This window comes from Pinus tabuliformis, chromosome 2_1, assembly GCF_031772625.1.
Source record: "Pinus tabuliformis cultivar Carrire ecotype Pingquan chromosome 2_1, CPIR1, whole genome shotgun sequence".
In the NCBI taxonomy this organism is placed as follows: Eukaryota; Viridiplantae; Streptophyta; class Pinopsida; order Pinales; family Pinaceae; genus Pinus; species Pinus tabuliformis.
The window spans coordinates 569,815,791-570,104,148 of record NC_142299.1 but is presented as its reverse complement, the minus strand read 5'-3'; the positions used below and the strand labels follow the sequence as shown (position 1 = coordinate 570,104,148).

At 38.1% G+C, this 288,358-nt stretch overlaps 2 protein-coding genes across 3 annotated transcripts; both read left to right on the top strand.

The window, feature by feature from the left end:
- The first annotated feature begins 65,946 nt into the window (after positions 1 to 65,946).
- On the top strand, positions 65,947 to 70,982 carry LOC149201723 (uncharacterized). Its single transcript, XM_089401340.1, has 2 exons — positions 65,947 to 66,478; positions 67,102 to 70,982. Exons 1-2 carry the CDS (start codon positions 65,947 to 65,949, stop codon positions 70,980 to 70,982), a joined length of 4,413 nt encoding a protein of 1,470 aa, XP_089257466.1.
- A 43,231-nt stretch (positions 70,983 to 114,213) lies between these two features.
- LOC149201722 (uncharacterized) lies at positions 114,214 to 260,069 on the top strand. Of its 2 annotated transcripts, none has more exons than XM_089399806.1 (6): positions 114,214 to 114,398; positions 114,531 to 114,654; positions 128,434 to 128,575; positions 173,605 to 174,151; positions 259,013 to 259,248; positions 259,379 to 260,069. In XM_089399806.1, the coding sequence occupies exons 2-6, from the start codon at positions 114,591 to 114,593 to the stop codon at positions 259,494 to 259,496; spliced, it is 1,107 nt and encodes a 368-aa protein (XP_089255932.1). In that variant the 5' UTR covers positions 114,214 to 114,398; positions 114,531 to 114,590; the 3' UTR covers positions 259,497 to 260,069. The 2 variants fall into 2 exon arrangements, with proteins under 2 accessions (XP_089255932.1, XP_089255933.1); XM_089399807.1 differs by having other exon boundaries at positions 114,221 to 114,398; positions 259,382 to 260,069.
- Positions 260,070 to 288,358: the final 28,289 nt, after the last annotated feature.

Genomic DNA, 288,358 nt, shown 5'->3' with positions numbered 1-288,358 from the left:
CTTTATTATTATTATTAAAGGTGGTTTTCTTTGTGTGGTAAGTTTTCTTGTCGTGTGTAAGTGCACAATCGCAGGGGATTGTCGTTCAAGAAAATGTATCATGTTTATTAAGTTAAGTTGAGAAACTGCACACCACAATTACAACATGGTGTCTTGCCTCTCAATGAGTAATAGACACTAGATAAATGAGGATTTATACATGAGATGTGCTATTAGATCCCCACAAGTTGATTTTAAGGTAGGTGACTAAAAACTCAAGTTTTATTCTACCAAGCTAAGCAAGCAAGAAAGTAGCTAAGGCTTTGGTAAATAATGGAAGAGAGGAGTCTATAACTTGCTTTAAATGATGGATATCTCAATATCAAGTGGAGTAAGAAGAGTAGGACTAGCTTTAAGAATCTTTTACATGAGATAATAAAAAAGACCTTTCCTACTCCATAAGTAGCAGAACCTTGAGTACAACTTTCAAAGCAAGGTAAATAACCTACTATGCCTACTTGCTTATTTCAATAAGTAAAGAAATATATTTAAGTAAGCAACATTAAACTAATGCAAGGAATATAGTGGGGTGTGAAAAGGAGATCATATCATAAGTCATAAAATTTAGATCCATGCATCCATAACCTAGAGTGGCGAGATAGCTCCAGATCCTTTCTCCTTAGGTTTCTTTCTCTTAAAGGCTTTCTCATGTCCAAAAATATTCCATGTGTTCCATAGTCCTCCTCTCCATCCATAAGCAAATTGGACAAGTGAGGACAAATGTAGAAATTGGACATTCATTTGCATGAAAAAAAAAAACTCTATCTAAGATCAATCTTCAATCCAATAGGTTTAAATCAAATCCATACATATCTAATCCAAAATCATCGATTATGTGACAAAGATAGTTTTATGGGATTCTTGTTCATTATAGGCTTTTACATGAAGAGTAGGACCACTTTCTATAATAATCCCAAGATATCCATGCTTTAGGTACACCAAAATAAATCAAAGTGGACTAAATCAACCATGGTGGACTACTTAATCAAGTTTGACCAAATCAATAGGATATGCATAGATAGTAGCTTTATTATGGTGTCCTGTGTTTAGATTCTGAGGGGATATTTATATAAATAAAAAAGGTCAAGGAAAATTGAGGGATATTTCCAAATTTCCAAGACAAATTAAAATTGTCTATGCCAAATAAACCACGTAATGATGCACTCTAGGGTCATGATTCTTTAACACATGCAACAAGTTCCCATAATAACATATGCCCTCTAATGTATGAGGTCAATAGAGCCTTGCATGATCAAAATGCATGATATTATCTATTCATCCAAATGAATTTTCAAGAGTTGATGGATGAAGTCATCATTGAAAAGAGGACAAAAAATCCCCATGTAAGCACATCAAAATGTAAGATAATCATCATTTCTTTCATGAGTTTTGCATATCCATTCTCATGTGCACTTTAAGTAAACTACAATATAGAGGGGTTTATGACACAACAAACTAGGAAGGTCACACTACAATACATTGGATACTATTAGTGTTGGGGATAGTCCGACCTGGGTTAATGCGCAAATTTTAGCCAACAAAACCCCACTAGACATTGGTCTTTTCAACATCACTTGTAAAATAGGTGAAATCTCACCCAAGGCACCTATGGGGGTGTAGGAACCAATTTCCATAGTGATGAAGGGAATCATAATTTGTGTGATATCTACTCTTTTCAACATTCTACAGGGTTCATTTCATGCTCATATGTTAATTCCAATTACAGACTTCCACAATAACCATTACCCATATCAAGACATTGAAAAAATAAAAAAAACGGGGTGCTACATTTTTATACATAGTGCAATGCTAGACATTAGCACCTTCGATTCACTGAAAATGATTCAATACCCTACTATGATATATTAACGATAAGCATAACTACATGCAATATTCAACCAACACATCACATACACATAAATGGACAAAAATAAACCTTCACCTATCTTCCATTAATACCAAAAGAGAGTTGAGCACATTGTTAAAACATCACCAATTCTACTTGTTTCATCTCACCAACTAATTACCACAACATTACAATATTGCCCACACAGGAAGATTAACCAGCACGACACAGAACCAACATAAGAGAATAGACTAATATAATAGTGCAAACCAATAACATAGAATCAACCAATCAATCAATAACAAAAAATGAGCCAACCCAAATACTCTTAGCTTGCATTTATTTATACATAATTATGTGGTCCCAAGCCGACTTCGATACCATATGAAAAACTAGAGAAAGTAATTACCATGGGAAGGTAAACTATTGGCGATATGCTTGAGCTGATAAAAAATAGTCCAAAAGACACATTCAAACTAAACCATTTTGATGCAGACGGAAATGATGGTTTAATTAATCCACAGTTGGAACTATAAAACCCAACAATCACCCCGTCGAACACCCCTTTGGTTTGAAAACTTTGTTTTTTCCTTTCGGAACCCAAAAGCCTGTGCAGAGGCTTAACTAATGCTTTTCCCTTTTGGGACCGAAAACCCTTGAAAAATGCCAAAAACAACGCCTTTTCCCTTTGGAAAATGATTATATATATATTCCGCAAATCTAGATCTGGCTGATCGGACAACTTAGATCGAATCACAATATCAACAATTGGATCCTAATGGTCCACAAATATCGGCGATGGCCCTTGGCAGAGGTCCAATGCAATAACGTTAATCGCTATCGGCAATTGCCCTATATCCCTTTTACTATGTGCCACCTCCTCTCCAAACCTCTGATGCGATAGTCTTGCGAATCCTATAGGTTATCCAATCGCCCCTATACCATTTCGGGTTCGGTTGGGTTGCGATATCAGAGTTCGCCGACTTCCCAAGTTGATTCCCTTCCTCTGATGCGATGTGATTGATATATCGGACCCGATAAGGCCCAAAAACAATGTTTATATTATTTCAAGTCCAGTTTATTGAATCCGCTGAGTGTTTTTGCGTAGTTTCTATGTGTAAATGGGTTTTCTGCTTGCGGACCCAAACTACACCAAATTTGCCTTAATCACAGGGATTTCCACTGTTAAGAATAAAAATGCAAAGGCAAAACTAAATTCATCTAAATACAGGGAAAAAACAAACATTCAAGGCCTCCATGGGCTCTTTATACAATTATGCTCACAACACTGCTTTATTCATGATAACAAAATAACAGAGTCTCGCCCTTAGACCAGATTACACAGATAAAGACCTTTGCTTCAAAGAAAATACAATCCACGCTGTTTTTCTCTCGCTCCACTAACTCCACTCCTCAATCCTCTCAATCCTCTAGCTCTCATTACATTTTCCTCTCTTTTATCAATTGAATATTTCTCTAACAATATCTAACAACAAATATTTATTCTTAATAGATCTAACAACAAAGCTTTTATTTCTTAGCTCTCCCTCACACCTATGCAAACAAATCTATCTCCGAGTCTAAAATAAGACAGTCTCTAACTTATTATAATAACGAATTATAACTAATTTCTTGAGAGATCCAACCCTCTCAGTAAAAACTGGTTTTTGACCAATCAGTCAATGAATTTCAACCTGTTTAGCCACAACATGTGAACAAGTTTTCACATTGCTGGATAAGTCCCGATGCTCCTGCATCAGACTCCCAGGGAAGAAAAGAATTGTCCTTCAAGCTTTCAGGACTTACTGCATACTTCTTTAGTTCTGTTGCTGTCAGCCAACTGGAATCTTCCACTGGCTGCTCTTTCCATTTTACTAGATATTGGAAATAAGTCTGCCCTCTGGTTTTCTTGGATACTCTTTGATCCAAAATAGCTTCAACTTCTTTCTTTACTACTTTTGGTACTTGTTCCTCCCAATTCACGGTTTGAACTTCATCTCCTGTAGTTTCCTCCTGCAATTCTGTTTCTGCCTCCTTGTATGAATATAAATTTGCAACATTAAAAATGGGGGATATTCCAATCCCTTCTGGTATCTCAATCTCATATGCATTGGCTGAAAATTTTCTTATAATTTTACAAGGTCCTATCTTTTTCATTTTCAGCTTGTTGTAAGTTTTATTAGGAAATCTCTCTTTCCTCAAATATGCCATTACTAAATCTCCTACTTGGAACTCCTTTTCTCCTCTTTTCAGATCTACCCTTTGTTTGTATTTGTTGTTGCTTTCCTACAATTTGCTCTTGACTTCTTCCTGTAATCTCTCCATCTGTTCTGCAAATTCTTCAGCACTTGCACTCCTGGTTTCCTGTTTTCCCAGATTCCTGAGCTCAGACACACATCTTGGGTGCATTCCAAAGACAATATGAAATGGGCTAATTCCAATGCTTCGGTTTGGTGTATCATTGTAAGCGAACTCAACTTGAGCTAGTGCCAAATCCCACTATTTGGGATTCTAATATACTAGACTCCTTAATATATTCCCCAAGCTCATGTTCACTACTTCATTTTGTCCATCTGTTTGAGGATGGTATGCTGAACTAAAACCGATGTTAGCTCCCAGTTTCTTCCAAAGTGTCCTCCAGAAATTCCCTACAAACTTGGTATCTCGATCAGATACAATACTTACAGGTAACGCATGTAATCTCACAATCTCTGAAAAGAATACATTAGCTATGTGTGTTGCATCACTAGTTTTCCTACATGCTATGAAATGTGTCATTTTATAAAATCTATCTACTACAACATAAACGGAATCATTTCCTCTTTGGGTTTTCGGTAATCCTAGAACAAAATCCATGCTGACTGCATCCCATAGTCGGTTTGGTATTGGCAATGGCTGATACAGTCCTGCATTCTGACTCCTTCCTTTTGCATGCTGACATATCCTGCATTTCTCAACAAACTTCTTAATATCAGTTTCCTTTTTTGGCCAATAATAAAAAGCATTCACCTGAGCGAAGGTTTTATCCTGTCCAAAATGACTAGATAATCCTCCACTATGTTTCTCTTTTATAATGTTTTCCCTCATGGAACATTTGGGAATACATAACTTGTTGCTTTTAAATAATAGGCCTCCTTGAATGAGGTAGTCCATCCACTGACTTTTGTTATGGCTCATTGGATTCTGAATTGTTGTGTAGATATCTCTGAAATCTTCATCGTCCTTGTACATTTCAACCATTTCCTCAAACCCTACAACACCCACTTTGAACTCTTGCATAATAAAACATACCCTGCTTAATGCATCTGCTACTTTATTAGACTTACCACTCTTATGCTTTATTACAAAAGTAAAATTTTGCAGAAATTCTACCCACTTGGCATGCTTCTAATTCAGCTTCAGTTAGTTATTGATAAATTGTAAGGCATGATTGTCTGAATATAAAATGAATTCTTTTGACAGCAAGTAATGTCTCCACTTTTTCAAAGCCTGTACAATAGCATAAAACTCCTTGTCATAAGAAGAATATTTCTTCTTTGCATCATTCAGTTTCTCACTGAAATATCCTATTGGCTTTTGCTCCTAACTCATAACTGTGCCAACCGCAACTCCACTTGCATCTGTTTCTACTAGAAATACTTTCTCAAAATTGGGCAATGCTAAAATTGGCTCTTCTGTTATCTTCTTCTTCAGCAAATTAAAGTTTCTGTTTGTAGCTTCTGTCCATCGAAATGGCTAATTGATCTCCTTGATTGTCTAAAGGATTGGTGCACAAATTTGATTAAAACCCCTTATAAACTTTCTATAAAAACTTGCAAGTCCATGGAAGCTTCTTACCTCAAATATGCTTATGGGAGTAGGCCAGTTCCAAATTGCTTGGACCTTCTTCGGATCCATCTTCAAGCCTGCTTTAGAAACTACAAATCCCAAGTACACCAGCTCCTCCTTTGTGAAACTACACTTCAAATTTATTAGTAGTTTCTCTTTTTGTAGAGTTCTTAGGACCAACTTAAGATGTTCTAAGTGCTCCTCTTTACTTTTGCTAAAAACCAGACTATCATCAAGGTAAACAATTACAAATTTACCTGCGTACTCCCTCAAGACTTCGTTCATTAGTCTCATGAACGTGCTGGGACCATTAGTAAGTCCAAAAGGCATCACTAACCACTCATACAATCCACTATTTGATTTGAATGCAGTTTTCCACTCATCGCCTTCCCGAATCCTTATTTGATGATATCCACTCTTCAAATCTATTTTAGTAAAGTATTTGGATCCAATTAAACAGTCCATTAAATCATCCATGCGTGGCAAAGGAAATCTGTACCTTATTGTAATCTTGTAGATAGCTTTCGAATCTGTTCACATGCGCCATTCTCCTCCTTTCTTCAAACTAAGTACTGTTGGTACAACACACAGACTAAGACTTTCTCGGATCAGCCCCTTATCCATCAGTTCCTGTACTTGCCTTCCAACTTCTGCATTTTCTTGAGGAGTTAGTCTATACGCAGCTTTATTTGGTAAACTTGCCCCTGGTATTAGATCGATGTGGTGGCTAATACTCGTAATTGGTGGTACGGTATTCGACAATTCATCCACAATGATATCAGAAAATTCATCTAACAAAACTTTAACTCCTTCAGGTAGATCATCTAAATTTGTGGAAGTTAAGATTACCTTTGGCCTTCCCATAATAACAAAATGCAACTCCTCGCTTTTCACTACCTCCTGTAGCAATTTTTTTCCACTTATCAACATAATACTATTTCCAGGCATTCCTTTATCTGCATCATCCTTTAATGGAAACAACGTGTGCTTAGTTCCATCCTTCTCCATGGTATAGGTGTTTCTCCTCCCATCATGAATCGCTTTTCGATCAAACTGCCACGGTCTCCCCAATAATATATGACATACATCCATGGGTATTACATAGCATAAAATCACATCTTTATACGTACCAATTTGTATCTCAACATTACACTGTTCTATAACAATGACTTGATGGCCCTTCTGTAACCAAGACACTCTGTAGGGTGTAGGATGTACTGTCTTTGCTAACCCAAGCTTATCCACCATCTCTATGGACACAAGATTGTTAGTGCTTCCACTGTCAATTATTACCTTACAGGACTTACCTTTTGAATTACAGGTGGTTCTGAACAAGTTCTTCCTTTGCATAGGTTCTCCAGTCTCCTTCTCTGCTCTAAGAAAAGTTCTTCTTAATAACAACAATTCACCTTCTTCAGGGGGTTCTTCTTTCTCCATAAGTCGAGGTGGTTCTGGATTTGCCTTAGCCACATTTGCATTCCTCTGACTTGTTGGTTTGTTATGAGAACAGTCCCATGACATATGTCCCCACTCTCCACATGTATAACACCGAACATCTTTTCCTCGCCCTCTTCCTCTGGGCACGAATCTTCCTCTGTTAGCTTCACCCCTCTGTGGTGGTCTGTTACTTGAGCTTCCCGCCTCATGTTGATGTTGTTGTCCTCTAGATTTGGTAGCTCCTCTACCTCTCACTGAGCTTCTTCCTCTATTCCTCTGATTCTGCTTCCTTAATATCTTCTCCTCTGCCTTCAAACTTGCTTGATAGGCATCCTCAATAGTTTTAAGACTTAACAAGCTAATCTCATCTTGTATCTCATACCTTAATCCATTTATATATCTAGCTACTTTTTCCATGTCATCTTCTACATGTCTTGCCCTAATACTCAATCTATAAAATTCTTCTGTATATTCCTTAACATACATTCCTTTTTGCCTTAAATTTTGCAATTGCTTAAAAAGATTCAGATGATAGTCTTTAGGCAAAAACTTGGCTTTCAATTTACTTACCATTTTCTCCTATTGCTTGATCTTGAATTTCCCTTTCCTCGTTCTTGATGTCTATACCTTGTCCCACCAGATCGTTGCATGACTCTTAAATCTGGTGACTGCAAACTTCACCATCTTCTTCTCATTGACCTCTTCATAGTCAAAGTACTTGTCTATGGATCTGATCCAATCCATTAGCTCCTCTATATTCAGACTCCCTTCATACATAGGGATTTCCACCTTAGGCTTTCCTCCTACTTTTGCCAACATCTTGATGACTTTAGCAGTTTCATTGTCTTCATCTCTTTCCTCCTCAACAGTTTCTTCTGAAGAGATCTCATCTCCCTCATCAGGTGCTCTTCTCTGGGCTGTCTCAATTGTCTCCATTCTCGCACGCAGACTCTGAACCTCTTCCAGTAGAACTACGTTTTCTTCAGGTCTTCCTCGACCGATGCCTCTCCTTGGTGGCATTTTCGCTGCACACAACCCTCTCTTCTACTTTGATACCACAAACGATACAGACGAAAACAATGGTTTAATTAATCCACAGTTGGATCTATAAAACTCGACAATCACCCCGCCGAACACCCCTTTGGTTTGAAAACTACTTTTGGAACCCAAAAGCCTGTGTAAGGGCTTAACCAATGCTTTTCCCTTTCAGGACCGAAAACCCTTGGAACCCAAAAGCTTTTCCCTCTTCTCCAAACCTCCGATGCAATAGTCTTGCGGATCTGATAGGTTATCTAATCACCCCTATACCATTTCGAGTTCTGTTGGGTTGCGATATCAGGGTTCGCTGACTTCCCAAGTCGATTCCCTTCCTCCGATGCGATGTGATTGATATATCGGACCCGATAAAGCCCAAAAACAATGTTTATATTATTTCAAGTCCTCTTTATTGAATCCGCTAAGTGTTTTTGCATAGTTTCTCTGTGTAAATGGGTTTTCTGCTTGCGGACCCAAACTACACCAGATTTGCCTTAATCACAAGGATTTCCACTGTTAAGAATAAAAACACAGAGCCAACACCAAATTCATCCGAATATAAGGAAAAAACAAACATTCAAGGCCTCCATGGGCTCTTTATACAATTATGCTCACAACACGGGTTTATTCATGATAACAAAATAACAGAGTCTCGGCCTTAGGCCAGATTACAGAGATAAAGACCTTTGTTTCAAAGAAAATACAATCCACGTTGTTTTGCACTTGCTCCACTCCTCAATCCTCTCAATCCTCTCACTCTCATTACATTTTCCTCTCTTTTATCAATCGAATATTTCTCTAACAATATCTAACAACAAATCTCTATTCCTAATAGATCTAACAACAAATCTTATATTTCTTAGCTCTCCCTCACACCTATGCAAACAACTCTATCTCTGAATCTAAAATAAGACAATCTCTAACTTATTACAATAATGAATTATAACTAATTTCTTGAGAGATCCAACCCTCTCAGTAAAAACCAGCTTTTTGACCAATCAGTCAATGAATTTCAACCTGTTTAGCCACAACATGTGAACAAGTTTTCACATTGTTGGCTAAGTCCCGATGCTCCTGCATCACATTTCCACTTCAACCACCTCACACATCACTCCCTTACTATGTGTTCTTTCCTTCTATGACGATTCTACACGTGGATATTATTGTGTAGATTTTGTGCATTGATACTCCTCGTTATTTCCTATTGCATGTAACTCCAAAACCATCTCAAAACTTCAAACATTTCTTCAAATATTCTTCCCAAAAGTAGCCTTAACAAGTCTCCAATTCTCACCCTTGGCTCGTCTCAAGCCATTTAGTCGGCCTGCGGCAAGGGGATTTTCTTCTTAACTATCTCTTTTAATACTTTGAGAGCATTACACACACTATAAACCTTAGAATGCATTTGAGTAGCATGTATAATGACTGTGATAAATACCTTAATTATAAGGTCAATGGTAACCCATAGCTCCCCTTCTTCTACTACTGTCTTAACTTCTTGTTGTATTTCCCCAAATTCGTTGGTAATCCATAGTAGTTCCCCCTGTAAATTTTCCACTTTCCATGCCTTTGTTATCGTGTATCCCTCCTTTATTTGATTTCCTCTTCCATTGCATCTTCTCTTTGATGGCGACAACTTTTTGCACCTTTTCTTCAGCAACCTAAACTTTATGATAAATATACTACAACTCCTAGTACTACAATAGGTTTGTCCATAAGTTTATTCCTTCCTCATATGTAGTTTTACGTTGCTCTTGCAAATTCTTCATTTGCAGAAAATGGGCGATAACCCTCGCCTCTTCTACTCAACATTGCCTCCTTTGTGTGGGGTCGATGTCTTATATTGCGCTTTTAGGTCCTCAACCTATGCTTTGAGTCCTTGAACAACCCCTCCAGTATCGATAAATTGGCCTTCTATTGGGGCGTCAATGTCTGTTGGCTCCTCAACAATATGTTTATACATTTATTCAACTGTTATGCGTAGTCTGACTTCTCTATCCATGACTTGTTGCTTTACTTCTTCTACCTGCATATTCTCCTGCTACAATTGATCATATTTGGATCATTATATTATTTTTAATCCATATTTATGCATTTAGAGTGGAAAAAGTGGAGGAATCAATGCATGGGAGCATATTTACCAGCGGGACCCAGTTTGGTAAACATAAGGTATGAAGCCTTCTAGGAACGTTTTGAGGCATCAAACGACGTTTTTTAGGGGGAAAATTTGCCGCTATAGAATGAATATTTTCCGTGCTATTTTACACATATATACCTTTTCCACGACACAAGAATCACGTCAACTAGAGTTAGTATGCGAAAGTTATGCGACTCAGGAGTTGACCTTCTTGTTTTCACCACCATGGTTCAAAAGGATGTCGTGTCAACCATCATTATTCATGTAAAATGGGATAGCCACGTGATTTTGATGTAAAATAAATCTAGAAGAGTCTATATTATAACTCTGGTTAAGAGTTGAGGTAGTCAAACTTAACCACTAATAAGCTATCTGGTTTTGTTATAACCAGGCCGCTAGGAGGAAGAGGCATTCCATTCTTTCAAGAGAATTTGTTCCATAGTTGAGAAAAGATAGCCAAGAGGGATAGGAGGTAGAGCACACAAAGAATATTTGTGCACTATATCAACCCGAGGGCCACAAACCATACTTCTTTATACCTGCAACCATATTTCTAGACAGAGAAAGAGAATGAAGCGACCTCACCTTCTAGTTGGGTTTTCTCTTGAAAGGGTCTCCCATAACATATCTTGTGTCTTATGTGTGTGTGTGAGATTATTTTGTCGTTCTCTATTTTTCTGCATAATTTATATTCGTGTGCATGCATTAATTACAGTAAAATCTACAGATATTAAAGTTTAATAAAATTGGAATGGTGTAAAATTTCATATTTTAAATATAATATTATTAAATCTGTTGTGACGAATTTTCTAGTGGAATATCCACGACAACTTACAAATGATTTGGTATCAGAGTGTGTTTCTTTGGGTTTTTTCTGGATATTTTCAGGGGATCTATATCGGTGGGGCCAACAATTATGAAACCTGAATCATGGTCAACGAATCTGTAAATGACCCTTGTGATCCTGCAGAGGTGAGGTTTTCGCGGTTGGAATAACACGTCACATATATAAATTGAAATGTAAACCTCCTCATGGAGGCCTTGAGCAATAACCTTGGTATATTTGAAGAAGATGGGGGTTCATATGTAGAGGGAAAATCAGAAGGGGGATCCAGAGATCAGGAAGAAAGAAGAACCAACTGAAGAAAGAACCCGGAAAAGATCAACCCAGTTCGAGTGTTGTGAAAAAATCACAATCCCTGTTTAGGATGGAAGCAAAAGTTGATATTAAGTCATACCATTACAAGATCGATGCTCTAAAGTTGAACCATTGGTTGCAACACTTGGAATTTATTTTAGTGTCCACCAAATTAAGGAAGGAAAAAAGGTCTCATTTGCATGACTGAAATTAGAGGGCCATGCATTGACTTGGTGGGAGAGCAACACAAAGACCCTGGGGTTAGAGGGAGAACCTCCAGTGACTAAGTGGGAGTACTTCAAAACCATCATTAAGTCATAGTTATATCCCATTGGGTATGTAGAGGACCACTGGATCTGGTGGTACTACTTCAGGAAAAAGTCAGGCCAAAGCGTACAAGAGTAGATCACAAAGTTTAGAAATATGGCTATAAGGTTGGGTACCTCTCCAAAGAACCCAGATGTAGTCCTCAAGTATTTGGGGGGTCTAAACCACCATCTATGCGAGCAAGTGATGTTGTTCAAACCCAAATCGGTGGACGTGGCTTGTGTATAGGAGCAGTACCTAAAGAACATAGGCCTAAAGAGAGTGCAATCAAGTGGATTGAAACAGAAAGAGAAACATGATGCTTTTAAGGAAGGAAATTATAAGCAAAAAGGGGGAAAAGATAAAAATATGACAACCAAAACACACCAGTGCAAAGATCCTAACAACCACTGCAACAATGATGGTCATACAGAGGAGAAATGTTGGAATTTGCATCCAAAGTTGAACCCGAAGAATAAGAAGAAATATAATAATAAGAAGAATCTCATGGCCATGGATTCGAGCAACCAAGTTGAAATCAACTCAGATGTGGATGAGAAGATTGTATGCACATCGGTATAGAAGGAGTTGAATCTAAGTAGCCTTCAACAACAAGAAGAAAAAGAAATGACCAAACTCTTCCATATAAAGATACAAGTCAAGAAGACAAAGATTAATGCTTTGTTTGACTCAGGATCGCAGACGAATCTCATTATAGTAGAGTGTACAAGAAGTTGGAGCTGGAAGTTCGTAATCATCCAACCCATATCCGCTGGGATGGGTAGATAAGGATGCAGAGACGAAGGTAACAAAACAATGCAAAATTAGATTTATTATCAATGTTGATTTTATTGATGAAGTAGATCTAGGTGTGGTCCCCCTTGATCTATGTGGAGGCGTGTTTGGGAGTCTATACATGTACATGAAATATGTAATATTCATGAGGAGATCCAACCAATACTATCTCATCAAGGATATAAAATCATTAATCATCAACGTACACAAAGACAAGTAAAAAATTTCACTAGAAAGTGATACCCAAACCAAGAAATTGATCAATTATAGCAAGAAGTATGCTTTATTGTTTTTAAGAGATATTAAGTACATAGAGGAGTCAATAAGAAGCAAGGCATCCCTGGAGGGGTGTACTAAGAAACATAAACAACAATTGGAGGAGTTGTTACAGGCATATAGGGATGTGTTCCGAGAGCTTAAAGGGTTACCACCTAAGAGAGAAGTGGAGCACGAGATCCAGCGATTGTCGGACTCCCCATTGCCAAATATTGGGTTGTACAAGCAGTCTGTTATAGAAGAAAGTGAGGTGAAGAAAAATTTGTAGCATTTGTTGGAACGGGGTGGCATTCTAACGAGTACATCACCATGTGGGCTGCACATCATCATTGTGCCAAAGAAGGATATGACTTTGCGGATGTGTGTAGATTACAAGGCGTTGAACAAAATCACACTTAAGAATAGATGCCAAGATCGATATCTTTTCTAATTAATAGCTTCACAAAATCTGCATGAAATCATCAAATCATCAAATCCATCAAATCATGCCACAAAATCTGCATGCAAAATTGCTCAAATCGCTCAGATTGCATAAGGCATGTACACCAGTTTGATTGAGATAATTTGGGAGTATGTCTCCACTTGACTTCTCACATGTACGCAGCCCTACAGTTAAGCTCCTACACATTACAGTTGGTAGCCTATACATAGAGATACACACAACAGTTTGGGACAATTCCCTTGTTCATACGCAGTTGTATTTAAGAGGTATCATTGCATGGGATTGTGCTGCTGATGTTATGAAGTTTCAAATGCGCAAATGTTATTCATGTTGAATTTAAAGTCGTTTTGGTGCCAGAAACAAGACCTTTAATCTTAAACCAGTCGTGCTCCCTCAAATTCAGTCGAATCTACTCAAATTTATCCTTGAAAGCTTCACAAAAACATAGAAAAGAAAAAGAAGTGTCAAAACAAGCCTTCAACCTTTGAAGAGAAAAGATAGAATCTTGGTTCACATTCTAATGCAGTTCTGTGATTTAAAGGAGTTATTGATACTTTGACCTTTAGTCATTGTCAAATGTGCCTAAATTTTTAAGAAGGGGGAAACTTAGATCATGGTTTTTAGCTTGTAAAGAAGACTGGTTGCAATTCCGAGAGAATATCAAGATGTTGGTCTTATTTGAAACTATTGTTGTGTTTGCACTATTCAATGTACTTGATGAGGGAAAACTCGATAAAGTGGAGGACTTGTGGAAGGAATTTCATACGTCGGATTCTGCCAGGAAGGTAGTCAAGCGTTGGTTTAATACAACGATTCAAAGGTTCTCCACTTGTTCCTTAAGATTGGCTAGGGACATGAAGAAAGAGTCTGCTACAGGTGAATTGATTTTGACAGGGATAGATGGAGATTGCACAATGGATTCCTTAATTCAAGTTATGTGAAAAACAATATGTTTCCCATTTTGTGCAACCAATGCATTGCCCATTATGCAAACAATACATTGTTCCAAAGGCATATAACTTTGAATGTTTCTCTAATAAGATTATATGCTGGTCTAAAGGCTATTCAATAAATTGATAAGCATTGGGATGGTCTTCAAGAATGATAAACAATTTTGAGCGCTATTGACGAACATTTGAACACTCTCTAGGCATGAACATTCTCCAAATGAAAGTTTAATAGCTCGATATGATATGTAGAGAAGTTTTAACACATTGATCAAATCATTAAACTACATACTTAATTTTTAAATTTGAAATAAAAAATAAACGATTTTTTCTTTTAATGATTTTGATTTCTTATAATGTTGTAGTTCTTATTATTTGTGTAAATTCCAAGGAAGAGATTTTTATTGATTTGTGCACAATACTAACCTATTGATTAGTTTTTTTATTATTTTTGCAAGTTAGTGTGGATGAAGTGTAAATTTATTCATGAGAAATGATGATGTTGTTTTTTTTCAAAGAAAACAAGACTAAAAACTCTAGCGAGATCTCGTTTTATTTTTCTAATCTATTCTACCTTAACTTGCTTGAAAGATTTTTTATTTCCTAGGTAAAAGAATGCTTCCAGTGAAGCCACCTACGGACTAAGAATTCGAAAATGCTCACATCAAGATTTAAAATTTTTACCTTATGATTTGCAAATATGTGAGTAACCTGTCTTATTCTTGGAGTTGGCGCAAGGTTCTTTTGAAACCAGTCTTCAGTATTGTCCTTGCTCTCCAAGAAGTACATGTTTAACATCTTCAAATTTCTCATCCGTAGATGAATTAGTAAGAAATGGGGGGTTTGATAAAAAAACTGAATTTAAAATCAAACTAAGTATGAAAAATAAAAAATCTCAACTTGAACACCTTTATGAAGATCTTGCTGTCACCAGGTTTCACATGTCAGTCCATAAAAAGAAATTGCAATAAAAATAAATTCCTAAGTCTATCTCTAAATGATCCTCCTTGGCAACGACGCCAAAATGTTGGGCCTAAAATGCGGATGCAAAATAGAGTTTCATTTACTATCAGTCTAGGTAAGTAAACTTCGAGGATCATCCAATATATATGGATTCAGAGACAAACTAAACTAAAATAGGTGAAGAAATATTAAAACTCCCTTACAGGAGATTGTTCATTAATATTTCTATTCAACTATTTAAATTAATGAAATTAAAGCTATTTAAACATAATTCTGATTGATTGCATAAAATATTAAAGCTCTCTTACAAGAGACTATTTGTTTATATCTCAAGAATATAAATCAGAAACTTAAACTAATGAAATCAAATATTAAATAACAAATCAGATTCATTGAAGGAAACATTAATACTTTCTTATGAAAGGTCATTCATTAATATCTCAAACATATGAACCTAACAATTTAATCTAATGAAATTCACAAACATAAAATAAAATCTTGCCAAAACAAAAGTGTACTTGCTAGGCAATGGGGATCCTTCCAAGGATTCACAAGCACACCAAAAGAGAAGTCAAATGTAGAGGACCAAAGAAGCTCCATTTTATTCATCATGATTTTCAAAGTGCAATGGCTATAAGCTCATGTGATCCTAACCAAAACTTTTTAAAATTCTATCTACAATAACATTACTAGATTACAATGAAGGACTAGGTTCTAAGATTCTAAAAAATTAAGATTGCAAATTAAGATTACAAATGAAGGAGATAACACTCCTAGTTATACAAAAGCTATGATAACAAACTCATAAATATAGATCCATTATTCCCTCCTTTGGTCCACATATTTCTCAACCAATGGTGACACATAGCCCTATCTTCCATGGTCTCCTCCATGAGGTCCATGATCTTCTCCATGAGGTCCATGATCTCCTCAATTTCGAATTTGAACATAGAGTGCCACATAAAGATGCCTTGGAAGCTTCCTTTGTACCTACACATGTCAACAAACTCATTCTAATTGTTAGGTATAAGTATATGGATATTATTTTCTAAAGTTTAACCACAAATTCACTTAAAAATACTAAGAATTAATAATGTTTTGGAAAACACAATGGTAACCCATTTAATGATGAAAGTGAAGCTGATGTGGTGACATGGTGGTGGAATAGAGGTGAGAAAATGTGTGAATGGAGTGAAAGTGGATGTATTTTAAGGATAATTCTTAGGCCCAACATACCCCCAAACTGAAGGTATTGCATGTCCTTATGCAATCTATTACATTACTTTTTGATACTTTATCTTTTTCTTAAACCTTGCATGATATCATTTACTTAACTTTTGCAAAGTGTTTTTGATGAATTGCAACTTGGTTGGTTCTTGTGTTTCAACCATATTTTGTTTGTTGCCTTCAATTTTAATGTATGAACTTTGCATAATGATAATTTGATTTTTATTGCAAAGTATTTTTGTTGGAATGCATCATGGTTGGTTCTTGTGTAACAACCATGATTGTGTTGCATCCAATTAGCTTTTAGGTACTTTTTACAAAGCCATTTATATGCTCATGTATAAGTGAATATATTTTGAAGGTATGTGGGTTTTAAAATGTGATATATGAATATGGAAAGATATGAATGTGACAAAGTACGAATGTAAATGTATCCCCCCCAAACTGATGGTCTTGGCAATTTTATGAAATGAGGAAATGAAGTTTTTCCAAAAATTATTATTTTAGCTTTAAAGGAATTAAATGATTAAAAGTTAGAAAATATCATACCTCAACTTACCCTCTCAAAAATGGATGAGAGTTGTGCATGTGTGGCTGCAAAATTTTGATCATAGTCTTCTTCACTTGGCTGTGAAAATGGTGATGAAGTCGAAAAAGTGAATCTTTTATTGTTGTTGCATCTGCTGCTAAATCTGTTGTTGGATTTTCTATTGAATGTTTGGAATCTGTTGTTGAATGCGGCTGAAAATGTATAAGGCTTGGAAGGTATACAAAATTTAGAATTTACACTTTCCCTCCCTAGCCTTATTTATTGACTTGTCCTCAAGTCATTTACATCAAAAACTGAGAAGTGCTACAAAATGCTTGGTCTTCAAGTCTTCTTGTCATGTGAATAAATGTTTTGGTGTCGAATATAACAAGAAATTGTTAACTTAGTGGCCATTGATGGATGCCACTAGTCAACACGAGATCTCCCATCTTTGATGTGGATGAGAGTCAAGACGCCCCGAACACATCTTTCTAAGTATGAATTAATTTGTTGTTGTCGAATACTTAGAAGATCTGATGAACAAGGGAAATTGATGTATTCCATTGTTTATCGGCATGATAGCTTGCCCTTAAGGCATGCAAGCTTCAAGGTGTTTTTAGAAAAATATTTAGACTCAAGGACTATGGACTCAATGGTGTACGGAAGCAAGGTTTTATTTGCAAGGATAGGGAAAAGGAAGCTGACAATGAATATGTAACGTGGAACCAAAAGCTTGTAAATGAGCTTCGTTGCTTTTATTGGTAGGATAGGTTTGATGAAAATGTAATGAAGTGTATGTGGATAATGAGAAATGGTTAATGACTCTTGCTGGGAAAAAAGTGAATTTTGGCATGCAAAATCTCAAATATAGCAAATCTGCTCATTAATTCTGGAATTTTTGCTAAAATAGTTGAGTTTGACCAGCTTTGCACCATCCTTTGACATTTAGGAACAACCCCCAGATTTTCGAATTTGCTAATATGTCATGCAACATGTCAAACCATTAAGTTATTATAGGAAGTTGCAAGAAATTGTAATTTTCAGGCAATTTTGTTTTATGATCATGGGCTTGTTGTCTAGAATTTCTCATGATCATCCAACATCCATGGAATAACATGCCCAAGGTAAATGGCACAAAATTGAAGAAGACAAAGCACAAAAGCTACAGGTATTCACACAAGTGTTAATAACTCAAATGTTTATTCAAAAGAGTTCCAATTCAGGGTTCCAAAGTTATTGAAATGAACCACATTTGTTCATGGTATTAGGAGGAATCTAGTTTTGTTTTTTCAAGTGCAGTAGATACAAACACTAATTTTTGAAATACTAATAATTACTTCTAATGATGTAGATATTCTTTTAGCACTTCCAATTTATCATTAAGCAATTACACTTTAAAAATTCAACCATAAATGCATAAGGACAGTAGAGATCACAATGCACAAAGAGAACACAAGATTTACCCTGGGAAAACCCACTTGGGGGAAAAACCCAACAACCTTTTCCTTGGAGAAATTCTTCAGTTCAACAAGAGATACACCTAATACTGCTAGTCAACTATGAGGTCAAACTGACCAACAATGTTATGTCCAAACCTGGTCAAAGAGCCCTCCTGTCAAGTCAATATTATACCCTTGAACTTCAACCCTCTCTGATTTTCCTAGGCCAAATTTCAGCCTCCAAAAATATGCCCAAAAACCTGGCCCCGTTGCCCATAGTGTTTTGCCTAGAATTTTGACCCTAGTACCCAGAATTTCGACTTGCTATCCAAAATTTTCCTTGAAAAGTCACACGTGCGAAGTCAAGGAGAAAGAGGAACGTGCTTGAGAAGAATTCGTCATACTTTGTCGTTCTTCTTAGTTAGGATGCCCAATGCGTGAGGTTGAATGGTGCCTTGTGGAGGAGGTCAAATGATCTATAGATAATGTTTTTCCTGTCGGAATGGGTGTGTCTCTTTATTGGGGGTGACTTGGTAAGTTTGGAGCCAAAAATCCAATAATTCAAATTTCAAAATATTTCTCTTTTGATACCGACATGAATAACATGTCCTCTAATAATTCTATCAAGGGATAAACAATGAAAGTGACATGAAGAACATGTCTTAAAGTTTCATTATATATTTCAAGGACTAAAATATAATTTTTGAAGACCGACCATAGCTATAAAGTTCAACATCTAGAGCAAGAAACATCACTGCACATGTTTCTTTAGTTATGACAATGAGTTAAAGTTAAAAAATAAAGAAACCATCCAGTGAAAAAACAGCAATAAAAATCCCTATTAGACGTTAGGTAACCTAACAATAATGAAATAAGCATCAGGTGACTAGTACAACCCTATCAATGTGAATACTAAAAGGAACAAGTTAGCAAGTGGCCAATGATGATAGTCCAATACCAAATGAGAGGAATCACACTAATGAGGAAAGTAGAACTAAAGGCACCAAGACTCGAAATCAATGTCCCAAAGAGAATTGCCTCAAGTTGATAGGAATATGTTTGTTATAAGAAAGGCAATGGTGATTCCCTTCAAGCAAAACAAGGTAAGGAGATATACGACGAATAATTAAGGCATGGACTCAACTCTAGGGAGCTTGCAAAGTAATGGAAGGGTGACATCAGGCATCATACCTCCACATGGAACAACAAAGCAAAGGCTAACATGGGAAGATTGGAGGGACATGTTTGAATGAAATGTATGAATTGGACATTTTTTTTAAGTGTGAGTAAGTAATGGTAAATGAACAATGTGAACATAGATTTAGCTTTGGCTAGTGAATTGGGCTTTGATGAAACTCAGTGATCATGACAACCAAGTGGAAGAACACAACTATGTAGAATCTCTATACTAGCATAGATCCATCTTAACTTTGCATCTATTAATCACTAAGAGGGATCAAATATCTTGATGTGCAAATCTTTCCTCAAGTTTTGCATTAAAAAAAGAGGTTTAAAGATTGAACCTGAGGAAAGGTTTGCACCTCGAAATATTTGATCCCTCTTGGTGCTTAATAGATCCAGAGTTAAGATGGATCTACGTTGGTTTACATAATAGATAATTATATAAAATTAAAGCATAAATTTTCACACATAAGGACTATAAATACATGAATCAAAATCATTAAAATGGGGTTCCCTATTTTTTTTGTTTAAACTTTTCCTATAAGGCATACAAAATGAAACCTAACTTTTGAGACATAAGGGCCATTCGCGAATGCTTTAAAGGAAGAAGTTAATACACTTTCATAAAAACACTCTCATGCTAGAGGACAACAATAAATAGAGGTATTTTTGGTTTGAGAATTTTCTTTTATTTACACAAACCATTCACAAAAAAATAAATATATAATTCAAAAATAAAAATACAAATAAAGAAAAAATAACTCTTCCTTTCTATTTTAAAAAATTCCCTTATTTTTTTTAAACTTTGCCTATAAGACACTCTCATACAAAAATAAAGCCTAATTTGGTGTTCTCCAGGGGAAAGATTACCTTTACCAATAATAGCCACCTGTGAGATTGATCACTCAAGGTCCTGATCCGTGTATATCTTCATGAATCTTTTGTATCTATATATAGCTTTTACACAAAAGGATTCAAATGTCAAATTTGGCACAACATATTCACACTTAGTTTCCTATATAAGACCCTCATGCTAGAGCGCAACAATAATTATACAAACGTAAAGCATAAATTTTTTGGCATAAGGACTATAAATACATAAATCAAAATCATTGAAAAGATAGTCCCTCATCTTTTTTTTTTAAACTTTGCTTCTAATACACTCTGATACAAAAATAAACCCTATTTTTCAAACATAAGGACTATAAATACAAGAATCAAAATCATTGAAGTGAGATTCCATAGATTTTTAAGAAAACTTTTCCTAGAGGCATACAAAAACAAAGCCAAACGTTTCAGACATAAGGACCATTCACAAAACACTCTCATGCTAGACGACAACAATAAATAGAGGTGTTTTTGGTCATCCTTTTATTTTTATTTTTAAAGAGAAAATAACTCTCTTTTTTTAATTAAGAAATTATAATGAAAAAAATTATCAAAATTTTCCCTATTTTTTTTTTAACTTTGCCTATAAGGTACTATGATACAAAAATAAATCCTAATTTGGTGTTCTACAAGGGAAAGATTACCTTTACCAATAATAGCCACCTATGAGATTGACAACTCAAGGATTCAAATCTCAAATTTGACACAACGTATTGACGCTCAGTTGCATGTAAAACACTCTCATGCTGGAGCACAACAATAATTATACAAAAGTAAAATATAAATTTCAAACATAAGAACTATAGATACATAAATCAAAATCATTGAAATGAGATTCCCTAAAAAAAAATTTGAACTTTCACTTTGATACAAAAATAAACCTTATTTTTGAGACATAAAGACTATAAATAAATGAATCAAAATCATTAAAATGGGATAGCCTAATTTTTTTGATAACTTTTCGTGTAAGACATACAAAAATGAAGCCCAACTTTCCAAACATAAGGACCACTCAGAAATACTTGAAAAGAAGAAGTTAATACACTTTCATAAAAACACTCTCATGCTAGAGGACAATAATAAATCAAGGTCTTTTTGGTGTGTGAATTTTCTTACAAATTATAATGAAAAAAGTTAACAATTTTTATTTATTTATTTATTTATTTTTAACTTTGCCTATAAGGCATTATAATACAAAAATAAAGTCTAGTTTGGTGTTCTACAAGGGAAATGTTACCTTTACCAATAATAACCACCTATGAGATTGACAACTCAAGGTCCTAATCCCTGAATGCATCTTTTGTATCTATACATGACTCTCACAAAAAAGGATTCAAATATGAAATCTGGCACAACATATTGACACTAGGTTGCCTATAAAATACTCTCATGCTAAAGCACAACAATAATTATACAAAAGTAAAGCATAAATTTTCAAACATAAGGACTATAGATACATAAATTGAAATCATTGAAACGAGATTCCCTGAAAAAAATTAAGAACTTTGCTTATAATACAAATACAAAAATAAACCCTATTTTTAGATATAAAGGCTATAGATACATGAATCAAAATCTTTGAAACGAGATAAAGAGAAAATAATTCTTCTTCTTATCTTATTTTTAAATTAAGAAATTATAATGAAAATTGTTTTATCAAAAATTTCCCTATTTTTTTTGCTTTCCTATAAACAATGTCATAGAAAAAGATTTAATTTACACAAACCATTGGCAAAAGATTTAAAATCTAATTTAAAAACAATAAAAACAAGGAGAAAATAATTTTTTTATTGTTTTATATATATATATTTCTATTTCTATTTCTATTTTATTTTATTCTTTTTATATTTTTATATTTCTATTTCTTGTTTTATTATTTTGTTTTTATGTAATTATATAGAGTCAAAATGTTTTATTAATAATTATACTCGTTGTCTTTAAGTGTGACATTTTGAAGAAAAAAATTGGTTTCAAATTTGCCTATAATCCGACAGGGATTCATTGAAATCACAAGTTTGACTAGTAAAATCTGCACAATAGAAATGCCTTAGGGGTTTTTAAGGGTGTTGAATCCATATATGCAGTCAAAAAATCAATTTAAACAACATAAATCAAGATTTCACAACAAATTTTTCACTGATTTTGGTCGGAAATTCCAAAAAGTGACACTTAAAGACAACTCCTTAATTACAATCATTAGTCTTTTAATTTGATTTAATTTTATTGTGTTTATTGAAATTTAATTTAATTTCATTTTTATGTAATTTGAGAGAGTCAAAAAGTTTAAAATTAGATCTCTCCCATACTAGGCTGGAGAGTTTTTAAATTTTATTCTATTTTTATTTTTATGTAATTTTTCTAAGTCAAAATGTTTAATAGGACATGACACGACAGGATAGGACATTACACTAGCAATAGCACCAAATGTTGCAAAGGAAAAGCCAGAAGGTGATAATATATAACACTAATTAATGCTTCTTTGACAATTGTTGAAAGACATAAAAATATCAACAAAAGGCAACGACCGTGCTACAATGAAATCTTACTACAATACTGCTTCCTTGAGCCTTACAAATCATGAGGCCTATGTCCATTTTAAAGACCTTGTTTGATTATGCCAACATGAATGCCTCGTAAATAAAGAAATAGATCTTGATTTCCTACCTACAAAATCAAAGGTCATTTCCCCAACTTTTGCTAACCGTGAGATACCTCAATCTTTTTAGGAGGAACCTATTATTCCTTTTCTTCCTGTCCTCCTCCTTTTCCAGTACCAATTTGGGTGCCCATTGGTGATGCTGTTAAAGTTGGAAGATCTAAAAATCAAACTATTGACCTGTCCATTAAAACTCCATCCAATTCTTTTGCTTCAAATCCTAATAAGGAAAACTTGGAATGGTTTAGTAATTGCATGGAGCCAAAAGTGAAAGATGATCCCTTGGGTTTTCAAGATCATATTAATGAACATAAGTCTAATATTCAATCTAATCAAAATGAAAATTCAATTGTCTATGGGGATACTCTAAAACCTGTACCACCTATGTTTCATGATTCATTACTTCATGATCTATTGGTTTCAACTACTTCAACTCATAATGATGTTCAACCTGTTGTTTCAATCAGTAATCAAGAGCAAGGTAGTTGTATTTCACATGTAGAGGAGAAACATGTTGAGGATGTGTCTTATCTTTCCTCCCTCTTTCAAAATTATAATCATGCCTTTCCGATTGATCTTCAATTTGTTAATCTTGATAACCTGTCAAGTGACTCTGAACCCCACATCCAAATTAAGACTTTGGATAACCATCACGTGACATCCATGTTTCCATTAACGCATATGGTGGTGAATATCGAAGTACATTAGATGATGTCTTCTCTTCTTATGAGCGCTTGGATTTGCGAGGTATCGATTCAAAATCTCTCTCTCACACTTTACAATCCCCATTTGTGAATTGGGATGTTCTTTTAATTCAAAATGATCCTGATTTTTTTTTTTTTAATTCTCACATCTTTGGATGATCAATATGAAGTGGTTAGTTGTCAGGTTGTTGAATCTATGGAAGATCCCAGTCAATCCGAGTCTCATATTGATATGCCTATATTTAACCACTATATTGATGACAATGAATCTAGCTCGCTTTCTCTTTCAAGTTCGACATGATTTAAGTACAAATGTTGTTCCTCCTCCTCAATCCTTCAATATTTACAACCCCCCTAAATCCTTTCAATCTTTATCTAGTTGATCATGGTTGTAATCAAGTAAAATATGAAGTGGTTAGTTGCCAGGTTGTTGAATCTATGGAAGATCCTGGTCAATCCGAGTCTCATATTGGTATGCCTATATTTAACCATTATATTGATGACAATGAATCTAGCTCGTTGCTCTTTCAAGTTCAATCTGATTTAAGTACAAATGTTGCTCCTCCTCCTCAATCCTTCAATATTTACAACCCCCCTAAATCCTTTCAATCTTTATCCAGTTGATCATGGTTGCAATCAAGTAAAATATTGTTTGATACTACAATCAAAGGATGAAAAGTTTGAATCTATTATTCATTATCTATTTAATTATAAATATTTCATAAGTCAAGAGGAGGATGTTCCAACCCTGAATGATCAAGGGATTGATGTATTTCAATTTTCTATCCATCAAGAATCTGATGTGTTTAATCTTAAACCTGATCAAACCAGTGACATTAGCAGTGTTTTCATTGATACATATGTTGATAGTGGTGCATGTCTACTTGTTGATGTTTCTAAGCCACCTAAATTTGATGATCCACCATCAGAAAGTTTTGAGACCTATTAGGAAAAGTCGAGGCACTTCAACTCCTGCTGATAGTTATGTCAGTTCCTCGCAATATTATTGGGATATCTGGACTAAGTTGGATACAGATTTCATGCATAATTCTTTCCTTAATATTCATCCATTGGTTATGAGTTCATTCTTAAAGGACTCTTGGTATTTTCAAGTTGATCTTCATCATCTCCAAGATGTAATTTTTTATCAGATGAAAGGTTCTTGTTTGGTTAGTTCCTTTTCATGTGAATCCTTTGGGTTAGATCGAGGGTTGGAAAGCCCATATTTCCCAGATCTTTACAACATGATAACCTGTCATTTTGATGATCAAGATAAAGGACATTTTGGGTTGAAGTATTTTTCTCTGTTAAACTCTTCTGAATCTGATCATCTTATTATCTCTTTTGTGCATATCATGAAGCTAATAATCTCCATGGCACATTTTCTCTTTTGGAATAATTGTAATTGCTTCAATCATTCAGCCAACCAAAACCCTTGTGTTATTACTGAGTTTGATTTGACATATGTTTCTAATCTTTTGTCAACTCGGTATCCTAATTGGTTTCTTGGATTCACAATGTCAAAAATTGTCTTGAATTCCCTAAGCTTTCTTATTATTGACTTTGTGTGTAATTGGATACAAGGGGAACCAATAGAAAATCAAGAGCCTTTCATGTTCATCAACCAATCTGATTATAATACTAGAGATTCTCGTTGTGATTCGAATGCATTAATTGAAAATTCATTTTCCCATATGTCCCAAGGTATTCAAATTTCTTGTTATGAATATCATGATCCAATTGGTGAATGGTTAGAGAAATCTTACGTGGAAAGCCCCTGCGTAAATACCAAGTTTCAATCTTTTCTGATTTTCAAAAGAACTGAAAACACAGCCTGTAAGGTTTGTATGATCGATACTTCAATCAGTAAGGTAAATTTTAAAACAGGTTAAAATTATTCAGTATGGAAAATTCTTTTGGTAATAAGAAAGACCTCAATTTTATCATGTAAGTTTTCAAAGTTCTTATCTTTTCTATTGCACATTATTTTATATTTCTTTTAATTGTTCATATATTTGTGGTTGCAGGTCAGGAATGATGATGGTTACATTGGAAATATCATTACACTTAGCCTTGACCTTCTATTTGATTAGGTTTGGAGTAGACTTATTTGCATTTAGTTCCTCATGCATTGTATCCACCTTCTTTCTTGCTTTCCATCTTGTCTCTACATCTATTTTGTTTTTGTACGATGTTTTTGGCTCCAGTCTCCATTTGTTGTGTCTCTTATTTCTGCTTTTGGTTTTGTATTTATTTATTTCATGTTTACTTAAAAAGATCTTGTGTTAAAAAGTTCATGGCTCAAAATAACTTTGTCGTGGAATAAAAGAGAAGTTTGATAACCACAATGCTTAGCTTTTTGATGTTTTCCTTCTTTGTTTGGGAAAATGTCATAGTTTGAGCTAAGTTCATATGGAAAATATGATTCGTCCAAGAGGAGAACCTCGAGGGAACCTATTAGATCCGCGCCTATGCTAGTGTCTAAACTACTCAACTTGGTGTAAATCTACATGTGTGTTAAGGATTATCCAATCTAGTAGTGAAGGGATAAGGGGAAAATCTAAAGCAATCAAACCAATATCAGAGGTCTTAAAATACTTATCTGAAGGGGCAACATCCTCTGCTCTCAATCATTTTGGTTCCCTCTTCCAACCGTTGACATTAATATGTGCCAATGCACAATCCTATTAAATAAATAAATAAAGGGTGAAAGAAGAGAAAGGCTTCCTACGCAAGGAGATGAAGCAAGCAACTTTGTTGGGGTACTGTCCAGCCTCGCTGGTAGCGAACCAATGTTTGTGCTCCTAAAGTGACTCTGTCAAGGTACTGTTCAGGTCTATTAGCAGTGGAGCAACACCAGGGATGAGAATGCATACTCTCAATATCATAAACTCACTGCGCACATTACCCTTTCCTGTATTGAAACAATTGTGATCGGTGTATTTTTTATGTGTGTTCAGCCGAGTATAGAAACGTGAGATGTTATATATAAAGTCGGATCTAAAAGGGGAAATCAAGGAAATCAATAATTCGTGAAGGTTTGACCCTTAACCAAAATTTATTCCCAGACAGAGAAGCTGAAGTCCACTCAATGTGTGGCCAAGTGTTGTCATTATAACAAAACCCTCCAAATTTTTTACTACATTCGGATTTTGGAACCTACTTCCTTGTCATATCAAGTGTTGCCTCATTTGTCAAGTGTCATTTCATGTTGCTTTGTATGTCATAATTGTTCTTGAGTTATCTCAAGTGTCGTCACATTGATTAGAACATCTCTAGGTGCATTTCATGGTCGCAACATCTTTGTGTTGTAAAACAACACTTTTGAGTTGCAGTCGAACACACTTCACTCGTTATACTTGGGGAACGTGTATAATGTGGCATTTTGATGTATATTCAATGTTGATGAAGCTTGTCTAAGTTCTCTCAATGAGTTGGTTTGTGTCACATATGGTTTTATGTGTTGAAGAAAGTGTAACTAGGTTCGGTCTTCATCAATGTAATTTTGACATTTGTATCTATTCAAGAAAAGAGAAAATATTTTTATATTATTTGTCACTAGGTTTCTTGCTCATTGAAGTAGGTCAAGCACATGTTTAAGTGCTTCTAGGAAGACAAAGTGTCAATGTATTTATCTAAGACCATTAGACGACATGTTACACTATGTATAATATTGTATAAGGTAAAAGGAATACCTCCAAGACAAGTGCAAGTCCTCTCCATGCAACAACATCCTCCAAAAGGAAGCTAAATGGCGAAAATGATGGAGAAATAGTCAAGCTGGCCTAAATAGATCATGTCGACCTAAAGGAAGGACAATCCTCTATATATAGAGGTTGTCCACACCCCCTCAACGTCCTCAATCAATCTCTAAAATCAGAAAAGAAAACTAACTGAGAAAGTAAGGGAAAAGCATAGTCTAAAGGGTCTCCAAGACAAGCGAAGGAAGGAGGAAGAAGGCTGAGGCGAAGAGGATTGTTTCTAGGGCTAGAAACAGTAACATGTGTGAAGGAGAGGAGGGTAAGTCTATGACATAGCAATAGCTAGAGAACATTCCATGAAATATCAATGTTTGGGTCAGAAATCAAGTCCACAAGGTCTCCCATGCTTAGCGAAGGAGCCTATCTCTCTAGTGAAGTAAAAGGACCCTAATTCTCTAGGGTTCCTACCATACATGGAAAAACTAGGCCTGTTGTTCAATCACATCAAGTTTGCAGACCTATCTCAAGAAGAATCTTGTTGGATCAAGAAAAGGATGTCTCCTTAAGTGAAATAACATCTCGAAGAAAGGAAGAATAATATCTCATCAATAAACTAACATAACCAAGGTCTATCTCTAGACAAAGCAATGAAGAAAAAGGACGAAGTGTTGGGGAGAAAAGTGTCGGAAGAAGGAAGTCTATGTGTCGGGGAACATAGTGCAGAAAAGAGGAAGGACTTGACTTGTACTTGGAGGACATCTTAGTCATGGGTATAGGGTTTGGCATTAATCAATAAGAAGCTTCAATAAGAGAAACTTAGTGAAGAGTTTTCCTATCGAAGAGAGAGAGATTTTGGCCCTGAAAAAGAGGCAACATTTGTGTTCTTGTCTTTTTTTATTTTGATATCAGTTTGATGAAACACACACTATAATAATAAGAATAAGATCATGCTAAGATAATTGTAAAAGTGCATCACAAATTTTTATCAAGCAGTGAAGAATCCTAAGAACCACCATTTCCCTTGATTCTTCAACATGGTATCAGAGCTAAGGTGACACATCAAGGAAAGGGAATCTCAAGAACACTCATCAAGGAAGAACATCTACGAAAGTTGAAGCATCTAGCCAAGAAGTCTTTATCACATCAAGGAAAAGAAGGTCTACCATCTATGTTTCATCAAGAAAGACTAGAAAGAAAGAAGAAGAGCCTTACACAAAGGAACCTACAAGAATAGTTGATCAAAGAAGTACCTACATTAAGCTACAAGTCATTAAGCAAATATCATCATCAAGCAAATACCACTTGAAGAAAGCAACTTGAAGAACATCAAGATCTAAGGAAGGAAAGTCATCAAGTCTTCAAGGAGAAAGCAAGTCTACTACATCTCAAAATCTATCCAGTAAGTATATGTCCCCTTCTGAATATACATCAATGTCTTTTTGCAATAAAAGAAATAAATTGGTAGGTACTGTTGTGCTCTACAACAACCCCCCATTTCATATAAATTTTTATTTTCATAACTATAATATGGAATGGGTCCCTTTTCATTTGGTATCAACTTATTTTTATTCAAAAAGGTCTGAAACGCAATAATAAATTATAAAACAGAAACCTTTTTGATAAACCAATTAATCGGTCTTATAATAAAAATGAATAATCTTTTTATCATTGCGATAAAGCAATCGCAAGATCGCTTATTGCAATGACAAGGGAGGCATGACTTAAAAGACCCATTGATTTTCCTCGACGCGACAATGCACAAAAGGCTATCGGATATGGGGAAGGTAAGCAATCATAGCAAAGGGCCCCTCTTCGCTCCGATGCGACATCGCTATCGGCGATCGGCGATATACCATGCCTGCATCTAAAGCCCTCGCTCAAAACTCACGATGCGAATTGGCGATATCGCTATCGGCAATCGGGGATTCCAAAAGGAACCAATATAACAACTTAAGCTTTCCCCCGATCGCCGATTGCGATAAAGCTAAAAGTGCAGATTTCAAAAAAGATTGGTAAAGCCGGGATATTTTATGGTTATTTAGTATTAATGGCCTTTCTTTTCTCGATAGCGATTCACTTGCACTCAACCGCCAAAACATCAAAGCCACGCTTAAATGAATCATTTGGCCAATAAACGACATAATGAGCATTTAAAGGATTGACAGGTCAAAATGGCCATTTAATGAAACAGTAAGTCTAAAATCTCTTCAGAGATTGCATTCATGGCCACCTTAATTTAAATCCTCCATTATTCATTGATTAATATATCTCGTTCTTCTTTGGTTTGCGCTATCAATTCTCCGCATTACGTTCATTTTCACTCCTGTGCAGAGCTCTTTCGAAGCAGTAAATTCAAGCAGAATGGGGAAGAAATCTAAGAAAACCACAACAGCTTCCGCTTCGCCAGCTACAGGACAACCCACTGCCGATCCAAGAACAAACAGAAAGGGACTGATATCTGACACTACATGTCTAGGACTCGGCAAAACTACTTGGCTAAGCACCTACAATTTGATTGAGGCTGAAGAGCCTGAGGTAAAAATAGTGCAAGCCACAGCAGACACGACTCGGAAATCTGATGCCACTCTAAAGGATTTAGCCGACTCTTTCCTTCATTGGATAGTAGCCCGGGAAAAAATTCTCCCATATACAGATGTGGTGAAGTGGGCAATTGAAGAAATCCCAATCACAAACATAACATTTTGCACCATGGACGGGAGAGTCTTCGGTTCATTTCAGCCTGATGATTTGAGGCAAATGTACCGTTTGCCTGTACCGGAGAAGAAGTACAACAAGGCATTATTGGAGAAATTCAGAAATGAGAACGAAATTGAATCTGAACCCATTCGGGATTGGAGGAAAAACCCAGCAAAACACAAGCATGAGTCTTCGGGTAAGTACTCTGTCGATTCTTTGTGTTCTCCTTATTGTTATGCCGGGATAATGATGTGTAGATTGTGGGGGTTACATAATTATGCAAACTTCACTATAGAGATGGTTCCTTTGATGGAGGCAGCATGTAATAGTGAAATAATGGATTGGGGAACTATACTGTCTGATAAGCTAGCAACCGTAGTCCTTGAATTTAGAAACAAATCCTGCATTATTGAAAGGGTCATTCCCCCATTCTACTATAGTGCCTATATCTTGGACACCCTGTGTTTTAATTCTGAATTTCCTGTGCTTGGATGGAGATGGACTCCACAAGACCCCATGCCCATTCATATATACCACCAGAAGTTATCGAAAGCCCACTATAAGCACCATTTATATCAAGTCTGCAATGGTTTTATGCTACCCATTCACTATTCCATTTTTGATAAACCTGCTCCTAAGATTTCCTACCAAGCGGAGGTTGACTTGACATCCGTAGGAAGATGGTTCAGAGAAGCAAAATTCACCTATGTAAGAGTTTTCGGCAGCCAAGCCAAGCCTCATGTCCTCCCTTTGTACATACCCGATAAATTGTTAGCCCGGGAGGTAGCCTATCAGATTACATCCGAAGGAGTTACACAGACTCTAAGGAACAAAAAGAAGCAAGTATGGCCTCCTTTTCCTCTAAGATGCGGTGTCTACGCTCTGCATGACTTTAAACATGCAGAGAAAGAGGCTGATAAGATCAAGGCACTAAATCTAGCCACTCTTCCTAATAGGCGATTTGATCCAAACAAAGTCGCCTACAATGCACTTGAACAGGAAAAATAACTAAATTTGACCATAAAGAGGATATGTTTGATGACCTGTTCTCCTCATCCGAGTCAATATTCCAGGTTAAATCACTGGCCAGAATGAAATATCAGGATGACGGGTTAGTTGAATTTAACAGACTTAGAGAACAAAGGTTGCAAACTCTGCCTCTAGATCTGTTAGCAACGACCCCAATGACAGAATCAAGCAAGCCTGAGCAGCGACTCACTAAGGAACCTCCTGCTACATCAAAAGAGTAGGAGGAAGTGCATGGAAAAGAGCAAGAAGAAGTGCAGAGAAGAGAGCAAGAGGAAACCCAGGGAAAAGAGCAGGAGCAGAGCAGCACAAAGGTGAATGTAGATGCCCAGATTGACCTGAAATTGCTCCAGGAACGGCAACAATTCGACTCAATCATAAGCAATCTTGAGAGCTCAAAGGAAGCCGAAACATCAAAAGCAGCTGACGCACAGGAGACAACATCCAACCAGGTTCCAAGTGGAACCAACGGCCTACCCAGTTCTACAGGAATAGAGATAATTCCTAAGGATCCTTCCGATCAGATTGTTTTGCAAGTGGAAGAAATACCTCCATTGGATGTCTTTTACAGCCCAAAGCACAGGGATGTAATAAAACGACAGCGGAAAAGGAGAAGGACTGATCAAACTTCCCTATTCCCGGAACAAACAGTGACAGCCAATGTGGTCTGGAAAGAGGAATTTAATCCTTCTGATGACCTTACTAAATTGTCCCAATATGCTGGAGCCTATTCAGCAACCACCATGGACAAGGCATCAGAAGTGACTAATCTGTTAAGAGAAAAAGACCAATCGATTGCCTCACTACAAGTACAGTTATCGGAGGCACATCAGAAGGTAGAACAATTGGAGCAGCAATTGTACACACAGCAACAAATAAACAATCAATTGAATAAACAATTGTAGGAAGAAAAACAAAGAATTGATTCAAGCGCTATTCAAAAGCAGAAGGAGTTGTCGGAAGCGCTGGCAAAATTGAAAGCGATGCATGAACAGATGGGGAAATATAAAGATGAGCAAATTGCTCAATTATCAGCCCAAATAGAGAAAACCAAGAATCTTCCACAGCCAGCTGAATTCAGAGCCGAGGCATTACATATTAACAAAGCATTGGTGACACAAATAAGGTTGTTATGTCAACAAATCGCCCAAGCAGAACCTTTATTTGACTTAACAGCATCAATAAGTGATCAATCGGCTGATGCTAGAACATACTTGGAGCAGGCCGATGAGACCTTGACTAATTTTCTTGAGTGGCAAGACACTGATGAGGGACAGGCAGCTAATTTGCTAAAAATCCTAAAATCACATAAAGAGATTCTATTTATGGAATGGCAGTCCCAGTTAATGAAAGCAGAGAGAGCAGTTTCCAGATGCAAGTTAACCACAAGTAATTTGGTGTAATTGATTAATGATACTCTCTACTTATCTAACATGATCTCTCAATGTACCCCAGGTAAATTGCTATCAGCTAAAACATTGGAGCAGTCATGTTTTCAACAGCTGGAGAAAAATGGGAGATTAATCGCAGGAATTAACAGTTTGACATGGGACACCTATTGGTTGTTCCTAGTCAAACCATACAGCGAGAGAGCCGCCCTCAAGTGCCTCATAGGTGCAATCGGGTGTATCATTCCCGATATACAAGATGCCACCTATGCTACCCAACTCAATTCTCATCTCAATCGACCACCAGAAGTGGAACCAATGCTTGCAATATGCCAACTCAGGTCTAAAGGCAAACAACCTAAATGATGAATCATGCTGCCGACTGCCAGATTGCCGTGAGAAAGATATTCTGAATCAAGTTGTACCAATTAAGTAGGATTTTAATTTCATAATTAGTTAGTTCCAGTCAAGTATTTATAGACCCTTTCAATGCATTGGAAAGGGTCGTAAGTTTTTGTATATGACTTAAACCTGAAGATTGCACTACTGTACTTCAGGAATATTCTTTTATAAAGACTGGGCCAATTATTCCAATTTTGATAATGAAGCTTTTATGTGAATGTGCACTATTGCCTTTGTTTAAAAGTATTTCTGCGTCGGAAGAAGGAATTCAAATAGCGATTGATATTGGGAGTGATTTGCAGCTCATGTGGTACTATTATCTATGTTTGAATTCATCATGTTTATGTGAATTGTTATTTGATCGCTTTTGCTATTATCGGGTATATGTGTGTGTTTTAACAAGCATTCTTTACAATTTTCACTATTGGATGTTTACAACATGCTTTTCTTTTGTCATACATGTATCGGTAATATAAAAGGATAAGTGTAACAATGTTGTGTTGTTCAACTACTTGAACAATGTAATCATTAAATAAATGAATGTCTATGTTTATTGTGTAGAGTCATCTATATGCCTATCAATGAACAGAGATCATCAAGAGTTGCACTTAAGATAATAGAAGCTTCCCGGGATAGAATAGTCATTTATATTTTTGCTGATAGATTAAGTCATCTATTCATTATCATTTATTAGAAACCAATCACTCATCCATCCCCTTTTATTCATTACTGGGAAACTGGTGCCATTATATCCAGTCGGAGCCACCATCCCAAACGGAAAAGGAGTTGTATTAAGGTCCGCACCGGGTGGTCATCCCCCAATGTTGATACAACGATTTTCGGGGCATAAACATTTTTGGCGCTAGAAGGAGTGCCTAACTATGAATGGCGAGCAAATCCAAATCTATGGACCATTCTGAGAGTAAATCTCCCTCCACCTCACCTCGTACTTCCCAATTGCATGTTGGTTCTCCAGTATCCAAGCAAGAAGGAGAGGAATCAACTACCACTGCTCAAATCCATAACACTCCAGAAAGATTAAGTCCTGAATCCCCTGAAGTTCAGTTACTCATCCATAAACTTCAAGGATTCTCAATAACACCACATAAATCTGAAGTATCTCAAAGCAGTGAGACTTCGCAATTCAATATACCTCATCCCCTCACTAGACTTCAGAGTGAAAAGCTTGGTATTGAACCCATCGAGCTCCCCTTACCTAAAAGAAAAAGGGCAAAGAAGAACATTGAAGGATCTGACAGTGAGGTGCTTTTATCCACATCCTCCATCTCATCTTCCCCAGTGCGAGGTCAACCATCCACTCCCTCATTACATATTGTCGTTCATCAGGGATTAGGAACTTCAACATCCCAACCTGCTCAGTCTTCGATATCAAGTCCTTCCCAAACATCTGCAGTCTCATCAGCCATCTCATCCCTTACTGGTGTTTTAATGGCAAATCCATGGAATAGACCTGGTGCGGTCAATATGCCTGCACCATTACATGCATTACCTGATGCTCCTAAAAAATGGTTACCCAAGTTTAACCCAGATGATGGGATACAGGCTGAGGAACATATTAATAACTTCATGCTATCAGTTAACTTGAAAGGAGTGACAAAGGAAGATGTTGTTGTTAGACTTTTCCCTTACACTTTACAAGGATTAGCAGGATCCTGGTATTTTTCCTTGCCCTCTGGATCCATTACCAGTTGGGCCATTTGCCAAGAGCAGTTTCTCACTAAGTATGGTGATGATAGATCTTTGGCCACATTAATAAATGTTCTCTCCAATCTTAAAATAGAGCATAGGGAACCAATTAAAGAATTCAATGCGCGATTCAATAAACTCTTGAATAAAATCCCAACGGCCTCCAAACCAAGTGAGCAAATCAGAAGCGAGTGGTATATAACTGCCCTACTTGCCAATATAACTATTTTTGTAGATAGGGCCGGAAAACCAACTTTAGCTGAAAACATGAAAGAGGCACTTACTGTGGAGAAACGTATTAATGCTCTAGAGAAGAAAGCTGCTCTTGAAGATAGAAAAACCAAAAAAGTTTCTTTTAAAGATGATTCAAAGAAGAAAACACCTAAAGATCCCTATGATATGGAAGGTCTGCAAAAGGTCCTTAAGACTTTGTCAAATGAAATGGTTGAAATCAAAAAGAAAGTAGCAAAAACCTCAACTAAAAGGCCCTTTAGAAATTTCAAGAAAACTGAATCAAAACCACCAAATGTTATATCTAATGCAGATTCAGATCTCGAGGAAGAAGAAGAAGAGGAAACAATCTCACCGTCTCATGAAAAAGAGGAAGTTGTTGAATGCCACGGAATGTGGGATTTTATACTGCCTAACTCCGATACAGAAAATGAACAAGAAGCCTTTCCTGTCACCACTAGGAGTAAAGGTGCCCCTGAACCCGTCCAGGCAACTTCAAAGAAAAGAAGTGCAGGTGCTACAACAATAAAGGAAAAGGTATCCAAAAGGAAGCCAGCTGCATCGGTTTCTCAAAATCAACCTTCAAACTCAAATATACCTTCAACATCTAAAACGTTGGTAGTATCTGATTCAATGGATTACAATATTGTTGATGATATGAAGAAAACTAAGGTAAACATTACTATGTTTGAACTTAGTAAACTAAAACATCAGCAGAAATTGCTTCTCAAAGAATTGAATGTTGTTCCTTCTTCACCTCTTCCCAGTGCTAAGGCTGCAAATGATTCAGGACAACCACCTTCTAGTAGGATTGAAGCTACTGATACGATTCTGATTGGAGACAGATCCAATTCCCATACTCCTCCTTTCCTATTAACCTATGAGATTTATAATCGTAATCTGCACAATTGTTTGATTGATTCAGGGGCATCCTCAAATATAATGCCAGCTTCGGTTTGTTCCAAACTGAACATTGAACCCCAGAAATCTGCAATTCACATTGTACAGTTAGATAGAACCAAGGTACAGGTTGTAGGAGAAATTAACTCTGTAACTATCAGGTTATCGGCCGATCCGCGAGTAGTTCAAAGAATTGATATCCTAATCGCCGATATACCTGAATTTTATGGTTTAATCTTAAGTAGGGATTGGTCCGAGAAGCTCCATGGGTATATTTCTACCGATTGGTCCCACATGTGGCTACCCTACAAGGGAAAGCCAAATCAAATAAAAATCAATCGGGAAAAACACATGACCCACATTGTCACAGAGTTCGAATAGGAAAATCAACCCATAGCATTTAATAACAATATCTTAGGGAATTATTCGTCGGAATCATTCTTTGGCAACTTCACAGCCCAACCATCTCCTTTCTCAGTAAACAATTTTACATCTCAGATCGAAAATTATTCACAAACAGATAGGTCAAGATGTTTTAATGATACTGAGAAAACTATAAATAAAATTGTTGATAATTCTTTGTTTTGGTCTTTATATTTTGATGGCTCTAAATCTAACGAAGGCTCGGGAGCAGGATGTATCTTGGTTAGCCCGCAAGGAGAAAAAACAATGTTGTCCTGGAGGTTGGAGTTTGAATGCACAAACAACACAGCCGAGTATGAAGCCTTAGTCCAAGGACTGTACAAAGCGATTGGCCTTAAGGTGCAATATTTGAAAGTGTTCGGCGATTCTGAAATTATTATCAAACAGGTGAGAAATATGATTCATTGTATTTCAAATCACCTCAAGCATTATCAATCGTTGGTGCAAGAACTCACCTCGCACTTTTCAGCATTCAATATTTCTTCCATCCCTAGGTCTCAAAATTCAGCAGCTGACATGCTAGCCAATGTTGCTTCCAAACTCCTACCTTCCGAAGATTATAGCCCAGATAGATTTTCAGTAGAATTGCTTTTTAGGCCGTCAATTCCTGACAATGTCACTTATTGGAGAGTATTCAATCACGATGAAGACATTTTACAATTTTTGACTTCCAAAAAGTCCTATGATGATCAGATTATAGAGGAACGCGATTAAATCAAACAATCAATAATCAATGCCCCCGCTTTAAATACTCCTAATTTTTCTAATCATTTCACATTGTATACTATTGCATCTGATTTGTCTTATGCAGCAGTACTCACTCAGATTAATGATCACAACTTGGAAGCGCCCATTTCATTTTATAGTTCAAACTTGCAGGGTGCTGAACTAAATTACTCCGAAGTAGAAAAACAAGCCTTTGCTGTATATAAAGTTGTCAAACATTACAGACCCTTCCTTTTAAAAGCCCATACAAAAGTCATAGTTCGTTTTCCTGCAGTAAGGCAACTATTAATCCAAAAGGAATTAGGCGAAAAAAGGGCAAACTGGGTTACATCACTTCAAGAATATGACTTGGAAATCAAGCCAGCAAAGATTGTTAGAGGCCAAGGTTTTTGCAGGTTATTGGCAAGAGCTTCCAACATTCAACAATCAGGTGATACAGAACATATTGAAGAAATCAACCAGATAAGTATTGATGATTCTGAATCACAATATGCAGAGTTGATCTTTTATTTGAAAAATGGATATGCACCTCCTAACCTGTCTTATAAAAGCAAGAGGGCCATTAGATTGAAAGCAATAAATTTCACAATTGTTGATGATGTACTTTTTAGGCAAAATTATGATTCAATCTTATTAAGATGCCTAGAAAAACCTAAAGCACAAAAGGTTTTGCAGGAATTACATGATGGACCAGCAGGAGGACATTTTGGAGCTGACACAACAGCCCACAAAATCATTCACGCTGGATATTATTGGCCCACCCTGTTTAGAGATGCTCATGAATATGTAAGGAAATGCCGAGGTTGTCAAACTTCTAGTGGAAGACAAAGAAAGCCAGCTTTCCCTTTGCAACCAGTCAACATTGAACAACCATTTCAGCAATGGGGATTGGACATCATCGGAGAAATCACTCCACATTCTTCCAAACAGCATAAGTATATCCTTACTGCCACGGATTATTTTACTAAGTGGGTTGAAGCAATTCCTTTAAAGACAACAAATTCTGAGGCAATTATAGAATTCATAGATCAATTCATCATTACCAGGTTTGGTGTCCCAAATGCTCTTGTTTTTTATAATGCATCTTACTTCTCTGGCAATGCTATGTTTGATTTTGCTATTAAAAGAGGATTTAAATTGAAATATTCTGCTAATTACTATCCCCAAGGTAACGGTTTAGCAGAATCTACCAATAAAAATCTAATTAAGATTATTAAGCGAACTATCGAACAGAATCATAAAAACTGGCATAAATCTTTAATATTCGCACTATGGGCTGATAGGATAACACAGAAAGCTTCCATAGGTTCTTCTCCATTCAATCTTGTGTATGGAAAAGAAGCAGTACTACCAACAAATCTTGTCCTTCCTTCTCTAGCCCTAGTTCAGTTTATTGAAGAAAGCCCTTCTTCTTCTATTCAACTTAGACATGATCAAATCCTAAAATTAGAAGAGGAAAGAGAAAAAGCCAAAGTTACTCATGCAAAACATCAGCAAATTATCAAGTCATCCTTTGATTCAACTTCATCCGGTTCAAAACAGTTGCAAGTTGGTGATTTAGCTCTGAAATGGGACAAATCCCATGAGGATAAAGGAAAACACACCAAGTTCCAGAAAATGTGGCTTGGGCCATTTCAAATCTACGAGAAGATAGGCTATTCGACCTTCATATTACAAGATTTATCAGGTTTGAGAGATTCTCTCTCTGTTAATGGCCTTATCTTAAAGAAATTCTTCAATTGAGGAGGTAACCCCTTCTCCTTTTTTTAGTTTAGTAAAATTCGTAGTTTGTAGGACCATTAAGAAATAAAGTTGTAAGGTATCTTCCATTGACCCTTTTTGTATTTAAAAGTTGCCCAAAGAAGTAGTGTTGATATTTGCTTTTAAAATAATAGAAGCCTTAGACAAAAGGGACAATTTCTAGGAAACTAGGTATAATTGCATTCTGAAACCACATTTCAATTTTTGTGAACTCTTCTCAAGATTTAGAAGTATTGTAAATCATTTTATGTTTCCAAATTGGTAACAAAAAAAGTTATCAATATCAAAACAGAAACTAATCCAAGTTCAACATCTTCAACTCTTACCCTGTCATCCATTCTCTCTTAAGGAGAAAATTGTCCATCCCATTCATCGAAGTTTGTAATTACTCAGAGTGTAATTCTAAAATATTTGATATAAAATATAAGGGGTCTTATTACAAGCCTGCTTACCATGATCATCGGAAAATAGTTTAACCGACATTACCAACACTGCATACCAAAACAGGGTAATGGCTTAGAATTATAAGACAAGAGGTCTCATCACGAGCCAGCTTGTTCAGTTAAATTACTACCAGTGAATGGCATTGTTGCTCAGCTGGCCACCAAACCAGGACAATGACTTTTTATCTTACAAAATAACAGAAAAGTAAAAGAGATACAAAATATGAAAGTATGTTTTGAATTCATTTTGTTAATCATACTCTAAAGTGGATGGGATAATGGACAATAATGTGGTTAAAAGGTATCCTTGTCGATACTATGAACGTTTGCTGGCAGCAGAGGCTCTACCTATAACAAAGGAGTTAATTCTAAAAGCTGATTTGGAAAGGTTTTTTGTTTTATCATTATCAACCAATAGAAGCCAATTTAAAACTTAGAATGTATCTAATTTTAACAAGAGAAGAAATTAGCAAAGACAGTTTTTATTTTATTTGGAATGCATATATACCTAGTTATATTAGAATTTTCCTCTTTGATGAGATTCCTATTCAGTACTTTTCAGAGATAACTGTTTCTTCCAGCGAATCACCAATTGTTGTGCTCTACAACAACCCCCCATTTCATATAATTTTTTATTTTCATAACTATAATTTGGAATGGGTCCCTTTTCATTTAAAATTGGTATCAACTTATTTTTATTCAAAAAGGTCCGAAACGCAATAATACATTATAAAACCTTTTTGATAAACCAATTAATCGGTCTTATAATAAAAAATAATAATATTTTTATCATTGCGATAAAGCGATCGCAAGATCGCTTATCGCAATGACAAGGGAGGCATGACTTAAAAGACCCATTGATTTTCCCCGACGCGACAATGCACAAAAGGCTATCGGATATCGGGAAGGTAAGCAATCATAGCAAAGGGCCCCTCTTCGCTCCGATGTGATATCGCTATCGGCGATCGGGGATATACCATGCCTGCATCTAAAGTCCTCGCTCAAAACTCTCGATGCGAATTGGCGATATTGCTATCGGCAATTGGGGATTCCGAAAGGAACCAATATAACAACTTAAGCTTTCCCCCGATCGCCGATTGCGATAAATCTAAAAGCGCAGATTTCAAAAAAGATTGGTAAAGCCGGGATATTTTATGGTTATTTAGTATTAATGGCCTTTCTTTTCCCGATAGCAATTTACTTGCACTCAACCGCCAAAACATCAAAGCCACGCTTAAATGAATCATTTAGCCAATAAACGACATAATGAGCATTTAAAGGATTGACAGGTTTAAACGGCCATTTAATGAAACTGTAAGTCTAAAATCTCTTCAAAGATTGCATTCGTGGCCACCTTAATTTAAATCCTCCATTATTCATTGATTAATATATCTCGTTCTTCTTTGGTTTGCGTTATTAATTCTCCGCATTACGTTCATTTTCACTCCTATGCAGAGCTCTTCCAAAGTAGTAAATTCAAGCAGAATGGGGAAGAAATCTAAGAAAACCACAACAGCTTCTGCTTCGCCAGCTACAGGGCAACCCACTGCCGATCCAGGAACGAAAAGAAAGGGACTGATATCCGACACTACATGTCTAGAACTCAACAAAACTACTTGGCTAAGCACCTACAATTTGATTGAGGTCGAAGAGCCTGAGGTAACAACAGTGCAAGCCACAGCAGACACAACTCGGAAATCTGATGCTACTCTAAAGGATTTAGCCGACTCTTTCCTTCATCGGATAGCAGCCCGGGAACAAATTCTCCGATATACATATGTGGTGAAGTGGGAAATTGAAGAAATCCCAATCACAAATAGAACATTTTGCACCATGGACGAGAGAGTCTTCGGTTCATTTCAACCTGATGATTTGAGGAAAATGTACCATTTGCCTGTACTGGAGAAGAAGTACAACAAGGCATTATTGTAGAAATTCAGAAATGAGAACGAAATTGAATCTGAACCCATTCGGGATTGGAGGCAAAACCCAGCAAAACACAAGCATGATTCTTCGGGTAAGTACTCTGTCGATTCTTTGTGTTCTCCTTATTGTTATGCCAGGATATGCCAGGATAATGATGTGTAGATTGTGGGGGTTACATAATTCCGCAAACTTCACTATAGAGATGGTTCCTTTGATGGAGGCAGCATGTAATAGTGAAATAATGGATTGGGGAACTATACTATTTGATAAGCTAGCAACCGTAGTCCTTGAATTTAGAAACAAATCCTGCATTACTGAAAGGGTCATTCCCCCATTCTACTATAGTGCCTATATCTAGGACACCATGTGTTTTAATTCTGAATTTCCTGTGCTTGGATGGAGATGGACTCCACAAGACCCAATGCCCTGTCATATATACCACCAAAAGTTATGGAAAGCCCACTATAAGCACCATTTATATCAAGTTTGCAATGGTTTTATGCTACCCATTCACTATTCCATTTTTGATAAACCTGCTCCTAAGTTTTCCTACCAAGCGGAGGTTGACTTGACATCCATAGGAAGATGGTTCGGAGAATAAAAATTCACCTATGTAAGAGTTTTCAGCAGCCAAGCCAAGCCTCATGTCCTCCCTTTGTACATACCCGATAAACTGTTAGCCCGGGAGGTAGCCTATCAGATTACATCCGAAGGAGTTACACAGACTCTAAGGAACAAAAAGAAGCAGGTTTGGCCTCCTTTTCCTCTAAGATGCGGTGTCTATGCTCTGCATGACTTTAAACATGCAGAGAAAGAGGCTGATAAGATCAAGGCACTAAATCTAGCCACTCTTCCTAATAGGCGATTTGATCCAAACAAAGTCGCCTACAATGCACTTGAACAGGCAAAATTAACTAAATTTGACCATAAAGAAGATATGTTTGATGCCCTGTTCTCCTCAGCCAAGTCAATACTCTAGGTTAAATCGCTGGCCATAATGAAATATCAGGATGACGGGTTAGTTGAATTTAACAGACTTAAAGAACAGAGATTGAAAGCTTTGCCTCTAGATCGGTTAGCAACGACCCCAATGACAAAATCAAGCGAGCCTGAGCAACAACTCACTAAGGAACCTCCTGCTAGATCAAAAGAGCAGGAGGAAGTGCAGGGAAAAGAGCAGGAAGAAGTGCAGAGAAGAGAGCAAGCGGAAACCCGGGGAAAAGAGCAGGAGCAGAGCAGCATAGAGGTGAATGTAGATGCCCAGATTGACCTGAAATTACTCCAGGAATGGCAGCAATTCGACTCAATCATAAGCAATCTTGAGAGCTCAAAGGAAGCTGAAACATCAAAAGCGGCTAACACACAGGAGACAACATCCAACCAGGTTCCAAGTGGAACCAGCGACGTACCCATTTCTACAGGAATAGAGATAATTCCTAAGGATCCTTCCGATCAGATTGTTTTGCAAGTGGAATAAATACCTCCATTGGATGTCTTTTATAGCCCAAAGCACAAGGCTATAATAAAATGACAGCGGAAAAGAAGAAGGACTGATCCACCTTCCCTATTCCCGGAACAAATAGTGACAGCCAATGTGGTCTGGAAAGAGGAATTTAATCCTTGTGATGACCTTACTAAATTGTCCCAATATGCTGGAGCCTATTCAGCAGCCACCATGGACAAGGCATCAGAAGTGACTAATATGTTAAGAGAAAAAAGACCAATCTATTGCCTCACTACAAGTACAGTTATCGGAGGCACAGCAGAATGTAGAACAACTGGAGCAGCAATTGTACACACAGCAACAAATAAACAATCAATTGAATAAACAATTGCAGGAAGAAAAACAAAGAATTGATTCAAAAGCAGAAGGAGCTGTTGGAAGCGCTGGCAAAATTGAAAGCGATGCATGAACAAATGGGGAAATCTAAAGATGAGCAAATTGCTCAATTATCAGCCCAAATAGAGAAAACCAAGAATCTTCCACAGCCAGCTGAATTCAGATCCAAGGCATTACAGATTAACAAAGCATTGGTGACACAAATAAGGTTGTTATGTCAACAAATCGCCCAAGCAGAACCTTTATGTGACTTAACAACATCAATAAGTGATAAATCGGTTGGTGCTAGAACAGACTTGGAGCAGGCCGATGAGACCTTGACTAATTTTCTTGAGTGGCAAGACATTGATGAGGGACAGGCAGCTAATTTGCCAAAAATCCTAGAATCACATAAAGAGATCCTATTTATGGAATGGCAGTCCCAGTTAATGAAAGCAGAGAGAGCAGTTTCCAGATGCAATTTAACCACAAGTAATTTGGTTGAATTGATTAATGATACTCTATACTTATCTAACATGATCTCTTAATGTACCCCAGGTAAATTGCTATCGGCTAAAACATTGGAGCAGTCATGTTATCAAGAGCTGGAGAAAAGTGGGAGATTAATCGCAGCAATTAACACTTTGACATAGGACACCTATTGGTTGTTCCTAGTCAAACCATACAGTCAGAGAGCCGCCCTCAAGTGCCTCACAGATGCAATCGGGTGTATCATTCCCGATATACAAGATGCCACCTATGCTGCCCAACTCAATTCTCGTCTCAACCGACCACCAGAAGTGGAACCAATGCTTGCAATGTGCTAGCTCAGGTCTAAAGGCAAACAGCCTAAGTGATGAATCATGCTTCCGATTGCCAGATTGTCGTGAGAAATATATTCCGAATCAAGTTGTACCAATTAAGTAGGATTTTAATTTCATAATTAGTTAGTTTCAGTCAAGTATTTATAGACCCTTTCAATGCATTGGAAAGGGTCGTAAGTTTTTGTATATGACTTAAACCTGAAGATTGCACTACTGTACTTCAGGAATATTCTTTTATAAAGACTGGGCCAATTATTCCAATTTTGATAACGAAGCTTTTATGTGAATGTGCACTACTGCCTTTGTTTAAAAGTATTTCTGCGTCGGAAGAAGGAATTCAAATAGCCATTGATATTGGGAGTGATTTGCAGCTCATATGGTACTATTATCTATGTCTGAATTCATCCTGTTTGTGTGAATTGTTATTTGATCGCTTTTGCTATTATCGGATATATGTGTGTGTTTTAACAAGCATTCTTTACAATTTTCCCTATTGGATGTTTACAGCATGCTTTTCTTTTGTCATACATGTATCGGTAATATAAAATGATAAGTGTAACAATGTTGTGTTAATCACTTTGTTCAACTACTTGAACAAAGTAATCATTAAGTAAATGAATGTCTATGTTTATTGTGTAGAGTCATCTATATGCCTATCAATGAACAAAGATCATCAAGAGTTGCACTTAAGAGAATAGAAGCTTCCCGAGATAGAATAGTCATTTATATTTTTGTTGATAGATTAAGTAATCTATTCATTATCATTTATTAGAAACCAATCACTCATCCATCCCCTTTTATTCATTACTGGGAAACTGGTCCCATTATATCCAGTCGGAGCCACCATCGCAAACGGAAAAGGAGCTGTATTAAGGTCCGCACTGGTTGGTCATCCCCCAATGTTGATACAACGATTTTCGGGGCATCAAAATTTTTGGCGCTAGAAGGAGGGCCTAACTATGAATGGCGAGCAAATCCAAATCTATAGACCATTCTGAGAGTAAATCTCCCTCCACCTCACCTCGTACTTCCTAATTGCATGTTGGTTCTCCAGTATCCAAGCAAGAAGGAGAGGAATAAACTACCACTGCTCAAATACATAACACTCCAGAAAGATTAAGTCCTGAATCCCCTGAAGTTCAGTTACTCATCCATAAACTTCAAGGCTTCTCAATAACACCACAGAAATCTGAAGTATCTCAAAGCAGTGAGACTTTGCAATTCAATCTACCTCATCCCCTCACTAGACTTCAGAGCGAAAAGCTCGGTATTGAACCCACTGAGCTCCCCTTACCTAAAAGAAAAAGGGCAAAGAAGAACACTGAAGGATCTGATAGTGAGGTGCTTTCATCCACATCTTCCATCTCATCTTCCCCAGTGCGAGGTCAACCATCCACTCCCTCATTACATATTGTCGTTCATAAGGGATTAGGAACTTCAACATCCCAACCTGCTCAGTCTTCGATATCAAGTCCTTCCCAAACATCTGCAGTCTCATCAGCCATCTCATCCCCTACTAGTGTTTTAATGGAAAATCCATGGAATACACCTGGTGCGGTCAATATACCTGCACCATTACATGCATTACCTGATGCTCCTAAAAAATGGTTACCCAAGTTTAACCTAGATGATGGGATACAGGTTGAGGAACATATTAATAACTTCATGCTATCAGTTAACTTGAAAGGAGTGACAAAGGAAGATGTTGTCGTTAGACTTTTCCCTTACACTTTACAAGGATCAGCAGGATCCTGGTATTTTTCCTTGCCCTCTGGATCCATTACTAGTTGGGCCATTTTCCAAGAGCAGTTTCTCACTAACTATGGTGATGCTAGATCTTTGGCCACATTAATAAATGATCTCTCCAATCTTAGAATAGAGCATAGGGAACCAATTAAAGAATTCAATGCGTGATTAAATAAACTCTTGAATAAAATCCCAACGGCCTCCAAACCAAGTGAGCAAATCAGAAGCGAGTGGTATATAACTGCCCTACCTGCCAATATAGCTATTTTTGTAGATAGGGCCGAAAAACCAACTTTAGCTGAAAACATGAAAAAAGCACTTGTTGTGGAGAAACGTATTAATGCTCTAGAGAAGAAAGCTGCTCTTGAAGATAGAAAAGCCAAAAAAGTTTCTTTTAAAGATGATTCAAAGAAGAAAACACCTAAAGATCCCTATGATATGGAAGGTCTGCAAAAGTTCCTTAATACTTTGTCAGATGAAATGGTTTAAATCAAAAAGCAAGTAGCATAAACCTTAACTAAAAGGCCCTTTATAAATTTCAAGAAAACTAAATCAAAACCAGCAAATGTTATATCTAATGCAGATTCAGATCCTGGGGAAGAAGAAGAAGAGGAAACAATCTCACCGACTCATGAAAAAGATGAAGTTGTTGAATGCCACGGAATGTGGGATTTTATACTGCCTAACTCCGATACAGAAAACGAACAAGAAGCCTTTCTTGTCACCACTAGGAGTAAAGGTGCCCCTGAACTCGTCCAGACAACTTCAAAGAAAAGAAGTGCAGGTGCTACAACAACAAAGGAAAAGGTATCCACAAGGAAGCCAGCTGCGTTGGTTTCTCAAAATCAACCTTCAAACTCAAATATACCTTCAACATCTAAAACGTTGGTAGTATCTGATTCAATGGATTACAATATTGTTGATGATATGAAGAAAACTAAGGCAAACATTACTATGTTTTAACTTAGTAAACTAAAACATCAGCAGAAATTGCTTCTCAAAGAATTGAATGTTGTTCCTTCTTCACCTCTTCCCAGTGCTAAGGCTGCAAATGATTCAGGACAACCACCTTCTAGTAGGATTGAAGCCACTGATACGATTCTGATTGGAGACAGATCCAATTCCCATACTCCTCCTTTCCTATAAACTATGAGATTTATAATTGTAATCTGCACAACTGTTTGATTGATTCAGGGGCATCCTCAAATACAATGTCAGCTTCGGTTTGTTCCAAATTGAACATTGAACCCCAGAAATCTACAATTCACATCGTACAGTTAGATAGAACCAAGGTACAGGTTGTAGGAGAAATTAACTCTGTAACTATCAGGTTATCGGCCGATCCGCGAGTAGTTCAAAGAATTGATATCCTAATCGCCGATATACCTGAATTTTATGGTTTATCTTAAGTAGGGATTGGTCCGAGAAGCTCCATGGGTATATTTCTACCGATTGGTCCCACATGTGGCTACCCTACAAGGGAAAGCCAAATCAAATAAAAATCAATCGGGAAAAGCACATGACCAACACTGTCACAGAGTTCGAACAGGAAAATCAGGAAAATCAACCCATAGCATTTAATAACAATATCTTAGGGAATTATTCATCAGAATCATTCTTTGGCAACTTCACAGCCCAACCATCTCCTTTTTCAGTAAACAATTTTACATCTCAGATCGAAAATTATTCACAAACAGATAGGTCAAGATGTTTTAATGATACTGAGAAAACTATAAATAAAATTGTTGATAATTCTTTATTTTGGTCTTTATATTTTGATGGTTCTAAATCTAACGAAGGCTCGGGAGCAGGATGTATCTTGGTTAGCCCGCAAGGAGAAAAAACAATGTTGTCCTGTAGGTTGGAGTTTGAATGCACAAACAACACAGCCAAGTATGAAGCCTTAGTCCAAGGATTGTACAAAGCGATTGGCCTTAAGGTGCAATATTTGAAAGTGTTCGGCGATTCTGAAATTATTATCAAACAGGTGAGAAATATGATTCATTGTCTTTCAAATCACCTCAAGCATTATCAATCGCTGGTGCAAGAACTCACCTCGCACTTTTCAGCATTCAATATTTCTTCCATCCCTAGGTCTCAAAATTCAGCAGCCGACTTGTTAGCCAATGTTGCTTCCAAACTCCTACCTCCCGAGGATTATAGCCCAAATAGATTTCAGTATAATTGCTTTTTAGGCCATCAATTCCTGACAATGTCACTAATTGGAGAGTATTCAATCACGATGAAGACATTTTACAATTTTGGACTTCCAAAAAGTCCTATGATGATCAGATTATATAGGAAAGCGATCATGATCTTTAGATGAGAGAAAAACATGAGGAAAACTCAATACCGAAGCCTGTGGTGAAGTTGGAGGATCTTTATGATATTAAAGACAGATTTAAACCTGTGATCAATACAAAGCTCCACAGTTCCACCTTGAGGTTTGAGTTGATTAATCTTGGCACTGAACAAAATCCTCAAAACATTAATCTAGGATTAGGACTTTCTCTGGAAGAAAAAACGGCATTCATTAGACTATTAAGAAAGAATAAACATGTCTTCGCTTGGAAGTATGATGATTTAAAGACATATGATACATCTATCATCCAGCATACCATTCCAATGCTTGCAGAACAAAAACCAGTTCAACAAAAGCTCAGGAAAATACATCCGAACCTAGAGAGTCAAATAAAATCAGAACTCAATAAACTCTTAAAGGCTAATATTACTTTTCCTGTTCGACACTCAAACTGGGTCTCTAATATGGTGCCTGTTAGGAAGAAAAATGGCGATATCAGGATTTTTATAGATTTCAGAAATCTGAATAAGGCAAGCCTAAAAGACAATTTCCCATTACCTACTATGGAGCAGATACTCCATTCAGTAGCAGGCTCTGAATTGATGTCCTTTTTAGATGGTTTTTCAGGATACAACCAATTTTTGGTCCATCCTGATGACAGACTTAAAACTACATTCAGAACAAAGTGGGGAACTTATGCTTATCAGAAAATGCCTTTTAGACTGATTAATGCAGGAGCCACGTTCCAAAGAGCGATGGATATAGCTTTCAAAGGATTGATCAATAAAACAGTAGTTGTCTACTTAGACGATATTACTGTATTTTCTAAAAAGAGATCCAATCATTTGCATGATTTAAACCAAATCTTTGAACATTGCAAAAGGTACGGTATTTCACCCAATCCAAAAAAATCATTCTTTGCTCTTGATCAAGGAAAGCTCTTGGGCTTTATTGTGTCCAAAGATGGAATTTATATTGATCCGAGTAGGATTAAAGAGATCTCTGAAATCCCTTTTCCTCATAATAAAAAATCCATGCAGTCATTTTTAGGCCAAATCAATTTTGTCAAAAGATTTGTTCCAGATTTTTCTCACATCAATTTTCCACTACAAACTATGATTAAGAAAAATTCAGTGTTTAGATGGGGATCAGCAGAAAAGGAAGCGTTTGATTTAATCAAACAATCAATAGTCAATGCCCCCGCTTTAAATACTCCTAATTTTTCTAATCATTTCACATTGTATACTATTGCATCCGATTTGTCTTATGGAAAATTTTGCAAATTTGTTCCACGAAGAACAAACAATAAATATATGTCCAAAATCCAATGCTATGGATGCCAAGAATATGGAAACTACAAGAGGAATTGTCCTAAACTAAAGAAGGACAACAACGACAAAAGAAAAAGGGAAGACGCTTATGTGACTCAAGAAATGAAAGAAGAAGACAAGAAGCAAAAGAAGAAATATCCTCTAGATCTCTACTATGACTAAGTCTACTTCTTTACTTAAAACCTTCTTTCAAAGTTTTGAGTAGTATAGGAGCATGTAGGAATAGAATAAAAATGCATGGCTAGATACATCTTATAGAATCTAGAAGCATGATGTACATAGATTTGGAAATACTCATGTAGAAGGAGCATTTATAAATAGAACTAAATGCATGGTTGGAAATATCTTCTAGAATATAGGAGAATGGTAGATATAGCTCAAGATATTCATGTAGATGGAGCATACCTAGAATAGGACCTCATCCACAATGAGATAAAATTGATCATGATTAGGAATCTCAGGAGACCTCCATCATCACAAGGAAATAAACATTTTAAGGGTAAGGATCTTCAAGATCCTGTGATGGAATCTTCAAAAGAATATTCATAAACAAAAGCAAATGTCTCATTGGGAATCCCATTCATGGGATTCAAGAAAAGTATGATATGAAGGCAAGCTAAGATGAAGCAGAAAGGGCCACACCAAGGACAACCAGATGAAGTTAAGATGATCAAAGGATAATCAAAATGAGTATGCATCAAAATATAGTCATGTTATCATTTGTATATTATTGAGTCATGGGAATAGTCCTATGGCATGATCAAGTAGGAAAGAATCTCTTTCACCAATGACATGCTCGAAGGCATGTACTACAACGAAATAAAGGTCAACAAAGGGAAATACTCACATCAGGAGTATAATATTGCTGACTAAGAAGCAAGAAGAAATGTTGACTAGTCCCAAAAGCAAGCAATGAAGAAGTGCTATCACAAGGAGAAGAAGGTGGTTGACCAATCTATCCATGAAGAAAGAGATCAAGCATGCAAAGAACACCATGATAATAAAGAATCACTATCTGACAAGATCCATTGAAAGAAATCTCCCAAAAGAGGGCATGACAACTCTGACTAAGAAAGGAAAAGATCAAAGGACCCTTGACACCTATGAAGGCCTTGAAGATATGAAAGGTGTAGATAACTGATTCTACTCTACGAAGATGTCATGGTGAAGAAGCCACCCAAAAAAAGAACCATTTAATGTTGAAGCAATATTACGATGAAGTCATGAAGGGCTACTAGATCAAAGCATGGGAACAAGCAAGTACAAAGAAACATCCATGTGAAGAGTAGTCTGAAGCATAGACAAGATGACAAAGAATGACTAGATGACAAGAGAACCTGATATATGAAAAGAAGGCCACTTTCCATGAAGGGATCAATGACATGACAAACCAAGAAGGAAAGTGACCAATGGATGGTGCCTTACGAAGAATAAGCTCGACCAATACTTCATGACATCAAAGGAAGGAAGGAGATCAAGCAGCTGGAGAACCCACGAAGAAGTAGTTGTTGATGAATGGACAAGTCGCTAGCTAAGAGGGAGTTATAAACAAGTTCCCAATTACAAAGGAATTTGGAAAAGTACCTTCTTAGAGGATACTTAGGAATGTCTTCCTCAATTGAGGGGAAGAGATAGGCACAACATTCTTGTCTTCACTTGGGAAGAAAGAATGGGAGGATTAGGTAATCATCCAACATTCGATACTCTTTGAGGATGTGTAGGGAATCCAAGACAAGTGTAGGAAAGACGACTGATATTCTTTGAGGGATGGGAACCCAAGATAAGAATATTCCTAGAAGGTCATACTCAATGAACACCTGGGTGGGTATGTACCTTGAGAGACAATGACTAAAGTGTCTATAAGTCATTTTATTGCCAACATTTTATTCTGATATATTGAGAGACAGAGTTGTCAGTCAAGACCTTGTTGTGGAAACAATGTTGGTCACTATGATGCTATAACCATGGATTGCCAATCCGGTTTCTCTTATGTGAATTCTTCAAGATTGAAAAATAGTCAAACACGCTGTAATGATTTATGAATACCTCCCAAGTTAAGAGGGAGTGTTGAAGAAACTATAACTAGGTTCGATCTTCATAAATGTGATTTTGACATTTGTATTTATTCAAGAAAAGAGAAAATATTTTTTATATTATTTGTCAATGAGTTTCTTTCTCATTGAAGTAGGTCAAGTACATGTTTAAGTGCTTCTAGGAAGTCAAAGTGTCAATGTATTTATGTAAAACCCTTAGAGGGCATGTTACGCTATGTATAATATTGTATAAGGTCAAAGGAATACCTCCAAGACAAGTGCAAGTCCTCTCCATGCAACAACGTCCTCCAAAAGGAAGCTAAACAATGAAAATGATGAAGAAACAATCAAGTCGGCCTAAAGACATCATGTCGGCATAATGTTGGCCTAAAGGAGGGACAATCCTCTATATATAGAGGTTGTCCACTCCCCCTCAACGTCCTCCATCAATCTCTAAGATCATAAAAGAAAAGTAGTTGATCAAGTAAGGGAAAAGCCTAGTTTAAAGGGTCTCCAAGACAAGCAAAGGAAGGAGGAAGAAGGCTGAAGTGAAGAGGACTATTTCTAGGGCTAGAAATAGTCACACATGCGAAGAATAGGAGGGTAATTTTATGGAATAACAAGAGCTAGAGAACAGTCCATGAAATATCATTGTTTGTGTGAGAAATTGAGTCTACAAGGACTCCCAAGCCTAGCGAAGTAAAAGGACCCTAATTCTCTAGGCTTCCTACCGTACATGGCAAAACTAGGGCTATTGTTCAGTCACATGAAGTTTGCATACCTATCTCAAGAAGAATCTAATTGGATCAAGAAAAGGATGTCTTCTTAAGTGAAAGAACATCTCGAAGAAAGGAAGAAGAATATCTCATCAAGAAGCTAACATAATCAAGGTCTATCTCTAGACAAAGCAACGAACAAACAAGAAGAAGTGTTGGGGAGAAAAGTGTCGGAAGAAGGAAGTCTATGTGCTTGGGAACAGAGTGCAGAAAAGAGGAAGGAATTTACTTGTGCTTGGAGGACATCCTAGTCAAGGGTCTAGTGTTTGGCATTAGTCAATAAGAAGCTCCAATAAGAGAAACTTACTGAAGGGTTTTCCTCTCTAAGAGAGAGGTTTTGGCCCTGGCAGAGAGACAACATTCGTGTTCTTGTCTTTTTTATTTTGATAGAAGTTTGATGAAGCACGCACTATAATAATAAGAATAATATCATGCTAAGATAATTGTAAAAGTGCATCACAAATTGTTATCAAGCAGTGAAGAATCCTAACAAAGACCATTGACCTTGATTCTTCAACATTATGTCTAGAACTCATCTTGTTCGCCCCTTTCCTTATCACTGAGACTTAGACATATTTCGGTTGCAAAACAAGCTCATTAAGGCTAAGAGTGCATGAGTGCACTTTGAAGCCCTGATGGGAGACCCTTCGTTGTTCGGAAGTGCGCCCTATTCCCTCATTGATATATGAGTACACTCCTAAAGCATGAATCCCCTTCCTTGTTCTGAAACGTGCCGTCCTTGGGAGCACTCCTTCAACCCAAAGGAAAGCACCCGCCTTGGGAGCACAACTCTGACTCAAAGGAATGCACCGTCCTTGAGCTCATGAGCACACCTCGAAGGCCTTAAGCTCCACTCTTCAACCTTCCACAATGCGGCATGCATCCTCTTGATCCTTTGAGAGCATGAGCACATTTCGAAGGAACGAAGACTCATCCTTCAACCTTCGAACTTGTGCCATATGCTCTCTTTGGTCTCTTGACTAAACTTAGAAGGCATGAAGCTTCATCCTTCAGCCTTCGAACTTGTGCCATGCGCACTCGTTGTTTTCTCTGAGCGCACTTCTTCGACCTAAATCGATGCGCCCTCCTGTTTTTTTGAGCTTATTATGAACGCACGAAGCCTCATCCTTCAGCCTTCAAGAGTGTGCCCTGCACCCTCTTTCTCTCCCTTGAGTGCACAGTGCACTTGGGAAGCCCGAAGCCTTCCCATTTGTCCTTTGGACTCATTCCATATGCCCTACCTTAACTGTCTCTCTCTCTTTGGTGAATGAGCGCATGTTGAAGCCATGAAGCCTAACCATTTCATTCCTTTAGCCTTTCAAACTGTGCCCATGCATCTAGAAGCACCTTTGACCCTTTTGAGCGCACCAAAAATGCATAAACAGAAAATATGCATAAGACATGGTAGAATAGGATATTTTCATGTTGATCGTTGCTTGTCAAGAGTGATTACAGACACAGGTATTCCAGGGACCTCATGCAAGCACACACAAGGAAGATCGAGCAAAGAGGATAAACAAAGGAAGCATGAAAAGAACCAATAACACACTTGGAACTTGATGATAAAAGCACCCAAAAGACTCAAAGATTGAAGACCCTTTGGAGAGTGAAAGCACCATGATAGGAATATAAACAAAGAGGAAAGACAGTGTGGCAACCGTGTCACCACTGGAGAAAGTCCATGTCATCAATCACTATCAGTCAGAGTCATCAAAGATAGTGACATGTTAAGTCTCATCATATGATGAAGTGGAAGTCATGACGTAGTATTATAATCATTGTAAAAGGAAAAATGTAATGTGTGGAAGTCCAAGAGGCATATGTGGAATGTGGAAAGTCACCTAGTTATATATGGACAAAATGTCTTTAGGAGAAGTGAAAAAATCATATAGAGAAGTCCAGAAGACATTGGAAGTTCAAGAGTTGTTTAAAAGTCCAAAGGACACATTAGAACTCCAAGAGTCATGAGTGTAATTCAAGAGTCATGGGGATATGAAAGGTCATTCCCCTTATTATAAAACCAACCTCATAACTCAAGCAAATGGATTTTGGTGGCTTAAGCTTTAGAGAGCTGGTCTTGGCTTCTCTACTTGGCATAGGAGAGAAAATTATTCTTTGGACAAGAAAAGAGTGACTTAATGTTCCGATATTGGAACTAGTGTTTGCCATTCTAATTGATGTACTTGATCTTTCACCTTATAATTGAAGCTCTATGAGCCAACACATTTTCATGCATGTATCACAAATGGTTTAGGACTATTCTTAGGATGTTTATGATATATGTTGTGTTCATATGTACTAGAGAAATTGAACTATTTCGGTGGCTTTGGTACTCATCTTGTTAAATCTTTGTTGCATCTGCTTTAATATCGTTGTGTGAACTATTTCGCTAATGAATCTTTCCATGCTCTCATGTGCCTCTTCTAGGATAATACTATTACTTTCCTCTTAGAGACTCACTTCTTGTCTCCCCTCGTGAAGGTTTCCTTTTACATCCTGCAATTCGTGCTTCACAATTTCAACTTACTTGCTTATTCAAGGTTTACGTATATAATCTCTTATATTATCCGTTGAAACCAAGATGAGCCTTTGTGTTATGGTGGTCATCCTGACACTCTGGATGAGGCTCATACTCCAAACGGTGTGAGGTATAATTGGGAATTCACATCGGGGAGACCCCTTGCATATTGGTGGTATCCAACACCGTCAACAAGGACCCACTGAGGTTAGTTGGTACATCAATTTCCTAAGGTTAGAACTTTTGCATACAATATTCATTTGACACACTTGGTAGTTCGATGGAAAGGTTTAATTGAAAACTACACATTTCGACCAACCCAAGGCGCACTTGTAGTCACAATGTGGGTCATTTCCATATCAAAAAAACATCATTTAGGGCCTCAAAAATGCCTTGAAAGTTTAGGACCTAAAAAAGCTGTAGAAAAACTGCCAAGACGGAGAAATGTGCTTTGAGCCAATGGAGTAGGTGGATGGCCACCAATATCCACCTAGATCACATGTCAAATGATGCTCTTAGGGTTGTCACAACCAAGCGGATGGAAAGCATATTCAGACATGGTGACATATCTGACATAACAAAGTGTTTGGTTACGTCACAAAAACTATCAAATAGGTGTTGGCATTATCATGTAGATTCTTAGTCATTGTTGGGCAAACATGACAAGGTATTCAGGGACATTCCATTAAGGAGACCTTTTGATAGGGGCTCTGAGCATGCCACTGAGTTAGAAGAGGGGCCGAAACCAGTAATAATTTCTCCATACAAGGACCCGAAGGAGTTCAAGGATGAAATAGAAAATGCGGTCGAGGAGTTATTAGAGATGGGGCATATCAAACATAGTTCTAGTCCATTCATTTCTTTAGTTGTGTTAGTTAGCAAGAAGGGTGGAATCATGAGGATGTGCATTTACTAATGAGCTATAAATAAGAAGAGAACTAAAAACATGTATTTGATTCCTAGGATCAATGAATTGTTGGATGATTTGCATGGGGTTGTCTACTTTTTAAAGATGATCTTTTATCAAGATATAATCAAATGAGGGTTAGTGAATAGGATGCACATGAGACTACCTTCCAGTGTCACTATGGGTAGTATGGGTTCTTGTTCATGCAACTTAGGTTAATAAACACACTTGCTGCTTTCCATTCCTGTATGAATCACATTTTCAACAAGGAGTTATATAAATTTCTATAGGTGTTCTTTGATGATCTTGCTATATACAGTTGGACATGGGTGGATCACTTGAGACATTTGGATGAGATATTATGTTTCATGGAGAGGTATTTGCTATATGCCAGCGAGTCAAAATGTGAATTTGGCATGAAAAATATATATATTGGCCCACGTGTTTAGTGTACAGGGTGTACAGGGGAATCAAGAAAAATCCAAGCTATAGTATATTGGCCAACATTGAAGACCCTTCTAGATTTATGGGGATTTATGATTTTATGCAAATGCTACAGGCACTTCATTAAGGGGTTTTCATGATTGGTGCACCCTTAACAAATTTAACAAAGAAAGGGGCTTTTAGGTGGATAAAGGGAGCTCGACAAGCATTTGACAAGCTCAAGGAGGTGAGGAGCACTTGTCTATTTTTGGCACTTCCTGATTTCGCTCGTCCCTTTGTGCTTGAGTGTGTTTCTCACAGGGGCTTCACTTGGGGAGCAATACCATACCACGTGGGTTCATATTGGGGGATATTTATTGAAGAAAAAATGACATAATATATTGGGGGATATATAGAGGGGAGAGGGTTTTTATATTAGCAAGTATAAAAAATGGAGTCCAAAGTTAATGAAAAAATATAAATGGGTATAAAAAATGTTAATGAAAAAATGGATACCTACAATATCTAGTGAAAGTAGGGGTTTTTAAATTGGGAAGGTGTATTGGGTTTGTATTGGTAGGGGGTTAAATAATGTGATGTTTAGAGGTATTTTCCAATATGTAGTCAAATTAAGGGTATTGTTTAATATGCCATGAATGCACGTGATACGTTAGAGGTTCATTGAGTGAAGCCCCCATGGTGTTGCTTCAAGAGAAGGTATAAGGGTTGTTTCGATGAAAACGAAACATCCAATATAATTTGAGAGTTGGAAGCTCTACTCCATCCATGACAAGGAGATGCTCACCATTATGCATGCCTAGATGAAGTTTAGGCAATATTTGGTAGGTGGCATATTTATGGATAGGACTGACCACAACAATTTATGGTATTTCTTGGAGTACAATGACTTAAACAAGAGGCAACAAAGGTGGATAAGCAAGACAAGTTTATGATTTTGACATTAATTATATGAAGGGAAAGAAGAATATCGTTGTAGATGCTTTCTAAGAGGCCAGAAGCATGCTCTATTATGGAGATTTTAGCTTATTGGGAATCACATTTGTTGGTGGAATATTCCAAAAGTAAGTTTTCATGTGGGTTGATTGATGGGAACATGATCTACCTAGACCCTTAGTCGACACTCAAGGAGAGAATTATGAGAGCTATTCAAGACTCACCATTTGCAAGGCAGCCTAGGTATTTCAAAACTTACAAACATATTAGAGAGAAGTTCTCTTGGAAGGGTCTTGAGGATGATGTATTGAGATATGTAAGGAAGTGTATGACCAGTTAGAAGTCAGAGCATACTCATCCCACATGTTTGTTGCAACCTTTTCCCATTATAGAGCAGAAGTGAGAGAGTGTGTCTATGAACTTCATCACAAGTCTTTGAAGGTGTAGGGAAGAGATTAGATCTACAGAATTGTTGATCAATTGACCAAGTTCATGCATTTATGTACAATTCCATTAGATTACAAGGCAACACAAGTGACAAAGTTATTTTTCAGGATGGTATTTTGACTCTGTGGGTTGCCTAAATACATTATCAGTTATTGGGACAACAACTTTCTAAGTGAATTTCGAGAAGAGTTGTTTAGGTTAATTGGTGTAGTTGATTCCTAACAGAAGCTATCACCCTCAGACAAATGGAAAAATAGAGACTGTGAACAAATGGGTTGAAGTGTATCTACATAACTATGTGTCAAGGCAACATAAGGCTTGGATTAAGTGGTTTCATTTAAGAGAACATTGCTATAACACCACTTATCATATGTCCATTGGTGTGACCCTATTTCAAGCATTGTATGGCTATGATGCTCCTTCATTTGTGGAGTTGGATTTTGGCAGCAATAGAGATTCCAGGGCCAAAGATTGGAAACATGAGAGCCAAGATGTCCTCAAGACTCTTAAGTAAAACTTACAAGTTGCCCAAAATTAGTAGAATAAATATGTAGAGAAACACAGGGTTGAGTGCAACTTATAGGTAGAAGACTTGGTTTTTCTAAGGTTACGGGCATACAAATAATCTTCACTAAAGAAAAGTAGTGCAGAAAAATTGAATATGCATATTTTTGGTCCCTACAAGGTAATAAGGAGAGTTGGGGAAGTGGCTTTTGAGCTTGAGCTTCTTGAGGGGGGCAAGATGCATAATGTTTTCCATGTATCCTGCCTCAAGAAGGCATTGGGATAACAAGCAGTTATTTTACAGAGCCACCCCCATTGGATGGGGGGGCAGTTGGTTTTCATCCCGAAAGAGGTTTTAGACATCAAGGAAAGGAAGCTAAGAAGCATGATGATTGGAGAATATCTTATCAGGTCGAAAGACTTGCTAGTAGAGGATGCCACATGGGAGGGAGATCAAATTTGGCAGCATCCTAGTTTGTCATTGCTTGAGGGAAAGCAATATTGGGAAGGGAGGATTGCCTTGTCCCTTTCAAAGTAATGACTATAGGACGTCAAATTAATGGCTTATTCAATTTTTGTAGGCTATAGTCGAAATAAGTTCATAAATTATTTTAATTATTTAATGTCATTTAGGTGAAAAGCAACATTTCTAAGGTGTTTTTGAGTAATTTTTGTTCTTAAGAAGACATTATTAAGTTACTATCGGGAGAAAAGGAAGAAACTTTATAATTCACTTTAAATTATTTAATTGAGAGAGAAATAGCTATGAAAAGAGAGTTGGAGCTCACTTTTGGGTATGCATTTATTATTTTTTAAATTGATTTTCGTGAGCTCTTGGACCATTGAGAAAGGGGTGAAAATCGTAGTGAGGATTGGTTTTAGTGGTGAGACACATCCACCCTAGCTGGTTAAGGAGGAATAATCCATGTTCTTCACAAGTGCTCATATTGAAGGAGAAGTTACATTTTAATTGAGATTGTGGGAGGTTGAAGAATAATTGATTCATCTATTTTGTAACAACTCAAGTTTCTTTTCAGGCCAAATTTTAGTGAGGGCACTCAGTTCATCTTGGAAACCTGATTTTTATTAAAGAAATTGTATTGTTTTTGGGGATGCCCGATCGCTTGGAGAGCCACATTTATTTTGTGAGGAGTGAATTTATTGTGAAGGTCAACTTTAATCTTGAGAGGCAGAGTTTATTCACTACAACTCACTTGTTTTTGTGGAGGCCAATTTAATTGCATTGACCGAGTTCATATTTGTGTAGAGCACATTTTTTTGCTTAGGAGTTTGAATTTAATTAAAGAGGTCATATTAATTTTGTTGAGGCCAAAATTCCTTAACAAGGTAGCGTTCGTTCTATGGAAGCCAAGTTCTTTTCTGAAGGCCAAACTAATTGCTGAGGTCGACTCATTTGGAGAAGCCCATACCATTTTGTGAGAGCTATTCACATGTTCCAAAAATTTAACTTTGCATGTGATTTCATGATCAAATATAAAAAAAATTGGCTAGGTTATTGCTAATCATTTGGGAATTTTTTTGAGTAAGGTTTTCATATGCAATTGCATGCAAAATGTTTGAATAAATGTCTCTAGTATAAATGCTTCATGTTATTCACATACGAGTTGCTTGAAGAAATCTTTACATGCAAAATGTTTATCAAAATGAATGAATTACAAATTTAAATTTGTTTACAAGTCAATTTGGAATATTTGAGCATGGGACACTAAAAAGTCTTTGTGGTTAGCCTCTAGGGGACTTGATACCCATGCAAAATATTTTGTAGCATTATAAAAACTACTAAAACTACTATCCGTTACTTTGTAATTTTTTTTTGTTACATTATTTGACTATATTGGTCAAGAATCATAAGACTTTGTTTTAGGCCATGGTTAAGAAAAATGAAATGTGTCTTGGTGGAAAATTAAAATTGATGCAAAATGAAACTAAGTGGTGAAATCAAGGAGTGTTCGTGTAGAATTGTGATCCACAAGTAGGGATGTGTCACACAATTTCTTATTCAATGCTAATCTTTAAATAGTAGTATAATTAAATTCTTCCTAAGGTTGCATTTGTTAAATATTATTAGAAGCTTCCATGTGAAAGGGGCCCCATTAAAACTATTAATAGTGGTTGCACTCTTTGGAAAAAGAAATCACATGAAGAAGGAAACTTAAGAACAACATCTAAAGGGATGCCCTAGGAGCTAAACCTAGAAAGCACATCAAGTATTACATAAACCAAGTCAAATTTTACTTCCAAGGCATACTCTTAGCCTGTTTGTAGGAACCACTATTGTAAAAGTCTGTTATCTTCATAGGAGCAACTTCCAAGATTACAAACATTAAATACCAAGCATATACATGTTGTAATTCATACTTCACATGTAATAATGGCCTTTTCACAAATTCCAATAAAAGGTTCAACATATCCTACATCAAAAGAAGAGGTTGAAAGTTCCATGCGAGTAATTTATTGCTAGCCATAAGCAATCCTTAAAACAATAATAGATGAGTCAAGTTTAAGATCTATGGTGCCCCCATGCACACTCTCACTTCTATGATTGTCGTCCCTTATGCATTGATTAATGTGCAGTCATGAATGTAATCTAACCCAAAAATGGAACCATTATGCCAAGGTGGAGTGAGATCCCAAATTTCAAACTTATATATATGTATATATATATATATATATATATATATATATATATATGTATGCATGTATGTATGTATGTATGTATGTATGTATGTATGTGTATGTGTCTGTGCGTGTGGTGTAATCCAGGTACATAAGACAATTTGTTATTAGACTATAGACATGTGTTTGAGTTTATAATTGCCATGGCAAATTCCTCTTCATGTTCAATATTTGTGATGCAACCTTAGGATCATGATTCTCATCGTTGTCCTTTTTCTTCAAAGGACACTAAAATGCATAGTGGCCCATCTCGCCACATATGAAGCACTTCACCTTGGAAACATCCTTATTTCGTCTCTGTTGCCCTTGTTGTCCCTTCGATGCAAGGGTTGCGTTATCCTCCTCCTCTACTTTGGGCTTCGACCCACTGCTACTGCTACTCCCATCAAGTTTGACCTTGAGTAGGTCTCTCCTCAACTCTTCTTGTTTCAGAGCTGCCCACATCTCATCCCAATTTGGCAATGATGCTCTGCCCAGGATACTCTGGACAAATATTTGCCAATCGTTCGAGACAGAATTTAGAGCCAGTCTCACTAAGTTCCGCAGGTGATAGCTCATCACAGGTTTCCTTCAATTTCATGAGGAACGGATCCACACGTTCTCCCTTCTGCATCTGAGCAGATCTCAGCTTCTACTCTAAGTACATCTTCCACTGCTCGGAAGATCCCTGATAAATGTGTCCAAGGCATCCCACATCTCGTTATCAATCCCTTTGCTAGAAACGTGGCACACCACGTGATCCTTGACTCCATCCAAGATCATCCTCTTCACCTTAGCCATCTCAACTTTGTACTTCTTCAATGGATTTGCATCCGACAGGACAACTACCACATTATCAACATAATTCTCGAGGGCATGCTCATCTAGAAGGAAGGTAATTCTAGCTTTCCAGGTAACATAGTTGGAAGCCCTGTCCAACCTGTCCTAATCCCGTAGGCCACCGGTTTCCATATCCTCCAAAGAATGTCAAACAACTCCCTCTTTCTCCCTACTATGTAGCTCCTAGGCTAACTTACGCACTCCCTGATGGAGCCGGTACGTTGTTTCTCCTCAACTGCTCAACAAATGAGAAATATTGATACCTTAGGCAATAAATCACTGACCAAGTTTTCCCTCACTAGGCGATCTACTTCTTCCCTCTAATGAATTTTCTACCTAGCACTCAGCTTGCAGAAAATTGCGCCCCTCTAGCTCTATGTGTGGCTCTACGTAGCTCCCTTTGCCTTGGAAGGATTTCAATCTGGCAGTCTTACCTCTCTGTCGGCTCACTCAGAGAGAGACACCCACAAAAATATAGCCCTCTTAGCTAGAACTACGTAATCCCTTAGGGGATTCGAACTGCTGCTAAGTTAGCCCTTGCTTCAGTGCTAGATCTTCTCTTCACATCAACAACTTTGATACAATGTGAAAATTCCTAGATCTAACAGTCTTAGGAATCCTACTGCAACCAACTGAATCTACTTCACCTAGATTGTAAATTACATTACAAGATTATTTCATATTTCTTCATGAAACATTGAAGTAAATTACTGAAGAAACCTACACCAATTAAATATGATTTTGAAACATAGAAATTGAGCAAGGAAAATAGAAGCACATAGGACACAGTTATTTTTGGACAAAATTCCCTGGAAAAACCCAATGTCAGAAAATTGGTGAAGCAACTCTGAGGGTTTATTATTATTAAGCAGTAGAAAAATCTGAATACATCACTGAATACCTCACAGGGTTATTCAGTTACAAAGAGAAATATTGGTAGAAGATTTGTGAGTTTACCTCACACAATCACTAAGAAAAAGTCCTGATTGTTCCGATTGCTGGATGAGGTGCCCCTGGCAGGCACTGGATGCCTCTACGTTGTCCCAACATCAACCCTTTCAGGCACTACGTCACCCAACTGGGGAATCGATTAGTAGTCCAAAGTCACTACTCTCAGCCTTTTGGTCTCACACCCCGGTTTTCGACGGCTGAAACTCACCCTATGCTCTAACTTTCGACTTTCTCTCTCTCCTTCAACGTCACTTCTGCGTGGCCCTTCTAGCCTCTGCGTCAAGGCTTCTAGATCACTTATTGCCTCTCTCTGCTGATGTATCTCTGGCTGAGAATCTCTCTCTTCAGAAGCTACTATCCCTGCCTCTCAACTGCAAGAGATTTCCTTAATCGATTTTTCTTCCTCAAAACTTCTCACTTCATAAAATCGATTTTCTCTATCTTTCTATGTGTTTTCCAAATGACCCTCAAGCCCCTTCTTATATCTTCTTGTTGGACAACTAACGGCCTAAATTAAAACATAATCAAAGGCTTAGATCATTTTGACTTGAGCCATGACTTTTTCTAAAAGTTTCATCCATGATTAGATTAATACCCATTAATATTTTAATTTTCCTAAGCTTATACTTAGGAACCCCATTAAAAATATTAATTATTTTAATAAAATCACTTCTAGGTGGAATTTCCCAAAACGCTTTCTAGGTTCTTTGGAATACCTGTGCCCAAGCCTCCCTGCAAAATTTGAGGCTTAGAGCACATCCGATGGTACCCCAAATCAACATAAACATCTCCCACAAAATGGTTAGGGTTCTAACATAGGTCACGTGGGAAACATAAAATTGTGCTAGAATAACTCACATAACAAGTTCATTTCTTCATTAGTGCATGCAGAATAGGCTCCCGAGAATGTGCTTGGGGGGATGATCTCATATGGTTTGCAAGTCATGATGGATTTCCTTGAAACATGAAGTATTTATCCTATGAGTACATGTTGTGCATAAGGGAAGGAGCCTTACAGTTAGATGCAAATTCTACCAACGACCCAGGTCAAATATTTTTTATTTCTACCTTGTCCACTTGTTTCTAGAGTTTGATGGTTTTATTGATCTCCTCATTCATTGCCTCCTAAATTGATCCCATTTGGGTCAGTGGGCTTCTAAGTATTCCTCCTATCTATCCACGAGGTTTCTAACAATTTTTTGATGCTCCTTGATATGAATTATTCATGCTTTATAGGCAATCACTCCTTTCCACCTCTCTTCCTTGCGCTTCTCATATTTATCTTGAAGGTTTACATGAATAACTTGTTCCTTCAGTAAAATAGGATATGTTAGAATGGCAGTTTCTAAGAATTTAGGTTCTTCATACTCCATTTCGACAACCCTCTCTTAGGTTTTTCTTCTCTGTGTTTATGTTTGCATTGTCTCCCCTATTTTAGGAAGAGATTCCTCCTTATCGTCTACGTCAAGGAAGCTTGCTACCTAATTAAGGCAACCTAGTCCCTCAAAGGATTGATTTTCTCTAAGTTTATCTTCTAAAAAGTTGATTTTATTTTGCAATTCTATATTATTTCTCTCCAAAGTTCTATATTTCCCAATAATAGATGAATACAAGGGTGTGAGAGAAAATACACCTACCAATTTCTCCTTCATAGGCTTATAAACTTTCTTTAGTCTCTGAGTGGAAACCCTAATCTACTAACTTACTACATTTTCTTGCACCTATGTTTCAACATATTCTTTGTTGAAAATAACAACAATAAATGTTAAAAAATAGCATCAAGAAATATCCTAATTTAATTTGTCCTTGAATTAAATTGTAATTATAATTCACATAGTAACTTGTAACAGTTAACCAAGTTAAGTTGACTTACTTGGCTAAGTTAATTCGAGTTGGAAGTCTATCTAAAGTCATGTAGAGTGGTTCATAAATTTTAGGGGGCCAAGTTGAGTTCTTTTGAGTTGTAATTATTTAATTCAGTTTAACTGAGTTAAATTCAGTTAAACTAGTTCCAACTAATGGAGGAATTAGTGGGAGATCTAGTAGTGGGGTGTAACTAGCACTGCTCAACTAGTAAACTGAAGATTCACTCATAATTAACTCATGCATGTCAGATCAGAGAAAGACCCAGTTGATATTGGAGTTTAGGGACAATGTACTATCAGTTGTAAAATCATATAAATTAAACAAATGGTACATGCAATCAAAAGAAGGCTTATCGATGGATTGTGCAATTATGAGTGAGGAATTTCCCAATTAAATATGGGCTAATTCCCAAGGGAATAACGCAAGGAAGTAGGAGCTTGGCAAAAAGAAAATTTCGCTAAGTATTGACTTGAGCTGGTTTGTGAAGCAAGGAGTGAGATTGTACTTGTGCAGAGATTGTTCGGGTTGAACAAGCATTGTATTTTCTTCTCAGATCTTTTGTTTAATGCAATATACAAATAACAGGGGTTTTTAGCTTAGGCTTTCCCCAAAAAAAATATTGTGTTATGTGTGATTGAAAATCTTCCTTTTTCTGCTTTGTGATTTCATCGATCAAATTTGGTTTCCACTAATGAGTACAGTAGATTCAAGTCAATTGTTTTAGCATATCACAATCTACAGTTTGAATCTACAAGGAGTTCCTACATGGTATCAAAGCTGAAATGATAATATAAGAGAATAATTTGAAGTTGTCCTTGTAGATTGATGGAGCTCGAGTTCAGGGTAGATCTAGAAGATCCTATGTGCAAACTTCTTAATGGAGCTAGAAGGTTACTATTGGGCGGATCAATGAGCCAATGTTTAGTCACACAAAAGGGAGTTGTAATCATTGATATTGGTAGATTAAGGAGCATAGATATTTCCCACAAGGAGATCGAGACTTAGAGGGAGCAGCCCTGTGGAAGCTAGTACTTCAGGATCTAGGGAGATCAGACTCATTATTGAGGTAGTTGTAGCAGCAGTGCGGAAGCAGAAATAGAGCAGTAGCAACAACAATATGGCTACCATCTTGTTGTTAGCCCGCAATAGATGGAACATATCAACCATTTCAATTTTTTTTTAATAAATAATTTATCCTAGTAATTATCGAGGAGGATTCCAGCCAAACCTTCTGCGTCGGGACCTGCTGCTGCGCTCGGCTCTGTTCTGCGTGGTCCGCCCCTGCGGATCCGCCCTGCCTCGGCCCATCCTTGGTGGCTGTGCGTGGGTGCTCTTGCCCTGCGCTTGCCCACCCCTCTCTCTCCTTCCCGCTGCGGTTAGAGCTGTGCGTTTGCCCGCCCTTCTCTCCCCTTTTCCAGCTGCGGTTAGAGCTGGCTCCCCATGGAAGATCCGGACCCTCCCCCGGGATCTTCCTCCTCCCCTCCCCCTCCCTCTGCAGCTGAGGCCTTCAGATCCTTGTTGGCCTCGCTCCCCAAGAAGAAAGCAGTGGAAGCCGCAAAGTTCGTCAAAAGGCTCGATGACATCCCTGAGATCGCCCTTCCTCCCGAAGGTCCAATCCAAGTAGCCCTTTCGTTGTCGGAACGTGCCCTAGTGGGTCAGTTTACAGGTCTCTGGCCCTCTCCTAAATCAACAGAGAGCTGGGTCTCCAGAAACTGGGCTCCGTTGATCCAGGGCAAGGTTACTTCTTATTTTCTTGGAAGAGGATACTTTCTTTTCGAATTCTCAGAAAAAGAAGACAAAGATCTCATTTTCAGAAATGGACCATATTTCATGGGACCTCAAGGGTTATACCTGAACAAATGGACGCCAGATTTCGATCCGGCAATGGACGTGCCTTCAGCAGTCCCAGTATGGGTAAGACTCCCCAATCTTCCGGTCCATTGCTGGAACTGGGATTCCCTAAAGCACATCGGGAACACCCTCGGGAAATTCATTGATACGGCCAACAATAGAGACCAGTATGACTGTGCCAGAATCTGCGTGGAGGTGGATCTGGAGGTTGGTCTTCCTGAAGCTGTCAAAATAAGGGTGGGTCCGTGGACACATATCCAGAAGCTTGACTACGAGCAGCTGCCATTCAAATGTCGGAAGTGCCAAGTCTATGGACATTTCGCCAGAGACTGCCCGGCCAAAGGGGCTGAAGATAAAGGGAAAGAGGAAGGATGGAACCAGGTGAAGAGATCCAGAACTACCTCCAGGAAGGCCGCTAATGCTAACATCAGAACACCCCAAACAGCGCCTGCTCAGAAGCAACCCATGGAAAGTCAAGGAAACAGATATGAGATCCTGGGATCAGAAACCATAGTTTCCCAGGATGCTGAAATCCCGAAAGAAGTCTCCCCGACTAAATCTAAAAGTGAACCAGAGATTCCCAAAGAAAAGACATCTGAAGACGAGGAGGAAACCCATGAATCCGACGAGTCGGAGGAAGAAGGGGAAATAGGGGAATCACAATCCACCCCCAGAAGATCTACAAGAGGCCGAATGTCTTCAAAAGAAAAAAGGGAACAAGAAACATACAAAGACAAGCTCCAGGGCAGCCAGCCTACGCTCGAGAAACTCCTATCAAAAACTCCGAAGACGAAGAAGGCCCCAATCCAGAGCTCCAAAGGAGCTCTCCACAACAAAAATAAGTAATGAAGATTGTCTCCTGGAACTGTAGGGGTATGGGATCCAAAGTCAAGGAAGAGGCGATGAGAAGTCTGATAAGGCAGGAATCCCCAGACATCCTCCTCATCCAGGAGACTAAGATGGAGGAATCATCCTTCCTCCAAGCAAGTAGAAAGTTTTGGAAAAAAGATGGCGCGCATGCAACTTCGGCTCGAGGAGCTTCAGGAGGACTTGGGTCGCTCTGGAATCCTCATAAGTTCTCCCTCATCTCTAAAACCCTAAATACTCATTGGATATTGTTAAAGTTGCATCATCTAGAATCTAATACAATTATGAGTCTAGTCAATGTATATGCTCCAAATAATGCAGGTGAAAAAAAATTATGTTGGGACTCCATAAAAAATTTGGCAGACCGGGAAGACTTGGAGAACATCATCATTGCAGGAGACTTCAATCTCACCCTCCTGCCATCAGAAAAGAGAGGAGGCAGTATTGTCAGGGATCCAGCAAGAGAAACAGTAGAGGATCTCATGCAAGGCTGGGACCTGATCGATATTAAGCCAACCATCGGCAAGTTCACATGGTCAAACAAAAGGGCTGGGCCGGGACACATAGCGGCAAGATTGGACCGCTTCCTGGTTCAAAGCTCCTTCCTACTCATTGGGTTGGAAGCTAGATCGCGCATCCTGCACAACAGTACATCAGACCACAAACCAATCAGCCTGGAGTTACTGACTCCTCCGGATCTGGGGCCTATTCCATTCAGATTCTGCTCTCTCTGGATCAAGGAGGCAGACTTCATGGATAAGGTCAGAGACTGCTGGAAAAGCCCAGTCAAGGGCTCTGCCTTCTTTGTATGGGAAGAAAAACTCAGAAGAGTGAAAGCCATGCTAAAAAATTGGGCCAGGACCTTGCCCAATCCAGCTGAGGAAAGGAAAAAAACTCACTCAGATCTGGAACGGCATCACCTCCAGCTAGAAACAGCTGATATTTCAAATGAAGACCTGGAAAAGGAGGCCAAGCTTCAGCAAAACTTTCATAAAGCATGCCTGGCCGAAGAAGAGTATTGGAGACTCAAATCTAGAAGTCTTTGGCTTAAATCCGGAGACAGGAATACCTCCTTTTTTCACAAGCAGGCTCAAGCTAGGAAAGGCCGGAACTCTATCAAAGAAATAAAAGAAGAAAGCAGTGTTTTAAGGGACTTTGCTAGCATAAAAAAAGCAGCCTCTGAGCATTTTGAGAATCTGTACAGAGAGGATATCAGAGCAGACCATAATCTCAGCCTCTTAGATGCTGTTCCTAAGATCATCTCACCCAAAATCAATCAGGCTCTGGAAGGCATAATCACACCCAAAGAAGTCAAGGAGGCTCTATTCGCCATGGATCCGGATAAAGCCCCGGGCCCGGACGGTTTCACCCCTAGATTCTTACAAACATGTTGGCAGATTATTGAGAAGGAATTCATCAAAATGATCCAGAAATCACAGAACTGTCAGAAGATTGGAGGCTGCACTAATTCGGCATTCCTAGCTCTCATCCCTAAGGAAAAGGGGGCAAACACCTTCAGCAGATTCCGCCCAATTTCTCTATGCAACATCGGGTACAAAGTGATCACCAAAGTGATAGCAAACAGGCTGAAAAGATTCCTCCCCAAAATCATTCCGGACAATCAAGGGGGATTCATCAAAGGCAGACAGCTAGTAGACAATTTCGTGCTGGTCCAGGAGGCAATCCATTCCAGTCAGCATCGTAAGGAAAGAGGTATGGTCATCAAACTCGACCTATCGAATGCATTTGATCGTGTTAATCATAAATTTTTGTTTGATGTAATGCTTAAAATGGGATTTGGGCAAAGCTTTATAAAGTGGATAAAAGCCTGTATTGCGGAGCCCTGGATTGCTCCTCTAGTGAATGGAAGGGCCGCTGAATTTTTCAAAGCTACTAGAGGGCTGAGGCAGGGGTGCCCTCTTTCACCCCTCCTCTTTGTCATTCAAGCCTCTGTTCTTAGTTTTTATCTGAACAAAAAGCAGCAGGATCATGTTATTAACGGATTGTGCATTGCAAGAGGAGTGAAGCGCATCAATCATGCACTCTTCGCTGACGATACTCTTCTCCTGGGAGCTGCAACTCTTCAATCAGCCATCAAATTCAAAGCAGTATTGGATGACTTCTGTCGAATCTCAGGCAGTGAGCTAAACAAGGGGAAATGCCAGATCTTTTGTTGGAATACTCCTGCTTCCACTGCATCCTCCATAGCTAGATGTTTGGGATTTTCTGCCTCCAATAGTTGGTCCTCTTTCAAGTATCTTGGGCTGCCAGTCTTCAACAAGAAAGTGACAAGCAAAGACTGGAATCCCCTCATAGATAAATTCAAATCGAAGATGAATTCCTGGGGTTCCTCTTGGCTTAACATCGCTGGCAAAGCTGTGCTCATCAAAGCGGTCCTCAACAGCCTTCCGATCTTCAGATTTGCGGTCCTTCTGGCTCCAGTGGGAACTATAAAAAAAATGGATGAATTAATCAGGGGATTTTTTTGGAGAGGAGGCAAGCATAATGACAAGAAATTCTCTCTAATCAACTGGGATACAGTCACAAAACCTTATCTTGAAGGAGGATTAAATCTCAAAGATCTGTTTGCCAAAAACCTTGCTATGGGAGCCAAACTAGCATGGAAAATTATCGCCCCGAATCCTAGCTGGGCTCAGATTGCGCTTTGGAAAAAGTATTTTAGAGGCCCAAGGCTCCGGTGCTTAGACCACCCCAAAGAATCAACCAGATCGCATCTCAGCATTCTCCTTAGCAAAATCGCGCCGATGATTAACAGCTGTGCCCATTGGATTCCCGGTAATGGTAAGAAAACGCAGGTTTGGAAGGACAAAATAATGAATCGCCCCCCTTTGGTAGACGCAGGCAATTTTACAGCGCTCAGAAATTGGATGGAGGCAGCGCACATACACACGCTGTGGGATCTGTCAGAATGGACAGAGAATTACTGGACGGGCTGGAAGCGGTTGCCAGTGCCCAGCGATCTGGAAAATGAATGGACTAACTTCAAAGCTCATCTCCATGGATTGGCTCCCCTCCACGCCAACAGAAAGGATGCAAGAGGCTGGGAAAACAGTCGCTCTGGTTACACAGTCAAACAGGGTTACTACAAGTTCTTAGAGCGTCCAAACGTCCCTCCCAACCCAGCTCCCTGGGCAGGGATATGGAACTTCCCGTCCATACCAAAAATCGACCATTTTTGCTGGATTGTTAGCCACCAAAAAATTCTTACCGAGGACAGACTTCAAATCAGAGGATTTAAGGGACCATCCAGATGTGTCATGTGTAAATCAAATTTTGAAACCGCTCTCCATATAATGATCGAGTGTAATTTCACTAAATCTGTTTGGCAAGATCTGCTGGACAATTGGCATCTTGATTTTAATTTCCCCACTTCAGTTCAAGAGCTGTTTGCAGGTTGGATGGACAGATACCCAGGTGCTCAACCAAAGAACAAAAAGATCAGAGCAGCATGGAGCGCTTTGCCAAAATTCACTAGTTGGCAGATCTGGCTAGAAAGGAACAGGAGGATTTTTCGAGACAAAGCTCAGGATCACAGAATAGTAGCTAATACAGTGAAGTCCCAACTAAGTGAGTGGTTGGAAGGCATAGATGACGATTCAAACCTCAGCCAACAGGACAGAGAGCTGGGAACAGCCTTCAAGATTAACTTCCATAAACCAAGAAGGCCACCTCCAGAACTGGAAGTTTGGCAAATCAGAAAAACTGAGATTGAATTCCAGGAATGGCTGTCCAATCAATTAATTCCTTCTCTCTTTTTTGATGGAGCAGCTAAAGGGAATCCTGGGAAAGCTGGGGCAGGTGGTCACATTATCATGCCAGGCAATATTTCTTCTCATAACTTTGCCTGGGGGCTTGGTCATACATCAAGCATGCAAGCCGAGGCTCTCGCCCTCTTGCAAGGGGTAATCTTCCTCAAGGAGCTGGGAATTCGGGAAGCAAACATTCTCGGCGATTCCCAAGTTATTATAAGAGCTGTGGTGACCAACTCCAACCCCTCTGATCTGCATCTAGCAAGGCTTCTCTACAGAATCAAAAGTATCTCGAAATCGCTTCGCTTGACATACTTTCATGTCTTAAGAGCAAACAACAAAGCAGCAGACGCCCAAGCAAATATTGCTGCCCACCTAGAAGCTGGAACCGTCCTCAGAAACGAAGATTCTCTGTGGTCTCCTATCCCATGAAAAAATATGTTTTACTGTTTATTATTAAATCAGTTTGTCTGCATTTTCCATCTAGGACAATTAGCATTCAAAGTTTATTTTGAAAAATGTAAAAAGAGGAAAAGGATAAGAGAAAATGCCATTCCCCTTCTGGCAGAACAGCATGTTGGAAAGCGCTCCTCATTTTGTAACAGAATTTGTGGCCATTGGCCAAGCAGATAATGAAACACCATAACCGTTCTTGTTAAAAAAAAACAACAATATGAGTAGATCCAATTTAGCTCATGCATGCAAAGCCTTGAGGAGAAACGAAAAGGTTAGAGACTCGGTGGTTGAGAGGGAGCATGAATTACCTATCAACATGCAGCCTCATAAGAAACCTCAACAAGTTGTGGAGTAGCCACCATTGGAGAATCATAAAGGAGACCGAATGGAGACATCCACTCAAGCAGAGACCTCCACTAAGGGGGAATTTCGATCCAAGTGGGAAAAGGGAGCAGATGCAACCATACCTCTAGGTGTGAGGTGGGGCGATATGAAACCTTAGTCTAAGAGTTTCAGAAATTGGGCAGGATCTGTTGAGGTGTTTTTTGTCTCATGGATCATTACCTTGCTATGAGGGCCCATAATATTCAGTAGAAGGAGGATCAGTGTCAGTCAAATACCAAGGAGTGCATAGCAGTGTTGACGGCATAGCAGGATGCTTAGTAGCAGAGTCAACGACAACACAGTTTTTCCAATAGACAGTTGCAGACACAGTTGATTTAGTTTATTTTGTTTGGATGTTTTTTTTGGGTTGTAGATGTTGCAGTAGCAACAACAACAATGACAAGTGTTGCATGCAGAACATTCCAAAGGTACCAGATCGAGATAGATTTCAATTCCTTTCTTGTTGAGAGGGAGTGTTGAAAATAACAACAAGAATTGTTAAAAAATAACATCAAGAAAAATCCTAATTTAATTTGTCCTTGAATTAAATTAGGAATTAAATTGTAATTGTAATTTTCATAGCAACTTGTAAGAGTTAAATAAGTTAGGTTGACATAGTTGGCTTAGTTAATTCGAGTTGGGAGTTTATCTAGATTCATGTAGAGTGGTTCCTAAATTTTAGGTGCCTAAGTTAAGTTATTTTGAGTTATAATTATTTAATTTAGTTTAACCAAGTTAAATTCAGTTAAACTAGTTCCAATTGACGGAGGAATTAGTGGGAGATCCAGTAGTGGGGTGTAACTAGCACTGATCAACCAGTAAATTGAAGATTCACTCATAATTAACTCATGCATGTTAGATTAGAGAAAGACACAATTGAGATTGGACTTCAAGGAAAAAGTATTATCAGTGGTAAACTCATCTAAATTAAATAGATGGTGCATGCAATAAGAAGAAGGCCTATGGATAGATTGCGCAATTATGATTGAGGAATTTCCCAATTAAATATGGGCTAATTCCCAAGGGAATAATGTAAGGAAGTAGGATCTTGGTAAGCAACAGATTTGGATAAGTATTGGCTTGAGCTGGTTTGTGAAGTAGGGAGTGAGATTGTACTTGTGCAGAGATTGTTCGAGTTGAACAAGCATTGTATTTTATTCTCAGATCTTTTGTTTATCTATATATATATAACATGGGTTTTTAGTTGAGGCTTTCCCCATAAGATTATTGTGTTATGTGTGATTGAAATTCTTCCTTTTCTGCTTCGTGATTTCATCAATCAATTTTTGTTTATGCTGATGAGTAGAGTAGATTCAAGTCAATTGATTTAGCATATCATAATCTGCAGTTTGAATCTATAATACAAATCTGCATTCTTCATCTATTGGTTCCTCCTTAGTTGCAACACAACAATTTCTCAAGTTTTCCCTTGCTAGTTCTTGTGGTTCAACTGATTCCTATTCTTCCTCAATTATGCTTGTTGGTTCTTGTGGTTCAAAAGGTCCCTATTCTTCCTTATTACCCTTGTTGGTTTTTGTGTGGCAACATGATATCTCACCTTTTCTTCACTTTGTGCTACAATATACGCCTCCTCTACAATTAGAGTTGTAGAAGGTGTTTCAATTTCAATCTCCACCCCTATTGGTTTCTATGTTGTAGGATGGATTTTAATTTCCTCTTCAATCTCCACCCTGCTAGTTTCCATGTCGCAGGAGGGGTTGCATTTTCCTCTTCAATATGTGTTGTAGCATGAGAAATTTTCCCTTTCCTTGAAGGTCTATTGCTTGTAATTTCTAAGTTGATGTCATGGCTTCCTCCTTCCTTTGTATCCTATGGTTGCATGTCAATCTTTGCCCCTACTTCATGCCCTCTGGGAGTTGAACAAAGGATTCTCTTGATGTTGCAGTAACAACAATAACTTGTGGAGTTGCAAAAGGTGGTTCTCCAACTAGTAATACAACTAGTATCTCTATTCCAACCCTTGGTGCTCTCACTACTCCATCTCAGGTGCAACCCTCTTGTTGGATGACATGCTCTATTTAAACTTTGATCAAGTTGTGGTGTGATAGGGAATCCTTGGGCCTACTAGAATTTCACACATTGATTGTCACCTATTGAAGTGCCCTCCACAAAAAAGCATGGAATATTAATTAAACTCTGATGCCTTAGGTAATAAAATATCCTTATATGATGCTAATACACTACTCCATAGTGCCTCTCATAGGTGAAGTACCTCTAGACAATAAGAGTTACGTTTATCCATGGTGTTGATAAAGATTTTTTGTCAAAATCACTTCCATTTCTCATCAGAGCCTCCCCTAGTTCAAGGAATTGTTTCATTAGTCTTTGCTTGGGTTTCCTCCTAAAATACCATCTTCCCCAATTTGTTATAGTCTAGACACTGTTGCAAATGCATCTTCATCCACTTATACCACTATCCCTCTTACCACATTCTGATCATCTTAATAGTTGAGTACAAATTATAATGCCACATCATCATCATAATCTTGTAGTAACTCAACATAGTCGATCCAACCTTTGGCTTCAAAATATGCCCATATGCTCTCATAATCCTGCAACATAAGGGTTTATGTGGTGTCTTTGTGATTTAGTGAACCTCTTATTTTCTCTGCTCAATGTTTAGGCAAACTATCAATTTCACAATTCACACACATGGTTCATTGGTATCAGTTTTTATTAAAGGAAAGGTAATGATGGGGTAATGGCATAAGTCATTTTCATTGGTTATGGCAGGGAGGTGGAATGCAATCTTTTTTATGTAAATTTGGTCAGTTTATTTAATGATATTCATTACATAAATGGAAACACGTACCTTTATGCTTACTGTGAGTTATCCTCCAAGATGACAGTGGTAGGTTGTCACATCCAACGTTCCCTGATGATGTCACCTCATACACAAACACAATTGTCATCCTCACTAGTAGGCATGTTGTAACACTTGTGCTAGGTTGGTTCTCCAACAATGATCATCGCATTGATCTAGAGGGGTTTGTCAATTTGTTGGGAAATCTACTCATTTGAGGGTGTTGCAACATCCTCATTGGTTGTATCTAGCACAAGGTGTTGTAACACTTCATTGCATGGGTGTTGCAGTGACCAATAATTGGAGTTGCAACAAACAATGTTCTAGCCATACCCTACTAGTGTTGCAACAAGGGTGTCATACATTTCCTTGCAAAACAATATTTTATAATGTTTTATTGGCAACTCAATAGATATAAAAAATCTACATGTTTCATGAGCAGGAGGTTCCTACCATAACCATCACAAAACCATGAGGTACCCTTCTATTCATGAAGCATTTAGGTTATTATTTTTAACATCTCATGTGCCATATGACCTAGTTTTCACATGGCATGTGCCCAAGTGTGCCCTTTTATGGGTCTTCATGAGTAGTTTATTTATTTATTTATTATTATTGTTATTATTTTATTTTTATTTTTTTTAATATAGAAATGGGATTTAGGAATGATTCATTTGGCAAGGATTCCACCCATCTGGATAATCTCCATGTTACTATTTGACCATCAATCACTAACCTTCTTGGAGAAGGCTTCCTTTGAAAAGGGTTTGTGGTATAACTGAAGCCTATGTTCATTCGCCATTAGTGGAGTTATTTATTTTTTGATGGTGCGGAGCTTGATGGACCCATTGTCATACACAATATTAATCTCATAATATCCAAGCCATTGGGTACACAATTCTCCTATGAAATCTTTGAACTTTGAATCAAACGACAAGGCCCAGTCTCTAGCTTTGAGATTCTTCTCTTTTGTGAATTTGTCAAGCCACTAAGTTCTTTAATACTATATCATCATTTTCTGGTGTAGGGAGTATTGACAAACTTCATCTAATTCATTAATCTAGAGGAGTCTTTGTTTCTATGCTCCAAACAAGTCCATCCTAAGTTATAATATTGTTCTTGGGGTTTGTATCTATGTCTCTATCAATAAAAGTACTCTCCTTTCATATACCAATTCATATGGAGTAGAGCCATAAGTTTCTCTCCATCTTTTCTGGTAGCCCAATAAAGCTTCAGGAAGTAAGTTTGTCCAGTCCTTGAGGTGCAATCTAACAGTCTTCATTATTATTGCCTCAAAGATCTTGTTTGTCCTTTATACCTATCCTTTGGCCTATGAATGGTATGATGTTGTAACCATGTGCTTGATCTTATATGTGTCCATTAAGTCCCCGATTAGGATTGAAGTAAGTTGTGTTCCTCTTTCGGTGACGACTTTCTGTTGTATCCTGATCTCAGTGAAGATCTATTTGTGGAGAAAATTTGCTATTGCTTACTCAATTGCAGCCAAGAATGCGTTGGTTTTCATTCATTTTGTGACACAATCTATACATATTAAGATGTAAGAGTTACAATGAGGAGGATTAGTTAATCCAACAAATTCAAGGGTGCATTTGTTGAAGGGTTATAGTACTACTTGTGGTTGCAATGGCATTTCATTTTATAGTACCAGTCTTCCCATGCACTAACAATTGTTGCATCTCTTTACATACTCCTTGGCATTACAAAAGATGGCAGACTAGTACTACCATTGATGGATTATTTTGTATGTTGTCCTCCTATCTACAAAGTGGCCTTCACAAACGATATCATGGCAAGATTTCAATATGTCATAGATCTCATGCTCTTATACACATCATTGAATGATAAGATTCAACCTTATGTAGAAGAGACATCAGTCAATCCACGAGAATCTCTAGCTTTGCCTAATGATCTTTTGTCGTTTCTTTGGAGATAGGTGATGGGGATTTTTTTTTGTAACCAATTATTTAACAATATCCATAAACCAAGGTCAGTTAGTAAATACCGCAAAAAGATGCTCATCTGGAAAAAGATCTTCTATAGGTGACTCATTATCATTCGTTGTAAGTATAGAAAGAAAGTTTGCCACTACATTATCTTTCCCTAGTTTGTTTAATATGGTTTTGTCAAATTCCTATAGGAATAACAACGATCTAGTTACCCTACAATTTTTTATTGATGTATTCATTAAGTATTTAATGGCAACATGGTTAGTGTGTAAAATCACGAAATAACCTACTATGTAATGCTGAAATTTATTGATAATATGTATAATAGAAAGAAACTACTTTTATGTCACTGTATAGAATAGTTTTACGGAAGATATATTTGTACTGATAAAGTATATTGTTTATGGGTTATTTTCTTCTTTTTGCCCCAAGACTACTCTAATGGCAGTTTCAATGAATTTGTAGATATGTGAAATGGGAGGGGCCAATTGGGCCCTGTCATAATAGAAGCCTTGGATACTTTGGATTTCAAAGCTTCAAAGGCATGTTTACAACCTGTGGGAATTGTAGTAGCATAGGGGTGTTGTAGCTCTTTGCATTGTAGTGATATGAAGTTGTCGTTGCAACAACACTATAAGTATCGCAAAAATTGTCCCTGTACAACTTGTCTAAAGTATTTTCTTATAAGTTTCCACAACTTAACACAAGGAGGCAAATTCTTCCCTAAATAGACAATAATATACATTAAAATGGCATAATCAAAAGGTAACTATACCTTAATCAACAATTCATTCTTGCATGCAAAAATGGTGATGAAATGGCATGGAATTGGAAAAGGGTGTGCTCAAAGGTATTGGATGGGTGCTAAAAATATGCTAATTTGGATACCCATCACATGAAAAGCAAGAGGTGGGGAAATCATCAAGGGATTGTAAAACAAGGAAGCGCTTTCGTTATTTGCTTTGCTAACTATATAGGAGGCATCTAGAGATCGTGGAGTCCTAGGTTAAGTTGGGAAAGGAGATACTTAACTTTATCATATGTGTGAAGGTGTGTTGCTTTCACCTAGCCCAATACTAGTGAGTTATTAGATTACCCCTCCTTGCACCATGGCCTACATAGGGGGTGGCTTGTTGTAGAGAGCATGGGTTCAACAGAGCCTACGTTTGGGTGGAAAAGACTCAGATTAAGTTCCGGCTTGAAATTTCCAACAAGTGTTGCTTCCGATTCTCATCATTAATGTTCTTTTTCTCTTCGAATTTTATTGGTAAAATTAGAGATGAAAAATGTATACATTTTCTTGTATGGGATTTAGAATGTGGCACATATGTTAAATTGTCACATATCTCTTGTTGTGGCATTTGTTGTTAGTTCTCAAGAGGATTCTCCTGTTGAATATTGTTATATGAGGTTGCATAATTAATGCAATGGACATGTGTCCTATGATCTAAAGATCATTGTAATAGTGATTTCAGTGGTTGTATGCAATTCTCTTAAGTGGGAGCTAAGCTTAAAACTCCTTTACTCAAAGCCATAGTTCTTACCTTGATTGAATCCTTGAACTTACGAGAAATATGAAATGTTTTGCATTTTCATAGGGCATTGGAAGAAAATATATTATAATCCTCGTTAATGACTAGTTGTTTTTTAAATGTTAGTATGTGTAGGTCAACTTTTAACCCTTGGTTAGCCTCACTGTTAAGCAAGATTTTAGGCCTTCTTGTTGTAAATGTAGAGTTGTTGGATACTAATATAATCAAATCCAATTGGTTTCTAAATATTGTTATAGTTTGAAGGCATTGTAAGTCTGTCTCTTGTAAAAGATTTGGGCCAAGACTTGGCTTTTGAGGCAAATTTGTAATGGTCTTCTGAAAAGCCTTGTGTTATCATGTTTGAGCTAGAGTGATGATTCTCACTTGTGATGTGTTAACTAAGGATAAAATTGACCTTATGTCTTACCTAAATTCACTTGTTACAAATCTGGCATGGTCATTTGTAGGTGGACAAGTCCTTCACCTAATGTCTCCTTTATTTCCACAATTACACAGGTAATATCTGGGTCTGGTGTAATCTGAAACATTGAGCTTGTATGAGGAGTAAACCTCACTTCTCATAAATCTCAATAAAACCCATATAAATGTAAGTACATAGCTAGAGTGAAGAAATATTAATACATGACCCAAATACCTACTTATATACCAAGGGATAGAATAATTAATGGAGGCACAGTGAATTTGGTTATTAAGAAAGAGTGTAAATTTGTAGCGTTTAATTTTTTGATAATGAAAATTTGTTTATATGTTATGGCATATATACATATTCATGCAAACATCTAAAGCTATGTTTGAGTTTAATATATCTTATCAAGAATGTATATCAATCCAAGTTATTAAAAAAAAAAAAAAAAAAAAAAAAAAAAAAAAAAAACTTTTTGAGAGTACTTTGATGTCTGAAGTGGACAAATTAATTACATAATCCTCTTCCCCATTCACTTTTAAGGATTTGCATAAAATTTGGAGAGTATTAATCTTTGGTAAATCTCCATATTTACATGTTTATTCATACCTAAAATTGAGTAGAAAATTGCATAAATTAATGTGGGTAGTAACTCTTGGTAAATTTGTTTATTTACGTGCATAACAAAAAATGTCTTGATTTTTGTTATTCCGGTAGTTGATTTGGAACTTTAAATATATAAGTTCATATATATGTCAAGCAAGACTTATATAAATACTCATAAGAATTTTTGTTTACTTAATTGAGCGTGACAAATTCTAGCAATAATCCATTCCATGAGTGAAATTTTCCTAGATACATTATGTATAAAAGAATATTCCTATAAATATAATCATTTACATTTATTGATTTATTATACATGAAGAAGATGAAAAATTAGGGCAAGAATTTTTACCCAAACCACGATTATTTGGAGTTCGATGCCAAGAACGTTCTTCGTAAATTTGATTATCCCTCAATAGAGATTATACTATCTAATGTTTAATGCAAATTCTCTTAACTTTTATGTAGCTTGTGAAAGCTTTACTATTGACAATTCAATGGAATGTCCAAAGTTTTCAAAGGTAAACTCCTTGATTTTACTGACCATTGGCAAGTGATAAGATTTATGGAATTCACTAATTGTATTGACAATTAAGAAATGGCTTAAGGATAAAAAATGTAAAGATATCAAATTTTACCGATGGTTGATAGGATCATTGACACCTTGGAAATTTGCACATAGGTTTTTACTCACATGAGGGAAATGCTTTGTAATTCATTAACCTCAAGCTGTTTGGAATTCATTGACCATCAATGATCGACGATTAGCTCAAAGGTTTCACAATTGGGTAACTCCATGAATTTCATTGATGATCGATGGGAATCGTTAGTGATCAATGTAAGGGACACAAGTTTTCGAATGTTAATCATTTTGATTTTCACTGATTGTCAACAGTTTTGAATTATGTGTATGAATTATTTGTGCATATGGGTAGATTTTAATTTAATCTTGGTTTGTTAATTGACTATATTTATATTATTAAATACATTAAGTTAACAATTAAATATTTATTTAATTAAACATAAGGTAATTAACCTTGGGTCAATTAATGAGATGAAAGGCTTAAATGACCCTACTGCTATTGTGGTATCACCTCCAAGGTGACATGTGGACCTGGTGTGCCATGTCATCAACCACATGGCAGTTGCATAGAAACACCAACATGAAGCTAAGAGTGAGAATATTCAAATTATCACCTCTTGATGATTTGGACTCAAATTTTAATGTTGGTTTTACCACTGAAATCCCTTGACGAGCATAAGGCGATGATGATATCAGAAAAGAGTTTTACTTTGGATAGGAACAATTAAAATTTGGTCGGCTATATCCATAATTTGGAATCAAGGGAATAGACAATGTTAAAATCAAGATTGATAAAAGACCATAGTTGGATCCCGTGTCCACATTTCACTAGGATGGATGGATGCTTCTAATATTAGTTTACTACATTGCTTAGTAGGTAATATTACATGGTTCTTCTATGTTTCAAGGATGAAACATGATAAGGGGGTGGAAAGTAATGTATCTAAGGAGGACGATACAAAACACCCTGAGGAGATAATGAATATAATGTGGCCATAATAGGAATATAATAACATGAGATATTTGACATAGACCCCCAATAATATTAAGGAGAGAGTATAAATACACATAAATATCATTATATTGGATAAATGTTGGATGTATTGTTTTCTAATGAGCATGATTTGTGTAGTGATTACTTCCATAACGAGTAATTGATGGTGTTACCCTAACTTAAGGGTTCTCTTTTGTAATACCCTCGTCCCACTTTTACCCAAGTTAATTGGTCCACTCGGGTAAACATGTGATGAGAGGCTACTATGACATGATTCAAATCCCCATGTATAGTTAAGGAAGTGGAACCAATCAAATAAAACCATTATGACCTTCCACACATGCTACAGAACCTTCAGGAGCCAACCAACCCTTCCAGGTGACCAACCCCTGAGACAACTTGACATTTCACTGATCTGGACCCCCAACTACTCCCATGACAAGCCATGCATGTGACTGAGGCCTTCCAGTCACTCCCACAACAAGGCATGCTAGTGATTGTGGACTTTTTTAGCTAGTTCTGAGCTAACGACCCCAGATTATGTGCCACTTTTTCAAGGCCAAGACTCAGGCCACTACCCAAAACTTCATGAAAGCTTCAGAAATGATAAATAACATTGAAACAATATTACTAATGCAAACATTTGATCAATGAATTGACTGGACCCCTACTAGCCATGACAAACATTTCGTCAAACATATCACAAATATGTAATCTGCAGGTCATAACAACATATCTCAGCATAAGGGTCTCATACTTATCTGAGATTCATAAGGAAGCATTGATGCCTTATCACAATAGTTACATTGTCATCTATTAAGTCGTATTTTCATTGTTCATTCATTTGCTAATCAAAACATGATGAGAGCTATACATCAAGATTGTCATAAAACATCCTATTAACCAACATATAGTCATTAGAAATAACAAAGATATAACTTCCATAAAAACCACACGTGAACAATTATATTTACCCATCAAATACAAGAGGAGAGGAACTCTTATTAACATATGAAAAACGCGACCAGATTTGTGGCTTCCATGTACCACTCAATCATAGGTCGACTTAACCAAATCTTTCTTTCAACCAATCACCCTCATGCCATATTCCAAGCATGAATGTGGGATCTCATGGAACAAATCAAACAAAACCAAACCAGGGCTTCTAGAAGCCAAACCACCTCAGCCCTTAACTAGTGATTCCACCTCATAGTCGAACATTACTAACCATTACCAAATTGGTCTCTACCTAAGTTGTCTAGGGCTCCAGAGCATTTGTTCCAATGAGGGCTTCTAGGACTAGTAACTCAACCCACAACTGTTGTCGGGTTTCTAGAGCATTTGCCCAACTAGAGCTTCTAGTATTAGTAACTCAACTGATCCAGGTGGATCTTCAAACACCATGGCATGAACGCTTGAAAATCAAAGTGATCAGAATGATGTCGAATCAAGACCAAATCAAAGATCTCATCTTCTTGATCAGGGAGGTGCAAACGGTTCGTCAATCCGAGTCTGGATGACGAAGTTATCACAAAAAGAATGTCAACTTAATCCTTAAGAAAATAAGAATTTTCCATAAAAATTGGACTTTAAGCCTTAAGAGGCAAATCACAATCGACATAGTCCAAAGGGCGGACTTAAGGCGGGCCTTTAGGAGCCCCGATCAGCGATCTCCAATATCGGAGTCGAAGGCAGGCAATCGGCGATGTCGAAGAGTTTTCTATGCGATCGGCGATCGACGTCGGTGAAACCCAAAGGTTGACGATCGAGACCCCTGCGATTAGAGATTGCTGATATCGGCGATCGGAGCGATCGGCGTTGACACATGCCAATATATCGGTGAAGGACCCCGGGCCGATGCGATAGTGATATGCGATTTAATCTCAGCCGTCAGATCAGGAAGTCGATCAACGACCATGATTAAATTAGCGATCGGAACGATCAACGTCGGCAATTGATGATCCCGACTTGCGATTAGGCACAAACTCGATGGAATAATAGATCTGATTTTATAAAATTTGAGATCCGAGAATTCAGACTTTTTAGTGTATTCCCGGTTTCGGCCAAATCAGTTATGCGATGCGATAAGCGATTAAAGCGGACCCGATAAGGTTTGTAGGGCCGATTTCAACTGTTTTGAAGTCCAGCTTTAAAGGGATTTGTCGGATTTGTCAGTTTTCAGTGTATTTCTATTTTAAAATAGAAAGAAGGCTATTTTCAAAGTTTTGTTGCAATGGCCGATGCTTCTAAGCAAATGGCTTCTATTCTGAACAAAAATGACTATGATTTAAATGCGGCCTTGCCCCAAACGTGTATAAAACATGATGGGTGATACAAAGACAAAGGGAGAGCACAAAAGGCTATGTAGCAATGGTATGACAGAAAGCCCGAGGGCGGCGTGCCAGAGGAAGAGAGTCTGTACCAGAGAGCTCGAGAGCCTGTGTTGGGGAATGCTAGAGAGCCTGAGTGCTAGAGACCTCAATGAGGAGGTTGCACCGATGGAGAGCCGCAGAACGAGAGGGCCAGGCATTGCACAGAGATAGCTAGAGTGCTGCAGAGAGCTACAACGAAGCATGATAGCCCGAGAGTGCTTGAAATTCTGGCAGATTCGCAAAGCGGGAGACAAACCCGAGCGTTATATGGCCAAATAGCCATAGAGCTACAGAGCGAGAAGACCCGAATGATTCTTCTCTTTATGATCAGTTATATTTATTTGTGATCGATTCTTCTTGTATGATCAATGCTTCTTTGAGATCGATTCTTTTTCTTCGTTCGCTTATTCTTCTTGCATATTGATGCTGTGAGATCAGTGTTTCAGCAAGCTTCAGCACTTTGACAGTTGCTTCAGAGCAGTGCTTCTTCATATGGCCATTCATAGTGATGTCGTGATCGATTGGGAGTGGACTGTGCCTGCGCATTGATGATGTGAACAGATGTTCACTGTGGATCGTTTTATCCACTTCTTCTTTCATATCTTCAGATGGCCTGTGGTTGGTGTGAGGTATATGATTTATTCATATATTTCTTCTTTTACATTATGCTGCAAATACTTGATTGATATTGATGCAGGATCTTCTTTATTTTCATGTTGTCATGGTTCCTTGCTTCGTGTTATGCGGAATCTTCATATGATGTACTTTATGCTTTGAGATCCCTTATTGTATGTTGCTGGGATACTCTTGTTGTCATTGTGCATGTGTTTTTCTTTGACATCCCTTTGTGCCTTGTTGGCGGGATGCACACCATGCATGTTTTGTGTCATAGTGATAGGAGTTTTGATTGAGAGCTCTAGTTGGGGAATATCTCTTAGAGCCACTCCAGCATGAGGGCCTTCTTCCTTACATGATCGAGACAACAAAATCTTGTGTACGTGACTTTTATTGACAACACCTAATGCAGCGGCGTACACCACCTTGATTGGGTCCTGGAGACGTAGTCCCTCCTTGACGAACTCCGTTAACAATGGCTTGTGTTTTCATGTGCTGATGATTGTTATGTTCCTCTTCCTTACATTCTGTAGCGGTATTTGTTAATGTTCTTGTAAGATGCAATTTTAACACATCACGAAAGTAAAAGGTCTTGGAAAGGTCCTTCTTCACTCCCGGACTTGGATCAAGTGGTATTAGAGCAGGTCTTAATGTTGATGTGAATTGTAGTGCGAACAATGACAAAGGACGAAAGAGAAATGTACGACACCATGCTTAACATTTCCAAGAAAGTGGAAATTATGTATGAAACTTTACATAAAGAAATAGAGGAAAAGGAGAGGTTACAACTTCAATTGAAAGCCACATAAGAGGCCATGAAAGAACTGAAGCAAAACAAACATAATCTTCAAATAAAGAATGATGAATTGAAGATGCACCTACATGAAGAGAAAAAGGAGACACAAAATTTTCTACTGCAGCTGCAAGCAAAGGACGAGGCCTTGGAAAAGCTGCAGCATAACCCATGTGAGGTAAAAAGTAGTTCTCCATCTTCATGTATATCTCTTGATGATGATTTCGTTGTGTTTGAAAATCATACCACAGGAATTGGCTCCAAATTAATGAAGAGAATGGGATATGAAGGAAAAGGCTTAGGCGTTAATGGCCAAGGCATTGTCAATTCCATCCAAGTAGAGGAATTACCGTGTCGAGCAGGACTTGGGTATGTCAGGAAAGAAGTTGGGGAATGCGATCCACCAACAACAAATGATGAGCAACCCTCATCAATTCTTTCCAAATCGAAAGAGAAGGTAAAAGATGTTGATTTCCTTTCGATTTCATCTTCTGATAGTATGATGTCTATTGGAGATTTGGAGATCCCGATTACAAGGACAAACATGAGGCTCCTTATAAAGACAAGGCACGAGGATAAATAACTTGGTTCTATTAACCAAGGCATCACTCAACCTTTGGAGGTTATGCATGAACCTCGATTTGCAAGCTCGAGGTACACCAAAGGAGAGTGCTCAAAGGTGTCAGAGTTGTCTGAGACTTCATCGAGGAAAGAGAATGATGGGAAAACATCCCCATCATCACATGGTAGTTTCCATTGCAGGGAGAGAGCTGAGGCAAGCTCTCATCGCCATACTAACATCAAAGATAGCAAAAGGAGGTATAACCACTTTCGATCTTCGAATTTTCATTATGATCATATTGTTAATAATGAACGAAGACAAAGGCATCGAAAAACATGCACTTTTTGTGGTTTACCTAACCATACCTTTTCCAAGTGTTGGAAAAGAATGGTAGCACTCATGAGGCATGAAAGACCCTCTCAACCGCATAAAAAGAAACAGGTTAAGCAGGTATGGAGGAAGAAAACATATTGCAGTCATTGCGACAGAAATGGCCATCAGAGAGCCACTTGTTGGAAGCTCCATCCAGAGCAGCGCCTTAAAGACAAAGCGTCAGTGCGTGAACCAGGAAGAGCAGTTGTGCGACAAGCAAAACCACCTCAAGGAGGTGATCCATTCACATTGATAAGTGAAAAATGGTTCTTTTGACTTGTTGTCGTTTCATGGTAATTCTTTGTAAAACTTGTTGCATTTTTTAAGTGTAAAAGTGATGATGTGTTTCCATCACTTGGTAAGCAACAATGATGTCTGGTCATGTTTTGAGTCGTCTGTTGAGTCACATGTTAAAACTTTGAAAGTGATGTCGTGTTTCCATCATGTGTCGGAACAATAGTGTTTTGCCCTATGTATGTAAATCATGCATTGCAATGATGATGTGTTTCCCATCACTTTTTGAAGCAACCATGATGATTTGGCCTTATTGTCATATCTGGAGTATTACATCCATCTTATTGTAAAGTTGACCACCGAGTATGAGTTATAAACTTGTGGCAAGTATGGGACGTTTGGGTCTTTTGTTTGGTCATGTTATTCAAAGCATGTGATTTGCAAATAGTGTACTACAGGTTGTAGAAGTAGCATGTGTCAGTTCGTCGCTTAAGGCTCAAAAGAACAAAGGTGAAGGAGATGGAAGAGAGACCTTTCGGGACATTTGTGATGTAGACAGGGTACAAAGAAAGATGCAGATTACTATTTATGCTTTTGGAGGGCCAAAAGCTCCTTAGAGGGGAGGATAGATCCAGGTGGATCTTCAGACACCATGGCATGAACACTTGAAAATCAAAGTGATCAGAATGATATCAAATTAGGACCAGATTGAAGAGCTCATCTTCCTGATCATGGAGGTGTGAATGGTTTGTCAATCCGAGTCCGGATGACGAAGTTATCGCGAAAAGAAGGTCAGCTTGATCCTTAAGAAAATAAGGTTTTTCCATAAAAATTGGACTTTAAGCCTTAAGAGGCAAATCGTAATTGGCATAATCCAAAGGGCAGACTTAAGGCGGGCCTTTAGGACCCCCAATCAGCGATCTCCGATATCGGAGTCGGGGGCAGGAAATCGGCGATGTCGAAGAGTTGTCTATGCGATCGGCGATCAGCGTAGGCGAAACCCAAAGGCCAAGGATCGAGACCCCTGCGATTAGCGATCGCCGATATTGGCGATTGGAGAAATCAGCGATCAGCGTCGTCACATGCCAATATATCGACGAAGGACCCCCGGTCGGTGCGATAGTGATATGCGATTTAATCTTAGTCGTCGGATCAGGGAGCCGATCAATAGTCACAATTAAATCATCGATCGGAATGATTGGCATCGGCGATTGGCGATCCCGACTTGCGATTAGGCGCAGACCCGACGGAATAACAGATTTGGTTTTATAAAATTTGAGATCCGGGAATTCAATCTTTTTAGTGTATTCCCTGTTTTAGCCAAATCAGTTATGTGATGCAATAAGCAATTAAAGCGGACCCAATAAGGTTTGTAGGGCCGATTTCAATTGTTTTGAAGTCCAGCTTTAAAGGGATTTGTTGGATTTGTTAGTTTTCAGTGTATTTCTGTTTTAAAACAGAAAGAAGGCTATTTTCAAAGTTTTGTTGCAACGGTCGATGCTTCTAAGCAAACAACTTCTATTCTGAACAGAAACGACTCTGATTTAGATGTGGCCTTGTCCCAAACGTGTATAAAACACGATGGGTGATACAGAGCTGAAGGGAGAGCATAGAAGGTTGTGTAGCAATGGTATGACAGAAAGCCCGAGGGCGGCATGCCAGAAGAAGAGAGTCTGTACCAGAGAGCCCAAGATCCTGTGTTAGGGAATGCTAGAAAGCCTGAGTGCCAGAGACCTCAATGAGGAGGTTGCGCCGATGGAGAATCGTAGAACGAGAGGGTCAGGCATTGCACAGAGATAGCTAGAACGTTGTAGAGAGCTACAACGAGGCATGATAGCCCGAGAGTGCTTGAAATTCTAGCAGATTCGCAGAGCAGGAGACAAACGCGAGCACTATATGGCCAAATAGCCATAGAGCTACCGAGCGAGAAGACCCGAATGATTCTTCTCATTATGATTAGTTATATTTCTTTGTGATCGATTCTTCTTGTATGATTAATGCTTCTTTGAGATCGATTCTTTTTCTTCAATCGCTTATTCTTCTTGCATATTGATGCTGTGAGATTAGTGTTTCAGCAAGCTTCAACACTTTGACAGTTGCTTCAGAGCAGCGCTTATTCATATGGCCATTCATAGTGATGTCGTGACCGATTGGGAGCGGACTGTGCCTGTGCATTGATGATGTGAACAGATGTTCACTGTGGATCGTTTTATCCACTTCTTCTTTCATATCTTTAGATGGCCCGTCGTTGGTGTGAGGTATATGATTTATTCATATATTTCTTCTTTTACATTATGCTAAAGATCCTTGATTGACATTGATGCAGGATCTTCTTTATTTTCATGTTGTCATGGTTCCTTGTTTCATGTTATGCAGAATATTCATATGATGTACTTTATGCTTTGAGATCCCTTATTGTATGTTGCTGGGATACTCTTGTTGTCGTTGTGCATGTGTTTTGCTTTGACATCCCTTTTGTGCCTTGTTGGTGGGATGCGCACCATGCATGTTTTGTGTCATACTGATAGGAGTTTTGGTTGAGAGTTCTAGTTGGGGAATATCTCTTAGAGCCACTCCTATGTGAGGGCCTTCTTCCTTGTATGATCAAGACAACAAAATCTTGTGTACGTCACTTTTATTGACAACACCTAATGCAGCGGCCTACACCACCTTGATTGGGGCCCGGAGACGTAGTCCCTCTTGGACGAACTCTGTTAACAACGGCTTGTGTTTTCATGTGCTGATGATTGTTATGTTCCTCTTCCTTACAGTCTGCAACTGTGTTTGTTAATGTTCTTTTAAGATACAATTTTAACACATCACAAAAGTAAAAGGTCTTGGAAAGGTCCTTCTTCACACCTGGACCTAGATCATCAACCCACCAAGGGCTTCCAGGACTAGTAATTCAACCCAAGTTGCTATAGGGCTTCGAGAGCGTTTGTCCAACCAAGCCTTCCAGGAACTAGTAACTCAACCCACAAACATAAGGAACATGAGAAACAACCAGAAAACAAAAGGAAAGACACCCAAAACACCATGGCTATCTAGGAAATGGCAAGGCTAGGCAAATCCACCGTCAATCTAGGTAATCATCCATGCCAATGACAGATCATAACCAAGAAACCACATGCATGCAAAAAATAGCAAGGAAATCATACATGCAACTCGATACCTGCAAGAAAAAGTCGTTATAACTATTGATCTTGATGTCCTTTTGCACTTTCTTGCTCTTCTTTTTCCTTCTTGCTCCAAATCCCAAGTATGCCACACTCCTCCAAGAGTGCTCCAAGAAGTGTCCAAGAGTATGAGAGAGAGTAAAAAACGAGAGCTCCAAAATTGAACTGACAAAAAGCTACAAACTGATCCTCATAAGCCTTTTTATTAATGAGGCCTCTATTTTCTTCATTTTCCATTATTTTCCTTCATTTTCCTCCTTGCATGCAACCTGTGACTTTTCACCTCCCTTCTCTCCTAGTTTCCATTACTTTCATAAATAAAATGCCAATTAATGCCACTTTGCCTTTCCAAAACCTTTGTCATTTCCTTTGTCAATTTCCATAGCCATTAATTAATCACAGGTGATCCATCACTATGTTTTTTCCCAACATTCAACTTGGAATACGTGTCCCATGACCATGGTTATTATTTTTTCCTTTATCAATTTTATTACACAGTTTTTTTACTAGGGTTGTCACTGTAACAACACATGGTTAAAAGTTCATGTAATAAAAGTTAATAAAGTCAAAATAAGACCATGGGTAAGGGACACTTATTCCAAGCTAAATGTTGGGAAAATATATCCTAGTGGGCATCACTAAATGTGTTTATGGCTAAGGGGAATTGACAAAGGCAATGGCTAAGACATTAAAAAGGAAAAAAGGTATTTTTGGCACATTTATTTATGAAAATAAAGGAAAATAGGAGAAAAGGGATGTGAAAGGTCATAGGTTGCATGTGAGGAAGAAATTGAAGGGAAAATGATGGAAAATGAATAGAATAGAGGCGTCATTGATAAAAGGCCTTTTGAGGATGACTGTGTAACCTTTTGGTCAATTTATTTTGGAGCTCTCTCATTATTTTCTCCCTCTCTTACACTCTTTGACACTTACAGTTTTCTTGGAGCATTTTAGCTTTGGAGCAAGGAAAGGAAAATCAAGCAAAGGAAAAGAAGGAAGAAAAAGATCAAGCAAGGAAGAGAAGGATCAAGCAACTTTAGTAGGAATAACATATTGCATGTGTGGTTTCCTAGCTGGTTTTGACATGCAAGGCTTTGCATGTTGGTATATGGTTTTCTTGTTGTCGATGGCATGGTTTTGTCAGGTTATGACAATGGTTTTCAGCATAGCCTTGCATTTTTCCGGATTGCCATAGTGTGATAGGATTGTTTTTTTCGGTTTTGAGCTTTTGAATTGCCGGATGGTTTCAAAATTCCGAGCGGAGGTGGTCTCAAGAAAAATCCAAAGGCCTAGGAATCCCTTGACCGATTTTGGCAATATACACAGTAAAGCTTGAGGTTGGATTCTCGGTTTACGGGCTAGTGACTCGGTTTGGATTGCGGTAACTCTTGAGAGACGACGAGAGGGAAAATTCCTCAAGGATAGTGATGGAGTCCGGAGGCATTCCTAGCTTGGTTTGGTTTTGTGATCTTCGTGTCAGTTTTGGTGAGATCATGGTTTGGTGAGGGTGGAGGTGGTTTAACCTTTGGATTCCCTTGGTTTTTTTTTTGGATTGGTTTATCCATGAGATCCCACATTCATGCTTGGAATATGGCACGAGGATGATTGGCTGAAAGAAATATTTGGTTCAGCCATGTCTACAGTTTGGTGGTACGTGGAAGTCCCAAACCTGGTTGGCTTTATCTATGTTTAATAAAAGTTAATTTCTCTTGCTTTTGTACTTGTTAATATGTGGCTTTAATAATTGTTATCTCATTGTTATTTACATGGTTTAACGCTGGTTATAGGCATGGTTATATGACTGGTTATTTCATGTATTTACTTAGAAATGAAAGGATAATGGATGCAAGACCTAATTGATGTCAAAACAATTAAGGAAAGATGGTGGTGATCCTTCTTGTCAAGTCTCATATGAGTTATCAGTCTTTTATGCTATGTCTTGGATTCATTTCCTAAACATTGCATTAATGCCAAGTGTTTGACAGAATGTCAGTCCCGCTTGGAGATGGTCAGGCCTAGCCCTAGAGTCAATTTTTGATTTGAAATACTTGTGGTCATGTAATTTATGAATTTTGAAAGTGGCATTGAGTTCTAGGAAGTGAACTGGGCTCTCGGCCTGAAAAAGTGGCTCAAATATCCGAGATGCAAGCACAACATAGGGCAAAAAATTACCTGGACGCTAGCATACCCATGTTGTGGGAGCGTTTGGAGCCTTTTGGACACATGTTTTTCCATATCAAGGGAGCGTCCGGGGGTTTAATGGTAAAAAAACTCAATGGGACCCAGGGGTTGGTTACTTGAGTGGTGGGGTGGTTCCTGGGAGTCCTGTTGCTGATGTGGAAGGTCTGTATGGTGTGTTTCAATCGGTTCCACTTCCTTAAGGTGACTTAGGAGGTTGTTAGGTCCCTATAATACTAGTGATTCCCCCATTACTATTATTATTGTATCCCTTATTGTTATTGTTGTGCCCCTATTGTCCCCATATTGTTATTATTGTGCCCCATAGAATCCCTCTATTGTTATTTTTGTGTCTTTATATTATTATTGTTAGGTCGACTTTGTTATATTGTGATCCCTTAGACTCCTATATAGAAAGGAGGTTTTTTCATTTGAATCATCGAAGAATTGTTCATTTGTGTAATGTAAAGGAGGTTGCCCCCTCGAAGAGGATAAATTCTAAGACATTGATCTATATTTTCTATCTTTTTGTGAGCTAGTTTCATAACATTTGGTATCAGAGCTTTGGATTCTAGGGTTTTGCTGCTCCAAGCAGGTCATCATGGAATTGTTGCTATAATTTATTTATTTATTTATTTTGTGACATTTCAAAAGCTAAAAAAACCCATTGAGATAAATATCGCTGAACCTGTGGTCCAAATTTTAGATTTTGTCTCGCGACATTTTCGGAGATATGATCTGAGGAAGTTAGGGTTTTTGCAAGCTCCAGAATTTCATCTAAAACATGTCATCGTGGAATTTTCCCTATCTCTTTCACTACAAATTTTTAGAAGCTAAAAAAAAAACCTTTTGAGAAGAAATTGGTCTGAACCTCGACTCCGAATTTCAGATCCTGTCTCGCTATTTTTTCGGAGATATAATCTGAGCCAGTTAGGTTTTTGCAGACCCCCAAATTACATTCCAAACAGGTCACCTTGGGAAAATCGTCATAACTTTCCCTCTGAGCATCAAATTCAATTTTCGTAAGAAGTTACAGAAAGAGGACGGACTATAGTTGTTTTGGGTTTAATTTTTATAACCTAAGGTTGAAATAGTGACCCGCGGCATGTCGTACAAATTCGCGCTACTGAACCAGTCTATACTCAATTCATCGTGGGAGATTTGGCATAACTATTTCATTGGAGAATCCAATCTTGATCAGACTTGCGGGGTTAAAAATATTACTCAGAGGGTTATCGTAGGAAGAAATTTCAGACCTGGGAGATCCAAAATTACAGAGATACATCAGATTCAATATCGAGCTCCTACAAAGTGAAAAAAGGTGTGTAGTTTTTATTTTTTTATATTTTTGCATAAGCTTGGTTTGAAAAATTAGTTTGAAGGAATTCAAAGGGCATAGTGAAGCATTATTATCGGTAATTGATGCCCCGAAGAAAGAAAATGGAAACACCTAGTAAGCAATTTGAAAGCTCTAGCATGACTCACGAAGAAGAGGAAGAAATGCAACATGATATATCAATATTACGAGACCAAGTGCAACAAATTTCACTCACACAAAATGTAATAGAAAATAAGATGGATGGTTTAAAGAAAGGCGTGGAAGCTAAGATGGATGGTTTAAAGAAACGCATAGAAGCTAAGATGAATGACATGGAAGCTAGGATGGATGATGTGGAAGCTAAGATGGACCGCATGGAAGCTAAAATGGATGATTTATAGAAAAGTATGGAAGATTTGAAGACAAAATTAACAAAGTTTCTACAAGAAATGCTTACTAGTGGCGAAAGGGTAGTAAAGGAAACCACCATAGATTCTAACGTTGGATCGAAGAACCACCATGTTCCAAAGATCGATATGAGGAAGTTTGATAGCAAGGATCACAGAACATGGATACTACAGATGGAGCAATTTTTTGATCTCCATAATGTGCAAAACACACAAAAGGTACGCATTGCAACTTTATATTTGGAACCAAATCAGTTTGTATGGTATCGATGGCTTTGTTCTCGTAAACAAATTGTCACTTGGGCCATTTTTACATATGAAATGATAGCACATTATGAGGATACAAAAAGCAACACTTTTTTTAGCCAATTGATAAATCTCAAACAAAAGGGTTCAATAATGGAGCATATTGAGGACTTCCAAAAATTGAATATAAGGGTAAAAGATATTTGAGAGGAGCATAGGATTGATGTGTTCATATGTACTTTAAAAGATAACATCCAACATGAGGTTCGCCTTGGAGAACCAGATTCATTGGAGAAGGCATTCAGGTTGGCAAGAAAAATGGAAAGCAAAATTATGGCAACAAGGAAGCCTAACACTCACAATCATAAAGATGGAAGTGTTACTGCCCCTAAGCATCCACAACCTACAAGGTTGACACCACAAAAATTGGAAGAAAAAAGAGCAAAAGGGCTTTGTTACAATTGTGATAACAAATACACTAAAGGTCATAAGTGTGTAGAGAAGAAATCATTTTACATAGATTGTGAAGAGGAGTTAGAAAAGGAACAAGAAACGTCAAAAGAAGAGGATATACACCAGTAACAAACCTTAGAAAAAGAAGAAATGAATCCGACCATATCTTGTAATGCATTGGCTGGAATTACCATTCCTCAAACTATCAAGATAGAATGGCATATCAAGGAGAAAAAGGTAATAATGTTGATTGATTCGAGAAGTACCCATAATTTTATTCATTGTAAGATAGCCAAGGAATTGAATTGCTTCCTATATCCAACACTAGAATGTCAAGTGATGGTTGCAAGTGGAGGAACCATAAATTGCTCAGGAAAGTGCCAAAATATCAAGCTATCCATGGGAGAATATGCATTGAATAGCCCAATGCTTTCCATTGGTGCTGATGTTGTACTAGGAGTCCAATGGCTACAATCCTTAGGTACAATAGCTTTTCATTTTCAAGAACTTTTCATGAAATTCTCTTCAGAAGGAAAGGAAGTTGAATTAAGGGGTATAGTAGGGAAACCGAGAAAGATAATCAGCTCTAACAGAATGACAAAGCTTCTAAATAAAGAACAACGAGGCATAATTGCACAATTATGTTCACTAGAGATTCCCACATCGAAATCATCCATTTCTCCAGATCTCCAAAAAGTCTTGGACAATCATTCCAAGGTATTTGAGACTCCCAAAGGACTCCCACCTATTCATGATCATGATCATGCTATTAATTTGATTCCAGGAAGTGTTCCTCCAAACATCAGGCCTTACAGATATCCCTATGTCCAAAAGAGTGAAATTGAACATATGGTTGCAGAAATGCTAGAGGCTGGTATAATTCAACTTAGTCAAAGTTCTTTCTCTACTCCAATAGTATTGGTTCACAAGAAGGATGGATCATGGCGCATGTGTCCAGATTATAGGGAGCTCAACAAGCTCACTATTAAAGATAAATTTCCCATTCATGTCATTGATGAATTATTGGATGAATTACATGGATCAATTTACTTCACCAAGTTGGATCTTCGTTCAGGATATCATCAAATCAGAATGAAGACTGGAGGCATTCCAAAAACAACATTTAGAACTCATGAGGGTCATTATGAATTTTTGGTCATGCCTTTTGGCCTTACTAATGCACCTTCTACATTTCAAGGTTTGATGAATTCCATTTTCAAACCCTTCCTTAGAAAATTTGTGTTAGTATTTTTTGATGATATACTAATCTACAACAAGTCTTGGAAGGATCATGTCCAACATCATGACATAGTGCTCAAACTATTGGAGGAGAAACAATTATATGCAAAAATCTCCAGAAGTTTCTTTGGAGTACAAGAGGTGGAATATCTGGGTCATATTGTATCTCATGAAGGTGTTAAGGTAGACCCTAGCAAAATTAAAACCATTAAGGAATGGAAAATTCCCACATCCATAAAGCATCTACGAGGATTTCTCAGGTTGACATGGTATTATCACAAGTTTGCTAAGAATTATGGGAGAATAATAACACCTCTAACAACATTATTGAAGAAAGATGCATTTTCATGGACTCCAGAAGCAACGAAGGCCTTTGAAAATCTTAAAGAGGCAATGTGCCAAGCACCAGTCTTAGCTACACGAGACTTCACAAAAATCTTTATTGTGGAATGTGATGCCTCACGAAATGGAATTAATATTGTTTTAATGCAAGAAGAAAGACCCATTGCTTTCGAAAGTCGTCCAATAAAAGGAAAGTATTTACACAAAGCTATTTATGAGAAGGAAATGTTGGCAATACTACATGCACTTAAGAAATGATGACCTTACCTAATGGAAGACACTTCAAGGTAAAAACAAATCATGATAGTCTTAAATACTTTTTAGAACAAATATTATCTTCAGAAGAACAACAAAAATGGGTCACAAAGATGTTGGGTTATGATTTTGAAATCATCTACAAAAAATGGAAGCAAATTGTTGTGGCAGATGCACTCTCAAGAAAGGATGAGGATGTGGAAGCATTTCTTTGCGTCATTTCTATTATCTAACAAGATTGGATAAACGAAGCAAGGGATGAATGGAAGAATGACGAGGAAGTGTGGGCACTCATTCAAAAGATACAACAAGATCCCAATACATCTGATACATTTAGCTGGAAAAATGATTCGTTATGGTACAAGGATCGGCTATACCTATGTAAGAATTCCCAACTCAAACAAAAGATTCATAGGAAATTCCACACCTCTCCCTTAGGAGGGCACTGAGGATTTCTAAAAACCTACCACAGGGTTAAGAAGGATTCTTTTTGGGATGGCCTTAAAATTGGATATTCAAAAGTTTGTGGCAAAATGTTTGGTTTGCCAACAAAATAAAGTTGAAACAATTAAGACCCCAACACTATTACAACGTTTATCCATTCCAAGCCAACGTTGGGAGGAGGTTTCAATGGATTTTATCATAGGTTTACCCAAGTCCGAAGGAAAGAGTGTTATCATGGTGATTACCAAGTATGCACATTTTTGTGCATTATCTCATCCATTTGAAGTAAGTACAGTTTCTACCGCATTTATGGAAACAATTCAAAAGCTACATGGAAACCCAAAGATTATTGTAAGTGACGGAGATCCCATTTTCACTGGAAATTTTTGGACAAAATTATTTTATTGTCTTGGTACTCAGTTAGCTCATAGCTCGTTTTATCATCCTCAATCTGATGGGCAAACTGAGATAGTAAACACATGTTTGAAAGGATATCTTCATTGCTTTGTATTTGATAAACAAACATAATGGGTCAAATGGTTGCCTCTGCCTGAATGGTGGTATAATACTTCCTTCCACACTGCAACAAAAAGGACTCCATTTATGACACTTTTTGGATATCATCCACCATCCATCACATCATATTTAAGAGAAAATTCTAAGGTTCAAGCAGTGGAAGATCACATCGAGCATCAGCAACAAGTTCTCCAACTCTTAAAGGATAACCTCGCCTTGGCGCAGAATAGAATGAAACAGCAAGCGGATCAACATTGCAGTGAAAGAAGTTTTGATGTAGGTGATTGGGTACTCCTACGGCTACAACCATATAAACAAATGTCCCTCAAGCAAACTAAGAAGAATAATAAATTATCACCAAAGTATTATGGTCCGTACAAGGTGTTGCAAAAGATAAGTACTATGGCATACAAATTAGAGCTTCTTGCAACTTCCCGAGTGCACCCAGTTTTCCATGTTTCATGCTTAAAGAAGGTTATAGGTGACAAGCTTCCAGTTCAAACAATATTTCCAGAACTTGATGAGGAAGGAAAAATCATATTGGAACCTGAAGTAGTCAAAGAAACAAGAACCCAATAGCTACGAAATCGATCAATTTCAGATTATCTCATCAAGTGGAAGAACTTACCCGTTGAAGATTCCACATGGGAGGATGACCATTTTATATCGAAGCATCCATAACTACTCAAGCATTGAGGACAAATTTTTTTTTGAAGGAGAGGGGCATGTTAGGTCCCTATAATACTTGTGATTCCCCCATTACTATTGTCGTTGTATCCCTTATTGTTATTGTTGTGCCCCTATTTTACCCATATTGTTATTATTGTGCCCCATAGAATCCCTCTATTGTTATTTTTGTGCCTTTATATTATTATTGTTAGGTCGGATTGGTTATATTGTGACCCCTTAGACTCCTATATATAGAAAGGAGGTTTTGTCATTTGAATCATCGAAGAATTGTTCATTTGTGTAATGTAAAGGAGGTTGCCCCCTTGAAGAGGCTGAATTCTAAGGCATTGATCTATCTTTTCTATATTTTTGTGAGCTGGTTTCATAACAAAGATTGAATTGTCTCACAGTAACTTCTCGTCACATGTTTACCCGAGTTGGCCGGTTACTTGGGTAGATGTGGGAGGAGGGAGTTAAAGAGTGGTATCATAGCATGGTTCACTCAAACTGGATGGGTTATGTGTTGGTCATGCATTCATGTTGGTTGCACGTGTGTTAATCATCCTTGTGGTCTATATGCCTTTTGCATATGCCTAGTGTTGGTCATGGTTGTAGTGATGTCGCCATGTGAAGGAGGATGTTGTTGTTGTGAAGTTTGTCATCATGAGAGTATGATTGTTTACATGTTGTTTATGCATGTTAGTGTTCACATGTGGTGAAGTGTACAGTGATGTGGTGGTTGTTGTTAGGCATGAGGTCATAGTATGTGTAGTTGATATGGGCATGCATTGATGACTGGACTCTGGTTAGAATGATGGATATATGGTTACTTGCTTATGTTGTATATTTGTATATGATGACATGATTATGTTATACATGTATCATGTTGATTTGTTGATCTTGTAGACAAGCTATCCTCCTTGAATTATGCTAAAGTGCGTTGGTTTATTGTGATTTGGTTTAGCTAACATGATATACCTTACAAGAAGAATATCAAAGACGACTAAAAAGATGGTAGACTACAGTTCCCGAGACTCTCCCTATGGATCAGATGAGTAGCATGGTGTTGGGCACTCCTATGATTTGGTAGAGACACTAAGAAGCTTAAAGGAAAAAATAAGGAGTTGTAAGGCAGAAAATGACAGAATCATACAGGCAAAGGAGAAACAAGAAGAGGTAAATGCCGCAATACTTTAGAGTTTGTCAGAATTGCAGCAACAGGGACCACTTCAGATCAACAATATGCAGGAGGACAAAATTAATGAGGCATATGGCAGCAGGTCTCATGGTGAGTATAGGTTCGATGGAAAGGACACGATCAGAGATGGTAGGTCCTTGGATACTCCAGATAGGAGGGGTGATAGACACAAGTATTGTTCTAGTTCTAGTTCTAACAGGCATTATGATCGCCATCGTTATCATCCTTACAGGAGGAGTGATAAGGAGTATTTTCCAGATGAGTTTAAGAAAGAAAAGCCACCTACATTCAATGGAGATATGAAGAAATCACAGGATGCAGAGGCATGGTTACTTGGTATGAGGAAGTTCTTTAGATTGCATAATTATTCAGAGAACATGAAAGTAAGGATAACCACTTTGAGTCTCAAAGGTAAAGCAGATATTTGGTGGGAAGATGTGAAGAATGTTAAAGGTATTCACGGAGACAACTTGACTTGGAACGAGTTTGAGAGGCTCTTCAAGAAGAAATATTTGTCAAAAAGGTATTATGATGACAAAGTTAGGGAGTTTTACGAGTTACAGATGGGTTCCATGACAAATTATGAATATACTAGCAGGTTCTTGGAGTTGTTGAGATATGTGCCTTACCTCAAGGAGGAGAAGGCCAAGGTTCAAAGATTCATCAGTGGACTAACAGTAGCATACAAAGATCAGATTGAGTTCGATGAGCCTAGATCGTTGGAGGAGGCCATCCGAAAGCTGAAACATTTTTATGAGTAGTCGAAGCATGAAGTTGAGCATAAACGTGACTTGAAAGGAAACGAGAAAGTTAAAGGAAAATGGCCACCAAAGTGAGGAAGACCTCAAGATGCAGGCGAGAAAGAAAATGTAGTCCCCTACAAGAAGTTCAATACAGTTGAGAAGGGACATTAAGAGCAACAAATTAGAGGCGATGGTAGATCACTGTTGCAGTGCTGGATATGTGGCAAGGATCATCGTAAGAGGGATTGTCCGCAGTACTAGGGTGGTAAACCCCAAATCTATAGTGCTCATGAGGCACATGCAGTTGGGGATGTTGGTCATAACATTCCTCATATTTATGTAGTTGTGGACAATAAGCAGGCATATCACAAGGCATCTATCATTGAGATGGACGATAAGCTTTGTGATCAAGTTGTTTCTATTTTGATTGATCCTGGATCTAATTATAATTATATTAATCTTGACTTGGTGGATAAGTGTGGTTTGAGAAAATAAGTGCATGCAGAATATTGGTTGGTACAGTTGGCTATAGGTACAAAGAAGAGAGTTCACCATTGGGTAAGATCTTGTGCATTTGAGTTAAATGGTATGCCTACAACAACACATTTGAATGTACTTCCATTGGGATTGTATAACATGATTTTGGGTATGGATTGGTTGTACCTTCACAGGACCAAAGTGGATTGCTTCAACAAGGCCATTGAGTGTGTGGATGATAATGGGGAAAATAAAATTTTGCAGGGAAAGAAGAAGCCTACATCAGTGAGGATGGTTACCACTATGCAGGCTAAGCATAGTTGCAGAAAAGGTTGTGTGATGTTTGCAATGCATATATCTAGTGACAAGGGTAAAGATGTTGAGGATGCAAAAATATTCAAGAGGTACCCTATATTGCAGCAGTATCAAGATGTGTTTCCAACAAAGATTCCAGAGTTACCTCCTCATAAGGAAGTAGATTTCTCTATTGAGTTGGTTCTAGGGGCAGCACCAACATCGAAGGCACCTTACAGGATGAGTACTCCAAATCTAGTAGAGTTGAAATTGCAGTTAAAGGAGATGCTTGACAAGGGATACATTAGGCCAAGTGTATCACCTTGGGGTGCACTAGTGTTTTTCATAAAGAAGAAAGATGGTACTCTGAGATTGTGCATTGATTACAAACAGTTGAACAAGGTAACGATCAAGAACAGGTACCCATTGTCGAGGATTGATGGTTTGGTTGATCATTTAAAGGGAGCAACAATATTTTCTAAGATCGATTTGAGATCCGGATACCATCAGGTACGTATCAAGGAAGAGGATATCTGCAAGACTGCGTTCAGGACCAGGTATGGGTATTATGAGTTTGTTGTAGTTCGATTTGGTTTGACTAATGCCCCAACTACATTTACGTGTTTGATGAATAGTGTGTTGTGTCCTTTTCTGGACAAGTTTGTTATTGTATTCATTGATGAAATCTTGATATACTCCAAGAATGAAAAAGAGCATACTGAACATTTAACAACACTGTTGAGATTGCTAAGAGAGCATCAGTTGTATGCCAAGCTTAACAAGCGCAACTTCTTTCAGACATAGGTGAATTACTTGAGACATGTTGTTTCCAAGGAAGGCATAACAATAGATCCAGAAAAATTAAGGGCCATCATGCAGTGGGCAGCTCCTAAGAATGTGGATGAAGTGACATCATTCATGGGATTGGCAGGTTACTACAAAAGGTTCATCAGAAACTTCTCACACATTGCATATCCTATGATATCCTTGCAGAGGAAAGGTAAGAAATTTGAATGGCGAGAAGAATGTGCAACTAGTTTTGAGCATTTGAAGCAATTGTTGACCAATTCTCCAGTGTTAAAGATTGCAGATCAAGACAAAGAGTTTGTAGTATGTATAGATGCTTGTAAAATAGGACTTGGTGGAGTCCTTATGCAGGAGGGACAGGTAGTGTGATATGAGTTTGGGAAGTTGAATGAGCATGAGCATAACTACGTGACTCATGATCTTGAGTTGGAAACTATTATTCACGCCTTGAAGATGTGGAGGCATTATCTTATGGATAGGAGATTTGTATTGATGAGCGATCACAGTGGGTTGAGATACTTGTTTGACCAACCAAATCTAAATGCCAGACAAGCTAGATGGTTGGCTACCTTTAGTGAGTATGACTTCAAAATCAAATGCATTAAATGAAAGAAGAATCGGGTTGTAGATGCTCTTAGCAAGAAGGTACATGTGAATCATTTAGCAACTACGAGCTCTTATGGGACAGAGTTACAGGATAGGATCTTGGAGGGAAGACAACGAGATGACATGTATATGGAGATTATGCATAGGTTACAACAGAGCAGGTGATCAAGATATAGACTATCGTCTCATGGAAGATGGTTTGGTGAGATTCAGGGACAAGATATATGTGTCAGATTGCAGTGAGCTCAAGAAGCTTATCTTGAGGGAGTTTCATGTAAATCCATACTAGGGTCCACCAGGATATCAAAAGATGTTGATGACGGTGAAGAAGTTCTACTATTGGCTGAATCTGAAGAAGAAAGTGGCAGAGTTCGTGGCTAGGTGGTTAGATTGTCGGCAGGTAAAGGCAGAATGTAAGCATCCAGGTGGTCTACTACAACCTATTCTGATTCTGGAATGGAAATGGGAGGTAATTTCCATGGATTTCATTACAGGTATTCCGAGGATAGTGAGACAACATGATTCTATTATGGTCATGGTCGAAAAGTTGAGAAAGGTAGCTCACTTCATTCCAGTGAAGACTACATATTCAACTATTGAGGTGGAGCAAGTTTTTATCAGGGAGGTCATAAGATTACATGGTGTTCCAAGGAAGATTGTGTCAGACAGGGATGCGAAGTTCACTTCTGAGTTTTGGAAGGAGCTATTTGTAGGTTTTGGTACAGAGTTGGCCTTCAATACAACTTATCATCCACAGATAAATGGAAAAACAAGAGTGTCAACATGATCTTGGAGGATATGTTGAGGATGTACGTGATGCACCAACAGAGAGGGTGGGAGCAATATATTCCATTGGTTGAGTTTGCATACAACAACGATTATCAGGAGTCATTGAGGATGAGTCCTTTCGAGGCACTGTATGGGCGGAGTTGTAATACTCCCATCAGCTGGAGTGATCCAGTGAACATGGTACTTATTGGACCGGATATGTTGGCAGACATGGAACATGAAATGTAGGTTATAAAGAAGAATCTAAAGGCAACACAGGATAGACAGAAGAGTTATGCGGACCAACACAGGGAATTCAAGGAGTTTTAGGTTGGGGAGCATGTGTATTTGCGCATCAAGCCCAAGAAGAGCTCTTTGAGGATTGGATCATGTGCCAAGTTGGAACCATAGTATTGCAGGCCTTTTGAGATCCTTGAGAGGATTGGACCAGTGGCCTATTGACTTGCACTGCCTCCAATAGTGAAAGTCCATGATGTTTTCCATGTTTCATTGCTTAAAAGGTATATAAAGGATGTTGATCATGTTATTGATTGGTTTGTATTGCAGGTGGAGCAAGAAGGAGAATTCTAGTCAGAGCCTCAGTGCATATTGCAGCCGAAGCAGATCATGCTCAGGATTAGAACCATAGAGCAAGTTAAAGTGCACTTGAAGCACTTTGGGCCCAAAGAAGCTACATGGGAGATGGTAGATCAAATGTGAGCCATGTATCCTTCTTTGTTTGCCTGATGGAGGTAAAGCAATTTTGGTATGATGTTTGGTATATGTTTGGCATATGTTTTGCTGATGTTTTGGTATATGTACATATGCATATGGATGTAAATACCGCCATGAGCTAAGTAATAAAGCTCCAATAAGCGACATGTCTGTTATCTTGTCATGTTGTCATGATGTTTTGCTTTTGAGTAGGTCATTCATTGTAAATAATGCAATGAACTAAGTTATAACGCTCCATGGGCAGTATGTTTGCTTTTCAACGATTTCGCTGAGGTCTTGGTGTGGTTTAACATTGAGGACAGTGTTCCCCAAGGGGGAGGGGTTCGTAACATCCCCTAGTTAAAATTTCATGTAATAAAAGTTAATAAAGGCAAAATATGGCCACAGTTAAGGGATGCTTATTCCAAGTTGAATGTTGGGCAAATATATCCTAGCGGGCATCACTGGATGTGTTTATGGTTAAGGGAAATTGGCAAAGGCAAGGGCTAAGGCATTGAAAAGGGGAAAAAAAGAAAGTATTCTTGGTACATTTATCTATGAAAATAAAGGAAAACAGGAGAAAAGGGAGGTGAAATGTCACAGGTTGCATGTGAGGAGGAAATTGAAGGAAAATAATGGAAAATGAAGAAAATAGAGGCCTCATTGATAAAAAGGATTATGAGGATCAATGTGTAACCTTTTGCTCAGTCCAGTTTGGAGCTCTCTCATTATTCTCTCTCTCTCTCTCTCTCTCTCTCTCTCACTCTTGGACACATAGTTTTCTTGGAACATTTTAGCTTTGGAGTAAGGAAAGGAATATAAAGCAAAGGAAAGGAAGGAAATAAAAGATCAAGCAAGGAAGAGCATGATCAAGCAACTTTAGCATGAATACTTGCAAGTAACATATTGCATGTGTAATTTCCTAGCTAGTTTTGACATGCAAGGCTTTGCATGTTGGTATATGGTTCTCTTGCTCTCGGTGGCATGGTTTTGTTGGGCTATGACAATGGTTTTTAGCCTAGCCTTGCGTTTTTTCGGATAGCTATGGTGTGATGGGATTGTTTTTGGAATTATTGGTTGGTTTCGAAATCTGGGTGGAGGTGGTCTCAAGTAAAACCCAAAGGCCTAGGAATCCCTTGAACGGTTTTTGCGGGATACACGGTAAAGCTCAAGGGTGGAGTCTCGGTTTAGGGCCTAGTGATCCGGTGTGGATTGAGGCAAAGCCTAAGAGATAGGTGTCTAGATTTAGGGCCTGGTGATTCAGTGTGGATTGCGGTAAAGTCTAAGAGACATTCCTCAAGGATAGTGATGGAGTCCGGAGGCATTCCTAGCTCGGTTTGGTTTTGTGATCTCGGTGCCGGTTTTGGTGATATCATGGTTTGGTGAGGGTGGAGGTGGTTTAACCTCTAGATTCCCACATTCATGCTTGGAATATGGCACGAGGGTGACTGGTTGAAAGAAAGATTTGATTCAGCCATGTCTACGATTGGGTGGTACGTGGAAGTCTCGAACCTGTTCGACTTTGCCTATGTTTAATAAAAGTTAAGTTCTCTTGCTTTTGTACTTGTTAATATGTGGCTTTAATAACTGTTATCTCATTGTTATTTACATGGTTTAATGTTGGTTATAAGCATGGTTATATGCCTGGTTATTGTCATGGTTATTTCATGCATTTACTTGTAATTGAAAGGATAATGGATGCAATACCTAATTGAAGTAAAAAAAGTTAAAGGGAAGAGGGTGGTGATCCTTCTTGCCAAGTCTCATACGAGTTATCAATCTTTTGTGCTCTATCTTGTATTCATTTCCCGTACATTTCATTGATGCCAAGTGTTTGGCAGAATATCAATCCCGGTTGGGGATGGTCAGGCCTAGTCCTGGAGTCAATTTTTGACTTTAAATTCTTATGGTCATGTAATTTATGAATTCTGAAAGTGTCATTGAGTTCTGGGCAATGACCTGGGCTCTGGGGCTGAAAAAGTGGCACAAATCTTGGAGACGCAGGCACAACACTAGGCAGAATAGTCCCTGGACGCATGCATACCCATGTTGTGGGAGCATCTGGATCCTTCTAGACGCATGCTTATCCATATCAAGGGAGCGTCCAAGGGTTTAATGGTCAAAAAACTTAGTGGGACCCAGGGGCTGATTACTTGAGTGGTTGGGCTTGTTCTTGGGAGTTCGGTTGCTGATGTGGAAGGTTTGTATGGTGTGTTTCCATTGGTTCCACTTCCTCAAGGTGACTTAGGGGGTCGAATCATATCATAGTAACTTCTCATCACATGTTTACCCCGATTGATCGGTTACTTGGGTAGATGCAGGAGGAGGGAGTTACAATTACATCTTTATATTTTTTAATGTTTTTTTTTTTGACAGAAACGGGTAGGTTGATGTATTAATTCTTGGCTGGAAAGCCATAATTCAGATTACAAAGAGGTGCACAGAGATCAGATTTCTCTTCTATCAGGATCCAATTGACTTCCCCTCCACTAAGCCTGCGATTTTTACTAGATGTAGTTCTTGTAACTTTATCTATCTTTCCTAAATCGCTGATACAAACAAACTGCTTCATTAAAAGGCAGTAAAACATTTTAATCAGGCTAATTAAGGGATGGGGTCCCAACTTTCGTCTCCATCTCTTAGGAGTACTCCAGGGGGGAGAAGCACCGCTTTGTTGGCTTCAGCATCGGCTTCTTTATTGTTTTCTCTCTTAACATGAAGGAACTCCAAACTCTGGAAAGTGTTTGTCAGGACTCTAATTCTGCTCAGGAGTCTTGATAATCTTAAATCTGAGGGAGAGGATTTATCCACCATGGCCTTAATTATGGACTGGGAGTCCCCAAAAATAATTGCATCTTTGATGCCCAGAGAGATGAGCATCTTGAGTCCCTGGAGGAGAGCCAAGGCTTCAGCTTGAATGCTGGAGTTGAAGCCCACTCCCCAAGCATATCTAGATTCGATTCTGCCATCTGCATTTTTAATGACACCGCCTGCTCCAGAACTGCCAGGATTGCCCTTTGCGGCTTCGTTAAAGAAAAGAGTTTTTCTTACCTTCTTTTTGCATAACTCAACGAGTTCTTCAGTCTTGAGACGGATTTGCCAATGCTTTAGGGGAGGAGGAAGCCTGACTTTGTCAACAAACTGGAGGCCCAGAGAATCTCCCCAAGCTGCGTCTTGATCGCTAAGATCTTACCTGTCCAGCTGATCTCCCACACAGTCCTTGAGGTGACTTTTAATTTTAATCCAAATTATTTTAGGATCGCTCTTTTTATCATTAAAAATCCTTTTGTTTCGTTCCAACCAAATGTGCTAGCAGGTAATTTTAGGTAGGGCGAGCTAGGCGGTTTTGATATGAAGGTTTTGAGTGCCACCAGGATACACGCGCATCCAATTTGCAAACAATCAGAGCAATGATTAGGAGTAGTGAAGTCAGTGTTCAGGGGACTTAACGCCTCCTTCCAAAGAGCAGCAGCGAATTTGCAGGAGAGCATCAAATGAGCGGCTGTTTCTTCACGGTCTTCGCACAACGAGCAGCGTGAGGGACCGTTAACACCTCTTTTGCGAAGTTTGTCTTCAGTCAATATCCTGTGATGGCAAAGAATCCAACAGAAGATATCTATCTTGGGGATCGTTGAATGGTACCAGATCCCCTGCCAAGGCCTTGGATCAGGCGGCACGTTCAGATGCTGAGTGAGGTGTTTGTAGCCCTGCGAGACTGTGTACTTACCCGGGATCGATCCCCATCCTCGTGCGTCTGCTTTGCTGATGTTTAATGGAGCTTTGCCTTTTAAGTGGATGAGGAGGTTGGAGTATTCTTTGGATAGATGCGATGACACCTCCAGATTTCCCCAGCTCTGCCAATTGTTGTTTTCCCATTGAGATAAGTCCCACAGCGTTTTGACACCAGCTCTATCCATCCATTCTTTTAACAGGATCAGAGAACGATCATCAACGATGGGGTCGCTGCCCATAATGCGGTCCTCATAAATGTTAATACGCTTCCCATTTCCAGGGATCCAGTGCATGTGTTGTTTGATTAAGGCAGAGGCTCTGTCACACAGCTTATGAATCATAGTTCTAGGGGTGGTGATAGGATTGTCAAGGCAGTGGGCTCTCTGCCCACGGAAGTACTTTTTCCATAACACAAGCTGAGCCCAGCCCGGATTTGGAGCAATTATCCTCCATAACAGCTTTGCGCCCAAAGCAATATTTTGCTTGTTGATATTCTTGAATTGCAGTCCCCCTTCCATTCTGGGCAAGGAGATCGTGTCCCAGCTTACTAATGGAATTCTCTTCTCATTAGCTTTCCCACCTTTCCAAAAAAAATTCCTGATATACTCCTCAATTTTCCTTATGATGCCAAGAGGAGCCATCATCACTGCAGCCTGATAGATGGGAAGGCTATTTAGAATAGCTTTTATTAGCACAGTCTTACCTGCTAGGTTGAGCCAGTTGTATCCCCAGAAACAGATTTTAGACTTGATTTTTTCCAGCAGAGGCAACTAGTCTTTACTGAGGGCTCTTTTTTGGAAGACAGGGAGACCCAAATATTTGAAGGATGACCAAGCAGAGGAGGCTGCAAAACCAAAGCAGTTAGAAATGGCTTGGATCATTCTGGCCTTTATATTCCAGTAGAAAATGTGACATTTGCGTTTATTGAGGTTACTTCCTGAGTCCTCACAATAGACATCCAGCACTTCCTTGAATTTTTTAGCCGAAGGAAGGGAGGCAGCGCCCAGGAGAAGAGTGTCATCCGCGAACAGTGCATGGTTTATGCTTTTGATGCCTCTTACAATGCTTATTCCCATTATTTCTTGATCAACCTGCTTTTTATTTAAAAGGAAACTAAGGACGGAGGCTTGGAGGACGAAGAGCAAGGGTGATAGAGGGCACCCTTGCCTCAGCCCTCTAGAGGCTTTGAAAAAGTTTGTGGCCCTCCCGTTCACCAAAGGGGTTATCCAAGGCTCACTGATACATGCCTTGATCCAGGTGGTGAATTTGGGGCCAAACCCAAATTTGTGCAAGACATCCAGCATAAATCTGTGCCTTACCCTATCAAAGGTGCTTTCAAGGTCCAGTTTGACAACCATACCTTTCTCTTCCGGGTCAAGCTTGAGTGGATCGCCTCTTGGACCAGGATAAAGTTGTCCACTATCTGTCTTCTTGAATGAAACCTCCCCGATTCTCTGGAATAATGGAAAGAAGAATAGATTTCAACCTGTTGGCAGTCACTTTTGTTATCAGTTTGTAACCTATGTTACAAAGGGAGATAGGGTGAAATCTAGAGAAAGTGTTGGATCCTTTTTCCTTAGGGATAAGGGCTAAGAAAGCCGAGTTGGTACTTCCTCCTATTTTCTGACAAGCTTGAGATTTTCAAACCATTCTGCCTAAATCTTTTTCCACAATCTGCCAGCAAGTCTGCAAGAATCTGGCAGTGAAGCCATCAGGACCTGGAGCCTTGTCAGGCTCCATGGCGAATAGAGCAGATTTAATTTCATCATTAGTGACATCTGCTTCCAAGAATTGGTTCTTTCTGGTTGAGATCAGAGTGGGTACCTCATTCACTAAGGATGAGGTCTACCCCTGGCCCTCTTTTTCACTATACAGACTTTTGAAATGAAGGAAGGCAACATTTTTTATGCTTTGGATATTTCTGTGGGTGTTGTTCTCTTCCTTGATTTCAGAGATGGAGTTGAAATTTTTTCGAGCTTGGGATTGCTTGTGAAGAAAGCAGAGTTCCTATCTCCTGCCTTGAGCCAAAGCCTACGAGATTTGACCCTCCAATACTCTTCCTTGGCCAAGCTTGCTTTTAGAAGCTTTTGCTGGAGCTCAACCTCCTTATCAAGGACTTCTTTTGTGATCACTTCATTTTCCGCATTCAAATGGTGGTTCTCGAGGCATTCTTGAATCTTTTTCTTTCCACTGCGGGATTGGGAAGGGATTTAGCCCAAGTTTTCAATGTAGCCTTCACTCTCCTAAGTTTTTCTTCCCAAACGAAGAAGGCAGAGCCGTTGACAGGCTGCTTCCATGTGTTTTTTACTAGCTGCATAAAGGTCTGCTCCTTGACCCATAGGGGGCTGAATTTAAAAGGAATAGGGCCTTGATCCATATGGGCCACGAGATCAAGTTTGATGGGTCTATGATCAGATACACTGCAAGGGAGAATATGCATTCTAGATTCTAAACCAAGAAGAAGAAAAGAACTTTGAACAAGAAATTTGTCTAACCTTGTAGCAGTGTGACCCAGGCCGAGCCTTCTGTTGGTCTAGGTGTATTTGCCCAATGAGGGTTTGATGTCGATCATATCCCAATCCTGAAGCAGATCCTCCACCCATTCGCGTGTCAGGTCCCTTACTATGCTTCCTCCGCGTTTTTCAGCCAAGGATAAGGTGAGGTTTAAATCCCTGACAATGATGATGTTTGCCAGGTCTTCAGAATCTGCCAATCCTCTAATGGATTCCCAACAGATCTTTTTCTCTCCAGCGCTAACTGGAGCATACACATTAATAAGGCAAAGGGTCTCATCTGAGTCCACATGTTTCAGCTTTGTGAACAGCCAGTGAGAGTTGGCGACCTCTAGAACCTTTGAGAATTTGTTTGTGTTCCATAGAGTGCCCAGGCCTCCTGAGGCACCCCGGGCTGAGACTGCTTGTCCTTCACTTCTTTTCCATAAATTTTTGCCTATGTGGAGGAAGGCCTTATCCTCCATTTTAGTCTCCTGGATGAGGAGTATGTCAGGAGAATCGGATCTTATCAGACTTTTGATGGCTTCTTCTTTTATTTTGCTCCCCATACCCCTACAGTTCCAGGAGACGATCTTCATCACTTGCTTTTGGAGTGGGGAGCTCCTTTGGAGCTCTGGATCTGGTTTCTAGTCATCTTCGGTGTTTTAGCCAAGAGTTTCTCGAGGGTAGGCTGGCTTCCTTGCACTTTGTCTTTGTATGTCTCCTGCTCTCTCTTTTCTCGGGCAGATTTTCGGCCTCTCATTGATCGTCTGGTCGAAGATTGTGCACCTGCTATTTCTCCTTCTTCTTCTGAATCCTCCGAACTTTGCACATCCTCAGCCTCTTCTGAGGGTATCTCTTCCGTTATGACTGCATTGTTTTCGACTTGCTTTGGCTCCGGCGGGGGCTCATTGTGAGATGGTCCTTCATTCTGTATCTCTACTCCTTGAGAATCCTCTGTTGCTGAACTTAATTGAATAAATTTATTTCCTTGTTCTTCCATGTGAGGGGTTTGGAGCCCAGAGCCAGTCTGTGGGACTTTGGCATTGTTATTGCCAGATCTTGGTGCTTTGTTTTTGGATCTTTTAACCTGAGTCCATCCTTCCTCCTTACCCTTCTCTGCTTCACTGTTTTTCGGACAGCCTCTAGCAAAATGGCCGTAGACATGGCATTTCCTGCACTTAAACGGGAGCTGCTCATAATCCAATTTTTGAACATGCGACCAGCTTCCCACCTTAATCTTTATTGCCTCAGGCAGACCGACCTCCAGGTCAACTTCAACACAGATTCTAGCGCAATCGAATTGATCTTTGCTGTTGGCACGATCGATGAATTTACCTAAGGTATTTCCGATGTGCATGAGGGATTCCCAGTTCCAGCAATGCATTGGCAGATTGGGCAAATGAACCCACACAGGGACGGCTAAGAGGATGTCAACAGCTGGATCGAAATCAGGCGTCCATTTGTTAAGATACAACCCTTGAGGGCCCATGAAATAGGGGCCATTGCGGAATATCAGCTCCTTGTCTTCTTTTTCAGCAAATTCAAACAGGAAGAAACCCTTCCCCAGAAAATACGAAGTAACTCTACTTTTAATGAGCGGCGCCCAGTTCCTTGCGACCCAGCTCTCTGTAGATTTGGGGGAGGGTCAAAGCCTAGTGAACTGCCCAACCAAAGCACGCTCAGCAAGAGAGAGGGCGACCTGGATCAGCTTCTTGGGAGGAAGCGAGATCTCAGGGATGTCATCCAAGCGTTTTACAAATTTCGCAGCCTCGGATGTTTTCTTTTTAGGAAGAGATCTCAGTAGGTTAACAAAAGCCTCGACTTCAGAAGGGGCTAAAGGAGGCTTCATTGGAGCAACTTTAGCTCGATCCTGTCGATCTCACCCTAGAACAGCGGGCATAGCCCCCAAATCAGCTCAGGGTAGAACGATCAGGGAAACACAGTCCGGATCGCCAAGGAGGAAGGAGCAGCGTCGCGCGGAGGGCCGAGACGGCGGCTTCAGGCGCAGGAGCAGTCGCTCTTACCCTAAATTACTTTTAAAAAATCTTTATATTTTTTAATGTTATTCACGATAAATATTATGAATATTTTTAATATTGAAGAGTTTTTTTAAAGGAAATCATCCTCTCTCTCAGTTGGAGGGCAATAGTGAGGCTCAATACAACAATATTCATAGGCACATAGCCATTACAACAATATTTCTCTTCATCATGTCACTCGTAGGGAATTTAACTTGGGTAAGGGAGATAACAATAATCCTACCCAACCACCTATGATAATCCCAATTGACAAATTAATATTGCAAACTCTCTCTCTCTCTCTCTCTCTCTCATATATATATACTTGGAATGAAAGCATTGGAAGGGAATCAAAGGGAGTCGAACTCATGATCATTAGACTAACAACAATACAAAAAACTCCACTTTAGACCACCTGAACTAACCCTTGAAACTATTATTTCTCTCTCTCTCACACACACACACATGTTTATTCCTTTCTACTCATTTTTCAAAAGGTAAAAATGAGGATAAACACATACACCTACACTTTCATTTCAAAAAAGATGAGCACAAGTAAAAATAAAAATGAGTACATCATTGTTACTGAACCTGGCAAGTATCATCAATTTTGGTGGGAAGGTGGTACAAGTTCCAATAACAGGGGGGAAATCATCGCATTATGGGGGTTGTTATTTACTGCTAGCTGTCTCAACATCAACACTCTGCAAGTTTTTGGGGATTCTAAAGGTTGCATAGATTGGATCAAGGGACTGTCATGTTTTCAACCTCCTCTTTTGGCCTATTGGATGAAGCGCATCCGCATCTTGATAGGATCATTCCAGCACATTGATTTTAATCATATCTATAGGGAGCATAATATCATCGCTGATTTACTCTAAAAAAGAGGCATTTCATCAACTCCTGGGGTCATTCACTATGCTGCATTCAACCAAGATTCCAGATCTGCTACTAGCACTATTCCTACATCATAGATATATCTATAATATGATATTTTGCTATATTTTCATTTTATCTTTTGTATTTGAGCATATGTTGAACAGTGGGTGGTCGTACAAGGGATGATAGTATTTCAGTTGTAGACCTTAGTCAATTTCTGTTTGGGTTTTTTTTGTAAAGAATGGATGAATATATTGTGAGAGAACTATGTAAATGTACTTTCTTTTCTTAATATAAAAGAAGACGTTTTTTTCGACTGAAAAAAGAAGAAGAAAAGAGAGTAAAAATAAAAATAAACACATACACATATACTTTCAATCTTCTTTGTCTTTACTCCATAATACACACACACACACTAGCACACACTAGCATAACCACATTAGTAACTGTGGTTGATATACGCCAAAGGCGTCATTTTATATCTAGCACAACAAAACCACAATATAGATATACCTTATGAGGGAAAACGATACTCTTAATGAATGCAAACTTTAATGGTTTTGAAATCTTCTATTGTCTTGCTGCAACGCGCCTGAGTCCACTAAATTTTAATTCCAACATGAACATGTTACACTTTATGTTATGCAACGAGCTCACAAAATAAAAGAAAAGATAGATCAACGACTTCAAAATCAGTCTCTTCGAGGGGGCAACCTCCTCTACATTACACAAATGAACAATTCTTGGATGATACAAATGACAAGACCTCCTTTCTATATAAAAGAGTCTAAAGGGTCACAATATAATCAGAGCCGACATAACAATGATAATGTAAGGGCACAACAATAACAATAGCGGGCTTCTATGGGGCATAATAATAACAATGAGGGACAACATGGGCACAACAATAACAATAAGGGGTTACAATGACAATAATAATAAGGGAATACATTAGTAATATAGGGACTTAACACTTTAATTTTAACATGAGCATATTAGGGTTTTAAATATTCAATAATCATTTGTCACAACTATACTGTAGGGTCTTAAATATTAAGTCAACCCATCCATAACAGTGTCAACCATCTTCCAAGCATAACATACTCATGAGATTAAAACACTGCAAACAAGCGGAATGTTCATGCTCTTGAATTGAACTCCCATTAAAAAAACTGCAGTTATGGAGCATACCCATATATGTGTATTCTAGTTTCGGGAGGGGAGCAACTTCGCTTTGAGGTCTGAAATATCGATCTCGCCAAAGTGGTTGTCGATAGTGCTGTTTCAACCTCTTTAACATTCCCTTCCCTGGAGCAGAATAATCATTGCTAGAATTATTTTAAGATATTATCATGGTGATGTACCACCACACTGATTGTAATGCCAATCAAGCAGAAGAGAATGGAAGCATGATGAAAACCACAGAGCCAAAAGAGAATTGAAGTGACGACTCCAATCTGAGTGACAACTATGAATATATTATATACATTTTTAATAAAGTATAACACCACTTTTCATTAATTATTTTTAATAAATTAAAGAAAGTAGCGGAACAAAGAAACAAAAAAATTATTCACATACTTTTTATATTATCCGTTGGATCTTGTATTAGATGAAGGATATTCCTAGATTATCAAATCTTAACCATTCATAATTTAAAAATTTGAAATTCCTCAAACTCAATTCCAATATAGACCACGCCTTTGACATAATAACACAAATTTTAATTTATAAAATCATTGTATAAATAAAATTCATGATTTAAATTCAAACAAAACAAAATAAATAAATTATGTATATATAGTCTAACTTATAGATGAAATGATATTTTCATGATGTTTTTTCTTGGTTACTTTTCATCAAAATTTGACAGAGAATTTTTAAAGCTTGGGTTTAAATTGTTTAATATGCATAATTTGAGTTCTCTAGGAGTTTTTTCAGGGTGGTGAATCTATTTATGCATTCAAAAATGTATTTTAAACAACAAAAAATCTTGCAATTGTATTGCCGACTTTTGGTGAATTATGATGAAAACAACTATTTTGTCATAAGGTATTTAAAAAAAATTGAGCAAATGGAAGAGGGTAGATGGCCTACGGTTGTCTTTAATGATAGATTGTGCAAGAGCAAAAAAACTTGGATGCAACAAAATAACAAATGGTTTAGTAAATGAGGTATTTGCTTGAACGCGTGTCCCATAAACAACAAAGAGATAAAAGCTTTTGTTATGGAAAAGTTCCACAAGTGTACTTGGGATAAGGAGCTAGGAAGAAAGAAAAAATATTATATTGAAGTGTTTAATCCCACTCATATTCATCAACCAAAAGCACACATAGAGACCAATATCTCTTGGAGAGCCAAAATTCTTATTGCTCACTAATTCTCATCAACTCTATTGTGAAACAGGGCGTTGGAAAAGGCCAAAGGAAGTGTGGGATGAAAGAGTATGCTTTTTTTGTTCTTCCGGAAAAGTGAAAATAGAAAAACATTTCATTTTAGAATGTGAGGCCTTCAAAGACAACAAGGAAAGTTATGCAGATATGGTGGCAGCGAGCTCTTGGGACAATCTATTTAGCGAGGGGTTTATCGAGAAACTGTGAGCATTTATTTTGATGCTTCACAGAAAAAAGGCCGAATACATCAAGTAGATGAAGAAACAATCTGTCCCATAAGCTATCTTTAACCTCGTGGACGTTAAAATATTTTCTTCATTTCCTTCTAAATTAAACTACGCATATATATATATATATATATATATATATATATATATATAATTTACTCAAAAAAATGAAAATCATCCCAAAAATTAAATTAAGACAATTGCGTATAAATTTATATAAGAAATGAGATTATCACATCTCCATATAAATTTGGAAAAGGAAGGAATTTGAATTTTAGAGGAATAGGGTGTTTACAAGGGAGTCTCTATCATATGGATAATAAATTCGAAATCAAAACGACTCTATGTTGCTAGGGTACTAATCGAACCCAATGTTGAATGCTGGATGGACCTCGAATATTGTCATTATGCCGTGTGTGCAAATGGATCAATGCCAGTTTCGACGGATTAATTCCAGTTGCTTGAGGGGTTATACAACATGCATTTCGTTCACCATTCATAAATCTTGAAACTGCTTTCTCCATACAACAGTCGGTGAGGTAAGTTTCCCGCTGACCCAGCGGTTCAAGTGTACGGGAAATATATACTAATTTGGTTTGCGTTTTGTGAGATTAATAAACCTCTAAATGATCAGTTTTCTATGAAAATCACATCGTATGAATAATGTACAGGGTCCCATTGTCCATCACCTGCCTTTATATGAAGAATCTGGACATTTGATCGCCTTCAGAATGCAGGTCGGAAGAAGCACTGTACGTTTCAGAGGCTCGATCAGCTGCTTTGCTCTTGAAAAAGGTACGCTTCCAACACACCATCGTCTGCTTACCTTTAGACTAATGGTAAGCCATATGATATCATATAGTTAATCATGTAAAAGCTCAACATTAATGTTGATTCTAGCTCTTCTACTTCTATGAATGGTCTGCGTTCAAACCTGGATTTATATTTTTATTGCCCAAGTAGTTCTACATTCACACCTGGATTTATATTTTTATTACCCAAGTACTCATGTGGGACCAGGTTCCTGCAATCAGCCCTGCGCTTCAACTGTTTTGTAACCTAGAAGTTTTAAAATGCGCCCTATGGGTTTTGAACTATTTGCAGCTCGGTTGCAGCCACCAGTCTTTATCAATTTTGTATTTTCTACTTAAATTTCGCCCATGCTCTAATTTTCTATGTGATAAAATGATTTACCCATTTCTATACTTTAAAAGTTGTCAAAATTTCATAAAACTGATATAAAATATTTAGAAATTTAAATATTTTTATAAAAATGTGGTGAAACATTTTACAACTTGGATACTGTAAAATTCAGCAAGGTTATAAATTCTAATCCTTAAAATTATCCTTGCTCCATGCATATTCTTCCCATTTATTCTTTTAGGTTTATGGTGCTTATTCTTGCATTCCGTCTTGTGGGTTTATGGTGCTTTTGGTCTTTCCTAGTATAGAGGTAAAAGAAGAATAACACATCTGGGTTGTGGTGAGATAGTCGTTAGCGTGGAACTAAATCTTCAACCTGGGACATAGCACCTCGTCTTTTTAGTAATCTTGCTGTGAAGATTACATTGTAGTATAATAACAAGGAAAGGGACCTACAAAGCGCAAAGATATCTCTAAATAATATTGGTACTAGTACCAGAGTGAAGGAGGATGCTGTTGGCTGCTTGCACTTCAAAGCCAGCTTGATAATTGGCAGGTTTTTGGCCAATGAGTGAGCAACTCCTCGATTCATAGTCTAGCAGCAAACTTTTCCTTTTTGAATGCATGCAGTGACCTAGACGAAGAGAAAGAACTACAGTCAAAAACACGAAATCTGAAAGACAATGTTTATGTTTGACGAACAAAGAAAAGTTGTTTGAGAAGTTTCATCACTGCAGAAAAACATTCTGTGCACTTTATTTTGCTTTTGAGCTTGCGTAGCTCGCGGCTTAAATATAACTCTGCTTAGTAGGTACCCATGTTTTCACTGTGTCTTGGGAAGTCCACACTGTCTGCTTACAATTTTTCAATGATCATCATTTGTTGGCTATCTATTTACTGAAAAGGACATTGCATGTATAAACTCGTGATTGTTTTGGAAAAGGAACTAAATATGAACTAGAGCCAACCCAGTACAATTTTGAGTATTACAGAGTCTTGCATGAGCCTTTGGGTCTGTCTTTTGACATTTCTTCATTTTTTAGAGCAGTAAGAGAGCTATAGGCGAGGTCTGCTTAAAAGCTGTGTTTTTAAACCTGGCCGGCTCGGAACCGACTTGGCCAAAAAAATTTCAACTCGGTGGTTGAACCGGTTCGGCCGGCCGAGTTAATACCGAGCCGGCCGAGTCATTGCATGACTCGGCCGGCTCGGTATTAACTCGGCCGGCTTGGCTGAGTCCGTATCAACCCGGCCGGGTCAAGGAAAGCGGCCAGTGAACCCCCAAAAACGCAATTTTTTTGATTTTTTTTATGTTTTTTCTGAGTGTGGGGGACTCCAAATGGTTTTATTAATTGGTTTTTTGGTCTTTGGTGCCCATTCCCCTCTCCTAGTATTGATATGCTATTCAAATTTCACTGTAATGTTAAATTCTTAAAGTAACAAGGAGAATGTCACTTTTACTTAAATTTTTAACATTTCCATGAAATGACTTAGGATGTTTGAGAGTGGTTCCGGCCTCATTGAATTTCATATGGAGAAAGTAGAATTTTAGATTTCATTCAATATCCAACAGACTTATCAGTTTTTCAGGATTCAGGATTGGGGGATTTCAATGTTTCCATTGAATTTTGTCATGTATTAGGGTATGGAACTCGTATTTAATCAAGAGCACCAATCCCTCTATGTACCTTGATGTTAGTGACATTGGTTGTCAAACTCCTCCGGGATTCACTCCCAAATCGGGAGCTTCTGAACATGTCGCTCCCGCTCCCGTTTTCGCTCTCGCTCCCTGCTTTCGCTCCCGCTCCCAAGTAACATTGAGCCAGATGATGTTGGCAACTCTAGCAGTAGCTAGTTTAACTGGTCACAAAGTTTTGTTGTAGAGGCCATTTATAGCCTCCTTGGTTATGTGTTTTTGTTTTGATCTCTATATCATCATCGTGTATGTATTGGACAGTGCACTGGGTGCCATTTTGATATAATGAATATATTCATGAGTCTACTTTGATCATATGTTGTCTTCTATCTATATTCTAATTTCTAATGCTGTGTGTTTGGAAACATGAATGAAAATCTTTAAAATTATGTGTTTTTATAAAAAATAAATATTTAATGTATTTTTTACAATGGCTGAGTCATTGAAATCGAGCTGGCCGAGTCGATACCGAGTCGGAGTCGACCCTCAGCCGAGTCGGAGTTTTAAAGCATTGCTTAAAAGTAGGAAGACCAGATCATCAATGCATTTTACACTGCTAAACTGATTTGAAAGGGCACGCTATTTGTATTATCCCTTTTGGGAAAATTACCCTTAGGGCACAATTCTGATCTAAGGTTTATAATGAATATAAGAAATAACTGTATTTCATCACAGCATAACAATACACATTAATCTATGAAATAGTGATGCTCTTTAATGGGATATACAGCAGCACAATAAAGAGTTTAGCAGCCAGACGATTCCACAAACAATTATTTATAATCTAACGCCGATTCAACAAATGATTACAGACTTACTCCTCATAACAGAGTTTACATCACCAATCAGAGGCCTATCTCAGCCCCACTAGCCAATCTCGCTGGTTGCTCCACTCTGTTGATAACACTAGCTGACCCAGACTTGAATCAGCTGGTACCTTTAAACTCTTGCAGCCTTCTGTCTGTTCCCCTTTCTGCTGTCCGTGCCCCAAGAATTAGTTTCCTGCTGTCATAGGGACTTGACTCTACCTCAGACAGGCTCTAGATGCACCCTACCTCCGCAGCTCTAGATGCACCCTCTGCTGTCTCAGAACGGGGGTTCCGAACCTCACTGCCACAGAGAGGGGATCCCTCACTTCCTTACTGCCTCTTCAGAAGGGTAATTCCAGCCCTGCTGCCACAATAAATTCAACAACAGCCTCATTAGAAATAGTTTGCTGCCACAACCATGCCTCAGAGATGCCCTAGATATTATTCGCTACTGCAGTCAAGGCCTCAGAGATGATTTGCTGCCACAAACAGTACCTTGGAGATGACCCACTGCCACAGACAAGGCCTCAGAAATGATCTGCTGCCACAGACAAGACCTCAGAATTGATCCGCTTGCACAGACAAGGCCTTAGTAGTCTGCTGCCATAGAGTGATCCACTCAACCCATGCTACCTCAGAAAAGGAGATTGATTTGCTGCCACAAACAGTACCTTGGAGATGACCCACTGCCACAGACAAGGCCTTAGTAGTCTGCTGTCATAGAGTGATCCACTCAACCCATGCTACCTCAGAAAAGGAGATTCCAAACTTGGTTTTGTTGAAATGTAGTGAGTAAAGGTCTTCTAGTTTGTGCCTTAGCTAGTGAAGACCATGATTTGTCTTTTTCTCAGTATGAGTGCGAGCTCATGAGTTAGACTTCAGTTAGGATGAGTTTATTTCCAGTTTACTGGAATAATCATCAAGATGGCATGCGTAGAGTTGGAGCTTCAGTTAAGTGGAGTCTTCATCAGTTTGACTACAGAACGAGGTGGTAGTTACAAGTTCAGTTAGAGTGAGTTAGTCTTTAGTCTTGATTGAGGGGAGAGCGAGTTAATACTCCAAGTGTTGATTGGAGAGAGAATCAGTTGGACTCTCAGACTCGTCAATCAAAACTTGAGTTTCTAAATTGAGCTAGGCCCTTGCATGCTCAAATTGGGTCTATAAAGAGGAGGACGAAGGCACAAAATATCATAAGTTTTGTACACAAGGTTTCTGAGACAAGACAATTCACGAGTTTGTGAGATCATCCTTGATTGTGGAGAGTGCAGAGAGCTTGTGTCCTATGAAATAAGAGATCACAAGTGTGCAAAGATTTAGGAGATTGATTGTGTGCAGATTTGAGGAAGCTTGTGTCCTAAGAAATAGGAGCTACAAGTGCGCTAAGAAATAAGAGACTCGTGGAGATTTGTGCGATGGAATAAGAGCAACAAGTGCACTAGGAAATAGGGACTTGTGCTCTAGAAAATAGGAGCTCCTTGTGTGCAAGGAAATAGGAGAAGTGCACAAGGAAATAGGGACTCCAACGTGTAAGGAAGGAGGAGCAAGATCAAGCAAGAGGCAACACAAGTCAAGGAGGCGGCAGGATAACAATTGCGTGCTAGAGGGCCGAGATCAAGCAATGATCAAGGCAAGCTGAGATCAATTGTATCAACTGAGATTAGTGAGAAGAAGCATAATGCTTTCTTAGAGACATATTGCTTTGTAATAGATCCAATTGCTCAGGAACAATCAATGAAATGCCACAACAAAAATAACAGGTTTTCCCTTTTGGGTTTCTTAGGTAAACAAACATGTCAATTTGTGTGATTGTGTGTTTATCTCTAGTGTTTGTTCCGTTGCTTATAAGTTGTTAAGAAACTCTGTATCTTGGTGAAAGTAAATTTGGTTTCAGTATTTAGTTTCTTTGTTTTTAGTTATTCATCTAAGTAGTTGCAGAGTTTCAAGGAATTTTAACATGGTATCAGAGCAAAGATCAACATAAAGAGCAACACCAAATTGATCAGTTAGGGAGGAGCGCAGATTAGGCAGAAGCCTTGCACTGTAGTTTTAAAGAGCAATATCTTTGGATAATAGTATGGCATTCCAAAGACTAAGGGCAAATCATAGTTTAGAGGGAGCCTCGAACTTCTGCTTATGGAAGAAGGCGTCTCAGTGGTGTTGGAAGATAACGGGGTGCTAGAGTTTGTGTTGAATCAAATAAATCCACCTTAAGATGTCCAACAGTTAATCCAACATAACAAGAATGCCACCAAGGTGAGGAAGATCGTTTTTGAGGGGGTTAGAGATCATTTTATCCCTCATCTCCATGGAAAGAAGACAACATATGAGATGTGGAAAGCCATCTTAGATTTGTATCAGGGTTCCGGTGATGTCAAGAAGCTTGCCTTGAAGGAGAAGCTAAGAAGTATTTGGATGAGCAAGGGACAACTCATCATTACGTATCTTTCCAAGCTCACCCAGGTTTGGGACTGTTAAGAAATCTAAGGGCAACAAATGTAGGTGATTTCTCTTACTTTGATCACTGCTTGTGATATATTTTTACCTAATTTGATAAGTTTCTTCTTTCACTTGATTATTATTACTGTTCTTCTATCATCAAACAACTACCGAACAATAAAATCAATGAGACAATACAACACAAGCTGTAGGCGATTAGCTAGGGCCAAAACCTCTCCAACTTGAGAGGAAAACCCACCAGAATTCTTTCTCTTCTTATAGACCTTCAATTGACAAATTCCAAGACCTTTGACCCTTGACCAAGACCCTCCAAGACCAAGTCACACCTTACTTTCAACAACTTCTGCAAATTTGACTTTCAGGAGCTTTTTCTGCAACTTCGACCTGTCCAACAACTGCATTTGTTATTTCGACTTGTCCAGCTGATTCTTGTGTAGAAACCCTAGCCCTTGCACGTGTGAGAAACAATGGTAGATTCCTGCTCCTATCTTCTTTGTTTGGATAGCTTCTCTCTCCTAGAGAATTCGATTCGTAGAATAGCTCTTCTCTATGACCTATCTTCACTTTTGCAACTCGGCTTTATTGTTAGTTTTTGTAGCATCAGATGTTCTAGCCTTGAAATTTTGTGGAGAGGCTAGAATGCATGGGATCTCCAAAACCTAGAAATTGCTTCTGGAAATTCTGCCTAGAAATGACTTAATTAGATGATTAGTCAATTTTTAAATATTTTCCAAGTCTAAACTTAGGGAATATGGTTAATTAATCAGAATTACTTAAGTCAAGGTGTGAATGTTCTAGAAACTCACACAAATCGACTTCAAGTTAATCCTAGCCATCGATTAAGATCTAATCTTGGCAGTTGGAATCCCAAAAGAGGACTATAAGAAGTCGATGGGCACTTGGAGAATATACATGAGAAGTTCGATTTCATGAGCAAATATATTTCCAGAGTAGTAGCAGTCAGTTGCAGGAGAGAGAGCCAGTGAGATCGAAGTAGTGAGAGAGGGGCAGGGACAGTGAAGCCGGAGGAAGGATTCCAGTTTCGGTGAGTACATTTGTAGAGAGGCAAGTGAGCCACAGTGAGGCTGACGCAGAGTAGTGCAGTAGCCTCTAGAGGCAATTTCAAATATGCTGGGGAAAAGCAGAGTTTCAGTGCCAAAAGCTAGGTAGAAGTTCTGGAGGCCAGGAGAGACATTTTCCTAAACAATAGTAGACCAGGCGGCTTGAGGAGAAGCTGGTTCGAACTAAGTGCAGAAGTGACTGTGCTAGGGTGATGCAGCTGCTGCGCAGAGCCAGTTTGGACAACCCAATTTGAGTTAAGGTCGGAGCCTGGATTTGCTTGTGGAGTGAGGAAATTTCCTCACTAGATTTTTCTCGCCAGTTTTTCTCCGTAGGATTGCCAGTTTCGGCATCCAATTGTACTCATATTATTTCATTGTTGCTTAATATTAAAACCCTTAGCTGCTGCACCGATTTTCCCAAGTTGGGATTTTTTGGGGACATTTGTCTAAAAATAACAATGTTATTTTATATGTGCGTGCTAGCATTTCTTCTAGCGTTTATTCTTCCTTAATTTTATTTGTGTAGGTTACAGTGTGAGTTATTCAGTATTTGCTGTAGGAAACAACAAATAAATTGTTAAATTAAATTAACAATTAGGAGAAGAATTTGCAATTGCTGCAATAGGATTCGAGTTTCCGAATTTTCACATTTATCGCAACAATATGTGCCCTAATTCCTTCGCACATGTGGAGAGAAGTAGCTCAAAACAAATCCAAAACAACTCAACTTTTCTTCTTTCCTTCTTCTTCCTCTTCGTTGCACCTTTCTTCTCCTTGTGATCGAACTTGAGTGAGTGAAGTGTGTGTCTCCAAGTGAGGTCAAAGTCTCGTTTATATAGGCTTCTCATAGGGTCGAGTTGCTTCTTTTAGGCCGACTTATCTCTTCATGTAGGCCGACTTGATCATTTATTCATTTAACAAATATATAATTATTAACCTTTATGAATTTCAACTATTTGTCATTTCTATATCGAATATTGTTGTGGATATGAACTATTGTTCATTACAATGTCCAATGTTCTTAGATAATTTTTGATGGTCAAACAATAAGTCCATCAATAACTTGTAAGTACCAAGAAATGCTTTGCAAAGAAGGCTAGATCAGGGCTAAGAGGTTGAAAGGAAGAAACCAAGTAACTTGGATGTACTGATACTAGGTGTCTTCCTTGAGCATGCTATTAACCTCTCCTTCTATAGAGAGAAGGTGAAGAGGAGCATCCAAAGAGTACTTGAAGTCGGGAAGACAATCAATATGGATACATAATACAAGGTTGGAAAACCCCTAGAAGAAGACACATGAGACAATCTTGTCAGAAAATAAAGAACTTTGTAGGGACATCTTTTTTGTCTTGAGATGGAGGCTCTGGGAGAATGAATTTTGTGTAGCTAAGAAATAATGCTGAAAGATGCTCTAGATCCAAAATGGGTGGTCTCCAATCTTGGCTTGGACAACATTTTGAAGAAAAACAATTTCACATTGAATATGCCAAAGGATAAGGCTGAAACTCTCTTTACATGTACTCTATCAATAGGTGTCAGCCTGGGCTCCCAAATATTTAGGATTCTAGGCATAGATAACAATGGATTTATTAAAGATGTTATAATGATGCATCTTTGAATGGTTCACTTTAAAATGAATTTGGAAGCACTAGTGCTCAACCACAAAGAACAATCACAATTTATAGCCATTTGGAATACAAGATACTAGATTATGTTGCTTGGACATCATAAAAGAAAACTAAGAAATTAGTTTGTTCCATCAACTTTATATGCTACCTATGAGAAGTCATCTCATTCATGATTCAACAGTTATTGAGTTGGTGCAAGAAAACATCTTACTGCGTCAAAAATCCCATGGTTGTTGAAAATATTTGGCAAGAGCATTCACCATGGTGGTTGCTTTGAACTTTGAAGTGTACATTTACAAAATTTAACAAATTAATTTTGGCATGAGAATGCTTTCCATTCTATTTTGATCCAAAAACTAGCTCTAGAGTTTCTTTTTTAAAGCTTGGTCCAAATTAATTCTTGATCTCTTTAGCTTCAATAGTGTTCTTCCAAATCTTCGTTTTATTGTTTCTGAAATGCTATTTGTGCAGTCTCCAACTATTGCTGAGAGAATTTAAATTGTAGGTCCTGTTCCGTATAGTTGCAGTATTTTAGATAATAAAAATGTTTGATGAGGCATAGGTCATGACATGGCTATAATATGAAATGTCTGAAAATGAAAAAGATTTGATGCGAACGTTGGTGGTAATGAGCTACCATTCAAGCATATAAGTGCTAATATGGAGACGGTGGTCAAAGGAGGAATCTTGAAAGTTTAGTTGTAAAGACAAGTGGACAAATACATTGCCATGCACTGTTGAAATAGGGCAATGAAAAGAGAGGAGACAGAGTAGCCAATCCATGCAAGGATTTTTATGGAATATTATGATCAGTTGAGTCATCCTATCCCTTTGGAGGTAGAGTTCAACGTTTCATTAATTGCCCCTAACCTTCTTCATTTGTGTTTAGTTTACTGACTATGAAAAATGTTGGCTAGGAGGAGCAATTAAGAATTGTAGTATCATTGTTTTTATTCGTTCAATTTTGATGGACCTATATCTGGAAAAACGCTTGATTACATGGCCCCTTAGCAGTATCTATCTGTCTTCCACCTCAGTAGATTAATATATTTGACCGCAACTGTAGCTGTTAAATTATGGTATGTTCTATGCTTAAGAGCAATTTACTTCAAATCTTCTTATTAGCCCAATGTCAATTTCCAATATTGCGATTACATCAACATGATAGTAAAATGCAGATAGAACATAAATGTAAACAACAGAAGACAAGCCAAGACAAGAGACACAAGATGTGGCGCCAGCGAGGGACAAACCCCAATGCTGGGAAACCCTTTGATCAATTCTTCTATATTCTTCAATAATTCAGCAGAGAGAGAGAGATAGTACAATATCATGAATCTGTGATTTACAACAGAAGCAATGTAATTCTGATCAGCAAGGTCAAAGTTGGTCAAACAACTCCCAAAAGACCTCAAGACAACCTAGGAGAGCTCGACCTCCAACAGGAATAAATGGCAGCCCAAAACAGTCAACGCAAGGAGGTCAAAACAACAGTCAAAGTTACAACAATACTACAGTCAGCCCTAACCAGTCAATGCTGTCCCAAGTATGTCCTCCAACAGGTCAGCACGGGCTGTCTAGCAATGTGGCTAACCTAGGAGAGGCTGCCCAACCCAAGAACGCAGTCAACTTCCTCTTCGCTGGTCAAACACATGCATAATATACCCTTGCTGCTCCACAGTTAGCCCTAGGTCAACGCTGTCCCAAAACTGACCCACGTCCTTCCTTCTCCCATGTGAGAGTGTCTTCCTCCTCCTACGCATACCCAAGAGACTAGGAGAGAGAGGAATGAGATGGTGATATGAGTGTGCTAATGCCTCAAGGTCTCCTCTTCTTAGATGCCATGTTGAGGTTTAGCTGGGGGTGTGAAACACACTTTTACTTGCTGGCCGACCTTGAGAAATTGTCAAGAAATACAAATAAATTCATATCTCCATGAACACATGTCGGAATTGGATGATTGTTAGATCAATCCTACACCTCTCGACGAGAGGAATCCAAGAAAAATATCAGCTGCCATAAATGAGGTGACCCACATGGAGTTTGGCCATAGTTGCCAATTTTAACAGTAACTTTATGTTAGTATTAGATTCATTAATTGGTTTTAACAATTGCTTGCAAACGTTCAGCACATTGGGAAAGAGCTGTAAGCTATATTCGTTGAAGAACTACAATAATACTTTTGCTGTCACATTGAAGACTAAATCTACTAGCACACTTAATTTCTTAAATGACGTCTAGTAGACAATGCTAGAATTATATAACACATCCAATACTGCATTTATTTTTAAGAAAAATGGTGAGCTTTTCCGCCTTGTTTGGCTACATATAGCAGACTTCTATTTGTGCCAAATTGGCTACCTATGCAATATAGTGGGATTTAAGCAAGGGGGGGTGTTGGATTTTCCTTACACCCTATGTCAGGTCTATGACTTACCAAGCACACAAGCACACTAGGATTGTAGCAGCCGGTGCATTTGATGGAGGCTCCGTAATTCTACCCCTCACATGGTCCTACACTTCCCGCTCTTCCAATGTCAGATCAAGGGACATCTTCCATCCATGATAGTCAGACTTCTCACGGAGCTTGTCTTCGGCGGGGAAGTGTGATGAGGAACCCATGAAGCCTTTTGAATTTTTCCAACTGTCTTTCGGTGATTGCTCTTGCTCTTGTTTGGGCTTTGTCTTCACCTCAGCTTTGATACCATGTTAAATTATGGTATGTTCTATGCTTAAGAGCAATTTACTTCAAATCTTCTTATTAGCCCAATGCCAATTTCCAATATTGCAATCACATCAACATAGATAGAACATAAATGTAAACAACAGAAGATAAGCCAAGACAAGAGACACAAGATGTGGCACCAGCCAGGGACAAACCCCAATGCGGGGAAACCCTTTGATCAATTCTTCTATATTCTTTAATAATTCAGCAGGGAGAGAGAGAGATAGTACAATATCACGAATCTGTGATTTACAGCAGCAGCAATGTAATTCTGATTAGTAAGGTCAAAGCTGGTCAAACAGCTCCCCAAAGACCTCAAGACAACCTAGGAGAACTCGACCTCCAACAGCAATAGATGGCAGCCCAAAACAGTCAATGCAAGGAGGTCAAAACAGCAGTCAATGCTATAACAATACTGCAGTCAGCCCCAACCAGTCAATGCTGTCCCAAACATGTCCTCCAACAGGTCAATGCAGGCTGTCCAGCAATGCAGCTAGCCTAGGAGAGGCTGCCCAACCCAAGAACGCAGTCAACTTCCTCTTAACTGGTCAAATGCATGCATAATATACCCCTGCCGCTCCACAGTCAGCCCTAGGTCAACGCTGTCCCAAAACTGGCCCGCGTCCTTCTCCCATGTGAGAGTGTCTTCCTCCTCCTACGCATACCCAAGAGACTAGGAGAGAGAGGAATGAGATGGTGAGATGAGTGTGCTAATGCCTCAAGGTCTCCTCTTCGTATATGCCACGTTGAGGTTTACCTGGGGGTGTGAAACACACTTTTACTTGCTGGCCGACCTTGAGAAATTGTCAAGAAATACAAATAAATTCATATCTCCATGAATACATGTCGGAATTGGATGATCGTTAGATCAATCCTACACCTCTCGACGAGAGGAATCCAAGAAAAATATCAGCTGCCATAAATGAGGTGACCCACATGGAGTTTGGCCCTAGTTGCCAATTTTAACAGTGACGCTATGTTAGTGTTAGATTCATTTATTGGTTTTAACAATTGCTTTCGAACGTTCAGCACATTGGGAAAGAGCTGTAAGCTATATTCATTGAAGAACTACAATAATACTTTTGCTGTCACATTGAAGACTAAATCTACTAGCACACTCAATTTCTTAAATGACATCTAGTAGACAATGCTAGAATTATATAACACATCCAATACTGCATTTATTTTTAAGAAAAATGGTGAGCTTTTCCACCTTGTTTGGCTACATATAGCAGACTTTTATTTGTGCCAAATTGGCTACCTATGCAATATAGTGGGATTGAAGCAAGGGGGGATGTCGGATTTTCCTTACACCCTATGTCAGGTCTATGACTTACCAAGCACACTAGGATTGTACAGCCAAAACACTTTGCACAATGGAAATGTAACAGCAGTGAATCAATGAAAGTACACGAGACAAATAGATATGGCCCAAAACTTGTTTTTATTAGTCCATCAATAAAACATAGGGCTTCCGTACCAGGGATCATGGCCCTTACAAAACCCTGATACTGGACGACTAGGGTTTGAGGTCAACACCTTTTGACCTTCAATCTTCCCAAAAGAACAATGATGAAAATAGGCAACTTAATCACTGATTTTTACAACAGTCCTTTCAGTCCTCTTTTGTCACTGACACCTGGCTGTCCTTTGCCTCCTCTTGCAGAGAAATGGCTTCTTTAATGTCTCTGACAAGTCAGCTGCTCACAGTGGCTTTTATCCTTCAAGGTTACTGTATAACTCAGCCCCAAATCAACAGCTACACACAGTCAACTTTGTCCCTCAAGATCACTGCATTCTAGCCCTCAAATCCTGCTGTTCATGCTGTCCTTCGATGAACAGACTTCACAAAAACTAGTCAGCAATCTCTCTTCCACAGAATAACAGTCTCACTGGCCTTTTTGCTCAACCTGAGGTAGCTCGGCCTCTGCTCCTAGGGCTCCTGAGGCCTCTCGGCTTGCTCTGTGACAGACTGAGGCCCTCTGCAGCCTCTGTGGTTCTCTGCGGTTGGCTCTGCGGCCTTTGCAGTTGCCTCTGCGGCCTGACTGAGTCCCTCTCAGCCCAGTCTGAGACAGACAGAATTCTCAGCCTGCTCTTGAACCTTCTTCTTGAACAGAAAGCCACTTGTCCTCTTCCTTTAGATATCTGCGGCCCCTCTTTGATTGCTATGCTTCACAAGAGATGAATTGCTGTGGTGAAATGTCCTCGCATTTGCCTCCAAGGCTCCAATATATAGGTGTTCATGGGGTGTCTAATTAGCCGCAAGGGTCATGTCCATAGCACCCAGCCAACCTGAGCCTACATGCTCAAACACAAATATTTTGACAAATAAAATTCATTTTCTTGTCTTAAACCCACTCCTTTGGGTTCAAAACCCAATGCTTGGGTACTTTTTCCAACCAAGTCCTTTTGGTGGGTCAAATTTTCACAAGTCAAGTAGCCTAGACTTGTGGCCCGTGGGAGTACCTCCCAAGCTACATTTTTCAACAGAAGATACTGGAGTTACATTTCTCACAAGGGATTTGAGTTGGTCAATTGCAAATTTGCAAGTAATTTGATGTCAGAATAGCTTGAAATAGTGTGCATCTATCTTGTTTGTCTTTTTTGTTCTATTGGGATTTAAGAATATCTTTATTTTGTCATATAGGTATTTTGAATATCAAAGTAGTTTTAATTTGGGCATGCTATGTGAGTTGTGCTTGATATCTTTTTACCTGGTCATGATGATTATACATCTCTTTACTAAAATACTGTTTTTCCATTTAATGATTCAACATATTGGATCGCTTCCTTGAACAATTTTGATATCTTTTTACCAGGTCATGATGATTATACATCTCTTTACTAAAATACATTTTTTTTGCATTTAATGATTCTACATATTGGATCGCTTCCTTGAACAATTTTGATTGGACATTAAATGAGGCAGTCAGGAAACTGGAAAAGATGTCTTCTTATAATATTATTTTTATTTTTAAATAGTGTTTCTTGTAAAGATTCTTTACATCTTACTGTTTTAATTAATGTGCCCATTTTTCTTCGTTTGTTGGCCTATCAGAAAGTATGCAAGGCTTAAAGATTGGGTGGATAGGAAGGTCCTTTGCAATGGCAATGCCAGTGGATGGGACTGGAAGTCAAAAGGATGGCAAGAAAAGAAGGAAGGAGGAGCGGCGCATTATGGTTGAGTCTTTTGTACAAAAGTAATTTCTTCTCTGGCATCTATCTTCTTTTCTTAGCTAGATGAGTTCTAAGTTTGCAGTCAATCTCAGTTTGGATCTTCTGTGGAGTTCATGAATGAGCAAAAGAGACAGTATTTGGAATTTAAAAAGTATATGTTTACATGTTTAACTTCAAATGTATGAAAGTATTATAATCTGAATTGAACTTTTATATACTTGTGTTCAGCAAATTCTTTTTGGGCTGTCTACTGGGTATTTTACTCATTATAATAAACTACCTAAGGTGAATGCAAACTGAATTATATCAAAGTAATAAGGAGACATGCTTTTTGGAAGAGAAAAGTCATATATATACTGGAATTGAATTGTAACATTATTGCAATCAACAAGTTCCTTGTTGGTGTGTTTGAATTGCATTCAATGTCCACAAGATACTAAATGCAATTTGAAGCATGCCTATACTGGGAGTGCAATATGCCTTTAAGTTGAAGTCGCATTTCAAAAATGGTTTTAGGATCTTCTTTGGGATCTTTGCTTCTAATCCTACCTAGCATAAGAGAGCAACAACAGAAGATCCTGGTGTTGCTTCAAGCAACTCACAGTTAGTCTGCTAGCCTCAAACTATGTTCATTAAGGAGCAAAGGCTGACACATTTTCATTGTCATCCGAGAAATTCCTTCATGTTTGGGTTTGGGAGCATTATGTTGTTTTACATGTACAGAAATGATGAAGGTATAGTTCTTCTGTAAGTCACTACAACCTGAAAGATTTGGTAAATGCCAATAGCTTCCAAGTTCCAACACATGCAATGTAAAGTGAAATTAAGCCACTGATAACGTTTAGGCCACATGCCTTTCTAGACAGTACCATTGTTTTGTGGATTATAAAATTGCTTTAATTTATTTCAATCTTATTCAGTGAAATGAATTTGGGATTAGTTAAATTGTGTTTCTTATCATTGAACTCATGTTTTTGTTGAATGTGAATTTATTTTCTTTCAACTATCTTTCTGGCTGACTTACTGACTAAACTTTTGTGGCAAGTATACTTCTACTGCAAAATATTATACTGAAAAGAGGTAACTCTCGCAACTGGAGGTCTTGAAGTAATAAAGCCTTGGGTATCTTGTTCTGGGTACACGTATCTTGTTCTGGGTACACTCAGACATGGGGTATTCACTATTGTGTTACTCCAAAAAAAATATATGATCTCTATTAGGAAAACACCACTGAATCTCAATTTTTCACATTTCAAATGCTTAAAAGATTTGAGACGGGATGACATTTGTTTTTTGTGTATGTTTCTCATTTTCTGTAAGGTGGGGAATTTAAAGAAAAGAGAACTTTATCTTTCTATTTGTTATCGCCTTTTTTACCCTGATTTCTGTTGTTGTTCAGATGGAGGGTGTCCATGTGCAATGAATTTGAAATTTGATGTTAATGGGTGTGATTCTTTCGTTGATCTCAACTTTGGAGTGTGTTTGAAGCCTAATGTTGGCAATTAATCTAAGTTACCAGGATTCGGATACGGATACGGATACGGATCCGCTAGTTTTTTGAAAATCTAAGATCCGGATACGGCAAGGATACGTCACGTACAATCAATATATATATATATATATATATATATATATATATATATATATATATTTAAACTTTTAAAAAACACCTTAAAGCTAAAAAATCAAATACTCCATGAAACCATCAAACATTTTTAGAACATTGAATGATAAATCATAAAATCATAAATATGAAGATTAAAAGTTAAAACATTGAAATGGTGCATCGTCCCTCATACAAAGTAACAAAAAGGTCCAAGGATCATGATTCATAATATCATGAATGATAATAGTAAATACATTTACATATCCTCAAATGGATCTATATCTTCTGCATATTGCAACTCTACATCATGAATAGATGATGGGGGTCCTGGAATGTAGGAAGTTGCATCAGTAGGCTGGACTGGTGGTGGAACAATATCCTCAAGTAGGTTGAGGTGAGTCATGGCATTCAGTGTCAGGTTCAAGTCAGAGATCTCAGGCTCCACATCCCACATCCTGCTCGGACCTTTTTTATACTCTGGTTCAACATGTGATAGAAGACGAAGGTTGGAATGAACATAAACAAGGTCCTCAGCCTTTGCCGCTCCCAACCTGTTTCGCTTCACTGAATGGATGAAGCCATATGTACTCCAATTCCTCTCAGCTGATGAGGAACTAGCAACCTGTGATAACAACCTAGTGGCTAGAGTAGACAGATGAATGCTATCCCCACCATGGAAGCCCCACCAAGTAATAGGATCAAGATGTCCTCGATCATCCATAGCTACTGGATCTGAAAAGCTACCAGTAGACTGTACAAACCCTCCAAATTCTTGGCGGACTTCCATTGCAACTCCCATATCTCTATAAATTTTCTTCAAGGCTGTCTTGTATCCTTGTACCACTTCAGAATCTTTGTTTGGTGCTGCTCTACCAGGTAAAGACAAAGTTTTAGAATGATAGTATTTAGGGTGCAATGCATATGCCAGAAGGTGTAATGGCGTGGTCATTTTGTTCCACCTTTCTGTAACTATGTCCTTCACTAAATAATAGAATGTTTCATGAGGGTCATTTTCACTTGCCCTGATAATTTCCCTTATCCTCTCCAACATACTATCAATGTTTTCATAAACTTCCCCCAAGCAAGGTGTATCTGTATCAAATGCCCTGATCAAGGTCAAGATTGGTTCAGTGAACCGTAGAAGATATTGAACCTTGTCCCACCATGCATCATCAAGAATGATGGACTTGATTTTTTGCCCTCTATCAGAAGTGGAAGTCCTCCATGATTCCCAAAGAGGGTCAATGACCATTGCTTGTAGTGCTTGTCTCACCTCCACAAGTCTCTTTATGACAAGAGTGTGGGAGGCAAAACGAGTTTCAGCAACCTATAAGTTTCAAAAGGCCAAATCTCAAATGAGAAACCATATATAAATTTGTAATTAAAAATAAGAATTTCATTATTTCTAATACAAATAGTATTGATTAAAAAAATTACCTTCAGTAGCTCCAACTTTGCAAAACCCCGATAAATGGCTTGGGACATTGAATGATTTGTTATGAACATTTGGATTTCTTTTGATGCTACATATATTTCATTAATCCATTCAATCTCACCAATCTTGGCAAGCATCAGGTTCAATGAATGGACTGCACATGGAGTCCAAAAGATGTGGTCATATCGACCCTCCACAATCAAACCTGCAGCTTTACAAACCTGTGCGTTGTCCGTAATGACTTGGACAACATTATGTGGCCCCACACTTTCTATTGCATCAATAAGAATTGTGGATATGAAAGATGCATCTTTCTCTATTCCACTGCAATCAACAGCCTTCAAAAACATTGCCCCTTGGGGGCATACTGCAACAACATTAATTAATGGGCGGTTTCTTTGGTCTCTCCATCCATCAGAAATGATGGACACCCCTGTTTCTGCCCATGTATCCCGGATTGCCTTTCTGATGCCAACAAGGTAGTGCGGACCTTTTCATATCCAGGGCTTTTGTACCCCTTTGGCGCTTCATTAACTGCCTTAATCATTTGTTGCCAGTAAGGGGAACGCACCAAATTGAATGCTAGCCCATTTGCATAGATGCAACGAGCTACATGTTCATCAGCGATGTCTCTACCTTGATTATTGAAACACGCTTCAAGAGGGCCTAGAGTGGCCCTTTTATTAGATGTAGCAGCAGGCCTAGATGGCAATGGAGCCCTAGTTGTAGAACTTTGCACAGGGTGTTTTCCCTTAGCAAGTTTCCTATCAGCAACTTCTTGCAAAGATGCATAGAATTTCATTTTTCCAGGACTCAAACCTTGGCCAGGTTTGCCATTTGCATCTTTTGGCCCGGTGCATACTTGCACCCCTGTGTTAGTTTGACCGGTGAGATGGGCCTTCACTCTAGTATATGAGCCATTTTTTATATCTTGGCATTCATTGCACTTCCATTTAAATGAACCACCTCCGGGATTTTTTCCAATAATCTCCACATACTGCCACAGAGGAGATTTTGGATCTGTTTTGATGATTTCCCCTTCACCATGCTCATGTTGTGAATCTTGTGATGGTTCCATTATGATAATGGTATAGAGTTACTTGCAACTGCATTTAAAAATCAAATTATAATATATTAATATTATCTATAAACAATTAAAAATTAAATTGTAAATACATTAAAAAAAATTAAATTTAAAATTTAAATACATTTAAAAAATTTAAATAACATATATTAAATATTAAATTTTAATATAACTGTTATTATTATGTTATATTAGTATAACATATAAATATAAATATTAAATAAATTAACAAATCAAATATCTGTTATATTAATATATATTATAACTGTTATTAAACGTTAATTATTTAATATATTAAACATTAAACATTAAAGTTTAAACAGCAATAAACATACGGTAAATATTAATATAACTGTTTATTATGTTATATAACATATATATATATATATATAAATATTAAATAATAAACATACGAACGATTCGAACATATAAACATAAAACATTAATATAATACATATATTACCGTTTATATAATAATGTTATATTATGACTGTAACTGTTATTAACATACGTCGAACATATAACATAAATATTAATTATTAAATAATATAAATATTAAATAATAAACATACGTCGAACATATAACATATATATATAACTGTTTATTATGACTGTAAATATAATAACATATAACATTTATAACATATAACATATATAACATATATATATAATAAACATAAATATTATAATAAACATATAACATATAACATATATATATAATAAACATAAATATTAAATAATATAAATATTAAATAATAAACATACGTCGAACATATAACATATATATATAACTGTTTATTATGACTGTAACAATAAACATTAACAATAATAACCGTGAATAATACCTGTTAACGCTTAAACCCTCGCTTCTAAAACTTTTGCCGGCGTGAACAGTCTGCCCGACTGTGTTAACACCGCGTGCAGGGGAACCGGCGCCTGACCAGGTGCTGCGTGCAGTGGGGCCGGAGTTAAGCCCGCAACCAAAAATTCCTGTGCAGGAGGGGCCGGCGGTCGGAACGAATCAGTTTGTGCAGGAATGGCGACAAAAGAAAACAGTCGAGTCGGACAAAAGAAAGGTTATAATATATGCGGGTGCGGGACCACAAAAACCTAAAAAAATATCTGCTTTTTAACTTTTCGGCCACCTATCACCGCTTCCGGCGGCCACCGGCGGGATCCGTATCCGGTAAAGTCGAGCCGTTTCAAAAATCCGCGTTTTTAAAAATACGTATTTTTCACCGTATTTTGGAGTATCCGGATCCGGATCCGGTTCAGATCCGTGGATCCGGCGATTCTCCACCTGCCTGTGCCGGATCCGGTAACTTAGCAATTAATTTCTTAAAATAATTTTGGCTCTCATTTCTTCCTGATGGCTTCTTTCTTTCCTTTCTTATTTCTCAATAGGAATAAAGCACTTTATTGAAGGAGTGGGCTAGACCTTCACTAAGGAACTCTATTGAAGGAGTCGGCTCCACCTTCACTTTCGTATCATTGTTCAGTATATTGCTTTCTTAAGATGTCACAACTGACGACTATCTATTCTGCTCTCAATACCCAGGATTTGCACAAGACCTGGTTCGCTTAATCATGTTAACAAAGGAAGCATACTTGCCAGAACTTAAAGTTGGGCCACCTTTGTTGTAAGCACTTGAACTTGATAGATTGCAACCCATTGAGCTAAATTTTTCAAAGGAGAACATTCTATTATACCACACCTTTAGGTCTTACAGAGCCAACTTGTTGGGATGATCTAGTCACTTTCCTTGCATGGACATGGTTTTCTGGAGGATGTTGAGCTTTCTTCAACACTTGATTGAGGTTTTTCCACCTTGCTTGGAGAGTGGTGGACTATTTGATGACTTGGCACCCTTCTTGAAACGTCCTACCACTCATGGGAGTTGAGACGCTGCATCTTGGAGCAATTTTATCAGAAGCAGACTGGTTATCGAATCAGTTGATCAGAAATACACAAATTATTAAAGATTTCTAAAAAAACATATACATTCATGTCCATCCCACATGAATCCAAACCATTATGGACATATGCAAAGTTTCTAGTGTATATAGCAAGTAAAGGTGCATATAATCAAAATAGCACTGAGTGCAATCCATCTCTAGACCAAAAATACAGCAACAAAGAGGCTCTAAAATTTAAATAGCCTCTAGAGTCCAAAAAAAATTGTGCTACAAGTAACTATATATCATCAAAATCTTGCCTATGTTGGGATCCTCATGATCAGTATCACACTCTAAGCATTAAAATATGTAATGGCCCCTCTCAAATGATTGGAAAAGGGATGAAGTTAAGTTGAGACCTTTGATGAATCATTTTGACAAATCAGACGTAAAGACATTTCATTTCCCTCAGTCAAAATCTGAGCCAACCCCTGGCCCTTAACAAGCTTAGTGGGTCTGATCTCCAAATCATACACTTGAATCGTAGTGACCCATCTAGCTCTAGTACCTAAGCAATCAATCTGAGTTAATATATCATTGACTACGGAATGTGGGACAAAAGCAATCACTTTAAAGTTTAGAATATCCCAGATAAGTCCTAAAATGCTTAAGAGATTTTATCAAGGCATATGCTTGCTTCTCGATGGTACTATACTTCAATTTGGAAACTTGAAACAAACTACTCATAAAATCAATCGGCTGCTCATATCCTTCCTTTTTTTTTGATTGTTTGTTTTCTGGAGAAACACACCCGCAATAGTATTCTCTGAAGCGAAAGAAAAGATCATAAACTCCTTCGAATAATCCTGGTTAACAAGAACATAAGCCTTCACAAAAGGACTCTTAATTTCTTGAAAAACCTTCCTACCCTCATCTCCCCTATCAAATTTAGCATCTTTCTTCAAAAGACTTTGGATAGGCTTGACAATCTCCCCATAGTTTGGAATAAACCTCCTAAGAAAACTTATCTTTCCTAGGAAGGACTAGAGGGACTTAATATTACGAGGCAATGGAATCTTTTAGATTGCCTCAACTCTTTCAAGATCAATCTTGATCCCATCCTTAGAAATGATGTGACCATGTAACTTGCCCTCAGTTACTCCAAACACAAACTTAGCAGGATTCAAAGAAATCCCATACTCTCTGCACTTGCCAAAAATTTGCCGTAGATGATCAATATGAGAAATTCCATCCTTAGAAAACACCATAAGATCATCCTGATATATCTCAATAATTTTTCCAATTAAGCCCTTAAAGGCATAATCCATAGCCCTTTGAAAAGTTGCTCCAACATTGGTCAACCCAAAAGGCATCCTTATATACTCAAAAGTTCCCCATGGTGTGGTGAAAGTTGTCCATTGTTTGTCTTCTTGCCTAACCTAGACTAGGTTGTAACTAGAGAAACCATCTAATAATGACATCATGCCTGATCCAGTTACACTTTGTAACAAAGTTTCCATATTAGGCAAAGGATAATTATCTTTCTTACAGGCTAAGTTAAGGTTTCTAAAGTCAACACAAAGTCTAATTGATCCATTCTTTTTCCTAACAATCACCAAATTTAAACACCATGTTGAATGACGAGTATGCGCAATAATCCTAGTTGCGAGCATCTTTTGAAGCTCTTTTTGAACCAAGGGGGCCAACTTAGGATTAATTTGCCTAAGTTTCTAACGAAAAGGTTTAGCATTTTCATCCTTCAAAGGGATAATATGATCCATAACATCCTCCCTATATCCTTTTAACTCATCATATGAAAATGCTAACACATCTTTATATTCACGAAGTAAATTAACTAATCTCTTTCTTTCTTCTTCAGTAGTACCTTTACCAATCTTTGGATCATTAGAGGTACCATTATTTACTTCTATGAATTCCCTTGGATCAATCTTCTTTTCTTCTTTCCTCTTTGTGACATCATGCCTAGCAAAGAGTTGCTCCAAGTCTACAAGACCCTTGGGAGTGGGATTTGTCACATCTTCCTACTTTGTATAATTAGATCCTTCTTCTTTGTAGCCAATTTTAAAATACTTGAATTCCTCCATATTATTCAAGAAATGGATCACTTGACTTTCATTGCTAAAAAATTTCCAATGCTCTACATTATCAACAACTGAAGGCCTAAAGATGACTTCCATTTTAACTTTATCTTCCACGAAGTTCTTTGCAAGGTGTAAGGTAGATGCTACTACTGCAAGCTCATCAACTTAACTATTCTTCTCTCTAGGGACAATCTCAATATTAAGTGCATCAAAAATTTCCATAGTGTCCCAAACTGCATTTCGATATTTCCTAAGCCTATCATTCTTACAAGCAAATTTGTTTTTGACTTGTAGAATGACAAGATCAGAATCCCCCTTGATACTAAGCAACTTAACACTCAAAATTCTTTGCCAACTCAAGACCCAACATAAGGGCTTCATACTCCACCACATTGTTGGTTGCTTCATATTCCAATCTATGGGAAAATATAAAAATATGACCACAGGGAGACTTAAGCACAACCCCAACACCCTTACCATGCCTAGACTATGCACCATTGAAATACATTGCCATATTCCATTCATCAAACCATCAACCTTTTCATCTATAGGAATTACAAAATTAGACAAGATAGAATAGTTCTCAATAATTTCATATATAATTTCATTGTTGGGCATCTTGGGGTCCTCCACATGAAATCTCCCCTCAAGCTTTCTATCAGGTCTAACAAAACCACTACTTCTAGGTGAGGGAATTGTAGCATAAGACAGATCCATTTGAATACTCCCTCCTAGGGATGCAACCCATTTTCTTGATAAAAACATTCCCCAAGCATCAGGTACATCAATCACAATAGTGTCCATAACAATCATAAAGTTTGGGTAAGCAGATAAATGAACTTATAAATTCTTAATCAAGCCACGAACCTCTGTTCTCTTGGAATCCATGGCACAAATGTTGTGATATGGCCTAGATATTCTAAAGTTAGGTTGTTCCATGACCCTCTTGGTCATGACAGTAGCTAATGCACTTGAATCCAACATGCAATTATATATGCAAAAACCATTGACAAGCAGGGTAATGAAAATAGCTAATGATCTTTATTTCTTTTACCTCGATCCAGACTTTGAAGATTCACCAGAGCATCTTGATGAGGATCTTAAGGATTCCTTCCTATAGGAGCATCCATAGCCTTCAATAACTTCGAAGCATTATCATATTTGGAGCTAGTTTCTAGGGATAGAAGGGCACCCAAAGCCAAGGATTGGATTTAGGAGAATCAAGATATCCTAAGAAGTCTCAAAGAGAATTTACAGGTGGCTCAAAATCACTAGAAGAAATTTACAGACAGGCATAGGAAAAAATGCAACTTTGAAGGGGAACACCTAGTATTCTTGAGATTACATCCATATCGACAGTACTTGCTTAAGAAGGGTGGAGCCAAAAAATTGAAGCCTTGTTACTTTGGTTCATACCAGATATGTAGGAGAGTGGGGTATATGGCATATGAGCTAGAGTTACTAGATGGGACCAAAATTGATAACATATTTCATGTCTCATGCCTCAAGAAAGCTTTGGGAGAATAAGTTAGCTCTTCCACAGAGCTTCTTCCATTGGACGAGGAAGGGGATTTTGGATCTTGAAGAGATTGTGGAAGTAAAAGAGAGAAAAATGAGGAACAAGACTATTTGGGAGTATCTCATCAGGTGGAGAGGATTCCCCTTAGGAGATGCTACAAGGGAAGGAGAAGACATTTTGCATCACCCCAACCTAAAGTTGCTTGAGGACAAGCAAATTTGGGAAGGGAGGACTGTAATGCCCCCTCTCGAATGATTGACAAAGGGACGAATCACTAGCTCATTTTTTACGCTCGTGGGCTAGAGTCACAATGGGTAATTAATAAAAGGGGTCACTTAATAAATAAACGTCAACTTTATAAAGTGACAATAATAAAAGTGGTGGGAGAAGACATTAGAAAAGAAAATAAAGATTAAAATGAGAGGGAAATAAATGCAAATTTGAGGGAAGAAGGGAAATTGAGTACAAAGGAAATTAAAAGAGGAAAAGGGGATTTTCCTCTCATCATTATGCATTTGTCTTTTTGGAGATTGGATTGGAGAATGTAGCATCTCATCACATCCTCAGACGAAAACCCTTGGAGGAAAATCTAATTTCGATGGATGATCATCCAACCTAGCTAGATTGGAGGAGAGATCACTCATATCTCTTTATATGCATTTATCATTGAAGGAGATTATAATTTGTCAAGAAATAGGGGTTGTTTTTTGCTTGCTGAAGACACTTGTCTCCCTCGTGCGGGTTTGTTAGGTTGCTGCTCTTGGAGAATCTCGAGCTGCTCGTTGTGGTTCGATTGAGTTCCCAGGAGACAAATCGTTCACTGTTTATAATTTCCCATGGCTTTTGGAGGAGCAATGACCCACTATACGGTCGATCCATTGGTGTCATGATTGCCAGCGAGTTGAAGAGAGAGCTACATTAGCTGTCAGTGAAGGAAGGAAAAACGATCTACATCTTGAGGCTACCTGTGAGTATTGAAGGAAGCACGTATTGATATTGTGGATGACTTTGCAACTTCTTTGGATTTTTAATGGTTAGAGTTTATGGATGCAAATGGTTTCTTGAGGAAGTGGCATCTCTAAATCTTGTTGGTTTTGTTTGAATGGTTATTAAGTCTTATATGCTTTTCTAGCAGTGAGGTTACATCATCTTCTAATTTTTCTTGGATAGATCCTTTCTCCTAAACCCTAGGTGAATTTCTAGTGGAGAATCTTCCCTAGAATTTATCTTGAAGCTTGTAGGGGGTCTTGAGACCTATCCACTGTTGTTTGCTGGATATTTTATGTGTTTTTGCCTTATCTCAAAGGTTTCTAAGAGGTAAATGCCCTACTTTATTTTTTAGGGCTTCTATTGGATGAGGAAATGCTAGATCTCTCATAAAAATAAAAACAACTCTCTATGTAAATCGTTGTTACCTGTGGAGATATATCACTACTTGTTTACCTTTACATACTTCTTGGCTATGGATGGATAACTAATATGCCTCATTGGGGAGATGATCTTGTGGATGACTTTGCAACTTGTATGGATTTTTCATGGCTAGGGTTTATGGATGCAAATGATTTCTTGAGTTAGTGGGCTCTCTAAATCTTGTTAGATTTGTTTATTAGTGATTATTAAGTGTAATGTGCTTTTCTAGCAGTGAGGGTACATTCTCTTCTTATTTTTCTTGGATAGGTCCTTTCTCTTAAACCATAGGCGGATTTCTAGTGGAGAATCTTCCATTGAATTAATCTTGAAGCTTGTATGGTGTCTTCAGACCTATCCACTCTTGTGTCATGGATAATTTATGTGTTTATAACAAACATAATAATAAATAATAATTAATGAAGAGGTGCAAAGGTGTGTCTTATCAAAGAGACAAATCTCTTCATATGAAAGGGGACGACGCCTAGTATTTATAATGGGGCTCCTCATTTGTAACATCATTATTCTATCAATATATATTTTTAGAATACATTTTGCTACTGTAATTTAAATGCAAATAGGGACTGTTTGTTTACTATAGTGGTATCAGAGATGCACTTTTTGATCACCCGGTTAGAGTCACGTTTTTTGAACACTTGGACCAAAATCATGGAAACATATTTCAAAGCAATATTGGAATACCATAAAGTTGAACGAAAATTATTATTGGAAATAAATGAAATAATTATAAAATCGCCGAAGGATTTTGAAACACTAGATTTAACACCTACAGTAGAAGTTGACATTGACATGAAAGAAACTAGCAATGATGAATGTTCTAACTAGGAAAAGGATGCACAAAGGATGCAATTTGAACCAATGCATGCAAAAACTGCATAGAAAAATAGAGAGTTGAAGGAAAACCACAAGGGATCGTTGAACTAGAAAGAAGAAATTGTCCCCTTCTCTACTTTGGTAGAAAAACATCATGATATAGCTACCATAGAAATTGCCATCGAAGAAAAGGAAAAAATATCGGAAGGAGAATTTGATATAAAAGAAAACGAAGATCAAAAGATTGAATTCATCAATGACCCAATAGAGGTTTTTGTTATCTAGAGCCTCACTGGAAGAAACGATGGAACAAAGTGGCAGTGTCAATGGCAATGTCAACTGGATGTGACTCAACAAGCGTACATGTATTTGAGACAGAGGAGGATTATGAAATAAGCTTATACAAGGTTCAGTTGTGTGATGATAATAGTACATGGATTGATTCATTTGAGGAATTTTGTCGTCCTTGGATACCTTTTATTAACCCACACATAGAAAGTACCGCGGTAAATTTTTTGTCAACAAGACTTTCGCAATGGAACAAAAGGTCATTCACTTTTTCTGAGATAGTGGATGTGAATACCATCAACCTGGTGCTGAAGGGCGTGCTCTACGTGTTTCCTCTTACGACGATTGTGAATTAAGGAATGCTGGATGTGAATCTGGCTGACGATGAGGGCCTCGAAATTTCACAGTTGAGTGATAAGTGGTTGTAGAATTTAGGGAATGAACAGTTAAAGTGGTTGAAATTTTAGGATCTCTTGCCATTCATAGGATCACATGAGAAGAAATATATACTTTTAAAGTGTTGCGGTAAATGCAAGTTAGAGATTTCGATCAAGAAAGATCCTTGTGTTTTGGTGGTTCCATGGATGGCTTAGGTAAGAGTAAATTGTGGTCAAGTATGTTAAAATTGGAAGGTAGGGAAGAATTTCCCTAGCCCTCCTTCTTATGTTGATGTTGTAAAGGAAATAGTATGAAGGATTTGCTGATGATGCTTTGAGGACAAGGCATTCCTTAAGAGGGTGTTGGAAAATGTAACTAGGTTCGGTCTTCATTATTATCTTGAGTCAAATGTAATATATTTGTCAAAAGAAAAGAAAAAAGAATTTTATTATTATTTTTATTTGACTTGTAAAAGCATGGGTTTCATGCTTGGGTCAATTGTTATAGGTCAAGCCTCCATTGTAGGCTTTAGGATTATTTATTTGGGTCAAAGTCAATTTGTGTATTGGTCAAAGACTCCTCCATCAAAGTCTCCTTGATCATCATCAACCTCCTCAAAAGCATCCTTGTTGTTAGCCTCAAACAAGTCTTCATCAAGTCGGCCTACCAGTTGGCCTACCCTTAAATGGAGACACAACCTTTCATAATGACATGTTGGCTGATTTGTGATGGTCGAACTACTATATATACAAACATAAGGATTTTGCATAAACTTAGAAAATGTTAGGATTTCAGAGTGGTAATTTCGGTGCTCCAACAGAAAAGAACAAGTTTAGATATCATAGGAGTAAGTCTCGGTGTAATCACGGTGAGGGAGTTTCGGTATCATTACAGGAAGCTCAGATCATCTCTTAGTTTGAAGTTCAGATATCATAGCAAGGGAATAACACAATCTTGGTGTCACAACAGTGAGATGATTTCGGTATCATTGCAGGAAGGAGCTCGGATAAGTGACCTTAGTTTGACGCTGTAGTAGATGCATTTCGGTGATAGGACAGTCGATCAGTCTCGATTGAATTGTAGAAGACAAGCTCATGTAGATTACAATGGAGACTTTCTGTGATACATCACAGTGAAGGATTCAGTGTTACCACAATGTGAAGGATTCACCATAATCAAGTTCTCGGTGCTATCATAGTTTCAAGGATGACTTGATGGAGGATGTCTTGACTCTTGGGTCTAGATTGTAAGGGTCTTGGTCATCTCCTCTTTTGAATCTACTGAAGGAAGAATTTGTGACTGGGTTTTCCCCTCGAGGGGGGTTTTACCCTAGCAGTCTGCCTATATCTTGTGTACTCTTTTATTCGTTGCTTGGCATTAGTCTTAATGATAAGAAAAGATAAATCGAAAGAACTAATAATAAAAAAACATCACAAGATAATGCCATTAATAAGGGAAGTCATGTAACTGCCAACTCCTTGGATTTCCCAACAGAGGGTGACAATGTAACAAAGATAATAATAATTAATAATTAATAAAAGGTGTGTCTTATCAAAGAGACACATATCTTCCTACGAAGGGGAAACCTACCTAATATTTATAATGGCCCCCCTCATTTGTATGATCATCATTCTATCAATATATATGTTTACAATACATTTGTCTACAATACATTTTAAATACAAAAAGGGACTGTTTGTTTACTACAATGTTTGTTGCTTATATCTATGGTTTCTAAGTGTTGAAATTTTGATGTTCTATGTTGTTACAATCTCTTAAATTCATATTTTCTTTATGCTGCAAAATATGTTAAGTAATTGTAGATAGAACATAAACCATATAAACCATATGCACAATGGAAGATAGTCAAGAACTCAATGAGACACAGAGAACTTAGGTCAATGACTACGCCAAAACCCACAAGGGGAAAACCCAACCAATTGATTTCTAATGACTAGGTCTATTAGAAATCAATTGTTCAATAGAGATACAAAGTACAATGAGAGAATGAATAAGTTCACCCAAATCTGAAGAAGATCACTGATAGTAGTGGCTGATAAAACACTGAATCACCTTGGTTCTCCAAGATCTGCTCTTGCTCTTCAAGACCCCCTCTCTCTCTCTCAATCTTCCTCTAGACTCTCAAACTCTCTCTTTCTCAAGTTTGAATTCTCCTTTCACAAGCACGAGTAAGTGTGTCAAGTGAGGATGAGAAGCACAAATATATAGGAAGAGCAAGGAGGTTGAATTCATGAGGGAGTAACTCCTATGCTTTGAGGAGGAGTTACATATGCCAAAATAAGAGTGTAACCTATGCTGTAAAGGAGAGGAGTGTAACTTATGCATTTAGGAGAGAAGTGTAACTTATGCATTAAAGAGGTGTAAGAGGAATCTTTTTGTGACGAGTCATTAAATTGTGTAAGAGAGTGTAAGTGGTGCATAAGAGCATTAGAGCATTAGAGAGAGAGAGAGAGGAATGAATCCATTAAGAGAGAGAGAGAGAGTAACATATGTATTAATTGAGGGGAGTTACATATGACATGATTGAGTCTCGTGATTGAGAGACTTGAATTTCTTTTTAATAATAATATAATAATATCATAAAGAGGATAATAGTAATAATAATAATAATAATAATATTGATGATTAAGTTAAAAATTAAACAATTGAGATTGATTAAGGACAAGTTAAGTCATTTTCCATCGTATATATATGATTATGAATTGATGGAAAGTGATTTACTAGTTTTGGAAAGTCATGGTTGCAAAGATAGACATGACTTTCTATTTTTAGAAAGTCACTTTAGGAAGGTCGGAAATGAAATTTTATTCAAGGAAATTCATCCCATAGCTATCAATTTTCAATACTAAGAGGTAAAGGCCTTATTTTATTTTTTAGTGCTTCTACTGGATGAGGAAGTGCTAGATCCATCATATAAATAAAAGAAGCACTCTCTTGTAAATCATAGCTACTTGTGGAGATATATCACTACTTGTCTACTTTTACATACTTCTTCTTGGCTATGGATATATGCCTCATTGAGGAGACGATCTTGTGGATGACTTCTGCAACTTGTATGAATTTTTCATGGCTAGTGTTTATGGATGCAAATGATTTCTTGAGTAAGTGGCCTCTTTAAATCTTGTTGGATTTTTTTATGAATGATTGTTAAGTGTAATGTGTTTTTCTAGTGGTAAAGGTACATTCTCTTCTAATTGTTCTTGGGTAGATCATTCTTCTTAAACCCTAGGAAGATTTCTAGTGGAGAATATTCTGTTGAATTTATCTTGAAGCTCGTAAAAGTGCTAGGAGGATCTTCTAGGGTCTGTAGTTGACAATCCTAGTCATCACCCTAGATCTACTTACATGTCTTCAAGGTAGTCTTAGTTGACTCCATATGCCGCAAAAAATAGTAGGCACTACCCTTCTCTCAATAGTCAATCATAACTCAAAATTCAACTTTTATTTTATTGTTATAGGGTTAGATTAGGGTTTACAACATCCTTACATAAATTTTCCACCATAAGTAAGCTAGACATTTTGGGTATTTGTGCATCCAGATGACCTAGAATTAATTGTATGACAATATTTTGTCTTGCTGATATCATTTACATCCCTATTAGAGCTAATTGTGTTGTTATTTAGGGGTGTTATATGCATCTCAACTTTCATATTTTCTTAATTTGGTAAAACGGTAAGTTAGTTCAGTGTTTTAGCACTATTTTCAATTGCTTGTTATATGTTCAAGGGCTAAATTCATTACTACTATTATAACTTGTTCTATTTCTTTGTTTTATCATCTTTCTTTAGAGATTCCCCTTAGAAGATGCTACATGGGAAGGAGAAGACATTTTGCAGCACCCCAACTTACAGTGGCTCGAGGACAAGCAAATCCGGGAAGGGGGCATTGTAATGTCCCCTCTTGAATGATCGACATAGGGCCGACTCACTAGCTCATTTTTTACTCCTGTGGGCTAGAGTCGCAATGGGTAATAAATAAAAAGGGGTCACTTAATAAATAAACGTCAATTTAATAAAGTGACAATAATAAAAGTGATGGGAGAAACCATTAGAAAAGAAAATAAAAATTAAAATGAGAGGGAAATAAATTCAAATTGGAGGAAAGGAGGGAAATTGAGTAAAAAGGAAATTAAAAGAGGGAAAGGGGATTTTCCTCTCATCATTATGCATGTCTTTTTGGAGATTGGATTGGAGAGTGTAGCATCTCATCTCTTCCTCGGACAAAAACCCTTGGAGAAAAATCTAGTTTCAGTGGACGATAATCCAACATAGTCTGATTGGAGGATAGATCACTCAAATCTCTCATTTGCATTCATCGTTGAAGGAGATTATCATTTGTCAAGAACTAGGGGATTGTTTTTTCCTTGCTGAAGACACTTGTCTCCCTCATGCGGGTCTGGTAGGTCACTGCTCGTGGAGAATTTTGAGCAACTGGTTGTGGTTCGATTGAGTGCCTGGGAGACAAATTGTTCACTATTTATGGTTTCCCATGGTTCTTGCAGGAGCAACGACCCACTATAAGGTCGATCCATTGGTGTCATGACTGCCAACGAGTTGAAGGGAGATGCATTAGATGCGAGTGAAGGAAGGAGAAATGATCCACATCTTGAGGCTACCCATGAGTATTGAAGGAAGCACGTATTGATATTGTGGATGAATTTGCAACCTCTATGGATTTTTCATTTTTAAGGTTTATGGATGCAAATGGTTTCTTGAGTAAGTGGCCTATCTAAATCTTGTTGGTTTTGTTTTGAATGGTTATTAAGTGTTATGTGCTTTTCTAGTAGTGAGGTTACATCATCTTCTCATTTTTCTTGGATAGATCCTTTCTCCTAAACCTTAGGAAGATTTCTAGTGGAGAATCTTCCATAGAATTTATTTTGAAGCTTGTAGGGAGTTTTGAGACCTATCCATCACTAACTCCGGCCTTTGGAGTTTTGGTGTTTGGAATCAATTTGCAAGTAATCCCACTCGTGTTCAAATCTCAGGAGGCGTCACCCATATGCCCGTAGTGTAGGAGGATACAAGCAATATGAAAGAAAGTCCCATCACCAACTTCGGCCTCTGGAGTTTTGGTGTTTGGAATCGATTTGCAAGTAATCCCACCCATGTTCAAATCTTTGGAGGCATCACCCATACGCCTGTAGTGTAGGAGGATACAAGCAATATGAAAGCAAGTCCTATCACCAACTCTGACCTTTGGATTTTTGGTGTTTGGAATCGATTTGCAAGTAGTTCCACCCGTGTTCAAATCTCTAAAGGCATCACCCATATGCCAGTAGCGTAGGAGGATACAAGCAATATGAAAGCAAGTCCCATCACCAACTTCGACCTTTGGCGTTTTGGTTTTTGGAATCGATTTGCAAGTAATCCCACCCGTGTTGTTGTTTAATGGATATTTTATGTGTTTTTGCCTTATCTCAAAGGTTTCTAAGAGGTAAATGCCTTATTTTATATTTTAGGGCTTCAATTGGATGAGGAAATGCTAAATCTCTCATAAAAATAAAAACAATACTCTTTGTAAATCATTGCTACTTGTGGAGACATATCACTACTTGTTTACCTTTACATACTTCTTGGCTATGGATGGATAACTAATATGCCTAATCGGGGAGATGATCTTGTGGATGACTTTGCAACTTGTATGGATTTTTCATGGCCAGTGTTTATGGATGCAAATGATTTCTTGAGTTAGTGGGATCTCTAAATCTTGTTGGATTTGTTTATCAATGATTATTAAGTGTAATGTGCTTTTCTAGTGGTGAGGGTACATTCTCTTCTTATTGTTCTTGGATAGATCCTTTCTCTTAAACCCTAGGAATATTTCTAGTGGAGACTCTTCCATTGAATTAATCTTGAAGCATGTACGGTGTCTTAAGACCTATCCACTCTTGTATCATGGATATTTTATGTGTTTGTAACAAACATAATAATAAATAATAATTAATGAAGAGTTGTAAAGGTGTGTCATATCAAAGAGACATATCTCTTCATATGAAAGGGAACGACGCCTAGTATTTATAATGGGTCCCCTCATTTGTAACATCATCATTCTATCATTCTATCGATATATATTTTTAGAATACATTTCTCTACTACATTTTAAATACAAATATGGTCTGTTTGTTTACTATAGTGGTACCAGAGCTACGTTTTTTGATCACCTGGTCAGAGTCATGTTTTCTGATCACTTGGACCAAAATCATGGAAAATTATTTCAAAGCAATATTGGAATACCATAAAGTTGAACGGAAATTATTATTGGAAATAAATGAAATAATTATAAAATTGCTGAAGGATTTTGAAACACCAGATCTAGCACCTACAATAGAAGTTGACATTGACATGAAAGAAACTAGCAATGAAGAATGTTCTAACTAGGAAAAGGATGCATAGAGGATGGATTTGAATCAATGCATGCAAAAATTGCAAAGGAAAATAGAGAGTTGAAGGAAAACCACAAGGGATCGTTGAACTATAAAGAATAAATTATCCCACTCTCTAGTTTGGTAGAAAAACATCATGATATAATTACAATAGAAATTGCCATCAAAGAAAAGGAAAAAATATTGGAAGGAGTATTTGATATAAAGGAAAACGAAGATCAAGAGATTGAATTTATCAAGGACCCAATAGAGGTTTTTGCTATCTAGAGCGTCACTGGAAGAAACGACGGAACAAAGTGGCATTCTTAATGGCAATGTCAATTAGATGTGAGTCCTAAACTAATCGATAAAGTAATTGGCTTTGATTCAGACGAAAAGCAACCCATATACCTTGAGTTTACCCTATCCAAAGATTCTTCAAATCCTTTGAAGTGTCTTTATGAGATGTGTGAAGACGATGAATATTCTACAAATTATAGCAATGCTTTGACATCACCTCACCATTTGTTGATACAGTTTTAGGACGATGGAGTCATCACGATGGACAACTAATTGCACTTTGTATATGTTATGGTTTTTGAGAAGGAGGAGGATTTTGAAATAAGCTTATACAAGGTTCTGCTGGGTGATGATAACAACACAGGGATTGATTCATTTGAGGAATTTTGGCGGCCTTGGATGCCTTTTCTTCACCCACACATAGATGTTGATTTTGGGTAGCATCGGATGTGCTCTAGCCATGAAAATTGGTGGAGAGGCTAAAGCACATGAGATCTCCAAGACCCAGAAATGGTTTGGGGAAATTCTGCCCAGTGAAGGAGATATTAAAATAATTAATATCTTTAATGGGTTCCTAAGTCTAAACTTAGGAAAATAAAAATATTAATGGGTATTAATATAAAATTGGGTTAGAAGGTTCTAAATGACATGGATCAAGCCAAATCTAATCTTTGCCGTTGATTAGAGATTTAATTTCGGCCGTTGAAGACTCAACAGAAAAAGTATAAGAGGAGGCTTGAGGGTTAGTTGGAGATACACCAGAGTGATCAGTTAGTTTGATATTCTAGAGTGGGGTTTGCTAAGAGAAATCGAACTAGTGATCAGAGTTGCAGCGAGGGGCAATGAGTGCAAGGTAGAGAGGCAGAAATAGTGCTGGAAGACCAGCGCAGAGGCAGACGTAGAGCCAACAGGTGCCACACAAAGGTTAGCAGTGACTGCGCAGAGGCCAGATGGGCCTGCATGAGTAACACAGAGGCTGCAGAAGTGACGCTGAGGGCCAGAGAGGCCGCATAGAGCCTCAGAGGGCTGACGCAGAGGGTTTCAGGATGACGCAGAGGCCAGGAGGGCTGATGCAATGCCTTAGAGAGGTGCTGGAGAGGGTTTCGTGGAGCAGAGTTTCAGAAAATCTTCTTCCGAAGAGAGGTATTACTGCTAGATTATTTTCTCTATTGGGTGAGCCAGTTTGGTATCCAATTGTACTCAAGAAAAGCTGCTTAATAATAAAACCCTCAGAACTGCAGCACCGGTTTTGCCAAGTTGGGATTTTCCGGCGACGATTGTCCAAAAATAACGGTGTCCCTTGCGTGTTTGTCTATTTCTTTCAGTTGGTGATATGTAGATGGTTGAGACCGCATTGTGTTTATTTCAGTATTTATATGGTTAAATAACTTATTTAGTAATTAAACAAGTAGGAGAAATAAACCAGACAGTGCAGGAAAATTTCTAATGGGTTAGACTTAGAAATTTCAACAATAGAAAGTATCGCGGTAAAAATTCTGTTGACAAGGCTTTCATAATGGAATGAAAGGTTATTCACTTTTTTAGAGACAGTGGATGTCAATACCATCAACCTGGTGCTGAAGGGCACACTCTATGTGTTTCCTCTTGCGACGGTTATGAATTAAGGAATGTTGGATGTGAATCTGGCTGATGATTAAGTCCCCGGATTTTCATAGTTGAGTGATAAGTGGTAAGTGGTTGTAGAAGTTAGGGAATGACCAATTTAAGTGGCTAAAATTTTAGGATCTCTTGCCATTCATAGGATCACAGGAGAAGAAATATACACTTTCAAAGTGTTGTAGTAAATGCAAGTTAGAGATTTCGATCGAGAAAGATTCTCACGTTTTGGTGGTTGCATGGATGGCTAAGGTAAGAGTAAATCGTGGCCAACTCTATGAAGGATATTTAATTAAGTAAATGGAATATTATTGTAAGTGAACATGTATAATAAGAAGGAATTAAGTATGGGTAAAGTTGGCTTCAAATTTATTGGAGGGATAAATTCAAAAAATTGAAATTCAAAATTTCTATAAGTCAACCCTCAAAATAGTCGTGACCCTTTAGATCTTTAAAATCAACTATAAATAGACACCAAAGTTCATTTGCCAAAAACAACGATTGGGTAATTCTTCTGAGAGCAATGTGAGCTATTGTTTGAGGTTATGCGAAGTTTCTATGGTGCATTCAGGACTACAATCTGAGCTAATGTGGGAGATTTCCATGGTTTGTGTTTTTCGTTTGAAATCTAAGCTATGTATCTGCCTCAGGATTACTCTATATCTCTCGCTTTGCTAAGGACTACTCTGCCTCAGGATTTCTCTATAGACTATACCCTCACTTTGCATCAGATACGTTCACAGGACCTTCGCTCAAGCTTCATGATCTCTCTCACATTGGATATACTCTTACACTCCCTCACAATTTCTATAGGATAATGGCTCGCACTTATTACAGGAGTAGGGCTTGCATATTCCATAGTGTGTATGGCTATTGAGATCAATTATATTCTATAGCGCATATGGCTGTGGGCATCAATTATATTCTACAGTGCGTACGACTATTGGCATCAATTATGTTCTACAGTGCGTATGGTTATTGGCAACAATTATATTCTACAATGTGTATGGCTATTGGCATCAATTGTATTCTACAGTGCGTAGGGCTATTGGCATCAATTATATTCTACAGTGCGTACAACTATTGGCATCAATTATATTCTATAGTGTGTATGGCTATTGACCAATGTGGAAAAAGTTGAGGTCGGGATTAAATCGGCAAGGATTCAAAAGTTGAAAAACTCGTTAAAGTCGGGAGTTTTTGAAAAAGTTAGCAAAAAGTCGGCAAAATTAAAAAAACACAAAAATATTCATTTATTTTTATTTTTTTAACATCTAGAGTATCCACAGTCCATTAGGGCTTGTAGTCTGCAACATCAGATCTGCAATCTAACCAATGAGAAATATACAAGAACAAACATATAGCTTACTTGTTGAAGTAGCCCATCTAGATCAACCCTTTCTGCATTTTTTGTCCTTGACACCTGGCAGGTCCTTTGCCTCATTTGCCTTCAATTTCTCACTGAGTATTTGCTGCTCCAAAATACACAATATACTTAGCCCTAACCAGATCTACTTCTCAAGTGGATTTGACCACCAAATCACTATACAATCAACATCAAAGTATATCATCAACTCATAATGGTTTGGCCCTTCTAAGACACTGAATACTAGTTGTCCAAAAACCTTATTGTTCAACCTCCTCACAGCAAATTTGCCTTGTTAAATTCATTGTATAACAGCTCTAACAGTAGTGGCAACTCATAGTAATTTTGCTTATCAAATCACTATATGATAGCCCTTAAACACCACTGTCATATCCCACATTTAGCAGAGATGGCCGACTTTTTCGGTCGATTCCCAATAAAATCGGGCATATAACGAATAAATCGCGATTTTTTCATTTCTGAAAAAGTCTGTAAAAAATCAGAGCATTAAATCGTTTTGTTGAAAAAATCGCAATTTTAGGATTTAATCCCGATTTTTTGCAGATTTTTTCCACACTGCTATTGACATCAATTATATTCTACAATGCGTATGGCTATTGGCATCAATTATATTCTATAGTGTGTATGGCTATTGGCTTCAATTATATATACAATGTGTATGACTTTTGGCACCAATTATACGGTACGTATGGCTTAGCGATGGAGGTTTATACACAATCATGGCATCGATTATTTTTTTTTTCCCGTAGAAAAAGTCGTAATTTCCATTAGTCAATAGAAAGTTACATTCTGTAGATGTTTATAACATATACCAAGTGAGGCCATCTTCCTCTCGGATCAGTATCATAGGTTATACATAGTGTTCCCACCATGTATATTCAGCACAAAAACGAAAGCCAAAAAATATAATTGTCTTTTGCCTCCACGCAGGGAGTTCCAAGTTCTGTAAAAACATTTATAATTCCTGTCATATGCTATGTTTTTGAGCTCCGCGCAGGGACTGCGGAGAAATAAGACCCCAAAATAATTTGGAAGTGTTTCGGCCTGTGACGACCGTGTGTAACAGAGTCTGTAAATATAAAACATATTTAAAACGACCATGTTGCAGCAAACTATGGTGACAAAATAACCGTAAAAAACAAAATGACTGTATGTGTGGGATGGAGCCATCTCTAATGCTGATTTTCTCTTTGTGCTCGTAGATCTACAAAAGGCCTGTGATAATGGCGGTAGATAGTTCCATCCACTTCTTCCTCAATTAGCCAGTCTTCCTCTTGCCTTTGCGCTGCTTGCTTGGACAGTAGGTCTGCCCTTGAGTTGCGCTCCCTGTAAATGTGTTTACAATCAAATTTTTCAAAAGCAGCTGTTAGCCTGTGTGTTTCCTCCAGTAGATGTCTCAAAGAAAAAACATTGCAATTAGATTTTCTGTTGAGCCAATTACAGACAATTTGAGAGTCTCCAAATAATTGTAATTTTGTGCATTGTTTTTCAAGAGCAAAATGGATCAGGTTCATGGCTGTGGAGAGCTCAGCATAGTTGTTTGTGCCTCTTCCCAAGAACATTTGTAGTTTGAAACAGTGGGCCTCCCGAAGGTAGAGAAGCGCGCCCCCCCACAACCTACAGCTTGTGCTGAGCCATCAAAATAGGCCCAAGGGTAGGATTTGTCAATGTGCTCTGGGGTGATGGTTCGGGGCGGGGCCGATGGGGGATCATCAGGGAGGAGAGCATAATCTGCCATGATGTGTGCTCTGATGGTAGGCCAGGATGGGGATTTATGGTCAAAAATAGAGCGATTTCTCACCATCCAGATAGACCAGCTCACAAGGAGGGGGATGTTCCTTTCTTTGCCCGAGTGGTGTTCCAACCAGTGCGCCCAGGCTTCCATGATGGTCTGCCCTTGCCATCTGTGAGGGGAGGGGAGAAGAGAGGTGATAAGGGTCCATTGCTCTATGACCACAGGGCAATTCAAAAAAAGATGTTCTGTATCTTCGTCATTGCTCCTACATAAATGGCACCAAAAGGGTCCATGGAAAGACCTTTTCTTCAAATTTGATCCAGTAGGAATTTTATTGAATAGGATGGCCCACATTAACATGCGCGTCCTGGGGGCTGCTTTGAGCTGCCAAATAGCCTTCCACCACTGCTGTATATTTTCAGGCTGGTGATGTTGCATAAGCTGTAGGTACCCTTCCTTTGGAGTGTATGAACCATTTTTTGCATGTGCCCATACCAACACATCATCCTCCTCCGTAATCCTGATGTGTGCTTGGTTTAGGGCATCAGTGTAGTTCTCCCATTCTGTCCTCCACTGTTCCGGGATGTGTAGGTCTAGAGCTGTCTTCCAGGCTTGTTGGAAGAGACTGGAATTTTGATTGTCTGCAATATGTGCAATATGAGTGATACCCTGTTCCCTCAGGTGTTCCGTTAACTGCTCTGGAAGCTGATGGGTATTGCCACATCCAATCCAAGGGTCGATCCCTAAGCGGACTGTGTTCCCCTGATGTATTCTCCAAGTTAGACCTTCCCGAATGAGGGGGAGGGATGTTATGACCGCTTTCCAAATGTTTGAGTGTCTTCCATGTTCCCTTTGTTCCCTGCGGATCCAGCTGTGAATACTCTCCGGGGCTATATATTTCTCCACTACTACCCTTTTCCAAAGACTGTTGGTTGTAAGCAATTGCCATCCTAGCTTTGCTGCCAGAGCTTTTGAAAAGAGATCCAGTCTTTTAATGCCCCATCCTCCCCATTTCTTTGGCCTTGCTATAGTATCCCATTTGACCCATGCAAAGAGGTTCCCTTGTTTGTTCCCCTTCCATAGAAAACTACAGCATATCCTTTGAAGTCTGTTTAAAATTCCTCTAGGTATCCAAGCCAGTGACATCCAGTATACTGGTGTAGCTTCCAGGACAACTTTTATGAGGGTAAGTCTCCCAGCCCTGGTGAGATATCTGTTATACCATACATGTAATCTTTTCTCCACCTTAGCAATAAGCCAGGTCCAATCCGCAATTTTATATCCCCCATGTTTTACCCGGAAGCCCAGATATTTTAGTCCTTCCTCCATCTGGTGAATTTGGAAAGGGAACCGGTTTTCCATATAGATGATCTCGTTGGCAGAACAACCAGTAGCAGTGAGAGTAGATTTTTGGATGTTTATGATCATACCTGTGGCCTTCTGGAAGAGATCAAAAACATGACGTAAGGCAGAGGAATCGGCCAAACTTCCATTTAAGAAGATAAGCACATCATCCACAAACAGCAGATGAGTGAGAGAACAGTTCTCGGTGATTTTTATCCCTTTTATCCTTCCCCTTCTGTGTTCTGATGCGATCAACCTGCTAAGCCCTTCCATGATGAGAAGAAAAAGTAAGGGAGATAAGGGACATCCTTGGCGAAGGCCTCTTTCAGCAGTAAAGAAAGGAGTGGGGGTCCCATTAAGGAGGACACTGTACGACACATCTGAAATACAGCTCATTATCCATTTGATGAATATGTATGGGAACCCCAGGTGGGTGAGAAGCATGCGGATGTAGAGCAGATTTACCCTATCAAAAGCTTTGGAAAGGTCTACTTTTAGGATCATGCCTTTCAAGCGCTTAACGTGCATCGAGTGTAGAAGTTCCTGAGCAGTGCCAATAGCTTCATGGATCTGGCGTCGGTGAAGAAAAGCAAATTGTTCGGGGGATATGTGGGCCGATAGGATGGGCTTGAGTCTGTTTGCTAGAATTTTGGCCAAGATCTTGTAGAGGCAGTTACAGAGCGAGATTGGCCGAAAATCATTATAGGAAGCAGGCTTGTCGGATTTTGGAATAAGGGCAATGAAAGTGGCTTTAATGGCCGGGGTAATGCCAGAGAGGCTGCAATGTTTGATTACTTTGAGGAGGTCCGGGCCTATTTGCTCAAAGAAAGCTAAGTAGAACTCAATGGGCCAGCCATCAGGTCCCGAACTTTTATCCCTTTGAAATCCCCTCATTGTAGCTTCCATCTCCTCCATAGTGATTTCTTTAGTGAGCTCAGCTGCATCCTCTTCATCCACAAATCTGGGGAAAAGCTCAGCTACTCTCATGATTTCTAGCAAGTTTGCTTCTCTTGGGGCTTTATATATATTCCTGAAGTGAGAGGAGGCTAGGAAAGCAAGTTCCCTGGATTTGTGGATCCTTTGGCCCTGTTCATCTTGCAGTTCCCAGATGGTATTGATCGCTTTCCGGCCATTTGCGAATCGATGAAAGAATTTTGTGTTCTCATCCCCCTCCTTTAGCCATATTGCTCTGCTTCTTAATCTCCAACTAGCTTCTCGGTCTCTTAGGACTTGAGTTCTCTGGTTGATGAGGCCTTCATAACTAGATTTTTGTTCCGGGGAGATGAAGGTGCCCACTGATTGGGATTCTAGATCAGCAATCGCTTGTTCAGCTAGGGAGATCGTCTGGTCATCTTGTAGTCTCTTCTGGTGCGCCCATTTCCTAGAAAGAACCTTAATTTCAGTGAGGTTCCTTATAAAGCAGGGGACCGGGTCAGCATCATCTGGTAAAGGATGTGACTTCCAGTATTCTGATATAAGGTTTATATAGCCAGGATCCCGAAGCCAGGTGGAGTTAAACTTAAAAGGGGCCTTATGATTCAGTAGCCTTGCTTCAACTTCGAAGTATATCGGCCTGTGGTCCGATATCCCTCCGCTTCCCACCCATTGCCTGGATCGGGGATGATTGCAGTGGAAAGCCTCCTTGATAATAAAACGATCCAATCTTCTGGCAAGGCTGTGTTCCCCAATTCGATTATTCTTCCATGTATACTGGATCTTTGCCGATGGAATGTCTATCCAGTGATGATCCTCCAGCAGGTGCTCAAAGAAATCTGAGAGCGGGTCAATCTGCGCCAGATGTCCCCAAGATTCAACATGACCCTTAGAGAAATTCAGGTCTCCCCCAAGGATTGTGTTCTCGGCTAGTAGGAGAGGGGAGGTAAAAAGCTTGCTCCAGAATTGCTCCCTGTTTGTGCAGGGCCCATAGACATTTAGGATTCGAAGATCCTCCTCTAGATCCATTGAGTAAACATCTGCCCCCAGGTAACCCCATCCACCCCAGATATTCTTCAGATTGATGGAACTGTTCTTGAAACCGATGGCTATGCCCCCCGATCGTCCTGAGACATCTAAGGCGTAAAAAGACCAGCCTGGCAGCCAAGAGCCCAGAATGGATGTAGCCAAATCTGCTTTACATAAAGTTTCTTGTAGGAAAATGATATCAACCGGTTCCGAAAATAAGAGTCGTTTCAGGGCCAGTTTTTTCTCAGGGCTGGCCAGCCCTCTGCAATTGAAGGATATAATTTTCATGGAGGGGGGTGGGGGAGGGTAACCGATGCTCTAAGTGCCCTGTCGATGGTTTGTTGTTTGCCCTGGATGACATCAACCCCGGCTTGAACCTTTGCCTTTTTTAAATTTGGGGGTCTGCCTCTACCTTGCTTGGGTGAGAGGATAAGAGGCTCCGCAGACAGCCCTACTGCGTCCGCTTCCTGGCGCTTTGTGGACGAGCGGGTAACGTACCTCGGTGAGGAGTTTACCGAGGGGGAGGGCGAGGAGGAGGGGAGGGGGGGAACGGAAGGGAGGGAGCAGGGGGACAGTATACCCGAAGGTTGGGGGATAGGGCAGGTAGGGTAGTGCGATCGGGAGGGGGGGTGAGACAGACGGGAGGCCTTGACCAGGTCAAGGGCAGAGGGGGAAGAAGGGGGGGGATCTTGATTGGGTGTAGTGTGGGGAAGGGGAGAGTAAAATTCAAAGAATTTATATGCGAAGCAGAGACATTTGAGGGGAGAGACGTACCCGATGAGAAAACAGCTCCTTTTGCAGCCTTTGAACGCGTCATTGGAGGAGATGGAGGCCGGGCCGGGTTCACTCCTTGTTTCCTTTGCCGAGGAGCCGATGGTGCTTCCACCGTATCTGATGTAATGTTGTGCTCTGCTCGGGGCGCCGCCGCAGCCGGGGGATCAGGTAAGACCATAGTAGCCGGGGCATTCTGAGGAGTGGGGGACTGCTGTGCTTTTTGAAGAAGGGGGCAGTCTTTGAAGAGATGTCCCACTTGGTGGCATCTTCTGCAACGATATGGGATGCCCTCATAGTCCAATTTCTGCTTCCTTGTGGATGTTTTCCACTGAATGTTGATGTGTTCGTGCAGGCCTCCTCTAGTATCAAGATGGACCAGTATCCGGGCATATGCCATCATCCCCGTCTGAATGTATGCCTTATCCGACTCCATGAAGGTACCCAGTGTATTCCCAATTCTTCTGAATATATCCTCGGACCAGTACTGTGGTGGCAGTCCCGGAAGTCTAACCCATACTGGCCCGATCCCAATCTGTTCCGTCTCCGGGTCAAAGAGAGGCGTCCAGCGTTTGAGGAGGATCGGGGCTTTTTCGTAATGCCAGAACGAAGACAACACCCAACTGGTATGATCCGCCCTTGCAAATCTCAGAGCAAACCAGCCTCGAACGAATGTCTGGACGGAGGGGATCTCCACCAGATATTTGCCCCAGATCTCCGATGCCCAAGTCTTCAATTTGTCTGCAGAAATATGTCGACCCCTAATGCGGCCCACGAGTACTCTGTCTGCTAGATCCATAGCATCTCCCCACTGGATGTCTTCTTCAAGTCTAAGGAAGACGTCCTCAGATCTAGATTTGTAACAACGCTGTTTCTTCAGGGGGCGGGAGGACATGCGTCTAGGGTTTTCTGAAGCCCCGGGAGTCGACTGCGGGGGGTCAGGGAGAGGGGTAGGGTTCGCGCGGGGGGGCGGGGGGGGGGGGAAACTTCCGGGAGAGGTGGGATGGCGTGGTAGCTCCCAGATGAAGCCGGAGGGGGAGGGGGAGGGTTAGACGCAGAGGGGACGGAAACCTCCTGAGGCCCAGAGAGCGGAGGGAGGTTGTCAGGGAGGCCCGGCTGTAGTGGGGGACCAGCGACCGGAGGCGAGGGATGAAAACAGTCTGCGAGGAAACCAAGGGTGGCCGGGGAAGGCGCTGAAAAATTGGTCCAGGAGGAGGGTTCGCCAAGGTGCAGAGAGGCCGGGATGGACAGCTCAGTCGAAAGAGATGGGTCATCAAAACTGGCAGTGAGATTTTCACTGTACATACCTCCGGAGGTCGAGAAAGTAGTGCGCCAGATGGAGCTTTCAGCCAGCGGGGAATCCGAAAAATCCACCTCTTCGATGTCCATGTCGTCAACCGCTTGTATCGTCCTCGGAAACTGGTAACCGCCTAGGGTCGACGCTGGCCGTTTTGGAGATCCGTTAGATGAGGCGGAGCAGTTGGTTTTAGGAGCACCGCCAGGTCGCCGCAGCAGGTTTCCTGTCGTGTGCTGTCGGCTGAGCAGGGAGCCCTAGATCCGGACGTGCAGGTGAGCCCGTGACCAGGTAAAAAACTTAACAGGTAAAACCCTAAAGCGCGGGGTAATAGAGAGGGTAAAAAACCATAAGGGAGGATGCAGTATAAAGTTATGCGCGGCTCAGCGGAAGGAGGGATCGATAAAGTGAAAGGAACGGGGAGCTACAGGGCCGTTTCCGGCCTGTAAACCCCGTTCATGCATAGCCCCGTAACAGCATGTTGCAGAGCCGTACCCTCAGTCCCCCATCTCCCTATTGACATCAAGGTAGGACATGGCATCGATTATATATACAAAACGTATGATATACAAATGATAGAAATATTCTTGACAGTCTCTTCTACGACACATATGATATGGTGATAACTTTGAAGGACATTTGAACAGTGCCCCTGAGGAACCCTATACCAGTGATCTTCGATTTAGCAACGGGCAATATTCTTGACATAATTCAATGATCATCAAGAAAGGAAGAAAGCAATCTATGTCACTGTCATCGTGATAGTGACATAGACAATCATTCCTATAATAGTGGCTTTAATGCAGTGATCCTTATGTACTTTAGTGACTTGGCACACCTATGACTCGAATTCTACGATACATGATGACAGTGAGCGTTATGTTAGTGACCTTGTTGCAACAGGGATTTCGATATGTCAATTTGACGGAGGCAGGGACGTATGACAACTAATATTTTTGCCTGGCCTTAGGAGGCCTAATATGTTTAATTGTACTTTGTATCTAGTTGAACAGTTGATGAACCTCTAATAGAAGAAGAAGAATTGAATATTGAGCTTTCCCCCTTGTGAGGTTTTGCCCTTGTCTCTGACCGAATTCTGGTGTGCCCTTTTGTGCATTCTTTTCTTCTTATGTTCCTTTTATTATTCCGTTGCATTGTTGGCGATGCTGTTCTTTCTACATAATTGCTAATGATGTTATGATGTTATGGGCTGAATGCATATGTAAATAATGAAAAATATATAAATTCAATTATCAAAAGCAAAGAACAATACAGTGTAATGTTGCACGAAGCGGGGGCGAAGCGGAAGCGTTTTTTGGAAGCGGGGACGCGGAAGCGTCATTTTCCAAAAATCTAGGAAGCAAAGCGTTCGCGGAAGCATCTGCTATATATATATATTTTATATTTTTTTGCATTTATACTCAAAACAAACATCCCAAATAGCAAATTAATTGTAGAAGACATGAAAACATGCATATTTTTGCATAAATCAAGATAGATATAACATCCATTGTACATTAATGATTAATTATTCGAGCATCAACCATTTAGATGCATCAACCATCTAGAATCTAGATTCTTCTCCTCTTGTCTAGCCTTTGCCTCTACCTCGATTGTCTAGGGATATTAGTCAACATTGCCAAATTTTGATCAAACAACCTATTTAAGACTTAAAATATGGTACAAAAAGCTTAACATGCTTGATCGATGATTTTGACTTGATTGAAAGGTAATTTTTTGCTAAGGGCGTGCCGCGTGACAAAGGAGTTCAACAATTAACACCACCAACACTAGGGTACATATAGGGCTTGGTGCTCTTGATTAAATGCTAATCGCATACCTTCATACTTGATATAATCTAATGAAATGCCACAATCCCATTGATTATGAATTCCTGAAAACTGTTAAGTCTGCTGAATTTTGAATAGGATATGAAATTCTATTTTCTCCATATGAAGTCCAATGAGGCTGGAACCACTCTCAAACATCCTGAGTCATTTCATGGTAATGTTAAAAATTTAAGTAAAAGGATGAAAATGAAAAATAAAGGAGAATGTCACTTTTACTTTAAGAATTTAACATTACCATGAGGGAGCATCTGCTATATTTATATTTTTTTTTGCCTTCATTCGTCACCCTAACCCAAGGTGGACCCACCCCCAACAATTAAAAAAAAATTGAAAAAAAACGATTTTCTAACGCTTGTCCAGAAGCGTACGAAGCGCGCTTCAGCGCTTCGGAAGCGGCGCTTCCGTACCACGCTTCCGAATTTCCAGGAAGCGGCAAAAAATTCGGAAGCGCGCTTCCAGCCAAGCTTCCTAAGCGCTTCCGTACGGGACGCGCTTCGGGGCTTGGAACCGGGGGGGGGGGGCGCTTTGTGCAACATTGATACAGTGTTTAGAAAAATTGTTAATTTTAGATAACAATGGTATGTTCTATGCCGTAGCACAATTTACTTCAATGTTTCTTTTCAGCCCAATCAATAATTTCCAGTAGCAATCACATTAACTTAATCACATTGACAGTAAATGCGGATAGAACATAAAAACATGTGTAGAAGACAAGCCAAGACAAGAGGACACAAGATTTGGCGGATGTCAGGGAAGAAAACCCCAATGTGGGGAAAATCCTTCGATCAAATCTTCTTATTATTCTTCAATAGTTCAGCAGCGAGAGAGAGTACATAGATCAAATTCACTTGCCCAATACATAGACAAAACAACCCTGTCAAAATCAATAGTCAACAATAGTCAACTGTAGCCCTAACCAGAAAGTCAACGCTGGTCAAATCAGCATCAAAATGTCCTCCAAGCAACTCGGTCAATGATAGTCCAATTCAAACTTCCAGGAGAGTCAAAGCCCAAAACAGTTCGGTCAAACCCAATTAAAGGAAAGAGAAACACCGCTGTAATTTCTGTGGTCAAATCTGAAGTCAACGCTGGTCAAATTGTCCCAAACTCCTCGATTTATGTGCCAATAAATGTGGCCTCCAAAGATCGAAATTCTGCCCTGAAAACCGAAGTCAACGAAGGTCAAATAAGCCTTGGTCAATGTTGGTCTGTTCCTTTGAAATTTAGCTTGTTCTGTCTTAGTAAAATTCAGCCTTCTGCCACATGTGCAAAGTAGAGAGAGGCTGTCCCCAAGCTATACGAACCAATCAAGAGAGGAGAGAGAGATGTATAATGTGATGAGTGATGTTCAAATGAGGAGAGAGGTCACTTCTATTTATACAATTCAATGAGGGTGTGGAGACACATCTATTGGGCTTCTTGAGCCTACATTTAACTGAGGTCGACTTTGACAATTTGTGCATGAGAGAGAATAAATTCATAATTCCACTTTTGCTTGTCAGAATGAAATGATCTTTATATCAAAATTGGACCTCTCGAAAAGAGGAATCCAATGCAATAATCATCTCCATCATATGAGCTGTCCTAAGGTGGAATTTGGCCTTAGTTGTCAATTTTAACAAAAACTAACAAACTCGACCATTTGAGCAAAAATATTGAATTTGAAAAATAACTTGCTCTGAGTAAGTGTGCATCCAAAAGCCTATTGAGGCCTGACGATTATTATAAAGACACTCATTGTAGTGGCTGAATTCCAAGGCCCTGATGAAATTGATCCAACAAACCCAGTTGTTGTATGTCATGCGTGTATATACAGTGTAGAAATTTTATCTATCACATCAACTGGAAATTATTTTTCTAATTGTTAATTTATTTAACAATTTATCTGTTGTCTGCTACAACAAATACCAAATAATTCACCCTGTGATTTTCACAAATAAATTGTGGAAGAAAATAGCGTTGGGAACTAAGAAAATATAGCACACATAAATTCTACACAGTTATTTTTGGACAATTGTCCTTGGAAAAACCCAACTTGGGAAAACTAGTGCAACAACTGACGGTTTTTATTATTAAGCAACAGTGAAATTTTGAGTACGGATGTCGAAAGCTAGCAATCCATAGCAAGAAAATCTGGCAAAGATATTCCCTAAGCAACCCCAACACTTGCATTCCTGAACTCGCGTGTTCCTGCACTCCTGCATTCCTGCACTCGCGTTGCCTGCACTGGGATTAACTCTGCCTCTTTCTACTGCCTCTTCGGATTTGGAACTCTTCCTCTGGATCTGGAAATCTTCCTCCGGATCACTGTCCTTGCCCCTTACTAACATTGCGTCCCTCTCTGGCTCGAACTCTACTGCTGCTAGCTCGATCTGCACAAGGAACTGCTACTCTAGTGTCACTTCTCCATCACCACATCGATCCCTTATTATATTTTATTGTTGGGACTCCAACGTCCAATATTAAATCTTAATCGATGGCTCAGATCATTTCTGGATCGATCTGTGTGAGTTTCAAGAGAATTCTCACCTCGCCTTAATTAAGATGATTAATTAACCAATTTTCCTAAGTTTAGACTTAGGAAACATTAACAAATAGGTTAATGATCTAATTAAACCATCTCTAGGTGGAATTTCCAGAAACAATTTATGGGTTATGAAGATCTCATGTATTATAGCCTCTCCACCAAGTTTCGTGACTAGAACACATCTGATGCTACAAAAACTAACACTCCTTAGCGAGGACTGTGTTCTAGTGCCGCACATCCGACCACAACACACTGTCTCTGTACTATCCCCTGTCATGCTACTAATGTCTGGCCATACTGCCCACCAACCACTACGCAACTCCGACACTGCATCTGTGTTGCTGCCGACATTGCCATATTGCTGCCAACTCTGCATCTGCACTGCAACTCCCTCTCATCTGTTGCTGCCGCAACTACTGCAACTGAGAAGCATCCCAAATAATTAATCAACTGTGTTCAGTATGATGAATGTGTCTCCCAAGTCTTTGACTACCACTAGCTACTGCACTGCCTACTGAAGAATCTGCGCTGTTGTTGACTATGCCACTGTGCCACTCAACACTGCTGCCAACACTGCATTGCACTCCTCTACACCTCACTGCTACTAGTGTGCAACTGTCACTTTGGAATCTGACTACATCACTGACACTGATCCATCCTGCTACTGAATACTGTGGGTCCACATAGCTAGGTAATGATCGATGAGGTGGACTTCTTAATGGACCCTACCCATTTCTGCAACTCTCTGGGGCTATAAATCCACGTTGCCCCACCTCTCTCTTGGAGGTATAACTGCAAACATAACAAAATATGATCTACTCATACTATTGCTGCTATTGCTATGCTACTTCTTCCATACTGCTGCTGCAACTCTTGCAATAATGAGTCTGATCTCCCTCAATCTTGAAGCGTTAGCTTCCATAGGGCTGCTCCCTTTGAAGCTACACTCCCTCTGAGTCTCGATTTCCCTATGGGAAATCTCTCTGCTCCCTCCTGGAAACTTGCACTGTCCTCCTGCACTAGAAATTGGATTGCGAAGCTCTGCATTGGGAATCTTCTGGCTGGTATTGCACCTGTATATTGCAACTGGGCAATTCACACAGCCTGTGTCACTGCAACTAGCTCTGCAACTGTCTCCCAGGTATTGACTGCAACTAGCTATGCAACTGTCATTTGAATGACCAACTGTGTCTGTTGACACTGAATCTGCTACTGTGGTACTGTGGGCCCTTGTAGCAAAGGGGATGGTCCCGTTGCAACAATCCGGGATTGATCTGACTGATCTCCTTGTTGCAACTGCACTGGACCCTGTGTATTCGACACGCTGGAGTTTCAAACTCCTCTTGGATCTGGTGCCTCACTATCTTCTTTTGAGCCAAGTCCTTGGCTGGGACCCTTCTTCATTCTGCAACTCGTACTTCCTTCGGCACCTATCTCTAGTAATGGGAAGTCGATTTGCTGCCCAGATCTGCATTCTAGCTAGCTCACATGGCCTCTTCTGGCAAACCTCATATGACCATCTCTAGAAAGTTGCAAAAAACTGCGAAACTCAAATAACCAAAGAACTAAGTAGGAATCTCCTCCCTTTCCTGCTCGGCTACCAGCTCTGAAACTCGAACTCCCCCTGGAATGCACAGAACTGCTACTGTCTGGCTAGCTCTGCCTTAAGCTGCTCTCCAAGACTACACGCTCAGCCTTTCCGAATGTCCTCCGGAAAATGGCATGCGAACTGCAATCCCAACAACTTGAACTGGCTGCTTTGGAGAACTTGCACTGCTTGCTACAACTAGAAATCTAGGATCTCCTTCAGAAAAATGGATCTAGAAACCCTCTGATAAATTTGGAAATTCCTCTCTGTGTGTGTTTTTCTCTTCCACTTGGCGTTGATTCTGCTGCTGCAAAACTTGTTTGCGTCCAACTAGAAATTTGCTCAGCGAAAATCTAAGCTGCTGTTGCTTCCTCTGACTGCTGGAATCATTGGGCTGTGCAAATCGAATTTTTCTGCCAACCGACACTGAAAAATTGAACTCTTACCCCAACAATTCGAACTGCCAATCTGGGTACTGCGCAACCTCTAAGAATTTTGGCTTGCTGCTCCCTCTGAATAGCGAAATTCTCTCCCCCACTTCTAAGCTTCTCGGCTGATCACTCGCACTCTAATATCATGTGAAAATTTCATCTATTGCAACAACTGGAAATTGTTTTTCTAATTTATAATTTATTTAACAATTTATCTGCTGTCTGCTACAACAATACCAAATAATTCACACTGTGATTTTCACAAATAAGCTGTGGAAGAAAATAGCACTGGAAATTGAGAAAATCTAGCACACACACATAAATTTTACAAAGTTATTTTTGTACAAATGTCCTTGGAAAAATCCAACTTGGGAAAATCGGTGCAGCAGGTGAGGGTTTTTATTATTAAGCAACAATGAAATTCTGAGTACGATCTAGATGCCAAAAACTAGCAATCAACAACAAGAAAATCTGGCAAAGATATTCCCTAAGCAACCCCGACACTTGCATTCCTGCACTCGCGTTCACTGTGCTCGAGCTTCTCGCGCTGGGAAAAACTCAACCTCTTTCTGCTGCCTCTCTGGATCTAGAAATCTTCCTTCGGATCACTGACCTTGCCCCTCACTGACACTGCGTTCCAATCTGGCTCGAACGCTACTGCTGCTAGCTCGGTCTACACAAGGAACTGCTACTCTAATGTCACTTCTCCATCACCACATCGACCCCTTCTTATATGTTCGGATTGGGACTCCGACGACCAAGATCAAATCTTAATCGATGACTCAGATAATTTCTTGATCGATCCATGTGAGTTTCTAGAGAATTCTCACCTTAACTTAATTAATTTTGATTAATTAACCAATTTTCCTAAGTTTAGACTTAGGAAACATTAAAAAATAGGCTAATAATCTAATTAAGTCATCTCTAGGTGGAATTTTCAGAAATGATTTCTGGGTTATGGAAATCTCATGTATTCTAGCCTCTCCACCAAGCTTCGTGACTAGAACACATCCGATGCTACAAAAACTAACATACAGTAGAATGTTGACAATGCTTATTTCGGTCCTATTTTGTGGAGGCGTATATTGTTATTGACTAGTGGCACGAACAAATTGTATGGACATGACAGTACAACTTACTTCTAAAAAACAATAAAAAACAATTTGATTATGTTAAGTAAAATAAAGTAAAATAAAAAATAAAATAAAAAAGGAATAAGATTAATAAATATTAATTAACACAAAGTTACTTTATTAATATGTAATTAAAATAATAATAATAATAAAATATATGAGAAAATAAATAAATAAAAGGAGTAGTGGGGTCTGCAAGGAAAAAAACTAACTCAATGTTGGAAATGTAACTAGTTTCGGTCTTCATAATTGTCATTGTACTTATATCAATATGTATTGTACTATTTCATGTGAAAGCAAAAGGAAAAAGAAGAAAAAAACATTTTATTATTTTTCTAGTCAAAGCATGTTCTTCATGCTTGTTAAGGTTTATTGAGTCAAAAGAAAATTTGTCACGAGTCAAAGCCCCATTTGGACTATCTGTAAAATAAAGAAAAAATTGTTTTGAGTCAGAAGTGTCAATTTTGTTACCATAAGACCAAGTCGGCCCTCCTGATGGACAAATCAACCAACCCATACATGCTAGCAAAGAAACAAGAGTGCAGGAGATCAACAAAATGTCTGTAAGATATGATGAGGAGGATGAGGTACCGAATGCATCATTAATCACTGACGAGGACCCAATACAGGGTCTGATGATGACATCTGGAGAGTTAGTTCCTATGGCTAAGAGGACCATGATGGGTGATCCTGGTAGGTCCACGAGAACCATGAGTATATTTTCTTGTGACATTTAAGGCAGGAGAAAAGAAACTTATTATATGACTCTGACTTGGGTTGGGTTATCGACATGGTCTATGCTGAGAACAAGTATCCCTGATCCCTATGGGGAAGACTTGCTCACTCTATATCTTAGATTATGTACATGGTCTCACTAACCTTGTGCCTATTGTTTGAACCATCAAATGATTTGTTTCTTTCCTAGTGCGTTTGATTGCTGAAATGGGATTAAAAAAATATGCAATCAATCTGACAGGGTGGGGTCTGGAGGAAACCTATAATGTCTTCCATTTGAGAGTCACCACGTCTTGCATGTAATGAGCTAGACATCTGTGGTCAGGGTATTGGATGAAAGTGGATAAGATCTCCTTGCATCTTGTAAAAAGCAGGGATATTGCCCCATACTCTCATAGTTGTTGGGGTATCTTAATAATTTTCCTCAACTTTCACTTCTTGAAACACAATGCCTCATTTGCTGGCCAACCCTCTTCTCAGAAGAACAACATAAGGCTGAGATGGTAATGAACAAGTTGGGAAAAGTCTGCTAGAAACTTGTCTTGTAAAGAATGAAAGTAACAATTTTTGCAGAATTGAAATATATAAGTGAAGGAGCATCAGATGATGACAAGTCAGTGAAGCGAACAAAGTTAGTTCTTCAGATCAAATACTCCAGAAGACTTGGAATATAAAGATCTCCATTGAGATACAAGAATATATATTAGAAAGTATGAATAAGATGATGATACAAATGAGAGTGGGAGGTCTGCTTATATACTAGGCAGGTGTCTCTTCATGGAGAGTCATGTCTCATTTCGACATGCCTCTTCAAGCTAATTACTAATAAACTAATCGTTATTTATAATTATAATCATTTACATTATTTCTTATATATTTTATTCATATCATTGCCTTCCTCTTCAAAAAGCTTTGTCCTTAAAGCTTACTGATGAAAGGCCTGATCTCTCTCTTTTTTTTAATTGGATGTCTTCTTGTCTCAGAATTTGTCATCTTCGTTGATACAAGTTTATATGATCCTTTAAGTAACAAACAAAATTGTCGCACTGAGAATGGATCTGACCATCCTAAATTAATCTTTTGTGGAATATTGCGGTGACTGGAAACTTGTGATGAATTGTTATCACATGAATGGATTGCACTGACATTAGTGTTCTTCGGAACATCAGTTTGTTGTTTCTATTCTAAATACATGGCTTGATTGAGCTGTATACTCTCGTGATTCGGATGTCGATAAGGAATTCTAGTGATTTGATTTTCCTTTATCTTGTTTGTGTTGTTTTCTTGATTTATTTGAAGTACCTGATTTCCTTTAGTTATGGAAGTTAAATGGTTAATTTTTGGATCTTCCCTTAAATCTTTTGTTGTTGGAACTGCAACTTTTGAGTACATCTCTATTTCAACTAGTTTATCCTCTTCTTGAGTTGTCATATTCATGTCTAGTCAATTTAATGTCTTAAATTGCTCTACATAAATTATCAATCCGGGTATCGTAAACTGATGAAGTGTGGTGCACCATATGAGCTTAGTTAACCTTTTTTCTTACTTCGTTGTTTTATAGTTTATGTTGTTTTGGGGGTTTTGTTCTTGTTGGTTTCCTAAAGTGTCTAATGCAAATGGAAATCCTATTCTAAGGTCTTAATAATACTTTTAAAGGACAAGTATGGATAGAGATTTCAAGACAAGGCCTATGTCCCTAATGGTAACTTCCAAAACTTAGCACTTCAAAAGATCTCAAAACATGTTATTGATGGAATTAGTACTTAAACAAAAGTGTAAATATGCAGCTACTTCAATCAAAATGAAATGCAACAACCAATCAATGAGCTAGTGACTATGAAACCCAGTATCCTTGCTGCTGTATAAAAAGAAAACTGAACTTAAAGCAATTCAAAAACTGTAAGAAAAGTAAACTAAATCATATTACATCAACTCATATTCTGATTCCTCACTATTTGAGTCGCTTGGCTATAGGAAGGTAATCATAAACAAATGGAGTAATATGATATCTAAATTGCATGAAATGAAATTGCATAAAATGAAACTAAGATTAAACTACTCATTCATACTTCAATCCCTGAAAATGACATAAGTAATCTAATCACTAACTTGCAGGAAAGTAAACTAAATCATACTACATCAAATAATATTCTGATTCCTCACTATTTGAGTCGCTTGGCTATAGGAAGGTAATCATAAGCAAATGGAGTAATATGATATCTAAATTGCATGAAAGTAAATGAGCAAAACAAAACTGAAAGAAATAACAATGCTGGAATTAGAACTCAGAAAATAAATCAGCAGAAGGACAAGACGATTCCGTCATGTCATTAGTCATTAAAAAGCTATGTGCATTACTAACCTACAATCAACCGGTTGAACACACTTGCATGAATTAAAATTGTATGAATAAAAAATCTAATCTATCAAACTTGAAAGCAATCAAATGACATAATGAAATCAAAACAAAATTTACAAAATGAAATCTACTCTACCTTACATTCTAATATGCTTCATGACATCTACTTCACATCTCCTTCCATGTTGAGAACATCAAAGCTTTATTCAAATTCTTCAAAATTACAAAGTACAGCAAAGTTCTCCAAAGCTTTCAAAAGCCATCAAGGAAGAACTACAAACTCCAAGCTAAAGAACTCACAAGCTAAAAGACTAACAAGCTAGAGACTAACAAATGAAGGAGAGAGATCTCCTATTTATACAAAAAGATGAGAAGCCATCTCATTAATGAGAGTCCATGAATCTCTCCCTCTACCTCTAGAGTCCTAATCAAAATAGGAACTGATAAGACACATGTCTTCTTAGAGTTACAGTACAATTAGGAGATGTGACACCTATCCTCATGATTCCATGATTCTTTTCCCTCAAATTCGAATTTGGCCTTAGAGTGCCACATAAGGGTCTTTTAGAAGCCTCCTTTCAACCTACACATGTCAACAATCTCAACCCATTTGTTAGGTATAAGCATATGCACATTATTTTCTATTTTTTAACCACAAATTCACTAAAAAGGCTTAGAATTAATAAAGATTGGAAAAACATAAATGTGACCCAATGATAATGAAAGTGGGATGAATGTGGTGACATAGTAGTGAAATGGAGGTGATATAATGGACATAATAGTGAAAGTGTAATGGAAATGAATGACATTTTCAAGACTCAACAATTCACTGTATCGATGTTTGTTTTTTCTTCAACTTGAATTTCTATATTTGAAGATTTCGACGCTTCCTTTTCAACAAGTTGTTGCTCCTTGTTTTCTAACAACTTCTTATCCTTCTTAAGCTTCTTAATTTGCGTTAATAATTTTTCACTATGGTCTTTAAGTCGAGAAACTTCCTCATTCTTGTCAGCAGTGATTTTGTCAACTTCCTTTTGCATATTTTGTATCGCTTTTTTACTTTCTTGAAGAATTACTTTTGAGATTTCTTGTATGCCTTTTGGTGTCACTGAATCTGGCTTCAAAGTAAGATCTCATAGTGTTATTTTTTTTCTTTTTGTGGGAAAATGTCAAAAACTTCTTTTTTGTATTTAGAATAAAGGAACCAAGGGTTTCCATCCAGGGTGAACCTAAAATAATGTCACCTTGATCCCTCCATAGTGTTTGAACTGAGAATTGTGATATGAATGTATAATCTCCAACGTTTAATTGTAAATTGGTTATGTCATATATTTTGTTGTTAAAACAGTCAATTTTTTCAATTATATTTGACTCGAGAATCACTAATTGGTTTGCGATTTTAGGTTTTATATAATTTTTATTTTCGGCTGAGGAAATAGCAATAGTAACATCTTTTCCTGCTATAGACCCTTTGATTCTAAATGGCATTGAGGCATAGTTATATTTAGTTTATCGGCATCTTCCGGTTTTCATCTCTGATCTAGGCTCCATTTTTCTCGACCTTAGAGTTTTAAAAATACCCCTTTTTAATCTTTAGAATAACACTTTATACTTTTTATTTTATTTTTTATTTTTTTAATCTTCAAAAACTTTTAATTATTTCTTCCCTGCCCCTCCCCCCATCCGCCCCCCATTTTTTTTTTAATATCTCTCCCTCTTAGTGATATAATAATATGTCTCAAAGTATCCCTTTGATTGATATATAGTTAGCAATTATACTTTTTATCTCTATTTATATACTTTTAATAATTTTTCTTTAATAAAAATGCTTCCTTTGTTTATATTATACGATTGAGAATAAAATTTGTTCACTAAAGGTGGAGATCAATATGGGTGTATGGACGCGATAGATAGGTCGGTGTGGATACAATGTTTGAGTGGAGATGTCTGGTGGAAATATAATACAGTGTGTGGTTGTGGAATATGATGCAGGTTTTAGACAAGGTTTGGACGATAATGGCAGTCCACAAATAGGTACAATGGGGATCGAGCAGGGATGTCATAGGGTGGTACGTGATGGCTTGTGTGATGTGCAGCGAATGTATGAACGGAGGCACTGGCTGAAGAGATTAAGTGACGGTCTATGGTGTTTTGAAATAGAATGGGTTGATACAACAGAAAACGAGAAACACAATGGTACGGGTTGATACAACAGAAAACAGGAAACACAATGGTTTGATACAGTGGGAGATTTGGTCTGAGACGTTTTTGACAAGGGCGAATTTGATGGAAAAATGTTGTGATTACTAAAATAATAATCAACGTAGATGAGTGGACTTCGGTGGCTTGTAGGCAATCTGTTGGAGATTGATGCGACGAGATGGAATGACGGTGTCGATTTTGGTGACTGTTCTAAGTTGCGATGTGATTGACCGCGATGGTTATGGAAGAGATTTTAGCGGCAGAGTATTGAGGCTAACGACAATGATGGGTAGGGGCTCGCGGCATGGTGAGAAAGTCGGCAGAGGTTGTTGCTATGGTGATGGCAGCTACAGTGCTTGGTCGTGTCGATTGTTGCAACTTCCCTTTGTCCGTTGTGGAGAGTTGGGCCTAGTTGTAGGGCGATATGTGCTTATGGTTGCCCGACCGCTGTAGTTTCGACACCGGTTTCGATGAGGTTGGCGGCTAACTCTATGTAGTGGAATCGAGGTTATGTTTCGCTGACCGATATATAGCCTCCAGTTTGGACGGTGACAACGACTGGGGCAACTCTAGATCATTGGTACCATCGATGGTGTGCCCATCAAGGAGTGGTGGTAGCTTTGTCTGCGGCACCACGACTGCGACTAGACAAAAGTATTTTTATTTATTTTTTAATATTTATTTTTATTTTTAATAATCTTATTTTTATTTGTTTTTATTTTCCTAGTAATTTTTTTTTAAAGTATATATACTATTTTTGTTTCTTCATATATATATATATATATTTTTTTTTTTTAACTTCCTTTTTCTCTTTTAAATGGCCAAGGGCCTCTGACGACTCAGCGACGAATAAACTCCAAGCTTGGGTGGCGAAGTGCTTCAATTGTGACGACAACAACGTTGATGCAAAGTTGATGGCCAAAGACCTGGAACAAAGAGCGTGGCTCTGTGCAGCGGTGGAGCCCGAGGATTGAACTGCTCTAATACCAAATGAAGCGAACAAAGTTCGTTCTTCAGATCAAATACTCCAGAAGACTTGGAATATAAAGATCTCCGTTGAGATACAAGAATATATATTAGAAAGTATGAATAAGATGGCGATACAAATGAGAGTGAGAGGTCTGCTTATATACTAGGCAGGTGCCTCTCCATGGAGAGTCATGTCTCATTTAGAAATGCCTCTTCAACCTAATTACTAATTAACTAATCATTATTTACAATTATTATCATTTATATTATTTCCTATATATTTTATTCATATCAGTCAGGAGTAAAGCTAATTGAAGAGGAGCTAGGATCAATAATTATGGAGCAGCAACTCACCAAATTTGTGGACATTAAATCCCCGAAAGGATCAAGAGAATCAAATATTGATGTGAGTGAAGTAGTGTAGAAACACATAATCACAATTGAATTGAGGGAACTTCTATGCCAGCAAAAAGGAAAGATGCCATTAGAAGCACCACAATTTCCTGTTGCTGCTTGCTTTCTGGAAGTGTGCAGGAGTGGCAGGAGATCCTGTAATTTGTTCATTGGCAGAAGGAAGGGGGAATTCAATTCCTATGAAAAGCAATAAAATGGAGTGATGGCAGTTCTTGTGTGTCACTCCCATAATATCACTAGCAGTAGAAGGTGATTTGTTATGGAACTTGATAGCATTGATGACAGGGATCCAATCAGCATTCTTTGGACCTCATATCTACGTCAAACATGTTCTGTATCCTTCTAGTAAATGTTCAGGCAAGGGGAAGGGATATCATGCTTGACTTTGTGAGGTACATACTTCCTTTAAATGCCCAGGTCCATGAAGTAAAGAAGGTTGTAAAGGACGTGAAGCTGCTAGCAGCAGACTAACTGATTGGAGAGGACCTGTTAAGAAATTTGGGCAAAACTAGTGAATTTATATGTTTCCAAAATTCAGATGGAGGTTGCTATCTTTAATTTCTTGATAAATTGTGTATGAAAAGAAGTGAAGATTGAGGAGTGCTTAGTGAAAGACAACCTGGAAGAGTTTACTCAACACTTTGATATTGATCAGATATGCATTTTAGCCAATTCTTTCGTATTCTGGTTTTGGTTTAGGACCTATTACTGTTCCATGTATGTGATCTTTGTTAAAATTAGTCTATGTTTAGGGCTGTCAAATCTAGTATGTAAAAGCGATATGATGATGTGTTTTGGGGTTTTCTCTAAACTGTTTTCCATAAGATGTGTAAGAAATGTTTGGTTGACACACAGGTGAGCCTCTATTTTGGAGAATACTCTGAATAAATGGATTTTTTTCTTTTGTTTTTATTGGAATTTCTTCAACTGGGAAAAAGGAAGTGACCCTTGAAATAAATGAATTATTTATACCCCTCTATATATATTACTAGTATACTATTTTCTATCATCCTCTGTGTGCAACAAAAGGCAGTGGAAAGTGATGTTCTGTGCATTTTCCATAGAATGTGTAAGAAATGTTTGGTTGACACATGGGTGAGCCTCTATATTGGAGAATACTTGGAATAACTGTATTTTTTGTTTTTTTGTTTTTTGTTTTAATTGAACTCTCTTGAACTGGGGAAAAGGAAACGATGCTTGAAATCGATGAATTAGTTGTATGCCTCTATATATGACTAGATTATCCTTTAAAAATTGTTGATGCTTGATTCTAGGGCATTGCATTTTTTTCCAAACCAGGTTAAATCTTTGGTTTATGGTCTGATTCATTACATAGATTGGAAGGTATACTATTTTCTTTCATCCACAGTGTGCACCAAAAGAGAGTGGAAAGTGAAGTTCTGTGCATTTGCATTTCATTGTTCAGTGCCTGTGAAGAAATACAAGTGCTCACAGAACTGATTTATGTTTTATCTTGATCATGCAACACTTGTCTGAAGGTACCGGTTGGCAAACGAAGGGAAATTTCCTGGTCCTGATTTCACATGTAAGCAGGTGGGAGGCTCTTACTACATAATAAGAGAGATAATGCAGGAAATGATACACCAACATAAAGCATCAGGAAATTTAGATAGAGTGGATTTATCAGATAAACAAACAAGCGTACATGATCTGAAACCAATATCTGTTTCAACAGAAATGTCTGTGGCCATGTCGAAAGAAACTGGTGAAGATGTAGAGAAGAATCACACTTTAGCATCAGAAGTGGATAATAATCAGGAAGTTTTACTAGACAGAGGACATCAGAATGCCCATGGCACTGATGTTAGATTAACGTGTGATTCAAATGATCAAACTGTAATATTGCAAGAGAATCACTTAGCTGAAGAGCCAATGGGGGCATCCACAAAATTTGATTCAGTGGAGCCCATGCAGGCAATGCCAGAAAAAGTATTACATGAGAAAGAACACGATAATAATGTTGTGGGTGAACAACAGCTACCCAGCATGGATGCCGATAAACAACAGAAGCTGATGGCGATTGAGGTGAGTGCAATTTACTGGCATGTTTATTTGTCATATATTCAAATTCCTGCTAAATATTTATTAGGTTCTCTATACAAAGTTTTGTTGCAAGTTTTGATTCATACAATAGAAAAAATAGAGACCTTTAATGGCCATTTTGCTGAAGCTTTTGGCCTTGTCAACGTCCACAAACTTGGATACTGGCTAAATGTATTCAGGGAAGAGTTCTAATTTTCAGAGGAATATATCCAAAATCAACAACTATTCAGCATGAAGTTACAGATTCAACATGGCAGCCATCTTGGTAATGCAAAAGAGAGTTTGTCAAAAACTCAAGAAAAACTCACAAAAAAATAGTAAATTCTGGAAAAAGTAAAAAGTATTCATTCACATGAAAGTTTACAATGTATGTATGTTGAATATTTTGGGAAGTATCTCATTTGAAAGTACATAGATGATAGTACATGCCACAAAATGCCATGGATTCTGGATGATGGGCTATGAAGGCAAATCTGATGACTCAGGAGTCATGTGAATCAGAAGTTCCAACTGTGGCAGTTGATGCCTCAGCATTGAGCCATTTGGAGACCTCCTCTGAACAGTGGTTCCTCTTGCTTAGTGATGCAGTAGGAAGGATACACCTCGTCCAACTCGATAGCTTCATTAACAATGCTTCCTGCAATGTTAATAATAAAATGTTTGAATTAAAAAATTGAAATAATAAATAGTCAACATTACACAGCTTAAAGTTGCATTCTAATTTTAGATGCTTCAATAGCTTAATTTGACATTGGAGATTATACTGGAAAAAGAAAAAAACAATTTGTTTAGGCTCTTTTGGGCTGATCAGTTGAGTACTAAGTTGCATGAAACGCCGCAATGTCTGGAAGTTTTTGAAACGAGTACAGCTGGAAACATGACCCATGGAAAATGGAAACATTGGCAGAAATGTTGGGTGAAACGTCATATACACACACACATATATATATATATATATATATTTTTTTTTACAAATAATTTAATTACATATTATATTCCAAGAAAGGAAAGAATGAGACGTATAACTGACATTTTAGAAGGAAAACCAACTCTATATTTATTATTAATACTGATGGATGATTACAGGATGCAAAAATTCAAAATTAGACATTATAGATGATGCTGTACATCGAAGTTTCCAAAATCAGCCTTTATACATGACGCTATTGTTGAAAAACCACCTACAAGCTGATTTTCCCTTGTAGGACTTTTGTCAAACACTTAGTCAAACTCTGATTTCTGTCTCCAATAAAAACTTTCCCAAATAATGCATTTAAACAAAACACATACAATCTGATTTTTATGAGCAGAAATACAAATGACTAAAATCTGATCTTTAGCAATGAAAATAAACAGTAAGCATCACACATTTGACACAAGTATTTTGTGCCAAGCCCCTGGAAAATCCCCGAAGGGAAAACCAGTGAGAAGAAGAATTTTTATTAGTAAGCTCACAGAGAAATTCTGAGTTTACAGTGGATTAAAATTTCTCGCAAATAATAGACAAACTTATCTTGATTTTCATGCCCAAAACAGAAAATTAGCTTGCTTCCTGCTGTATGACCTGCCCCTAATTTATTGCTGCACAGCCCCTCAAAAATCATGCCCACACGCAGCTGTAAGGACCCTTGATTTGCGTGTTGAACAGAAGCATTAAATTCAGTACAGCCCAGTCATTTAACCCTGGAAAATTGCGTTCTGTATGGCCTTCTTAACTGCTGTACCTTTTCCTCGATTTCTGTGTGCATTAATTACTGTATTTCCTGCTGCAGTATGTTAGTTTTTGGAGTGGCAGTGGACAAGTGTTTTAGTCTCTATGATGTCTAAGAGGCTAAAGAACACGAGATTTCCAAACCCCATAAAAGGTTTCGTGAGATAACACTCAGAAACACCTTAATTAAATTAATCAGCCAATAATTTAATTATTTCCCAAGTCTAACTTAGGGAAGTTGGTTAATTAAAGTTAATAAATTAAGGTAATTCAATTTTTCCCTAGAGACTTCTATTGATGGAGTCAAAGTAATCTAAGCCATTGAGCGGGATTAGATCTTGGCCGGTGGTTGCCCAACGGAAGATATTTAGAGCAAGTCTAGGGCTTGGAGAAAAGGCATCAGCTAAATTGAATATCATTTGAGCAGTTCAAGAATCCAGTTTGCAGCATTCAGCAAGGACGCAGTTGAAGCTAGGGAAGCATCAAAAGGAGGGGGAGCAGTAGATATTTGGGAGCAGAGATTCCGGAGGATGATTTCCTCAGTATTTCCAGTGTCCAGGGAGGCAGGAAAGTGGAGGTCGAATTATCTGTAGAGGATGCCGTACAAAGCAGTGCAAATAGCGAGAAACCCTAGTGTGAGTTGCTGAAAGAGACTCATTTCAGTTTTCAATAGCCGGATCAAGGTCCAAAAGACAGAGCGAGTTTGTTCCAAAGGCAGAGGGAGGCCAGATGTCTCACCTGGAGGCAGATCTAGGGCTGTACAAATTTCCAGAAGCCAGAGTTGCACATTTCCAGTGCAACAGTGTGAGTAGCTGGGAAGTTTGAGTGGCTGAAGAAGCCGAGTTGGATTACAGAGGGAGATACTTTATCTCCACTATGTTTTGCCAGGTGTGATCAGTGTTTGTCGGAGAATTTCCAGTGAAAGGCATCAATTTGATTGTACTCTCAAATTGTTGCATAATAATAAAACCCTTATCTGTTGCACTGGTTTTCCCTTCAGGGTTTTTCCAGGAAGTATTTTTTTTTTTGAAGGATCGGTTATATTTCTATTAAACAATTTGGATTTTGGCCAGAACCATTACATTCAAAAGCAACAAAAGTTGCACATCCCTCGAAAAGTGCTTTGACCAGAGTCTACAAGATTTCAGAATTGTCCTCTCTAGATTTTCTACAACATTTTCCTTATAACTTCACCAAAAACCCCATTAATATTTACATACTTGCATAACATAAAAAGCTACTTCTATATACTAACTATTCAGTTTCTTCTGATTTTTGCATCCCGATTTCTTCCTTATCTTCCGCCGCTGCTTCCCCCTGTTGGCCTGGTTCCTCAACATCATGCTACTCAACCTCTTGCTAGATCTCCAGTTGGACAATGAACTTCAGAGGAAGAGCTCCCTGCTCTCCATGCACAATGTCATTGTCACCTCCCTCCCCTATGCTAAACACTTCTTTCAGAACCGACACAACCGCAATCTCCACCCTCTCCATAGAGTTCTCCACCTTTTAGTCGAGATTTGCTATCTTTGACATGATCACCTCTATTGCTGCCTGAACATTCTCCACGTCCTTCCTCAAGCCTTCCAGCTGACTTGATATGAGGGTAAAGTAAGACATGGCCTCCGAGATAATTTGCCCTCCAATGCGAGATATCATGTCCTCCACCTCCTACCTGAATGCACCAAAAGAATTCTTAGAGGAGCCTTTGACACTATTGCCAGAAGGAGAAGCCATTTTTTCAGCACAACGAGTTTGTGAGGCAATCCACATTGCATATGCCCTCCATAGCCACCTTCTTATAGCTAAGATCTACTCTAGATTGACTGTGCGAGAGGTCCCTTCATTTTTAATGCTCTTAGGAATTGCACTCCCTGCAACCAAATTAATTTTCATTGCTTTTTGCTCCAAGATGCATTCCCACACGATCGACCTGAGACTATGCTTCTCGAGGTCAAAGAATGCAATTCCTTCACAGTTGCTCTGCCTTAAATCTCGGATTACGGACTCCTAACTGTCCTTATTCTTGTCTTTATTCGTCATAATTAACCATCTGTAAATTGAAAGATCCAACATTCACTAGGACTCCCACCGCACAACAAACAAGCCAAGGTATAAAGGTAGTTAACCCTCCTGTTTGATGATTCACCCTTCTCAATATTCTTCCTGCACTTCGAGAATTTCAATTTGTTAGTGTTTATGGGATGTGACATATGGATGATGCGTCCTCGTCGTCCTTGAGTTCACTTTTCTCTCTTAGTTAACGATGTGATTGGCTTGTTCGTCGGCTGACACATTATTTTCCCTCTTGATATAATAAAATTCTATGTTTTCAAACTTATCTAACATCAAATAAACTCTTTGCATAGTTGGGTTTGGGTCAAGGTCCTTATTTTGAGACCATTTAACACATTTTTGAATGGTGATAAGAGAGTCTCCAAAAATAGATAATTGCGAGATTCCTTCTTCTGCTGCCAACCTGAGCCCTTGCCAAAGTCCATATTCTTCCACCTGATTATTTGTGGCTACTCCCAGAGCCTAGGCAGACTTTTTTTCAACTTTTCCATCAGTGCGAAAATAACCCCTCTCAGTCCAGCCTCCCCTGTTTTTCTAGGGACTATTGTCCAAAAATAACGGTGTCTATTTTATTGTGTGTGCATCTATTTCTCAGTTCGCCAACCTGAGCCCTTGCCAAAGTCCATATTCTTCCACCTGATTATTTGTGGCTACTCCCAGACCCTAGGCATACTTTTTTCAACTTTTCCATCAGTGCGAAAATAACCCCTCTCAGTCCAGCCTCCCCTGTTTTTCTAGGGACTATTGTCCAAAAATAACAGTGTCTATTTTATTGTGTGTGCATCTATTTCTCAGTTCCATATTTTTATTTGTGCAACATTTTTATGGTGAAGAATGCATTGGTGATTTAATTGTTATTTGTCGTTAATAATTAACAAGAGACAAATAAACTGCTAAAAGTTAGAAGATTAAACTCCAGTTGTTGCATTTGAGGAATTTTAATATGGTATTAGAGTAGAAAATGTTTGATCAGAGGCTTTAGGCGAAAGGAAACAAAATTGTGTAGTTTTAGAGGGAGATCTGAAGCACAAAATTTCAGATCTGCAGAGGCTAACCAGGCAGTGCAAATTACTAGAGGTAGAAAATTGATTTCTAGTTGAGGGTGAAGAAGAAGTTTGATTTGCCTTAGGAGCTATAGCAGCAGGTAGTAGGATTGCCAGAGAGGGTTTCCAGTGAGTTTCGAGAGCAAATCTAGCGCATAAGATTTGCAGCAAGGGTTTTACAGTTGCAGATCAACATTGGGCAGAAAAGCACATGAAGAATTATACCCATGACTTCTCCAGTGTATTTGAGTTTCTCTGATTTTTCGTTATCGCTGCAAAGAGATTATTCAAGATGCTACAGATTTGTTTTCCATATTGGAAGATGAATTCGCTCAGATAGCTTGCCTCTAGCTCGACTTCATAGGGTGTCTGGTATATAGATAGTGGAGAGTCAACACACATGATAGAAGTTAGAGAATACATCTCTAGCTATAGGGAGGAGAAGATGGACTTCCAGATCTAGATGGGAAACAAAAGGAAGTGTACTCCAGTTGGGAGAGGTACCATCGAGATTCAGAGGGAGTCAGGGGCAAGCACCAGTGTTATAGATGTGTTTCACATGCTAGGATTGGGAAAGAACCTAATTTCAGTCTCAGAACTTTAGGAGAAGGGATGCGATGTTCACTTTGTTGGGAAGAAGGTGTTCATAAAACACTAGAGTTGGAAGAAGGTGAAGCGGATTGGGGTCAAAAGCAACAAATTGTATAAGTTGCAACTTGATTCTCTAAAGGCACTAGTCAACAACACATGTAGCAGAGGGAGAGACCTGAATGAATTGTAGCATAGGAGAATGGGATATTTACACCATGGAGCACTTAGGATGCTCAAGGAGACAGTGACAGGCGTTTGAGAATTGAGCACAGAACACGATGATGTGTGTAGGGGGTGCATACTTGGAAAATACGCTAAGGTCGCATTCTCAAGAAGTGACAGTAGATCATATGGTGTGTTACAACCTACACATTCAGACATTTGCGGCCCAATGTCCACCGGATCTCTCAAAGGGTTCGATTACTTTGTCACCTTCTTATATGACTACTTCACGAAGACCTGGATCTATTTTTTTAAGACCAAGGATGAGGGCTTCAATTGTTTCCAAGAGTTTAAGGCTCTAGTGGAAAACATGACAGGGAAGAAGATTAAGGTGCTTCACACGAATAATAGAGGAGAGTACACAAATAGTGACTGCATGGGATTCTGTGCGAAGGAGGGCATCAAGAGGGAGTGGACAACTCCATACAATCCACTATAAAATGTAGTGGAGCGGAAAAACAGGTCTATAGTTGGGGAAACAAAAGATATGTTATATGATCTTGATATGCCCAAGATTCTATGGGCAAAGGCATGTAGCACAACAGTGTATATACAAAATAGGGTTCCTCACAGGGCGTTGGGGAAAATAACACCAAAGGAGGTTTTCTCAGGGAAGAAACTGGAGTTTAGTCACTTCAGAATCTTTGGCAGTATAACTTACTGTCATGTACCAGATGAGGAATGCACTAAGCTAGATTAGACTGCAGAGGAGGGGTTCTTTGTTGGGTATAGTAAAACCTAAAAGGCATACATGATCTATATTCCTAGCAACATAAAGATTATCGTGAGACAAGATGTGAAGTTCATGGAGGATAAAGCCTTTAGAAGGTCTTGTGAGATGCCGACAGGTGATCAGAGTGGGCTAGTAGAAGCTCCTTTAGTCCAACAACAGGGATAGCTGCAGGAACAACTGCAGGGTTCTAGTACGGTTACCAGTATCAACATTAGTTCAAAAGCAAAGGATCTAGCGAGTTCACAACAGATAGAGTAGGAAAGGCAGGATGAGGAGCTAGTCAAACCACCCACCACTAGCGGAGAAGTTCGTTAGACGCGGAGGGATGCGTAGGAGTTTTATGGGGACTTCCAGAGTGGTGTAGAGAGAACACATACAACAAGACAAGTACCAAGCATTAGTGGCATAGGTTGTTGAACCTTCCAACTATTAGAAGGTTGCACATCATCAAGTGTGGCGGGATGCCATGGTGGAGGAGTATAGCTCCATCATGACAAACAATGTTTGGGAGGTAGTGCCGAGACCTTTGGATAGGTCAATTGTGGGATCCCAATGGATCTATAGGATCAAGTACATTGTAGACGACAACATGGAGAAGTACAAGGCTAGGTTCATGGGAAAGGGGTATACGTAGAAGGAAGGTATAGACTATGAGGAGACCTTCGCCCTAGTTGCGAGATATACTTCCATTCGGTCAATGATAGCTCTAGCAGCACGAATGGGATGGTAGATTCACCAGATGGACGTCAAGGCAACATTCTTGAACATGGTGATAAAGGAGGAGGTATACATTAAACAACCAGAGGGCTTCAACACACATGAGAGGGGCATGTACGTGTGCAGACTGAAGAGAGTGCTATATAGGCTCAAACAAGTTTCGAGGGCATGGTATGGTTGGATTGACAACTACTTGCAATAGATGGTATTCATCAAGAGTGATGTGAATCCCAACCTTTATTATCTGATGGTAGAGGGTGAGCCTCTCATCCTAGTGTTGTATGTGAATGACCTCTTTTTGATAGGGTCATGAGGGTTCATAGAGGACTGCAAGAGGAACCTGGCAGCAAAATTCGACATGAAGGATTTGGGTCTGATGCATTACTTCCTAGGCCTAGACGTATGGCAGAGGGATGGGGAGATCTTCCTTAGTCAAGGGAGATATACTACCGAGATATTGAAGAAGTTCAGGATGTAAGATTGTAGGCCTATGTCCATGCCTATGATTACTAACAGGAGGAAGATCAATGCATCAAAGGACAAGGACGTTGGCCCAACCTTATATAGATAACTCATTGGTTCACTCATGTATCTAGTCAACACCAGCCAAATATCTGCTTTGCGGTCAACACTCTCAATCAGTTTATGGTGGAACATAAGAGAGTAAACTAGATAGTAGTGGGGCATATACTTAGGTGCTTACATGGCACAGTCGAGTATGGGTTGATGTATACTCTAGGTGATGGTATCAGGTTGTGTGGTTTTATAGATGCAGATTGGGCAGACAGTTCAGTAAATACAAATGACACCTCTAGGTGCTGCTTCAGTGTTGGATTATGGGTTGTATCTTGGTGCAACAAGAAGTAGAAGTCTATGGCTCTAAGCTTTGCAGAGGCAGAGTACATGGCAGCAAGCGTGGCTACATGTGAAGCTAATTGGATTCGGAAGCTACTAGTGAGTTTTTTCGGTGAGAGCATGGTGGCGACCAATATCTACCACAATAATAGAGTTGCATTACGCTCTCTGAGAATCCAGTGTTCCATGATAGGTCGAAACATATAGACATATAGTACCACTTCATCAGGGATTGTGTGCAATGTGGATCGGTTCAACTACAACATGTTCCCACAGACCAACAGGTGGCCGATATACTCACGAAGGCTCTAGGGAGAGCCAAGTTCGTCTATTTCAGAGAACAAATGGGTATAGTGGATAACACCTTCCTTGCTAAGAGGGAGTGTTAGCTTTTAGAGTAGCAGCGAACCCGTCTTCTAGTCTCTATGGTGTCTAAGAGGCTAAGGGACACGAGATATCCAAACCCAGAAAATGTTTCATGAGATAACACTCAAAAACACCTTAATAAAATTAAGTAGCCAATAATTTAATTATTTCTTAAGTCTAACTTAGGGAAGTTGGTTAATTAAAATTAATTAATTAAGGTAATTTGATATTGCTTTAGAGACTTCTGTTGATGGATTCCAAGTGATCTAAGCCATGGATCGAGATTAGATATTGGCCTTTGGTTGCCCAATAAAAGATTATAAGAGCAAGTCGACGGCTTGGAGAAAAGGCATCACTTAGATTGAATATCATTTGAGCAATTTGATTACCTAGTTTGCAGTATTCAACAAGGGCACAGTTGAAGCTAGGGAAGAATTAAAGAGAGAAGGAGCAACAAAGATTTGGGAGTAGAGATTCCAGAGGAAGATTTTCTCCCTATTTCCGGTGTCTGGGAGGCAGGAAAGAGGAGGTCGAATTATCTACAGAGGAGGCCATACAGAGCAGTGCGAATAGCCAGAAACTCCAGTGCGAGTTGTCAAAAGAGACTCATTTCAGTTTTCAGTAGCCATATTAGGGTTTAGAAGGTAGAGCGAATTTGTTCTAAAGGCAGAGGGAGGCTAGATGTCTCACCTGGAGGCGATCCAAGGCTGTATAAATTTCCACTCCAACAATGTGAGTAGCTGGGAAGTGCGAGTGGCTGGAGGGAAGCCGAGTTGGATTACAAAGGGAGATATTTTATCTATAGTATTTTTTTCTAGTTGCAATTAGTATTTGCCGGAGGATTGTCAGTAAAAGGCATTGAGTTGATTGTACTCTCAAATTGCTACATAATAATAAAACCCTCATCTATTGCACTGGTTTTCCCTTTGGGGTTTTTCTAGGGACTAATGTCCAAAAATAACGATGTCTATTTTATTGTGTGCAAATATTTCTCAGTTTCGTATTTTTATTTCCACAACGATTTTATGGTGAAGAATACATCAATGATTCAATCGTTATTTCCATTAATAATTAACAAAAGACAAATAAACTGCTAAGAGTTAGAAGATTAAACTCCAGTGGTTGCATTCAAGGAATTTCACATTGTAAGGCCTCTTGTACCTGCAATAAATGATAAATTTTTTCCTTGGGATGCATGCCCAATTTCTAGCTGCAAAATGCCTTGGGATTTGTGCCCTTCCCAAGCTCTTCTTCTCCTTTTTACTCAACTCTTCTTTTCCTCTCTTCTCAAAAAGTGTGCCTCTTCCACTCTCTTTTCTCCTTTTATTTCTCTTTAATGACTGAAATCCCTAAGCTTAGATATCAATGGCTAAGATTAAATCTCTTCATCTCATGAGAAATGGTCATGACTTAATTCATATTTGGGCCCACTTAAATCACTTAAGTGACCCAACCTTGTAAAGTTAAATTGACTTTACAAAAAGTCATTTTTTAGTCATTAAATATAAAAAGTCACTTTCTAACTTTATAAGATCACTTTATAAATTAAATGTTAAATTATGGTATGTTCTATGCTTAGAGTAGTTTACTTCTTTTCTTCTTATTAGCCACTGATTAGCAATCACATATACATTAAGTAAAGTGTAGATAGAACATTAAATGATCGACAGAAAATAAGCCAGGACAAGAGACACAAAATGTGGCGGCTAGCTAGGGACAAACCCTAATGCAGGGAAACCCTTTGATCAAATCTTCTTTTATCTTCAATAGTTCAGCAGAGAGAAATAGTACAAAATCAGAATTCTGTAATTTTATATCAGTAGCAGCAAACCCTAGATCAGCAAAGTCAAACTTAGTCAAATGAGATGAAATTGACCTCCAGTATGCTTGGTCAATTTCCCGGTCAACTAGTCCTCGAATAACCTGAAGAAGCAGCCCATAAATAGCCCCAAAAACATAGTCAAACTACTGTTGACTGAAGTAAACTTGCTGCCCCAAATTGGGGAAGTCAACACTGGTAAAACTAGAGGTTAGATTGCCTCAGTTTGCGTGCAAAAATCTACGGCCTACCTAGGAGAGGCAGTCACACCAAAACTGCGCTCCTCTAAGGTCAATGCTTGGTCAACGCTAGTCAAAGAGACCTTCAGCGGCTTCTGCATCCTCCTTTTTGCGTCTTCCTTCCCCTTTTGCGTCCTCCTCCTTCCCACATGTGAGCTGCTCCTTGTGTAACCCAAAGCTAAGGAGAGAGAGAGAAGAATGAGTGAGATGAGATGAGTTGATAATGAATCAACCTCACTTGTACTTATATGATTTGCTGGGCATGTGTGCCACACATTTAGCTGCTGGCCAACCTTGACAATTTGTCAAGTAAATACAAATAAATTCATATCTCCATAAATACTTGTCGGAATTGGATGATCTTTAGATCAATCCTACACCTCTCGACAAGAGGAATCTAGGAAAAATATCAGCTGCCATAAATAAGATGACCCACATGGAGTTTGGCCCTAGTTGCCAATTTTAACACTCCCTCTCAACTAGGGAGAACTCCATCTGCTAATCTGTCTGACCATCGGTACTGTCCCAGCCATCAAATGCACTGCCTTGCACTACTTGGCTCTGCTCTGCTCTGCTGAACTATGAAGAAGAAGAGATGATTGAGGATGTATCATACCATCCTCCACTGACCCGAAGTCAGTCTCAGAGTGTGTCAACCATTCTCACTGATCCCATATTAGTATCATTGATCCCAGATCAATGGAGGTCAGCCTAGCATAGTGAATACGGTAGATACAATGATGCATCCATCGATAGTACTACTAATGGTCCATCAATAGTTACCACCCATTAGAAAAATCAATCATTATATAGATTTGATTCCAGGGGCGAATCTGCCAAATAAAGTAACTTACAGGATGACTCCCACAGAAAAATGAAGAAATCAGAAAATAGGTTCAGGAATTGTTAGATAAAGGACTGATTAGAGAGAGTTTGAGTCCTTGTGCAGTGCCAACAATGTTGAGTCCAAAGAAAGATGGAGGTTGGAGAATGTGCACTGATTCAAGAGAAATCAACAAAATAACAATCAAGTACAAATTTCCTTTACCTAGAATTGAAGATTTGATGGATTGTTTAAGTGGAGCAAGATATTTTACAAAGCTAGATTTAAAAAGTGGTTATCATAAAATAAGGATTAGAGGAGATGAATAGAAAACTGCTTTTAAAACAAATGAAGGACTGTATGAATGGATGGTAATCCCTTTTGGGTTATCCAATGCTCCTAGTACATTTATGAGGCTTATGAATGAAGTGCTGAAAGAATTTATTGGTAAATTTGTAATAGTATATCTAGATGATATATGAGTTTACAGCAGATCTAAAGAGGACCATATGAGACATCTGAATTATGTCTTACAGAAGCTGCAACAAGAAAGGTTACTGCTAAATTTAAATAAATGTTCATTCATGAAGGAAGAGTTGGTATATTTGGGCTTTATTGTTTCTGCTGATGGATTAAAGATGGATCCAGAGAAGATAAAGGCAATCATAGAGTGGCCTTCACCGAAAAATGTTTTTGAGGTGAGAAGTTTTCATGGCCTTGCTAGTTTTTATAGAAAATTCATTAGGAATTTTAGTAAGATCAATGCTTCTATTATTGAGACTATAAAGGAGGATAAACAACCATTAAATGGGCTGTTGACGCAGAAAAGAACTTCCAGCTGTTGAAAAGAAAGATCATTGAAAAACTTATTTTAATTTTGCCTGATTTTAATAAACCTTTTTGAGTGAAATGTGATCCTCGTGGAGAAGCTATTGGCGATGTTTTAAGTTAGGAGGACAGACCTGTAGCTTATTTCAGTGAAAAACTGAATGAATCGAAGAAGAAATATTCTTCTTATGATAAGGAATTTTATGCAGTTGTGTAGTCATTGAAGAAGTGGAGACATTACTTGATGTCTAAGGAGTTTATACTTTATTCAGACAATCATGCATTGCAGTACATCATGCAACAACCAAAGCTTAGTCAGAAACATGCAAAATGGGTAGAATATCTTCAAAGTTTTAATTTTGTATTGAAGCATATAAATGGCCAATCAAACAAAGTAGTAGATGCTTTAAGCATAAAAAGTATCCTAGTTCAAGAAAATCAAATTCAAGTGTTGGGTGTTGATTTCTTAAAGAATTATATGAGAAATATTTACATTTTAAAGAGGCATTTGAAGCTTGTAAAAATCCTGTTTGTTAGACAAAAGTAAGTGGCTGGATTTTTTCTTGCAAGAAGGATTGTTGTTTAAAAGAAATCAGCGATGCATACCAAATTGCTATATGAGGGAAAATTTAATCAAGGAAAAACATAGTGGTGGACTTGGAGGACATTTTGGTGCAGACAAGACTTATGAGCAGTTGAATTGGTTTTATTTCTGGCTGAGGATGAGATATGAAGTGGAAAAGTATGTAAAAAATTGTAAAGTTTGTCAGTATGTAAAGGGAAGGAGCCAAAACACAGGTTTGTATGTTCCATTACCTATTCCAGATAGACCTTGGGATATGGTAAGTATGGATTTTGTTTTGGGTTTACCAAAAACTCAAAGAGGAAATGATTCAATTTATGTTGTGGTTGACAGATTTTCTAAAATGGCACATTTTATTCCATGTTATAAAACCAGTGATGCTACTCACATTGCTAATCTGTTTTTTAAGGAGATTGTAAGGTTGCATGGGTTACCTAAGAGCATTGTTTCAGACAGAGACACCAGATTTGTTGGTCATTTCTGGAGGAACTTATGGAAGAAACTTGATACTAAACTGAGTTTCTGTTCATCGTATCATCCTTAGACCGGTGGACAGACTGAAGTTGTAAACAAAAGCTTGGGTAATCTTTTGAGAAGTCTTACAGGTGAACATCCAAAACAGTGGGATCAAATTTTGGCACAGGCTGAATATGCTTATAATGATTCTCCTAACAGGAGTACAGGGCAGAGTCCATTCCATATAGTTTATGGAATGCACCCAAGAGGAGTGTCTGAATTAAGAGACTTGGGAAAAGCTGAAATGAGAAGTGCTAAAGGAGAAGATTTTGCTTCAGAGATTCAAACAATACATGAACAGGTAAAACAACAGTTATAGGATAGCAATAAAGTACAAGAGCAAAGTAGATTTGAAGAAGAGAGAAGTTAATTTTGAGGTTGGAGATTTGGTTTTAGCACACCTGAGACAAGAAAGATTTCCAAAAAGGGAGTATAACAAGTTAAAATTTAAGAAAATTGGACCATGCAGAGTCTTGAGGATATTTTCTGTAAATGCATATGAAATTGAACTACCCCCTGACATTGGAATATCTCCAATTTTCAATGTTGCTGATTTGTACATGTATGAAAATAGAAATGCATATGATACAACAAAAGATAAAGAAGAACAAGAGGTTGATTGGGTAAAATAGTTACCTACAGCGAAGGCATTGCAGCTAGAAAAGATTTTAGATAAGAGATTGTTTAAAAAGACAAGAGGACAAGAGTATTTTCAGTATTTGATCAAGTGGAAGGATCAACCAATTGTTGATGCTACTTGGATGACAGATGCCATGCTACAGAAGTTGGGTAGTTCTATAGAAGAGCTCATGGACAGGAGCCCATGAAGAATTTTGTCCTCAGGAGTTTGATGCAGGAGCATGAGGCTTGAAGACAAAAGACTCGAATTTTATTCCAAAAACACAAAAAAAGTTTACAAGCAAAGGAGTGGGATCCTTTAGCTGTCACTTTACAAAGCTTTCTAGATAGGATTTGAGCTAGAATTCAGGGATTTGAATTATCTTGTAATTAATTCAAGTATTTAGGCTTAGTTGAGATTCTTGAGGAGAATATCATGCAGATTAGATGTTATCTAGGATTAGGCAGATTCGATCCATTGATTTAGGATCTGATTGTTGTATGTACAGGTATTTATGTAAGTTTTGAATTAGTAGAATAGGATTTTGACAGATTTTGATGGATTTTTGTTGAGGAGGATTGGAATGTAAAATTTGGAATTTCTCTGTATCTTTGTGAACACTGTGCATGAATGGTCAAATCCCGGAGGTTTTAATTTCCTTAGAAATATTTCTGAGTTTTGTTGATTTCCAGTTTGAGCCCTCTAGAATTAGAGTTTTGTATAATCTTGTGTTGTCACGTCTAAATCTTCACTCATTGTGTATTCAAATAAACTTGATGGAAGTACTAAGTCTGGCGAGGAAACCCGATAAATTTCGCGAGAAACCCAGGAGAAGATCTGAATCGTTCGATCGGACAGATCCAATAGATTTAATGGTCATCGTGTGCCAACAAGCATAGACGTTAATCAGAATAGTAGAGCAGTCTTCGTAGGTGTAAGCAGTATCCCACGTAGTGAAAAGGTGGTAAGTGGTATTCTACAATTTCACGCGATTACCCTTAGCGGGTGACACGTAGCACGAGAAAACTACTTTTTCTCGCGTGCCCTCGACTTGATATTAGTCGTGCAAGAATCCATGCGAGAATACACGATAGCCATTGGATCAAGCGGGATTGATCGACGGTGGGGATCAACCAAGCTAGTTGGCGAGCGGGTGATGCGATAACCATCGGATTGAGGAATGAGATCGACAACGGAGATTTAATGTGCTAAAGGTTTGTGGAATGGCGGACGCGATAAGGTTATGAACTGGGGTTTTAATTCCTTTGGTTCCGTAGTAATTTTGAAGTTTTGCCATATATGAGGTAAATTAAACAGTTCTGTTATTTTAGCAGAATAGCTAAATTTGGAGGTTGATGACTGATACTCCAAAGAAAACCCGAGAAGAAGTTCCACCCGAACTTGAAGAAATCATTTCTAGTTTTGAATGATTATCATTAACACCTGCAACCAACCCACCATTAGTGGTATCAGAGCAGCCTATTGACACTGAGCATGATCTCAAATATCAGAAAAAGAAATCCAACATGGCTTTCAGAGTTGGAGGAAGACGTGGTGGTGGTCAAAGAAGAGGAAGACCAATTGCAAATGCTGAAGTGTTGGAAGCTATGCAACAGATGCAAGCTAAATTAGAAGCAGCGGAAATGGGAAATCAAAGAGACGCAGGTGCTGGAGATGTCAGTGAGCCTGAAGTTGAAGCTGCAGAAGAAGAAGAGGTACCTGTAGAAGTTACTCCTGAGATGAGATTCTTTAAATCAGTGTTGGAATCCACATCTAAACCCAGATTTGAGGTTTCAGTTTATATAGGAGGTTTAAACCCTGAGGAGTTGATAGACTAGATTAATGATATGGATAAATTCTTTGATTATGAAGAAATGGAAGAAGGAAAGAGAGTGAAATTCGCTGTCACAAAATTGAAAGGACATGTAGCACTTTGGTGGGATGGAGTGAAGGCAGAAAGAAGGAGACTTGGTAAGCAACCAATTAAAAATTGGAATAGGATGGTGGCAAAGTTGAGGGGTAAGTTTTTTCCAAGTGATTATCAACTTTCATTATTTAGACAGATGCAAAATCTTAGACAGAGGTCTTTGACAGTGAAAGAATACATAGAGGAATTTTACAAAGTGAGCATAAGAGCTGGACAAATTCAAGATACAGACGAGAAGGTTACAAGATATATAAATGGTCTCACAATGGAGATCGAAGATGAGATAAGTGTGCTGTTTCCTAAAACAATAGAAGAGGCTTATCAGATGGTATTGAAGGCTGAAGGAAAACTCATGCGGAAGCAATCTGCCAGAAGTAGAGGTACTTTCCGAGGAAGAGGAAGTTAAGGTGGTAGAGGAAGATCTACAACACCTAGAGATGGAGCTAGCAGCAGCTCGAGTCAGCATACATTCATAGAAGGTGATGCAAGTGGCAGAAGGAGTTTTTCCAGAGGAAGAGGAGGCAGAGGCAGAGGAAGATCTACAACACCTAGAGATGGAGCTAGCAGCAGCTCGAGTCAGCATACATTCATAGAAGGTGATGCAAGTGGCAGAAGGAGTTTTTCCAGAGGAAGAGGAGGCAGAGGCAGAGGAAGAGGAATCAGATGTTACATATGTAACAAGCTGGGACACAGAGCCTATGAGTGCCCAGGAAACGTAGGGACAAATCAGAGAATTGTAATTGTTGCTCAGACTGAAGAGGAAGTAGCAAAGGTGCCAGAAGAAGAAAATGTACCAGAGGGAGGGGAATCTTTGGTAGTTAACAAAGTCTTGTTAAAGCCAGCAAAGTAAGTTGTCGGACCAACGCAGAGGAAGACTGTGTTCAGGACTGTGTGCAAGATTCAAGGAAAATGCTGTCAAATGGTAATTGATAGTGGTAGCACCGATAATTTGGTCTCTATAGAAGTGGTGGAAAAGTTGAAATTAAAGACAAAGAAACATCCAACACCTTACAAGGTGTCATGGCTTCAAAAAGGACATCAGTTGTTAGTGAAGGAACAATGTGAAGTGGAGTTGCAGTTGGGCAGATACAAAGACAAAATTCTGTGTGATGTGATGCCTATGGATGTGTGTCACATATTGCTGGGAAGACCTTGGCAGTATGACAGAGGAGCTATGCATGATGGGAAAAAGAACACATACAAATTTGGTAAAGATGGTATTAATCATACATTGCTGCCTATGGAAGAAGAGGATGCATCAAGAAAATCTGATCCAAAGACTCTATTGCTGAGTGGAAAAGAATACTTGCAGCAGATTGAAGAGAATGAGGTAAATTTTGCATTGATTTGCAAACCCAAGGTAATAATTACTTCCACTAAAATTTCTGATTTGCCAATTGAAATTCAAGAGATGCTGGAAAATTATTGTGATATCATTGTAGATGATTTGCCTAATGAGTTACCACCCATTAGAAAAATCAGTCATCATATAGATTTGATTCCAGGGGCGAATCTGCCAAATAAAGCAGCTTACAGGATGACTCCCACAGAAAATGAAGAAATCAGAAAACAGGTTCAGGAATTGTTAGATAAAGGACTGATTAGAGAGAGTTTGAGTCCTTGTGCAGTGCCAACAGTGTTGAGTCCAAAGAAAGATGGACGCTGGAGAATGTGCACTGATTCAAGAGCGATCAACAAAATAACAATCAGGTACATATTTCCTTTAACTAGAATTGAAGATTTGATGGATTGTTTAAGTGGAGCAAGATATTTTACAAAGCTAGATTTAAAAAGTGGTTATCATCAAATAAGGATTAGAGAAGGAGATGAATGGAAAACTGCTTTTAAAACAAATGAAGGACTGTATGAATGGATGGTAATGCCTTTTGGGTTATCAAATGCTCCTAGTACATTTATGAGGCTTATGAATGAAGTGCTGAAAGAATTTATTGGTAAATTTGTAATAGTATATCTGGATGATATATTAGTTTACAACAGATCTAAAGAGGAACATATGAGACATCTGAATTATGTCTTACAAAAGCTGCAACAAGAAAATTTACTACCAAATTTAAAGAAATGTTCATTCATGAAGGAAGAGTTGGTATATTTGGGCTTTGTTGTTTCTGCTGATGGATTAAAGATGGATCCAAAGAAGATAAAGGCAATCATAAAGTGGCCTTCACCGAAAAGTGTTTTTGAGGTAAGAAGTTTTCATGGTCTTGCTAGTTTTTATAGAAAATTCATAAGGAATTTTAGTAAGATCAATGCTTCTATTATTGACACTATAAAGAAGGATAAACAACCATTTAAATGGACTGTAATCGCAGGAAAGAACTTCAAGCTGTTGAAAAGAAAGATCACTAAAAAACCTATTTTAATTTTGCCTGATTTTAATAAACCTTTTCAAGTGAAATGTGATGCTAGTGGAGAAGCTATTGGCGCTGTTTTAAGTCAGGAGGACAGACCTGTAGCTTATTTCAGTGAAAAATTGAATGAATCGAAGAAGAAATATTCTTCTTATGATAAGGAATTTTATGCAGTTGTGCAGTCATTGAAAAAGTGGAGACATTACTTGATGTCTAAGGAGTTTATACTTTATTCAGACAATCATGCATTGCAGTACATTATGCAACAACCAAAGCTTAGTCAGAAACATGCAAAATGGGTAGAATATCTTCAAAGTTTTAATTTTGTATTGAAGCATATAAATGGCCAATCAAACAAAGTAGTAGATGCTTTAAGCAAAAAAGTATCCTAGTTGAGGAAAGTCAAATTCAAGTGTTGGGTTTTGATTTTCTTAAAGAATTATATGAGAAAGATTTAGATTTTAAAGAGGCATTTGAAGCTTGTAAAAATCCTGTTTTGTTAGACAGAAGTAAGTGGCTGGATTTTTTCTTGCAAGAAGGATTGTTGTTTAAAATAAATCAGCTGTGCATACCAAATTGCTCTATGAGGGAAAATTTAATCAAGGAGAAACATAGTGGTGGACTTGGAGGACATTTTGGTGCAGACAAGACTTATGAGCAGTTGAATCGGTTTTATTTCTGGCCGAAGATGAGATCTGAAGTGGAAAAGTATGTAAAAAATTGTAAATTCTGTCAGTATGCAAAGGGAAGGAGCCAAAACACAGGTTTGTATGTTCCATTACTTATTCTAGATAGACCTTGGGATATGGTAAGTATGGATTTTGTTTTGGGTTTACCAAAAACTCAAAGAGGAAATGATTCAATTTATGTTTTGGTTGACAGATTTTCTAAAATTGCATATTTAATTCCATGTTATAAAACCAGTGATGCTACTCACATTGCTAATCTGGTTTTTTAAGGGGATTGTAAGGTTGCATGGGTTACCTAAGAGCATTGTTTCAGACAGAGATATCAGATTTGTCGGTCATTTCTGGAGGACCTTATGGAAGAAACTTGATACTAAACTGAGTTTCAGTTTAGCTTATCATCCTTAGACTGATGGACAGATTGAAGTTGTTAACAGAAGCTTGGGTAATCTTTTGAGAACTCTTACAGGTGAACATCCAAAACAGTGGGATCAAATTTTTGCATAGGTTGATTTTGTTTATAATGATTCTCCTAACAGGAGTACAGGGCAGAGTCCATTCCATATAGTTTATGGAATGCACCCAAGAGGAGTGTCTGAATTAAGAGACTTGGGAAAAGCTGAAATGAGAAGTGCTAAAGGAGAAGATTTTGCTTCAGAGATTCAAGCAATACATGAACAGGTAAAACAACAGTTACAGGATAGCAACATAAAGTACAAGAGCAGAGCAGATTTGAAGAAGAGAGAAGTTAATTTTGAGGTTGGAGATTTGGTTTTAGCACACCTGAGGAAGGAAAGATTTCCAAAAAGGGAGTATAACAAGTTAAAATTTAAGAAAATTGGACCATGCAGAGTCTTGAGGAAATTTTCTGCAAATGCATATGAAATTGAATTACCCCCTGACATTGGAATATCTCCAATTTTCAATGTTGCTGATTTGTACAGGTATGAAAATAGAAATGCAGATGATACAACAGAGGATAAAGAAGAACAAGAGGTTGATTGGGTAAAACAGTTACCTACAGCGAAGGCATTGCAGCCAGAAAAGATTTTAGATAAGAGATTGTTTAAAAAGACAAGAGGACAGGAGTATTTTCAGTGTTTGATCAAGTGGAAGGATCAACCAATTGCTGATGCTACTTGGATGACAGATGCCATGCTACAGAAGTTGGGTAGTTCTGTAGAAGAGCTCATGGACAGGAGCCCATGAAGAATTTTGTCCTCAGGAGTCTGATGCAGGAGCATGAGGCTTGAAGACAAAAGACTTCGAATTTTATTCCAAAAATACAAAAAAAGTTTACAAGCAAAGGAGTGGGATCCTTTAGCTGTCACTTTACAAAGCTTTCTAGATAGGATTTGAGCTAGAATTTAGGGATTTGAATTATCTTGTAATTAATTCAAGTATTTAGGCTTAGTTGAGATTCTTGAGGAGAATATCATGCAGATTAGATGTTATCTAGGATTAGGCATATTCGATCCATTGATTTAGGATCTGATTGTTGTATGTACAGGTATTTATGTAAGTTTTGAATTAGTAGAATAGGATTTTGACAGATTTTGGCTAAGGAGGATTGGAATGTAAAATTTGGAATTTCTTTGTATCTCTGTGAATACTGTGCATGAATGGTCAAATCCCGGAGGTTTTAATTTCCTTCGAAATATTTCTGAGTTTTGTTGATTTCCAGTTTGAGCCCTCTAGAATTAGAGTTTTGTATAATCTTGTGTTGTCGCATCTAAATCTTCACTCACTGTGTATTTAAATAAACTTGACGGAAGTGCTAAGTTTGGCGAGGAAACCTGATAAATTCGCGAGAAACCCAAGAGAAGATCTGAATCGTCCGATCGAATAGATCCAATAGATTTAATGGTCATCGCGTGCCAACAAGCACAGACGTTTATCAGAATAGTAGAGTAGTCTTCGTAGGTGTAAGCTGTATCTTGTGCAGTCAAAAGGTGGTAAGTGGTATTCTACAATTTCATGCGATTACCCTTAGTGGTTGACACGTAGCACGAGAAAACTACTTTTTTCGCGCATCGTTGACCTGATATTGGTCGTGCAAGAATCCACGCGGGATTACGCGATAGCCGTTGGATCAAGCGAGATTGATCGACGGTGGGGATCGACCAAGCTAGTTGGCAAGCGGGTGACGCGATAATCGTCGGGTTGAGGATTGAGTTCGACGACGGAGAATTAATGCGCTAAAGGTTTGTGGAATGGCGAACACGATAAGGTTATGAACTGGGGTTTTAATTCCTTTGGTTCTGTAGTAATTTTGAAGTTTTGGCCATATATCGGGTAAATTAAATAGTTCTGCTATTTTAGCAGAATAGCTAAATTTGGAGGTTGATGGCTGATACTCCAAAGAAAACCCGAGAAGAAGTTCCACCCGAACTTGAAGAAATCGTTTCTAGTTTTTAATGATTATCCTTAACACCTGCAACCAATCAACCACAAAACATATATCCAGACGGGAGTTCACCAAGAACATCAATGATCCGATGAGTTGACGATACTTGGCAGCATTTTGTGAAACAATTCCGGCAGCACTACTGCTTAACTTCTTGAAGTCAAGCTGCATTGGGGTGGTCTCGTGCTTGCAGTCCACAATACCAAACCTTTCCAATATCTTCACCACATATTTTCCTTGAGATAGGAAAATCTCCCTTGGTTTTTGCCAAACTTCCAGTCCTAGGAAATAGTGCATCAGTCCTAGGTCCTTCATTTCAAACTCAGAAGCCAACTCCCTCTTACATTTGTGAATGAGAGGGTTTGCACCTGTTAGAAAGAGGTCGTCAACGTACAACGCCAGTATGAGAGGTTTGTTATCTTCAACCTTAAAGTAAAGGTTATGGTTGACTTCACTCCTAGTGAATCCCAGCTTCCTCAAGTAGCTATCGATCCTCTCATACCACGCTCGGGGTGCCTGCTTCAGTGCATCGAGGGCTTTCTTCAACCTGCACACGTCAGATTCCCGATCATGAATCTCAAATCCTTCGGGTTGTTCCACATAGGCTTCCTCTTTGATCGAACCATGCAAGAACACAGTCTTGACATCCATTTGATGTAGGTTCCATCCTTGCGAAGCAGCAAGGGCTATGATCGAGCGGATGGTGGTATATCGGGCAACAGGTGCAAATATCTCGTCATTGTCTATTCCTTCCTTCTGAGAGAAGCCACGAGCAACAAAACGAGCCTTATACTTTTCAGCAATTCCATCAACTGCATGCTTTATCTTGTAAAGCCATTTTGAAGTGACAACTGCTTTGTCTTCGGTTTGATTCTTGATCAAGGCTTTGAAGTGACGAAACCAAGTGAACACTTCATCCTTCTTTTTCAAGAAGTATTTCCAAGTCTTGCAAGAATAATCATCTGTAAAAGTGAGGTAATATAAATATCCTCCCAAGGAGTTCACAGGCATCATATCGGATATGTCTAGGTGAACCAACTGCAATATATTGGAGGTCTTGTTTTGGCTTGAGGGGAATGGTTCTCTTTTGAGCTTCCTTTCGGCACATCCAGGACATACACCTTCTTGCTCTATTCGGAACTCGGGCATCCTTGTCACCATTTGTCTTGCATTGGGTAGAGCTTTATAATGAAGGTGAGCAAACCTCCGATGCCATAGTTCGGATTGAAGTGATGTGTCACAAGACATGACACCCAGTGGACTTCCTCCGACCTGATATAATGAATCGAATCGAAACCTAAGAGTGAAAGCTTCTTTAAAATTCTTTTTCCATACACGTACCTTGCCATCGATGAAGGTCACCTTATAGCCTTTGCCTTCCATTGCTAAAACGGACTCCAGGTTCTTTTTGAGATCAGGTACATATAGAACTTTTTGCAAATGAATTGTATTACCCTGATTCAATTTAAGAGTGACATTCCCTACGCCTTTCACGAGATATTTTGCGTTGTCCCCAAGAACAATTTCTAGGTTGGTCTCCTCTATCAGATTAGAGAGAGCTTCTTTGTAACCAATGAAGTGCCTTGAGGCACCACTATCAATAAGCCAATTTCCCAGCTAGTTCGGGGGAGCAGTAGTAGAGAGGGCCGTTGGTAGACAATATTCATCTTGCTTATTGTTAACAATGTTAGATTCATACCTGGAGTTTCTTGCCTTCCTGAAGGGTTGTCCTCTTCCTTGATTTTCGACATTTCTTTTACCTTTGCCATTTGACTTGCCATTCCTTTGATTGCCTTGAGAGTAATTTTGGTCATCGTCATGGTGTGAGTCCCTTTTATCAGGGCGCTCCCTTGCATAGTGGCCCATTTTGTTGCAATTATAACATCATCCTTTTCTTCCACCCTTCGGTCCAACCTTTCCTTTGGATTTAGCCCCAGAATTGTTTCTTCTTTTAGCATGAGAAGTAAAGGTAGAGGGATTGCCTTTAAGTGCAGACATTTCTTGCTCTTCCATCCTTGTTTCTTCTTGAATACATCTAGCTATCAATTCTTCAAATCCTGGGATGACATTATTGTTGAGAAGAGTAGTCCTGAGTATATACCATTCAGGTGGCAGTCCTCCAAGAGTTGTGATAGTCATTTCCCTGTCAGGAACTACTTCCCTAATAGATAGGAGATCATTCTTGATCTCGGTGATCCTTAAGAAATATGCCTGCATACTCTCATCTTTGCCCTTCTTAATTTCCTTTAGCTTATTTCTAAGGAACAAAACTTGATTTGCATCATTAACTTTAAATAAACTCAGCAGTCTATCATATATTTCCTTGGAGGTGGTCAGCTTGGAAACATATGCCACCAAGCACTTGTAGATAGAGTCCCGGATGATCTTCTTTGCTTTGACTTCTCCCTTGGTCCACTTGCTTCTAGCAGCAGCAGATGCATTTGATGGAGGCGCAACAATATTGCCTCTCACATGGTCCAACACTTCTTGATCTTCTAAAGTCAGATCGAGAGACATCTTCCATCCGTGATAGTCAGACTTCTTACGGAGCTTGTCTTCGGTGGGGAAGAGTGTTGAGGACCCCATGAAGTTTTTAGGATAGCCTTGCCAACCTTTGGCGATTGCTCTTGCTCTTGCTTGGTCTTTGTCTTCACCTCACCTCTGATACCATGTTAAATTATGGTATGTTCTATGCTTAGAGTAGTTTACTTCTTTTCTTCTTATTAGCCACTAATTAGCAATCACATATATATTAAGTAAAGTGCAGATAGAACATAAATGATCGACAGAAAACAAGCCAAGAAAAGAGACACAAGATGTGGCGGCTAGCCAAGGACAAACCCCAATGCGGGGAAACCCTTAGATCAAATCTTCTTTTATCTTCAATAGTTCAACAGAGAGAAATAGTACGAAATCAAAATTCTATAATTTTATATCAGCAGCAACAAACCCTAGATCAACAAAGTCAAACTTAGTCAAACGAGATGAAATTGACTTCCAATATGCTTGGTCAATTTCCCGGTCAACTAGTCCTCGAACAGCCTGAAGAAGCAGCCCATAAGCAACCCCAAAAACACAGTCAAACTGCTGCCCCAAACTAGGGAAGTCAACGATGGTCAAACCAGAGGTTTGATTGCATCGGTTTGCGTGCCAAAATCTGTGGCCTGCCTAGGAGAGGCAGTCACACCGAAATGACACTCTTCTAAGGTCAACGTTTGGTCAAAGCTAGTCAAAGAGACCTTCAACAGCGTCTGTGTCCTTTCTGCGTCTTCCTTGTCCTTTTGCGTCCTCCTCCTTCCCACGTGTGAGCTGCTCCTTGTGTAACCCAAAGCTAAGGAGAGAGAGAGAAGAATGAGTGAGATGAGATGAGTTGATAATGAATCAACCTCACTTGTACTTATATGATTTGTTGGGCATGTGTGCCACACATTTAGCTGCTGGCCGACCTTGATAATTTGTCAAGTAAATACAAATAAATTCATATCTCCATAAATACTTGTCGGAATCGGATGATCTTTAGATCAATCCTACACCTCTCGACAAGAGGAATCTAGGAAAAATATTAGCTGCCATAAATAAGATGACCCACATGGAGTTTGGCCTTAGTTGCCAATTTTAACAGTAAAGTGCCTAGAGAGTGAAATTTGCTTGGTCACTTTTGCATGCTATCACTAATGCATAATTACTTCCCGAGTGACAAAATCTAACACTCCGTCTTAGTGAGAGAGCTACTTCTATCACCTTCGCCACTTGGATCTGTCTCCAAGCCCATCTCACCACCTATAGCAACTCCCTTTGAAATTGAAGTCTGTCCGACTACTTGCCTTGAAACCTGAGTTGTGAACCTCCCAAAACCAACCATGCTCCAAGGAGTCCCTTCACACTCCTGAGCATCTATCAGTGTCATATCATACCAACTGAGTGTACTGATAGTACTAGAAGAATCACTCTTCCTCGCCACCTGTCCCCTCTCAGCCACTAACACTAATCCCTAGTCCAAGATCCCCTTAGATCCACCCACGGGTTGTCCTAGTAACTTGTATTACTGACCCTGTTTGATGCCAAGTACTATTGTTGCATCCAAGTTCACTCCCTCTAAACATAGAAGCACTTGTCCATCCTGAAACAAAACTCTATATCCATCCTCCTCCATGTTTAACACTGAGAGCAAGGATACTGTCAATCTTGGAACAAACAATATCCCTATCACCTCTAGGAATCCTCTTGACTGTAGTTGGAATCCGATGCATCCCACCCCCTTCACTTTATGCGTGGTGCTAACTCCACAACTCATATGGCAATTTGGGTCTGTTTGTGAAACACTGTGGAACACTGACCTCGTCCTCATCATATGATTGGATACTCTACTGTCCACTAGTTCTAACTCATTCTCGTCATACACAACAATACTACTGCCCCAAATACAAGCAATAAGAGAAAACCCTTTCTCAAATTTCTTAGCAAAGTCATCAATCTTAGTTGATGCTACTATTGCTAGTACCTGTTCCTCTTTCTTCTTCTTCTTCTTGTGTGGACACTGGTTGCATAATGACCATTACTATGACATGCAAATCATTTCACTTTGCTCATGTCCTTCACAAAACCAGATCCCCCATTTCCCTTTACCTTACCTTTGCCCTTGCCATTAGCTGTAAGAGCAACATTCTGCTCATCATTCCCACCATCATGTTGGCCCGCATTTTTGGAATGTCTCCTTGTCTCTTCTTATCAATGTTGATCATATTAGCGTCGACAAAATATCGACAAGGGTCCTGAAAACATCTTTTCAACAATATTGGCGAAAATATCGGCAAAATATCCTTAAACATTAAAAAATGCGTAATATTTTCATTTTTTTTTTCATTTTTGTAAACATATAAAGCAACAACAACATGAAATAAACACATTGACACATAAATATGAAGAAAAAACTAATATATACGATGTAGTGGAGGTCAAATTAAAATGATTCATCGAAGGTGATACCAAATCCTGTTGATCCCTGATAAATGTCTAATCAAGGACTCAAATGTGGAGAACCAAGGTCCAATGCAAAATAACATCACATATATAAAAGTATTTGATGATCATGAGTTATATGTAACAAAAAAGCTAAACTAGTAGCCTAAGTCACCAGGTTCGTGTTCGTGTTCGAGTTCGGCAACCTTGAAATTCGAAAAAATTTTGGCAACTAAAATTTTGCCGATAAAGTTCGACATAAAATTCGACGTATAGAAATTTGAAAAGAAATATATATATATATATATATATATATATATATAATCAATTTAAAGTCAAATTCAAAGTCCATAATGCACATTGCAAAGACATAAGATTATTGCTCAATTATTTAAATCATTTCCACATAATTTTATAAACCATGAAAGCGAGTGCCAAATTCCAATAAAAACCAACTTCCATACATAGTAAACAAGGTGAGAAATTCATCATAGACATTGGCACCTGTTGTCGCAGTTTTTGGTTTTGATTAAGATAGAATATTTCAAAAAAAATGTTAAGGTAGGATACAGACATAACAATAGTGAATAAAATGTTAGTTTAAAAAATATCTTGATGATGATGTCCATATCAAAGAAAATGTTAGGTTAGTTGCTCTAAAAAAATTAAGGCAAAAAGAAAATGTTAGGTTAGAAAGAAAACAAATAAATTCTAAAAGTGAGCAAGTCTAAATGCCACTACTTTTTCTACAAAATAATGGTTGTGTGCAGCTTGTCTAAATGCCACAACCCATGACAGTCAAACAGTTTAATCTTGACTGCTTCATGCTTAAAATTTGATGTTATAGTTAGAGAATAAAGATCTGGCCAAACTATTTAATCTTGGCAGATTAGTAGTCAGGTAGAGAATAATAAGGTGCTCATCAGTTTAATCTGAGCCCTTGGATTGATATAAGGGTATATTTAGATAGTTTGTTTTTGCTAAATAAAAAGAAGGGATAAGGGTTTGCTAGCTTAAATGCACCCATTAAGTGAAGAAAAATGATAGGTTAAGCAAAGAGTAAGTAGAGAAAGGTTGCAGTAGTTTGATGGTTGATTGGACAAAATGAATATTTATCATGCTTCTATGCTCATGAAGCAATTATACAAGGCAAATGAAGGTCTACTTGATCAAGTAATTAACTCTCCATTCATCGCCATTCATTCATATATTTATTAATTTCCTCCTTCCTACCTTCATTCAATTCATAATCATTCATTTCCATAAAAACCCCTTTTTTATGGTAAAAACCCTTTTTACCTAGGAAAAGTAAAAATACCATGAAAAATCCCTTTTTACCATGTAAAATCCCTTTTTATCCGAAAGAAACCAACAAATGATGTTTTCCCTAAGTATTAATGCGTATATGAAAAGCAAGAACTCATAAAAAGCATTATACTTAGTGTTATTCCTTTTCCGCTATATTTCATATTAACACTAACATATATTATTAAATTCTTAAGCTTTCCTCTCTCCCGTATATATTAGCTCCTTAATAAAATACCCCGAAAACCCTTAGTTTTATTAATAAAACTATGTATTAACATATCGCATCGCAATATCGGCGGATTCAAAGCTTTTCCACATGAATACATTCCCCTCCGATTGCGATATGCGATGGGAAGCCTCGGACCCGATGCATATATATATATATATATATATATATACCATTCCATATCGCATCCGCTTCCCTCGCAGTCTCGCTAATAATGCATTCCCCTCCGCCATTGCGAAATGCGATGCGCGATAAAGTTCGGACCCGATGCTGTATATATTACAACTCATTATCATATCGCATCCGCCCCTCCATCGCAGTCCCGCTTATAGCATAACCCTCCATGTATTGCGATCCTCGACTGCGATATGAAAGCATGTGCCCGACACACATACACACACACACACACACACACACATATATATATATATATATAATATTTTAATGCCACATCGCATCCGCCTCTTGTCGCAAGTCTCGACCAAAACCATTACTCCCTGCCATACTGCGATTGCGATATGCGAATAAGACCCGGACCCGATATCATTATTTGCTCCAATTCATACATTTTCAAGTCCGCATATTGCGTTTTGCGAAGATTTTCTGTGTTAAATCGTTTTTTGATTTAAATGAAGAAATGATCCGAAAAGCTTTCATTTAACGCTAATCTCTGTTTTAACCCATAATTAAGCTATTCCTGCCATGATTAATCCCTTTGTATTCCTTTTTTCACTCCACTACTGTTCATCTTCACCCGATAGTTAAAAAGTTAACTATTTTTCCATTTAAGCCATAAAAAGCCACTTTTGCTCTGTTTTGCCTGTTTTACATAGCACAACTTCCTAATGCCTCTGCGGCCATTAAACCATGGTTTCACCCTCCAAAATGCCCCGGACTCCTTTCGATAAGCTTTTCGAAGCCATTGAAGACCTCCTCTGTCACTTTGTTTTTCTTAATGATTTCTGTGTTTTGCAGGTGAAGACTACTGTTCCAGGTTTATAAACACAAGCCTGCATAATAGTTTGAAGACAAACATGAGCGGTTTACTGTTGAAAAACACAGTAAAAACCTGAATGCATAGTAAGCAGAGTGAATGATATTAAACAGAGTTTAAACAATATCAGATAAAAGGTTAAATGAAGCAATCGGCCAACGTGAAGAATGTAAACAACCAAGCAGCTTAAAGGGCGAAAATATCATACAAAAGCTAGCACAGCTTGAATAAAGGGGACAACAAGAAGCAGTTCAAACAACTGCCCCTATCTTCTTGCCATGAAGATCTTTCTTTTCCTAAAAACCTTAATTAGTTTTAGGGATATTTTCCTAGTTTCATTATTGTATAAATAACTCTCTTCTCGAGTTGTAAATGGTTCGAAGTTCATGGTTTATTGCTCACTACTTGTTAAGTCGTGACTGTTCATTCCATTTTGAACCTGGTTGCACCTTTGAAGGAAGCTTTTGTAGACACTTGATGTACTCAGTTTTTCTGGAACCTTAATACAAAGCAGAGGATTCTGAATCTGGTTTTACACAGTTTTGTGTTATCCTGTAAGTTTTTCCAGTTTTCAATCATCATGTTTTTCTTCATATGCTTATGACTTATAGAGATATCTAGGTAGGAACAATTAGAGTTTCAATTGATTCCTATAAGCTCCTGAAGTGATCATCTATTAAGAGAATGGATTAATGCAACTGTCTGTGTAGCTAATCCCCTCTAATCAATAAATCATCAACATCTTGTGTAAGCATTAAGTATACTGCCTTGAACCTTTGGAACGTAGTTTAGAAGGTTTTCCAACTTATGATTGTTCTGTTTTACAGTCTGGAAACTGTGATAATCATATTTTTTGCTGTCTTCTACTCACCACTATTTTTGATCTATATCACTGTGTAATGCTTTATAGCAGCCCTTTGCTGAAGTATTAATATAACCCAAAGGATTAATTACTTCAATTCTACATCTGTTTTCATTCATTGGTCTTCCAACATTAAAACTAAAAACCCCCACAACAATTATTTTAGATGCTCTGGCATTGGTAGCCTGACCTACTACTATCTCAGAGGTACAACATCAGACTGGCGTCGTTGCCGAGGATTCGAATTTCATTTAAGTTTCCCTTGGGACAACGATATTCATTCATTCTTATCCTTTAAAGGTGATTAAAGGGTTTAGAAAGGTTAAAATCATTCACCTAGGCGACTCCACACTCCCAAGCTGGCAACATATAAACATACCAGATCTCGTTCAGAAGCTGACATAGTTAAACCTCTATTCGATCGTGAAAGGCTTATGAGAAAAGCCAGTTCTAAAAGGGGACACTGACCATCTTCTTCTTCCTCTTTAGTCCTGCAGTCTAAAGAATTAGAATCATTTGACCCCTATAATAATATCCTAGCTGATCCTGATTACTCCCATTTATCACCTAGGGTCGCTGAACTTCTAGATAAAGGAGTTGATTTTAAGTCAGCCTACCTTATCCATTCATTAGAATCTCATCCAATACCCACACTACCATCAGGATCACCAAAAACTGAATCTGATTTGGGTGTCAATCTACCAGAATATAAACCCACAGATTTCATATCCCCTACCAACTATCATTTTCCTTCCATTTTTGACCGACCTGAAGCTTCTTCTTCCAAATGAGGAGACCTTTTCTATATATTCCAATCCTCTCTTTGAAACAAAAGAAGGTATTCCTTTACAGGTCCCAGAGTTAGTTCTTAGGACTTCTTCGAAGTCTTTTAGGAGATCTCCTCCTTCACCTCCAACTAGTTCATCAACTCCTAAATCACCATCTTCTTCCTCTACTTCTTCTTCATCCTCTACATCCACACAAACACCTCATACTCCACCTGGACAACCTCATACACCAACTGCTGTCATGGCTTTCCGATCTATTGTACAGGCTAGATATGCTGCCTTAGTCTTACCTAATAACCTTGATGCATTCCCACCTGGATACTTGAAATACCTTCCCAAGTACAATGGAGAAACTGGTCCCTCAGCTGAGGACCATTTTCAAGCTTTCCTTGACTTTGCAGACAACATGAATATTGAACAAGAAAATGTTTATATGAGATTGTTTGTATAGTTACTTGAAGGAAATGTGAGGATTTGGTTTAGGTAGTTACGAGCAGCTACCATTAGAAATTGGGAAGAGCTTACTACCATATTTAAAAATCAATGGGGTGTTAAAAAGGATCCTCTTTATTTCCTCACAGAATTTGAAGAGCTTAAAAAGAACTTCGGTGAACTAGTATCAGATTTGATCAAAATATTCAACAAACTCTATCACAAAATGCCTGCTGATTGTAAGCCTCTTGTAGCAAGCTTTCGATGATGACTTTGCTGTTATGCTACGAGAGAGAATTTCAAGAACTCTTGAAGATATGCAAACAAACGCTATAGAAGTAGAAGCAAGTAGGGCAACCTCAACTTCTTTGAAACTTAAGGAAGAAAAGGCCTAAAGAAAACTTAAATCTGTTCAAGAAGTCTCTAGTTCCTCTAAGACTAAATCGGATTACTCAAAAATAGATGAAATAACATCTCTTCTTAGAAACCTATCAAATAGGATTTCAAAGATTGAGACTCAACCTAGAACAATACAACAAACAGTGACTAGGCCCCAAAACCAAAATCAAGGTCAGTATAAAAGAAACCAACCACTACAAATTCTTCAGAGACCTACCAATGATCAACAGGTTCCTACTCCTCTATTAATAGATGACCGACAACCTGATGATAATACTATGACAATTATTGAAGATACTAATAGTATGGATTCTTCTTCTTCCAATCAAACAACCATCATTCCTCTCTCACAACAGAATCAAGGTCAAGAATAACATGAAGCTGCATAGGTATCTAAATATCATGCTTTTTCTAAATTTTTAATTGCAGAATTAAACAAAAGGTATGATCTTAGGCCTAGGTCTGGTCCTGGGAGACCTCCAAAGGAAGCTCCAGCGATTGAACCACATACCAAAACTGCTGAAGCTCAAACTACTCTTATTCAGCCATTAGATTAGTCAATTGATACTACCCAAACTGGTAAAAACATTTTGACTGCATTTAATCTTGAAAAAGAATTAGAGAGGGTTAAGATCCCAATTCCACTGTTAGAACTTTCTAAAAACCCTGGTTACAAAAGCCAAGTGACAAAATGGATTCAAAATACCTCGGCTGATGCAGAAGGTGATGTCATAAGTCTACAAGATGAAAAACCAATAGTAGTTTTTGGCCCTAGTTCAGACATGATCGATGAGATAGTGCCTCCTTTTTATGTAACTCTTAAAACAAATGATTCCGTGTTGTATAATTATATGCTTGATTAAGGAGCATCACACAACCTTATGCCAAAATCCATCATGGACCATTTGAAGCTCGACATCACTAAATCTTACCATTACCTGTACACCTTTGATTCTAAAAGAGTGCCATATCAGATTTCATATATTGAAAAAAATCTGATAAAAAAGTATTCAAAATATATAAACTCAAAGTTTAAAGTAGCTTGGCAGTTTTAGAAAATTGTTCATGCAAAAAATAAACTAGAAATCTAAAATAGGAACACAAGTTTTATTCTTGATGTTCCTGTGGCCCACTTGTTATATCAAAAAGTTCTATATCATCAAGAGCAGTAGGAGCTGTGAATCCGCTAGATGCTTCAGCATCAGATTCATCAGTCAATTCCCTGTCAATGTCACTATCAATGTACAAATCAACGTCATCCATTGATGCATTTGGAACAGGATCAATCCACGGAGTAGAGGAATTGGATGACTCTTTAGCCACATTTTTCAAAGCCAACTACAAGTTACTACGAACATAAACAAGATCTTCTAATCTTCCAGATAACAATCTATTTCTTTTCTTGGAATGAATGTGGTCAAAGGAACTCCAATTCCTTTCACATGCTGATGCACTTGATCCTTGGCTTAAGATACAAATTGCAAAATTTTGCAATTCTGGTGCCCCTGAACCATAAAATTCCCACCATACTGCTGGATCACTTCTGCTCCTATCATACTTCGTTGATTGTGTTCCAAATAACCCTTCTTCTAACCTGTATGCCCTCAACTGACTTCTGACCAAACCTGCAATTTTTGGATCTGGATTTAGCTTCTCAATAGCCTGGATAAGTCCATTCATGACTTCTTCATCCCTATGTCTTGATAACCCAAACAATCTAGGGTCCAAATAGCATGCTGCTGCATGTAATGGACTATGCATCATCTTCCATCTTTGATCAATTAAATCCCATATCTCCTGGTAATCAGCTTCCACATTATTAAAAACAGTTGCAATGGTCTCTTTGCAACGATCAATGCTTTCATAAACAAAACCCATACAAGGTTTGTCACCATCAACCATGCAGAGCGCATTAACAATTGGGCCACATAGTTTTAAAACCTTGTTTGCATTTTCCCACAAACCATTATTGAGCACTATTTGTTCAACATTTTCCCCTTAGTTTTTTTTGAAAGGGTAGATCTCTCCCACTCAGTGTTGCAAAAAACAGCTCTTAGGCTCGCTTTTTCCTCAACAACTCTTTTCAGAGTAATATAAAAAGTGGCAAACCTTGTATCACAAGGCCTCAACAACTCTTTTGATGCATTCTTCCTGTATATGCTCAAAGTGAGACGATGGTTGATGATGAAGTTTGCAATTGTTTTGGCTCTTCGGATTGTCTCATTGACCCAAGGAAATTTGGCTAAGTCATGCAACATTAAATCCAAGCAGTGAGCTGCACAAGGGGTCCAATAAATGTGATTATACTTTTCCATAATCAGCTTCCCTGCACCAACACAATTTGATGCATTATTTGTAATAACATGGACAACATTTTCCTCCCCAACCTCTTGAATCGCTTCATCCAAAATTCCAAAAATAAATTATGATGTCTTCACTCGATCCATTGCATTTATTGCCTTCAAGAAAAGTACCCCTTGAGGACTATAAACAAGCACATTGATCAATGGGCGATGACACAAATCTGACCAACCATCACTCAAAATTGTGCATCCTGTAAGCTTCCAAGACTCTTTAATCTGAGCCAACTTTCTTGTCACTCTGTCTTTTGTTTTCTTTAGCAAAGTTGTCCTTAAAGCTTCAGATCCGGGAGGAACATAGCCCTTCCCAAAATCAATGGCCTTTTTAATTACATTTTTAAAATATGGACTCCTCGCCACATTAAAGGGAATTGCACATGCATAAAAGAATTCTGCAACAACATCATCAACTTCTTGTTTCTCAACAGGTTTCTAGAATTGATTTAATGTTTTGGTTGCACCTGTTTTTTCTTGAGTAAAACTTGATCCACCAATGTTTGAGATTGAATTAATGGTGTTGGAGGAAGATATGGCAATCTCCCTCTCAATTCGCTGCCTCTTATTTACCCTTTTTTCCTTTTGCATATTTGAAGTGAAATGGTCTTTCTCCACTATGGCTTTTTGTTCATCAGAGATCTTAGTGCAGCCTTCAACACCACCTCCACTTCCATTGCTAATACCGAGAAGGTGATCCACTGCTCTAGTTAAAGTGCCAGTGAAATCATGTCCACACAGCTGACATGAAAGATTATTCCCATCTTTTTTGACAAAATTCCAAGCTACAACAATTGATTTTGGGGGTGCCATTGAAATTTGAAGGTTATGAACCTTTGATTGTTGAAGACTGAGGTGAAGGCTTGAAGCCTGAAATGTCTGCAATTTTTTTTCAATTTACATTTTAATTAGTTTTTTTTTTTTGCAGAATGAAATTATGAAAATTTGAAACTATAATTTATAAAAAAAATTATCAGTTCAAAATTCAGCCCAAGCCTCTTTAAATACTGATAAATTGTATTTAATTTTAACTGATAAAAACTAGTAAATTTTATTGAATTGATAAAAAAAGTGTATTTAAATTTTTGACTTACCTGGAGGCTAGAACTTGGAAGCTGGAGTCTGGACAGTGCACTGTGCGGCTCGCTGGAGGGCCGAGGCTGCTTGAGGGCTTGCTTGAAGGCTCACTGCTCTCAGGGTCTATCCACTTTTAAGGGCAGAGTCCAAGTCTCAGGCCTGTTGATGAGGCCATGTTGCAGCCTATACATGAGAACTTAAGTCCTTTAATGAACATTGTGTGATCCTCATCCATGTGGACCTTAATTTTGGCAAGACATATTATAAATTTATAACTTAATCTTTTTTTCTTAGTTATTGTATCGATATCCGTGATCACGTCCAATAGGAGATGAATTGAATAATGCAAAATCATACAAAAATTTTTTACAGCAAAAAAAAACAACAATACACAGCTTACAAGAGTTTGAATGTGTGCACTGTGCAGTACCTTTGATCACTCATTGGTCAGCGTTCGGGCGAGTATTCAGGCGAGAGGGTGAGTTCTGGTTAGCACTGTCAGCCTTCAGGACGCTGCCACAAGCTTGAAACCACGGTCCACAGCCTGAGATGAGGTCGACTCTGAGACTCGGTGCTGAACGGTGTCTTACAATTCGTGGATTCGAGCTCGAATTCAAACACTAATCTGAGCGGTGCAGTAGCCAGCTTCGAATTGGAATGTTAGCGAAGGGATTGGCAACTTCCAGGTTACGGCCAAAACTTAGAAGTTTGGAATCCGCTGAGACTAAGCTGAGGCCTGAGAGTCGAGACCTGTGTATGAGCTGAGCTCAAGCCTCACGCTGCTGAGAGTCGAGGTCAATGGTATTGGTCGCCGCCGGCCGGTCGCTGCAAAGTTTAATGAAACGGAAACCTAACTTCTAACCCACGGGCCGCGGCAAACAATGAAACCAAAACAAAACCACGGGCCCGCATTCATGTTTCATTTCTATTTTTTATTTTTTTTAACTGAAAAATCGAATTTGAACGATTTTCAACGATTAAATTCGCCTTTAAATTCGAATTTGTTTCAAGTTCGAGTTCGCCATTTTGTTTGGCGAACTTGAACGAATAAATTCGAATTCGTTTAGAGTTCGGCGAATTTCGATTTTTTTCGTTCAAATTCGCTGAATCCGGTGACTTATGTTGTACATCCCCTAATTTTGAGTTGGGGTCCCAAAAGTTCATGTTTGTGAGGATCATGTTGTGCATATAGAATTCAACCAATTTGGCCCTATCCTCAATGCTCACCTGCTGGCAAAAGTTAATGAACCTCCTATAATCTTGAAATGGTATAGAGCCATATTGTGCTAATGTCTTGATTTCGAATTGCAGCCATTGTTCCTTGAGAATAATGGCATATGATTTGAATGGTTATCTGCACTGGATGGCCTCCATGGACAAACTTGCCATGGTGGCAAGTTGTGCCTCTTTTTCCTGTAGTTGCTCGCTCAACCTCTTGTTTTATAATTGCACCTGCTCCTTCATGATTGATTCTTGTAGCCTTAAGTCAACCAATTCCTTACCTATTTGTTGCACCTTTTCCTCCATGAGGCTCACATCCTCTACTTTCTTGGATTTTGCAATTTGCATCCATCAGTGAGTTCTGGATCTCTCTTTTTCTAACTCAAAGAAGAGGGGAGTTTCCAATTTTGTAGGTATAATTCTTCCTCCCTCAATAAATTTGTAATAGGACCCAAGGTCAGGCTGTGGATTAGGTGTTTGGAGTCCTTGGGGACCTAATCTTTCCTCTTGTGATGTTGCTATCACTTCCTGTAGCACTTTTCGTTGATCCTGTAGCAAATTTGTCCCTTGCTGTAGCAACTCTGTCTTCTCCTATAGCAACTCTGTTTTCTCCTGTAGCAATTCTGTTTTATCCTGTAGCAGGGTAGCTTGTGCTTTATGTTGCTTCACTGTGACTGCTCTAATGGTGGGCCTTCCTATGGGTGTCAAAGGCTATTTACCCTTGGCTTTAGGGGAGGTGACCTCCTCAATTTTTCCTTCACCAAGTCCCAATTCTTTCTCTTGGTGGCTAGCTGATTCATCAATTTTGATTGGGACTATTGAGGGAGGTTGAGGCTTCCCTTGCTTGATTCTGGTGCTCTTTCTTCTTTTGAAGTATAAGGGGGCCTGCTTGGGCTGCCTTTTCTTGGGCTTGACAGGTGTGCTAAGTGTGGCCAAGGTAGCAACCACCTCTTGTTATGTGTTTCTTGGTGAGAGGCTTAGCTGCTGCTTCTGCTTCCTCTTCTTTCTAGGCCTAGAAGGTTCTTCATGGGTGTCCTCTTCTGCCTTTTGCTTCCCTTTTTCTTCTTTCCTTTCTTCTCCAGCTCTTCCTCCAACCTCTTCTATCTTTTCCTCAACTTCTTCCTCTTCCTCTTCTATCTCTTCTTCTTCTTCTTCTTGCCTACCTCCAACAACATATTTTGGTGTCTCTTCTTGCTGTGTTGTGGTGAGGGCTTGTGTTTCAATGAAGGCCTCCCTGTCTATGTCCACAAAGTTAGTCCACAACACAGGGCTCTTGAGCTGGCTTAAGGCATTCATGACAATGAGCCTAATGAGGCCATGATGGGAAATGTACTGGTGCTTCCCTTCTCTACCTCTTTGGCTCATTTCAATTATGGGCTGAAGGAGAAAATGTGGAACACTGAGCTTGCTTGGAATTGATAACTCTGCTTGGAACCTCAGCTCATAGAGTAGCCTAAATTGATAGGCATACACAACACTAAACCTCCCTTCACAGGAGATGTATTTAAGGATGTTGTAGGCCACTTCATCCCAAGGGTAGGGGAGGCTTTCCCTTCTTACTCCATTTTTGTCTTCAATAGACCTCTTTTTAGGGAGGAAGAAGTTTTTCTTGGCTGTGATGGAGGACCATGGAAAATTCACGTGTTACCTCATCATCATACCCCTTCAATTTTTCAAAGAACCCCATCCACTGGTGTCTTAGGAAAATGTCTCTAACAAGAGGATGTTGATGGATTCTATTGGTGTCTGTGGGCTCTCTTCGATTGAAACCTCCCCCCATGGCTCCTACTGCTGCCTTCTTAAGTTATATCAAGGGTAATTTTTTTGAAGATATTGCCCTGAGCAGTTTAGGGTGTCAAGGTAGGGTAGGGAGGTTGATGTCTCTTTTTAGTTAGAGAGAGAGAGAAGAATTATATCCCCTACTTCAAGAAGACTACCTCTGCTCCCACTTTGCCTTTCTTATGTAAGAATATAAAATTTTCAAAGAAATTTAACTCTACAGGGGTTTGCTACAGGATGTCCGTAGCAGGCAGAATTCACTCAACAATTGCATGGAAAATGAGGATAAAAGATGCCACTTACCCCTTGTCACTGCTCAAACTAGCAGGGGGCTAAAAAGGGACTGCTAAAGGGCAACTGCTAGATCAAAGGGCAACGATGGAGGCTTAGCCCACTGTCACCTCAGTTAAGACCCTAATTTTTACGGACTTTCACTAATGGGAGGAGACTCGATATATAGAAGGTCACTTGTAAAGGATGAATCAACCAATGGATGTGAAGTGACCCTAATAATCCTTTTCCTAGAAGGGTTTTAAGAATAGAGCTTACTTGCTTGTTAAGCAAGGTACAAAGATTTCTAGGATGAGGAGGTGAGGATTTGAGGGTTAGGTTAGAGGAATATACCTTATGAAAGAGTTTCCCAATCCTAAAATCATTATTGGGCTCGACTTCCCGAATGGTTCTTGAAGATTTGACTTTTCAAAATTGTGTGACCACATGGGACCAAGTGGACCCAACTTAGGTCAAGGGGGAAGAATTTGGCAACCAATGATGTTCGTAACCTAGACAAGAAGAGGGAAAGGATTAAAACAAGAATTTTCACTTGAAGGTGTCAAATTGATCCTATGAGGCACTAACCTTGGGAGCACTAGGGCAAAGTTTGATCTTGGAGCTAGGGCTTCGGTTATCTCACAATTCCATCGTCGGAATAGCTTCAAAATTGGAGGAGGCCTTAAAAACACACCAACGCAGGAGAGGCTAGGAGATCGAAGTTTTTCTTGGGCTACTTCGTCGGGAAAATGATGCCCTAGGTGACCCAACTTGGCTAGACCTAGAAGGGAGAGGGAAAGGTGAAGAAACATATTCTTTGAGTGACCACCTATTGGAGGATCAGTGCCTTAATCCTTGGGGAGAATGGAGTCTAGGATAATGATGAGAAAGGACCTTGTATTTTGGTCAAGGAGGCCTTAAGGACTTCTTCACTCAACCTTTAGGGCAAGAGGAAGAGACCTCAAAACTTTTATACTTCGCTTGGCAAAGGAGATGGCTTATCAAGATCAATTCCCCGATGGAATTATCCCTAGGAGATTTCATTCACATACATGGGCCAAACATTGAGAGATTCTATAAAGAAACAATAATTTCACAAATTTGCAATTATGCAATGCAACAATTAGCCCTATTATGGCAAAAATCCCATTCAATGCATTTAACAAAAGTAAAACAAGAATAGAATTAAAAGTGTGTGCTTACATGTAATAGAACATATACAACCATCAACATTTGATAATAAAGAAGCTCCAAGATAAAAATACTCCAATCCAAACATGAAAATTCCTCCAAGCTCCAATTCTTCATCCCAAAAAAAGTGCGAAATTCTCTAAAGAGAAGAGAGATCCAATCCAAAGTGATGATGAGAAAATGAACTCATCTCACTTGTATTTATACACTAATTAGGAGTTCGAATTAGTCTATTAGGCCTACATAAGCCCAAAAAATAAAATAATGTGCTAATAACTTAACTTTTGGTGACCAGCTCACCAAAATAGCTCATAAATGAAGTAATATGCCTCTTAAGAGGTCAAATGATCAACAATACACGTCATAGGGCCTTCCAAGGGGCCTAATGAGGTCCATAGGTGCCATAATGAAGAGTAAGGCCCTCAAAAGTGATGGACAAAGGGGTGGCCCCTTGCTTTCCAAACAATAAACCTGTGGTGCTCCCAGTGGGTGTGGGGACGCAATAATAACCTCACGGGTCTCCAAATGAGTCCAAGATGCCTGTAGACCATCTATAAGGGCTCTAATGATCGTGTGGGTGATGCCATATCATCCTACAAGTCTTGGGTCAGTTGCCAAGTGCATGGTACATCTGTGGTGCTGGTTGGGAAAAGGTGAACCAGGTGCATCTTCCTCATCCAATAGGTGAATTTCGAGCAATCTCTGAAAATCCTTAGGGATCCATGGAGTGTTGTCTACTGCTGTGGAGGCCCATGGCTCTCAACACACACCCTACATGTGCCAATGTATCCCTCTGGAGGGTTAGGACCCTGTATAGGGAGACCAAACCCAAGATGGAGACTATCTGTAGTCCTGCATAAGATCCAACACGTTTCCTAGCCTTCCAGTACAACAAATCATCAAAGAAATCCAGTAAAAGAGCTTACAAACGATGGACCATAGGTGGGGACTTCATAATGGCCTGCCCTTCCATAATGGGGTTTGAGATGTGCTAATGTCTCCAAACTCCAAATGGGGTTAACCAAGTATCCTATTAGGTGATTTCTACTTCTAAAGGGGATAATGTGTCCAAGGTTCATCGTTTAAAAGGTCGTGGTATGTGATAAAGAGGTGAATGGAGTAAGGATGAGAAGGGGCAGCGCTAGGCCACATGCTGGGGTACAAGGGTAGCTAATAAAAAGGAAGCCCACACTTGGGTGTATAATGTATAGGAGGGAGGAATCGTGGTACATGAGGTGCCCCAAACTTGATTTTTCCACCCTTATATGACTTTTGCTTTTTATGATTTTTCTTTAGTTCATTGCTTGGGGTTCAAGGAGTAAGAGCATGATGTGTGATATGTAGCAGTGGATACCCCCTTTTAAGGTAGGGTGGTTCATTGCCCACTAGGGGTTGGGACAATCATGGGTTCCTATATGATGAAGGAGGCTCATAGAACCCGCAAGAACCAGGGTGATGGCCATGATGATGGGGTAGAGCTTATGTATTTGCTTTTTCCCACATGCTAAATGTGTTTGTCTTGGCCATCTTTTGCATTTTGTGGTACATTTTCCTATTGAGTGTGGCCAAGTATGCTTTTACCTTTCTTTTTAGCTGCATCAATGGTGATCAACCTCCGGGGCATCATTCCAGGCCTGACCCAAGGTGTGGGCAAGGGTAAGGGGAGAGCTTACCCTATGTGGAACCAGTGGAGGAATGTCGACCCAGGTGGGAGAAATGATGAATGAGGTAATAATGAGTGGAAATGGGGTAATACATGCGGATGTGGGAGCGGGACCACACAGAGAAAATCAGGGTTTCCTGGGAAATACCATTCCTAAAGCCAAATGGTCAGTAAAGAGATCCCACGGGACTGGTATCCAAGGTTAACATCCAAAAGGGGTCTAAGGGACAAGAGTACAGATCTAGTCCACTCCTTCCGCCGAATACCCCCATTAATCCATGCCTAGAAGTGTCCATGATAAGCAAACTACAATACTCAATTACCAAATGACAAGGCATACCTTTAGGTTTGGGATGCCCACCTTCAAACATACGATCATGGCAGATGGGCAAGGGACCACATGGCAGAGAAATGGTACAATGAGCTAGTTGGTGGCTGCAAGGGGCTATTGGCTGTTGTCTAAGAACCATTCTAGAGAAAAAATTTCTCCTAGGGATATCACCCACAAAATGGTGTGTAACACCCCTATTGGGTGATTTCTTTATGTTTGTGGGGGTTTGGAGGAAGGTTCTTGTCGGTTTGGACCCTTTTTCACTTCTTGGCCCGATCCTGTAGCACCTCTTCTGCAATCTTGTAGCAATTCTGGTATTCTTGTAGCAATTGTGCCCAATCCTGTAGCACCTGCAAATCAACTCTGTAGCTCCTCCGTAGCACCCTAGGCAGCCCTTGGTAGCATTGAGCTCGACCTTCGATGCCTTAATGAGCCTCTCTAACTGTTTTTGGGAATGAGCATTGGTACAACTGAAGTCGAGCCTTGTCCTTTATTTTCTTTGTGGTAGTGGGATCGATGCGCTTGGTGATCTAGTCTTTACATGTATTTCCTTTTTTAGCCGTTTTCCCCACTCGTAATTATCACCTTCCCCAATTTGACTTTGCCACGTTGCATGGGTGGTTCAGTAGACTGTAGTTTTACTATTTGAAGGTGGCCAAGTTTATTGGCCACCTCCAACCCATAAAACTCTATCCTCGCTCATTAAAAACATTTTTTAACCACTATGCACATAGGAGAAGTGGTGATGGGTGTCATCCCTGAGCCTATATGTGATGTTAGGTTGCTGTAGATGTATGCATGTTGCTGCTGAACAATGGTCGATCAACTGCTCTCTGAAGGTGCTGTCTTCAATACTTTTGCTTGTGCACAGGTCCTCATTTGAACAAAACAATTTGATGATGTTGTTTCATATGTCTTTGATTGATGAAGTTTCTCTTTCATACAAGTTCTTCTAGTGTTCGATCTATTGTTGCTGGAGTGGGTTGGTGACCTTGCAGCTACCTCTCAAGGATGGTCTCTTGATGCTTCAGGGTGGCCAAATATTCATTCTGGAGGTTGCAACAGTCCTCTGCGTTTGGTTTTGTTGGATCTGTGCAGGCTGCTATAGGATTGGCCCCTTTGTGTAGCAGTCACGTAGTGCCTTCCAAAACCTCATATTGCTTCATGATCTGCATTCAATGACTTGGATAAATCATGGTGAGCCTAGGGACAAGAACAAGAGCTCTGATGGTGGTGAAAGCTTGTGAAGAAGGGGTGAAGGCAAAGCTTTGTTTTCTTTTTGTTTTTATGAACAAAGGTGGAATTTTGGGAAGGAAATTGGTTAAATGGTGTTCGTGAGGAGTGAAGGAGGCTTGATGAACCTCTTCTTACATTTCCCAAAGGAAAACATGAGTTTTGACCCCCTTCCCTAAGAAGATCTCAATCCTATAGCTCTTCTGGTCGATCTTGTAGCAGTTGAGGACAATCCTGTACCACTGCAGGATTGAAGCATAATCAAGTGTAGTTGCTTGCTAGGTGATGAAGGGGTGTAGTGAGATGGGTGACATGACGGAGGAAATGCAATGGCTAGATTGGCAAAATGGAAAAATGGGATGTGAACTTTGTTCCTTCAACTGCTGTCCCTTTGTCTGTCTAGAATCTTGCAAAAGAAAAGTGTTATCAACACTGATGTAAGGACTCCTTGACCTCTGTGTGCTTCCTCCTTTTGTTTCATTTTTTGCCTTTATTTTTTGAGACATGCAGACTGCCTTTGAAGGGGTTTTCAATCTGCAGGCTTGCCCCAGACGCCTCAGAGGAGGTTTTCACTTGAGGATGTTTTCATCTTATTTTCCTTTTTTTTGCTCTTAGGCTGCCTCATGGAGGTTTGCAACCCTAGAGTTGGCCTTAGTTGCCTCATGGAGGTTTTCAACTAGGCCCCTTATTTTCCTTATTTTTTTATATTTTTTCTTTCTTCTTTTGCTAGTCAGAGGTTGGGTGAATTGAGGGTTGTGATACCCCAATTACATTCAGCGCCTTGCTTATTGAACTAGTAAACTCCACTTTTGACATAGGTCTTTTGTATAACTTCAACGTGTAAGCATTAACAAGCAATGGAATACCTTCCTCGTTGATTGTTCTGATTTGGACAAACCCATTTCATAACATTTTTCCACTAGATAGGGGCCCAACTACCTTGTTATCAATTTCCCTTTGAAATCCGTGAATCCTGAAAATCATACGGAAGGGCCCAATCACCATCTTGGAAGGATCTCAGCTTCTTGTGTTTGTCATGCCAAACCTTCCTTTGTAGTTGGACTACCTCAGTGTGCATGAGAGCCTGCAATTTGAGCTCATCCAATCCATTGAGCTGGAACAACCTTTCTTGCTATCCTGCAGGAAGGTCTAAGTTTAACTGCGTTGCCATCCTTAGGGTATTATATTCAAACTCAATGGAAAATAGGGCCTTCTTTCCATAGACTAATTCAAATGGGGTAAATCCAGTGGTGGTCTTCCAAGTGGTATTGTAGGCCCAAGTGGCTTCTATAAGTCGGTCTGCCCAATCTTTTCTGCTATTGCTAACAACCTTGGTCAAAATGTTCTTGAAGGCCTTGTTTGTGAGCTCCACTTGCCCATTTTCTTGAGGGTAGTAGGCAGTGGATTTCTTGTGCTTGATGTGGTGCTGCTCCATGATGCCTTTGATCAAATTTGATGTGAAATGTGTCTCTTGATCAGTGACCAACTCCCTCAGAAAGCCAAACTTGTAAAAAATGTTTTCCTTCAGGAATTCGACCACTTTTTGCTCAATTGCTGCTTTCACTGCCTTTGCTTCAGCCCATTTAGTCAAGTAATTAGTGCACACAATGCTGTACTTCCTCTGTCTTGAAGGTGGACCAATGGACCCAATGAAGTCCATGCTCGACTTCTCAAATGGCTCCAGAGTAATTTTAGGTTGCAGGGGCATCACATCCTTGGGTGTAGGCTTGCCCATCCTTTGGCACTGATCACACCTGGTAGTGTACCTTGTTGCATCTTGATGTAGAGTAGGTCAGGACTCAGTGGTAACCAACTTGTAGCACCTTTAAGGCTGTCCTCTTAGCAGCAAAGTGCCCCCCACAAGGTTCATCATGGCATGCTGAGTGGATGTCAAAGACCTCTTCCCTCACACATCTTCTCAAAATCTTGTCTGGCCCCAACTTGAAAATATTTCCCCCAATCCAGGTGAAGTGGGCACTCTTTCTAACAATCTTGCTCTTCTCCTTGGAGGATAGATTAGGAGGGAACCTCACAACAACCAAGTAATTTGTTATATTAGCAAACTAAGGAGATAACACTGAGATAGCAAAGAGGTGTTCATCTGGAAGCTGATAATCTACCATATATTCATTTCCTGCAGGTAAGGTCAGTCTTGACAAAAAATTTGCAACCACATTCTCTTTCCCTGGCTTGTCAACAATAGTTAAATCAAATTGTTGCAATAGTAACAACCATCTAATGATTCTGGCATTGACATCGGGTTTATTCACTAAATACTTAATGGCTGCATGATCAACGTGAAAAAAAGTTTGATATCCAGTGATATATTTCCTAAACTTATTCAAAGAGTGTACCACAACTAGTTCTTTTTCAGTGACTGTATAGTTAAGTTCAGTCTTAGAAAGGTTCTTACTGATGAAATATATAACATAGAGCAGTGTGTCTTCCACTTGTCCGGAGGCTGCTCCTACAACTTTAATCTGATGCATCTGTGTGGATATGGAAGTTCAATGCCCAATTGGGATCCCAAGGATGGGTGCAGTGGTCAACTTTTCCTTCAGTACTTCAAAGGCCTCTTGACATTTATTTGTCCAACAAAAATCCAAGTCTTTAGTTAGTGATCCCAACGAAGGTGAAGCCAATTTACTAAAGTCCTTAATGAACCTTCTATAATACCCAGCCAATCCAAGGAAGCTTTTGACATCCCTTTGTTTTTGAGGGGTAGGGACCCTTTTAATGATAGCAACTTTGTTGGGGTCAACCTGTATCCCTTCCTTAGATATGGAATGGCCCAAGACAGTGTATCAACAAAACTTATAGCTTATTGACTTTAATGTAAAAATACACAAAATGTATTTGTAATAATAATTTATTATATATAAAAAAGTACAAGTGATGTTGAATGTTACAGTGAGGCCCTGCTTATATACCTAGGAAGGTGTCCTTTCATGATTGGGTATGTCTGTTAGACATGCCTTTTCACTTAACTAATGACTATTTAAGATAATCATCATTTGATTAATTATTATTTGTATTTATTAATATTCATTTTATTTATATAATTTATATTCGTAACATTGCCCTTTCCTTCAAAAGCTTTGTCCTCAAAGCTATATTGCTGACAATTTTCTTCATTTGCGTTTGTCATCTCGGCATATGTAACTCGACGTCACTGGTACCTCCGCTTGTATAATTTGCTGGTGACACTGTCTTGAATCCAGGGTTATAGATTTTTTTTTTTTTTTTTTTATAATAATAATAGTATTATAATTATTATTATTATAAATTTTTTATTTTTATTTTTAATATTTAATTAAATTAAGTTAAATTAATTTGACTGCGTAATTGTTTATTATATTGTAACTATATGGTCAAACCAATGTATGAAATCATATATAGTTATCGAGCCAATGTTTATTAATGTTTGATGTCCCGCCCTTTGGAAGGGGGACACGACAGATCAATACACTGACCAACCCGAATTTACGCTGCAAAGTTTGACTGGGTGTCAGAATGACAATGTGGACGAGAGGAATGGAGTCTCGTTAGCGGTTAGTGAACTGTTGAGAATATGCAATGGACTTAAATCAACGGATAAATGACGCGGACGGGGATCGATGTGGTATCGGTGCTATTAGGTTTGGTTGAGAGGAATTGTCGGGGAGCGGAAGGCCAACAAAAGACCAACGGTTTAGATGGTGGTTGAAGCGACAGGGTTTCCTGTTGGGACTACGGACCACGGGCGTCGATCTGGTGGCAAATTGATGACTGTATGCAGGATGATGGTGTGGGCAACAAGACGCATGTAAATAGGTGGAACAGGATGGTGGCTAGTGGAGTTTGATCAGTGCTGCGGAAGGGTGTATGGATGAGAGGAAGCGGTCGGATCGGGTCAGCGAGGGATGTGTGATGGTGGGGAGATGTAAATTCCAGTGGGAGAATGAAGGATGGAACCAACGAGAGGGAATGAATGTGGAAAACGAGGATGCGACAGGGAAATATTGCAGGTCGGGTAGCACTGATAATGTGGTTGAAATTGAATTCCCTCAGGAGGTTGTGACTGGTTGATTCCAGGAATGTTATTGTTATCACTGTCCAATATGTCTTCTAGGTCGATACGATCGAACAAGGCTTCGTTTGGATGCAAACGGACTGGATCATACACAATATCCGATTTTGATACTTCGCGGAGTCCCTTTTAATTGAACAAGATTTAGATTTGCTGAGAAAAATATGTATGACTCTGCTGACAAACACCAGATGTTGCGTTCAAATATTGGGTAGAACTTGACGGTAACATTTCCTACAAGTTTCTGTGCTTCGAAGCTGCCAGAATCCTTCTCCCCCTTACCACTGTTAGCATTATTTTCGCTGTTTAGAAGGATCCTTTGCAACGCCATTGCTTTCCTTACCCGAAGGTTTTGTCCAATCCGTTCTATTCCAAGTAGAATCCATGTTCTGTGTAGACTTAGTTGAACCAATAACAGCATTGGCCTGTAAGGATGTTATGCCACTTGATTTCCATGCAAAACTTTTTGAAGGTTATTGAAATGGCTCTTTCAAGGGAACCAAACGCTGAGAGCGACCAACCTTTAATATACTATTAACTCCTCCCTTATATGCCTACTCATTATTCTTTAACCCAAAGTCAGTGCGAAACACTTTAAGGTTTTTGGCACCCTTTTTGTCTGCAAAATTGTGTATTTTCGGTGACTTCTCTTTGTGAATATGATCTTCATGGCTACTATTGGTGAAGGTGACTTGATCTTTCTTTTTCTCCAATTCTTAATCGCTACTCTTAATTTTTTGTGTGATCTGAGAGATTGATTCTTTCAACTTGAGGAGCTCTGGTTGCTTCTTATCAAATTCAACTTTTTTCTTTGCTGTCTTCTTTTCATAAAGCAAGATCTCCTTGAGGTATGCAGCATGCTCTTTTTTCTTTTCCTTGATTTGAAGTTCAAAGCTCTTTAGCGATTTTGACACATTGTCAGGGTTTCTTTCGCCACTTCAAGCTCTCTTTCATTTCTCTCGATATCATTCTCAATGTTAAAAGTTTGCCACAAAAGATACTTAGTTTTCAAAGATTTTAGTTGTTCCTTCAAACAAAGATGTTTCTCTGCTTCTTCTCTTTGTTCTTCCACATTTTCCTCTTCATCATCATCAATGTCTTCTTCAACATCTTTCTCAAGGTAGTCCTCATCCACTTGATATTTATCTGGATCATCTTCTTGATCTACATAATCTTCTTCAACATCATTTTCATCTGGATCATTATCTATTACATCTTTATTTTCATTATCATCATTCTGATCAAAATCTACTTCCCCTGCTTCACCTTGTTTCGTTTCTTCACCATCGCTATCATTTTTCTTATTATGGATTTTTGCATAACTCTTGTTTAGACATGCTATAACTTCTGCACATGATTTTTCTAATCGCTGAAATACTTCTTGAATTTTACTAAACTACTCAATGAATTCAAGGCGAAAACTTAACGACATATTGTGCGGCGAACAATGTTTAAGGATTCACATGGTTATATTGTGTGGCATGGCTCTGATACCATTGTAGCAACAAAACTAATAGCTTGTTGAATTTAATGTAAAAATACACAAAAGGTATTTGTAATAATAATTTATTATATATATAAATGTACAAGTGATGTTGAATGTTACAATGAGGCCCTGCTTATATACCTAGGCAGGTGTCTTTTCATGATTGGGCATGTCTTTTAGACATGCCTTTTCACTTAACTAATGACTATTTAAGATAATCATCATTTGATTATTTATTATTTGTTTTAATTAATATTCATTCTATTTTACATAATTTATATTCGTAACAGACAATCCTTGCATTCATAAAAAATTCACATTTCTCGGGACTTAATGAAAGATTCATCTCAATGCATTTCTTTAGGACTTTACATAGATTAGAAAGAGCTTTCTGGAAGTCACATCCATAAGGAATGAAGTCATCCATGTATATCTCAACAGTGTCATGAACAAGGTCAACAAAGATACTCAGAACTGCCCTTTGGAAGGTAGCAAGAGCATTACACATCCCAAATGGAAGGACTTTATAGGCAAAGGTACCCTAAGGACATGTGAATGTGGTTTTATCTTGATCTTCAAGGCTGATTTGTATTTGTTTATACCCACTAAATCCATCTAGGAAGGAAAATAATCTCGTCTCTGCAAGGCAATCTAGGACTTGGTCATGAAAGACAGAGGGAATTGGTCCTTCTTTGTAGCCTTGTTAAGCTCTCTATAATCAACACAAATCCTCCACTTCCCGTTCTTCTTGGGGACTATAACTAGTGGGGACACCCACTCATTGTCTGAGATGGGGTATATGAACCCTACATCTAATAGTTTTTGCAGTTCTTCTTTTACAATGTCCTTAAGGGCAGGATTCATCCTCCTCTGGGGTTGGCGCACAGGTTTGCATCCTTCCTTGATGTAAATATGGTGAGTACAAATTGAGGGATGCACACCTTTCATTTCCTTATAGTCCCAAGCAAAAGCATCAAGGTGTTGCCTCAACACAGTGCATAATTGCTTTTCTTGCTTGACTGAGAGAGAGGGGTTGATCTTTAGAGTTATGGATGGGCTAATTTCCACAATCTTGGCATGATCTAGATCAGATACGACAGAGCATAGATCAATCCATGGATTGCCCTCAGATTGTTCCAAAGATTCTTCCACCAGTTCATCAATTGGCATGGCAGTGGGAGGTTGATTCTGTAAGATATGGTCAATAAGGTCATCTTCATCAAGTTGCCTACCTCCTACAATAGTGTCTAGAGTACAAACTGGGTAGAGGGATGTCTGATAAAAGTCTTCTTCTTCCTCGTCCTCTATCCACAAGGGTAAGTCATGCTCATTAGAAGGTTGAGTAGGGGGTACAATATGAGTTGCTTTGAGAGATGCCCATTCTTGATGGTCATGTTCCCAACCCTGCAACTAATGTAGGCATCAGCAATGGCCAACCAAGGTCTTCCTAGTATAAGAGGGTAACCATTAAACTTGGTTTTGGGTTGGAGGACAAGGAAATATATGGGATACTCCCAAGAGTCGATGGATACCATCACATCCTCAATAACTCCTTTAGGGGATATTGTGGACCTGTCTGCAAGCTGCAATACTGTGGTGGTTTTTCTCAAAGCTCCTTGGAGGTTGAGCTTGAGCATGGTTTCTTTGGTCATAACATTGATTGTAGCCCCAAGGTCAATCAAGGTATTAGGGACCATAATGCTATCAATGTGCACATCCACTATTGGGCTACTAGGATCCAAGTACTTTGGGGAGATCACCCTCCCAAGCATTAGATCAGACAATTGCCCAACAACATTGATGGTGGGGGTATCTCTTCTTCTTCTCCCAGGCCTCTTGAAGCATTATTCTCTAATAAGCTTGTTATAGATGGGGACATCCTTGATGGCCTAGAGAAGGGGTATTTTGACACACAAATTCTTCAGTTCTCCTAGAAGTTCAAGCTCTTCCTGGGTGTGCTGTTTAGGTTGGACCAACCTTTCAGGATATGGAGGTGCATTGGCTTGAGGGGTACTATCTTCCTTCTCTTCTTCAAGTTCTTCAGGTGGAGAAGGTGGGTGAGCATTTGGAAGTACCTTCCCATATTGAAGGTTGATCTCTTGGATTTCCACAGCATGAGTAAGGATGGGTTGTCTCCCCACTGTAAACTTGCTGTGCCTGCTTATTTTTCAAGTTCAAATTTGGTTGGGCAAGCATTTGAGGTTGCTTAGGTGGGTTGTTGTGAGGTAACTGTGGTTGAGGTGGAGGAGGAGGCATTAAGGCAGGAGGTTGGGCTGCCTGTGGCCTCCATCCTTGTGAAGGGTTACCCCATTGAGGAGGTTGAGGTGGATATGGCTGGAAAGGAGGGTTGATAGGCTGAGGAGGATATTGTGGAGCATAGGACCAAGGAGAGGGTATGGACCATGATGGATGAGTTGAAGGGTACCAAGGCTGGAAAGGTGCATTCTGATTTGGATTATAAGGAGGATATTGTGCACCTTGCATGCCTTGTTGATATGGCCTAGGGCCTTGGGCCTCCTCTGGTTGATGAAGTAGAGTTGCTCCAACCCATTTTTTGCCCCTTGGTATACAACTTTTAGGCCTGGCAGAGAGGGACATTTGTCTGTTGCATGGTTTTCCTCACAGACAGAGCAAACTTCTATGGTGTTTAGTGGGCATTCATTTCTGGGATGCCTCTTAGTGCATCTAGGGAAAAAGATAGCTAGTTCCCTTTCTGCTTCCTCTTGCTTCCTTTTAATCTGCATAGTGTCCATCTGTAGGGAAAAAGTATGCAACATTTCACTTTTGAAGTCCTCCAACATGCTCCCTATCTCATGTTTGATGGTTGAGGTTGAGGAAGAGGAGTTAGTCAAGCTTTGGCTGGACCTTCCCTTTTTCCTAACAACCCTAGAATGGTTCTTGAACACTGTCTTGATGTCATCATAGGTCAACTAGTAAATGTCTCCTCTAGACAACATATTGAGGGTCTCCATTACGTCCTCCCTGATCCCTCAGAGAAGTACTAGTTTGAGTGACTCAGGGTCAAGGGTACAATTAGCCCTCCTATAGTTGAGTTGGAATCTTTCCTCATCCTCCTCCAAGGATTCATATGGTCTTAGGGTCATCCTAAAGATTTCCTCTTTTGTCTCTTTAGACCTGCAGTAATCCCTATACTTCTCATTAATGGCTTGTTGCATTTGTGCCCACGTAGTGATGCTGCCTCCAGGTAAGTCCATAAACCAACGTAAGGCTGCATCTTTGAGGGTGGATGGAAACAACTTTAGCTTCTGTTCATTAGAGGTATAGTCATTGGTCCTACAGAGAACAACAAACTCAAACATGAACGTGTCAGGGTCCTAAGAATTTAGGCCGTGGAAGTGTGGAAGGGCAGTAGGGCTGATATTCTTCATCCTGGCCTCCCCATTAGTCTCTCGGATGGGAAATAACTCATTTTGTCTATTTTCAGCCATGTCTTGGATAGGTGATATATGCTCCTCCTCCCCTAGGGGTTTTTCAAAGGTTTCAGTTTGCTCACCCAAAGGAAGTTCACAACTACCAAAGAAGAATGATGGTTGGCTACTTGAAGGGGTGGGAGTTTTTGGTAGGAATTTCCCTTGATTATCCCTACTCCTACGAGGCATGAAAGAACTAGCTCTTGTTTTTTTTTTTTGGATTTTTTCCTTTTTTTAAAGTTTTCAAATCAGTAGTACTGATGCAAAACATATAAAAGATAAACAACTTCTAAGTAGAAACAACACCTACTTGGCCACCTCCTCGGCAATGACGCCAAAAAGTGATGAGCCCTAGTATTGCAACAAGAATGCTGCAACTCCCAAGGTTACCAACTTAAATTATCAACCCGAGGTTCGTAAAAACTTAGAGGTGACAATGCCTTATGCACAGTAGGTCAAACTCTACACATATTACCTTCAACCATTGAATCAGATCAAGGTATGCAAAGACCACTCCAACTAGCTTACAAAGAGAACTTGCATGAAAAGACAAGAGTCTACTCTAATTGCAGGAAGGTAAACATCATCCTAATTGCAGAAATGAAAGTGTCATTCATCAAATGTAAAGGCTAACTACAATTGTAGGAAGGGAAAGACTGTACTAATTGCAGAAATGAACCATGCTATTCTACTTGCAAAAATTAAATCAATATTCTACTTGCAAAATGTAAATCATTACTCTACTTGCAGAATGTGAAAAATTGCTTGAAAAAGGAAACTTGATCTAAAGAGTATGACTAGAAAATCTAAGGACATAACTTCTAAAAAACTAGGTCTAATCTACTTGCATTGAAGAGTTTCCCTTCTTATCACTGAGTTCAAGATAATTTAGCTTCAGTAACAGAGTCTTTACACATTGCATAAAAGAACAATCTTTGTGATTCAAATGTGGAAATCTATCTACTAATTCTAATTGTTGTTTTGTACTTGCAGTGAAGGAAGGATGGGTCTAAAGTGGTCCTTGGTCTTCCCCAATCATGGATTCAAAGCCTGGAGGTCATTATTCAATCCCAAAATGAAAAAATCAAGGTCTTAAAGCAAATCTTGCCAAGTTTAGACAATGCTACAAGATTGCTACAAGATTTTGCCTTGTTTTGCTACAAGATTGGATCCAAGAGCATCTTGAGGGTAGGAAAGGTGTTCTGAAGGTGGGAGAAGGTAGATGAGGGTGTATGAAGAATGTGTGAGGCCTTTTTCCAAGATTAGCACCCCTCAGAGGCCCATCTTGCACAAAAGTACATGCTCACGGTGTTCCCCAATAACCCTGAAAAGATGATCTCGGTGGCAGAATTTGAGAGCAGTATGAGGTGTCAAGAAGGAGGATAGTGATGACAAAATTGATGTAGGATGAGTGTACGAATCCTTGCAAGTTACTAGCAGTTCCTGTAGACTAACAATCAACCCCTTTTTACTCTTGGAAAGAGCATAAATCTAGTGATCAAATTGCAACAAATCAATATGGAAAGGATGAGTTGAATTTTATTTCATCAAGAGTTACTCTATCCTACAACATGCATCTAGTCCATGTGCAAAGGCATGATCTTAAAATCTAGGATGCAGAAACATAGTATGCAAGAGAACTATACCAAAGTCTAGCAACTTTCGAGGGAAAACCAAAAGGTATTTTTGGCTTGTTGTTGTAGACCCCTCACCCAGACTTCCCAAAAGAGGTGGTAATTAGGCCTGCAACAACAATTTTTGAAATCTAACTTATGTTGAAATGAGGAAAGAAGTGCCACTACTCAAACAATGACAAAATAAAATACATAAGAGAGATTAGAGCCTCTGGTTGGGCCCTAACCTAAGGATGTCAACCCTCCAAAGTTAACTCAGATGTAGACCAACAATGAATCTTTCATTAATAGAAAATGGAGTTCAAATACATCATATCAAAATGGAAATAACAATCTCAAGCACTTGGATCTCAATAGCTCTTCCTAGCTCCAAAAGTTTGTATCCTAATTGTCAGGCCAGGGGGTAACTCCACAATGCGAATTGTATTTACTATTTTTGCATTAATATTAGTCATGGATATATACATGGAGGGAGAGACTCTTGGGCCACCTCCCAGTGTCTTCATATTTTTAATCTCCTTATTTTCTATTTACATTATTTACATGAATTTCCTAATCCCAAAGATTAGGTGTCAACATTCTCCCCCTTAATCTGAAGGGATGTTGGTGAGTCCAAGCATCATTCTGAATCTTTCGAACTTTTCTCTTCCAAGCGCTTTGGTGAAGATGTCTGCAATTTGCTCATTTGTGGAACAATGGCGTAGATGGATTGTCTTGGCCTCAACATGATGTTGAATCAGATGGTATTTTGTATTGATGTGTTTCATTCGATCATGGAACTTTGGGTTCTTGGCCAACTTTATTGCAAAAGTGTTGTCAAACATGTGAGGAGTTTAATGCATTTGTTTTTCCTGCAAATCTTCCAGAATTTTCTTGAGCCACACAATTTCCTTTGTTGCTTCAGCTGCTGCCACATATTCTGCCTCAGTTGTGGAATTTACTGGGGTTGATTGTTTGTGTGATCTCTAGGAGACGGTGCCCGATCCAAGGTTCATAGCATAACTTGAAGTGGATACCCCAATTTCTTTGTCTCCATCGAAGTTTGAATCAGAGTATCCAATCAAGCTGAAGTCGCCCACCTATATATACTTGAGTCCAAAGTCTTGAGTTCCCTTCAAGTACTTTAGAGCTCTTTTTGTAGCAGACCAATGTCCCTCACAAGGCTTTTGCATAAACCTGGAGAGGATTCCAACAACAAATGAAAAGTCCAGTTTGGTAGTAGTCAGGTAGTTGAAACTTCCTACAAATTGTCTATATTTTTTTGCATCCTCAATTCTTTTACTTCAATGGATGTGAGCTTCAAGTTCTGTTCCATTGGATTAGTCAAAGGATTGCACTCAGCCATGCCAAACTTGTTCAATAGATCTCCAATGTACTTCTTCTGAGAGAGGAATATAAACTTTGGATGTTGAGTTACTTCAATACTAAGATAGTAGTGAACATAGCCCAAGTCAGTCATTTCAAAACCTTTCCTCAATTCCTTCTTCATGGATGCAATGTAGCTCTCATTGTTCCCTGTCACCAAAAGATCATCTACAGACACCACAAGATAATAACTGTTTTGCCAACTTTCTTGACAAGCAAAGTTGCATCATCAAGATCATAATGTTTGAAGTTGAGCTTCAGAAGATGCTCAGTTAACTTTTCATACCAGGCTCGCGGTGCTTGTTTGAGGCCATACAAGGATTTCACAAGCTTGCATATTTTATGTTCTTGGCCCTTCACAACAAATCCTTTTAGCTGGGACATAAAAACATTCTCTTTCAGATCTCCATTCAAGAAAGCATTTTTTACATCCATTTGATGGACTTTCCAACTGTTCTGAGCTGCCAAGGCAAAGAGTGTCTGAATGGTAGTCCATTTTGCTGTGGGGGCAAAAGTCTCCTCATAATCGACCCCTTCCTTCTGTGCAAAACCTTTTGCCACAAGCTTGGCTTTGTGCTTGTCAAGTGAGCCAACAACTTTATACTTGTTCTTGTAGACCCACTTCCAACCAATTGGTTTGGTTCCCAATGGAGGATCAACCAACTCCCAAGTGCCATTCTTTATCAAGGCATCGTATTCTTTCTGCTTCACTTCTTTCCATTCATCATGAGAAGCGACTTCATGGAGGAAGCTAGTTCAAAATCTGTAGACAAATTCAGTTCACAATCATAAGAAACATTCATATCAACAAGTGAATCATAATCGTCTACATCACCACAATTTTGCCTGGTTAAATTTCTTGTTCTTGTCTTTCCAACCTCATAAGGATGAACACTTTCAAGTGTCTTTGTCACCCATTTTGGAGGACCTTTCTGAGACGGCCCAGGTTGCTCAGTTGACGGAGTTGGGGCTGAATCAAGATTTAGTCTCCCAATTTTGTCAATCACCTCACTCCAAGTGTCATCAGTGGATGGAGCTTCAGGTGGGGGAGAGAGTACTTCCGAAGAACATTCTACAGATTGATCTAATATAAGAATCCCCCCTTCAAGATATGGGATCTATTTATCAAATTCTTGAAATGACTTTGCATGTTCGAATCTATCCAAGCGATTAAGCTACCGCTCAACAACATTGTCAGCCTTGGAAGATTCAAGAAAGATCACATCTCTAGATACAACAAACTTTTTATTAACTTCACCATAGAGACGGTATGCTTTGGAGGTATTTGAACACCCCAAGAAGATACACTTACGACTCTTTGCACCAAGTTTGTTTCTTTGTTCCTTAGGTAGCAAGGCATAACAGGTGGAACCATAGCCCCTGAGATGCTTTCCCGAAGGAATGTGGCCATACCACATTTCATAAGGAGTCTTGTTTCTAGTAGCATTAGATGGACACCTATTCTTTACATACACAACACATAGAACTGCATCAACCCAAAACATCAATTTTACATTCTTGAAAAACATCATGGAACGTACCATATTTAAGATTGTCCTGTTCATTCTTTTAGCTACTCCATTCTGTTGGGGATTATAAGGCACAATTGTTTGATGTTTGATCCCATGCTGGCGAAGATAGTTTTCAAATTCATTTGAAGTGTATTCTTTTCCATTATCAGTGCGAATAGAGCCAATATGAGATTGTGCATCATTTTCAATCCATGCATGAAAGTTCTTGAATGTTTGAAAAGTATCAGATTTGTTCTTCAATAAATAAACCCAATACATTCTAGTGTAGTCATCAATAAATAGCATCATATATTTATTTCCATTTGCAGAAGGAACAAGCATTGGGCCACATAAGTTTGAATGAATAAGTTCAAGTTTTCTATGTGCTATGGAATGTGAATCATGAAAACACTGTTTGCTGTGCTTTCCTAAGATACAAGCATCACATTGCTTAAGTTTCCTAGGAATTGTAGGCAAACTAGTAACACCACTTTTCTTCAACATACGAAGGCTATCATAATTCAAATTTCCAAATTTAGCATGCCATAAAAGACTTGATGGAAATGTACCTTCATCATAATGAGAACTCACGAGCAGAGGTAGTTTGCAGCTTCAGAGGTCTTTCTTCTTCTTTTTCCGTCATGACAAGTGGGTGATCTGATGCTTTTCTGACCTCGACCTTGCCATCAAATATATGAATGGAGTGTCCTTGCTGGCAGATGTGGACCAAAGACAACAAGTTTCTCCTCAACTCCGGGAGGTATAGAACATCATGTAGAAGAAAGTCTGGAAGACCAGGCAATTTGAGCCTGATGGTGCCAAGCCTTGATGGCTTGAGTTTTGACTTATCTACAAAATATACTGCTCCATCAACATTGTTAGTGAATTCTTCAAAAAAAATCTCTCCTAAAAGTCATGTGGAAAGTTGCTCCTGAATCAAGCAACCAATCATCTTTCCATGAAGCAAGTGAAGCATTGAACAAGTCTTCATTTACTCCAATATTGCAATGTGCCACAACATAATGAGTGGATTCGGGTGGTTTACCTTTCTCTTTGTCATGGGTTTTACCTTTGGCTTCATTTCTTTCTTGCTCAATTCTGTCCCAAGGCAACTTACATGTGGATGCATCATGTCCATCTCTATTGCAACATATGCAATGAAGATAAGACTTTTCTCCTTGGAATTGTCTGTCCCCCTTGCCTCTAAAATTCCTTCTTCCTCTACCTCTTCGACCACCTCTTCCTCTAGAAGAATCTTGTGCACGATTCTTCTCTTTATGTACAAAACACACAACTTCTTCAGAAGAATGAGGAGCTATCTTCTTCCCAACAACCTTCTCTCTCTGAACAAACTTCTTCTCAAGGGAGTCAAAGGTAATTTCTTTGAGGTTTCCACTTGCTTGCAATGACTCAAGATAATTTGAATAAGTGGGATATAGTGCCTTGACATAAGCTATGAGAGGAATGTCTATTGGAACACCAGTGATTTTGATATCATGGATAATAGATATTACTTCTGATGCTAAAGCAAGAGGGTCATCATTTTTGAATTCAAGGCCGAACAATTTAATCATCAATTGGACAACTTGAAGTTCAGAGTGTGAGTCATAGAGTTCCTTCAACTTTTGTAAGGCTTCAAAAGCATTTGAAAATGGTGAAATATGATGACTCACCTCTTCATTTACAGACGCTGCAATCAAGGCATAGTCCTTGTTGTTTTTGTTTTCCCAAATGGCGATCTCCTTATCTGAGGTGGGCTTTGCAGGTTCATTATTTCCTTCTCTTACACAAACTCCTTTCCACAACTCATTGAAAATGAAAGCGTGTTTTAATTTTCTTGACCTTTCAGGATAGTTCTCTTTTCTCGAGAGAACTACTCCAACAATAGATATCATTGAATGCGTTAAAAATATGTGCATTGCAAAAAAAAATGTACTTTTGGTGGCAAAAAATGCAGTTCTCGTGGCAAAAAATGCACATATGGTGTAAAAATTGCAATCTGATATGTATAGAACAGAAGTATTATTGGGGGAGGGAGCATATGGGGGAGGGGGAGGGTTGTATCGGTGTATATTAATGGTACGTATGGCAACCAGTGTGATATGTTAACAAGGGAGGTAACATATGTATTGACTGTGGACGAGGAGGTGATATGTATTGACAGTGCGTATTGACAACACAACGTATATATGTATTGACCAGAGTTGCGGGGAGCGCTCCCCCCCCGAACCTGCTCCCAATCCGCGCTCCGGGCGGGAGGGGCTCGAGAGCGCGCTCCCGATAAAAAAATTTACACTCCCTGCCAAAATCGGTAGTGAGTTCAGGAGCATCGCTCCTGTCCCTCTTGGAGGGAAAATTACAGCTCGGGAGCAATCAGGGGGCGATCGCTCCTGATCGCTCGAGCGTTTAATTTTCGCTTCGAGAGCGACGCGCGCGATGCTAGGAGTGATTCGTGCAAAAAAAAATTTCATTTAAAAAAAATTTAGTTTTAAAATGACTTCGGGGCAAAAAAAAATTCATTGCCACTTGAATGAGTTGAGGAGAAGCTGGAGAGTGAAGGAGATTGAGCAAAGGAGCGAGGAGCAAGCGCCGAGGAGCAACCTGCAAAGAGGTTAGTTACGTTAGTAACTTAGTAATTTAGTATTTTAAACCTTAGTTAGGTAGTAATTTAGTACAGTTTAGTTAGTTTAGTTTAATTTATTTAGTAAAAAATCATGAATCTAAATAAAATTAATAAATTAAATTAATTAATCTAAATAAATTAAATTAATTTTCTCATTCATATTCCCATTCCCATTCCCATTAAATTTTGCAGATTCAAAAGCCTACAAATATCAAACATCATGGACCTGACTATATTTTTTGGCATTTTCCTCTTCTTGGTCCCTTTTCTGGTTATTATGGTGCTGGAGAGTAGGAAATGGATGGGCCAAATTGAAGAGGGGGATGAAGAAGCTGGAGAAAGTGGATTTGATGAAAACCCCGGTGAGGAGGAGCTGGAGGAGGGTGAACATGACTCTCAAAAACTAAACAAGACCAAATCCCATTGTGGAAATATGTTAACAGGCTTGAAGCAGGGAAAGGGGGTGGAACCACTAAATTTCATTGCCCCCATTGCAACAATAATTACACAGGTTCATACACCTGTGCCAGAAAACACCTCTGCGGGAAAAGGCCATGGGATGGAGATAAACAAATAGGAATCAAAACTTGTGCAGCTGTGTCAGCAATAGATAGAGCCAAATACATAAGGGAAGAGGAGGAAGCCCAATACAAATCTAAAAAATCAAGGGGTTTCTATGAACCGAGCTCACAATCACAAGCACAAAGAATTCCTTCAGCATCCTCCCAAGGCAGTGGATATGGAGGCACGGGGTCACCAGCTTTAAGGCGTAGAACCATATCAGATTTCCTTGATGAGGGGTGTAGGAATGATGTGGATTCAAAGGTTTACAGGTTTCTCTATGCATGTGGGATACCATTCAATGTTCTTCGCTCACCTTATTGGCATGAAATGGTTTCTGCCATAAATGATGCCCCTAAAGGATACAAAAGCCCTGGGTATGACAAGGCAAGAACCGTTGGACTTGATCATGAAAAAGCAAAAATATCACATTCCTTGAATAGAATGACAAGTTCTTGGACTGACCATGGGGTGTCCATTGTATCTGATGGATAGACAAATGTAAAAGGCAAGCCATTGATAAGTGTTCTTGCTGTGTCTGTTAGTGGTGCCATCTTTCTAACTGCATATAATTACTCAAACAAGTTCAAGACCGCCATCAACATTGCAGAAGCATTACTTGAAACAATTGACCGTATTGGGCCATACAATGTCATCCAAGTCATCACTGATAATGCTCCTAATTGTAAGGCAGTGGGAGCAATTATTGAGGATAAATACCCCAACATATTTGGGTCTAGATGTTTGGTTCACACATTGAACCTTCTGATGCATGATGTTATCAAGAACAAAAATGCACAATACAAATGGATTGGTGATTTGTACAAGAAAGGCAAACAAATGATAAAATTTATTACAAATCATAGCAATACCCATGGCCTTTTCCGCAGTCACTTAAGATTGGAGTTGTTGAAGATTGCGAAGACCAGATTTGGTAGCTATTACCTCACCTTTAGGTGCCTTTTGAAGGTAAGAGAGTCATTGGCTAGCATGGTATCAAGTCCACATTGGCAGGTATTAAAGGAAAGGGCTACAAATGCAGCTGACATGCAAGGTTTTGAACTGGTGGAGGAGGCCGCTCTTGATGGTCAGTTTTGGACAAGTGTGAGGCAAGTATTGGATTTCACCAAGCCCATTCATCACATGATTCGGTTTGCAGATACAGATAAACCAGTGATTGGCAAGGTGTATGAGCAGATGGATACCATGTTGGGGCAAATAAAAGGTAGTGTTCATAACAGAGATCCTGACTTGTACAAACTGATTCACGATTGTGTGTGTACGGTGGAATAAACTTAATCTTCCACTACATTGCTTGGCGTATATCCTTACACGAAAATACTACTCTACATCTTGGTTGGGCCAACCTACACCAGGGTGTGGGATTAGGACCAAACCCCATTTAGATGCAGAGGTAACTAGTGGATATTTGCAAGCATTAGAAAAGTTGATACCTGACGGGGATGAATGTGCAGCTGTGCGCCTTGAAATAGGCAAATACTTCAGTGGCACTAGTTTGTTTGGTAACTTCCATGCAATGGAAGACAGAGACAAATTTCATTCTCTCACATGGTGGGAAACATATGGTGGCCAGGGCCAAAATTGGCAAAAAAAGTTCTATCACAGGTTGTAAATATACTCTTCTGTAGAGAGGTGTTGGAGCACCTACAGCTTCATACATAATGTGAAAAGAAACAGACTCAATGAAAACCAGGCAGAAAGCTTGGTTTATGTGCACTACAACTTGAGGTTGTTGAGTCATTACTGTGATCGGGCTTATGAGGATCCCACATATAAAATTTGGGACAACCACCCAGACGAAGAAAATTTGGAGGATGACACTATACATCTTGAAGAACTGGAAGAGGAACTTATAAGGGATGAAGATGAAGCAGCTACAACAATGATGCCACCTCCACCATCCAGTAGCAGTGCTCGAGTTCTGAGTCTTGTTCCTTTGCTGTCACCACCTCCATCTACACCCTCACGTGGAGGGCATGTGCCTTCTAGTTCTGGTCGTCGGTCTGTGCAGGAGACTCCTAGAAGACCACCACGACCTGCTTATACTCCTGGAGACTCTCGTGGCAAGGGCCACATATAGATTTACAATTTACTTGTCTTTTCTAGTTTCTATTAGTTTTCATAACTATTGAGTCTTGAGTCCTTGACTCTTGACTCTTTCATATCATAATGATATTTTTTGTAAACAATATATGATTGTGACAATGAAAAGTTGAAGTTTGAAGTTGGCAATTATAACTCATTGGTAATGATTGTGAATTATGAATATGATGCTTCGTGAAAGACTAAAGTTGTTTCATTTCATTTCATTATTCATGTTTCATTTTATAACATTTCATTTCATGTTAACAGTTAGAAGTTAGAACTTAGAAATATCTAAGATATTATTTCTTGTAATGGTTAAACTTAGCTTACAAGTGCAACTTTGGTGATCAATGATGATAAATGTTATATATTGAATTTTCAATTTTGAAAGCTTGAAGTTGAAACTTTAAGATTGAATTTGATGAATCATGATTCACGAGACTCAATATGTTGCAGTTGTAATATGTATGTTACTAACTTGTGGACATGGTTGATGAAGATTATAACTTCTAGATGCTTGATGTGATATGGTTCAATGATCAATCTATGTTTTTTTTTATCTAATTCATCATTCTACATGTTTTTGTTGACATATAATATATGTATCAAAAATTAAAAAATATAAAATATATATATTTTTAAAAAATCGCTCCAGGATTCGCTCCCAAACTGGGAGCTTCTAAAAATGTCACTCCCGCTCCTGTTTTCGCTCCCGCTCCCAAGTAACATTGGTATTGACAGTGCGCATTGACAAGTTGACTGAGTATGAACGTGGTGGTAGCACTGGGAGGAGGTCCACAGAGCCACGAGCAACCATTGGATCGGGAGCTCGGTGTTAACTGGGAGTGGTATGTGGAGTAGTGGTATTACACGGGACCAGAGCCAAGGAGTGTAACACAAAGTCGGAGATGATAGTCGAGATACCACCGGAGGCCGATAGTGCATGTGAGGCCGAGGTGCGTAGGTCGACTATGAGGTGAGAGCGATGAGGGGAGGGGGTATATCTGGCGGTCGACTGTAAGTATGGACTGGCCACGCTTCCACTGTGGAGCAACCGGGGTGTATGGGTTGACTGGAGTATGGGCTGACTATGAATATGGGCCGGATGGTGAGGCCGACAGTGCGGAAGTATGGGCCGAGGGAGAGTGCAGTAGCACTAGTCTCCAGGCAAGGAATATCACTATACAATATAAGCCAAAATATAAACTGTATAAAATACAAAACCTCGGCCTTCACAAAAAAACACTCCGTGGATATTTGCCGCAGCCTCGAGGAATATGAATGCCCAAAACCTTGCAAAGAATATGGAAGGGAATATAGGAACAAAATATGGCAAATAACTGACAGGAGTTACAACACAAACTAATTTGGAAGCTAGGTCTGATACCATGTTAGGCCAAGAGTTAGCTCCACAATGCGAATTGTATTTTTGCATTAAGATTGCTCATGGATATATACATGGAGGGAGAGACTCTTGGGCTTCACCTTCTAGTGTCTCTTCATATTCCTAATCTCCTTATTTTCTACTTACATTATTTACATGAATTTCCGAATCCCAAAGATTAGGTGTCAACACTAATGAGCTCTTAGGCTTGTTTATTTATACAAAAGACCACTGAGGGGCAACTCCCTTGGAAGGAGTACTGCTTCCCTTCAAAACCTCGAAAATATTGGATCTAGTTCCCTTAGATCCTCTCATGCACTTGATCAAACCCAAGATGTGGGTGAGTGCAAATGAGTGATTCTAGGGATCACTTCGAGTCAAAGGAGAGTAAATGTAGGGGACAAGCCTCCTACACTTCCTCTAGCTGCCTCCAATGTGCTTTTACATCATGAATGTACTAAAAAATGTTCTCTTGCCTGCACATAAACCACATTAGGCCACAAAGTATGACAAACACCCCTTAGTCTTCCTACTAAGCACATTATAACCAAAAATGTAAATTAATGTGAGGAAAGAAAGAATTTATGTGCTGGAGGATAGCAATATGGGCCTTAAAATATACCTATTAATGGGACCCATCACCTAGTGAATGATGATTTGGTGATTTAAACCCAAAAGACTTCCACATAAGTGCTCTAGAACAAGGTCGAGGCTTACAGGTCTATTGATGCTGGTCTGACTCGTCTCTTTGAATTCTTGTGAATTTTTCTCCGCTCCAATTTTTAGAACACCGATACTTATATGAGGAATTAAGAATACAAAATGAACTACCCAGAGATAGCTTAGGCCTTAAAAACAAATTTCACAGATGCTTCAGCTCTCAGTTTTGCGTGCAAAAGGAGTGTGTACAATCCTTTCCAGATGTCTTTAAAGTTCAATGAATCCCTTGGATAGACCCTTACTGCTATAAATGAAACAAACTCCAGGATTGCCTTCAAAACAAACAAATCAGACCCAAGCTTCGATTTGTAAATTACTGATTAGGGCTCTTTGAGGCTCACACCAGGTCAGTCACAGTTTGCATTAAAATTGAGAGATGCATGTTAGAAAGGAGGTTACACACATTATGTTCGAAATACTGAGAGGGGGGTGAATCAATATTTCTTAGCAATTAGTATATTTTTAATTCCACAGAGTGTTAACTGTAATTAGCATTAGATAAACATAAACATCATCAACACGATTCAACAATGCATAACAGATAGAGATAGTAGACAGATTTTTTGTTGGAAACCCCTCTGGGACAAAAATCACCGAACACTTCTTAATATTTGTCTTTAAAAGATTTACATCAAGTTTTCAGCTCCAATTGAAGGAGGCTCCAACCCCCTAATTTATAGGCTCCAACTTGTAGGACACTCCAATGCCCTGTTTACCAACTGCAACTGGGAGGACGCCTCAATGCCCTAGTTTATAGGCCCCAATTTGAAGTTGCTCCAACACCCTGTGTATTTGCTGCAACTGGACGGACGCTTCAACGCCTTGTGCAAGCTCCAACCTACCCTAACACCATCCTGCCTGCCTGAAGTGTTCTCAGGGTCCAACCTGAAGGAGACTCCACTCTCCTGACTTGCACCAACCTGCCATCCTATTCAACCTGTGGACCACGTTTCACAATTTTCAAATTGGATCCCCCTTTGTTCAAAATTAATACAAAGAAACTGCAACACTAGAGAATTGCAACACAAATTCTGTCAATCAAATCTTCCTCTGCTCAATCTGCACGTCAAACCCTAGTTGTCAATGCCAAGATTAGCACTGCTCGTCGTATAAATATATCTGTTAACAACTCAAGGCGTAGTATGTCCATTTTGTTGACCAAATGACCTGTACTTTCTCTGCTCTGTGATCACAATACTGTAATGCTACAACTGCTATCACTGTTGACTTTTGACCACAAGCATAACCCTTATACTGTCTCAAAATCATGCAAGCCCTAACTAGCTCTATTCAACAAAATCCATCAAGCCAAATACAAACCCTAGCTTTGCCCAACACTGCCAAACTTGAGCAACAAACCTTACTCTGATCACTGTATGTTATGTCCTCAATGACATGAACCTCTGTACAGTAATTCTGCTCTATATCCAACAACACTCAACATATTTCATGATCTCAAAAGAGCCGGTCTCCAAATCCTGATTTGCAATGCTTCTTTCGATCTTCAATTTAGCTCAAAATAAGTGCAATAACTTCCAACAGTCATTGAAACATCATATTAAATTATTCTTATACAAAATAGACCTTTTTTTTTGGCTTTGCGACAAAATAAACTCAACTTTATTTTTAATTAATCTTCATACAAACTAGAACTTTCCTTGGCTCTGGGACATAATGTCTCTTTGTGAATACCCTTTTACAAATTGAATCTTTTCAAGTGCTGATATTGCAAAAGGGTCCCGATTATCTGTTAACAGTGCAACAAATTGGCAATAATAATAAAAGAAAATCAACACATAGTGAGACTTGGAAGATCAAACCCATGGTTTCATATAACCAATATGCACCCCTACCAATACCGCTGTTGACTTGTTATGACATTCAATTTATATATGGTTAGTTCAAAGTGATCATTACCAATTCTGTCATTGGATGTGCTAGCGAATGTTGTTAAATATCTAGAAGCTCTTAACACCTTTGGAATGACCTCTGTCACACCTCCACCAAAGGAGTTTGGATGAATTGAGTTATGCAATTGACCACACCAGGCACCAGACAGGTGCTTAGATATACTGTGCCTGCTCGATTGACGTTGGGACCTTCAACAATAGTATTAGATAGAAGTGTATTTCACCTAATCTCTTCACACGTCTTTCACCTTCAAACATAAGAGATTTCATTGATTTTGTTTGGAATATATGTGTGCAAAGTGACCAAATCTGCATTTGGAGACTCAGTTCATTGTGAAGATTGAATTCTAAATCAAAGAGATGCCACATTGATCAACAATAAATTATGTGAACTGTGTTGCTTAATTTACTGCTTTAGGTTGACTGTAAAGATAAATCCCAGACTTAAAGTCTTGCATAGAAATTAGCCAGCAAGGCCGCAAGGATGCTGTTCTCCGCTGGTTTTGGAAAATGCTCAGGCCCACAAGTCAAATTTTAGTATGTTCCAGATCACACTCAAAACATCGTCACTGGACCATGGCTTAAATACTTGGACAGAGCAAACTTAAATTTCTGGATCAAATTAATGCGTATTGCAACAATAATGCTCTTGATTGTCTTCAAAGATTCATGTTGTCTCGGATTGTTGTTGGAACATTCAGTGCATTGCAACAACCAAACCAAAAACCTTATGCCCAGAAACCAAACCAAAACCCTTCACAAATTCTGCCTCAGGTCTCAGAATAAAGTGAGAATATATCAACGTTTTCTTCCTGCAATAGTAAAACAAGAACCCAACGAATATCCCAAACATTTGAGCCCAAGATTGAAAATGTTTTCCACAGGGCCACAATTTCAGAGCTATGTCATTTTTAGATGTACATTTGATACATTTTCACATAAGGAAATGAGGTGTCATTATATAGATTTTGAGGGGCTCATAAGGGCTGGCCGAAGCCCCTTTTTGGAGGGATTGATTTGGAGAATTAGGGCAACTTGAATGCGAAGGTATGGTTAAAACCCCTCGTACTTTAAATTGAAATATAAATTAAATATAAAAGGCCATTATGTTATCTTTATGTTATTTAATTAGTCAATGGCGGAGAGCTACATGCCTTGACTATTTGACTTAACCAAAGAGAAATTGCCACATGATTACCCTTTGGGGTTTTTGCCCACGAGTGGAGGTAGTCAACCTCAAACTGGCGTAACTCACAAACGGTGTGGCCTCTCGTGGCGTGCCACATACCACCGGAAACAACTCGATGAGGAGAATCAATCAAGGGTGATTTCTAAGGCAAATACACTGATATGCTTATTCAAAAACTTTGGACAAGTGCGGGGTATGTCCATCGTCTAGGGAATCCAAACCCTAGGGCTAGGGATTCCATCCATCCTTCAATTGGAGCATCACTATTGCAATCCAGACAAATATTAGGAGCATTCAATAACAGATGTTGATATCAATGACAACACCATTCAACAATATATGCATAGAGTTTGTTTGAAGAATCAATTCCAGGGCATCGTTGAGGATGTATTCCAGTGCAGAAGATAATTAAAGATCAGTCCAGAAGTTGCTCTAGATAGAAGGCTGAAGCGACCAAACAAACTTCACAAATTACTTCACTGCTTTGTAAGATTGAATCAAGTGCCGCAAAGTTTAAGGCTTAGAGATTTATTGCTTTAGAAATTTCGATCAAAGTTCTTGATGTCATCTGGATGGAGTTTTAATCCTTCAAACAAAGCTCAGATCTTTCATTGAAATGAACCCTAAATAGTGTCGAAATTGATATCCTCACAGGCTCAGATTCTTCCACTCTATTCCAGGGCCGAATGTATGAAAGTGATCTCCAAGATAACCCAGAACATGCCTATTTCAGAGGCGGAATACTTACAATGAGTTAGGGGCGTAGAGATGTGTCAAAATACCTTCAGAAAACCAAAGATTTTGTCCTTAGAAAGGAGCAAATTCCCCCTACAATAGAGACAGAGCCTTGTGTATACTCATGGCGAAAGAATAAACCCTAACTCCCCAACAATTGACCACTTCAGGATTTGCTTTGACTACTCTTGGCTGCAGGTCATTTCAGAATATTAGATCAACATTAGATGCATACTCATGGTGAGAGAGATAAGCCATGAAATATTGCAGAGAGGTCTTTGAATCAAGGATCATATCTGGCCCTAATAGTGCTGCCAATTCCTCCGACGGAAAACCTTAGCCCCAAAACAATCAAGAAAAGAACCCACAAACCGTTATGCAATATCGACTTTCATAGATACCCTAGTCGCAAATATATTTCAGAGAAATACATCCAACGAAAACTTGATTGATACACAAGAGGGCTAGAAATGCCTCCTTTCTATAGGAACCGAGGTGCCTTCTAGAGAGGCAACCGACCTACCTTTGGATGGAAAATTAAATTTTGAAGATTCAAACTTTGGAGCCAAAACCTAATTTAATATGAGGCTGACTTGCACCCTTGACATAATTTGAATTTTGAAATATGAATAAAATTCCTTTTTACATCAATTTACCCTTTTATTAAGACATCCTCCTTTGCTACATCATCTAACCAATAATGTGATTCCACATCATCACCCTTTGGGACCTTTAATCACAAGATGGGGTTAGCATCTTTGATTGGACATATCTCTCAAACCGTGAGGGCCCACGAAGTGCTTCACATATCAACAAAATCGGCATGATGAGGAGAATCGAATGATGATGGTTGTGAAAAGAAATTCATTAATCCGCTTCTTCAAAATCTTCAACTAGTGCGGGGTATGATCATCTTCTTAGGGATCGAAACCCTAGAGCCAGGGTTTCATCAATGCATCATCTCATCCATGCATGCCAACATACTGAGGACATCAATGATGTTGCCCTGCACCCGCTTTGACATCAATGGCAACATACTCAACATCCCATTTTCTTACAACGTTGAAGGAGGTCGTGTGAATAGAAGTGCTGAAGAAGAGGCTAGGGTTAAGCTTGAGGTTTTTTATGAACAAAGTTTAATCATGGCAACTCGTCCTTGAGAGAACAAGCATCTAAGAGAACTGTAGAGAACTAGACTAGATTTCTTCTAGACAAGGATGAGAGGGCCGAAAAGGTTTTCTGTCTGCTACTCGCTGGAATTTTTGTGGTAGTAGGTTGAGTGTATCTGTTGTGTAAGGGCCGAAGTTCTGAGAGGGCTATAGCCCTAGATCCAAGTCCAAAAGAGGGTCAAGACCCCATGCTCGACCAGGAAGTAGAGAACGAGAACTTCAACTATTATAGAGGTCGAGTATAGTAAGAAATGGGAGTCAGGAGGGCCTCAGGCTAGGTGCGGGGGGAGGTTGAGAAAGGTATTAGGGGACTGCAGGCAGAAACTAGAATCCGTGGAAAGGCTGAAACCAATAGGGTTGCTATTCATTGAAGGAAGTTGTTGATCATTTTATCTTGAATTCTGTTTACACACGAAGTTGTGAACAAACATGTCTTGAAGGCTGATTGTACAATCACTTTGTAGGATCCAAGGCACTGTGAGTAGATGTGGTTTAGAACTGATGTATTGTGGGTTAACTGGCAGATTCACTGTGATTGTTGAAGTGGATTTGGGAGCTGATTGTACAATGATATGAAGGGTTGATCACTGTGAGAAGCAGAGCTGATATATACAATGCGTCTGAAGGAGAAAATACACTGTGAGCAACTAGTGGATAGAGGGGTATTTCAATGGTCTAAGGAGGCAAAGGGCCTGCTAGGTGACAAGACAAAAGTGTACTAAAAGTGCTGATCTAGAAGGGCTATATTAGGAAGTTAAGCTTTTGCTCTTGTCTCTTCTTATTGGGCAGATTGGAGATTTGAAGGAGCAGTTCACAAGCCCTAATTTGTATGCTATGTATACTAGTTGTACTAGTGATCGAGGGCCATGATCCTTGGTACGAGAGCCCCATGATAATTTTATTTATTGACTAATAAAATAATCGAGTTTTGGGCTCAAATCTTTGTGTACTAAATTGATTTCATTGTTGAATATTTCTGTTGTGTAAAATGCTAGATTGTTGGGGGTTCTAGTGTGTCTGTGTGTGCTTAACCTCATACCAAATTAGGTCCTAAGGAAAATTCAGCAAGGTATTAGAGCTACTTTGAAAGCAAGTGGATTAGAGTGTGCGCAGTAAGCAGTGTGAACCAGTGGAGGTTGTGTAGACTCAGAGGGAATCTAGCTTTAGAGGGAGACTGCGAAGGATTGCTAGTTGCCCTTTGGAAGTTTGAATCTTCATGTTTTAACGAGATAGAGGATTTTTTAGCCCATGCAAGGATTGTCACGAACCATGCGAGAACATTCATGGTGGTGCACAGAAATTCATAGATTCTACAAGGACAATCATGGATCATGCTGGGAAATTCATGCTGCATGCAAGGATAGTCATGTACCATGCAAGACAAAGCTAGGTGTAGTACAAAAAAGGTGTGGCACATATAAGGACATATATGGCTATGCAAGGAAAGTCATGGAGCTGGAAGTGTGAAGGAAATGCCTTCCTCACTAAGAGGGAGTGTTGGAATTTTGGGTAGCTTGAAAAGTATTTCTGAGAAAAGGATACCCACCAAAAGTGTGATGGTTGGGCAATTTACCCAAAAGTGGGGTTTTGGACCCAAGGCAGTGGGTTTAGGACCTAAAAGGAATAATTGATTATTCTATAGGGTCAAGAGGCTAAAATCCTAAGTCTAGATTCTTCCTAAGTGACCCAAGGAAAAGGAGAAACAAAGGAGATCTAAGGTGAGGTCTCACATCTCTTGTGCTAAGCATGCCCTAGGAGGGCTGAGTTTTGCTCAGGAGGCCGAAATTATCCTTGGAGAAGGCTACAACTCCTAGATCAACAAGGGGATCGAGGGTTTGGAAGGCTGAGATCTGGTTGAGTTTGTTTAGGGCTTGATCTAGGCCAAGAAGCAGTTTCGTCCATCTTTTCTGAGTCTGAGTAAAGGGTTAAAGGAGAAGCATGGGTGTAGAAGAACATGAGGGATGGAGAGCAAGGCCGAGGGTTTAGGGCCTAATCTAAGGCCAACGTAGAAGGTCTGTTCCATGTTCCTGCGATGTTGAAGGAGGTTGTGTGAACAAAAGTGCTAAATAAGAGGCCTGTTGAAGAATGTAACTAGGTTTGGTCTTCATAATTTTATTTGAGTCATAATGAAATGTATTTATCAAAGGAAAGAAAAATCATTTATTATTATTATTTTGACTTGTTAAAGCATGGGTTTCATTCTTGGGTCATCATGTTTTAGGTCAAAGTCCCCATTGAGGACTTCTAGGTTCTGTCTTGAGTCATTAGAGCTGCTGTCCATTTAATGAGACCCTTCTTGGGCTTTTGAATAATGTAAAAATAATTAATATTGACTAAAATAAGTCATTTGTCACCTCCACACCAAGTCAACCCTTACCTGATCAAGTTGACCTACATCAGGGTAATTCGACGCTCGGGTATATATACAAGCAATTCAATTCATTTGGAAGACAGATCGCACACAAGTTCGATATCCAAAAAGAGGCAGAATAAGTGCGAAATTCCAAGAGGAGATTTGTTGGAGAAGGAAAAGTGAAGTTTTTGGGTTCTCTCTCTCTCTCTCTCACACACACACACACACGTGTAGATTTAATGGGCTATTTGCTGGAAGGTCTAAATTATTGCTGAGTCGAAACTTTGCTGGGCTACTGCTAGATCGAAGTTTCTACTGGGTCGAAGATTTTGCTGGATCGAAGTTTTTGCTGGGTCGAAGTTTTTGCTGGGCTGCTGCTGGGTCAAAGTTTTTCTAGGCTACTGCTAGGTCGAAGTCCTGTTGCTGCATCTAGGTTGAAGTTGTTGCTGGAAGGTTATCATCTGCAGAAGAAGGAAAGGGATGAATTGGTGGTCGGCGGAAGTCTGTGTCTAGGTCAGGGAGTCTTGGATAATCTCGTGAAATTATCAAGGAAGAGTTGTTGATTGAGTTTTCCCCTAGATAGGGTTTTGCCTTGGCTATCTACCTACACTGGTGTCTTTGATCTTTGTGTTATTGTTATTGGTAATTACTTGATGAACTAAGATAAAAGAAGATCTCAAGAAAGTTAATAAGAACATTAGAATATCACAGGTGATTATCAACATAAAGAAAGTCTTTTTGCCTTTCAGATTTTCTAACATGGAATCAGAGCTAAGGTGAAGAAGAAGGAAAAAGGTAGCTTGAAATTCTATTAAAAGGAGAATAAGGAGTTTTAAGAAGCTTGAATAAAGGGTCATTAAGGAAAAGGTTCATATAAGAAGTTAAGCCTATCATCTTCAAGAACAATGTCTAACTCAATGAAGGGAGAAAACAAATTAGGAGCATCCAATTACAGGGCATGGGAAAAGATGATAGATCTCATCCCCAAGAAGAATAAAGTCTTGGATTTAGTCAAAGGAAAAGTAAAGAAACCTACAAATGAGTCAAGTGACGCAAAAAAGGCAAAGTTCAGAGAAACAAAGATATTGGCCATGACACTAATGGTGGATGGAATAAAGGATAACCTCATCTCATATATATCCAACGTAGATTCTGCTCAAGAGATGTATGAGGCATTATAAAAAGTATTCACAATCAACAATCTTGGTCAAATAACAAGTCTTAAGAATGAACTGAGATCTATAAAGATGACAAAGGAAGACACTGTGGCATCCTTCTTTGTGAGAATAACTAGAATTAGAGAACTCCAGGCAATCGATGAGATAGTACCTGAAAAGGAGCTTGTAATCACTGCACTTCTAGGATTACCAACATCTTGGAGTGCCTTTTCATTAGGTCTCAATAGTTGGAATGAAATTCCTACATTCGAACAATTATGGAATGCATGCAACCAAGAAGAAGTCATAATTTCATTAGTGAGAAACAAAGAGAATGAAGAGGAGAAAGTTTGAAATGCCTATTCCGCTTATCACAAGAACAAAAGAACCTTCAAGAAGTCTATAAAGGGCCTAGAAGGAAGATAGACCTATCCAAATTCAAATGCTACAATTGTCACAAGATGGGTCACTATAGAAGCGATTGTCCTGAGAATCCGAGGAATAGAAAGAGAAATAGGGATCAAGCAAATGCTGTCGAGGAAGGATCTCCAAAGAAGAACAAAACTGAAGAATCGGAAATAAAGGACTTATACTACTAAATCCCTCTACTCTAAGTTTTTGAATTGTTTTATATTTTGATTTTTAGTACTTAAAGGTTTAACATGCTTTGGAAAAACATTGTTGAATTTTTTTGTTAAAGGTATCCCTCGAGATTGGATTAAGAGGGAGCCCTCACCACTTTTCCAAAGATAAGTATCTTACTCCTTGTATTATCTTTTATATTTGGTTTTCCTTTTCCTATCTAAATGTGTTTGTATTAGATGCTAATAACATTTCTTTTCATATTTTCCTTGGTTAGGAAAAACTTGCTGATATGCTCAAGGGATATGGAGAATATCTCACAAGACAAAGCATTGGAATTGATGTCCTATAAGGTTTGTCTAGAAAACAACTCAAAGGTATGTTTTAAATCATAAGTTTTGTTCTCTTCATGATAAAGGTATATTCATTCATTCTAAATGAATTTGCTTTACATTACTAACAAGTGCTATGTCTAGGACCTTTGAATCTTAAAGATTCTTGTTTGGGTGATTAATCATTAGATTAAATCTACCCTCATTAAAATCATTGTGTGTGGAACCCTAAAAGGTTCTCTGTAAAACCCTAAGAGTATGCTAATGTGAAAAACCCTAGTCTACTTAGAGGTACTGATGAAATCTAAAAAATAATATTCTTTTGATGTTTGGGGTTTTGATGGTTTTGTCATTATCATGGAAACCCTAGTCCTCTAGGGTTGGATGGTAATGTGTTCCTAGACCTTGAGGTTTCGCTAAATTAGGGTTTATGAGTAAAACCCTTATGTATCAAGAGTAAGCTCCTAGGAATGAAACCCTAGGTGTATGTTTGTCCGTCTGATCAAAACCCTAGCCTAATCAAGATCATTATATGTATGACTTCAACTGTATTGATATTTATGTCTCGGGTTTGTCCTATATATGTTATGATATGCTTGTGCATGATTATCCTATATATGTATATGTGCTAACCAAATTGTTGATGCTTATAGTGTGAAAAATCTATGGTTTTCACCTAAGCCCTAGCAGAAGTTTGATATTCTAGGATATGATGTGATGATATTGTTTCGATTATGATGATAAAATCTAGGGTTTACAACAAACACTAGTAGAAGTTGGTCATTTAGTTGAGAACTTTGATTGTGTTGTAGCAATGTTGCACGAAGCGGGGGCGAAGCAGAAGTGTTTTTTGGAAGCGGGGATGCGGAAGTGTCATTTTCCAAAAATCTAGGAAGCGAAGCGTCCGCGGAAGCGTCTACTATATATAAATATATTTTAATATTTTTTGCATTTATACTCCAAACAAACATCCCAAATACCAAATTAATTGTAGAAGACATGAAAACATGCATATTTTTGCATAAATCAAGATAGATATAACATCCATTGTACATTAATGATTAATTATTCGAGTATCAACCATTTAGATGCATCAACCATCTAGAATCTAGATTCTTCTCCTCTTGTCTAGCCTTTGCCTCTACCTCGATTGTCTAGGGATATTAGTCAACATTGCCCAATTTTGATCAAACTACCTAATTCAAGACTTAAAATATGGTAGAAAAAGATTAACATGCTTGATCGATGATTTTGACTTGATTGAAAGGTAATTTTTTGCTAAGGGCGTGCCGCATGACAAAGGAGTTCAACAATTAACACCACCAACACTAGGGTACATATACATATAGGGCTTGGTGCTCTTGATTAAATTCTAATCGCATACCTTCATACTTGATATAATCTAATGAAATGCCACAATCCCATTGATCCTGAATTCCTGAAAACTGTTAAGTCTACTGAATTTTGAATAGGATATGAAATTATATTTTCTCCATATGAAGTCCAGTGAGGCTGGAACCACTCTCAAACATCCTGAGTCATTTCATGGTAATGTTAAAAATTTAAGTAAAAGGATGAAAATGAAAAATAAAGGAAAATGTCACTTTTACTTTAAGAATTTAACATTACCATGAGGGAGCATCTGCTATATTTATATTTTTTTTTGCCTTCATTCGTCACCCTAACCCAAGGTGGACCCACCCCCAACAAGCAAACACACCTAAAATTAAGAAAAAAATAAAAAAAAAACGATTTTCTAATTGCTTTTCCGGAAGCGTACGCTTCCTCCTTCGAAGCGCCATGCTTCCGACGCCCGAAGCATCGTACGAAGCACGCTTCGGCGCTTCCGTACCACGCTTCCGAATTTCCAGGAAGCGGCAAAAAATTCTGAAATTCGGAAGCGCGCTTCCGTACGGGACGCGCTTCGGGGCTTGGAACCGGGGGGGGTGGCGCTTCGTGCAACATTGTGTTGTAGTATTTCGAAGATGAAATATAGGGTTTGCATTAAATCCTAGTATATGTCTAACATATGAATTCTAAAGTTGTTAGATGCACTGTAGAACTGTACTTGTTTGAATTGCTTCTAGGGTTTGCAATATATTATAGTAGAGTGTCATATCTCTGAAAGAAATATTGAGACCCTAGATATAATGAACACTGTTATCTTGATTGAGTTGCTCAAAGTTTTGATGATGAAGTCTAGGCCTAGGCCTTATGACAAAACCATAGCAAGAAGTTGAAGTATAAAAGCATGTCTTGTTATCGCTCAAACTAGGAGGTGACCTAAAGGGGGGCTCCTAAAGGGCAAATGCTAGGGCAAGGGCAACAAATGGAGACTTAGTCCACTGTCACCTTAGCTAAGGCTCCCTTCTATTTATGGACTTTCACTGATGGGAGGAGACCCGGTATATTATGGAGTCGCTGATGAAGGATAAAACAATGAATGGATATGACTCATGAGTGACCCAAATAATTCTTTTCCTGGCAGGGCTTGAAGGATGGAGCTTTCTTGCTTTCTAAGTAAGGTACAATGTCTTCTAGGGAAAGGAAGGGAGGATTTGAGGGTTAGGTTAATGGAATATGACCTGTGAAGGAGTTTCCCAATCCCTAAAATCCTTATTGAAATTGGTACCCCAGATGGTTCTTGAAGAATTGCCTTTTTAGAAGAATGGGACCACACGGTACTGAATGGACCTGGTCTAAGATAGGGGAATAAGTATAGCAACCAACGATGCTCTTACTCTTAACAAGGTGGGGAAAGGATCAAAGAAAGAACCTTTGAGGTACTAGCCTTGGGGATGATAAGGCAAGTTTTGATCTCGGAGATAGGGCTTTTCCCCCAACTCCACTGTCGAAATGGCTTCAAAATTGGAGAGCTTGAGGAAAGGGCAACATAGGACACCCTAGGAGATCGAACGTTTTGGCGGGCTAGCTTGTCGGGAAATTGATGCCTTGGGTACCCCAACTTGGCTAGACCTAGAAGGAGGTGAAATAAAGTGGTTTTTGGTGACCACCTCTTGGTACATCAGTGCCTTAATCTTTGGGAGAATGTAATCTATGAGGAATATGCATAGGATTTCTTGGTTCCCAGTCAAGGAGGCCTCAAGACCACTTCGCTAGCCTTCTAGGTCAAGGAGAAGCAATCTTGCAGCTTTTATACTTCGATGCACAAAGGGAATGGCTTTTCAAGGTGAAATTCTTTGATAGAATTATGCCTGGGAGATTTCGTTCATATTACATGGCCCATACATTGAGAGATCTTATAATAGAGACAAAATTGGACAATTTTAAGTAGTAAATGCATGCAACAAGTAGCCCTAGAACAACAAAAATCCCAGTCCAATGTATATGACAAAGTAAAACAAGAATAACATTAAAAGCATGTACTTACATGTAATAGAATATATCCAACTCTTCACAATTGACAAGGGAGAAGATCCAAGAGAAGATAGACCAATATCCACACATCAAAATTCATCCATAAAGCTCCAATTCATCCTCTAGAAAAAGTGCGAAACTTTCAAGAGAGAAAAGATCTAATCCAAAGAGGTGATGAGAAAATGAGCTCATCTCACTTGTATTTATACACAAATTAGGAGTTCGAATTAGCCTCAGCCTACATAAGCCCCAAAAATAAAATAATGTCCTAATAATTCACTTTTAGGTGGCAAGCCCACCAAACTAGCTCATAAGTGAAAGAGTAAGCCTCTCAAGAGGTTAAATAATAATCTATACATGTTGTTGGGCCCTCTAAGAGGCCTAATGAGGTCCATGGGTGCCACAATGAAGAATAGGACCCTCAAAAGCAATGGACAAGGGGGTGGCCCCTTGTAATAACCTGTGGTGCTTCAAATGACATGTGGGGGCACACAAGTGTCCTCATGGGTCTCCAAACAAATCAAAGATGCTTGTAGATTGTCTGCAAGAGCTAAGATGATGGTGTAGGTGATGCCACATCATCCTGGATCATCTTCCAAGTGTATGGTGCAAATCTGGGGCTAACTAGGCATGATGGATCAGGTGCATCTTCCTCGTCCAATAAGTGAACCACGAGCAATCTCTGAATGGTTGTAGGGATCTATGGAGTGCTATCTGTTGCTGTGGAGGCCCATGGCTCTCAACGCACACCCTACATGTGCCAATATAACCCTCTGAAGGATTAGGACCTTGTATATGGAGACCAAACCCAAGATGGAGACCATTTGCAATCCTACATAAGATCCAATTCATTCCCTAGCCTTCCAGTACAACAAGTCATTAGAGAAATCGAGTAAATGAGCTTACCAATCATGGGCCACAGGTGGGGACTTCATAATAGCTTGCCCTTCCATAATGGGCTTTGGGATGTGCCAATGTCTCCTAAACTCCAAATGGGGTTAACCAATGATTCTATTAGGTGGTTTCTACTTCTAAAGGGGATAATATAGTCAAGGTACATCTTTCAAAAGGTGGTGGCATGTGACAGGTGGGTGAATGAAGTGGGTTTGAAAAGGGGCAACCCTGGGTCACATGCTGGGGTACAAGGGTAGCTAATAAAAGGGGAGCCCACACTTGGGTTTATAATGTATAGGAGGGAGTAATCGTGGTACATGAGGTGCCCCGACCCCGACCTTGATTTTTCCACCCTTATTTATTTGCCTTTTGCCTTTTTATGATTTTCTCTGGTTAACTGCTTGGGGCTCAAGGGGTAAGAGCATGATGTATAAGATATAGTAGTGAATATCCCCCTTTTAAGGTGGGGCAGTTCATTGCCCACCAGGGGTTGGGACAATCATGGGTTCCTATGTGATGAAGGAGGCTCATGGAACCTATAGGAACTAGGGTGATGGCCATGATGATGGGGTAGAGCTCATGTATTGGCTTTTGCCCACATGTTAAATGTGTTTGTCACGACCATCTTTTACATTTTTTGGTACATTTTCCTGTTTAATGTGGCCAAATATGCTTTTATCTTTCTTTTTCGCTGCATCAACCCTCGAGTTTCATTCCAGGCCATGACCCAAGGTGTGGGCAAGGGGAAGGGGCATGCTAACCCTATGTGGACCCAGGTGGGAAAAATGATGAATGGGGTAATAATGAATGGAAAGAGGGTAATATAAGCGGATGATGGGGTGGGACCACGCAACCAAAATTAGTGTTTCCCATGAAATACCATCCCTAGAACCAAATGGTTAGTAAAAGAGATCCCATGGGACTAGAATCCAAGGTTAATACCCAAAAGGGGTCTAGGGGACAAGAGCACATACCTAGGCCATTCTTTTCGCCGAATTCCCCCATTAATGCATGCCCATAAGTGTCCATTATAAGCGAACTTTACTACTTAATTTCCAAATGACAAGGCATACCCTTAGGTTCGGGAGGCCCACCTTCAAACATACGATCATGGCAGATGGGCGAGGGACACATGGTTGGCTCAAGCGGCAGAGAAATGGCACAATGAGCTAGTTGGTGGCTGCAAGGGGCTGCCGGCTGAGGACCATCTTGGAATTTTTTTTTTCCCTAGGCATATCACCCACAAAATGGTGGGTAACATGTCTCTTGTTGATTATGAACCTAAGTTCTAAGTAAGTTTAGGTATTTGATGTCTAAAGTCTAATGCTTCTATGATTATGATATAGTTAAGTTTGTCCTTCTATATATGTATCTAGTTGTACTCGCTATCTAAGTTGTGAAGGTACATAATCTTCAAGACGCTGAAGATATTTGTAAGGAAAGTTGATTTGGTTGATAAGCATGAGGACGAAAGTTATATGAATAATGATGATCAATATGACTTTGATACGAAGGATGGAAGCCATGAAAGATTCTCCGATGTCATAGAAAGAAGTTGATCTACCTAAGTTAAGAGGGACCCTGGATAAAGGAAAGAGTATAATTCCCAAAGTTGAGAGGGAGGGCATATTATAGTCATGATGGATACCTTGAAGAAAATGGAGAATGCAAATTGAGGCGCTGCTAAAAGAAGGAAAGCAGGATTTGGTCGCTGCATGTGAATTAGGAAAGGAAGCTGAATGATTGAGGAAACAACATCAAGATGTCTGAAGACTTTGAAGGTTTGTGTTTACTCATGAGTATTTGAAAGGTTGTTACGGATCGGGGTTGTGATTGTTTAGGTAAATATCTCGAAGTTTCTGAAAAGTATGCTTGAGGTTATTGATCTGTTTGATCAAGAGAGATTTGATGTATTGAGGCAGTGTGTGTAAAATGCCTGGGAGTACATCTGGCTGACATGTGTTGATGTCTAGTTCCCGAAGTGGTAGGAAGGGTGGCATTGGTCATAGAGCTCTGACCTTGCATTACACACCTAGTTCCCTGGGTTGATGGTTAGCAAGTAAGCCTGATGGTACCTAGAGAGGCTGAAAGCTTTAGTCCATATTAGTCCCACCCGGATAGATTGCCCTGGTTAAGAATCTAGTCCGTGGCATTGTAAGTGCCTAAACTCTTCATGGTTCATGTTTTTTGAGATCTTCCATGTACTTGTATACGTATGTATGAATACCTCCCTAGTTAAGAGGGAGTGTTGAAGAATGTAACTAGGTACGGTCTTCATAATTGTATTGGAGTTATAATGAAACATATTTATCAAAAGAAAGAAAAATGATTTTTTATGACTTCTTAAAGCATGGGTTTCATGCTTTGGGTCATCATGTTTTAGGACAAAGTCCCCATTGAGGACTTCTAGGTTTTGTCTTGAGTCATTAGAGTCACTGTCCATTTAATGAGACTGTTTGTAGGCTTTTGAATCATGTAAAAAGAATTGATATTGAGTAAAATAAGTCTTTTGTCACCTCCACACCAAGTCGGCCCTTACCTGATCAAGTCAGCCTACATGAGGGTAATTCGACCTCTAGAAAAGGGTATATATAGTATATACAAGCAGTTCGATTCATTTGGAGGACACATTACACACAAGTTCGATATCCAAAAGGAGGCAGAAAAAGTGCGAAATTCCAATAGGAGGAGATTTGCTGGAGAAGGAAAATCAAAGTTTTTGGGTTCTCTCTCTCACACATGTGGATTTACTGGGCTATTTGCTGGAAGGTCGAAGTTACTGCTGGGTCAAAATTTCGCTGGGCTACTGCTGGGTCGAAGTTTCTACTGGGTCGAAGTTTCTATTGGGTCGAAGATTCTACTGGGTCAAAAATTCTTCTGGATCAAAGTTTCTGTTGGGTCGAAGTTTTTGCTGGGCTACTACTAGGTTGTAGTTTTGCTAGGCTATTGCTGGATCGAAGTCTTGTTGCTGCATCTAGGTCAAAGTTGTTGCTAGAGGGTTATCAACTGCATAAAAGGGAAGGGCTAACTTGGTGGTCGGAGGAAGTCTGTGTCTAGGTCAAGGAGTCTTGGATAATCTCGTGAAATTATTAAGGAAGATTTGTTGATTGGGTTTTCCCCTAGATAGGGGTTTTGCCTTGGCTGTCCGCCTACATCTGGTGTCTTTGATCATCCTGTTATTGTTATTGGTAATTGCTTGATGAACTAAGATAAAAGAACTCAAGAAAGTTAATAAGAACATAAGAATATCACAAGTGATTATCAACATAAAGAAAATCTTTCTGCCTTTCTGATTTTCTAACAAGGCCGAGGGTAATCTTAAGGTTTTTTATGAACAAAGTTTAATCATGGCAACTAGTTCTTGAGAGAACAAGTATCCAAGAGAACTACAGAGAAATAGAGAAAATTACTTTTAGACAAGGAGAGGGCCGAAAGTGTTTTCTATCTGTTGCTGGCTGAAATTTCTATGGTAGTAGGCTGAGTGTATTTGCTGTGTAAGGGCTGAAGTTCTGAGAGGGCTGAAGCCCTAGATCCAAGTCCAAAAGAGGGCTGGGACCTTACGCTAGACTAGGAAGCATAGGCCGAGAAATTCAGTTGTTACAAAGGCCGAGTGAAAGAAGAAAAGGGTGTCGAGAGGGCCTCAGGCTAGGCATAGTGGGAGGTTGAGAAAGTTCTTAAGTGACCGCAGGCAGAAACTAGAATTTGTGGAAGGGCTAAAGTCAATAGGGTTACTATTCATTGAACGAAGTTGCTGAGCATTTTATCTTGAAGTCTGTTCACAATCGAAGTTGTGAATAATGTGTCTTGAAGGTTGATTGTACAGTCACCTTGTAGGATCTAAGGGTCTGCGAATCACTGTGTTTTAGAGCTGATGTATAGTGGGTTAAAAGTCCGATTCACTACGAGTGCTGAAGTGGATTTGAGAGCTGATTATAAAATGATTTGAAGGGCGGGTCACTGGGAGAAGCAAAGTTGACATATACAATGCATTTGAAGGAGCAAATACACTGTAAGCAGCTGGTGGACAAAGGGGTATTTCTCTGTGGTCTAAGGAGGCGAAGGACCTGCTAGGTGCTGGAACAAAAGTGTACTAAAGAGGCTGATCTAGAAGGGATACATCAACAAGTAAGTTAAGTTTTTGTTCTTGTCTCTTCGTATTGGGCAAATTGGAGATCTGAAGGAGCAAATCACAAGCCCTAATTTGTATATTATATAAACTAGCTGTACTAGTGATCGAGGGCCATGATCCTTTGTATGGGAGCCCCATGATTCTTTTATTGATTGACTAATAAAATAATCGAGCTTTGGGCTCAAATCTTTGTGTACTAAATTGATTTCATTGCTGAAGATTCTGCTATGCAAAGTGCTTGGTAGTTGGGGGGTCTAGTGTGCCCATGTGTGTGATTAACCTCAAACCAGATCTAGGGCCTAAGGAAAATTCAACAAAGAACTCCTTACCCCCCCTGAGATGAATAAATGGAAGAATTTGAGTACCAGTGTATTTTGAGCATTGTCATTAACAATCTTGCTCCATGTGGTAGGCCAAACTACTGGTACATCATCCAAAGTATCTTGTTTAATATTATGTTGTGTTAAAATATGTTGTCATTGATGTCAAATGTGTTGATGTTAAAGGTATTGATGTCAAAGGTGTTGTATGATGTCAAGGATGCCAATAGTAGTATCACGGAGATTGTTATTAGATGAGAAGCAAGTAAAATGTGTGGCAAAGCTCAGTTGTTTCCAATCATATAGGGGAACAAGTGTTTCAAGGAGCAGAGACTTTGCAGCCATTTTCAGTTCTGATGATCAACTCAATTGCACTTGGAAACTGCTCAGATGGATAGTGCTAGGAAAGAGATTTCCGATGGTATATTGAAGTTCGAAAAATACTTCTTGGATCAAAAGATATGGCCAGTCAAAGTTCTAAGGTAAAAGTCAAAATTTTGGTGTTCTAGGCCATAGGCCCTGTAACACAGTAAACATGTAGATGTGGAAAGACCAACCACGTGGGCGCACACCTGATCGAGGGCACAAAAGGTCTAGTCCGGTGAGTAATCCCCTTGAGGCTTAGTGCAAGGGCCCCAACAAACAGTGATATGTGAAGGTTTTATGTGTTGTAGTGTTAGGCCTTCGGGCTTGAACAAAGCACCTTTGGGCGTAAGTTCAAATGCTTGAACGAGTCGACGACATATGGTAAAATTGGTGTTATGGACCAAATTTGGTGGATTGGTACCGAACTAGTAGTGCGCTAACACTGTGAAACATGGCATGAACAAGTTGGTAGCAAAGTTGGTGGCATGGATAGACTTAGCAACTTATTTGGTAGTTCAGCTAAATTTAGCACTTAGCTGAAGTTAGAACAATAGCTAAAGTCACTGGTAAATCCTGTAACATACCAAAATTGTAAAAATCAACAGAATCACTCAGAGATTGAGATCAGGTCAGCGGCGTAGAGATTGAAGACCATTAGTATACATCAAGAGGACATACGAAAAGTAGAAAAACAAGAGGAAATCAAGATCAAACCTCTTTTAAGTATAAATTATGAGCTAAAGATAAGTAAAGTTAAAAACTAGAAATATCAGCTCAATTCCTTTATAAGTAGAATTGTATCAGCGAAGAAGATGATGAGAGAAGCACTAGGGTGTGAATGTATCAGATTTTAGGTGAATCTCAGAGGGGATTCAATGGTGAATTAGAGGTCAATGCTAAAGGCATTGAAGGTGTTTTAATGGCGATATTGGTGATTTGAGGTGGTTGAGGTATGCAAGCTGCACGATGTTTTATGAGAGCAAGAAAAGAGTTTATCTATACATGCAACAAGGAAGGCATTGAGGTATAACGATATGGAATTTATGTTTGAAGCTAAGTTGCAGGAAACGCAGGTACAGGGTCCGTTTCCGGCCGGAAACGAAACGGAAACGCGTTTCCGCGTACCGTACGGCCTGGAAACACGTTTCCGGCCGTACGGGCACGTTTCCATTTCGGGAAACGTGCTCGTACGGCCGGAAACGCGTTTCCAGGCCGTACGGGCCCCGTTTCCCCAAAAAAATTACTTGTTTTTAATTTTTTTTTTCTAATTAGTTTTTAAATTTTTTTTAGGGTTTCTAAGCTGTTTTTAAATGAGTAAATCTGATCATTGTGATGTAAATTTAATCTTAATGTTAAAATGTTTAAGTAAATGTATCATTAATGCTTTATGATTGCACATATATATATTAATAATTTTTAAATGTTTTTAATATATATATATATATATATATATATATATCTATATATATATATATATATATATATATTCGCGTTTCCCCGTTTCCAAAATTTGGGGAGGTCGCGTTTCGTTTCGCTTCCGCGTTTCGTTTCGCTTCGCTTCCGCGTTTCGTTTCGCTTCCCCGTTTCCTCGTTTCGTGCAACTTAGGTTTGAAGCAAGGAAATCTTGTTGATCTGAGTTTGAAAATAGTATGAAAGATAGATCAACAAGGCCAGCAAGTTGGAGCTTGCATTTCCGGGGTTGTAGCTCCTTCCGGTAGTTACTCTTAAACAATCAGGGTTAGTAGCTCCTTCCGGTAGTGACTGGTAAACAATCAGGGGTAGTAGCTCGTTTCAGTGGTAGCTGATAAATTGATGACTAGGAACTTCCTTTCAGTCGTCGCTGATAAATTGGGGAGTGGTAGCTTCCTTTTGGTGGCAGCCTGAGAAACCTACAAGTAGAAGCTTGCAAGGCAGTGATGAAATAACAAGTTGTAGCTTGCCTTTGCGAAAGGAATAAAGATGAATATTGATGTCTTTATATTTGCATGTGTGCTAATGTTTATGTCGTTTCACATGATTGATTTATGGTGCCGCTTACATGAGTGGTTGTCAAATAGATTGAAAAGTTTAATTTGTCAATAGTTGTATAATTTGGTCACACTACTAATTCACCCCACCCTCAGTAGTGTCTTGGTTTCTAACATCTTGTTTATTGTACTTGGTTTTCACCTTTCTCATTGAGAATCTATCCCATTCTAATAGTGTGAACTTTGAATGTTATATGTGCATTAATACTTGGCACTTGAAGTTACTTTTTGGGATTTAGCTATTATATCTTGAGGTTCTTGTGTATTCTAAGAACTCCTCACCCCCTAAAATGAATAAATGGAAGAATTTGAGTACCTATGCATTTCTAGCATTGTCATTAACAGTCTTGCTCGATGTGGTACGCCAAACTATGGTTACATAATCTAAATTATCTTGTTTAATATTATATTGTTTATTGTACTTGGTTTTGGCCTTTCTCGTTGAGAACCTATTCCATTCTAATAGTGTGAACTTTGAATGTTACTTGTCGGTTACTACTTGGTACTTGAAGTTACCTTTCAGGATTTAGGTATTTAATTTAACATGTAATTAATTTTATTACCATTCATACTTTTCTGGGACATAGTAAATATTGTAGCCGTGACATTATTTGGGCCCAAAGCAAGTATGATCCATTTCTTTACGATTTTCAGTGGACTTGGTCTCAGTTTTGTAATGCCTGAGATTAAAGTGGATAAGTGAAATCTTATTGTCTACTGTTTGGTATTGATCCATCATTTTAAGATTTTGAAGTATCATTTTCTTCTGAGTTTGAAATCTTCTTATCGGTGTTGACATTTAGAAGGGAACACTGCTAAATGGGACTCTATTATCTGTTCTCATAGATTATTTGTGCATCGACAATCACTGTCAAAAGGCAGGCTTCTAGTTAAAAAATTATATTAGATAAAATTGTGTTATGCTAGAACTTGTATGGTTTTCTTTTGAATCAGTCATTTGTCTTGGCTCTTGTCCAGACCTTGTTACTTGTTTTTGTATATTTTGTTGAATAATAACCGACTTTGAGCTGTTTTGGAAATGATATTTCCCTATACCCTTCTGAATATAACATTAAAAGATGGTGCTGGGAAAGGCTTGTACTAGAGATAGAGATTAGGTCAGTTGGTGTATTTCTTTTAGAAGTATCACTTGCTCTTCTTTCTGTTAAAACCCAAATTTTTGGTATTGATACAGATACAGATACAGACGCCAGACATTTCTGAAAATATTTCGATTGAATCACAATCTGTAACTTCAAAGAAGCTTACATCTTCCGTTGGGACTGAAGATTCAGACAGCAAAACAAGACATGCACCATCCTTTTCTGTTCCTGAACGAAGTCAAGGTGAGAGGGTTGGGTATAAGACAGAAATCACAGGAGATAACCGCGATACTGTGAAATTGGAAGGTGATACAGATGAAAGTCATAGGTAAGCATTTTCAAGTTGAAAATGATTCTATCTAGTTCAAATGAATATGGGTATCTCTACTATCTTCTTTATTTTATTTATTTTTCAGCTGCATGAACTTTGATTACGATTGCCTCTTTAATTTCACTAGCAGAGCATCTGAGAACTTTAAGGGGTCAGAAAGCTCACAGCAGTTGCAAGAAAACACACTCTGGGGTAATGTCAAGGCATTTACAAAGGAGTTTTTTAGTTTCTGGAAGAAGATCTAAATGCTGGATATTTGGCAGCAACAATTTTCTAACACAGAAAGAAATCAATACGAAGCTCTTTGTGAATTGTTTTCGTGGGGCATACTGATCCTGCCCTGGTCACTGTAGGTGTGACTTGCCAAGTGTCTTATCCCTAATTTCAAAGGTTGAAGACTATTCATTTCCTTGCTAGGCATTTGTTTATGTCTCACAGCTATTTAATGATAGAAATGAGTCATGATTTAATTTTCTAAAGTGTATGCACATGGTGTTGTTCCAGTTTTAGTATAACCGTTGTAATATTGCTATAGAATCATGATTAGTCTAGGTATGTTGGATGCAAGTGCTTCCAACGGGTACAGAATTGCTATACCGCAAGTGCATAGGTGTCTTAAATCCTATGAAGAATTCAGCTGCATGAACTTTGATTACAATTGCCTCTTTAATTTCACTAGCAGAGCATCTGAGAACTTTAAGGGTTCAGAAATCTCACAGCAGTTGCAAGAAAACACACTCTGGGGTAATGTCAAGGCGTTTACAAAGGAGATTTTTAGTTTCTGGAAGAAGATCTAAATGCTGGATATTTGGCAGCAACGATTTTCTAACACAGAAAGAAATCAATACGAAGCTCTTTGTGAATTGTTTTCGTTCTGGGGCATACTGATCCTGCTCTGGTCCATATGGCTTTGTTCCAGTGGGAACTTTGGTATGGCCATATGGCCATAACTTCTAAGTTCACATTGGAGGAGGAGTTTTGAAATTCGATATGGAACAATTGGCATAATTTTACATATAGGTGATTTGAATTCCTACATCGAATAAAGGTGATGATTTGCACAGCATGAAAATCTTCAAATGTAATATTAAGGTCACTGTAGGTGTGACTTGCCAAGTGTCTTATCCCTAATTTCAAAGGTTGAAGACTATTCATTTCCTTGCTAGGTATTTGTTTATGTCTCACAGCTATTTAATGATAGAAATGAGTCATGATTTAATTTTCTAAACTTTATGTACATGGTGTTGTTCCAGTTTTGTATAACCATTGTAATATTGCTATAGAATCATGATTAGTCTAGGTATGTTGGATGCAAGTGCACCCAACGGGTACATAATTGCTATACTGCAGGTGCATAGGTGTCTTAAATCCTTTGAAGAATTTAGACAGTACACAAATACGGGTGTGGTTGGTAACTTCGTGTGGGTGTGCATGGCATAAAATCCAATCAAAGTCACATGGTTGGCTAAAGGAATATTTCCAGTGCCAGACAATGTAGTGTCTAGAATATCACCAAACAGGCTCTTATTACTGATTTTGTACTAATAATCTTCTAATAAATTTGAATGTGATAGCCAGATTTATTCTACTGAACCACTGTTAATTGGTTAGTGTTGCGGGGAAGAGAGGCAATGTTTGGTAATGGTCTATAATCCTTTGTTAAATGCTGTCGAATTTTGTGTGTAGGTTAAACCTTATTCCGTAGGAGTTACTGCTTTTCAAAATACGGCATAAACTTTTTGCGTTTGTTCCTTTCTGTGGGGGGTAAATATGACTTTTCTCAATTGTCAGATCTGTTGACGTTTTGAGATTGGAACCTGGATGCAAATATTAGGTGGTACATTTTTTTGGTTCAAAAGAAGGGCAGCGAAGTGCTCCTGGTTGAGTTGCTGGTTACAATAAAAAAGAAAAGAGACGAGACCATAGTTATGAAGACTGATAGAAGCGGTCTGAAACTGGCTGCTTCAGACTGATTGGTTGAAAACTGGTATGATTTTGGTAAATAATTGAACTGAGATCAGTTTGGACCCTGAACTGGGACTGATTTGGACCGAATCAGAGCATTTAGACAAGAACTGGCTGAACCAGTCTGTGTGGCTCTGGTGCAATCTGCAGCAGAAGAAAAAACATAAAACAGGTGCCCCTTTATAAACCCAAAACCAACCCTATATTATGATGCTCCTCATCTATCTGGAGACTATAATTCATTTTTTTTCTATATAAACTCTTTCTTCCAGGGGAAACCCCATGGGTAAACCCAAGGAATGCTTCCCTACATTTGTGGATGACATCCCTGGTAACCTGTCGCCATTGACTAGGGTGCCTAACCTAGGTGAATTCAAATCGAGTACTTGTTGGCATGGAACTAGCCAAATGCCCAACAACATTGGCAACTGTTGGAAATACTGAGAGCGGTGTGAATCAGTATTTCCTAATTTTTTCACAATTGGTTAGTTTATTTCCTTGAACATTCAGAGCATAAACCAAAACAACATCACATCAATGACAATACACATAATATGTCATCTAAACAAGCTTTGTTGTGTATGGTTACATACACATTTACCAATTGAACTAGAAGGAAGTACAAGACTCCCCAAGGGGTTTTACCTGCAAGGCTGGAAGGAAGCAAATGGTCCCTGAAGTTTTTGGGTTCCCATGCCAGGGATAGTGACCCAACTACAATCTCATCAAGCTGCAATCTTTGCTGTTGTGCTTCACTACCACTGCTGTCCATTGCTACCACTGTTGCCCACTACTACCACTACTGCCACTGTCACATCTGCTGCTACTCCAAACCTTCCTGCGGTCACAACTATCTGCTGCTACTCCAAACCTTCCTGCAGTCACAACTATCTGCTGCTACCACTACTGCCACTTACTGCTGTCAGAATTCAGATTGCTGCCACACGCTGTCAATCATGCTTCCACTGCCACTGTCACTCCTGCTTCAGTTGTTCATAATACTCTGATTAAAAGAACACAAATACCACTGCCATACATCATCACATCAGTTTAGCCACACCTCTGCATATGTAAAAGGGTCCTTTGCATTTGGTTATATCTGCTATACTGTCTAGACATGTCAAGGTTACTGTTAGTAAGATCAATGTCTATATCTTATGCAACAGAGTCTCTGTTATGTCACACCAAATGTTAGCACAGTCACCAGGTCACTAGGTCAAGATCACTGCTGTCATGTTGAGGTCACTGCATCTATGTCACTGATTCTGTCATTCAAGGTCTATCAGTCTTATAGATTACTGCCTCACTATTGTATGGATCATCACTGCTGAGTCATACATCATCATATATTCACTTATCAACAAAACTCTGTTAATGATACTTTACTTTTGCAACAACTTCAAGAGACATACAGGACTGTCTCTTAACAAGAGACACCAAGCACATGTACTAAAGGTGACAGACAAAAACCCATGCTTTAGAATCGTTAATGCAACAACGATAGAAAAGCCCTTACAAAGGACAATACCCTTACAACAATACTACTAATAAGACCTTAAGAGAAATAACTCTTCCTTCTGATGATAATGAAATGTTGAGCATATGTGCCTATACCAAATTTGATGCCTGGAGATATCCGAGAATGATGAGATAGCTGTGCAACATAAATGCTGATATCCTTTCAGCTGTAAGACTCTACAATGAACAACTTCGTTTATAATATCAGGGTTTCTTTTGAAGTCTGTCAAGTCTATGACCTTACTACTACAAGTGGAGCCTTGTTAACTTGTGGTGTAGTTATAACAGGTTCTGGAGCCCATAGTCTGGAGATGAGGCATATAAATTACAAGATTGAACTTGCTCAGGTCTGCAATGTAAAACTTCAAATGCTGCTAAAATTCTTCAATCCTCAGGCACAAATGCATAGAGTACGAAGATCGGCTTGATTCTTGTAGGCTCGTGTATAAACATGTGTATCTAGACAGTGCCATAAGATTTGTCAATAGAATTGCAAAAGTAGAACTAGCATATATGCCAAGAAGTTGGCTGCTTTAAGTCCATAGGCCAAACAATTGAATGTTGTGAGGATTGATGTCATAAACTTTGTTTTGGAAGCCAACAAAAATATCTAATCAATAGCTCTGAGTGAAAGTGAAAGGGACCCAAGCTTTGCACAGAACATTGCCCTAACAGTGGGCTGAATTAACTGCTTCAGCTGTAAGACTTTACAATGAACAACTTCGTTTATAATATCAGGGTTTCTTTTGAAGTCTGTCAAGTCTATGACCTTACTACTACAAGTGGAGCCTTGTTAACTTGTGGTGTAGTTATAACAGGTTCTGGAGCCCATAGTCTGGAGATGAGGCATATAAATTACAAGATTGAACTTGCTCAGGTCTGCAATGTAAAACTTCAAATGCTGCTAAAATTCTTCAACCCTCAGGCACAAATGCATAGAGTACGAAGATCGGCTTGATTCTTGTAGGCTCGTGTATAAACATGTGTATCTAGACAGTGCCATAAGATTTGTCAATAGAATTGCAAAAGTAGAACTAGCATATATGCCAAGAAGTTGGCTGCTTTAAGTCCATAGGCCAAACAATTGAATGTTGTGAGGATTGATGTCATAAACTTTGTTTTGGAAGCCAACAAAAATATCTAATCAATAGCTCTGAGTGAAAATGAAAGGGACCCAAGCTTTGCACAGAACATTGCCCTAACAGTGGGCTGAATTAACTGCTTCAGGCTTTTGCGCAAGGATTCACCTCCTCGCCGTTCTCGAAACTTGCGCCCAACCAACATTCATGCCTTAGAAAATTCCTTGACTGTGTAGTGAAATCCTTCTGCAATCACAGAATAATTAGACCGTTGTCATAGAATGCTTGACTTGGTCACAGAGGATGTGAATGTACCTGCAAAAATAAAACAAGGATGAAACCCAAAACCCTAACAAAACGAAAACCCTACCTGGCTGCAAGGCTATTTCAAAGCTTCAATTCTTGAGATTTGCTTCATCAACCAAGCTGCAAAGCATATATCGAATTAGGCATTAAATCTCTCTACTCCATTACAGAAGATTTTAGCTGCCTTATATAGAGATAAGGGAGGAAATTCAATTTGAATTTGATTAGGACTTGGGAAATCAACTTAGTATTTTATAGAAGAAAATTTAAATTTCAAAATTTGAAAAATGGAGCCAAAACCCACTTTTGAAAATTTACATTTTCTTTCAAATTCATGACCATATTTTTTTTTTCTTAATTCAAGATTGATATCCTTTCATGAATTATAATATCCACAGTTGTTTAAGTTGATACAAATAAGAAGGCTTCTTGACCCCATGATTTACCAACCAATAACAAGATGCTACATCATCTCCCTTTCGACCTTTGAGCTACAAATTAGGTCTTCAATTTCAAACAGTTGTATTTCTCAAACCGTGAAGGCCCATGTGGTGCTCCACATGCCAACATAATCAACATGACAAGTAGAATCCGTTGAAGAATGTAATTAGTGTTGGTCTTCATAATTGTATTGAGTCATGATGTAATGTATTTGTTAAAAGAAATATTTATTATTATTAAAGAAATTAACTTATTAAAGCATGAGTTTCATGCTTGGGTCAATGGTTTATAGGTCAAAACCTCAATTGTAGGCTTCTAGGGCTTATGTCAAGTGTCCTAGTCCATGTCATGATGTGATAGACCCTTCATGGGCTTTGTCAATCAAGAAACAAATTTATTTTGATAAAAATTAGGCCTTTTAGGCCTCGTCCACCAAGTGAGCCTCAAATTGAACAAGTCGATCTAATTTGAGGGGCAAGATCTCCTATATAAAGGTAGAAACTCGACCTCATTTGGAGCACTCACTCAACAAGTTTGATTTGCAGTTGTCGGGCCAAGAAAAAGTGCGAAATTCAAGGAACAAGGAGGAAAGGGCTAGCAAAAAAAGACTTTGTCAAGCACAAGAAGTCAAAATTTTCTCTCTTTCTCACGTTTGAAGCTGTTGGAAGGACCGAAACCGCAGTCTTGAAGTTGGGCCGAAATTTTGAAGATGGGGTCGAAGTTTTGAAGCTGGTAAGTCAAAATTTTGAGTTGAAGCTGCATTTGAGAAGCTGACACTTAGTGACTTTGGGAGAGATCATCTAATGGAAGGAAGGGTTGATGTGGTGGAGGTGGAAGGTCTTTTGGTCTAAGGTCTTGGTCTATCTCAACTGAAATTTGCTAGTGGAAGAGTTTGATTGGGTTTTCCCTATAGAGGGGATTTAGCCCTGTTAGGTTCCTATACTACTAGTGTAACCCCTTATTGTTATTAGTACACCCCTCTTATTATATTGTTGTGCCCATGTAGTCCCATATTGTTATTATTGTGCCCCATAGAAGCCCACTATTGTTATTATTGTGCCCTTACATTATTATTGTTATGTCAACTCTGACTATATTATGACCCTTTAGACTCCTATATATAGAAAAAAGTTCTTGTCATTTGTATCATTTAGGAATTGTTCATTTGTGTAATGTAAAGGAGGTTGCTTTCTCGAAGAGGCTTATTTCTAAGGCGTTGATCTATTTTTTCTATCTTTTTGTGAGTTGGTTTCATATTATTTGGTATCAGAGCTTTGGATTCTAGGGCTTCGCTACTCCAAACAGGTTATTGTGGAATTTTCGCTATATATATATATATTTTGCGATGTTTCAGAAGTGAAAAAAAAACCCATTTGAGACGAAATCGCGCTGAACCTCGGGTTCGAATTTCAGATCCTGTCTCGCTATATTTCATAGATATGATTTGAGGAAGTTAGCGTTTTTCCAAGCTCCAGAATTTCATCTAAAACAAGTCATCGTGGATTTTTCGCTATAACGTTTTCACTAGGACGTTTCAGAAGCTAAGAAAAAAACCCATTTGAGAAGAAATCGCTCTGAACCTCGGGTCCGAATTTCAGATCTTGTCTCTCTATATTTTCAGAGATATGATCTGAGGAAGTTAGGGTTTTTGCAAGCTCCAGAATTTCATCTCAAACAGGTCATCGTGGAATTTTCGCTATAATATTGTGTCTATGAAGATTCAGATTTTGAAATTAAAACCCATTTGAACTGAAATCTTGGTGAATATTGGGTCCGAATCTCAGAACTTGTCTTGCTATATTTTCAGAGATATAATTTGAGGAAGTTAGGGTTTTGCAGACTCCCGAATTAAATTTTAAACAGGTGACCTTAGGAAAATTGTCATAACTTTTTCTCTGATCATTAGATTGACATTTCATAAGAAGTTACAGGAAGCATACAGACTTTAGTTTTTTTTTGTATATCTTTTAGATCCTAAGGTTGAAACAGTGACATGTGGCACATCGTACAAATGTGCTCTATTGAACCAGTCTATAATCAGGACATCGTGGGAGATTTGACGTAACTCTTCCTTGCAGAATCCAATCTTGATTAGACTTGCAGGGTTAGAAAGAGAACGGAGAGGGCTATTGGAGGACGCAATTTCAGAACTTGGAGGTCTGAAATTACAGAGTTACAATGGTTTCAAGATCGAGCTCCTAAAATCAAGAAAAGGTGATATGGGGAAGTTTGATGGCAAAGATCCGGTAAATTGGATACTACAAATGGAACAATATTTTGATCTACATGAGGTGCAACTATTACAAAAGGTAGTTATTGCATCTTCATATTTAGAACCAGATCAATTTTTATGGTATAAAGGGCTTTGTTCTCGTAAACCACTAGTTACGTGGTCAATTTTCACGGAGGAAATGATAACACATTATGAGGATACAAATAGCAACACATTATTTAGCCAATTGATAAATCTCAAACAAAAGTTTTTAATGGCAAAGCACATTAAGGACTTTCAAAAATTGAATATAAGGGAAAATGATATTCCAGAGAAGCAGAGGATTGATGTCTCCATAGGGAGTTTAAATGATAGCATTCAACATGAGGTTCATCTTTGGGAACCTGATTCATTGGAGAAGGCATTCAGGTTGACAAAAAAAGTGGAAAGCAAAATTAAGGCAACAAGGAAGTTTACCCCTCACAACTATAAAGATGGAAGTTATGTTTCTCGTAGCCTTCCACAACTTACAACGCTGACACCACAACAATTGGAAGAAAAAAGAGCAAAACGACTTTGTTACAATTCTGATAACAAATACATTAAAGGTCATAAGTGTGCCGAGAAGAAATTATTTTACATAGATTGTGAAGAGGAGGAAGAAAATGATTAAAAAACATCAAAAGAAGAGGATATACACTAGGAACCAACCCCAGAGAAAGAAGAAATGAATCCGACCATATCTTGTAAAGCATTGGAAAGAATTACTACTCCTCAAACTCTCAAGGTAGAAGAACATATTAAGAAGAAAAAGGTTCAAGAAGTGAAAGATCACATTGGGATAGAAGAAATGAATTCGACCATATCTTATAATGCATTGGCAAGAATAACCACTCCTCAAACTATAAAGATAGGACACATCAAGAAGAAAAATGTTCAAGAAGTGAAACATCACATCACGCATCAAGAAATGAATCCGACCATATATTGTAATGCATTGGAAGACATTACCACTTCTCAAACTCTCAATATAGAAGAACATATCAAGAAGAAAAAGATTCAAGCAGTGAAAGATCACATCGAGCATCAACAAAAAGTTCTCCAACTTTTAAAGAATAACGCCACCTTGGTGCAGAATCAAATGAAACAACAGGTAGATCAACATCGCAGTGAAATAAGTTTTGATGTAGGTTATTGGGTATTTTTACGGCTACATCTCAAACAAGCTATTTATGAGAAGGAAATGTTGGAAATGCTACATGCACTTAAGAAATGGTGACCTTACCTAACGAGAAGACACTTCAAGGTAAAAATGGATCATGATAGTCTTAAATACTTTTTAGAACAAAGATTATCTTTAGAAGAACAGAAAAAATGGGTCACAAATATGTTGGGTTATGACTTTGAAATCATCTACAAAAAAGGGAAGCAAAATGTTGTTGTAGACACACTCTAAAAAAATGACGAGGATGTGGAAGCATTGTTTTATGCTATTTCTATTATACAGCTAGATTGGATAAACGAAACAAGGGATGAATGGAAGAAGGACGAAGAAGTGTGGCCATTCATTCAAAAGTTGTAGAAGATCCCAGTTCAAACAATATTGCTAGAACTTGATGAAGAAGGAAAAATCATATTTGAACCTGGAGCAATCACAGAAACAAGAACCCGACAACTACGAAATCGATCAATTCCAAAGTATCTCATCAAGTGGAAGAACTTACCCGCTGAAGATTCCACATGGGAGAACAATAATTTTATACAGAAGCATCAAGAACTACTCAAGTGTTGAGGACAACACTTTTTGAAGGAGGGGCATGTTAGGTCCCTATACTACTAGTGTAACCCCTTATTGTTATTAGTGCAACCCCCTTATTATATTGTTGTGCCCATGTAGTCCCCATATTGTTATTATTGTGCCCCATAGAAGCCCACTATTGTTATTATTGTACCTTTACATTATTATTGTTTTGTCGGCTCTGATTATATTATGACCCTTTAGACTCCTATATATAGGAACGAGGTCTTGTCATTTGTATAATCTAAGAATTGTTCATTTGTGTAATGTAAAGGAGGTTGCCCCCTCGAAGAGGCTTATTTCTAAGGCGTTGATCTATCTTTTTTATCTTTGTTGGTTTCATAACAAGCCCTGGCTGAGTGCCTACATTTGGTGTCATTGATATTCGTGTTTTGTTTTGATGATTACTTGATGAAACAAAGATAAAAGAAGAACATAAGGAAGTTAAATAAGAACACAAGGATATCACAAGTAATTATCAACAAGAAAATATTTTTGCTTTTCTGATTTTCTAACATGGTATCAGAGCTATAAGATAATGAAGGAAGAAAAAGACAGCTTGAAGATCTAGTGAAGAAAAGGGGATCAAAGGAAGATCATTAAGGAAAACAGACTACAGAAGGAGACTACTATCTATAGGAACTATGTCAACTACAATGAAGGGAGAAAACAAGCTAGAAGTAGCCTCCAACTATAGGGCATGGAAAAAGAGGATAGATCTTATCCTCGCTAAGCAGAAAGTTTTGGACGTTGTCCGAGGAAAAGTCAAGAAGCCTACAAATGATGCAGAGAAGGAGAAGTACAAAGAAATCATAATCTTGGCCATGAATCTGATAGTAGATGGAGTGAAGGACAACCTAATTCCATACATATTCAATGTAGACTTTCCTCAAGAAATGTATGAAGCTCTTTCCAAGTTATTCACTGTCGAGAATATTGGTCAGATAACTAGCCTCAAGAATGAACTAAAGACAATAAGGATGACAAGAGATGATACTGTGTCATCATATTTTGTAATAATATCTAGAATAAGGGATGAACTCCAAGCAATAGATGGGGTTGTACCAAAAAAAGAACTCGTAATTGTCTCTCTTTTAGGTCTACCAAAATCTTGGAGTGCTTTGCATCAGGGATTAACGGTTGGGGGGATACTTCAACCTTCAAACAAATGTGGAATGCATGCAATCAAGAAGAAACCCAAATATCATTAGTGAACAAGAAGGAGGAGGATGAAGAAGACAACATCTTAAATGCCTATTTTGCTCATCACAAGAAGAAGGGAACCTTTAAGAAGTTCAAAGGACCAAAAAAGAAAGCTAAACTATCCAAGATTGAATGTTACCACTGTCATAAGATGGGTCATTACAAAAATCATTTTCTCGAGAATCCAAGGAATAAGAAGAGAGATAGGTAACAAGCAAATATTACTAATGAAGCTCCACCTATGAAGAATAGACTGAAGATTCAAAAGTCAGAAACTTATATTACTAAGTCCTCTCTTACACATCCTTCTTAGTTTTCTATTGTTTTCCTTTATGTTTTGATTTCTAGAGCGTGTAGGTTTAACATGTCATGTTAGAACATTTTGATAAGATGTAGGTGTCCCTAAAAAATATTGAATTAAGAGGGAGCCTCCACCATTTTACCAAAACATAAGTATTTTGTTATTTATTTCATCTTTTCATGTTTGGTTTCCTCACATCAATATTTGTTTATATTGTATGCTAATAACTTTTTCTTTATATTTTCCTTGGTATGAAAGATTGCATAATACAAAAAAAAGACTTGAAGCATGGAAGAAGTTTTGTTGCAAAGGAAGCCCTTCAAGAATTGATAAGCCACAAGCTTTGTTAAAGAATAATTCAAGGCATGCCTTAAACTACAAGTTTTGTTACAAGGTCCTCTTCATAGAAAATGTATGGTCATTCTCTTTTGATTATTTTTTTCCATTACTCACATCGTTATGTCTAGGGTTTTGAATCTTAAAGATTCTTGTTAGGGTGATTAATGATTAGATTGAATCTATCCTCGTTATACTATCATTTGATCATTCTTATGAAACCATAACCTTTAGGGTTCACTGTAAAACCCTAGCCTCTTGATGAAGCGTATGCCAATGTTGATTATGAAACCATAGTCTTCTTAAGGGTTTATTGATAAAATCTATAACAATTGATGAAATCCTATTCTTTTGAAGTTTAGGGTTTTAATAACGTTATGATAAAAAAACCCTAGTCCTTTAGGGTTTGGTGGATTAGGGTTTGTGAACAAAACCCTTGCAATAGCTAAAGTAAGTTCCTAGGAATGAAACCTTAGGTGCATATTTGTCCATATGATCGAAACCCTAGCCTGGTGAAAATTGTTGTATATCTAACTTTGATGTATTGATGTTTGTATTGGTGAGAAATGCTAGTGCATTAAATCCCATGTATGTATATGCAGGTATGCTAACTTAATTGTTGATACTTATGTTTTAGTTTGTGAAATCTAGGGTTTTTAACAAAACATTAGTAGAGATTGATACTGTAGGACATGATGATGATTGTTTTCAATTATTGATATGATTTAGCTAAAATCTAGGGTTTGCAACAAAATCTAGTGGAGTTTGACATGTAATTCTAAAAGCATATTGTTGAAATCTTAGATGTATAGTAATGTGATTGGATTTTTATTTGATTGAATCTAAGGCTTTGTGTCTCAAAGATGGAGTCTAGGGTTTATGACAAAATCCTAGCAAGAAGTTAAAGTCTAGTATGTAAAAAGACGTGACCCTTGCTAAATATGAACCTAACTAGGTTTAAGTATTTAATGTCTAAAGCATGAATGATTTGATGCTTCCATTGTAATGACATGATTTTGATATAGTTAAATTCATGCTTCGATTTGTATTTGGTTGTACTTTCTATTGAAGTTCTGCAGGTACATGATCTTTGATATTGAAGATGTTCATAATGACAAGCATGATAAAGGAAGCTATAAGAATGATGATGATTAAGATGACCTCGATGACATGAGAAAGAATGAAGTATATCCGATGTTGTTGTTGTCCCCAAGTTGAGAGGGAGATTGGATAAAAGAAAAGGGTATATCTTCCTAGTTGAGAGGGAGGGCATAATATGACAGTCATAGTAAATACCTTGAAGAAAGAATGAAGCTAGAGAATGAATGAAATAAGTATAGTTGGATGTTTGTGCAACTATAAAAGACTTGAGAAATACTGAGGCTATATTTGTTGCTATTGAAGAACTGAAAGAAGAAAGAAATCTTTCTATAAGTTGTGTTCGGATGACTTGATGATGATATAAGTAGCATCATGATGATTGAGGACTCCGAAGGTTTGTATTTACTTTTATATATGTTTGAAGGTTTATTGCTAATTGAGGTTATGAATGTACAAGATCTCTTCGTAAAAAGGTTAAACGTTTGGAGCATTCTTAGAGTGGTGAATATATATCTAATTTAGTTAAGAAGGAAAGATGAAGCGTCTTATGGCAACAAGATGCTTGGGAGGACATTTGACTAACCTATGTGTTGATGTCTAAATCCCAAAGTAGGGAGAGTGGCGTTGGTCATGGAGCTTTGACCTTGGATACACACCTAGATCCCTGGGTTGGTGATAGAGCTTAAAATCCTGATGGTACCTAGAGTGGCTAAAGCCCGAGTTCGCCTTTTGTCCCACCCGATTAGAGTACGCTGGTAAGGTATCTAATTTGTAGCATTGTGTGTGCTAGAACTCTTCATAGTTCATATCATTTTGAGATCTTCCATGTACTTATATATATATATATATATATATATATATATATATATATATATATATATATATATATATATAATTATGAATACCTCCCCAGTTAAGAGGGAGTGTTGAAGAATGTAACTAGTGTCAATATTCATAATTGTATTTGAGTCATGATGTAATGTATTTGTCAAAAGAAAAAAGAAAATAATGTTATTAGTAAAGAAATTGACTTATTAAAGCATGAGTTTGATGTTTAGGTCAAGGGTTTATAGGTCAAAGCCTCCATTGTAGGCTTCTAGGGTTTATATCAAGTGTCCTAGTCCATGCCATGATGTAATAGACCCTTCTTGAGCTTTGTCAATCAAGAAACACATTTATTTTGATGTAAATTAGGTCTTCTAGGCCTCCTCCACCAAGTCGGCCTCAAACCAGACAAGTTGGCCTAATTAAGGGGCAAGATCTCCTATATAAAGGCAATACCTTGACCTCATTTGGAGCACTCACTCAACAAGTTTGATCTGAAATTTCCGGGACAAGAAAAAGAACGAAATTCAAGGAACAAAGAGGAAAGGGCTAGCGAAAAAGGAGGACTTTGTCAAGCACAAGAAGTTGAAATGTTATCTTTTTTTTCTCTCACACATGTGAAGTTGTTGAGCTGCTGAAAGGGCCGAATCTGCAATCCTAAAGCTAAGACGAAATTCTGATGTTGGGGTCAAAGTTCTAAAGCTAGGAAGTCAAAATTGAGTTGAAGCTACATTTGAGAAGTTGACACTTGGTGACTTTTGGAGAGATCATCTATTGGAAGGAAGGGTGACTTAGTGGAGGAGGAAGGTCTTTTGGTCTAGGGTCTTGGTCTATCTCAACTTGAATTTATTAGTGGAAGAGTTTGACAGGGTGTTCCCCTATAGAGGGGTTTTAGCCATGGATGAGTGCCGACATCTGGTGCCATTGATCTTCTTGTTTGTTTGTTTGTTATGATTTCTTTATGAAACAAAGATAAAAGAAAAACATAAGAAAGTTAAATAAAAACACAAAAATATCACAACTAATTATCAGCATAAGAAATTTTTTCCGCCTTCTCGATTTTATAACATAATCCATTAGTGAGGGTCTCCTAGACGAACTTAGAGATTTGCGTCATCAAAAACTTCAACAAATGCTGGGTATATCCATCAACTAGTAGACCAAACCCTAGAGCTAGGGTTTAATCACTGCATCATCAAGTTGCATCATCCTATGGACACCATCACATCAATGGCCTCCAAACCTTGACATCAATGATGATATTTTCACTCTATATCTTGCACCTTCTTGCATCTGCACTCACTTTGAAATCAATGACAATATACTCAACAAACAACAAGTCAGGCAACAACAAGTTGAGCTAACCCCTCATGTTAATTTCTATTTCTAACTTTTACTATAATTTTTTAGAGTTAATTTTTATAATTACTTTATAATTTACTTGCATTAGCTTTAAGTATAAATATAAAATAAAGATCTCTATTAACTTAAAAAGGTTAGAAATGTGGTCCTATTTAAAGACGTTTGGTAATGCTCCGATTCATAGTACCTCACATGGGGAAAGTAGAAATTGAAGTTTTTATCTAGTTTCAACAAAGCTTATGGTTTTTCATTGTTTTGACATTTTAGAGCTATATAAAATAGGGCAATGCAACCTTGGTCATCTACATGTCTCATGGAATTTGGGATTGTAGAATGTAAATCCCTATGATTGCTTTGTGAAGATTATAATCTTGGTCTAATGAATGATTTTGATGATGTGTTGTAGTATGATTATTTTTTTTGGTTCTAGAGGTCATTTAGAACCTCAACATTGATGTATTTTGGTATATATATATATATATATTTGAATATTTTATGCATTTTATATTAGACAGATTTTTCTCCCAATTTTAGCGTGGTTCCTGGCTTGGTTTGAGATTTTGGCTTTTCCTGCGCTGGTTCTGATAACTTTACACCTGACATGAGATGCTAGTTTATATGTTCAAAGGTTGATATGGTGTTCAATATATAATTGTTATGCCCATTGTTCATTGTTTGAACTTAGGAAAAAGTGGAAAATATACTTCTAACACTTGAACTTGGCTTCATATTGTGTGGATACGAACATGAACTATATTGGAGTGTTATGATTTGTTGTATTTCAGGGAAGAATACATTAACCCGTTACATAGATATGGAAGTTGAATCTATGATCTATGATTATTTGTTCCAAAAGTGAAAAATATATTTAAAATACTTGAACTTGGCTATATATTATATGGATACAAACATGAACATGATCAACTATATTGGAATGTATTGGATTCTTGTATTTCATGGAAGAATACATAAACCTATCAATAGGTATGGGAGTAAAAATCTATAATCTAGGATTATTTGTTTGTTTTAAAAGTTTGAAGACAAATTGTGTTTTAGATATATGTTTTTTTTAGCGATTTGTTAAAGATAATTGAATCTCATGCCTTCAATTTGATGAAAGCACATTGTATATAAATTAACAAATGAAATATAAATTAGTTTCTTATGAGTTATTTGATCAATTACTTATTAATTGTATTTCTACTTATGGAAGAAATATTTTTTTATTAACATAAAGTATCTACAAAGATATGTAGAGAGAGCACAATAAATATGCACAAAGAATATAAAGAAATCAAAGCATCACCTCAATGATACCAAAATTGAGACCAGATCTAAGTCAGTTAAAACATGACAAGATTGAAATTTCTAATAAAAAGATAACCATTAGCATAGAGTTGAATGAATACCTTCCCGCCAAATCTAGTGGAATGAGCGCAGAATGCTTGCTCCATTGTCACAAAGATACTTCATAGTTTTCAGGAAAAAAAATAGTACAAAGAGACTCAAGCAATTCCAAAGGCTTGTGAAAACAAAAAGAACTAATTTTGTCGAGTAACTCGACAAACCCACCCTCTACATATATTCCATTGGAAGATCGAAGGAGCTTGCACTTGAACTTCTTGTTAACAACCTTGAGTAATCAAGTAATCATAGGAAATTAGCTATAGATCATACAACCAAGAGTTTGTTAGTAGTCCAACTAGCAAAAAATCACAACTTATAAGATAAATGAAAATGGTATACACAATGAAGTCTTTGAATTCATCTAACCTCTAGCATTAATGAGGAAGCCCTAGTGTTCAAAGTTGGACTGAAATGATGTTTTTATCCAACAAAGAATATGATTTCACTGAAGCCTAACTTTAATTAGGCTTACCAAAATACCAACACCAATTCTTTTAAATTTGGCTTTGCATCGAAATATTCATTTTGAACTTCTCCTTAGAATGGATGAGCCTTTGAATCTCTTGAAAAGACTTGACGAAGGAAAGAAAAGATTTTTAGTGTGATAATATCCTTCAATCTAATGATGGTCTAGGATTGGAGCCTTGTAGATCTTTTAAAAAAACATCTTCTTCCTATTAATTATTTGGTATTGACAAAATTCAACAATACACCAACATTGAATAATCCAACTCCAAATGGGGTGAAAGGCTAAGCTCCAACCACGTCTACTACTAGAGAAGTTCCAATGAATGAATTTGGCTGAAATCTTCTATGTGGTCCATATTTTTTAAGGTATCTCGTAAATGTGAGATGTGGGTCCTCTAAGATTACAAATGGCAGCTTGAGGGTCCTTTCAAAGTCATGCAAATGATGTTTATGGCTTGCAAATGAAATCTATCATTCCTTTGAGCTTACAGTTCCATTTTGAATCCTAAAGAGAAGGGCAGTATAACCTTTTAGAGTCTCATGCATGAAAGTTACAAATCCTTTGGCTCTAAAAATGCAATGGATTGGTCCTTCAATTTTGAAAATAGGGTTTGTGGAACCTTTATGAATTCCACAAATGAAGGTTGTAGGGGCCTTGCAAGTCTCACAATTGAAAGTCATGTTCCCTTTTAGTCCCCTTATGGAAAACTATAGGTGCTTTGGGTCCTATGACAAGCTTCTGCAATGTTCTCATATAAGCCTTACTTTATTATCAATCAGGGGTTGTTGTATTTTACAAAATAGTCAACAAAATATATGCATTTTGGCCTTCATGCATTCCCTAGCTAGAGACTCTGACAAAACTAGTTACAATTATTTACAAATAATTACAAGAAATATTTTATAAATCTTTATAGCTGAAATTCCAAATTATTTCCCATCTAAGCACAAAAGTAAAACAAAACAAAATTAACTACAACAGTGCTACCTAATTAGCAAAGGAAATTAACTATCAACAAAACTAACAACAAAGAAAACTAAATATCAACAAAACTAACTAACAACAAATAAAACTATCAACAAAACTAATTATCTATTGCGTTGAAGGAAAATAAAAACAAAATTGCTACGATAATAAAAGGAGTTGTCTATAATGTGACTTTTTGGAGATTCCGGTGACGAAATCCAACGGAAAAAAATGAGGTTAAATCTTGATTTGTATTATTTAAAATGGTTTTTTAACTGCATATTTGGATTCAACACCTTGGAAAACCACTGGGACGCTTTGATTGTGCAGAAACTAGCTATCAAACTTGCGATTCCAATAAATTGCTGCCGATTTTGACCGGAAAAACCCACCGGAAAAGCTTCTAAAAAGTCGCATTATAGACAATTGCATAATAAAATACAACTACAACTGATTAAGAGTAAAAATACAAAGAAAAAAGCAGCATGTTGTTAAAAAATAAATGATGTGAAAAATATATAGAAATGATTTCTTGCACCAAGAAAATGGACAAAATATGTTTGAGAACAAAATTGCTATGATAATAAAATGCAACTACAACTGATTAAGAGTAAACATGTAAAGAAAAAAAGGTAGCATGTTGTTAAAAAAAAATGCCGTGAAACATATATAGAAATGATTTTTTGCATTAAGAGTAAAAATGTAAAGAAAAAAATATTATTGTTAAAAAAATAAATGGCGTGAAACATATATAAAAATGATTTCTATGTAAAATAAGTAAATATATGCAGTAAAAGAAATTATTACAAAAAAATGTAAAAATATATACCAACAAAACAACCCCTACTATTCTACTATAGAGTGACCCTTGCTCCATAGTTTGCTGATGAATTGCATGTCTTATACACTCATAAGACAAAAAAAACAGTTGAAAACATGATTGCACGTCTTACACACTCGTAAGAACAAAGAATAAAGAGGCCACTGTTTTCAGTTATAGCAATTAGATATCTCAAAACTTATCGAAAGCAAAAACCAACTTAACTACTTTTCCTAAATTGCCATTCTTCAATCTATTTTCAAATCTCGTGGGATGAATGGCCTGAAGGGTTGAGACAAAATTGTAAAGTTGAGTGGACAACAAAAGTAGTAAAAATAATAAAAAGTAGATATTTACACAAGGAAAAGTGCGTTGATGTTGAAAAAAGTTTTTACAACAATGGTTTCGTTTTTTTAAAATGATTTTGGCTACAAAGAATCCCTGTAATATGGTTGTACATATTGATACGAATTTTAATGTTTTAGAGAAAATCCTTAGCATTGGTACCATTCAAGAGATTTGTTTAGCTTTATAACTGTTGTTGAAGATTTTTATGATTGTTCTTTCCACAATTGAAATCATAAAATGGCGTACCTGTCTTGATACTTACAAACTCATAACAAACGAACATTGACTAGAACACACACAATTGTGAAATTAAACACACAAAATTGTGAAATTATTATGAAAAAACTTGTTCATTACCACTAAATCCAATCACTCTAATTATGATGAATAAGTGGAATAAGAATGAATGAAAATGAAAGAAATAAGTGTTTTTATAAGAAAAATGGTGATAAAAGGGTAATTAGAAGTTACAAATTTGGTCCTCATCCTTATCTCCCCACTTAATCCTTTGCACATCCTCTGTGTAACTAATCAAAATTGAATGAGATGACTTGAGTATGTTGTTCTTCACAGACAATCCTGAAGTCAAAAGGAAGTACATGTGTTGGTTTCTAATGCATAGAATCTTGCGAGTATCTCATTCATTTCCTATTTTCTCCTCTCTTTCTTTGTTCGTTGTCAAATTTTCTCGATAATCTAGAATGGGATACATGTATTAGAGGATGTTTAAATTTAAGACCAATCACATGAATATTTGAAAGTGAATGAGTTCTTCGCCTTAAGCTTGCATCCAATTTTTTCCATCTTTTTGGCATGTTGATAAGACTACAAATTTGTAGTTGTTTATGACATTTGTAAAGTCTTCAATATATTATTCTCCTATGTTCCTTGGGAATTTCTTTAATATAGTTTGGCTATGGATGCAATAAATTCCTAGTTTTATACAACTCTTAACTCATAAGATCTTTTTAATTCATTTTCCATTAGGGGAATTTTGAGGTCTAAAATGGGCCTCCTAAGAAAAATGCACAATTAAAATAAATTTTATAAGAACCAATAGGATTCAAGATGATGATGTCAACCATGGGGGATGATTCACCATTTTTAGAGTAAAAAAGTCAAAAGATTAAAAAATAATAAAACTATTTTTTCAACTTATCTCCCTAAGGTTTTACTCAGATTTCAAGTAGGAGCACTCGTTGGATGCAAAATTTAATTCCTCATCCAAGGAGTACCCATGTTGCATACTTTCAATGGACCCTGCTACACGAAAAATGAGAAATACATGAAAAATTGTGATTGTAATCACGCTTTTCATGTATTTCTCATTTTTCATGTAGCAAGGTCCATAGAAAGTATGCAACGTGGGTACTCCTTGATGAAGAATCAAATTATGCATCCAACGAGTGTTGCCTCTCGAGATTTGAGTAAACCCATAGTGAGATAAGTTAAAAATAGGAGTTTACAATTTTTTTATTTTTTTCCCTCTAAAATTTGATGATGTAATTTAATCTTATTTTATTATTTCCACTAGTATTTTATAATTTCCTTAGGAAGCTCATTTTAGACCTCAAAATTCCTCTAATGTAACCATGATTGAAATGCTCTCAAATTGGTATCCCCAAATTAATACCTTCAAACTCGTAACCAACCAACATTCATGAGAATGCGAAATTTTTAACTTATTATAAAAAAACTTGTTCATTACCAATAAATCCAATCACTCTAAATATGATGAATACATGGAATATGAATGGATGAAACAAGCGATTTTTATAAGAAAAATGGTGATAAAAGGGTGATTAGGAGTGACAAATTCAACTCTCATCAATGGGAATTGTATATGAAATTTCCAAATTGTTTAAGTTTGCAACAAAAAAATTAGCACATCTTTTTCAATTACCACATTAAATATTTTGCAATGCCTTGCATTCACGAAGTTATTAGGTTTATAATTATCAATAAAATAAATAAAATATCATATGTTGTTGGCAAGTATAAAATCTCTTATGTTCTAAGTGACTAATTTCAATTTATATTTAATAGTTTAAACACCTTCCTTGTTGTAAATAATTGGCATCTCTATCTTAATGGTTTGTAGCTTTGCGCTACATATGTATTTTTGCTACCCAATGATTTCCAAATCAAATATCTGAATATTAAAATTTTATATTTACTTTTTTATTTAGAAAGATTCAATATATAAAATGCTTCAGCACGAGATTCAATAATCCAACAAAATTATCATTAAATGTACATTATATTCTCCAAAATTGTTAATCCTATGCCAACACTTAAATTATGTTTAAGAAATAAAATTCACGTTAGAAGATCTCTAAAAGGCATTTACTTGTCATGTTAGTTCTACTAGTTCTACTACATGAAGGGAGCCAAACCAATGCACATGAAAGAATCTAAGGATGCTGGAAGCTCAATGACTTTCTCTTCTTTGCAAAATTAAAGAGAAAGTAAACTATCATCAATTTAAATGTACTTTACTATATACAAATGTGGTGGTACAAAAACATCCAATTTTAGAAAGAAAATGACCAAATGCTTAGAATTCACGTAGTCTTTTAATATGACATCAATATCAAATGATGGAGTCCATTTTCAAGCTCATTTGTGTTAGGATTCACCCTATTTAAATGGTTGATAATGATTTTCAAATTTGGAATATGAGTTATTTCCCAATTAGGTATTAGATCAAATGCGAGGTTTATCACATTTGGGTTCTATTTTCATAGAATTAGAATGGTTCAAATAATTTGAAACAATGTCAAATTGACATGCATGTAAGTCCTATAAATGGCTTCTAATCCAGCTTCAAATACTTTTCTCCAACTTTCTCTCATATTTTAACAATACCATATTTAATAGGCTTAACCTATTTTAGGGGCTTTTAAACCTTTGTTTGGATAAACATAGTGGCATTGAGTCTCCAACATTAAATGTCTATTAAATACTATTTTGATCATGCTTTGCAAATTTTTTATTGCATTTTCTCATGACTTTGTTTTAATTTCTTTATAAAACTCACACCTCAAACTTTATCTTTGTTTCCGTCTCATCTCCTTCCTATGGATTTAAAAGGTCAAACCAAATGGGATTGTAGGAGAATGCCAAAAAATATTTCGAAGTGATACATTTATGTTGAATCATGTATTACTCAATCATAACTAAGCGTATTATATGAAAAATATTCATTTTATTGGACTTTGATGAGTACACATGCTCAACAGTTGCATCAATTTTAAATGTGCCTTCCCAAAATGCTGACTCATACAAGTAAGGACAACTTGGTTTCCTCTCATTTTGAGTCACAAAAATAGTGAAACCAAGGTTTTTGTTGAGCACACATTTATAATGAGCGGGGAGGGGTTGTGGTTGAATAAGACAATTTTTACTTATTTAAACATTCATCAATAGTATTAAAAAATCACATATGAGATCTATCAGCTATAAAACATGGAACACAAGATTAACGTGTAAATTTTTTTAGGAGAAAACCACAAAACTTCTTTTACAAATAGTTGTAGGTATCGACCTACTAGAAACACCAATAACATAATCTCAACATATAAAAAAGTTATAATGCTCAATGATTTTACTAAACAATGTATTCTTGTAATGCATTGCAAGTATTTTTCACATTTGATATTTGATATGTATATTATTGCAAAGCTATTTATTAATACAACATGGGTTTTAAATGTCATTTTGATAAGATGCAAGTTGTTTAATTTTAGATAGTGTGAATGTATTCCTCTAATGCATTGAAAGTATTTTTCACATTTCATTTTTAATATTTTACCATACATATTATTGCAAAACTATCATTTATAAAATAATACAATATGAAATGTGTATGCCATCTTAATGAGAAGATGTAAATATTTTAATCTAGAGCATTAATTGCATACTCTTTGTTCCGTGACTTTATATTGCAGTCCTTGTTATCAAGTTAATGACTTTATATAGTAGGGTTGACTTACTTTCACATATTTTCCATATTTGTAACTTTTGTGTTCTTGAGATTGTGTCTTAATGTTGTTGTGGTCTTGCATCTTTTTGCACAATTATTGCTTTTGTTATTTCACAAATCCTTAACCATATTTTGATTTCTTATACAAGGGTTTTGTGGTTCTTAAAAACCAACAATTTCCATTTAATCATATAGGAAAGCGGGTTATAGGTTATCTTACATTGACAAAGGTTCTTATGACATTATTGGCTATGTGCTAATATGACATTTTTAAGATGCGGGGTGTGTGGTTCATTTCAACCTTTGTAGTTCTCAAAAAAACCAACAATTTCCAACAATTTCCATTTCTCAAGGGTTTTGTGGTTCTTAAAAACCAACAATTTCCATTTAATCATATAGGAAAGCGGGTTATAGGTTATCTTAAATTGACAAAGGTTCTTATGACATTATTGGCTATGTGCTAATATGACATTTTTAAGATGAAGGGTGTGTGGTTCATTTCAACCTTTGTAGTTCTCAAAAATCCACAAATTTCATTTAATCATATAAGAAAGGGGGTTATAGGTCATCTTAAATTGACAAAGGTTCTTATGACATTACTAGCTATGTGCTACTGCAACATTTTTGAGATGAAAGATGTGTGGTTCATCTCAACCTTCCTGATGCCATAATAAAAGTTGTACATCCTCTTCATTGTATAAAAATGACTTTGAATACTTTTCTCACATTCCTATGTTTTTATAATTTTACATTTTTTTTTTCAAAATACTTTTTTCATCATCATTACTTATAATCAACATTGAGTGCCAAATTAATTTCATAATATATTTGAAATCTATCAAAGAAAGAAAATATGTAATTCCCTTTAATTATTAATTATTGGCTTCCCATAATAAGACTTACAATTAATCACCAATATACAATTATCGCATGGAATATTTTTCAGCTTTTACATATCTTTACAATATGGCAAGTAAAATTTCTTAATTTCTTAATTTACTTTTATTAGAAAGAAAGAAAGAAATAAACTATTTTAACATCCACGAGGCTAAAGATAGCCTATGGGACATATTGCTTCTTCATCTGCTTGATGTATTCGGCCCTTTTTCTATGAAGCTTCAAAATAAATGCTCCCAGCTTAACAAACCTCTCGCTAAATAGATTATCGCAAGAGATAGCTGGCAACATATCTGCATAACTTTCCTGTTGTCTTCACTTTTTTGGAAGAACAAAAAATGCATACTCTTTGCTTCCACACTTCTTTTGGTCTTTTGCCCTGTTTCACAATGAAATTAATGAGAATTAGTCTTTAATTGAACAATAAAAATTTTGGCTCTCATATAGAAAAAAATACAATAAAATTAAGAACTATATCATACAACTCATAAAAATTATTATTATTTAAAAATAATTAAATTTTAATAAAACAAATATTATTATTTTAATTTTATTAATTAATTATATATCATTGTAATAAATTTTCTTTTAATAAAAATGACTTTTTAATACATTATAGGACATCTATAATGTGTTCATGGATACAATTAAACCAATATTATGACTTTAACTCATCGGAAAAGGAATCCTCGTGCCGATTTATAAATAAAACTAAAAATATAAAACTTGTTCATGTATATCGTGTTGTCCTCTTCGTTCTGTCCTTGAGACTGATTCTAATTCTGAAAAATATATTTATGGATATGTTTTTAAATTAATTTATTATTATTACGTGAAATATAAAAATTAAATTATAATGTATAATTATGTTGATGGGTATGTTTATTTAATTTATTTATAATATTTTAAAATATTTATAATAATATATAAAAATTAAAAGTTGAAATTTATCTTTAAAGTAATTTTTTTTTTTTTTTAATAAAAATGTCATATAAATAATTGTCATATGAAATAAATTACGAATTTTTTGGAAATATAATATTGATAAATCATGATATTGTGACAAATCCTATTTACATATTATGAATAGTTCGGTACAATAGGGATGCATATCATATAGCCCACAAAATTTTAACAAAATAAGTTTATTTTGAGGTAAGTGTTTTATATGATTGTGCTAATTTAAACATAAATTAAAATGTTTTAGTTTATGTCATGAAATATATTTTATGTGTAAAAAATATATTTCCGTTTTATAAAAATAAATATTTTATAATTTTTGTCCAAAAAAATATATATTTATATTTCAAATGAGTATATATATATATATATATATATATAACAATTTTTTTTAAATTATTACAAAGATAGATTTATTTCGACTTTAACCTATTAACAACATTTTTTCCAACCATTATAATTACATTCATTTTAGCATAAATTTTGTAATCTTATTTAAGTATTAAAATTATTTTTATCTTTCTCATATAAATATTTAAAATATAAATTATAATATAAAATCTATATTTATGTATTATAATGTTTTATTATCTTTTTGTGTGAGGAGAGGCTCTTTAGAATCTTGTATGACAGATATGTTATGATCTTTGTAATAATAATAAAACATAATGTTGAGCTCAATTAAAAAGTAATAAAAATTAATAAAAATAATAAATCAATTAAATTCATATTAGAATGAGAGACTTTCAAAGACAACAATATATTTTGGAAGTTACCTCTTGGGATAAGTTTGTCCAGTTATTGTGAGACTTCACAAGAAAAGTGTTGTAGATGAGATGATGAAGCAATCTACCTCTATGCTATCTTTAGCCTCTTGAACATTAAAATAATTTCTTCTTCTATTATAATTTTATTTTTATTACTGAAATTTTAAACAATTTTTCTTAATAAAAAATCATATATATATATATATATATATATATATATATATATATATATATAAATATAATCAAAATAAATTTAAATAATAACAATTCATATTGTAATCAGGATATTTCAGATCAATAAAAATACAAAAACTTGATAAATTTAATCAACAAACATATAATTAAACATAAAAATATAAAAGTTCAATAAATTTATTCAACAAACATATAATTAAAAAAAGGAATATTTCTATAAATAAAAATTAAAATATATAAAAATATAAATAATAATTATAAATTAAAAATAATTTTAGTATATAAATTAAAATAAAAGTTCGTATTTATAATCATTATATTTTAAAATTTCATATTTAAATTTAATTAGTAAACCTATAAAAGTTATATATATATATACTTTAACTGTATAAAATTAATACTATATATATTATATTAAAAAATTAAATTAAAAAAATTATAATATATATATATATATATTAAATTCTAAAAATGTTATACATATCACATTAAAAAATTAAATTAAAAAATAATATATATATATATATATAAATAATTACAAGAAATTTTACATTTAAAAAAAATTATTTTTTCTATAAATCTAAAATTAAAATATATCTTTTTAATTAAATACAAAGTTATTTTGTATTTCAAATATATATTTTTTAATTTTTATTCTGGTGTAAAATACTCTAAAATAAAAAGAGATTAGATTAGGAAGGGTGATCATAAGAATATAGTGTAGCATTTCTCACCAGTTGGCCAAATCCCACAGACATGCGTGAATGAAAATTTTATTTTATTTTGTTTTCATTTTAAACGAGAGCATCATGGGTGGTAAGATAGGTCAACATAACTGATAACATTCTTAATACTAGGGTGATTATTAACTATTTTTAATAATATTAATTGAAATTAATATTATAAAAAATATTTATAATATTAAATAATAATATTATTAAATATATTTAGAATTAAGTGTTGGTGATCCGTTCCAGTGAAGGTAAGAAGAGTTTTAAACTTATATTGGATCGAGAAAGTCATCTTTAGGCGTCAATCTGATTTTGCAATTTCAATATACATGTCGTGTTTTGGAGACAGGTCTTGGTTGCAAGGGAACCCATACCTAGGACATTCATAACTTTAATAAATATTTCAAAGAAAATGTTTGCGGCGAGAAAGAATACCCTTGAGTGTATTGTCAGCTTGATCTTGAAGATGAACTCAATTGACCAGAAAAGTTTTTATTTTAATAAACTTTTACTTTAATCATTGTAGATTGTAAATTTATAACTGGAAGAGGAAATAGTTTGGAACAAAGTTTATCATATTGGGCAAAAAAGAATCCAATGTTTATAGCTTGAAGGCAATGGCAATGGAGCGCTCGTTAAAGCTCTCTAAAGAAAATGCAGGTATTGTCTGCCATCTATGATAACATAAATAAATCTGGGTTTCTCTTAAAAAAATGTAAATGTAGGGATTGTTTGCCATCTATGATAACATAAATAAATTTGGCTTTCTCTAGAAAAAATGCAGCTATTGTCCCACATCTATAATGACATAAATAAATCTGCATATTCTTCAAAATAAGCCTCCTGCATCTTACATTAACCTTATAGGAAGAGTAACATAATCGAAATGAAATACATAAGAAAGAGTGTTGAAGAAAGAGTAATTAGGTTCGGTCTTCATAAATGTAATTTTGATCTTTGTACTTGTAAAAGAAAATAAATATTATTTTTGTGAATTATAAAATGAGTTTCTTGTTCATTACATAGGTCCAACACATGTTGCAGTGCTACAAGAAAGTCAGAGAATCAAAGAAAATGTTAAAGAGCTCTTCTTGAGCATATATGTAATGTAATTGAGTCAATCTAGTGTCTAGATCAACCCTCCAAGACAAGCACAATCCTCTTGAAAAAGGCAGAAAGCAAAACAATGTAAAACACAGTCATGTCAGCTAAGTCATGTTGTCTTGTAAAAGAAGACACAAAACTTCACATTGACACATCGGATAATTATGGAGGACAAACAACTATAAATACCCTGCTAGGGTCACCACAGAAAGACAAAAAACTCAGACTCTCTGTAATTTCGTATGGGTGCAGGAAGCTCTAAAATTTCGGATGGAATAGTAAGGTACATGATCTCGGTGATGAGTACAGTGTCCCAGTGTAAGCAAATTACAGTGAAAAGCGTGTCTCGACTTCCTCATAATCACAGTCTCGAAATGCTGAACGCAGTCATGACACATACAAAAGCACAATCACTATCTCAGTGATCTCTTAGTAATATATTCTCGGTCTAATTATGATGAAAGAGGATCACGATGATCCCACAACAATATACACAATCCTGACATTCTTGTTTTGAAGAACATACACTCTCGGTATAACAGTAATGATACAGATCTCGGTGATCCTATAGGAATACTCTTAATATACATACATATCTCAGTATGGACCTCGTTGTTATGATGGTGATCTCGATGAATGTGCAGAGATGATCTCAGTAAAGGAACAATGGTGATCTCAAGGAGTAGTCATGGTGTAGTGACGCTGATCTTAGCAGTAAGAAGAAGATTGGTGTCCTGGTCTTTGAGTGGCTTGATAGGTGAAGGGTCATGGTCTTGGTATTCGTCAATTGGAATCTCTATAAGAAGAATTTTGAGCGAATTTTCCTCTCCAAGAGGGAGAGGTTTTGGCATTGGCAGAAAGCCAACATCTTGTTTTCTTGTCTCTTGTATTTTGGTAACCGTTTGATGAAGTAAGAAATACACACACTAATGATATCAAGAGAAGATTGTGTTAATAAGCAAAAGTTAAAATACCTCACAAATAGTTATCATGCTAAGAAGAATCACATTAACTCTAATTTCCCTAGATTCTTCAACATGGTATTGGAGCTAAGTTGCTAAAGTCAAAGGAAGGGTAGCAAATAGGGACATGCAAGGATCAAATTCAAGAAGGGAAGCAAAGCAAGGACAATCTTGGAATTTCTCTACACATCATAGTCTCGGAGTTGACAACAGTCCCGAATCTTCAGTTCAAATACTCTGAGATTTTCGTATCAAGGAACAGTTTCAGATATCACAGTCTTGATGGCAATCACAGTCTAGGTGTCTGCACAGTTCCAGTTCATACTACAAACTCAATTATGATCAAAGTGACTTGACAATTCTCAATGTTATAATAATGTTCCTTGCTCAGTATTCCAGTAATGTTTGATGGTGCAGCTCAGAGTTAAAAATATGATGCACAGTAATGCACAGGAACCTCAATTCGGTGCTAAGAATAATCAGTGGAAAGTTTCAGTATCTCAGTGCTACTCACAGTTCAAAGGCATACCTTTATGAATAAATGACATACCACGGAATGTCACAAGGATGTGTCAACACAGTACTGCACGATATCAAGAATAATCACATCATACATTGCAGTGATATCACTTCAGAAGAAGAACACAGTGCCACATCTCGGATGAGAATTATGACAATACTCTCAAAGTTCTTGATCTCAATATCATACCCTCACAGTCAAGGGATCAAGTAATCTCAACATATTATAAAAACAACAGTGCTTAGTGCTGAACAATGAAATAAAGTCTCAAGGGAAGTCTTGGAACTCAGTTGTACTAGGAAGCTCAAGCAAGAATCTCATCGAAGGAGATCATTCAAGAAAACATCAAGGTGAAGGTTTCATCTTCATGTGCCAAGTAAGTATCTTTCATAAATACAATTTTGATTAAACGACTTCATGTTCCCAAGAAGATCAATATACTGGTTGGGTCATAGAAATCCCTTGCATAAGAAAGGAGGATAGATATAGTCCCTGAAAAAGAAGTTATATGAAATCAGTCCTAGGTCCT

Coding starts and splice junctions, on each gene's coding strand:
- LOC149201722 (XM_089399806.1), top strand. CDS start 114,591: ATGCAGGTCGGAAGAAGCACTGTACGTTTCAGAGGCTCGATCAGCTGC. Junction 174,152..259,012: donor AGAAGCTGATGGCGATTGAG/GTGAGTGCAATT, acceptor GTATTGATACAG/ATACAGATACAGACGCCAGA. Junction 259,249..259,378: donor GATACAGATGAAAGTCATAG/GTAAGCATTTTC, acceptor TAATTTCACTAG/CAGAGCATCTGAGAACTTTA.
- LOC149201723 (XM_089401340.1), top strand. CDS start 65,947: ATGGACGTGCCTTCAGCAGTCCCAGTATGGGTAAGACTCCCCAATCTT. Junction 66,479..67,101: donor CTCCCCGACTAAATCTAAAA/GTGAACCAGAGA, acceptor CAAATAATGCAG/GTGAAAAAAAATTATGTTGG.